Source organism: Acipenser ruthenus, chromosome 47 (genome assembly GCF_902713425.1).
Source record: "Acipenser ruthenus chromosome 47, fAciRut3.2 maternal haplotype, whole genome shotgun sequence".
Classification (NCBI taxonomy): Eukaryota; Metazoa; Chordata; class Actinopteri; order Acipenseriformes; family Acipenseridae; genus Acipenser; species Acipenser ruthenus.
The window spans coordinates 627,221-915,578 of NC_081235.1; positions in this window are offsets into that span (position 1 = coordinate 627,221).

Consider the following 288,358-nt stretch of genomic DNA (forward strand, 5'->3'; position numbering starts at 1 on the left):
CATCCCCAGCGGGCGCACGGGCCCCAGCGACTTTGCGCGGGTTCCCAGCGATTCACTTCATGGTCCCTGGCACATCCCCAGCGCATGCCAAATGGTCCCTGGCACCTCTACAGCGGGCGCATGGGGCCCAGCGACCCCAAGTGGGAACCCAGCGGCTCGCCAAATGGTCCCTGGTACCTCCCAAGCACACGCACTTGTCCCAGTGACCTCGCGCAGTGACCCAGAGGCTCGTAAAAGGTCCCTGGCACATCCCCAGCGCAGGCACGGGCCCCAGTGAATTCGCGAGGGTTCCCAGCGGCTCACCAAATGGTACCTGACACCTCTCAGGCGCGAGCATGATGCCCAGCGACCCCACGCGGTGTCCCAGCGGCTCGCCAAATGGTCCCTGGCACATACCCAGCGCAGGCATGGGTCCCAGCGACCCCGCACGGGGTCCCAGTGGCTCGCCGAATGGTCCCTGGCACCTCCCCAGCGATCGCACAGGCCCCAGCGACATCGCGCAGGGTCCAAGAGGCTCGCCAAATGGTCCCTGGCACATACCCATCACGTGCATGGGGCCCAGTGACCCCGAACGGGGTCCCAGCGGCTCGCCAAATGGTCCCTGGCACATCCCCAGCGCACGCATGGGGCCCAGCGACCTCACTCAGTGACCCAGAGGCTCGCCAAATGGTCCCTGGGACCTTACCAGCATGCGCACGGTCCCCAGTGACACTGTGCGGTGTCCCAGCGGCTCACCAAATGGTACCTGGCTCCTACCCAGCACGCGCACGGGGCCCTGCGACCCCGCGTGGGGTCCCTGCGGCTCGCCAAATGGCCCCTGGCACCTCCCCAGTGCATGCACGGGCCCCAGTGATTTCTCGTGGGGTCCCAACGGCTCCCCAAATGGTCCCTGGCTCTTACCCAGTGCACGCACAGGGCCCAGCAAAAACGTGCGGGGTCCCAGCGGGTCGCAAATGGTCCCTTGCCCCTCCCCAGCGTGCACACGGGGCCCAGCGACCACGCACAGGGTCCCAGCAGCTCGCCAAATGGTCCCTGTCACCTTACCAGCGTGCGCACAGGCCACAGCAACCCCGAGCGGGGTCCCAGAGGCTCGCTAAATGATCCCTTGACCCTCCCAGGGACCATTTGGCGAGCCCAGCCACCCCGCGCGGGTCCCAGCGGCTTGCCAAATTGTCCCTGGCACCTCCCCAGCACGCGCACAGGCTCCAGCGACCTTGTGCGGGGTCCCAGCGGCACGCCAAATGGTCCCTGGCTCCTACCCAGCTGGCGCACAGGGCCCAGCAACCACGCGCGGGTCCCAGCAGCTCGCAAATGTTACCTGGCACCTCCCCAGCGGGCGCATTGGGACCAGCGACCCCAAGTTGGGACCCAGCGGTTCGCCAAATGGTCCCTGGTACCTCCCTAGCACACGCACTTGTCCCAGTGACCTCGCGCAGTGACCCAGAGGCTCGTAAAAGGTCCCTGGCACATCCCCAGCGCAGGCACGGGCCCCAGTGACTTCGCGAGGGTTCCCAGCGGCTCGCCAAATGGTACCTGACACCTCTCAGGCGCGAGCATGAGGCCCAGCGACCCCACGCGGTGTCCCAGCAACTTGCCAAATGGTCCCTGGCACCTCCCCAGTGTGCGCACGGGCCCCAGTGATTTCTTGCGGGGTCCAAACGGTTCACCAAATGGTACCTGGCCCCTCCCCGGCGCGCGCTCGGGGCTCTGCGACCTTGCGCAGGGTCCTAGCGGCTCCCCAAATGGTCCCTGGCTCTTACCCAGTGTACGCACAGGGCCCAGCAAAAACGTGCGGGGTCCCAGCGGGTCGCAAATGGTCCCTTGCCCCTCCCCAGTGCGCACACGGGGCCCAGCGACCCCGCAAAGGGTCCCAGCAGCTCGCCAAATAGTCCCTGTCACCTTACCAGCGTGCGCACAGGCCACAGCAACCCCGAGCGGGGTCCCAGAGGCTCACTAAATGGTCCCTTGACACTCCCTTGCGGGCGCACAGGGCCCAGCGACCCCGTGCGGGTCCCAGCGGCTTGCCAAGTGGTCCCTGCCACCTCCCCAGCACGCGGATGGGGCCAAGCGACCCAGCGCGGGGTCCCACCGGGTCTCCAAATGGACACTGGCACCTTACCAGCACGCGCACAGGCCCCAGCAACCCCGCGCGGGGTCCCAGAGGCTTGCAAATGGTCCCTGGCACATCCCCAGCGCACGCACGGAGCCTAGCAACCCCGCGCGGGGTCCCAGCGGCTCGCCAAATGGACCCTGGCACCTCCCCAGCGGGTGCATGGGGCCCAGCGACCCCAAGAGGGGACCCAGCAGCTCGCCAAATGGTACCTGACACCTCTCAGGCTCGAGCATGAGGCCCAGCGACCCCACGCGGTGTCCCAGCGGCTTGCCAAATGGTCCGTGGCACCTCCCCAGCGATCACACGTGCCCCAGAGTCCTCGCGCAGGGTCCCAGAGGCTTGCCAAACTGTCCCTGGCACCCCCTAACGCATGCACTGGGCCCAGTGACCCCATGCGGGGTCCAAGTAGCTCGCGAAATGGTCCCTGGCACCTCCCTAGCGCGTGCACGGGCCCCAGCGACCTTGCGCTGGGACCCAGCGGCTCACCAAATTGTCCCTGGCACCTCCCCAGTGCGCGCACGGGGCCCAGCAACCTCGCGCAGGCTCCAAAAGCCAGCGCGAAATGGTCCCTGGCACATACCCAGCGTGCGCACGGGGCACAGCGACCTCACGCGGGGTCCCAGCGGCTTGGCAAATGTTACCTGGCACCTCCCCAGCGGGCGCATGGGGACCAGAGACCGCGAGTGGGGACCCAGCGGCTCACCAAATGGTCCCTGGTACCTCCCAAGCACAAGCACTGGGCCCAGTGACCTCGCGCAGTGTCCCAGAGGCTCGCAAATGGTCCCTGGCCCATCCCCAGCGCAGGCAAGGGCCCCAGCGACTTCGCAAGGTTTCCCAGCGGCTCGCCAAATGGTACCTGACACCTCTGAACCGCGCGCATGAGGCCCAGCGACCCCGCGCTGGGTCCCAGAGGCTCGCTAAATGGTCCCTGGCACATCCCCAGCGGGCGCACGGGCCCCAGCGACTTTGTGTGGGTTCCCATCGTCTCGCCAAATGGTACCTGGCTCATCCCCAGGACGCGCACTGGGCCCAGCGGCACCGCGCGGGGTCCCAGCGGCTCGCCAAATGATCCATGGCACCTCCCCAGCGTGCACACCGGCCCCAGAGACCCTGTGCGGGGTCCGAGCGGCTCGCCAAATGGTTCCTGGCACCTCCCCAGAGATCACACCTGCCCCAGCAACCTCGCGCAGGGTCCCAGAGACTTGCCAAACTGTCCCTGGCACCTCCCCAACGCACGCACTGGGCCCAGTGACCCCATGCAGGGTCCCATCAACTAGCGACATGGTCCCTGGCACCTCCCCAGCATGTCCAGCGATCTCGTGCAGGTTCCCTGAGGCTCGCCAAATGGTCCCTGGCTCATCCCCAGCGGGCGCACGGGCCCCAGCGACTTTGCGTGGGTTCCCAGCGGCTCGCCAAATGGTCCCTGGCACCTCTACAGCGGGCGCATGGGGCCCAGCTACCCCAAGTGGGAACCCAGCGGCTCGCCAAATGGTCCCTGGTACCTCCCAAGCACACGCACTTGTCCCAGTGACCTTGCGCAGTGACCCAGAGACTCGTAAAAGGTCCCTGGCACATCCCCAGCGCAGGCAAGGGCCCCAGTGACTTCGCGAGGGTTCCCAGCGGCTCACCAAATGGTACCTGACACCTCTCAGGCGCGAGCATGAGGCCCAGTGACTCCACGCGGTGTCCCAGCGGCTCGCCAAATGGTCCCTGGCACATCCCCAGCGCATGCACGGGCCCCAGCGATTTCTAGCGGGCTACCAGCGGCTCACCAAATGGTACCTGGCTCCTCCCCAGTGCACTCACGGGGCTCTGCGACCCCACGCGGGTACCCAGCAGCTCGCAAAATGGTCCCTGGCACGTTACCAGCGCGCGCACAGTACACAGCTACCCCGAGCAGGGTCCCAGCGGCTCGCTAAATAGTCCCTTGATCCTCCCCAGCGCGGGCACGGGCACCAGGAACTTTGTGAGGTGTGCCAGCGTCTCGCCAAATGGTACCTGGCTCATTCCCAGCGCAGGCATGGGGCCCAGTGACGCCGAACGGGGTCCCAGCGGCTCGCCAAAAATGGTCCCTGGCACCTCCCCAGCACACACATGGGGCCCAGCAACCTCGAGCGGGGACCCAGCGGCTCGCCAAATGGTCCCTGGTACCTCCCAAGCGCACGCACAGGGCCCAGTGACCTCACTCAGTGACCCAGAGGCTCACCAAATGGTCCCTGGCTCCTACCCAGCACGCACACAGGGTACAGCAACCACGCACGGGGTGCCAGCAGCTCACAAATGGTCCCTGGCAAATCCCCAGCGCGGGCACGGGCCCCAGCAACTTCGCGAGGGTTCCCAGTGGCTCGCTAAATGGTACCTGGCTCCGCCCCAGCACGCGCACGGGGCCCTGCGACCCCGCGTGGGGTCCCTGCGGCTCGCCAAATGGCCCCTGGCACCTCCCCAGTGCACGCACAGGCCCCAGTGATTTCTCGTGGGGTCCCAACGGCTTCCCAAATGGTCCCTGGCTCTTACCCAGTGCACGCACAGGGCCCAGCAAAAACGTGCGGGGTCCCAGCGGGTCTCAAATGGTCCCTTGCCCCTCCCCAGCGTGCACACGGGGCCCAGCGACCCCGCACAGGGTCCCAGCAGCTCGCCAAATGGTCCCTGTCACCTTACCAGCGTGCGCACAGGCCACAGCAACCCCGAGCGGGGTCCCAGAGGCTCGCTAAATGATCCCTTGACCCTCCCGTGCGGGCGCACAGGGCCCAGCGACCCCGCGCGGGTCCCAGCGGCTTGACAAATTGTCCCTGGCACCTCCCCAGCACGCGGATGGGGCCAAGCGACCCAGCGCGGGGTCCCACCGGGTCTCCAAATGGTCCCTGGAACCTTACCAGCACGCGCACAGGCTCCAGCGACCTTGTGTGGGGTCCCAGCGGCTCGCCGAATGGTCCCTGGCACCTCCCCAGCGATCGCACGGGCTCCAGCGACCTCGCGCTGAGTCCGGGAGGCTCGCCAAATGGTCCCTGGCACATCCCCAGCGCAGGCAAGGGCCCCAGCGACTTCGCGAGGTTTCCCAGCGGCTAGTCAAATGGTCCCTAGCACATCCCCAGCGCGCACACAGACCCCAGCGATTTCTGTCGGGGTACCAGTGGCTAACCAAATGGTACCTGGCTCCTCCCCAGTGTGCGCACGGGGCTCTGCGACCCCGTGCGGAGTCCCATCGGCTCGCAAAATTGTCCCTGGCTCATACTCAGTGCACGCACAGGGCCCAGCAACCACGCGCGGGGTCCCAGCGGCTCGCAAATGGTCCCTGGCCCCAGCGACTCCGCGCGGGGTCCCAGCACCTAGCCAAATGGTCCCTGGCACCTTACCAGCACGCGCACAGGCCACATCAACCCTGAGCGGGGTCCCAGCGGCTCGCTAAATAGTCCCTTGACCCTCCCCAGCGCGGGAATGGGCCCTAGCAACTTTGCGAGGGGTCCCAGCGTCTCGCCAAATGGTACCTGGCTCATCCCCAGCGCGGGCATGGGACCCAGCGACCCCGCGCAGGGGTCCCAGCAGGTCGCCAAATGATCCCTGGCTCCTCCCCAGTGAGAGCATGGGGCCCAGCGACCCCGCGCGGGGTCCCAGGGGCTCGCCAAATTGTCCCTGGCACCTCCCAATTGCACGCATGGGGCCCAGCGACCCCGAACGGGGACCCAGCGGCTTGCCAAATGGTCCCTGGTACCTCCCAAGCACACATACAGGGCCCAGTGACCTCGCGCAGTGATCCAGAGGCTCGCCAAATGATCCCTGGGACATCCCCAGCGCGCGGACGGGCCCCAGCGACCTCGCGCAGGGTCCCAGCGGCTCGCCAAACTGTCCCTGGCACCTCCCCAACGCACGCACTGGGCCCAGTGACCCCATGCAGGGTCTCATCAGCTCGCGACATGGTCCCTGGCACCTCCCCAGCTTGTTCATGGGCCTCAGCGATCTCGTGCAGGTTCCCAGAGGCTCGCGAAATGGTCCCTGGCACATCCCCAGCGGGCGCACGGGCCCCAGCAACTTTGCGCGGGTTCCCTGCAACTCGCAAATGGTGCCTGGCACATCCCCAGCGCAAGCACGGGGCCCAGCAACCCCGCGCGGGGTCCCAGCGGCTCGCCAAATGGTCCCTGGCACCTCCCCATTGGGTGCATGGGGCCCAGCGACCCTAAGTGGGAACCCAGCGGCTCGCCAAATGGTCCCTGGTACCTCCTAGCACACGCACTTGTCCCAGTGACCTCGCGCAGTGACCCAGAGGCTCGTAAAAGGTCCCTGGCACATCCCCAGCGCAGGCACGGGCCCCAGTGACTTTGCGAGGGTTCCCAGCGGCTCGCCAAATGGTACCTGTCACCTCTCAGGCGCGAGCATGAGGCCCAGCGACTCCACGTGGTGTCCCAGCGGCTTGCCAAATGGTCCCTGGCACATCCCCAGCACGCGCACGGGCCCCAGCGATTTCTAGCGCACTACCAGCGGCTCACCAAATGGTACCTGGCTCCTCCCCAGTGTGCGCACGGGGCTCTGCGACCCCACACGGGTTCCCAGCAGCCCGCAAAATGGTCCCTGGCACCTTACCAGCTCGCACAGTACACAGCTACCCCGAGCGGGGTCCCAGCGGCTCGCTAAATAGTCCCTTGATCCTCCCCAGCGCCGGCACGGGCCCAGCGACTTTGTGAGGTCTCCCAGTGGCTCACCAAATGGTACCTGGCTCATCCCCAGCGGGGTCATGGGTCCCAGCGACCCCGCACGGGGTCCCAGTGGCTCGTTGAATGGTCCCTGGCACCTCCCCAGCGATCGCACGGGCCCCAGCGACCTCGCGCAGGGTCCCAGCGGCTCGCCAAAAATTGTCCCTGGCACGTCCCCAGCGCACGCATGGGGCCCAGCAACCTCGAGCGGGGACCCAGCGGCTCGCCAAATTGTCCCTGGCACATACCCAGCAGGTGCACGGGGCACAGAGACCTCGCGCAGGGTCCCAGCGGCTCACTAAATTGTCCCTCGCACCTCCCCAGTGAGCGCATGGGGCCCACCGACCCCGAGCGGGGTCCCAGCGGCTCGCCAAATCATCCCTGGCACATCCCTAGCGTGAAAACGGGTTCCAGTAACTTCGTGCGTTGTCCCAGCGGCTCGCCAAATGGTACCTCGCTCCTCCCCAGTGCACGCACGGGGCTCTGCGACCCCACGCGGGTTCCCAGCAGCTTGCAAAATGGTCCCTGGCACGTTACCAGCGCGCGCACAGTAAACAGCTAAACCGAGCAGGGTCCCAGCGGCTCGCTAAATAGTCCCTTGATCCTCCCCAGCGCGGGCACGGGCCCCAGCGACTTTGTGAGGTGTCCCAGCGTCTCGCCAAATGGTACCTGGCTCATCCCCAGCGCAGGCATGGGTCCCAGCGACCCCGCACGGGGTCCCAGTGGCTCGCCGAATGGTCCCTGGCACCTCGCCAGCGATCGCACGGGCTCCAGTGACCCTGCACGGGGTCCCAGTGACTCGCCGAATGGTCCCTGGTACCTCCCCAGCGATCGTACGGGCCCCAGCGACCTCGCGCAGGGTCCCATAGGCTCGCCAAATGGTCCCTGGCACATACCCAGCGCGTGCATGGGGCCAAGCGACCCCGAACGGGGTTCCAGCGGCTCACCAAAAATGGTCCCTGGCACCTCCCCAGCGCACGCATGGGTCCCAGCGACCCCGCACGGGGTCACAGTGGCTCGCCGAATGGTCCCTGGCACCTCCCCAGCGATCGCACGGGCTCCAGCGACCTCGCGCAGGGTCCAAGAGGCTCGCCAAATGGTCCCTGGCACATACCCAGCGCGTGCATGGGGCCCAGCGACCCTGAACGGGTTCCCAGCGGCTCGCCAAAAATGGTCCCTGGCACGTCCCCAACGCACGTACGGGCTCCAGCGACCTCGCGCAGGTTCCAAGAGGTTCGCCAAATGGTTCCTGGCACATACCCAGCGCGTGCATGGGGCTCAGCGATCCCGCTCGGGGTCCCAGCAGCTCGCCGAATGGTCCCTGGCACATACCCAGCACGTGCATGGGGCGCAGCGACCCCGCTCGGGGTCCCAGCAGCTCGCCGAATGGTCCCTGGCACATCCCCAACGCATGTACAGGCCCCAGCGACTTTACGTGGGGTCCCATCGTCTCACCAAATGGTACCTGGCACCTCCCTAGCAATCACACGTGCCCCAGGGACCACGCGCAGGGTCCCAGAGGCTCGCCAAACTGTCACTGGCACCCCCTAATGCACGCACTGGGCCCAGTGACCCCATGCGGGGTCCAAGTAGCTCGCGAAATGGTCCCTGGCACCCCCCCAGCGCGTGCACGGGACCCAGCTACTTTGCGCGGGGTCCCAGTGTCTTGCAAATTGTCCCTGGCACATCTCCAGTGCGCGCACGGGCCACAGCGACTTCGCGCAGTGTCCAAGCGGCTCACCAAATTGTCCTTGGCACCTCCCCAGCGCGCGCACGGGCCCCAGCGACCTCGCGAAAGGTCCAAGAGGCTGTACAAAATGGTCCCTGGCACCTCCCCAGTGCACGCACGGGGCCCTGCGACCTAGCGCAGCGTCCAAGAGGGTGCGCGAAATGGTCCCTAGCTCCTCCCCAGCAATCGCACGGGCCCCAGCGACCTCGCGCAGGTTCCCAGAGGCTTGACAAATTGTCCCTGGCACATCCCCAGCGTGCACACGGGCCCCAGCGACTTCGCGAGGGGTACCAGAGGCTCGCCGACTCCTACCTGGCTCCTTCGCAGTTTTTGCACGGGGCCCAGCGACCCCGTGCAGGGTATCAGGGGTTCGCAAAATTGTCCCTGGCTCCTCCCCACCGCACGCACGGGGCCCAGTGGCCCTGCACGTGACATGGCCAAGGGCATGCATTTCATGACATGACAACTGGCATGCATTTCGTGACATGACCAGTTGCATGCATTTCGTGACATGGCCACAGTCATGCATTTCGTGACATGGCCACAGGCATGCATTTCATGACATTACCACGGGCATGCATTTCGTAACATCACAACGGGCATGCATTTTGTCACAAAACCACAGGCATGCATTTAGTGACATGGCCACGGTCATGCATGTCGTGACATGGCCAAAGGCATGCATTTCGTGACATGGCCACGGTCATGCATGTCGTGACATGGCCAAAGGCATGCATTTCGTGACATGACCACTGGCATGCATTTCTTGACATGACCACGGGCATGCATTTTGTGACATGACCAACGGCATGCATTTCTTGACATGACAACGGGCATGCATTTCTTCACATAAACACAGGCATGCATTTGGTGACATGACCACGGGCATGCATTTTGTGACATGACCACGGGCATGCAATTCGTGACATTGCCACTGGCATGCATTTCGTGACATGGCCACGGGCATGCATTTCTTGACAGGCATGCATTTCGTGACATGACCTCGGGCATGCATTTCGTGACATAGCCACGGTCATGCGTTTCGTAACATGGCCACGGGCATACATTTCATGAAATGACCACATGCATGCATTTCGTGACATGACCACGGGCATGCATTTCGTGCATGACCACGGGCATGCATTTCGTCACATGACCATGGGCATGCATTTCGTCACATAACCACAGGCATGCATTTCGTGACATGGCCACGGTCATGCATTTCATGACATGGCCACAGGCATGCATTTCATGACATTACCACGGGCATGCATTTCGTAACATCACCAGGGGCATGCATTTTGTCACAAAACCACAGGCATGCATTTAGTGACATGGCCACGGTCATGCATGTCGTGACATGGCCAAAGGCATGCATTTCGTGACATGGCCACGGACATGCAATTCGTGACATGGCCTCGGGCATGCATTTCGTGACATGACCACGGGCATGCATTTCATGACATGACCACGGGCATGCATTTCATGACATGACCACTGGCATGCATTTCTTGACATGACCACGGGCATGCATTTTGTGACATGACCAACGGCATGCATTTCTTGATATGACAACGGGCATGCATTTCTTCACATAAACACAGGCATGCATTTCGTGACATGACCACGGGCATGCATTTTGTGACATGACTACGGGCATGCAATTCGTGACATGGCCACTGGAATGCATTTTGTGACATGGCCACGGGCATGCATTTCGTGACAGGCATGCATTTCGTGACATGACCTCGGGCATACATTTCGTGAAATAGCCACGGTCATGCATTTCGTGACATGGCCACGGGCATACATTTCATGACATGACCACGTGCATGCATTTCGTGACATGACTACGGGCATGCATTTCGTGACATGACCACAGGCATGCATTTCGTCACATGACCACGGGCATGCATTTCGTCACATAACCACAGGCATGCATTTCGTGACATGGCCACGGTCATGCATTTCGTGACATGGCCACGGGCATGCAATTTGTGACATGGCCACTGGCATGCATTTCGTGACATGGCCACGGGCATGCATTTTGTTGCATGGCCACAGGCATGCATATCGTGACGTAACCACGGGCATGCATTTCAGGACATGATCACTGGCATGCATTTCGTGACATGGCCACGGTCATGCATTTCGTGTTATGGCCAAGGGCATGCATTTTGTGACATTGCCACTGGCATGCATTTTGTGACATGGCCACGGGCAGCATTTCGTGACATGGCCACGGGCAGCAAATCGTGTCATGGCCACAGGCATACATTTCGTGACATGGCCACGGGCATACAATTGCTGACATGGCCACGGGCATGCATTTCGTGAGATGGCCACTGGCATGCATTTCGTGACATGGCCATGGGGATGCATTTCGTGACATGTCTACGGGCTTGCATTTCCTGACAGGCATGCATTTCGTGACATGGCCACGGGCATGCATTCCGTGACATAACCACGGGGCATGCATTTCGTGACATGACCACGGGCATGCATTTCGTGACATGACCACAGGCATGCATTTCCTGACATGACCACGGGCATGCATTTTGTGACATGACCAACAGCATGCAATTCTTGACATGACCATGGGCATGCATTTCATCACATATCCACAGGCATGCAATTCGTGACATGGCTACGAGCAGGCATTTCGTGACATAGCCACGGGCATGCAATTCGTGACATGGCCAATGGCATGCATTTCTTGACATGACCACGGGCATGCATTTCGTCACATAACCATTGGCATGCACGGGCATGCAATTCGTAACCTGGCCACGGGCATGCATTTCGAGACATTGCCACGAGAATACATTTCATGACATGACCAAAGGCATGCATTTCGTGAAATGGCTTCGGGCAGCATTTCGTGAAATGGCTAAGGCCTTGCATTTCGTGTTATGGCCACGGGCAGCATTTCGTGACATGGCCACGGGCAGCATATCGTGACATGGACCCAGGCATATATTTCGTGACATGTCCACGGGCCTGCATTTCCTGAAATAGCCACTGGCATGCATTTTGTGACATGGCCATGGGCATGCATTTCGTGACTGGCATGCATTTCGTGACATGACAACGGGCATGCATTTCGTGACATGACCACGGGCATGCATTTCTTGACATGACCACGGGCATGCATTTCGTGACATGACAACGGGCATGCATTTCTTGACATGACCACGGGCATGCATTTCTTGACATGACCACGGGCATGCACTTCGTGACATGACCAAGGGCATGCATTTCATGACATGACCATGGGCATGCATTTTGTGACATGACCAACGGCATGCAATTCTTGACATGACCATGGGTATGTATTTCGTCACATAACCACAGGCATGCATTTCGTGACATGGTCACAGGCATGCATTTCGTGACATAGCCACGGGCATGCAATTCGTGACATGTCCACTGGCTTGCAATTCGTAACATGGCCATGGGCATGCATTTCGTGACATGGCCACGGGCATACATTTCATGACATGACCACAGGCATGCATTTCGTGAAATGGCTTCGGGCAGCATTTCTTGAAATGGCTACGGGCAGCAAATCGTGACATGGACCCAGGCAGCATATCGTGACATGGACCCAGGCATATATTTCGAGACATGACCACGGGCATGCATTTAGTGACATGCCCATGGGCATGCATTTCGTGACATGTCCACGGGCCTGCATTTCCTGACATAGCCACTGGCATGCATTTTGTGACATGGCCATGGGCATGCATTTCGTGACTGGCATGCATTTCGTGACATGACAACGGGCATGCATTTCGTGACATGACCACGGGCATGCATTTCTTGACATGACCACGGGCATGCATTTCGTGACATGACCAATGGCATGCATTTCATGACATGACCACCTGCATGCATTTTGTGACATGACCAACGGCATGCATTTCTTGACATGACCACGGGCATGCATTTTGTCATTTAAACACAGGCATGCATTTCGTGACATGGCCACAGACATGCATTTCTTGACATGACCACGGGCATGCATTTCGTCACATAACCACTGGTATGCATTTCGTGACATTGCCACGGGCATGCATTTCGTCACATAGCCACGGGCATGCATTTCGTGACATGGCCACGGTCATGCATTTCGTGACATGGCCACGGGCATGCAATTTGTGACATGGCCACTGGCATGCATTTCGTGACATGGCCACGGGCATGCATTTTGTTGCATGGCCACAGGCATGCATATCGTGACGTAACCACGGGCATGCATTTCAGGACATGATCACTGGCATGCATTTCGTGACATGGCCACGGTCATGCATTTCGTGTTATGGCCAAGGGCATGCATTTTGTGACATTGCCACTGGCATGCATTTTGTGACATGGCCACGGGCAGCATTTCGTGACATGGCCACGGGCAGCAAATCGTGTCATGGCCACAGGCATACATTTCGTGACATGGCCACGGGCATACAATTGCTGACATGGCCACGGGCATGCATTTCGTGAGATGGCCACTGGCATGCATTTCGTGACATGGCCATGGGGATGCATTTCGTGACATGTCTACGGGCTTGCATTTCCTGACAGGCATGCATTTCGTGACATGGCCACGGGCATGCATTCCGTGACATAACCACAGGGCATGCATTTCGTGACATGACCACGGGCATGCATTTCGTGACATGACCACAGGCATGCATTTTCTGACATGACCACGGGCATGCATTTTGTGACATGACCAACAGCATGCAATTCTTGACATGACCATGGGCATGCATTTCATCACATATCCACAGGCATGCAATTCGTGACATGGCTACGAGCAGGCATTTCGTGACATAGCCACGGGCATGCAATTCGTGACATGGCCAATGGCATGCATTTCTTGACATGACCACGGGCATGCATTTCGTCACATAACCATTGGCATGCACGGGCATGCAATTCGTAACCTGGCCACGGGCATGCATTTCGAGACATTGCCACGAGAATACATTTCATGACATGACCAAAGGCATGCATTTCGTGAAATGGCTTCGGGCAGCATTTCGTGAAATGGCTAAGGCCATGCATTTCGTGTTATGGCCACGGGCAGCATTTCGTGACATGGCCACGGGCAGCATATCGTGACATGGACCCAGGCATATATTTCGTGACATGTCCACGGGCCTGCATTTCCTGAAATAGCCACTGGCATGCATTTTGTGACATGGCCATGGGCATGCATTTCGTGACTGGCATGCATTTCGTGACATGACAACGGGCATGCATTTCGTGACATGACCACGGGCATGCATTTCTTGACATGACCACGGGCATGCATTTCGTGACATGACAACGGGCATGCATTTCTTGACATGACCACGGGCATGCATTTCTTGACATGACCACGGGCATGCACTTCGTGACATGACCAAGGGCATGCATTTCATGACATGACCATGGGCATGCATTTTGTGACATGACCAACGGCATGCAATTCTTGACATGACCATGGGTATGTATTTCGTCACATAACCACAGGCATGCATTTCGTGACATGGTCACAGGCATGCATTTCGTGACATAGCCACGGGCATGCAATTCGTGACATGTCCACTGGCTTGCATTTCGTTACATGAACATGGGCATGCATTTCGTGAAATCACCACGGGCCTGTATTTTGTGACATGACCAATGGCATGCATTTCTTGACATGACCACGGGCATGCATTTCGTCACATAACCATTGGCATGCACGGGCATGCAATTCGTAACATGGCCATGGGCATGCATTTCGTGACATGGCCACGGGCATACATTTCATGACATGACCACAGGCATGCATTTCATGAAATGGCTTCGGGCAGCATTTCTTGAAATGGCTACGGGCAGCAAATCGTGACATGGACCCAGGCAGCATATCGTGACATGGACCCAGGCATATATTTCGAGACATGACCACGGGCATGCATTTAGTGACATGCCCATGGGCATGCATTTCGTGACATGTCCACGGGCCTGCATTTCCTGACATAGCCACTGGCATGCATTTTGTGACATGGCCATGGGCATGCATTTCGTGACTGGCATGCATTTCGTGACATGACAACGGGCATGCATTTCGTGACATGACCACGGGCATGCATTTCTTGACATGACCACGGGCATGCATTTCGTGACATGACAACGGGCATGCATTTCTTGACATGACCACGGGCATGCATTTCTTGACATGACCACGGGCATGCATTTCGTGACATGACCAATGGCATGCATTTCATGACATGACCACCTGCATGCATTTTGTGACATGACCAACGGCATGCATTTCTTGACATGACCACGGGCATGCATTTTGTCATTTAAACACAGGCATGCATTTCGTGACATGGCCACAGACATGCATTTCTTGACATGACCACGGGCATGCATTTCATGACATGACCATGGGCATGCATTTTGTGACATGACCAACGGCATGCAATTCTTGACATGACCATGGGTATGTATTTCGTCACATAACCACAGGCATGCATTTCGTGACATGGTCACAGGCATGCATTTCGTGACATAGCCACGGGCATGCAATTCGTGACATGTCCACTGGCTTGCATTTCGTTACATGAACATGGGCATGCATTTCGTGAAATCACCACGGGCCTGTATTTTGTGACATGACCAATGGCATGCATTTCTTGACATGACCACGGGTATGCATTTCGTCACATAACCATTGGCATGCACGGGCATGCAATTCGTAACATGGCCATGGGCATGCATTTCGTGACATGGCCACGGGCATACATTTCATGACATGACCACAGGCATGCATTTCGTGAAATGGCTTCGGGCAGCATTTCTTGAAATGGCTACGGGCAGCAAATCGTGACATGGACCCAGGCAGCATATCGTGACATGGACCCAGGCATATATTTCGAGACATGACCACGGGCATGCATTTAGTGACATGCCCATGGGCATGCATTTCGTGACATGTCCACGGGCCTGCATTTCCTGACATAGCCACTGGCATGCATTTTGTGACATGGCCATGGGCATGCATTTCGTGACTGGCATGCATTTCGTGACATGACAACGGGCATACATTTCGTGACATGACCACGGGCATGCATTTCTTGACATGACCACGGGCATGCATTTCGTGACATGACAACGGGCATGCATTTCTTGACATGACCACGGGCATGCATTTCTTGACATGACCACGGGCATGCATTTCGTGACATGACCAATGGCATGCATTTCATGACATGACCACCTGCATGCATTTTGTGACATGACCAACGGCATGCATTTCTTGACATGACCACGGGCATGCATTTTGTCATTTAAACACAGGCATGCATTTCGTGACATGGCCACAGACATGCATTTCTTGACATGACCACGGGCATGCATTTCGTCACATAACCACTGGTATGCATTTCGTGACATTGCCACGGGCATGCATTTCGTCACATAGCCACGGGCATGCATTTTGTGACATGGCCACGGTCATGCATTTCGTGACATGGCCACGGGCATGCAATTTGTGACATGGCCACTGGCATGCATTTCGTGACATGGCCACGGGCATGCATTTTGTTGCATGGCCACAGGCATGCATATCGTGACGTAACCACGGGCATGCATTTCAGGACATGATCACTGGCATGCATTTCGTGACATGGCCACGGTCATGCATTTCGTGTTATGGCCAAGGGCATGCATTTTGTGACATTGCCACTGGCATGCATTTTGTGACATGGCCACGGGCAGCATTTCGTGACATGGCCACGGGCAGCAAATCGTGTCATGGCCACAGGCATACATTTCGTGACATGGCTACGGGCATACAATTGCTGACATGGCCACGGGCATGCATTTCGTGAGATGGCCACTGGCATGCATTTCGTGACATGGCCATGGGGATGCATTTCGTGACATGTCTACGGGCTTGCATTTCCTGACAGGCATGCATTTCGTGACATGGCCACGGGCATGCATTCCGTGACATAACCACGGGGCATGCATTTCGTGACATGACCACGGGCATGCATTTCGTGACATGACCACAGGCATGCATTTCCTGACATGACCACGGGCATGCATTTTGTGACATGACCAACAGCATGCAATTCTTGACATGACCATGGGCATGCATTTCATCACATATCCACAGGCATGCAATTCGTGACATGGCTACGAGCAGGCATTTCGTGACATAGCCACGGGCATGCAATTCGTGACATGGCCAATGGCATGCATTTCTTGACATGACCACGGGCATGCATTTCGTCACATAACCATTGGCATGCACGGGCATGCAATTCGTAACCTGGCCACGGGCATGCATTTCGAGACATTGCCACGAGAATACATTTCATGACATGACCAAAAGCATGCATTTCGTGAAATGGCTTCGGGCAGCATTTCGTGAAATGGCTAAGGCCATGCATTTCGTGTTATGGCCACGGGCAGCATTTCGTGACATGGCCACGGGCAGCATATCGTGACATGGACCCAGGCATATATTTCGTGACATGTCCACGGGCCTGCATTTCCTGAAATAGCCACTGGCATGCATTTTGTGACATGGCCATGGGCATGCATTTCGTGACTGGCATGCATTTCGTGACATGACAACGGGCATGCATTTCGTGACATGACCACGGGCATGCATTTCTTGACATGACCACGGGCATGCATTTCGTGACATGACAACGGGCATGCATTTCTTGACATGACCACGGGCATGCATTTCTTGACATGACCACGGGCATGCACTTCGTGACATGACCAAGGGCATGCATTTCATGACATGACCATGGGCATGCATTTTGTGACATGACCAACGGCATGCAATTCTTGACATGACCATGGGTATGTATTTCGTCACATAACCACAGGCATGCATTTCGTGACATGGTCACAGGCATGCATTTCGTGACATAGCCACGGGCATGCAATTCGTGACATGTCCACTGGCTTGCATTTCGTTACATGAACATGGGCATGCATTTCGTGAAATCACCACGGGCCTGTATTTTGTGACATGACCAATGGCATGCATTTCTTGACATGACCACGGGCATGCATTTCGTCACATAACCATTGGCATGCACGGGCATGCAATTCGTAACATGGCCATGGGCATGCATTTCGTGACATGGCCACGGGCATACATTTCATGACATGACCACAGGCATGCATTTCGTGAAATGGCTTCGGGCAGCATTTCTTGAAATGGCTACGGGCAGCAAATCGTGACATGGACCCAGGCAGCATATCGTGACATGGACCCAGGCATATATTTCGAGACATGACCACGGGCATGCATTTAGTGACATGCCCATGGGCATGCATTTCGTGACATGTCCACGGGCCTGCATTTCCTGACATAGCCACTGGCATGCATTTTGTGACATGGCCATGGGCATGCATTTCGTGACTGGCATGCATTTCGTGACATGACAACGGGCATGCATTTCGTGACATGACCACGGGCATGCATTTCTTGACATGACCACGGGCATGCATTTCGTGACATGACAACGGGCATGCATTTCTTGACATGACCACGGGCATGCATTTCTTGACATGACCACGGGCATGCATTTCGTGACATGACCAATGGCATGCATTTCATGACATGACCACCTGCATGCATTTTGTGACATGACCAACGGCATGCATTTCTTGACATGACCACGGGCATGCATTTTGTCATTTAAACACAGGCATGCATTTCGTGACATGGCCACAGACATGCATTTCTTGACATGACCACGGGCATGCATTTCGTCACATAACCACTGGTATGCATTTCATGACATTGCCACGGGCATGCATTTCGTCACATAGCCACGGGCATGCATTTCGCGACTTGGACACGGGCATGCAATTCGTGACATGGCCACTGGCATGCATTTCGTGACATAGCCTCGGGCATGCATTTCGTGACAGGCATGCATTTCTTGACATGACCTCAGGCATGCATTTCATGTCATAGCAACGGTCATGCATTTCGTGACATGGCCACAGGCATACATTTCATGACATGACCACTGCATGCATTTCATGACATGGCCACAGGCATACATTTCGTGACATGGCCACGTTTATGCATTTGCTGACATGGCCACAGGCATGCATTTCGTGACATGGCCACTGGCATGCATTTCGTGACATGGCCTTGGGCATGCACTTCGTGACAGTCATGCATTTCGTGACATTGCCACGGCCATGCATTTCGTGACATAGCCACAGGCATGCATTTCGCGACTTGGTCATGGGCATGCAATTCATGACATGGCCACTGGCATGCATTTCGTGACAGGCATGCATTTCTTGACATGGCCACAGGCATACATTTCATGACATGACCACTGCATGCATTTCGTGACATGACCACGGGCATGCAAATTGTGACATGGCCACTGGCATGCATTTCTTGACATGGCCTCAGGCATGCATTTCGTGACAGGCATGCATTTCGTGACATGACCTCGGGCATGCATTTCGTGACATAGCCACGGTCATGCATTTCGTTACATGGCCACGGGCATACATTTCATGACATGACCACGTGCATGCATTTCGTGATATGACCACAGGCATGCATTTCGTGCATGACCACGGGCATGCATTTCATCACATGACCATGGGCATGCATTTTGTCACATAACCACAGCCATGCATTTTGTGACATCGCCACGGTCAAGCATTTCGTGACATGGCCACGGGCATGCAATTCGTGACATGGCCACTGGCATGCATTTCATGACATGGCCACGGGCATGCATTTCGTGACATGACCACGGGCATGCATTTCATGACATGACCACCAGCATGCATTTTCTGACATGACCAACGGCATGCATTTCTTGACATGACCATGGGCATGCATTTTGTCATATAAACACAGGCATGCATTTCGTGACATGTCCACAGACATGCATTTCTTGACATAACCACTGGCATGCATTTCGTGACATAGCCACGGGAATGCATTTCGCTGCTTGGACACGGGCATGCATTTCGTGACATTGCCACTGTCATGCATTTCGTGACATGGCCACAGGCATGCATTTCGTGACAGGCATGCATTTCGTGACATGACCTCGGGCATGCATTTCGTGACATAGCCACGGTCATGCATTTCGTGACATGGCCACGGGCATACATTTCATGAAATGACCACATGCATGCATTTCGTGCATGACCACGGCATGCATTTCGTCACATGACCATGGGCATGCATTTCGTCACATAACCACAGGCATGCATTTCGTGACATCGCCACATCATGCATTTTGTGACATGACCAACGGCATGCAATTCTTGACATGACCATGGGTATGTATTTCGTCACATAACCACAGGCATGCATTTCGTGACACGGTCACGGGCATGCATTTCGTGACATAGCCACGGGCATGCAATTCGTGACATGTCCACTGGCTTGCATTTCGTTACATGAACATGGGCATGCATTTCGTGAAATCACCACGGGCCTGTATTTTGTGACATGACCAATGGCATGCATTTCTTGACATGACCACGGGCATGCATTTCGTCACATAACCATTGGCATGCACGGGCATGCAATTCGTAACATGGCCATGGGCATGCATTTCGTGACATGGCCACGGGCATACATTTCATGACATGACCACAGGCATGCATTTCGTGAAATGGCTTCGGGCAGCATTTCTTGAAATGGCTACGGGCAGCAAATCGTGACATGGACCCAGGCAGCATATCGTGACATGGACCCAGGCATATATTTCGAGACATGACCACGGGCATGCATTTAGTGACATGCCCATGGGCATGCATTTCGTGACATGTCCACGGGCCTGCATTTCCTGACATAGCCACTGGCATGCATTTTGTGACATGGCCATGGGCATGCATTTCGTGACTGGCATGCATTTCGTGACATGACAACGGGCATGCATTTCGTGACATGACCACGGGCATGCATTTCTTGACATGACCACGGGCATGCATTTCGTGACATGACAACGGGCATGCATTTCTTGACATGACCACGGGCATGCATTTCTTGACATGACCACGGGCATGCATTTCGTGACATGACCAATGGCATGCATTTCATGACATGACCACCTGCATGCATTTTGTGACATGACCAACGGCATGCATTTCTTGACATGACCACGGGCATGCATTTTGTCATTTAAACACAGGCATGCATTTCGTGACATGGCCACAGACATGCATTTCTTGACATGACCACGGGCATGCATTTCGTCACATAACCACTGGTATGCATTTCATGACATTGCCACGGGCATGCATTTCGTCACATAGCCACGGGCATGCATTTCGCGACTTGGACACGGGCATGCAATTCGTGACATGGCCACTGGCATGCATTTCGTGACATAGCCTCGGGCATGCATTTCGTGACAGGCATGCATTTCTTGACATGACCTCAGGCATGCATTTCATGTCATAGCAACGGTCATGCATTTCGTGACATGGCCACAGGCATACATTTCATGACATGACCACTGCATGCATTTCATGACATGGCCACAGGCATACATTTCGTGACATGGCCACGTTTATGCATTTGCTGACATGGCCACAGGCATGCGTTTCGTGACATGGCCACTGGCATGCATTTCGTGACATGGCCTTGGGCATGCACTTCGTGACAGTCATGCATTTCGTGACATTGCCACGGCCATGCATTTCGTGACATAGCCACAGGCATGCATTTCGCGACTTGGTCATGGGCATGCAATTCATGACATGGCCACTGGCATGCATTTCGTGACAGGCATGCATTTCTTGACATGGCCACAGGCATACATTTCATGACATGACCACTGCATGCATTTCGTGACATGACCACGGGCATGCAAATTGTGACATGGCCACTGGCATGCATTTCTTGACATGGCCTCAGGCATGCATTTCGTGACAGGCATGCATTTCGTGACATGACCTCGGGCATGCATTTCGTGACATAGCCACGGTCATGCATTTCGTTACATGGCCACGGGCATACATTTCATGACATGACCACGTGCATGCATTTCGTGATATGACCACAGGCATGCATTTCGTGCATGACCACGGGCATGCATTTCATCACATGACCATGGGCATGCATTTTGTCACATAACCACAGCCATGCATTTTGTGACATCGCCACGGTCAAGCATTTCGTGACATGGCCACGGGCATGCAATTCGTGACATGGCCACTGGCATGCATTTCATGACATGGCCACCGGCATGCATTTCGTGACATGACCACGGGCATGCATTTCATGACATGACCACCAGCATGCATTTTCTGACATGACCAACGGCATGCATTTCTTGACATGACCATGGGCATGCATTTTGTCATATAAACACAGGCATGCATTTCGTGACATGTCCACAGACATGCATTTCTTGACATAACCACTGGCATGCATTTCGTGACATAGCCACGGGAATGCATTTCGCTGCTTGGACACGGGCATGCATTTCGTGACATTGCCACTGTCATGCATTTCGTGACATGGCCACAGGCATGCATTTCGTGACAGGCATGCATTTCGTGACATGACCTCGGGCATGCATTTCGTGACATAGCCACGGTCATGCATTTCGTGACATGGCCACGGGCATACATTTCATGAAATGACCACATGCATGCATTTCGTGCATGACCACGGCATGCATTTCGTCACATGACCATGGGCATGCATTTCGTCACATAACCACAGGCATGCATTTCGTGACACGGTCACGGGCATGCATTTCGTGACATAGCCACGGGCATGCAATTCGTGACATGTCCACTGGCATGCATTTCGTTACATGACCACGGGCATGCATTTCGTGAAATCACCACGGGCCTGTATTTTGTGACATGACCAATGCCATGCATTTCTTGACATAACCACAGGCATGCATTTCGTGACATGGCAACGGTCATGCATTTCGTGACATGGCCACAGGCATGCATTTCATGACATTACCACGGGCATGCATTTCGTAACATCACCACGGGCATGCATTTTGTCACAAAACCACAGGCATGCATTTCGTGACATGGCCACGGTCATGCATGTCGTGACATGGCCAAAGGCATGCATTTCGTGACATGGCCAAGGACATGAAAAATCGTGACATGGCCACGGGCATGCATTTCGTGACATGACCACGGGCATGCATTTCATGACATGACCACGGGCATGCATTTCGTGACATGACCACGGGCATGCATTTCATGACATGACCACGGGCAGGCATTTCATGACATGACCACTGGCATGCAGTTCTTGACATGACCACGGGCATGCATATTGTGACATGACCAACGGCATGCATTTCTTGATATGACAACGGGCATGCATTTCTTCACATAAACACAGGCATGCGTTTCGTGACATGACCACGGGCATGCTTTTTGTGACATGACCACAGGCATGCATTTCGTGACATGGCCACGGGCATGCATTTCGTGACAGGCATGCATTTCGTGACATGACCACGGGCATGCATTTCATGACATGACCACCTGCATGCATTTTCTGACATGACCAACGGCATGCATTTCTTGACATGACCATGGGCATGCATTTTGTCATATAAACACAGGCATGCATTTCGTGACATGTCCACAGACATGCATTTCTTGACATGACCACGGGCATGCATTTCATCACATAACCACTGGCATGCATTTCGTGACATAGCCACGGGAATGCATTTCGCTGCTTGGACACGGGCATGCAATTCGTGACATTGCCACTGGCATGCATTTCGTGACATGGCCACAGGCATGCATTTCATGACAGGCATGCATTTCGTGACATGACCTCGGGCATGCATTTCGTGACATAGCCACGGTCATGCATTTCGTGACATGGCCACGGGCATACATTTCATGAAATGACCACATGCATGCATTTCGTGACATGACCACGGGCATGCATTTCGTGCATGACCACGGGCATGAATTTCATCACATGACCATGGGCATGCATTTCGTCACATAACCACAGGCATGCATTTCGTGACATCGCCACATTATGCATTTCGTGACATGGCCACGGGCATGTAATTCGTGACATGGCCACTAGCATGCATTTTGTGACATGGCCACGGGCATGCATTTTGTTGCATGGCAACAGGCATGCATTTCATGACGTCACCACGGGAATGCATTTCAGGAAATGATCACTGGCATGCATTTCGTGGCATGGCCACGGGCATGCATTTCGTGTTATGGCCAAGGGCATGCATTTTGTGACTTTGCCAATGGCATGCATTTCGTGACATGGCCACGGGCAGCATTTCGTGACATGGCAATGGGCAGCATATCGTGACATGGCCACAGGCATACATTTCGTGACATGACCACGGGCATCCATTTCGTGACATGACCACAGGCATGCATTTCGTGACATGACCATGGGAATGCATTTTGTGACATGACCAATGGCATGCAATTCTTGACATGACCATGGGTATGTATTTCGTGACATAACCACAGGCATGCATTTCGTGACATGGTCACGGGCATGCATTTCGTGACATAGCCACGGGCATGCAATTCGTGACATGTCCACTGGCATGCATTTCGTTACATGACCACGGGCATGCATTTCGTGAAATCACCACAGGCCTGTATTTTGTGACATGTCCTATGGCATGCAGTTCTTGACATAACCACAGGCATGCATTTCGTGACATGGCCACGGTCATGCATTTCGTGACATGGCCACAGGCATGCATTTCATGACATTACGACGGGCATGCATTTCATAACATCACCACGGGCATGCATATTGTCACAAAACCACAGGCATGCATTTAGTGACATGGCCACGGTCATGCATGTCGTGACATGGCCAAAGGCATGCATTTCGTGACATGGCCACGGACATGCAAAATCGTGACATGGCCACGGGCATGCATTTCGTGACATGACCACGGGCATGCATTTCATGACATGACCATGGGCAGGCATTTCATGACTTGACCACTGACATGCATTTCTTGACATGACCACGGGCATGCATTTTGTGACATGACCAACGGCATGCATTTCTTGATATGACAACGGTAATGCATTTCTTCACATAAACACAGGCATGCGTTTCGTGACATGACCACGGGCATGCATTTTGTGACATGACCACAGGCATGCAATTCGTGACATGGCCACTGGAATGCATTTTGTGACATGGCCACGGGCATGCATTTCGTGACAGGCATGCATTTCGTGACATGACGTCGGGCATGCATTTCGTGACATAGCCAAGGTCATGCATTTCGTGACATGGCCACGGGCATGCATTTCGTCACATAATTACAGGCATGCATTTCGTGACATGGCCACGGTCATGCATTTTGTGACATGGCCACAGGCATGCATTTCATGACATTACCACGGGCGTGTATTTCGTAAAATCACCACGGGCAAGCATTTTGTCACAAAACCACAGGCATGCATTTCGTGACATGGCCACTGGCATGCATTTCGTGACATGGCCACGGGCATGCATTTCGTGACATGACCACGGGCATGCATTTCGTGACATAACCACGTGCATGCTTTTCGTGACATGGCCACGGGCATGCATTCCGTGACATAACCACGGGGCATTCATTTCGTGACATGACCACGGGCATGCATTTCGTGACATGACCACAGGCATGCATTTCCTGACATGACCACGGGCATGCATTTTGTGACATGACCAACAGCATGCAATTCTTGACATGACCATGGGCATGCATTTCGTCACATATCCACAGGCATGCATTTCGTGACATGGCTACGAGCAGGCATTTCATGACATAGCCACGGGCATGCAATTCGTGACATGGCCAATGGCATGCATTTCTTGACATGACCACGGGCATGCATTTCGTCACATAACCATTGGCATGCACGGGCATGCAATTCGTAACCTGGCCACGTGCATGCATTTCGAGACATTGCCACGAGAATACATTTCATGACATGACCAAAGGCATGTATTTCGTGAAATGGCTTCGGGCAGCATTTCGTGAAATGGCTAAGGCCATGCATTTCGTGTTATGGCCACGGGCAGCATTTCGGGAGATGGCCACGGGCAGCATATCGTGACATGGACCCAGGCATATATTTCGAGACATGACCACGGGCATGCATTTAGTGACATGCCCATGGGCATGCATTTCGTGACATGTCCACGGGCCTGCATTTCCTGACATAGCCACTGGCATGCATTTTGTGACATGGCCATGGGCATGCATTTCGTGACAGGCATGCATTTCGTGACATGACAACGGGCATGCATTTCATGACATGACCACAGGCATGCATTTCGTGACATGACCACGGGCATGCATTTCCTGACATGACCACGGGCATGCATTTCATGACATGACCACTGGCATGCATTTCTTGACATGACCACGGGCATGCATTTCTTGACATGACCACGGGCATGCATTTCGTCATTTAAACACAGGCATGCATTTCGTGACATGACCACAGACATGCATTACTTGACATGACCACGGGCATGCATTTCGTCACATAACCACTGGTATGTATTTCGTGACATTGCCACGGGCATGCATTTCGTGACATAGCCACGGGCATGCATTTCGCGACTTGGACACGGGCATGCAATTCGTGACATGGCCACTGGCATGCATTTCGTGACATAGCCTCGGGCATGCACGGGCATGCAATTCGTAACCTGGCCACGGGCATGCATTTCGAGACATTGCCACGAGAATACATTTCATGACATGACCAAAGGCATGTATTTCGTGAAATGGCTTCGGGCAGCATTTCGTGAAATGGCTAAGGCCATGCATTTCGTGTTATGGCCACGGGCAGCATTTCGGGAGATGGCCACGGGCAGCATATCGTGACATGGACCCAGGCATATATTTCGAGACATGACCACGGGCATGCATTTCCTGACATAGCCACTGGCATGCATTTTGTGACATGGCCATGGGCATGCATTTCGTGACAGGCATGCATTTCGTGACATGACAACGGGCATGCATTTCATGACATGACCACAGGCATGCATTTCGTGACATGACCACGGGCATGCATTTCCTGACATGACCACGGGCATGCATTTCATGACATGACCACTGGCATGCATTTCTTGACATGACCACGGGCATGCATTTCTTGACATGACCACGGGCATGCATTTCGTCATTTAAACACAGGCATGCATTTCGTGACATGACCACAGACATGCATTACTTGACATGACCACGGGCATGCATTTCGTCACATAACCACTGGTATGTATTTCGTGACATTGCCACGGGCATGCATTTCGTGACATAGCCACGGGCATGCATTTCGCGACTTGGACACGGGCATGCAATTCGTGACATGGCCACTGGCATGCATTTCGTGACATAGCCTCGGGCATGCACGGGCATGCAATTCGTAACCTGGCCACGGGCATGCATTTCGAGACATTGCCACGAGAATACATTTCATGACATGACCAAAGGCATGTATTTCGTGAAATGGCTTCGGGCAGCATTTCGTGAAATGGCTAAGGCCATGCATTTCGTGTTATGGCCACGGGCAGCATTTCGGGAGATGGCCACGGGCAGCATATCGTGACATGGACCCAGGCATATATTTCGAGACATGACCACGGGCATGCATTTAGTGACATGCCCATGGGCATGCATTTTGTGACATGTCCACGGGCCTGCATTTCCTGACATAGCCACTGGCATGCATTTTGTGACATGGCCATGGGCATGCATTTCGTGACAGGCATGCATTTCGTGACATGACAACGGGCATGCATTTCATGACATGACCACGGGCATGCATTTCATGACATGACCACTGGCATGCATTTCTTGACATGACCACGGGCATGCATTTCTTGACATGACCACAGGCATGCATTTCGTCATTTAAACACAGGCATGCATTTCGTGACATGACCACAGACATGCATTTCTTGACATGACCACGGGCATGCATTTCGTCACATAACCACTGGTATGTATTTCGTGACATTGCCACGGGCATGCATTTCGTGACATAGCCACGGGCATGCATTTCGCGACTTGGACACGGGCATGCAATTCGTGACATGGCCACTGGCATGCATTTCGTGACATAGCCTCGGGCATGCTTTTCGTGACAGGCATGCATTCCTTGATATGACCTCAGGCATGCATTTCATGTCATAGCAACGGTCATGCATTTCGTGACATGGCCACAGGCATACATTTCATGAAATGACCACTGCATGCATTTCATGACATGACCACGGGCATGCATTTCGTGACATTACCACAGGCATGCATTTCGTGACATGACCACGTGCATGCATTTCGTGACATGACCAGAGGCATGCATTTCGTGCATGACCACGGGCATGCATTTCGTCACATGACCATGGGCATGCATTTTGTCACATAACCACAGCCATGCATTTCGTGACATCGCCACGGTCATGCATTTCGTGACATGGCCACGGGCATGCAATTCGTGACATGGCCACTGGCATGCATTTCGTGACATGGCCACGGGCATGCATTTCGTCACATGACCACGGGCATGCATTTCATTACATGACCACCTGCATGCATTTTCTGACATGACCAACGGCATGCATTTCTTGATGTGACCACGGGCATGCATTTTGTCATATAAACACAGGCATGCATTTCGTGACATGTCCACAGACATGCATTTCTTGACATAGCCACGGGCATGCATTTCATCACATAACCACTGGCATGTATTTCGTGACATTGCCACGGTCATGCATTTCGTGACATAGCCACGGGCATGCATTTCGCTGCTTGGACAGGGGCATGCAATTCGTGACATAGCCACGGTCATGCATTTCGTGACATGGCCACGGGCATACATTTCATGAAATGACCACATGCATGCATTTTGTGACATGACCACAGGCATGCATTTCGTGCATGACCACGGGCATGCATTTCGTCACATGACCATGGGCATGCATTTCGTCACATAACCACAGGCATGCATTTCGTGACATGGTCACGGGCATGCATTTCGTGACATAGCCACGGGCATGCAATTTGTGACATGGCCACTGGCATGCATTTCGTGACATGGCCACGGGCATGCATTTTGTTGCATGGCAACAGGCATGCATTTCGTGACGTAACCACGGGCATGCATTTCAGGAAATGATCACTGGCATGCATTTCGTGGCATGGCCACGGGCATGCATTTCGTGTTATGGACAAGGGCATGCATTTTGTGACATTGCCAATGGCAGCATATCGTGACATGGCCACGGGCATACATTTCGTGACATGACCACGGGCATCCATTTCGTGACATGACCACAGGCATGCATTTTGTGACATGACCATGGGAATGCATTTTGTGACATGACCAACGGCATGCAATTCTTGACATGACCATGGGTATGTATTTCGTCACATAACCACAGGCATGCATTTCGTGACATGGCCATGGGCATGCATTTCGTAACAGGCATGCATTTCGTGACATGACCACGGGCATGCATTTCGTGACATTACCACAGGCATGCATTTCGTGACATGACCACTGGCATGCATTTCGTGACATGGCCATGGGCAGCATATCGTGACATGGCAACAGGCATACATTTCGTGACATTGCCACGTTTAGGCATTTGCTGACATGGCCACAGGCATGCATTTCGTGACATGGCCACTGGCATGCATTTCGTGACATGGCCTTGGGCATGCACTTCGTGACAGTCATGCATTTCGTGACATTGCCACGGGCATGCATTTCATGACATAGCCACGGGCATGCATTTCGCGACTTGGTCACGGGCATGCAATTCATGACATGACCACTGGCATGCATTTCGTGACATGGCCTTGGGCATGCATTTCGTGACAGGCATGCATTTCGTTACATGGCCACGGGCATACATTTCATGACATGACCACGTGCATGCATTTCGTGACATGACCACAGGCATGCATTACCTGCATGCATTTTCTGACATGACCAACGGCATGCATTTCTTGACATGACCACGGGCATGCATTTTGTCATATAAACACAGGCATGCATTTCGTGACATGTCCACAGACATGCATTTCTTGACATGACGACGGGCATGCATTTCATCACATAACCACTGGCATGTATTTCGTGACATAGCCACGGGCATGCATTTCGCTGCTTGGACACGGGCATGCAATTCGTGACATTGTCACTGGCATGCATTTCGTGACATGGCCACAGGCATGCATTTCGTGACAGGCATGCATTTCGTGACATGACCTCGGGCATGCATTTCGTGACATAGCCACGGTCATGCATTTCGTGACATGACCACGGGCATGCATTTCGTGCATGACCACGGGCATGCATTTCGTCACATGACCATGGGCATGCATTTCGTCACATAACCACTGGCATGCATTTCGTGACATGGTCACGGGCATGCATTTCGTGACGTAGCCACGGGCATGCAATTTGTTGCATAGCCACAGGCATGCATATCGTGACGTAACCACAGGCATGCATTTCAGGACATGATCACTGGCATGCATTTCGTGACATGGCCACTGGCATGCATTTCGTGACATGGCCACGGGCATGCATTTCGTGACATGGCCACGGGCAGCATTTCGTGACATGACCACGGGCATGCATTTTGTGACATGACCACGGGCATGCATTTCGTGACATGGCCACGGGCATGCATTTCGAGACATTGCCACGAGAATACACTTCATGACATGACCAAAGGCATGCATTTCGTGAAATGGCTTCGGGCAGCATTTCGTGAAATGGCTAAGGCCATGCATTTCGTGTTACGGCCAAGGGCATGCATTTTGTGACATTGCCACTGGCATGCATTTCGTGACATGGCCACAGCCAGCATTTCGTGACATGGCCACGGGCAGCATATCGTGACATGTCCACGGGCCTGCATTTCCTGACATAGCCACTGGCATGCATTTTGTGACATGGCCATGGGCATACATTTCGTGACAGGCATGCATTTCGTGACATGACCACGGGCATGCATTTCGTGACATGACCACAGGCATGCATTTCCTGACATGACCACGGGCATGCATTTCATGACATGACCACTGGCATGCATTTCTTGACATGACCACGGGCATGCATTTCTTGACATGACCACGGGCATGCATTTCGTGACATGACCACGGGCATGCATTTCAAGACATGACCACCTGCATGCATTTTGTGAGATGACCAACGGCATGCATTTCTTGATATGACCACGGGCATGCATTTTGTCATTTAAACACAGGCATGCATTTCGTGACATGACCACAGACATGCATTTCTTGACATGACCACAGGCATGCATTTCGTCACATAACCACTGGCATGCATTTCGTGACATTGCCACGGGTATGCATTTCGTGACATAGCCACGGGCATGCATTTCGCGACTTGGACACGGGCATGCAATTCGTGACATGGCCACTGGCATGCATTTCGTGACATAGCCTCGGGCATGCATTTCGTGACAGGCATGCATTTCTTGACATGACCTCAGGCATGCATTTCATGTCATAGCAACGGTCATGCATTTCGTGACATGGCCACAGGCATACATTTCATGACATGACCACTGAATGCATTTCATGACATGACCATGGGCATGCATTTCGTGACATTACCACAGGCATGCATTTCGTGACATGACCACTGGCATACATTTCGTGACATGGCCACGGTCATGCATTTCGTGACATGGCCATGGGCATGCAATTCGTGACATGGCCACTGGCATGCATTTCGTGACATGGCCACGGGCATGCATTTTGTTGCATGGCCACAGGTATGCATATCGTGACGTAACCACGGGCATGCATTTAATTACATGATCACTGGCATGCATTTCGTGACATGGCCACGGGCATGCATTTCGTTTTATGGCCAAGGGCATGCATTTTGTGACATTGCCACTGGCATGCATTTCGTGACATGGCCACGGGCAGTATTTCGTGACATGGCCACGGGCAGCATATCGTGACATGGCCACAGGCATACATTTCGTGACATGGCCACGGGCATACAATTGCTGACATGGCCACGGGCATGCATTTCGTGACATGGCCACTGGCATGCATTTCGTGACATGGCCATGGGGATGCATTTCGTGACATGTCTACGGGCTTGCATTTCATGACAGGCATGCATTTCGTGACATGACCACGGGCATGCATTTCGTGACATAACCACGTGCATGCATTTCGTGACATTACCACGGGCATGCATTCCGTGACATAACCACGGGGCATGCATTTTGTGACATGGCCACGGGCATGCATTCCGTGACATTACCACGGGGCATGCATTTCGTGACATGACCACAGGCATGCATTTCGTGACATGACCACGGGCATGCATTTCGTGACATAGCCACGTTTATGCATTTGCTGACATGGCCACAGGCATGCATTTCGTGACATGGCCACTGGCATGCATTTCGTGACATGGCCTTGGGCATGCACTTCGTGACAGTCATGCATTTCGTGACATTGCCACGGGCATGCACTTCGCGACTTGGTCAGGGCATGCAATTCATGACATGGCCACTGGCATGCATTTCGTGACATGGCCTCTGGCATGCATTTCGTGACAGGCATGCATTTCTTGACTTGGCCACAGGCATACATTTCATGACATGACCACTGCATGCATTTCGTGACATGACCACGGGCATGCAATTCGTGACATGGCCACAGGCATGCATTTCGTGACAGGCATGCATTTCGTGACATGACCTCGGGCATGCATTTCGTGAAATAGCCACGGTCATGCATTTCGTTACATGGCCACGGGCATACATTTCATGACATGACCACGTGCATGCATTTCGACACATGACCACAGGCATGCATTTCGTGCATGACCACGGGCATGCATTTCGTCACATGACCACAGGCATGCATTTCATGACATCACCACGGTCATGCATTTCGTGACATGGCCACGGGCATGTAATTCGTGACATGGCCACTGGCATGCATTTCGTGACATGGCCACGGGCATGCATTTTGTTGCATGGCAACAGGCATGCATTTCGTAACGTAACCACGGGCATGCATTTCAGGAAATGATCACTGGCATGCATTTCGTGGCATGGCCACGGGCATGCATTTCGTGTTATGGCCAAGGGCATGCATTTTGTGACATTGCCAATGGCATGCATTTCGTGACATGGCCACGGGCAGCATTTCGTGACATGGCAATGGGAAGCATATCGTGACATGGCCACAGGCATACATTTCGTGACATGGCCACTGGCATGCAATTTCTGACATGGCCACAGGCATGTATTTCGTGACATGGCCAATGGCATGCATTTCGTGACATGGCCTTGGGGATAAACTTCGTGACGGTCATGCATATCGTGACATGACCAACCATGCATTTCGTGACATGCCCACGGGCATGCATTTCGTGACATGTCTACGGGCTTTCATTTCATGACAGGCATTTATTTCGTGACATGACCTCGGGCATGCATTTCGTGACATAGCCATAGGCATGCATTTCGTGACATGGCCACGGGCATACATTTCATGAAATGACCACATGCATGCATTTCGTGACATGACCACGGGCATGCATTTCGTGCATGACCACGGGCATGCATTTCGTCACATGACCATGGGCATGCATTTCGTCACATAACCACAGGCATGCATTTCGTGACATCGCCACATCATGCATTTCGTGACATGGCCACGGGCATGTAATTCGTGACATGGCCACTGGCATGCATTTCGTGACATGGCCACGGGCATGCATTTTGTTGCATGGCAACAGGCATGCATTTCGTAACGTAACCACGGGCATGCATTTCAGGAAATGATCACAGGCATGCATTTCGTGGCATGGCCACGGGCATGCATTTCTTGTTATGGCCAAGGGCATGCATTTTGTGACATTGCCAATGGCATGCATTTCGTGACATGGCCATGGGCAGCATATCGTGACATGGCCACAGGCATACATTTCGTGACATGGCCACTGGCATGCAATTTCTGACATGGCCACAGGCATGCATTTCGTGACATGGCCAATGGCATGCATTTCGTGACATGGCCTTGGGGATAAACTTCGTGACGGTCATGCATATCGTGACATGACCAACCATGCATTTCGTGACATGCCCACGGGCATGCATTTCGTGACATGTCTACGGGCTTTCATTTCATGACAGGCATGCATTTCGTGACATGACCGCGGGCATGCATTTCGTGACATGGCCACGGGCATGCATTCCGTAACATGACCACGGGCATGCATTTCGTGACATGACCACGGACATGCATTTCGTGACATGACCACAGGCATGCATTTCGTGACATGACCATGGGTATGTATTTCGTCACATAACCACAGGCATGCATTTCGTGACATGGTCACAGGCATGCATTTCGTGACATAGCCACGGGCATGCAATTCGTGACATGTCCACTGGCATGCATTTCGTTACATGAACATGGGCATGCATTTCGTGAAATCACCACGGGCCTGTATTTTGTGACATGACCAATGGCATGCATTTCTTGACATGACCACGGGCATACATTTCGTCACATAACCATTGGCATGCACGGGCATGCAATTCGTAACATGGCCATGGGCATGCATTTCGTGACATGGCCACGGGCATACATTTCATGACATGACCACAGGCATGCATTTCGTGAAATGGCTTCGGAACAGCATTTCTTGAAATGGCTACGGGCAGCAAATCGTGACATGGACCCAGGCATACATTTCGTGACATGACCACGGGCTTGCATTTAGTGATATGCCCACGGGCATGCATTTCGTGACATGTCCACGGGCATGCATTTTGTGACATGGCCACTGGCATGCATTTCGTGACATGGCCATGGGCATGCATTTCGTGACAGGCATGCATTTTATGACATGACCACGGGCATGCATTTTGTGACATGACCACGGGCATGCATTTCGTGACATGGCCACGGGCATGCATTTCCTGACATGACCACGGGCATGCATTTCATGACATGACCACTGGCATGCATTTCATGACATGACCACGTGCATGCATTTTGTGACATGACCAATGGCATGCATTTCTTGACATGACCACGGGCATGCATTTTGTCATATAAACAAAGGCATGAATTTCGTGAAATGACCACGGACATGCATTTCTTGACATGACCACGGGCATGCATTTCGTCACATAACCACTGGCATGCATGGGCATGCAATTCGTAACCTGGCCACGGGCATGCATTTCGCGACTTGGACACGGGCATGCAATTCGTGACATGGCCACTGGCATACATTTCGTGACATGGTCTCGGGCATGCATTTCGTGACAGGCATACATTTCTTGACATGACCTCAGGCATGCATTTCATGTCATAGCCACGGTCATGCATTAAGTGACATGGCCACGGGCATGCATTTTGTTGCATGGCCACAGGCTTGCATTTCTTGACATAACCACAGGCATGCATTTCAGAACATGACCACTGGCATGCATTTCGTGACATGGCCATGTGCAGCATATCGTGACATGGCCACAGGCATACATTTCGTGACATTGCCACGGGCATGTATTTGCTTACATGGCCACAGGCTTGCATTTCGTGACATGGCCACTGGCATGCATTTCGTGACATGGCCTTGGGCATGCACTTCGTGACAGTCATGTATTTCGTGAAATTGCCATGGGCATGCATTTCGTGCATGACCACGGGCATGCATTTCGTCACATGACCATGGGCATGCATTTCGTCACATAACCACAGGCATGCATTACGTGACATCGCCACATCATGCATTTCGTGACATGGCCACGGGCATGTAATTCGTGACATGGCCACTGGCATGCATTTCGTGACATGGCCACGGGCATGCATTTTGTTGCATGGCAACAGGCATGCATTTCGTAACGTAACCACGGGCATGCATTTCAGGAAATGATCACAGGCATGCATTTCGTGGCATGGCCACGGGCATGCATTTCTTGTTATGGCCAAGGGCATGCATTTTGTGACATTGCCAATGGCATGCATTTCGTGACATGGCCATGGGCAGCATATCGTGACATGGCCACAGGCATACATTTCGTGACATGGCCACTGGCATGCAATTTCTGACATGGCCACAGGCATGCATTTCGTGACATGGCCAATGGCATGCATTTCGTGACATGGCCTTGGGGATAAACTTCGTGACGGTCATGCATATCGTGACATGACCAACCATGCATTTCGTGACATGCCCACGGGCATGCATTTCGTGACATGTCTACGGGCTTTCATTTCATGACAGGCATGCATTTCGTGACATGACCGCGGGCATGCATTTCGTGACATGACCACGGACATGCATTTCGTGACATGACCACAGGCATGCATTTCGTGACATGACCATGGGTATGTATTTCGTCACATAACCACAGGCATGCATTTCGTGACATGGTCACAGGCATGCATTTCGTGACATAGCCACGGGCATGCAATTCGTGACATGTCCACTGGCATGCATTTCGTTACATGAACATGGGCATGCATTTCGTGAAATCACCACGGGCCTGTATTTTGTGACATGACCAATGGCATGCATTTCTTGACATGACCACGGGCATACATTTCGTCACATAACCATTGGCATGCACGGGCATGCAATTCGTAACATGGCCATGGGCATGCATTTCGTGACATGGCCACGGGCATACATTTCATGACATGACCACAGGCATGCATTTCGTGAAATGGCTTCGGAACAGCATTTCTTGAAATGGCTACGGGCAGCAAATCGTGACATGGACCCAGGCATACATTTCGTGACATGACCACGGGCTTGCATTTAGTGATATGCCCACGGGCATGCATTTCGTGACATGTCCACGGGCATGCATTTTGTGACATGGCCACTGGCATGCATTTCGTGACATGGCCATGGGCATGCATTTCGTGACAGGCATGCATTTTATGACATGACCACGGGCATGCATTTTGTGACATGACCACGGGCATGCATTTCGTGACATGGCCACGGGCATGCATTTCCTGACATGACCACGGGCATGCATTTCATGACATGACCACTGGCATGCATTTCATGACATGACCACGTGCATGCATTTTGTGACATGACCAATGGCATGCATTTCTTGACATGACCACGGGCATGCATTTTGTCATATAAACAAAGGCATGAATTTCGTGAAATGACCACGGACATGCATTTCTTGACATGACCACGGGCATGCATTTCGTCACATAACCACTGGCATGCATGGGCATGCAATTCGTAACCTGGCCACGGGCATGCATTTCGCGACTTGGACACGGGCATGCAATTCGTGACATGGCCACTGGCATACATTTCGTGACATGGTCTCGGGCATGCATTTCGTGACAGGCATACATTTCTTGACATGACCTCAGGCATGCATTTCATGTCATAGCCACGGTCATGCATTAAGTGACATGGCCACGGGCATGCATTTTGTTGCATGGCCACAGGCTTGCATTTCTTGACATAACCACAGGCATGCATTTCAGAACATGACCACTGGCATGCATTTCGTGACATGGCCATGTGCAGCATATCGTGACATGGCCACAGGCATACATTTCGTGACATTGCCACGGGCATGTATTTGCTTACATGGCCACAGGCTTGCATTTCGTGACATGGCCACTGGCATGCATTTCGTGACATGGCCTTGGGCATGCACTTCGTGACAGTCATGTATTTCGTGAAATTGCCATGGGCATGCATTTCGTGACATAGCCAAAGGCATGCATTTCGCGACTTGGACACGGGCATGCAATTCGTGACATGGCCACTGGCATGCATTTGTGACATGGCCTCGGGCATGCATTTCGTGACAGGCATGCATTTCTTGACATGACCTCGGGCATGCATTTCGTGTCATAGCCACGGACATGCAATTCGTGACATGGCCACCGGCATACATTTCATGACATGACCACTGCATGCATTTCGTGACATGGCCAAGGGCATGCATTTCGTGACAGGCATGCATTTCGTGACATGACCTCGGGCATGCATTTCGTGACATAGCCACGGTCATGCATTTCGTGACATGGCCACGGGCATACATTTCATGACATGACCACGGGCATGCATTTCGTGCATGACCACGGGCATGCATTTCATGACATCCCCACGGTCATGCATTTAGTGACATGGCCACGGGCATGCAATTCGTGACATGGCCACTGGCATGCATTTCGTGACATGGCCACTGGCATGCATTTTGTTGCATGGCCACAGGCATGCATTTCATGACCTAACCACGGGCATGCATTTCAGGAAATGATCACTGGCATGCATTTCGTGATATGGCCACGGGCATGCATTTCGTGACATGGCCACGGGCAGCATTTCGTGACATGGCCTCGGGCAGCATATCGTGACATGGCCACAGGCATACATTTCGTTACATGGCCACGGGCATGCAATTGCTGACATGGCCAAGGACATGCATTTCGTGACATGGCCACTGGCATGCATTTCGTGACATGGCCTTGGTGATGCACTTCGTGACGGTCATGCATTTCGTGACATGTCTACGGGCTTGCATTTCATGACCACGGGCATGCATTTCGTGACATGACCACGGCCATGCATTTCGTGAAATGACAACAGGCATGCATTTCGTGACATGACCATGGACATGCATTTTGTGATGTGACCAACGGCATGCAATTCTTGACATGACCATGGGCATGCATTTCCTCACATAACCACAGGCATGCATTTCGTGAAATGGCCACGGGCATGCATTTCGTGACATAGCCACGGGCATGCAATTCGTGACATGGCCAACGGCATGCATTTCGTGACATGTCCACTGGCATGCATTTCGTGACATGACCACAGGCATGCATTTCGTGAAATCACCACGGGCCTGTATTTTGTGACATGACCAATGGCATGCATTTCTTGACATGACCACGGGCATGCATTTCGTCACATAACCATTGGCATGCACGGGCATGCAATTCGTAACCTGGCCACGGGCATGCATTTTGTGACATGGCCACGGGCATACATTTCATGACATGGCCACGGGCATGCATTTCGTGTTATGGCCAAGGGCAGCATTTCGTGACATGGCCACGGGCAGCGTATCATAACATGGACTCAGGCATAGATTTTGTGACATGACCACGGGCATGCATTTAGTGACATGCCGACGGGCATGCATTTCGTGACATGTCCACGGGCATGCATTTCCTGAAATGGCCACGGGCATGCATTTCGTGACATGGCCATGGGCATGCATTTTGTGACAGGCATGCATTTCGTGACATGACCATGGGCATACATTTTGTGACATGACCACGGGCATGCATTTCCTGACATGACCACGTGCATGCATTTTGTGACATGACCAATGGCATGCATTTCTTGACATGACCACAGGCATGCATTTTGTCATATAAACAAAGGCCTGCATTTCGCGACTTGGACACGGGCATGCAATTCGTGACATGGCCACTGGCATGCATTTCGTTACATGGCCTCGGGCATGCATTTCGTGACAGGCATGCATTTCTTGACATGACCTCAGGCATGCATTTCATGTCATAGCCACGGTCATGCATTTCATGACATGGCCACGGGCATGCATTTCATGACATGACCAATGCATGCATTTCATGACATGACCACTGCATGCATTTCGTGACATGACCACGGGCATGCATTTCGTGACATAACCACGGGCATGCATTTCGTGACATGACCACGGGCATGCATTTCGTCACATATCCACAAGCATGCATTTCGTGACATGGCCACGGGCATGCATTTCGTGACATAACCACGGGCATGCATTTCATAACATGACCACTGGCATGCATTTCGTGACATGGCCACGAGCAGCATATTGTGACATGGCCACAGGCATACATTTCGTGACATGGCCACGGGCATGCATTTGCTGACATGGCCACGGGCATGCATTTGCTGACATGGCCACAGGCATGCATTTCGTGACATGGCCACTGGCATACATTTCGTGACATGCCTACGGGCATGCATTTCGTGACATATCCACAGGCATGCATTTCATGACAGGCATACATTTCTTGACATGACCACGGGCATGCATTTCGTGACATGACCACGGGCATGCATTTCGTGACATGCCTACGGGCATGCATTTCGTGACATATCCGCAGGCATGCATTTCATGACAGGCATACATTTCTTGACATGACCACGGGCATGCATTTCGTGACATGACCACGGGCATAAATTTCGTGACATTACCACAGGCATGCATTTCGTCACATGACCATGGGCATGCATTTTGTGACATGACCACGGGCATGCATTTCTTGACATGACCACGGGCTTGCATTTCATCACATAACCAGTGGCATGCATTTTGTGACATGGCCATGGGCATTCATTTCGTGACATAGCCACGGGCATGCATTTTGTGACATGGCCACGGTCATGCATTTCGTGACATGGCCACAGGCATGCATTTCATGACATTACCAGGGGCATGCATTTCGTAACATCACCAAGGACATGCATTATGTCACACAACCACAGGCATGCATTTAGTGACATGGCCACGGTCATGCATTTCGTGACATTGCCACAGGCATGCATTTCGTGACATGGCCACAGACATGCAATTCGTGACATGGCCACGGGCATGCATTTCGTGACATGTCCACGGGCATGCATTTCATGACATGACCACGGGCATGCATTTCATGACATGACCACTGGCATGCATTTCTTGACATGACCACTGGCATGCATTTTGTGACATGACCAACGGCATGCATTTCTTGATATGACCACGGGCATGCATTTCTTCACTAAACACAGGCATGCATTTCGTGACATGACCACGGGCATGCATTTTGTGACATGAGCACGGGCATGAAATTCGTAACATGGCCACTGGAATGCATTTTGTGACATGGCCACGGGCATGCATTTCGTGACAGGCATGCATTTCGTGACATAACCTCGGGCATGCATTTCGTGACATAGCCACGGTCATGCATTTCGTGACATGGCCACGGGCTTACATTTCATGACATGACCACGTGCATGCATTTCGTGACATGACCACGGGCATGCATTTCGTGACATGACCACAGGCATGTATTTCGTCACATGACCACAGGCATGCATTTCGTCACATAACCACGGGCATGCATTTCATGACATGACCACTGGCATGCATTTCTTGACATGACCACAGGCATGCATTTTGTGACATGACCAACGGCATGCATTTCTTGATATGACCACGGGCATGTATTTCTTCACTAAACACAGGCATGCATTTCGTGACATGACCACGGGCATGCATTTCGTGACATGACCACGGGCATGCATTTCGTGACATGCCTACGGGCATGCATTTCGTGACATATCCGCAGGCATGCATTTCATGACAGGCATACATTTCTTGACATGACCACGGGCATGCATTTCGTGACATGACCACGGGCATAAATTTCGTGACATTACCACAGGCATGCATTTCGTCACATGACCATGGGCATGCATTTTGTGACATGACCACGGGCATGCATTTCTTGACATGACCACGGGCATGCATTTCATCACATAACCAGTGGCATGCATTTTGTGACATGGCCATGGGCATTCATTTCGTGACATAGCCACGGGCATGCATTTTGTGACATGGCCACGGTCATGCATTTCGTGACATGGCCACAGGCATGCATTTCATGACATTACCAGGGGCATGCATTTCGTAACATCACCAAGGACATGCATTATGTCACACAACCACAGGCATGCATTTAGTGACATGGCCACGGTCATGCATTTCGTGACATTGCCACAGGCATGCATTTCGTGACATGGCCACAGACATGCAATTCGTGACATGGCCACGGGCATGCATTTCGTGACATGTCCACGGGCATGCATTTCATGACATGACCACGGGCATGCATTTCATGACATGACCACTGGCATGCATTTCTTGACATGACCACTGGCATGCATTTTGTGACATGACCAACGGCATGCATTTCTTGATATGACCACGGGCATGCATTTCTTCACTAAACACAGGCATGCATTTCGTGACATGACCACGGGCATGAAATTCGTAACATGGCCACTGGAATGCATTTTGTGACATGGCCACGGGCATGCATTTCGTGACAGGCATGCATTTCGGGACATAACCGCGGGCATGCATTTCGTGACATAGCCACGGTCATGCATTTCGTGACATGGCCACGGGCTTACATTTCATGACATGACCACGTGCATGCATTTCGTGACATGACCACGGGCATGCATTTCGTGACATGACCACAGGCATGAATTTCGTCACATGACCACAGGCATGCATTTCGTCACATAACCACGGGCATGCATTTCATGACATGACCACTGGCATGCATTTCTTGACATGACCACAGGCATGCATTTTGTGACATGACCAACGGCATGCATTTCTTGATATGACCACGGGCATGTATTTCTTCACTAAACACAGGCATGCATTTCGTGACATGACCACTGGCATGCATTTTGTGACATGACCAACGGCATGCATTTCTTGATATGACCACGGGCATGCATTTCTTCACTAAACACAGGCATGCATTTCGTGACATGACCACGGGCATGCATTTTGTGACATGAGCACGGGCATGAAATTCGTAACATGGCCACTGGAATGCATTTTGTGACATGGCCACGGGCATGTATTTCGTGACATAACCTCGGGCATGCATTTCGTGACATGGCCACGGTCATGCATTTTGTGACATGGCCACGGGCATGCATTTCGTGACATGGCCACGGGCATGCATTTTGTTGCATGGCCAAAGGCATGCATATCGTGACATAACCATGGGTATGCATTTCAGGACATGATCACTGGCATGCATTTCGTGACATGGCCACGGGTATGCATTTCGTGTTATGGCCAAGGGCATGCATTTTGTGACATTGTCAATGGCATTCATTTCGTGACATGGCCATGGCCAGCATTTTGTGACATGGCCACGGGCAGCATATCGTGACATGACCACAGGCATACATTTCGTGACATGGCCACGGGCACACAATTGCTGACATGGCCACGGGCATGCATTTCGAGACATGGCCACTGGCATGCATTTCGTGACATGGCCATGGGGATGCATTTCGTGTGATGTCTACGGGCTTGCATTTCATGACAGGCATGCATTTCGTGACATGACCACGGGCATGCATTTCATGACATAACCACGTGCATGCATTTCGTGACATGGCCACGGGCATGCATTCCGTGACATAACCACGGGGCATGCATTTCGTGACATGACCACAGGCATGCATTTCATGACATGACCAACAGCATGCAATTCTTGACATGACCATGGGCATGCATTTCGCCACATATCCACAGGCATGCATTTCGTGACATGGCCACAAGCAGGCATTTCGTGATATAGCCATGGGCATTCAATTCGTGACATGGCCAATGGCATGCATTTCTTGACATGACCACGGGCATGCATTTTGTCACATAACCATTGGCATGCACGGGCATGCAATTCGTAACGTGGCCACGGGCATGCATTTCGAGACATGGCCACGGTAATACATTTCATGACATGACCAAAGGCATGCATTTCGTCACATGGCCACGGGCATGCATTCCGTGTTATGGCCAAGGGCATGCATTTTGTGACATTGCCACTGGCATGCATTTCGTGACATGGCCACGGGCAGCATATCGTGACATGGACACAGGCATATATTTCGAGAAAAGACCAGGGGCATGCATTTAGTGACATGCCCACGGGCATGCATTTCGTGACATGTCCATGGGCATGCATTTCCTGACATAGCCACTGGCATGCATTTCCTGACATAGCCAATGGCATGCATTTTGTGACATGGCCACAGACATGCAATTCGTGACATGGCCACGGGCATGCATTTCGTGACATGTCCACGGGCATGCATTTCATGACATGACCACGGGCATGCATTTCATGACATGACCACTGGCATGCATTTCTTGACATGACCACTGGCATGCATTTTGTGACATGACCAACGGCATGCATTTCTTGATATGACCACGGGCATGCATTTCTTCACTAAACACAGGCATGCATTTCGTGACATGACCACGGGCATGCATTTTGTGACATGAGCACGGGCATGAAATTCGTAACATGGCCACTGGAATGCATTTTGTGACATGGCCACGGGCATGCATTTCGTGACAGGCATGCATTTTGTGACATAACCTCGGGCATGCATTTCGTGACATAGCCACGGTCATGCATTTCGTGACATGGCCACGGGCTTACATTTCATGACATGACCACGTGCATGCATTTCGTGACATGACCACGGGCATGCATTTCGTGACATGACCACAGGCATGTATTTCGTCACATGACCACAGGCATGCATTTCGTCACATAACCACGGGCATGCATTTCATGACATGACCACTGGCATGCATTTCTTGACATGACCACAGGCATGCATTTTGTGACATGACCAACGGCATGCATTTCTTGATATGACCAAGGGCATGTATTTCTTCACTAAACACAGGCATGCATTTCGTGACATGACCACTGGCATGCATTTTGTGACATGAGCACGGGCATGAAATTCGTAACATGGCCACTGGAATGCATTTTGTGACATGGCCACGGGCATGTATTTCGTGACATAACCTCGGGCATGCATTTCGTGACATGGCCACGGTCATGCATTTTGTGACATGGCCACGGGCATGCATTTCGTGACATGGCCACGGGCATGCATTTTGTTGCATGGCCAAAGGCATGCATATCGTGACATAACCATGGGTATGCATTTCAGGACATGATCACTGGCATGCATTTCGTGACATGGCCACGGGTATGCATTTCGTGTTATGGCCAAGGGCATGCATTTTGTGACATTGCCAATGGCATTCATTTCGTGACATGGCCACGGGCAGCATTTTGTGACATGGCCACGGGCAGCATATCGTGACATGACCACAGGCATACATTTCGTGACATGGCCACGGGCACACAATTGCTGACATGGCCACGGGCATGCATTTCGAGACATGGCCACTGGCATGCATTTCGTGACATGGCCATGGGGATGCATTTCGTGTCATGTCTACGGGCTTGCATTTCATGACAGGCATGCATTTCGTGACATGACCACGGGCATGCATTTCATGACATAACCACGTGCATGCATTTCGTGACATGGCCACGGGCATGCATTCCGTGACATAACCACGGGGCATGCATTTCGTGACATGACCACAGGCATGCATTTCATGACATGACCAACAGCATGCAATTCTTGACATGACCATGGGCATGCATTTCGCCACATATCCACAGGCATGCATTTCGTGACATGGCCACAAGCAGGCATTTCGTGATATAGCCATGGGCATTCAATTCGTGACATGGCCAATGGCATGCATTTCTTGACATGACCACGGGCATGCATTTTGTCACATAACCATTGGCATGCACGGGCATGAAATTCGTAACGTGGCCACGGGCATGCATTTCGAGACATGGCCACGGTAATACATTTCATGACATGACCAAAGGCATGCATTTCGTCACATGGCCACGGGCATGCATTCCGTGTTATGGCCAAGGGCATGCATTTTGTGACATTGCCACTGGCATGCATTTCTTGACATGGCCACGGGCAGCATATCGTGACATGGACACAGGCATATATTTCGAGAAAAGACCAGGGGCATGCATTTAGTGACATGCCCACGGGCATGCATTTCGTGACATGTCCATGGGCATGCATTTCCTGACATAGCCACTGGCATGCATTTCCTGACATAGCCAATGGCATGCATTTTGTGACATGGCCATGGGCATGCATTTCGTGACAGGCATGCATTTCGTGACATGACCACGGGCATGCATTTCGTGACATGACCACGGGCATGCATTTCGTGACATGACCACAGGCATGCATTTCCTGACATGACCACGGGCATGCATTTCATGACATGATCACTGGCATGCATTTCTTGACATGACCACGGGGATGAATTTCGTGACATGGGCACCTGCATGCATTTTGTGACATGACCAACGGCATGCATTTCTTGACATGACCACGGGCATGCATTTTGTCATTTAAACACAGGCATGCATTTCGTGACATGACCACGGGCATGCATTTCGTGACATAGCCACGGGCATGCATTTCGCGACTTGGACACGGGCATGCATTTCGTGACATGGCCACTGGCATGCATTTCGTGACATTGCCACGGGCATGCATTTTGTGACATAGCCACGGGCATGCATTTCGCGACTTGGACACGGGCATGCATTTCGTCACATAACCACTGGCATGCATTTCGTGACATTGCCACGGGCATGCATTTCGTGACATAGCCACGGGCATGCATTTCGCGACATGGCCACTGGCATGAATTTTGTGACATAGCCTCGGGCATGCATTTCGTGACAGGCATGCATTTCTTGACATGACCTCAGGCATGCATTTCATGTCAAACCCACGGTCATGCATTTCGTGACATGGCCACAGGCATACATTTCATGACATGACCACTGCATGCATTTCATGACAGGCATGCATTTCGTGACATGACCTCGGGCATGCATTTCGTGACATAGCCACGGTCATGCATTTCGTGACTTGGCCACGGGCATAGATTTCATGACATGACCACATGCATGCATTTCGTGACATGACCACGGGCATGCATTTTGTCACATGACCACGGGCATGCATTTCGTCACATAACCACGGGCATGCATTTTTTGACATCGCCACGGTCATGCATTTCGTGACATGGCCACAGGCATGCAATTCGTGACATGGCCAATGGCATGCATTTCGTGATATGGCCATGGGCATGCATTTCATGATATGGCCAAGGGCATGCATTTTGTGACATTGCCAATGGCATGCATTTCGTGTCATGGCCACGGGCAGCATTTCGTGACATGGCCACGGGCAGCATATCTTGACATGACCACAGGCATACATTTTGTGACATGGCCACAGGCATGCAATTGCTGACATGGCCACGGGCATGCATTTCGTGACATGGCCACGGGCATGCATTTTGTTGCATGGCCAAAGGCATGCATATCGTGACATAACCATGGGTATGCATTTCAGGACATGATCACTGGCATGCATTTCGTGACATGGCCACGGGTATGCATTTCGTGTTATGGCCAAGGGCATGCATTTTGTGACATTGCCAATGGCATTCATTTCGTGACATGGCCACGGGCAGCATTTTGTGACATGGCCACGGGCAGCATATCGTGACATGACCACAGGCATACATTTCGTGACATGGCCACGGGCACACAATTGCTGACATGGCCACGGGCATGCATTTCGAGACATGGCCACTGGCATGCATTTCGTGACATGGCCATGGGGATGCATTTCGTGTCATGTCTACGGGCTTGCATTTCATGACAGGCATGCATTTCGTGACATGACCACGGGCATGCATTTCATGACATAACCACGTGCATGCATTTCGTGACATGGCCACGGGCATGCATTCCGTGACATAACCACGGGGCATGCATTTCGTGACATGACCACAGGCATGCATTTCATGACATGACCAACAGCATGCAATTCTTGACATGACCATGGGCATGCATTTCGCCACATATCCACAGGCATGCATTTCGTGACATGGCCACAAGCAGGCATTTCGTGATATAGCCATGGGCATTCAATTCGTGACATGGCCAATGGCATGCATTTCTTGACATGACCACGGGCATGCATTTTGTCACATAACCATTGGCATGCACGGGCATGAAATTCGTAACGTGGCCACGGGCATGCATTTCGAGACATGGCCACGGTAATACATTTCATGACATGACCAAAGGCATGCATTTCGTCACATGGCCACGGGCATGCATTCCGTGTTATGGCCAAGGGCATGCATTTTGTGACATTGCCACTGGCATGCATTTCTTGACATGGCCACGGGCAGCATATCGTGACATGGACACAGGCATATATTTCGAGAAAAGACCAGGGGCATGCATTTAGTGACATGCCCACGGGCATGCATTTCGTGACATGTCCATGGGCATGCATTTCCTGACATAGCCACTGGCATGCATTTCCTGACATAGCCAATGGCATGCATTTTGTGACATGGCCATGGGCATGCATTTCGTGACAGGCATGCATTTCGTGACATGACCACGGGCATGCATTTCGTGACATGACCACGGGCATGCATTTCGTGACATGACCACAGGCATGCATTTCCTGACATGACCACGGGCATGCATTTCATGACATGATCACTGGCATGCATTTCTTGACATGACCACGGGGATGAATTTCGTGACATGGGCACCTGCATGCATTTTGTGACATGACCAACGGCATGCATTTCTTGACATGACCACGGGCATGCATTTTGTCATTTAAACACAGGCATGCATTTCGTGACATGACCACGGGCATGCATTTCGTGACATAGCCACGGGCATGCATTTCGCGACTTGGACACGGGCATGCATTTCGTGACATGGCCACTGGCATGCATTTCGTGACATTGCCACGGGCATGCATTTTGTGACATAGCCACGGGCATGCATTTCGTGACTTGGACACGGGCATGCATTTCGTCACATAACCACTGGCATGCATTTCGTGACATTGCCACGGGCATGCATTTCGTGACATAGCCACGGGCATGCATTTCGCGACATGGCCACTGGCATGAATTTTGTGACATAGCCTCGGGCATGCATTTCGTGACAGGCATGCATTTCTTGACATGACCTCAGGCATGCATTTCATGTCAAACCCACGGTCATGCATTTCGTGACATGGCCACAGGCATACATTTCATGACATGACCACTGCATGCATTTCATGACAGGCATGCATTTCGTGACATGACCTCGGGCATGCATTTCGTGACATAGCCACGGTCATGCATTTCGTGACTTGGCCACGGGCATAGATTTCATGACATGACCACATGCATGCATTTCGTGACATGACCACGGGCATGCATTTTGTCACATGACCACGGGCATGCATTTCGTCACATAACCACGGGCATGCATTTTTTGACATCGCCACGGTCATGCATTTCGTGACATGGCCACAGGCATGCAATTCGTGACATGGCCAATGGCATGCATTTCGTGATATGGCCATGGGCATGCATTTCATGATATGGCCAAGGGCATGCATTTTGTGACATTGCCAATGGCATGCATTTCGTGTCATGGCCACGGGCAGCATTTCGTGACATGGCCACGGGCAGCATATCTTGACATGACCACAGGCATACATTTTGTGACATGGCCACGGGCATGCAATTGCTGACATGGCCACTGGCATGCATTTCGTGACATGGCACCTGGCATGCATTTAGTGACATGGCCTTGAGGATGCACGTCATGACGGTCATGCATATTGTGAAATGACCACGCCATGCGTTTCGTGTCATGTCCACGGGCTTGCATTTCGTGACATGTCTACGGGCTTGCATTTCATGACAGGCATGCATTTCGTGACATGGCCACGGGCATGCATTTCGTGACATGGCCACGGGCATGCATTCCGTGGCATGACCACGGGGCATGCATTTTGTGACATGACCACGGGCATGCATTTCTTGACATAACCACAGGCATAAATTTCGCGACATGGTCACGGGCATGCATTTCGTGACATGTCCACTGGCATGCATTTCGTGACATGACCACAGGCATGCATTTCGTCACATAACCATTGGCATGCACGGGCATGCAATTCGAAACCTGGCCACGGGCATTCATTTCGTGAAATGGCTTCGGGCAGCATTTCGTGAAATGGCTACGGCCATGCATTTCATGACATGACCACGGACATGCATTTCGTGACATGGCCACGGGCATGCATTTCGTGACATGACCACAGGCATGCATTTTGTGACATGACCACGGGCATGCATTTTGTTACATGACCAAGAGCATGCAATTCTTGACATGACCATGGGCATGCATTTCATCACATAACCACAGGCATGCAATTCGTGACATGGCCACGGGCATGCATTTCGTGACATAGCCACGGGCATGCAATTCGTGACATTGCCAATGGCATGCATTTCTTGACATGACCACGGGCATGCATTTCGTCACATAACCATTGGCATGCACGGGCATGCAATTTGTAACCTTGCCACGGGCATGCATTTCTTGACATGGCCACGGGCATACATTTCATGACATGACCAAAGGCATGCATTTCGTGAAATGGCTTCGGGCAGCATTTCATGAAATGGCTACGGCCATGAATTTCGTGACATGACCACGGGCATGCATTTCGTGACATGGCCACGGGGAATGCATTTCGTGACATGGCCACGGGCATGCATTTCGTGTTATGGCCAAGGGCATGCATTTTGTGACATGGCCACGGGCAGCATTTCGTGACATGGCCACGGGCAGCATTTCGTGACATGGCCACGGGCAGCATATTGTGACATGGACCCAGGCATACATTTCGGGACATGACCACGAGCATGCATTTAGTGACATGCCCACGGGCATGCATTTAGTGACATGTCCACGGGCATGCATTTCCTGACATTGCCACTGGCATGCATTTTGTGACATGGCCATGGGCATGCATTTCGTGACAGGCATGCATTTCGTGACATGACCACGGGCATGCATTTCGTGACATGATTCAAACATTCAAAATCCTAAAAGGTATAGACAATGTCAACCCGGGGGACTTCTTTGACTTGAAAAAAGAAAAAAGGACCAGGGGTCATAAATGGAGATTAGATAAACGGGCATTCAGAACAGAAAATAGGAGGCACTTTTTTACACAGAGAATTGTGAGGGTCTGGAACCAACTCCCCAGTAATATTGTTGAAGCTGACACCCTGGGATCCTTCAAGAAGCTGCTTGATGAGATTCTGGGATCAAAAAGCTACTATCAACCAAACGAGCAAGATGGGCTGAATGGCCTCCTCTCGTTTATAAACTTTCTTATGTTCTTATGTTCTTATGACATGACCAAGGGCATGCATTTCGTGACATGACCACGGGCATGCATTTCGTGACATGACCACTGGCATGCATTTCATGACATGACCACTGGCATGCATTTCTTGACATGACAACGGGCATGCATTTCTTGACATGACCACGGGCATGCATTTCGTGACATGACCTCGGGCATGCATTTCGTGACATGACCACGTGCATGCATTTTGTGACATGGCCACGGTCATGCATTTCGTGACATGGCCACAGGCATGCATTTCATGACATTACCACGGGCATGCATTTCGTAACATCACCACGGACATGCATTTTGTGACATGAGCACGGGCATGAAATTCGTAACATGGCCACTGGAATGCATTTTGTGACATGGCCACGGGTATGCATTTCGTGACAGGCATGCATTTCGTGACAAAACCTCGGGCATGCATTTCGTGACATAGCCACGGTCATGCATTTCGTGACATGGCCACGGGCTTACATTTCATGACATGACCACGTGCATGCATTTCGTGACATGACCACGGGCATGCATTTCGTGACATGACCACAGGCATGTATTTCGTCACATGACCACAGGCATGCATTTCATCACATAACCACGGGCATGCATTTCATGACATGACCACTGGCATGCATTTCTTGACATGACCACTGGCATGCATTTTGTGACATGACCAACGGCATGCATTTCTTGATATGACCACGGGCATGCATTTCTTCACTAAACACAGGCATGCATTTCGTGACATGACCACGGGCATGCATTTTGTGACATGAGCACGGGCATGAAATTCGTAACATGGCCACTGGAATGCATTTTGTGACATGGCCACGGGCATGTATTTCGTGACAGGCATGCATTTCGTGACATAACCTTGGGCATGCATTTCGTGACATGGCCACGGTCATGCATTTTGTGACATGGCCACGGGCATGCATTTCGTGACATGGCCACGGGCATGCATTTTGTTGCATGGCCAAAGGCATGCATATCGTGACGTAACCACGGGTATGCATTTCAGGACATGATCACTGGCATGCATTTCGTGACATGGCCACGGGTATGCATTTCGTGTTATGGCCAAGGGCATGCATTTTGTGACATTGCCAATGGCATTCATTTCGTGACATGGCCACGGGCAGCATTTCGTGACATGGCCACGGGCAGCATATCGTGACATGACCACAGGCATACATTTCGTAACATGGCCACGGGCATACAATTGCTGACATGGCCACGGGCATGCATTTCGAGACATGGCCACTGGCATGCATTTCGTGACATGGCCATGGGGATGTATTTCGTGTCATGTCTACGGGCTTGCATTTAATGACAGGCATGCATTTCGTGACATGACCACGGGCATGCATTTCGTGACATAACCACGTGCATGCATTTCGTGACATGGCCACGGGCATGCATTCCGTGACATAACCACGGGGCATGCATTTCGTGACATGGCCAATGGCATGCATTTCTTGACATGACCACGGGCATGCATTTTGTCACATAACCATTGGCATGCACGGGCATGCAATTCGTAACGTGGCCACGGGTATGCATTTCGAGACATGGCCACGGTAATACATTTCATGACATGACCAAAGGCATGCATTTCGTGACATGGCCACGGGCATGCATTCCGTGTTATGGCCAAGGGCATGCATTTTGTGACATTGCCACTGGCATGCATTTCTTGACATGGCCACGGGCAACATATCGTGACATGGACACAGGCATATATTTCGAGACATGACCAGGGGCATGCATTTAGTGACATGCCCACGGGCATGCATTTTGTGACATGGCCATGGGCATGCATTTCGTGACAGGCATGCATTTCGTGACATGACCACGGGCATGCATTTCGTGACATGACCACGGGCATGCATTTCGTGACATGACCACAGGAATGCATTTCCTGACATGACCACGGGCATGCATTTCATGACATGATCACTGGCATGCATTACTTGACATGACCACGGGCATGCATTTCGTGACATGGGCACCTGTATGCATTTTGTGACATGACCAACGGCATGCATTTCTTGACATGACCACGGGCATGCATTTTGTCATTTAAACACAGGCATGCATTTCGTGACATGACCACGGGCATGCATTTCGTGACATAGCCACGGGCATGCATTTCGCGACTTGGACACGGGCATGCAATTCGTGACATGGCCACTGGCATGCATGTCGTGACATTGCCACGGGCATGCATTTCGTGACATAGCCACGGGCATGCATTTTGCGACTTGGACACGGGCATGCATTTCGTCACATAACCACTGGCATGCATTTCGTGACATTGCCACGGGCATGCATTTCGTGACATAGCCACGGGCATGCATTTCGCGACATGGCCACTGGCATGAATTTTGTGACATAGCCTCGGGCATGCATTTCGTGACAGGCATGCATTTCTTGACATGACCTCAGGCATGCATTTCATGTCAAACCCACGGTCATGCATTTCGTGACATGGCCACAGGCATACATTTCATGACATGACCACTGCATGCATTTCATGACAGGCATGCATTTCGTGACATGACCTCGGGCATGCATTTCGTGACATAGCCACGGTCATGCATTTCGTGACTTGGCCACGGGCATACATTTCATGACATGACCACATGCATGCATTTCGTGACATGACCACGGGCATGCATTTTGTCACATGACCACGGGCATGCATTTCGTCACATAACCACGGGCATGCATTTCTTGACATCGCCACGGTCATGCATTTCGTGACATGGCCACGGGCATGCAATTCGTAACATGGCCAATGGCATGCATTTCGTGATATGGCCACGGGCATGCATTTCATGATATGGCCAAGGGCATGCATTTTGTGACATTGCCAATGGCATGCATTTCGTGTCATGGCCACGGGCAGCATTTCGTGACATGGCCACGGGCAGCATATCTTGACAAGACCACAGGCATACATTTTGTGACATGGCCACGGGCATGCAATTGCTGACATGGCCACTGGCATGCATTTCGTGACATGGCACCTGGCATGCATTTAGTGACATGGCCTTGAGGATGCACGTCATGACGGTCATGCATATTGTGAAATGACCACGCCATGCATTTCGTGTCATGTCCACGGGCTTGCATTTCGTGACATGTCTACGGGCTTGCATTTCATGACAGGCATGCATTTCGTGACATGACCACGGGCATGCATTTCGTGACATGGCCACGGGCATGCATTCCGTGGCATGACCACGGGGCATGCATTTTGTGACATGACCACGGGCATGCATTTCTTGACATAACCACAGGCATAAATTTCACGACATGGTCACGGGCATGCATTTCGTGACATAGCCACGGGCATGCATTCGTGATATGGCCACGGGCATGCATTTCGTGAAATGTCCACTGGCATGCATTTCGTGACATGACCACAGGCATGCATTTCGTCACATAACCATTGGCATGCACGGGCATGCAATTCGAAACCTGGCCACGGGCATTCATTTCGTGAAATGGCTTCGGGCAGCATTTCGTGAAATGGCTACGGCCATGCATTTCGTGACATGACCACGGACATGCATTTCGTGACATGGCCACGGGCATTTATTTCGTGACATGGCCACGGGCATCATATCGTGACATGGACCCAGGCATACATTTAGTGACATGACCACAGGCATGCATTTAGTGACATGTCCACGGGCATGCATTTCGTGACATGTCCACGGCATGCATTTCCTGACATGGCCACTGGCATGCATTTCGTGACATGGCCATGGGCATGCTTTTCGTGACATGACCATGGGCATGCATTTCCTGACATGACCCCGGGCATGCATTTCATGACATGACCACTGGCATGCATTTCTTGACATGACCATGGGCATGCATTTATTGACATGACCACGGGCATGCATTTCGTGACATGACCATGGGCATGCATTTCATGACATGACCACGTGCATGGAGTTTGTGACATTACCAACGGCATGCATTTCTTGACATGACCACGGGCATACATTTCTTCACATAATCGCTGGCATGCATTTCGTGACATTGCCACGGGCATGCATTTCGTGACATAGTCACGGGCATGCATATCGCGACTTGGACACGGGGATGCAATTCGTGACATGGCCCCTGGCATGCATTTCGTGACAGGCATGCATTTCTTGACATGACCTCAGGCATGCATTTCATGTCATAGCCACGGTCATGCATTTCGTGACATGGCCACGGGCATGCATTTCGTGACATAGCCACGGTCATGCATTTCGTGACTTGGCCACGGGCATACATTTCATGACATGACCACGGGCATGCATTTCGTGACATGACCACGGGCATGCATTTCGTCACATGACCACGGGCATGCATTTCATCACATAACCATGGGCATGCATGTCTTGACATCGCCACGGTCATGCATTTCGTGACATGGCCACGGGCATGCAATTCGTGACATTGCCAATGGCATGCATTTCGTGATATGGCCACGGGCATGCCTTTTGTTGCATGGCCACAGGCATGCATTTCGTGACGTAACCACGGGCATGCATTTCAGGAAATGATCACTGGCTTGCATTTCGTGACATGGCCACAGGCATGCATTTCGTGATATGGCCAAGGGCATGCATTTTGTGACATTGCCAATGGCATGCATTTCGTGTCATGGCCACGGGAAGCATTTCGTGACATGGCCACGGGCATGCAATTGCTGACATGGCCACTGGCATGCATTTCAATGCATGTACTCTGGCATGCATTTCGTGACATGACCACAGGCATGCATTTAGTGAAATCAAAACGGGCATGTATTTTGTGACATGACCAATGGCATGCATTTCTTGACATGACCACGGGCATGCATTTTGTCACATAACCATTGGCATGCACAGGCATGCAATTCGAAACCTGGCCACGGGCATGCATTTTGTGACATGGCCACGGGCATACATTTCATGACATGACCACAGGCATTCATTTCGTGAAATGGCTTCGGGCAGCATTTCGTGAAATGGCTACGGCCATGCATTTCGTGACATGACCACGGACATGCATTTCGTGACATGGCCACGGGCATGTATTTCGTGACATGGCCACGGGCATCATATCGTGACATGGACCCAAGCATACATTTCGTGACATGACCACGGGCATGCATTTAGTGACATGTCCACGGGCATGCATTTCGTGACATGTCCACGGGCATGCATTTCCTGACATGGCCACTTTCATGCATTTTGTGACATGGCCATGGGCATGCATTTCGTGACATGACCATGGGCATGCATTTCCTGACATGACCACGGGCATGCATTTTATGACATGACCACTGGCATGCATTTCTTGACATGACCACGGGCATGCATTTCTTGACATGACCACGGGCATGCATTTCGTGACATGACCACGGGCATGCATTTCATGACATGACCACGTGCATGGAGTTTGTGACATTACCAACGGCATGCATTTCATGACATGACCACTGGCATGCATTTCTTGACATGACCTCAGGCATGCATTTCATGTCATAACCACGGTCATGCATTTCGTGACATGGCCATGGGCATGCATTTCTTGACATGACCATGGGCATACATTTCTTGACATGACCACGGGCATGCATTCCGTGACATGACCACGGGCATGCATTTCATGACATGACCACGTGCATGCATTTCATGACATGACCACGTTCATGCATTTTGTGACATGACCAAAGGCATGCATTTCTTGACATGACCCCGGGCATACATTTCGTCACATAATCACTGGCATGCATTTCGCGACATTGCCACGGGCATGCATTTCGTGACATAGCCATGGGCATGCATTTCGCGACTTGGACACGGGGATGCAATTCGTGACATGGCCACTGGCATGCATTTCGTGACATGGCCTCGGGCATGCATTTCGTGAAAGGCATGCATTTTTTGACATGACCTCAGGCATGCATTTCATGTCATAGCCACGGTCATGCATTTCGTGACATGGCCATGGGCATACATTTCATGACATGACCAATGCATGCATTTCGTGACATGACCACGGGCATGCATTTCGTAACATTACCACGGGCATGCATTTCGTGACATGACCACGGACACGCATTTCGTCACATATCCACAGGCATGCATTTCGTGACATGGCCACAGGCATGCATTTCATGACATGGCCACTGGCAAGCATTTCGTGACATGGCCACGGGCATGCATTTTGTAACATGACCACTGGCATGCATTTCGTGACATGGTCACGGGCATCATATTGTGACATGTCTACAGGCATGCATTTTGTGACATGGCCTTGGGCATGCACTTCGTGACAGTCATGCATTTCGTGACATTGCCACGGGCATGCAATTCGTGACATAGCCACGGGCTTGCATTTCGTGACATGGCCACAGGCATACATTTCATGACATGACCACTGGCATGCATTTCGTGACATGGGTTCGGGCATGCATTTTGTTGTATGGCCACAGGCATGCATTTCGTGACGTAACCACGGGCATGCATTTCAGGAAATGATCACTGGCATGCATTTCGTGATATGGCCACGGGCATGCATTTCGTGTTATTGCCAAGGGCATGCATTTTGTGACATTGCCAATGGCATTCATTTTGTGACATGGCACGGGCAGCATTCGGTGACATGGCCACGGGCAGCATTTCATGACATGGCCACTGGCATGCATTTCGTGACATGGCCTTGGCGATGCACTTCATGACGGTCATGCATATCGTGACATGACCACGCCATGCATTTCGTGACATGCCAAAGGGCATACATTTCGTGACATGTCTACGGGCTTGCATTTCATGACAGGCATGCATTTCGTGACATGACCATGGGCATGCATTTCGTGACATGGCCACAGGCATGCATTCCGTGACATGACCAACGGCATGCAATTCTTGACATGACCATGGGCATGCATTTCGTCACATACCCACAGGCTTGCATTTCGTGATATGGCCACACGCATGCATTTCGTGATATAGCCACGGGCATGCAATTCGTGACATGGCCACGGGCATGCATTTCGTGATATGTCCACTGGCATGCATTTCGTGACCTGACCACAGGCATGCATTTCGTGAAATCACCACGAGCCTGTATTTTGTGACATGACCAATGGCATGTATTTCTTGACATGACCACGGGCATGCATTTCGTCACATAACCATTGGCATGCACGGGCATGCTATTCGTAACTTGGCCACGGGCATGCATTTCGTGACATGGCCACGGGCATGCATTTCGTGACATGGCCACGGGCATGCATTTCGTGAAATGTCCACGGGCATGCATTTCGTGACATGGCCATGGGCATGCATTTCTTGACATGACCACGGGCATGCATTTCCTGACATGACCACGGTCATGCATTTCATGACATGACCACTGGCATGCATTTCTTGACATGACCATGGGCATGCATTTCTTGACATGACCACAGGCATGCATTTCGTGAGATAACCACGGGCAAGCATTTCGTAAAATCACCACGTGCATGCATTTTGTGACATGACCAATGGCATGCATTTCTTGACATGACCATGGGCATGCATTTCCTGACATGACCACGGGCATGCATTTCATGACATGACCACTGGCATGCATTTCTTGACATGGCCATGGGCATGCATTTCTTGACATGACCACGGGCATGCATTTCCTGACATGACCACGGGCATGCATTTCATGACATGACCACTGGCATGCATTTCTTGACATGACCATGGGCATGCATTTCTTGACATGACCACAGGCATGCATTTCGTGACATAACCACGGGCATGCATTTCGTAAAATCACCACGTGCATGCATTTTGTGACATGACCAATGGCATGCATTTCTTGACATGACCACGGGCATGCATTTTGTCATATAAACAAAGGCATGCATTTCGTGACATGACCACGGACATGCATTTCTTGACATGACCACGGGCATGCATTTCGTCACATAACCACTGGCATGCATTTCGTGACATTGCCACGGGCATGCATTATGCGACTTGGACACGGGCATGAAATTCGTGACATGGCAACGGGCATACATTTTGTTGCATGGCCACAGGCATGCATTTCGTGACATAACCACGGGCATGCATTTCAGAACATGCCCACTGGCATGCATTTCGTGACATTGCCACGGTCATGCATTTCATGACATAGCCACGGGCATGCATTTCGTGACATGCCAAAGGGCATACATTTCGTGACATGTCTACGGGCTTGCATTTCATGACAGGCATGCATTTCGTGACATGACCACGGGCATGCATTTCGTGACATGGCCACGGGCATGCATTCCGTGACATGACCAACGGCATGCAATTCTTGACATGACCATGGGCATGCATTTCGTCACATACCCACAGGCTTGCATTTCGTGATATGGCCACGCGCATGCATTTCGTGATATAGCCACGGGCATGCAATTCGTGACATGGCCACGGGCATGCATTTCGTGATATGTCCACTGGCATGCATTTCGTGACCTGACCACAGGCATGCATTTCGTGAAATCACCACGAGCCTGTATTTTGTGACATGACCAATGGCATGTATTTCTTGACATGACCACGGGCATGCATTTCGTCACATAACCATTGGCATGCACGGGCATGCTATTCGTAACTTGGCCACGGGCATGCATTTCGTGACATGGCCACGGGCATGCATTTCGTGACATGGCCACGGGCATGCATTTCGTGAAATGTCCACGGGCATGCATTTCGTGAAATGGCCAAGGCATGCATTTCGTGATATGGCCAAGGCATGCATTTCGTGACATGACCATGGGCATACATTTCGTGACATGGCCACGGGCATGCAATTCGTGACATGGCCATGGGCATGCATTTCTTGACATGACCACGGGCATGCATTTCCTGACATGACCACGGGCATGCATTTCATGACATGACCACTGGCATGCATTTCTTGACATGACCATGGGCATGCATTTCTTGACATGACCACAGGCATGCATTTCGTGAGATAACCATGGGCAAGCATTTCGTAAAATCACCACGTGCATGCATTTTGTGACATGACCAATGGCATGCATTTCTTGACATGACCACGGGCATGCATTTTGTCATATAAACAAAGGCATGCATTTCGTGACATGACCATGGGCATGCATTTTGTCACATAACCACTGGCATGCATTTCGTGACATTGCCACGGTCATGCATTTCATAACATAGCCACGGGCATGCATTTCGCGACTTGGACACGGGCATGAAATTCGTGACATGGCCACGGGCATACATTTTGTTGCATGGCCACACGGCATGCATTTCGTGACATAACCACGGGCATGCATTTCGTGACATGGCCTTGGGCATGCACTTCGTGACAGTCATGCATTTCGTGACATGACCACGCCATGCATTTCGTGACATGCCAACGGGCATACATTTCGTGACATGTCTACGGGCTTGCATTTCATGACAGGCATGCATTTCGTGACATGACCACGGGAATGCATTTCGTGATATGGCCACGGGCATGCATTCCGTGACATGACCACGGGCATGCATTTCGTGACATGACCATGGGCATGCATTTTGTGACATGACCAACGGCATGCAATTCTTGACATGACCATGGGCATGCATTTCGTCACATAACCACAGGCTTGCATTTCGTGATATGGCCACGGGCATGCATTTCGTGATATAGCCACGGGCATGCAATTCGTGACATGGCCACGGGCATGCATTTCGTGATAAGTCCACTGGCATGCATTTCGTGACCTGACCACAGGCATGCATTTCGTGAAATCACCACGGGCCTGTATTTTGTGACATGACCAATGGCATGTATTTCTTGACATGACCACGGGACGGTATTTTGTGACATGACCAATGGCATGTATTTCTTGACATGACCACGGGCATGCATTTCGTCACATAACCATTGGCATGCACGGGCATGCTATTCGTAACTTGGCCACGGGCATGCATTTCGTGACATGGCCACGGGCATACATTTCATGACATGACCACGGGCATGCATTTCGTGACATGACAACGGGCATGCATTTCCTGACATGACCACGGGCATGCATTTCATGACATGACCACTGGCATGCATTTCTTGACATGACCATGGGCATGCATTTCTTGACATGACCACAGGCATGCATTTCGTGACATAACCACGGGCATGCATTTCGTAAAATGACCACGTGCATGCATTTTGTGACATGACCAATGGCATGCATTTCTTGACATGACCACGGGCATGCATTTTGTCATATAAACAAAGGCATGCATTTCGTGACATGACCACGGACATGCATTTCTTGACATGAACACGGGCATGCATTTCGTCACATAACCACTGGCATGCATTTCGTGACATTGCCACGGGCATGCATTATGCGACTTGGACACGGGCATGAAATTCGTGACATGGCCACGGGCATACATTTTGTTGCATGGCCACAGGCATGCATTTCGTGACATAACCACGGGCATGCATTTCAGAACATGCCCACTGGCATGCATTTCGTGACATGGCCACAGGCATACATTTCGTGACATGGCCACGGGCATGCATTTGCTGACATGGCCACAGGCATGCATTTCGTGACATGGCCACTGGCATGCATTTCGTGACATGGCCTTGGGCATGCACTTCGTGACAGTCATGCATTTCGTGACATGACCACGGGCATGCATTTCGTGACATGCCTACGGGCATGCATTTCGTGACATGTCCACGGGCATGCATTTCATGACAGGCATACATTTCTTGACATGACCACGGGCATGCATTTCGTGACATGGCCACGGGAATACATTTCATTACATGACAACTGCATGCATTTCGTGACATGACCACGGGCATGCATTTTGTGACATGACAACGGGCATGCATTTCGTGATATGGCCAGGGTATGCATTTTGTGACATTGCCAATGGCATGCATTTCATGACATGGCCACGGGCAGCATTTCGTGACATGGCCACGGGCAGCATATCTTGACATGACCAAAGGCATACATTTTGTGACATGGCCACGGGCATGCAATTGCTGACATGGCCACTGGCATGCATTTTGTGACATGGCACCTGGCATGCATTTCGTGACATGGCCTTGGGGATGCACTTCGTGACGGTCATGCATATCGTGACATGACCACGCCATGCATTTTGTGACATGCCCATGGGCATGCATTTCGTGACATGTCTACGGGCTTGCATTTCATGACAGGCATGCATTTCGTGACATGACCACGGGCATGCATTTCGTGACATGGCCACGGGAATGCATTCCGTGGGATGAACACGGGGCATGCATTTTGTGACATGACCACGGCATGCATTTTGTGACATAACCACAGGCATGAATTTCGTGACATGACCATGGGCATGCATTTTGTGACATGACCAACGGCATGCAATTCTTGACATGACCATGGGCATGCATTTCGTCACATAACCACAGGCATGCATTTCGTGACATGGGCACGGGCATGCATTTCGTGACATAGCCACGGGCATGCATTTCGTGACATGTCCACTGGCATGCATTTCGTGACATGACCAAAGGCATGCATTTCGTGAAATCAAAACGGGCATGTATTTTGTGACATGACCAATGGCATGCATTTCGTGACATGGCCACGGGCATGCATTTTGTGTTATGGCCAAGGGCATGCATTTCGTGACATTGCAACGGGCATGCATTTCGTGACATAGCCACGGGCATGAATTTCCTGACATGACCACAGGCATGCATTTCATGACATGACCACTGGCATGCATTTCTTGACATTACCACGGGCATGCATTTTGCGACTTGGACACGGGGATGCAATTTGTGACATGGCCACTGGCATGCATTTCGAGACATGGCCACGGGCATACATTTCATGACATGACCAAAGGCATGCATTTCGTGAAATGGCTTCGGGCAGCATTTCGTGAAATGGCTAAGGCCATGCATTTCGTGACATGACCACGGGCATGCATTTCGTGACATGGCCTCGGGCATGCATTTCGGGTTATGGCCAAGGGCATGCATTTTGTGGCATTGCCACTGGCATGCATTTCGTGACATGGCCACGGGCAGCATTTCGTGACATGGCCACGGGCAGCATATCGTGACATGGACCCAGGCATACATTTCGGGACATGACCACGGGCATGCATTTAGTGACATGCCCACGGGCATGCATTTCCTGACATGGCCACTGGAAAGCATTTTGTGACATGGCCATGGGCTTGCATTTCATGACAGGCATGCATTTCGTGACATGACCACGGGCATGTATTTCGTGACATGATTCAAACATTCAAAATCCTAAAAGGTATAGACAATGTCAACCCGGGGGACTTCTTTGACTTGAAAAAAGAAAAAAGGACCAGGGGTCATAAATGGAGATTAGATAAAGGGGCATTCAGAACAGAAAATAGGAGGCACTTTTTTACACAGAAAATTGTGAGGGTCTGGAACCAACTCCCTAGTAATGTTGTTGAAGCTGACACCCTGGGATCCTTCAAGAAGCTGCTTGATGAGATTCTGGGATCAATAAGCTACTAACAACCAAACGAGCAAGATGGGCCGAATGGCCTCCTCTCGTTTGTAAACTTTCTTATGTTCTTATGTTCTTATGACATGACCACGGGCATGCATTTCGTGACATGACCACGGGCATGCATTTCGAGACATGACCACGGGCATGCATTTCATGACATGACCACTGGCATGCATTTCTTGACATGACCACGGGCATGCATTTCGTGACATGACCTCGGGCATGCATTTCGTGACATGACCACGTGCATGCATTTTGTGACATGACCAACGGCATGCATTTCTTGACATGACCACAGGCATGGATTTTGTCACATAAAGACAGGCATGAATTTCGTGACATGACCACGGGCATGCATTTCCTCACATAACTACTGGCATGCATTTCGTAACATTGCCACGGGCATGCATTTCATGACATAGCCACGGGCATGCATTTCGCGACTTGGACACTGGCATGCAATTCGTGACATGGCCACTGGCATGCATTTTGTGACATGGCCTTGGGCATGCATTTCGTGACAGGCATGCATTTCTTGACATGACCTCGGGCATGCATTTTGTGTCATAGCCATGGGCATGCAATTCGTGACATGGCCACTGGCATGCATTTCGTGACATGGCCACGGGCATGCATTTCGTGACAGGCATGCATTTCGTGACATGACCTCGGGCATGCATTTCGTGACATGGCCACGGGCAGCATATCTTGACATGACCACAGGTATACATTTTGTGACATGGCCACGGGCATGCAATTGCTGACATGGCCACTGGCATGCATTTTGTGACATGGCACCTGGCATGCATTTCGTGACATGGCCTTGGGGATGCACTTCGTGACGGTCATGCATATTGTGACATGACCACGCCATGCATTTTGTGACATGCCCACGGGCATGCATTTCGTGACATAACCACGGGCATGCATTTCAGAACATGCCCACTGGCATGCATTTCGTGACATGGCCACGGGCAGCATATCGTGACATGGCCACAGGCATACATTTCGTGACATGGCCACGGGCATGCATTTGCTGACATGGCCACAGGCATACATTTCGTGACATGGCCACTGGCATGCATTTCGTGACATGGCCTTGGGCATGCACTTCGTGACAGTCATGCATTTCGTGACATGACCACGGGCATGCATTTCGTGACATGCCTACGGGCATGCATTTCGTGACATGTCCACGGGCATGCATTTCATGACAGGCATACATTTCTTGACATGACCACGGGCATGCATTTCGTGACATGGCCACGGGCATACATTTCATGACATGACAACTGCATGCATTTCGTGACATGACCACGGGCATGCATTTCGTGACATGACCACGAGCATGCATTTCGTGATATGGCCAAGGGTATGCATTTTGTGACATTGCCAATGGCATGCATTTCATGACATGGCCACGGGCAGCATTTCGTGACATGGCCATGGGCAGCATATCTTGACATGACCACAGGCATACATTTTGTGACATGGCCACGGACATGCAATTGCTGACATGGCCACTGGCATGCATTTTGTGACATGGCACCTGGCATGCATTTCGTGACATGGCCTTGGGGATGCACTTCGTGACGGTCATACATATCGTGACATGACCACGCCATGCATTTTGTGACATGCCCATGGGCATGCATTTCGTGACATGTCTACGGGCTTGCATTTCATGACAGGCATGCATTTCGTGACATGACCACGGGCATGCATTTCGTGACATGCCTACGGGCATGGATTTCGTGACATGTCCACGGGCATGCATTTCATGACAAGCATACATTTCTTGACATGACCACGGGCATGCATTTCGTGACATGGCCACGGGCATACATTTCATGACATGACAACTGCATGCATTTCGTGACATGACCACGGGTATGCATTTTGTGACATGACCACGGGCATGCATTTCGTGATATGGCCAAGGGTATGCATTTTGTGACATTGCCAATGGCATGCATTTCATGACATGGCCACGGGCAGCATTTCGTGACATGGCCACGGGCAGCATATCTTGACATGACCACAGGCATACATTTTGTGACATGGCCACGGGCATGCAATTGCTGACATGGCCACTGGCATGCATTTTGTGACATGGCACCTGGCATGCATTTCGTGACATGGCCTTGGGGATGCACTTCGTGACGGTCATGCATATCGTGACATGACCACGCCATGCATTTTGTGACATGCCCATGGGCATGCATTTCGTGACATGTCTACGGGCTTGCATTTCATGACAGGCATGCATTTCGTGACATGGCCACGGGAATGCATTCCGTGGGATGACCACGGGGCATGCATTTTGTGACATGACCACGGCATGCATTTTGTGACATAACCACAGGCATGAATTTCGTGACATGACCATGGGCATGCATTTTGTGACATGACCAACGGCATGCAATTCTTGACATGACCATGGGCATGCATTTCGTCACATAACCACAGGCATGCATTTCGTGACATGGTCACGGGCATGCATTTCGTGACATAGCCACGGGCATGCATTTCGTGACATGTCCACTGGCATGCATTTCGTGACATGACCAAAGGCATGCATTTCGTGAAATCAAAACTGGCATGTATTTTGTGACATGACCAATGGCATGCATCTCGTGACATGGCCACGGGCAGCATTTCGTAACATGGCCACGGGCAGCATTTCGTGACATGGCCACGGGCATTATATCGTGACATGGAACCAGGTATACATTTCGTGACATGACCACGGGCATGCATTTAGTGACATGCCCACGGGCATACATTTCGTGACATGTCCACGGGCATGCATTTCCTGACATGGCCACTGGCATGAATTTTGTGACATGGCCATGGGCATGCATTTCGTGACATGACCACGGGCATGCATTTCGTGACATGACCACGGGCATGAATTTCCTGACATGACCACAGACATGCATTTCATGACATGACCACTGGCATGCTTTTCTTGACATGACCAAAGTCATGCATTTCTTGACATGACCACGGGCATGCATTTCGTTACATGACCACGGGCATGCATTTTGTGACATGACCATGGTCATGCATTTCATGACATGACCACGTGCATGCATTTTGTGACATTACCAACGGCATGCATTTCTTGACATGAGCACAGGCATACATTTCTTCACATAATCACTGGCATGCATTTCGTGACATTGCAACGGGCATGCATTTCGTGACATAGCCACGGGCATGCATTTTGCGACTTGGACACGGGGATGCAATTCGTGACATGGCCACTGGCATGCATTTCGAGACATGGCCACGGTCATGCATTTCTTGACATGACCACGGGCATGCATTTCTTGACATGACCACGGGCATGCATTTCGTGACATGACCATGGTCATGCATTTCATGACATGACCACGTGCATGCATTTTGTGACATTACCAACGGCATGCATTTCTTGACATGAGCACAGGCATACATTTCTTCACATAATCACTGGCATGCATTTCGTGACATTGCAACGGGCATGCATTTCGTGACATAGCCATGGGCATGAATTTCCTGACATGACCACAGGCATACATTTCATGACATGACCACTGGCATGCTTTTCTTGACATGACCACGGTCATGCATTTCTTGACATGACCACGGGCATGCATTTCGTGACATGACCACGTGCATGCATTTTGTGACATGACCAACGGCATGCATTTCTTGACATGACCACAGGCATGGATTTTGTCACATAAAGACAGGCATGAATTTCGTGACATGACCACGGGCATGCATTTCCTCACATAACTCCTGGCATGCATTTCGTAACATTGCCACGGGCATGCATTTCATGACATAGCCACGGGCATGCTTTTCGCAACTTGGACACTGGCATGCAATTCGTGACATGGCCACTGGCATGCATTTTGTGACATGGCCTTGGGCATGCATTTCGTGACAGGCATGCATTTCTTGACATGACCTTGGGCATGCATTTCGTGTCATAGCCATGGGCATGCAATTCGTGACATGGCCACTGGCATGCATTTCGTGACATGGCCATGGGCATGCATTTCGTGACAGGCATGCATTTCGTGACATGACCTCGGGCATGCATTTCGTGACATGGCCACGGGCAGCATATCTTGACATGACCACAGGCATACATTTTGTGACATGGCCACGGGCATGCAATTGCTGACATGGCCACTGGCATGCATTTCTTGACATGAGCACAGGCATACATTTCTTCACATAATCACTGGCATGCATTTCGTGACATTGCAACGGGCATGCATTTCGTGACATAGCCATGGGCATGAATTTCCTGACATGACCACAGGCATACATTTCATGACATGACCACTGGCATGCTTTTCTTGACATGACCATGGTCATGCATTTCTTGACATGACCACGGGCATGCATTTCGTGACATGACCACGTGCATGCATTTTGTGACATGACCAACGGCATGCATTTCTTGACATGACCACAGGCATGGATTTTGTCACATAAAGACAGGCATGAATTTCGTGACATGACCACGGGCATGCATTTCCTCACATAACTCCTGGCATGCATTTCGTAACATTGCCACGGGCATGCATTTCATGACATAGCCACGGGCATGCTTTTCGCAACTTGGACACTGGCATGCAATTCGTGACATGGCCACTGGCATGCATTTTGTGACATGGCCTTGGGCATGCATTTCGTGACAGGCATGCATTTCTTGACATGACCTTGGGCATGCATTTCGTGTCATAGCCATGGGCATGCAATTCGTGACATGGCCACTGGCATGCATTTCGTGACATGGCCATGGGCATGCATTTCGTGACAGGCATGCATTTCGTGACATGACCTCGGGCATGCATTTCGTGACATGGCCACGGGCAGCATATCTTGACATGACCACAGGCATACATTTTGTGACATGGCCACGGGCATGCAATTGCTGACATGGCCACTGGCATGCATTTTGTGACATGGCACCTGGCATGCATTTCGTGACATGGCCTTGGGGATGCACTTCGTGACGGTCATGCATATCGTGACATGACCACACCATGCATTTTGTGACATGCCCACGGGCATGCATTTCGTGACATGTCTACGGGCTTGCATTTCATGACAGGCATGCATTTCGTGACATGACCACGGCATGCATTTCGTGACATGGCCACGGTCATGCATTTCTTGACATGACCACGGGCATGCATTTCGTGACATGACCACGGGCATGCATTTCGTGACATGACCATGGTCATGCATTTCATGACATGACCACGTGCATGCATTTTGTGACATTACCAACGGCATGCATTTCTTGACATGAGCACAGGCATACATTTCTTCACATAATCACTGGCATGCATTTTGTGACATTGCCACGGGCATGCATTTCGTGACATAGCCACGGGCATGCATTTTGCGACTTGGACACGGGAATGCAATTCGTGACATGGCCACTGGCATGCTTTTCGAGACATGGCCAAGGGCATACATTTCATGACATGACCAAAGGCATGTATTTCGTGAAATGGCTTCGGGCAGCATTTCGTGAAATGGCTAAGGCCATGCATTTCGTGACATGACCACGGGCATGCATTTCATGACATGGCCTCGGGCATGCATTTCGGGTTATGGCCAAGGGCATGCATTTTGTGACATTGCCACTGGCATGCATTTCGTGACATGGCCACGGGCAGCATTTCGTGACATGGCCACGGGCAGCATATTGTGACATGGACCCAGGCATACATTTCGGGACATGACCATGGGCATGCATTTAGTGACATGCCCACGGGCATGCATTTCCTGACATGGCCACTGGCATGCATTTTGTGACATGGCCATGGGCTTGCATTTCGTGACAGGCATGCATTTCGTGACATGACCACGGGCATGTATTTCGTGACATGATTCAAACATTCAAAATCCTAAAAGGTATAGACAATGTCAACCCGGGGGACTTCTTTGACTTGAAAAAAGAAAAAAGGACCAGGGGTCATAAATGGAGATTAGATAAAGGGGCATTCAGAACAGAAAATAGGAGGCACTTTTTTACACAGAAAATTGTGAGGGTCTGGAACCAACTCCCCAGTAATGTTGTTGAAGCTGACACCCTGGGATCCTTCAAGAAGCTGCTTGATGAGATTCTGGGATCAATAAGCTACTAACAACCAAACGAGCAAGATGGGCCGAATGGCCTCCTCTCGTTTGTAAACTTTCTTATGTTCTTATGTTCTTATGACATGACCACGGGCATGCATTTCGTGACATGACCACGGGCATGCATTTCGAGACATGACCACGGGCATGCATTTCATGACATGACCAGTGGCATGAATTTCTTGACATGACAACGGGCATGCATTTCTTGACATGACCACGGGCATGCATTTCGTGACATGACCTCGGGCATGCATTTCGTGACATGACCACGTGCATGCATTTTGTGACATGACCAACGGCATGCATTTCTTGACATGACCACAGGCATGGATTTTGTCACATAAAGACAGGCATGAATTTCGTGACATGACCACGGCCATGCATTTCCTCACATAACTACTGGCATGCATTTCGTAACATTGCCACGGGCATGCATTTCATGACATAGCCACGGGCATGCATTTCGTGACTTGGACACTGGCATGCAATTCGTGACATGGCCACTGGCATGCATTTTGTGACATGGCCTTGGGCATGCATTTCGTGACAGGCATGCATTTCATGACATGACCTCGGGCATGCATTTCGTGTCATAGCCACGGGCATGCAATTCGTGACATGGCCACTGACATGCATTTCGTGACATGGCCACGGGCATGCATTTCGTGATAGGCATGCATTTCGTGACATGACCTCGGGCATGCATTTCGTGACATGGCCACGGGCAGCATATCTTGACATGCCCACAGGCATACATTTTGTGATATGGCCACGGGCATGCAATTGCTGACATGGCCACTGGCATGCATTTTGTGAAATGGCACCTGGCATGCATTTCGTGACATGGCCTTGGGGATGCACTTCGTGACGGTCATGCATATCGTGACATGACCACGCCATGCATTTTCTGACATGCCCACGGGCATGCATTTCGTGACATGTCTACGGGCTTGCATTTCATGACAGGCATGCATATCGTGACATGACCACGGGCATGCATTTCGTGACATGGCCACGGGAATGCATTCTGTGGCATGACCACGGGGCATGCATTTTGTGACATGACCACAGCATGCATTTTGTGACATAACCACAGGCATGAATTTCGTGACATGACCATGCGCATGCATTTTGTGACATGACCAACGGCATGCAATTCTTGACATGACCATGGGCATGCATTTCGTCACATAAACACAGGCATGCATTTCGTGACATGGTCACGGGCATGCATTTCGTGACATAGCCACGGGCATGCATTTCGTGACATGTCCACTGGCATGCATTTCGTGACATGACCAAAGGCATGCATTTCGTGAAATCAAAACGGGCGTGTATTTTGTGACATGACCAATGGCATGCATTTCGTGACATGGCCACGGGCATGCATTTTGTGTTATGGCCAAGGGCATGCATTTTGTGACATTGCCACTGGCATGCATTTCGTGACATGGCCACGTCCAGCATTTCGTAACATGGCCACGGGCAGCATTTCGTGACATGGCCACGGGCATCATATCGTGACATGGACCCAGGCATACATTTCGTGACATGACCACGGGCATGCATTTAGTGACATGCCCACGGGCATACATTTTGTGACATGTCCACGGGCATGCATTTCCTGACATGGCCACTGGCATGCATTTCGTGACATGACCACGGGCATGCATTTCGTGACATGACCACGGGCATGAATTTCCTGATATGACCACAGGCATGCATTTCATGACATGACCACTGGCATGCATTTCTTGACATGACCACGGTCATGCATTTCTTGACATGACCACGGTCATGCATTTCTTGACATGACCACGGGCATGCATTTCGTGACATGACCATGGTCATGCATTTCATGACATGAGCACAGGCATACATTTCTTCACATAATCACTGGCATGCATTTCGTGACATTGCCACGGGCATGCATTTCGTGACATAGCCACGGGCATGCATTTTGCGACTTGGACACGGGGATGCAATTCGTGACATGGCCACTGGCATGAATTTCGAGACATGGCCATGGTCATACATTTCATGACATGACCAAAGGCATGCATTTCGTGAAATGGCTTAGGGCAGCATTTCGTGAAATGGCTAAGGCCATGCATTTCGTGACATGACCACGGGCATGCATTTCGTGACATGGCCTCGGGCATGCATTTCGGGTTATGGCCAAGGGTATGCATTTTGTGACATTGCCACTGGCATGCATTTCGTGACATGGCCACGGGCAGCATTTCGTGACATGGCCACGGGCAGCATATCGTGACATGGACCCAGGCATACATTTCGGGACATGACCACGGGCATGCATTTAGTGACATGCCCACGGGCATGCATTTCCTGACATGGCCACTGGCATGCATTTTGTGACATGGCCATGGGCTTGCATTTCGTGACAGGCATGCATTTCGTGACATGACCACGGGCATGTATTTCGTGACATGATTCAAACATTCAAAATCCTAAAAGGTATAGACAATGTCAACCCGGGGGACTTCTTTGACTTGAAAAAAGAAAAAAGGACCAGGGGTCATAAATGGAGATTAGATAAAGGAGCATTCAGAACAGAAAATAGGAGGCACTTTTTTACACAGAAATTTGTGAGGGTCTGGAACCAACTCCCCAGTAATGTTGTTGAAGCTGACACCCTGGGATCCTTCAAGAAGCTGCTTGATGAGATTCTGGGATCAATAAGCTACTAACAACCAAACGAGCAAGATGGGCCGAATGGCCTCCTCTCGTTTGTAAACTTTCTTATGTTCTTATGTTCTTATGACATGACCACGGGCATGCATTTCGTGACATGACCACGGGCATGCATTTCGTGACATGACCACGGGCATGCATTTCATGACATGACCACTGGCATGCATTTCTTGACATGACAACGGGCATGCATTTCTTGACATGACCACGGGCATGCATTTCGTGACATGACCTCGGGCATGCATTTCGTGACATGACCACGTGCATGCATTTTGTGACATGACCAACGGCATGCATTTCTTGACATGACCACAGGCATGGATTTTGTCACATAAAGACAGGCATGAATTTCGTGACATGACCACGGCCATGCATTTCCTCACATAACTACTGGCATGCATTTCGTAACATTGCCACGGGCATGCATTTCATGACATAGCCACGGGCATGCATTTCGCGACTTGGACACTGGCATGCAATTCGTGACATGGCCACTGGCATGCATTTTGTGACATGGCCTTGGGCATGCATTTCGTGACAGGCATGCATTTCTTGACATGACCTCGGGCATGCATTTCGTGACATGGCCACGGGCATGCATTTCGTGACATGGCCACGGGCATGCATTTCGTGACATGGCCACGGGCATGCATTTCGTGACAGGCATGCATTTCGTGACATAGCCACGGTCATGCATTTCGTGACATGGCCACGGTCATGCATTTCGTGACATGGCCACGGGCATACATTTCATGACATGACCATGTGCATGCATTTCGTGACATGAGCACGGGGATGCATTTCGTGCATAACCACGGGCATGCATTTCGTCACATGACCACGGGCATTCATTTCGTCACATAACCACAGGCATGCATTTCGTGACATCCCCACGGTCATGCATTTCTTGACATGGCCACAGGCATGCATTTTGTTGCATGGCCACAGGCATGCATTTCGTGATGTAACCACGGGCATGCATTTCAGGAAATGATCACTGGCATGCATTTCGTGACGTGGCCACGGGCATGCATTTCGTGACATGACCATGGGCATGCAATTCTTGACATGACCATGGGCATGCATTTCATCACATAACCACAGGCATGCATTTCGTGATATGGCCACGGGCATGCATTTCGTGACATAGCCAATGGCATGTAATTCGTGACATGGCCATGGGAATGCATTTCGTGACATGTCCACTGGCATGCATTTCGTGACATGACCACAGGCATGCATTTTGTGAAATCACCACGGGCCTGTATTTTGTGACATGACCAATGGCATGCATTTCTTGACATGACCACGGGCATGCATTTCGTCACATAACCATTGGCATGCATGGGCATGAAATTCGTAACCTTGCCACGGGCATGCATTTCGTGACATGGCCACGGGCATACATTTCATGACATGACCACAATGATGCATTTCGTGAAATGGCTTCAGGCAGCATTTCGTAAAATGGCTACGGCCATGCATTTCATGACATGACCACGGGCATGCATTTCGTGACATGGCCACGGGCATGCATTTTGTGTTATGGCCAAGGGCATGCATTTTGTGACACTGCCACTGGCATGCATTTCTTGACATGGCCACGGGCAGCATTTCGTGACATGGCCACTGGCAGCATATCTTGACATGGACCCAGGCATAGATTTTGTGACATGACCACGGGCATGCATTTAGTGACATGCCCACGGGCATGCATTTCCTGACATGGCCACTGGCATGCATTTCCTGACATGACCACGGGCATGCATTTTGTGACATGACCACGGCATGCATTTCGTGACATGACCACGGGCATGCATTTCCTGACATGACCACGGGCATGCATTTCATGACATGACCACTGGCATGCATTTTGTGACATGACCACGGACATGCATTTCTTGACTTGGCCACGGGCATGCATTTCGTCACATAACCACTGGCATGCATTTTGTGACATTGCCACGGGCATGCATTTTGTGACATAGCCACGGGCATGCATTTTGCGACTTGGACACGGGCATGCAATTCGTGACATGGTCACTGGCATGAATTTCGTGACATGGCCTCGGGCATGTATTTCGTGACAGGCATACATTTCCTGACATGACCTCAGGCATGCATTTCATGTCATAGCCATGGTCATACATTTCATGACATGGCCACGGGCATACATTCCATGACATGACCACTGCATGCATTTCGTGACATGACCACGGGCATGCATTTCGTGACATTACCACGGGCATGCATTTCGTGACATGACCACGGGCATGCATTTCGTGCATGACCACGAACATGCATTTCGAGACATCCCCACTGTTATGCATTTCGTGACATGGCCACGGGCATGCAATTCGTGACATGGCCACTGGCATGCATTTCGTGACATGGAATCGGGCATGCATTTCGTGACAGCATGCATTTCTTGATATGACCTCGGGCATGCATTTCGTGTCATAGCCACGGTCATGCATTTCGTGACATGACCACGGGCATGCAATTCGTGACATGGCCACTGGCATGCATTTCGTGACATGGCCACGGGCATGCATTTCGTGACAGGCATGCATTTCGTGACATAGCCACGGTCATGCATTTCGTGACATGGCCACGGGCATACATTTCATGACATGACCACGTGCATGCATTTCGTGACATGACCACTGGCATGCATTTCGTGCATGACCACGGGCATGCATTTCGTCACATGACCACGGGCATGCATTTCGTCACATAAGCACAGGCTTGCATTTCGTGACATCCCCACGGTTATGCATTTCGTGACATGGCCACGGGCATGCAATTCGTGACATGGCCACTGGCATGCATTTCGTGACATGGCCTTGGGCATGCATTTCGTGACAGGCATGCATTTCTTGATATGACCTCGGACATGCATTTCATGTCATAGCCACGGTCATGCATTTCGTGACATGGCCACGGGCATACATTTCATGACATGACCACTGCATGCATTTCGTGACATGACCACTGGCATGCAATTCGTGACTTCCCCACGGTCATGCATTTCGTGACATGGCCACAGGCATGCAATTCTTGACATGGCCACTGACATGCATTTCGTGACATGGCCACGGGCATGCATTTTGTTGCATGGCCACAGGCATGCATTTTGTGACGTAACCACGGGCATGCATTTCAGGAAATGATCACTGGCATGCATTTCGTGACGTGGCCACGGGCATGCATTTCGTGTTATGGACAAGGACATGCATTTTGTGAAATTGCCAATGGCATGCATTTCGTGACATGGCCACGGGCAGCATTTCGTGACATGGCCACGGGCAGCATATCGTAACATGGCCACAGGCATACATTTCGTGACATGGCCATGGGCATGCAATTGCTGACATGGCCACAGGCATGCATTTCGTGACATGACCATGGGGATGCACTTCGTGACGGTCATGCATATCGTGACATGACCACGCCATGCATTTCGTGACATGCCCACGGGCATGCATTTCGTGACATGTCTACTGGCTTGCATTTCATGACAGGCATGCATTTCGTGACATGACCATGGGCATGCATTTCGTGACATGGCCACTGGCATGCATTCCGTGACATGACCACGGGCATGCATTTCGTGACATTGCTACGGGCATGCATTTTGCGACTTGGACACGGGCATGCAATTCGTGACATGGCCACTGGCATGAATTTCGTGACATGGCCTCGGGCATGTATTTCGTGACAGTTATGCATTTCTTGACATGACCTCAGGCATGCATTTCATGTCATAGCCACGGTCATGCATTTCGTGACATGGCCAAGGTCATGCATATCGTGACATGACCACTGCATACATTTCGTGACATTGCCACGGGCATACATTTCATGAGATGACCACGTGCATGCATTTCGTGACATGACCACGGGCATGCATTTCGTGCATGACCACGGGCATGCATTTCGTCACATGACCACGGGCATGCATTTCGTCACATAACCACAGGCATGCATTTCGTGACATCCCCACAGTTATGCATTTCGTGACATGACCACAGGCATGCAATCCCTGACATGGCCACTGGCATGCATTTCGTGACATGGCCCCGGGCATGCATTTCGTGACAGCATGCATTTCTTGATATGACCTCGGGCATGCATTTCGTGTCATAGCCACGGTCATGCATTTAGTGACATGCCCACGGGCATACATTTCTTGACATAACCACTGCATGCATTTCGTGACATGACCACGGGCATGCATTTCGTGACATAGCCACTGGCATGCATTTCGTGACATGGCCACGGGCATGCATTTCGTGACATGGCCACGGGCATGCAATTGCTGACATGGCCACAGGCATGCATTTCGTGACATGGCCACTGGCATGCATTTCATGACATGGCCTTGGGGATGCACTTCGTGACGGTCATGCCTATCGTGACATGACCACGCCATGCATTTCGTGACATGCCCACGGGCATGCATTTCGTGACATGACCACTGCATGCATTTCGTGACATGACCACGGTCATGCATTTCGTGACATTACCACGGGCATGCATTTCGTGACATGACCACGGGCATGCATTTCGTCACATATCCACAGGCATGCATTTCGTGACATTGCCACGGGCATACATTTCATGAGATGACCACGTGCATGCATTTCGTGACATGACCACAGGCATGCATTTCGTGCATGACCACGGGCATGCATTTCGTCACATGACCACGGGCATGCATTTCGTCACATAACCACAGGCATGCATTTCGTGACATCCCCACAGTTATGCATTTCGTGACATGGCCTCGGGCATGCATTTCGTGACAGCATGCATTTCTTGATATGACCTTGGGCATGCATTTCGTGTCATAGCCACGGTCATGCATTTCGTGACATGGCCACGGGCATACATTTCATGACATGACCACTGCATGCATTTCGTGACATGACCACGGGCATGCAATTCGTGACATGTCCACTGGCATGCATTTCGTGACATGGCCACGGGCATGCATTTCGTGACAGGCATGCATTTCGTGACATAGCCACGGTCATGCATTTCGTGACATGGCCACGGGCATACATTTCATGACATGACTACGTGCATGCATTTCGTGACATGAGCATGGGCATGCATTTCGTGCATGACCACGGGCATGCATTTCGTCACATGACCACGGGCATGCATTTCGTCACATAACCACAGGCATGCATTTCGTGACTTCCCCACGGTTATGCATTTCGTGACATGGCCATGGGCATGCAATTCTTGACATGGCCACTGGCATGCATTTCGTTACATGGCCACGGGCATGCATTTTGTTGCATGGCCACAGGCATGCATTTCGTGACGTAACCACGGGCATGCATTTCAGGAAATGATCACTGGCATGCATTTCGTGACATGGCCACGGGCATGCATTTCGTCACATAACCATTGGCATGCACGGGCATGCAATTCGAAACCTGGCCACGGGCATGCATTTCGTGACATGGCCACGGGCATACATTTCATGACATGACCACAGGCATTCATTTCGTGAAATGGCTTCGGGCAGCATTTTGTGAAATGGCTACGGCCATGCATTTCGTGACATGACCACGGACATGCATTTCGTGACATGGCCACGGGCATGTATTTCGTGACATGGCCACGGGCATCATATCGTGACATGGCCACGGGCATGCATTTCGTCACATGACCACGGGCATGCATTTCGTCACATAACCATAGGCATGCATTTCGTGACATCCCCACGGTCATGCATTTCTTGACATGGCCACGGGCATGCAATTCTTGACATGGCCACTGGCATGCATTTCGTGACATGGCCACGGGCATGCATTTTGTTGCATGGCCACAGGCATGCATTTCGTGATGTAACCACGGGCATGCATTTCAGGAAATGATCACTGGCATGCATTTCGTGACATGGCCACGGACATGCATTTTGTGTTATGGCCAAGGGCATGCATTTTGTGACATTGCCAATGGCATGCATTTCGTGACATGGCCACGGGCAGCATTTCGTGACATGGCCACGGGCAGCATATCGTAACATGGCCACAGGCATACATTTCGTGACATGGCCACGGGCATGCAATTGCTGACATTGCCACAGGCATGCATTTCGTGACATGGCCACTGGCATGCATTTCGTGACATGGCCTTGGGGATGCACTTCGTGACGGTCATGCCTATCGTGACATGACCACGCCATGCATTTCGTGACATGCCCACGGGCATGCATTTCGTGACATGTCTACGGGCTTGCATTTCATGACAGGCATGCATTTCGTGACATGACCATGGGCATGCATTTCGTGACATGGCCACTGGCATGCATTCCGTGACATGACCATGGGCATGCAATTCTTGACATGACCATGGGCATGCATTTCATCACATAACCACAGGCATGCATTTCGTGATATGGCCACGGGCATGCATTTCGTGACATAGCCAAGGGCATGTAATTCGTGACATGGCCATGGGAATGCATTTCGTGACATGTCCACTGGCATGCATTTCGTGACATTACCACAGGCATGCATTTTGTGAAATCACCATGGGCCTGTATTTTGTGACATGACCAATGGCATGCATTTCTTGACATGACCACGGGCATGCATTTCGTCACATAACCATTGGCATGCATGGGCATGAAATTCATAACCTTGCCACGGGCATGCATTTCGTGACATGGCCACGGGCATACATTTCATGACATGACCACAATGATGCATTTCGTGAAATGGCTTCAGGCAGCATTTCGTAAAATGGCTACGGCCATGCATTTCGTGACATGACCACGGGCATGCATTTCGTGACATGGCCACGGGCATGCATTTTGTGTTATGGCCAAAGGCATGCATTTTGTGACACTGCCACTGGCATGCATTTCTTGACATGGCCACGGGCAGCATTTCGTGACATGGCCACTGGCAGCATATCTTGACATGGACCCAGGCATAGATTTCGTGACATGACCACGGGCATGCATTTAGTGACATGCCCACGGGCATGCATTTAGTGACATGCCCACGGGCATGCATTTCCTGACATGGCCTCTGGCATGCATTTCGTGACATGACCACTGGCATGCATTTTGTGACATGACCACGGACATGCATTTCTTGACATGACCACGGGCATGCATTTAGTGACATGCCCACGGGCAGCATTTCGTGACATGTCCACCGGCATGCATTTCCTGACATGGCCACTGGCATGCATTTCGTGACATGACCACGGGCATGCATTTTGTGACATGACCACGGCATGCATTTCGTGACATGACCACGGGCATGCATTTCCTGACATGACCACGGGCATGCATTTCATGACATGACCACTGGCATGCATTTTGTGACATGACCACGGACATGCATTTCTTGACATGGCCACGGGCATGCATTTCGTCACATAACCACTGGCATGCATTTTGTGACATTGCCACGGGCATGCATTTTGTGACATAGCCACGGGCATGCATTTTGCGACTTGGACACGGGCATGCAATTCGTGACATGGTCACTGGCATGAATTTCGTGACATGGCCTCGGGCATGTATTTCGTGACAGGCATGCATTTCCTGACATGACCTCAGGCATGCATTTCATGTCATAGCCATGGTCATACATTTCGTGACATGGCCATGGGCATACATTCCATGACATGACCACTGCATGCATTTCGTGACATGACCACGGGCATGCATTTCGTGACATTACCACGGGCATGCATTTCGTGACATGACCACGGGCATGCATTTCGTGCATGACCACGAACATGCATTTCGAGACATCCCCACGGTTATGCATTTCGTGACATGGCCACGGGCATGCAATTCGTGACATGGCCACTGGCATGCATTTCGTGACATGGAATCGGGCATGCATTTCGTGACAGCATGCATTTCTTGATATGACCTCGGGCATGCATTTCGTGTCATAGCCACGGTCATGCATTTCGTGACATGACCATGGGCATGCAATTCGTGACATGGCCACTGGCATGCATTTCGTGACATGGCCACGGGCATGCATTTCGTGACAGGCATGCATTTCGTGACATAGCCACGGTCATGCATTTCGTGACATGGCCACGGCATACATTTCATGACATGACCACGTGCATGCATTTCGTGACATGATCACGGGCATGCATTTCGTGCATGACCACGGGCATGCATTTCGTCACATGACCACGGGCATGCATTTTGTCACATAAGCACAGGCATGCATTTCGTAACATCCCCACGGTTATGCATTTCGTGACATGGCCACGGGCATGCAATTCGTGACATGGCCACTGGCATGCATTTCGTGACATGGCCTTGGGCATGCATTTCGTGACAGGCATGCATTTCTTGATATGACCTCGGACATGCATTTCATGTCATAGCCACGGTCATGCATTTCGTGACATGGCCACGGGCATACATTTCATGACATGGCCACGGGCATGCATTTCGTGACAGGCATGCATTTCGTGACATAGCCACGGTCATGCATTTCGTGACATGGCCACGGCATGCATTTCGTGACATGACCACTGGCATGCAATTCGTGACTTCCCCACGGTCATGCATTTCGTGACATGGCCACAGGCATGCAATTCTTGACATGGCCACTGACATGCATTTCGTGACATGGCCACGGGCATGCATTTTGTTGCATGGCCACAGGCATGCATTTCGTGACGTAACCACGGGCATGCATTTCAGGAAATGATCACTGGCATGCATTTCGTGACGTGGCCACGGGCATGCATTTCGTGTTATGGACAAGGGCATGCATTTTGTGTCATTGCCAATGGCATGCATTTCGTGACATGGCCACGGGCAGCATTTCGTGACATGGCCACGGGCAGCATATCGTAACATGGCCACAGGCATACATTTCGTGACATGGCCATGGGCATGCAATTGCTGACATGGCCACAGGCATGCATTTCGTGACATGACCATGGGGATGCACTTCGTGACGGTCATGCATATCGTGACATGACCACGCCATGCATTTCGTGACATGCCCACGGGCATGCATTTCGTGACATGTCTACTGGCTTGCATTTCATGACAGGCATGCATTTCGTGACATGACCATGGGCATGCATTTCGTGACATGGCCACTGGCATGCATTCCGTGACATGACCAAGGGCATGCATTTCGTGACATTGCTACGGGCATGCATTTTGCGACTTGGACATGGGCATGCAATTCGTGACATGGCCACTGGCATGAATTTCGTGACATGGCCTCGGGCATGTATTTCGTGACAGTTATGCATTTCTTGACATGACCTCAGGCATGCATTTCATGTCATAGCCACGGTCATGCATTTCGTGACATGGCCAAGGTCATGCATATCGTGACATGACCACTGCATGCATTTCGTGACATTGCCACAGGCATACATTTCATGAGATGACCACGTGCATGCATTTCGTGACATGACCACGGGCATGCATTTCGTGCATGACCACGGGCATGCATTTCGTCACATGACCACGGGCATGCATTTCGTCACATAACCACAGGCATGCATTTCGTGACATCCCCACAGTTATGCATTTCGTGACATGACCACAGGCATGCAATCCCTGACATGGCCACTGGCATGCATTTCGTGACATGGCCTCGGGCATGCATTTCGTGACAGCATGCATTTCTTGATATGACCTCGGGCATGCATTTCGTGTCATAGCCACGGTCATGCATTTCGTGACATGGCCAAGGGCATACATTTCTTGACATAACCACTGCATGCATTTCGTGACATGACCACGGGCATGCAATTCGTGACATGGCCACTGGCATGCATTTCGTAACATGGCCACGGGCATGCATTTCGTGACAGGCATGCATTTCGTGACATGGCCACAGGCATGCATTTCGTGTTATGGCCAAGGGCATGCATTTTGTGACATTGCCAATGGCATGCATTTCGTGACATGGCCACGGGCAGCATTTTGTGACATGGGCCACGGGCAGCATATCATAACATGGCCACAGGCATACATTTCGTGACATGGCCACGGGCATGCAATTGCTGACATGGCCACAGGCATGCATTTCGTGACATGGCCACTGGCATGCATTTCGTGACATGGCCTTGGGGATGCACTTCGTGACGGTCATGCATATCGTGACATGACCACTGCATGCATTTCGTGACATGACCACGGTCATGCATTTCGTGACATTACCACGGGCATGCATTTCGTGACATGACCACGGGTATGCATTTCGTCACATATCCACAGGCATGCATTTCGTGACATTGCCACGGGCATACATTTCATGAGATGACCACGTGCATGCATTTCGTGACATGACCACAGGCATGCATTTCGTCACATGACCACGGGCATGCATTTCGTCACATAACCACAGGCATGCATTTCGTGACATCCCCACAGTTATGCATTTCGTGACATGGCCTCGGGCATGCATTTCGTGACAACATGCATTTCTTGATATGACCTTGGGCATGCATTTCGTGTCATAGCCACGGTCATGCATTTCGTGACATGGCCACGGGCATACATTTCATGACATGACCACTGCATGCATTTCGTGACATGACCACGGGCATGCAATTCGTGACATGTCCACTGGCATGCATTTCGTGACATGGCCACGGGCATGCATTTCGTGACAGGCATGCATTTCGTGACATAGCCACGGTCATGCATTTCGTGACATGGCCACGGGCATACATTTCATGACATGACCACGTGCATGCATTTCGTGACATGAGCATGGGCATGCATTTCGTGCATGACCACGGGCATGCATTTCGTCACATGACCACGGGCATGCATTTCGTGACATCCCCACGGTTATGCATTTCGTGACATGGCCACGGGCATGCAATTCTTGACATGGCCACTGGCATGCATTTCGTTACATGGCCACGGGCATGCATTTTGTTGCATGGCCACAGGCATGCATTTCGTGACGTAACCACGGGCATGCATTTCAGGAAATGATCACTGGCATGCATTTCGTGACATGGCCACGGGCATGCATTTCGTCACATAACCATTGGCATGCACGGGCATGCAATTCGAAACCTGGCCACGGGCATGCATTTCGTGACATGGCCACGGGCATACATTTCATGACATGACCACAGGCATTCATTTCGTGAAATGGCTTCGGGCAGCATTTTGTGAAATGGCTACGGCCATGCATTTCGTGACATGACCACGGACATGCATTTCGTGACATGGCCACGGGCATGTATTTCGTGACATGGCCACGGGCATCATATCGTGACATGGACCCAGGCATACATTTCGTGACATGACCACGGGCATGCATTTAGTGACATGTCCACGGGCATGCATTTCGTGACATGTCCACGGGCATGCATTTCCTGACATGGCCACTGGCATGCATTTTGTGACATGGCCATGGGCATGCATTTCGTGACATGACCATGGGCATGCATTTCCTGACATGACCACGGGCATGCATTTTATGACATGACCACTGGCATGCATTTCTTGACATGACCACAGGCATGCATTTCTTGACATGACCACGGGCATGCATTTCTTGACATGACCACGGGCATGCATTTCATGACATGACCACGTGCATGCATTTCATGACATAACCACGTTCATGCATTTTGTGACATGACCAAAGGCATGCATTTCTTGACATGAACCCGGGCATACATTTCGTCACATAATCACTGGCATGCATTTCGTGACATTGCCACGGGCATGCATTTCGTGACATAGCCACGGGCATGCATTTCGCGACTTGGACACGGGGATGCAATTCGTGACATGGCCACTGGCATGCATTTCGTGACATGACCTCGGGCATGCATTTCGTGAAAGGCATGCATTTCTTGACATGACCTCAGGCATGCATTTCATGTCATAGCCACGGTCATGCATTTCGTGACATGGCCACGGGCATACATTTCATGACATGACCAATGCATGCATTTCGTGACATGACCACGGGCATGCATTTCGTAACATTACCACGGGCATGCATTTCGTGACATGACCACGGACACGCATTTCGTCACATATCACACAGGCATGCATTTCGTGACATGGCCACAGGCATGCATTTCGTGACATGGCCACTGGCAAGCATTTCGTGACATGGCCACGGGCATGCATTTTGTAACATGACCACTGGCATGCATTTCATGACATGGTCACGGGCAGCATATTGTGACATGTCTACAGGCATGCATTTTGTGACATGGCCACTGGCTTGCATTTCGTGACATGTCCACTGGCATGCATTTCGTGACATGACCACAGGCATGCATTTAGTGAAATCAAAACGGGCATGTATTTTGTGACATGACCAATGGCATGCATTTCTTGAAATGGCTTCGGGCAGCATTTCGTGAAATGGCTACGGCCATGCATTTCGTGACATGACCACGGACCTGCATTTCGTGACATGGCCACGGGCATGCATTTTGTAACATGACCACAGGCATTCATTTCGTGAAATGGCTTCGGGCAGCATTTCGTGAAATGGCTACGGCCATGCATTTCGTGACATGACCACGGACATGCATTTCGTGACATGGCCACGGGCATGTATTTCGTGACATGGCCACGGGCATCATATCGTGACATGGACCCAGGCATACATTTCGTGACATGACCACGGGCCTGCATTTAGTGACATGTCCACGGGCATGCATTTCGTGACATGTCCACGGGCATGCATTTCCTGACATGGCCACTGGCATGCATTTTGTGACATGGCCATTGGCATGCATTTCGTGACATGACCATGGGCATGCATTTCCTGACATGACCACGGGCATGCATTTCATGACATGACCACTGGCATGCATTTCTTGACATGACCACGGGCATGCATTTCTTGACATGACCACGGGCATGCATTTCGTGACATGGCCACGGGCAGCATATCGTAACATGGCCACAGGCATACATTTCGTGACATGACCACGGTCATGCATTTCGTGACATTACCACGGGCATGCATTTCGTGACATGACCACGGGCATGCATTTCGTCACATATCCACAGGCATGCATTTCGTGACATTGCCACGGGCATACATTTCATGAGATGACCACGTGCATGCATTTCGTGACATGACCACAGGCATGCATTTCGTGCATGACCACGGGCATGCATTTCGTCACATGACCACGGGCATGCATTTCGTCACATAACCACAGGCATGCATTTCGTGACATCCCCACAGTTATGCATTTCGTGACATGGCCTCGGGCATGCATTTCGTGACAGCATGCATTTCTTGATATGACCTTGGGCATGCATTTCGTGTCATAGCCACGGTCATGCATTTCGTGACATGGCCACGGGCATACATTTCATGACATGACCACTGCATGCATTTCGTGACATGACCACGGGCATGCAATTCGTGACATGTCCACTGGCATGCATTTCGTGACATGGCCACGGGCATGCATTTCGTGACAGGCATGCATTTCGTGACATAGCCACGGTCATGCATTTCGTGACATGGCCACGGGCATACATTTCATGACATGACCACGTGCATGCATTTCGTGACATGAGCATGGGCATGCATTTCGTGCATGACCACGGGCATGCATTTCGTCACATGACCACGGGCATGCATTTCGTCACATAACCACAGGCATGCATTTCGTGACATCCCCACGGTTATGCATTTCGTGACATGGCCACGGGCATGCAATTCTTGACATGGCCACTGGCATGCATTTCGTTACATGGCCACGGGCATGCATTTTGTTGCATGGCCACAGGCATGCATTTCGTGACGTAACCACGGGCATGCATTTCAGGAAATGATCACTGGCATGCATTTCGTGACATGGCCACGGGCATGCATTTCGTCACATAACCATTGGCATGCACGGGCATGCAATTCGAAACCTGGCCACGGGCATGCATTTCGTGACATGGCCACGGGCATACATTTCATGACATGACCACAGGCATTCATTTCGTGAAATGGCTTCGGGCAGCATTTTGTGAAATGGCTACGGCCATGCATTTCGTGACATGACCACGGACATGCATTTCGTGACATGGCCTCGGGCATGTATTTCGTGACAGTTATGCATTTCTTGACATGACCTCAGGCATGCATTTCATGTCATAGCCACGGTCATGCATTTCGTGACATGGCCAAGGTCATGCATATCGTGACATGACCACTGCATGCATTTCGTGACATTGCCACGGGCATACATTTCATGAGATGACCACGTGCATGCATTTCGTGACATGACCACGTGCATGACCACGGGCATGCATTTCGTCACATGACCACGGGCATGCATTTCGTCACATAACCACAGGCATGCATTTCGTGACATCCCCACAGTTATGCATTTCGTGACATGACCACAGGCATGCAATCCCTGACATGGCCACTGGCATGCATTTCGTGACATGGCCTCGGGCATGCATTTCGTGACAGCATGCATTTCTTGATATGACCTCGGGCATGCATTTCGTGTCATAGCCACGGTCATGCATTTCGTGACATGGCCAAGGGCATACATTTCTTGACATAACCACTGCATGCATTTCGTGACATGACCACGGGCATGCAATTCGTGACATGGCCACTGGCATGCATTTCGTAACATGGCCACGGGCATGCATTTCGTGACAGGCATGCATTTCGTGACATGGCCACAGGCATGCATTTCGTGTTATGGCCAAGGGCATGCATTTTGTGACATTGCCAATGGCATGCATTTCGTGACATGGCCACGGGCAGCATTTTGTGACATGGGCCACGGGCAGCATATCATAACATGGCCACAGGCATACATTTCGTGACATGGCCACGGGCATGCAATTGCTGACATGGCCACAGGCATGCATTTCGTGACATGGCCACTGGCATGCATTTCGTGACATGGCCTTGGGGATGCACTTCGTGACGGTCATGCATATCGTGACATGACCACTGCATGCATTTCGTGACATGACCACGGTCATGCATTTCGTGACATTACCACGGGCATGCATTTCGTGACATGACCACGGGCATGCATTTCGTCACATATCCACAGGCATGCATTTCGTGACATTGCCACGGGCATACATTTCATGAGATGACCACGTGCATGCATTTCGTGACATGACCACAGGCATGCATTTCGTGCATGACCACGGGCATGCATTTCGTCATTTAAACACAGGCATGCATTTCGTGACATCCCCACAGTTATGCATTTCGTGACATGGCCTCGGGCATGCATTTCGTGACAGCATGCATTTCTTGATATGACCTTGGGCATGCATTTCGTGTCATAGCCACGGTCATGCATTTCGTGACATGGCCACGGGCATACATTTCATGACATGACCACTGCATGCATTTCGTGACATGACCACGGGCATGCAATTCGTGACATGTCCACTGGCATGCATTTCGTGACATGGCCACGGGCATGCATTTCGTGACAGGCATGCATTTCGTGACATAGCCACGGTCATGCATTTCGTGACATGGCCACGGGCATACATTTCATGACATGACCACGTGCATGCATTTCGTGACATGAGCATGGGCATGCATTTCGTGCATGACCACGGGCATGCATTTCGTCACATGACCACGGGCATGCATTTCGTCACATAACCACAGGCATGCATTTCGTGACATCCCCACGGTTATGCATTTCGTGACATGGCCACGGGCATGCAATTCTTGACATGGCCACTGGCATGCATTTCGTTACATGGCCACGGGCATGCATTTTGTTGCATGGCCACAGGCATGCATTTCGTGACGTAACCACGGGCATGCATTTCAGGAAATGATCACTGGCATGCATTTCGTGACATGGCCACGGGCATGCATTTCGTCACATAACCATTGGCATGCACGGGCATGCAATTCGAAACCTGGCCACGGGCATGCATTTCGTGACATGGCCACGGGCATACATTTCATGACATGACCACAGGCATTCATTTCGTGAAATGGCTTCGGGCAGCATTTTGTGAAATGGCTACGGCCATGCATTTCGTGACATGACCACGGACATGCATTTCGTGACATGGCCACGGGCATGTATTTCGTGACATGGCCACGGGCATCATATCGTGACATGGACCCAGGCATACATTTCGTGACATGACCACGGGCATGCATTTAGTGACATGTCCACGGGCATGCATTTCGTGACATGTCCACGGGCATGCATTTCCTGACATGGCCACTGGCATGCATTTTGTGACATGGCCATGGGCATGCATTTCGTGACATGACCATGGGCATGCATTTCCTGACATGACCACGGGCATGCATTTTATGACATGACCACTGGCATGCATTTCTTGACATGACCACAGGCATGCATTTCTTGACATGACCACGGGCATGCATTTCTTGACATGACCACGGGCATGCATTTCATGACATGACCACGTGCATGCATTTCATGACATAACCACGTTCATGCATTTTGTGACATGACCAAAGGCATGCATTTCTTGACATGAACCCGGGCATACATTTCGTCACATAATCACTGGCATGCATTTCGTGACATTGCCACGGGCATGCATTTCGTGACATAGCCACGGGCATGCATTTCGCGACTTGGACACGGGGATGCAATTCGTGACATGGCCACTGGCATGCATTTCGTGACATGACCTCGGGCATGCATTTCGTGAAAGGCATGCATTTCTTGACATGACCTCAGGCATGCATTTCATGTCATAGCCACGGTCATGCATTTCGTGACATGGCCACGGGCATACATTTCATGACATGACCAATGCATGCATTTCGTGACATGACCACGGGCATGCATTTCGTAACATTACCACGGCCATGCATTTCGTGACATGACCACAGACACGCATTTCGTCACATATCACACAGGCATGCATTTCGTGACATGGCCACAGGCATGCATTTCGTGACATGGCCACTGGCAAGCATTTCGTGATATGGCCACGGGCATGCATTTTGTAACATGACCACTGGCATGCATTTCTTGACATGGTCACGGGCAGCATATTGTGACATGTCTACAGGCATGCATTTTGTGACATGGCCATTGGCTTGCATTTCGTGACATGTCCACTGGCATGCATTTCGTGACATGACCACAGGCATGCATTTAGTGAAATCAAAACGGGCATGTATTTTGTGACATGACCAATGGCATGCATTTCTTGAAATGGCTTCGGGCAGCATTTCGTGAAATGGCTACGGCCATGCATTTCGTGACATGACCACGGACATGCATTTCGTGACATGGCCACGGGCATGCATTTTGTAACATGACCACAGGCATTCATTTCGTGAAATGGCTTCGGGCAGCATTTCGTGAAATGGCTACGGCCATGCATTTCGTGACATGACCACGGACATGCATTTCGTGACATGGCCACGGGCATGTATTTCGTGACATGGCCACGGGCATCATATCGTGACATGGACCCAGGCATACATTTCGTGACATGACCACGGGCCTGCATTTAGTGACATGTCCACGGGCATGCATTTCGTGACATGTCCACGGGCATGCATTTCCTGACATGGCCACTGGCATGCATTTTGTGACATGGCCATTGGCATGCATTTCGTGACATGACCATGGGCATGCATTTCCTGACATGACCACGGGCATGCATTTCATGACATGACCACTGGCATGCATTTCTTGACATGACCACGGGCATGCATTACTTGAAATGACCACGGGCATGCATTTCGTGACATGGCCACGGGCAGCATATCGTAACATGGCCACAGGCATACATTTCGTGACATGACCACGGTCATGCATTTCGTGACATTACCACGGGCATGCATTTCGTGACATGACCACGGGCATGCATTTCGTCACATATCCACAGGCATGCATTTCGTGACATTGCCACGGGCATACATTTCATGAGATGACCACGTGCATGCATTTCGTGACATGACCACAGGCATGCATTTCGTGCATGACCACGGGCATGCATTTCGTCACATGACCACGGGCATGCATTTCGTCACATAACCACAGGCATGCATTTCGTGACATCCCCACAGTTATGCATTTCGTGACATGGCCTCGGGCATGCATTTCGTGACAGCATGCATTTCTTTATATGACCTTGGGCATGCATTTCGTGTCATAGCCACGGTCATGCATTTCGTGACATGGCCACGGGCTTACATTTCATGACATGACCACTGCATGCATTTCGTGACATGACCACGGGCATGCAATTCGTGACATGTCCACTGGCATGCATTTCGTGACATGGCCACGGGCATGCATTTCGTGACAGGCATGCATTTCGTGACATAGCCACGGTCATGCATTTCGTGACATGGCCACGGGCATACATTTCATGACATGACCACGTGCATGCATTTCGTGACATGAGCATGGGCATGCATTTCGTGCATGACCACGGGCATGCATTTCGTCACATGACCACGGGCATGCATTTCGTCACATAACCACAGGCATGCATTTCGTGACATCCCCACGGTTATGCATTTCGTGACATGGCCACGGGCATGCAATTCTTGACATGGCCACTGGCATGCATTTCGTTACATGGCCACGGGCATGCATTTTGTTGCATGGCCACAGGCTAGCATTTCGTGACGTAACCACGGGCATGCATTTCAGGAAATGATCACTGGCATGCATTTCGTGACATGGCCACGGGCATGCATTTCGTCACATAACCATTGGCATGCAAGGGCATGCAATTCGAAACCTGGCCACTGGCATGCATTTCGTGACATGGCCACGGGCATACATTTCATGACATGACCACAGGCATTCATTTCGTGAAATGGCTTCGGGCAGCATTTTGTGAAATGGCTACGGCCATGCATTTCGTGACATGACCACGGACATGCATTTCGTGACATGGCCACAGGCATGTATTTCGTGACATGGCCACGGGCATCATATCGTGACATGGACCCAGGCATACATTTCGTGACATGACCACGGGCATGCATTTAGTGACATGTCCACGGGCATGCATTTCGTGACATGTCCACGGGCATGCATTTCCTGACATGGCCACTGGCATGCATTTTGTGACATGGCCATGGGCATGCATTTCGTGACATGACCATGGGCATGCATTTCCTGACATGACCACGGGCATGCATTTTATGACATGACCACTGGCATGCATTTCTTGACATGACCACAGGCATGCATTTCTTGACATGACCACGGGCATGCATTTCTTGACATGACCACGGGCATGCATTTCATGACATGACCACGAGCATGTATTTCATGACATAACCACGTTCATGCATTTTGTGACATGACCAAAGGCATGCATTTCTTGACATGAACCCGGGCATACATTTCGTCATATAATCACTGGCATGCATTTCGTGACATTGCCACGGGCATGCATTTCGTGACATGGCCACGGGCATGCATTTCGCGACTTGGACACGGGGATGCAATTCGTGACATGGCCACTGGCATGCATTTCGTGACATGACCTCGGGCATGCATTTCGTGAAAGGCATGCATTTCTTGACATGACCTCAGGCATGCATTTCATGTCATAGCCACGGTCATGCATTTCGTGACATGGCCACGGGCATACATTTCATGACATGACCAATGCATGCATTTCGTGACATGACCACGGGCATGCATTTCGTAACATTACCACGGGCATGCATTTCGTGACATGACCACGGACACGCATTTCGTCACATATCACACAGGCATGCATTTCGTGACATGGCCACAGGCATGCATTTCGTGACATGGCCACTGGCAAGCATTTCGTGACATGGCCACGGGCATGCATTTTGTAACATGACCACTGGCATGCATTTCATGACATGGTCACGGGCAGCATATTGTGACATGTCTACAGGCATGCATTTTGTGACATGGCCACTGGCTTGCATTTCGTGACATGTCCACTGGCATGCATTTCGTGACATGACCACAGGCATGCATTTAGTGAAATCAAAACGGGCATGTATTTTGTGACATGACCAATGGCATGCATTTCTTGAAATGGCTTCGGGCAGCATTTCGTGAAATGGCTACGGCCATGCATTTCGTGACATGACCACGGACATGCATTTCGTGACATGGCCACGGGCATGCATTTTGTAACATGACCACAGGCATTCATTTCTTGAAATGGCTTCGGGCAGCATTTCGTGAAATGGCTACGGCCATGCATTTCGTGACATGACCACGGACATGCATTTCGTGACATGGCCACGGGCATGTATTTCGTGACATGGCCACGGGCATCATATCGTGACATGGACCCAGGCATACATTTCGTGACATGACCACGGGCCTGCATTTAGTGACATGTCCACGGGCATGCATTTCGTGACATGTCCACGGGCATGCATTTCCTGACATGGCCACTGGCATGCATTTTGTGACATGGCCATTGGCATGCATTTCGTGACATGACCATAGGCATGCATTTCCTGACATGACCACGGGCATGCATTTCATGACATGACCACTGGCATGCATTTCTTGACATGACCACGGGCATGCATTTCTTGACATGACCACGGGCATGCATTTCGTGACATGGCCACGGGCAGCATATCGTAACATGGCCACAGGCATACATTTCGTGACATGGCCACGGGCATGCAATTGCTGACATTGCCACAGGCATGCATTTCGTGACATGGCCACTGGCATGCATTTCGTGACATGGCCTTGGGGATGCACTTCGTGACGGTCATGCCTATCGTGACATGACCACGCCATGCATTTCGTGACATGCCCACGGGCATGCATTTCGTGACATGTCTACGGGCTTGCATTTCATGACAGGCATGCATTTCGTGACATGACCATGGGCATGCATTTCGTGACATGGCCACTGGCATGCATTCCGTGACATGACCATGGGCATGCAATTCTTGACATGACCATGGGCATGCATTTCATCACATAACCACAGGCATGCATTTCGTGATATGGCCACGGGCATGCATTTCGTGACATAGCCAAGGGCAGTAATTCGTGACATGGCCATGTGAATGCATTTCGTGACATGTCCACTGGCATGCATTTCGTGACATTACCACAGGCATGCATTTTGTGAAATCACCACGGGCCTGTATTTTGTGACATGACCAATGGCATGCATTTCTTGACATGACCACGGGCATGCATTTCGTCACATAACCATTGGCATGCATGGGCATGAAATTCGTAACCTTGCCACGGCCATGCATTTCGTGACATGGCCACGGGCATACATTTCATGACATCCCCACGGTCATGCATTTAGTGACATGGCCACGGGCATGCAATTCGTGACATGGCCACTGGCATGCATTTCGTGACATGGCCACTGGCATGCATTTTGTTGCATGGCCACAGGCATGCATTTCATGACCTAACCACGGGCATGCATTTCAGGAAATGATCACTGGCATGCATTTCGTGATATGGCCACGGGCATGCATTTCGTGACATGGCCACGGGCAGCATTTCGTGACATGGCCTCGGGCAGCATATCGTGACATGGCCACAGGCATACATTTCGTTACATGGCCACGGGCATGCAATTGCTGACATGGCCAAGGACATGCATTTCGTGACATGGCCACTGGCATGCATTTCGTGACATGGCCTTGGTGATGCACTTCGTGACGGTCATGCATTTCGTGACATGTCTACGGGCTTGCATTTCATGACCACGGGCATGCATTTCGTGACATGACCACGGCCATGCATTTCGTGAAATGACAACAGGCATGCATTTCGTGACATGACCATGGTCATGCATTTTGTGATGTGACCAACGGCATGCAATTCTTGACATGACCATGGGCATGCATTTCCTCACATAACCACAGGCATGCATTTCGTGAAATGGCCACGGGCATGCATTTCGTGACATAGCCACGGGCATGCAATTCGTGACATGGCCAAGGGCATGCATTTCGTGACATGTCCACTGGCATGCATTTCGTGACATGACCACAGGCATGCATTTCGTGAAATCACCACGGGCCTGTATTTTGTGACATGACCAATGGCATGCATTTCTTGACATGACCACGGGCATGCATTTCGTCACATAACCATTGGCATGCACGGGCATGCAATTCGTAACCTGGCCACGGGCATGCATTTTGTGACATGGCCACGGGCATACATTTCATGACATGGCCACGGGCATGCATTTCGTGTTATGGCCAAGGGCAGCATTTCGTGACATGGCCACGGGCAGCGTATCGTAACATGGACTCAGGCATAGATTTTGTGACATGACCACGGGCATGCATTTAGTGACATGCCGACGGGCATGCATTTCGTGACATGTCCACGGGCATGCATTTCCTGACATGGCCACGGGCATGCATTTCGTGACATGGCCATGGGCATGCATTTTGTGACAGGCATGCATTTCGTGACATGACCATGGGCATACATTTTGTGACATGACCACGGGCATGCATTTCCTGACATGACCACGTGCATGCATTTTGTGACATGACCAATGGCATGCATTTCTTGACATGACCACAGGCATGCATTTTGTCATATAAACAAAGGCCTGCATTTCGCGACTTGGACACGGGCATGCAATTCGTGACATGGCCACTGGCATGCATTTCGTTACATGGCCTCGGGCATGCATTTCGTGACAGGCATGCATTTCTTGACATGACCTCAGGCATGCATTTCATGTCATAGCCACGGTCATGCATTTCATGACATGGCCACGGGCATGCATTTCATGACATGACCAATGCATGCATTTCATGACATGACCACTGCATGCATTTCGTGACATGACCACGGGCATGCATTTCGTGACATAACCACGGGCATGCATTTCGTGACATGACCACGGGCATGCATTTCGTCACATATCCACAAGCATGCATTTCGTGACATGGCCACGGGCATGCATTTCGTGACCTAACCACGGGCATGCATTTCATAACATGACCACTGGCATGCATTTCGTGACATGGCCACGAGCAGCATATTGTGACATGGCCACAGGCATACATTTCGTGACATGGCCACGGGCATGCATTTGCTGACATGGCCACGGGCATGCATTTGCTGACATGGCCACAGGCATGCATTTCGTGACATGGCCACTGGCATACATTTCGTGACATGCCTACGGGCATGCATTTCGTGACATATCCACAGGCATGCATTTCATGACAGGCATACATTTCTTGACATGACCACGGGCATGCATTTCGTGACATGACCACGGGCATGCATTTCGTGACATGCCTACGGGCATGCATTTCGTGACATATCCGCAGGCATGCATTTCATGACAGGCATACATTTCTTGACATGACCACGGGCATGCATTTCGTGACATGACCACGGGCATAAATTTCGTGACATTACCACAGGCATGCATTTCGTCACATGACCATGGGCATGCATTTTGTGACATGACCACGGGCATGCATTTCTTGACATGACCACGGGCATGCATTTCATCACATAACCAGTGGCATGCATTTTGTGACATGGCCATGGGCATTCATTTCGTGACATAGCCACGGGCATGCATTTTGTGACATGGCCACGGTCATGTATTTTGTGACATGGCCACAGGCATGCATTTCATGACATTACCAGGGGCATGCATTTCGTAACATCACCAAGGACATGCATTATGTCACACAACCACAGGCATGCATTTAGAGACATGGCCACGGTCATGCATTTCGTGACATTGCCACAGGCATGCATTTCGTGACATGGCCACAGACATGCAATTCGTGACATGGCCACGGGCATGCATTTCGTGACATGTCCACGGGCATGCATTTCATGACATGACCACGGGCATGCATTTCATGACATGACCACTGGCATGCATTTCTTGACATGACCACTGGCATGCATTTCCTGACATGGCCACTGGCATGCATTTTGTGACATGGCCATTGGCATGCATTTCGTGACATGACCATAGGCATGCATTTCCTGACATGACCACGGGCATGCATTTCATGACATGACCACTGGCATGCATTTCTTGACATGACCACGGGCATGCATTTCTTGACATGACCACGGGCATGCATTTCGTGACATGGCCACGGGCAGCATATCGTGACATGGACACAGGCATATATTTCGAGAAAAGACCAGGGGCATGCATTTAGTGACATTCCCACGGGCATGCATTTCGTGACATGTCCATGGGCATGCATTTCCTGACATAGCCACTGGCATGCATTTCCTGACATAGCCAATGGCATGCATTTTGTGACATGGCCATGGGCATGCATTTCGTGACAGGCATGCATTTCGTGACATGACCACGGGCATGCATTTCGTGACATGACCACGGGCATGCATTTCGTGACATGACCACAGGCATGCATTTCCTGACATGACCACGGGCATGCATTTCATGACATGATCACTGACATGCATTTCTTGACATGACCACGGGGATGAATTTCGTGACATGGGCACCTGCATGCATTTTGTGACATGACCAACGGCATGCATTTCTTGACATGACCACGGGCATGCATTTTGTCATTTAAACACAGGCATGCATTTCGTGACATGACCACGGGCATGCATTTCGTGACATAGCCACGGGCATGCATTTCGCGACTTGGACACGGGCATGCATTTCGTGACATGGCCACTGGCATGCATTTCGTGACATTGCCACGGGCATGCATTTTGTGACATAGCCACGGGCATGCATTTCGCGACTTGGACACGGGCATGCATTTCGTCACATAACCACTGGCATGCATTTCGTGACATTGCCACGGGCATGCATTTCGTGACATAGCCACGGGCATGCATTTCGCGACATGGCCACTGGCATGAATTTTGTAACATAGCCTCGGGCATGCATTTCGTGACAGGCATGCATTTCTTGACATGACCTCAGGCATGCATTTCATGTCAAACCCACGGTCATGCATTTCGTGACATGGCCACAGGCATACATTTCAAGACATGACCACTGCATGCATTTCATGACAGGCATGCATTTCGTGACATGACCTCGGGCATGCATTTCGTGACATAGCCACGGTCATGCATTTCGTGACTTGGCCACGGGCATAGATTTCATGACATGACCACATGCATGCATTTTGTCACATGACCACGGGCATGCATTTCGTCACATAACCACGGGCATGCATTTTTTGACATCGCCACGGTCATGCATTTCGTGACATGGCCACAGGCATGCAATTCGTGACATGGCCAATGGCATGCATTTCATGATATGGCCACGGGCATGCATTTCATGATATGGCCAAGGGCATGCATTTTGTGACATTGCCAATGGCATGCATTTCGTGTCATGGCCACGGGCAGCATTTCGTGACATGGCCACAGGCAGCATATCTTGACATGACCACAGGCATACATTTTGTGACATGGCCACGGGCATGCAATTGCTGACATGGCCACTGGCATGCATTTCGTGACATGGCACCTGGCATGCATTTAGTGACATGGCCTTGAGGATGCACGTCATGACGGTCATGCATATTGTGAAATGACCACGCCATGCATTTCGTGTCATGTCCACGGGCTTGCATTTCGTGACATGTCTACGGGCTTGCATTTCATGACAGGCATGCATTTCGTGACATGGCCACGAGCATGCATTTCGTGACATGGCCACGGGCATGCATTCCGTGGCATGACCACGGGGCATGCATTTTGTGACATGACCACGGGCATGCATTTCTTGACATAACCACAGGCATAAATTTCGCGACATGGTCACGGGCATGCATTTCGTGACATGTCCACTGGCATGCATTTCGTGACATGACCACAGGCATGCATTTCGTCACATAACCATTGGCATGCACGGGCATGCAATTCGAAACCTGGCCACGGGCATTCATTTCGTGAAATGGCTTTGGGCAGCATTTCGTGAAATGGCTACGGCCATGCATTTCATGACATGACCACGGACATGCATTTCGTGACATGGCCACGGGCATGCATTTCGTGACATGACCACATGCATGCATTTTGTGACATGACCACGGGCATGCATTTTGTTACATGACCAAGAGCATGCAATTCTTGACATGACCATGGGCATGCATTTCATCACATAACCACAGGCATGCAATTCGTGACATGGCCACGGGCATGCATTTCGTGACATAGCCACGGGCATGCAATTCGTGACATTGCCAATGGCATGCATTTCTTGACATGACCACGGGCATGCATTTCGTCACATAACCATTGGCATGCACGGGCATGCAATTTGTAACCTTGCCACGGGCATGCATTTCTTGACATGGCCACGGGCATACATTTCATGACATGACCAAAGGCATGCATTTCGTGATATGGCTTCGGGCAGCATTTCATGAAATGGCTACGGCCATGAATTTCGTGACATGACCACGGGCATGCATTTCGTGACATGGCCACGGGGAATGCATTTCGTGACATGGCCACGGGCATGCATTTCGTGTTATGGCCAAGGGCATGCATTTTGTGACATGGCCACGGGCAGCATTTCGTGACATGGCCACGGGCAGCATTTCGTGACATGGCCACGGGCAGCATATTGTGACATGGACCCAGGCATACATTTCGGGACATGACCACGAGCATGCATTTAGTGACATGCCCACGGGCATGCATTTAGTGACATGTCCACGGGCATGCATTTCCTGACATGGCCACTGGCATGCATTTTGTGACATGGCCATGGGCATGCATTTCGTGACAGGCATGCATTTCGTGACATGACCACGGGCATGCATTTCGTGACATGATTCAAACATTCAAAATCCTAAAAGGTATAGACAATGTCAACCCGGGGGACTTCTTTGACTTGAAAAAAGAAAAAAGGACCAGGGGTCATAAATGGAGATTAGATAAATGGGCATTCAGAACAGAAAATAGGAGGCACTTTTTTACACAGAAAATTGTGAGGGTCTGGAACCAACTCCCCAGTAATGTTGTTGAAGCTGACACCCTGGGATCCTTCAAGAAGCTGCTTGATGAGATTCTGGGATCAATAAGCTACTAACAACCAAACGAGCAAGATGGGCTGAATGGCCTCCTCTCGTTTATAAACTTTCTTATGTTCTTATGTTCTTATGACATGACCAAGGGCATGCATTTCGTGACATGACCACGGGCATGCATTTCGTGACATGACCACTGGCATGCATTTCATGACATGACCACTGGCATGCATTTCTTGACATGACAACGGGCATGCATTTCTTGACATGACCACGGGCATGCATTTCGTGACATGACCTCGGGCATGCATTTCGTGACATGACCACGTGCATGCATTTTGTGACATGGCCACGGTCATGCATTTGTGACATGGCCACAGGCATGCATTTCATGACATTACCACGGGCATGCATTTCATAACATCACCACGGACATGCATTATGTCACACAACCACAGGCATGCATTTAGTGACATGGCCACGGTCATGCATTTTGTGACATTGCCACAGGCATGCATTTCGTGACATGGCCACAGACATGCAATTCGTGACATGGCCACGGGCATGCATTTCGTGACATGTCCACGGGCATGCATTTCATGACATGACCACGGGCATGCATTTCAAGACATGACAACTGGCATGCATTTCTTGACATGACCACTGGCATGCATTTTGTGACATGACCAACGGCATGCATTTCTTGATATGACCACGGGCATGCATTTCTTCACTAAACACAGGCATGCATTTCGTGACATGACCACCGGCATGCATTTTGTGACATGAGCACAGGCATGAAATTCGTAACATGGCCACTGGAATGCATTTTGTGACATGGCCACGGGTATGCATTTCGTGACAGGCATGCATTTCGTGACAAAACCTCGGGCATGCATTTCGTGACATAGCCACGGTCATGCATTTCGTGACATGGCCACGGGCTTACATTTCATGACATGACCACGTGCATGCATTTCGTGACATGACCACGGGCATGCATTTCGTGACATGACCACAGGCATGTATTTCGTCACATGACCACAGGCATGCATTTCGTCACATAACCACGGGCATGCATTTCATGACATGACCACTGGCATGCATTTCTTGACATGACCACTGGCATGCATTTTGTGACATGACCAACGGCATGCATTTCTTGATATGACCACGGGCATGCATTTCTTCACTAAGCACAGGCATGCATTTCGTGACATGACCACGGGCATGCATTTTGTGACATGAGCACGGGCATGAAATTCGTAACATGGCCACTGGAATGCATTTTGTGACATGGCCACGGGCATGTATTTCGTGACAGGCATGCATTTCGTGACATAACCTCGGGCATGCATTTCGTGACATGGCCACGGTCATGCATTTTGTGACATGGCCACGGGCATGCATTTCGTGACATGGCCACGGGCATGCATTTTGTTGCATGGCCAAAGGCATGCATATCGTGACGTAACCACGGGTATGCATTTCAGGACATGATCACTGGCATGCATTTCGTGACATGGCCACGGGTATGCATTTCGTGTTATGGCCAAGGGCATGCATTTTGTGACATTGCCAATGGCATTCATTTCGTGACATGGCCACGGGCAGCATTTCGTGACATGGCCACGGGCAGCATATCGTGACATGACCACAGGCATACATTTCGTGACATGGCCACGGGCATACAATTGCTGACATGGCCACGGGCATGCATTTCGAGACATGGCCACGGGCATGCATTTCGTGACATAACCACGTGCATGCATTTCGTGACATGGCCACGGGCATGCATTTCGTGACATAACCACGGGGCATGCATTTCGTGACATGGCCAATGGCATGCATTTCTTGACATGACCACGGGCATGCATTTTGTCACATAACCATTGGCATGCACGGGCATGCAATTCATAACGTGGCCACGGGTATGCATTTCGAGACATGGCCACGGTAATACATTTCATGACATGACCAAAGGCATGCATTTCGTCACATGGCCACGGGCATGCATTCCGTGTTATGGCCAAGGGCATGCATTTTGTGACATTGCCACTGGCATGCATTTCGTGACATGGACACGGGCATGCATTTCGTCACATAACCACTGGCATGCATTTCGTGACATTGCCACGGGCATGCATTTCGTGACATAGCCACGGGCATGCATTTCGCGACATGGCCACTGGCATGAATTTTGTGACATAGCCTCGGGCATGCATTTCGTGACAGGCATGCATTTCTTGACATGACCTCAGGCATGCATTTCATGTCAAACCCACGGTCATGCATTTCGTGACATGGCCACAGGCATACATTTCATGACATGACCACTGCATGCATTTCATGACAGGCATGCATTTCGTGACATGACCTCGGGCATGCATTTCGTGGCATAGCCACGGTCATGCATTTCGTGACTTGGCCACGGGCATACATTTCATGACATGACCACATGCATGCATTTCGTGACATGACCACGGGCATGCATTTTGTCACATGACCACGGGCATGCATTTCGTCACATAACCACGGGCATGCATTTCTTGACATCGCCACGGTCATGCATTTCGTGACATGGCCACGGGCATGCAATTCGTAACATGGCCAATGGCATGCATTTCGTGATATGGCCACGGGCATGCATTTCATGATATGGCCAAGGGCATGCATTTTGTGACATTGCCAATGGCATGCATTTCGTGTCATGGCCACGGGCAGCATTTCGTGACATGGCCACGGGCAGCATATCTTGACAAGACCACAGGCATACATTTTGTGACATGGCCACGGGCATGCAATTGCTGACATGGCCACTGGCATGCATTTCGTGACATGGCACCTGGCATGCATTTAGTGACATGGCCTTGAGGATGCACGTCATGACGGTCATGCATATTGTGAAATGACCACGCCATGCATTTCGTGTCATGTCCACGGGCTTGCATTTCGTGACATGTCTACGGGCTTGCATTTCATGACAGGCATGCATTTCGTGACATGACCACGGGCATGCATTTCGTGACATGGCCACGGGCATGCATTCCGTGGCATGACCACGGGGCATGCATTTTGTGACATGACCACGGGCATGCATTTCTTGACATAACCACAGGCATAAATTTCACGACATGGTCACGGGCATGCATTTCGTGACATAGCCACGGGCATGCAATTCGTGATATGGCCACGGGCATGCATTTCGTGACATGTCCACTGGCATGCATTTCGTGACATGACCACAGGCATGCATTTCGTCATATAACCATTGGCATGCACGGGCATGCAATTCGAAACCTGGCCACGGGCATTCATTTCGTGAAATGGCTTCGGGCAGCATTTCGTGAAATGGCTACGGCCATGCATTTCGTGACATGACCACGGACATGCATTTCGTGACATGGCCACGGGCATTTATTTCGTGACATGGCCACGGGCATCATATCGTGACATGGACCCAGGCATACATTTAGTGACATGACCACAGGCATGCATTTAGTGACATGTCCACGGGCATGCATTTCGTGACATGTCCACGGCATGCATTTCCTGACATGGCCACTGGCATGCATTTCGTGACATGACCATGGGCATGCATTTCCTGACATGACCCCGGGCATGCATTTCATGACATGACCACTGGCATGCATTTCTTGACATGACCATGGGCATGCATTTATTGACATGACCACGGGCATGCATTTCGTGACATGACCACGGGCATGCATTTCATGACATGACCACGTGCATGGAGTTTGTGACATTACCAACGGCATGCATTTCTTGACATGACCACGGGCATACATTTCTTCACATAATCGCTGGCATGCATTTCGTGACATTGCCACGGGCATGCATTTCGTGACATAGTCACGGGCATGCATATCGCGACTTGGACACGGGGATGCAATTCGTGACATGGCCCCTGGCATGCATTTCGTGACATGGCCTCGGGCATGCATTTCGTGACAGGCATGCATTTCTTGACATGACCTCAGGCATGCATTTCATGTCATAGCCACGGTCATGCATTTCGTGACATGGCCACGGGCATGCATTTCGTGACATAGCCACGGTCATGCATTTCGTGACTTGGCCACGGGCATACATTTCATTACATGACCACGGGCATGCATTTCGTGACATGACCACGGGCATGCATTTCGTCACATGACCACGGGCATGCATTTCATCACATAACCACGGGCATGCATGTCTTGACATCGCCACGGTCATGCATTTCGTGACATGGCCACGGGCATGCAATTCGTGACATTGCCAATGGCATGCATTTCGTGATATGGCCACGGGCATGCCTTTTGTTGCATGGCCACAGGCATGCATTTCGTGACGTAACCACGGGCATGCATTTCAGGAAATGATCACTGGCTTGCATTTCGTGACATGGCCACAGGCATGCATTTCGTGATATGGCCAAGGGCATGCATTTTGTGACATTGCCAATGGCATGCATTTCGTGTCATGGCCACGGGAAGCATTTCGTGACATGGCCACGGGCATGCAATTGCTGACATGGCCACTGGCATGCATTTCAATGCATGTCCTCTGGCATGCATTTCGTGACATGACCACAGGCATGCATTTAGTGAAATCAAAACGGGCATGTATTTTGTGACATAACCAATGGCATGCATTTCTTGACATGACCACGGGCATGCATTTTGTCACATAACCATTGGCATGCACAGGCATGCAATTCGAAACCTGGCCACGGGCATGCATTTTGTGACATGGCCACGGGCATACATTTCATGACATGACCACAGGCATTCATTTCGTGAAATGGCTTCGGGCAGCATTTCGTGAAATGGCTACGGCCATGCATTTCGTGACATGACCACGGACATGCATTTCGTGACATGGCCACGGGCATGTATTTCGTGACATGGCCACGGGCATCATATCGTGACATGGACCCAGGCATACATTTCGTGACATGACCACGGGCATGCATTTAGTGACATGTCCACGGGCATGCATTTCATGACATGTCCACGGGCATGCATTTCCTGACATGGCCACTGGCATGCATTTTGTGACATGGCCATGGGCATGCATTTCGTGACATGACCATGGGCATGCATTTCCTGACATGACCACGGGCATGCATTTTATGACATGACCACTGGCATGCATTTCTTGACATGACCATGGGCATGCATATCTTGACATGACCACGGGCATGCATTTCGTGACATGACCACGGGCATGCATTTCATGACATGACCACGTGCATGGAGTTTGTGACATTACCAACGGCATGCATTTCATGACATGACCACTGGCATGCATTTCTTGACATGGCACCTGGCATGCATTTAGTGACATGGCCTTGAGGATGCACGTCATGATGGTTATGCATATTGTGAAATGACCACGCCATGCATTTCGTGTCATGTCCACGGGCTTGCATTTCATGACAGGCATGCATTTCGTGACATGACCACGGGCATGCATTTCGTGACATGGCCACGGGCATGCATTCCGTGGCATGACCACTGGGCATGCATTTTGTGACATGACCACGGGCATGCATTTCTTGACATAACCACAGGCATAAATTTCACGACATGGTCACGGGCATGCATTTCGTGACATAGCCACGGGCATGCAATTCGTGATATGGCCACGGGCATGCATTTCGTGACATGTCCACTGGCATGCATTTCGTGACATGACCACAGGCATGCATTTCGTCACATAACCATTGGCATGTACGGGCATGCAATTCGAAACCTGGCCACGGGCATTCATTTCGTGAAATGGCTTCGGGCAGCATTTCGTGAAATGGCTACGGCCATGCATTTCGTGACATGACCACGGACATGCATTTCGTGACATGGCCACGGGCATTTATTTCGTGACATGGCCACGGGCATCATATCGTGACATGGACCCAGGCATACATTTAGTGACATGACCACAGGCATGCATTTAGTGACATGTCCACGGGCATGCATTTCGTGACATGTCCACGGCATGCATTTCCTGACATGGCCACTGGCATGCATTTCGTGACATGGCCATGGGCATGCTTTTCGTGACATGACCATGGGCATGCATTTCCTGACATGACCCCGGGCATGCATTTCATGACATGACCACTGGCATGCATTTCTTGACATGACCATGGGCATGCATTTATTGACATGACCACGGGCATGCATTTCGTGACATGACCACGGGCATGCATTTCATGACATGACCACGTGCATGGAGTTTGTGACATTACCAAAGGCATGCATTTCTTGACATGACCACGGGCATACATTTCTTCACATAATCGCTGGCATGCATTTCGTGACATTGCCACGGGCATGCATTTCGTGACATAGTCACGGGCATGCATATCGCGACTTGGACACGGGGATGCAATTCGTGACATGGCCCCTGGCATGCATTTCGTGACATGGCCTCGGGCATGCATTTCGTGACAGGCATGCATTTCTTGACATGACCTCAGGCATGCATTTCATGTCATAGCCACGGTCATGCATTTCGTGACATGGCCACGGGCATGCATTTCGTGACATAGCCACGGTCATGCATTTCGTGACTTGGCCACGGGCATACATTTCATGACATGACCACGGGCATGCATTTCGTGACATGACCACGGGCATGCATTTCGTCACATGACCACGGGCATGCATTTCGTCACATAACCACGGGCATGCATGTCTTGACATCGCCACGGTCATGCATTTCGTGACATGGCCACGGGCATGCAATTCGTGACATTGCCAATGGCATGCATTTCGTGATATGGCCACGGGCATGCCTTTTGTTGCATGGCCACAGGCATGCATTTCGTGACGTAACCACGGGCATGCATTTCAGGAAATGATCACTGGCTTGCATTTCGTGACATGGCCACAGGCATGCATTTCGTGATATGGCCAAGGGCATGCATTTTGTGACATTGCCAATGGCATGCATTTCGTGTCATGGCCACGGGAAGCATTTCGTGACATGGCCACGGGCATGCAATTGCTGACATGGCCACTGGCATGCATTTCGTGACATGTCCTCTGGCATGCATTTCGTGACATGACCACAGGCATGCATTTAGTGAAATCAAAACGGGCATGTATTTTGTGACATGACCAATGGCATGCATTTCTTGACATGACCACGGGCATGCATTTTGTCACATAACCATTGGCATGCACAGGCATGCAATTCGAAACCTGGCCACGGGCATGCATTTTGTGACATGGCCACGGGCATACATTTCATGACATGACCACAGGCATTCATTTCGTGAAATGGCTTCGGGCAGCATTTCGTGAAATGGCTATGGCCATGCATTTCGTGACATGACCACGGACATGCATTTCGTGACATGGCCACGGGCATGTATTTCGTGACATGGCCACGGGCATCATATCGTGACATGGACCCAGGCATACATTTCGTGACATGACCACGGGCATGCATTTAGTGACATGTCCACGGGCATGCATTTCGTGACATGTCCACGGGCATGCATTTCCTGACATGGCCACTTTCATGCATTTTGTGACATGGCCATGGGCATGCATTTCGTGACATGACCATGGGCATGCATTTCCTGACATGACCACGGGCATGCATTTTATGACATGACCACTGGCATGCATTTCTTGACATGACCACGGGCATGCATTTCTTGACATGACCACGGGCATGCATTTCGTGACATGACCACGGGCATGCATTTCATGACATGACCACGTGCATGGAGTTTGTGACATTACCAACGGCATGCATTTCATGACATGACCACTGGCATGCATTTCTTGACATGACCTCAGGCATGCATTTCATGTCATAACCACGGTCATGCATTTCGTGACATGGCCATGGGCATGCATTTCTTGACATGACCATGGGCATACATTTCTTGACATGACCACGGGCATGCATTCCGTGACATGACCACGGGCATGCATTTCATGACATGACCACGTGCATGCATTTCATGACATGACCACGTTCATGCATTTTGTGACATGACCAAAGGCATGCATTTCTTGACATGACCCCGGGCATACATTTCGTCACATAATCACTGGCATGCATTTCGCGACATTGCCACGGGCATGCATTTCGTGACATAGCCATGGGCATGCATTTCGCGACTTGGACACGGGGATGCAATTCGTGACATGGCCACTGGCATGCATTTCGTGAAAGGCATGCATTTTTTGACATGACCTCAGGCATGCATTTCATGTCATAGCCACGGTCATGCATTTCGTGACATGGCCATGGGCATACATTTCATGACATGACCAATGCATGCATTTCGTGACATGACCACGGGCATGCATTTCGTAACATTACCACGGGCATGCATTTCGTGACATGACCACGGACACGCATTTCGTCACATATCCACAGGCATGCATTTCGTGACATGGCCACAGGCATGCATTTCATGACATGGCCACTGGCAAGCATTTCGTGACATGGCCACGGGCATGCATTTTCTAACATGACCACTGGCATGCATTTCGTGACATGGTCACGGGCAGCATATTGTGACATGTCTACAGGCATGCATTTTGTGACATGGCCTTGGGCATGCACTTCAAGACAGTCATGCATTTCGTGACATTGCCACGGGCATGCAATTCGTGACATAGCCACGGGCTTGCATTTCGTGACATGGCCACAGGCATACATTTCATGACATGACCACTGGCATGCATTTCGTGACATGGCCACGGGCATGCATTTTGTTGTATGGCCACAGGCATGCATATCGTGACGTAACCACGGGCATGCATTTCAGGAAATGATCACTGGCATGCATTTCGTGATATGGCCACGGGCATGCATTTCGTGTTATTGCCAAGGGCATGCATTTTGTGACATTGCCAATGGCATTCATTTTGTGACATGGCACGGGCAGCATTTCGTGACATGGCCACGGGCAGCATTTCATGACATGGCCACTGGCATGCATTTCGTGACATGGCCTTGGCGATGCACTTCATGACGGTCATGCATATCGTGACATGACCACGCCATGCATTTCGTGACATGCCAAAGGGCATACATTTCGTGACATGTCTACGGGCTTGCATTTCATGACAGGCATGCATTTCGTGACATGGCCACAGGCATGCATTCCGTGACATGACCAACGGCATGCAATTCTTGACATGACCATGGGCATGCATTTCGTCACATACCCACAGGCTTGCATTTCGTGATATGGCCACGCGCATGCATTTCGTGATATAGCCACGGGCATGCAATTCGTGACATGGCCACGGGCATGCATTTCGTGATATGTCCACTGGCATGCATTTCGTGACCTGACCACAGGCATGCATTTCGTGAAATCACCACGAGCCTGTATTTTGTGACATGACCAATGGCATGTATTTCTTGACATGACCACGGGCATGCATTTCGTCACATAACCATTGGCATGCACGGGCATGCTATTCGTAACTTGGCCACGGGCATGCATTTCGTGACATGGCCACGGGCATGCATTTCGTGACATGGCCACGGGCATGCATTTCGTGAAATGTCCACGGGCATGCATTTCGTGAAATGGCCAAGGCATGCATTTCGTGATATGGCCAAGGCATGCATTTCGTGACATGACCATGGGCATACATTTCGTGACATGGCCACGGGCATGCAATTCGTGACATGGCCATGGGCATGCATTTCTTGACATGACCACGGGCATGCATTTCCTGACATGACCACGGGCATGCATTTCATGACATGACCACTGGCATGTATTTCTTGACATGACCATGGGCATGCATTTCTTGACATGACCACAGGCATGCATTTCGTGAGATAACCATGGGCAAGCATTTCGTAAAATCACCACGTGCATGCATTTTGTGACATGACCAATGGCATGCATTTCTTGACATGACCACGGGCATGCATTTTGTCATATAAACAAAGGCATGCATTTCGTGACATGACCATGGGCATGCATTTTGTCACATAACCACTGGCATGCATTTCGTGACATTGCCACGGTCATGCATTTCATGACATAGCCACGGGCATGCATTTCGCGACTTGGACACGGGCATGAAATTCGTGACATGGCCACGGGCATACATTTTGTTGCATGGCCACACGGCATGCATTTCGTGACATAACCACGGGCATGCATTTCGTGACATGGCCTTGGGCATGCACTTCGTGACAGTCATGCATTTCGTGACATGACCACGCCATGCATTTCGTGACATGCCAACGGGCATACATTTCGTGACATGTCTACGGGCTTGCATTTCATGACAGGCATGCATTTCGTGACATGACCACGGGAATGCATTTCGTGATATGGCCACGGGCATGCATTCCGTGACATGACCACGGGCATGCATTTCGTGACATGACCATGGGCATGCATTTTGTGACATGACCAACGGCATGCAATTCTTGACATGACCATGGGCATGCATTTCGTCACATAACCACAGGCTTGCATTTCGTGATATGGCCACGGGCATGCATTTCGTGATATAGCCACGGGCATGCAATTCGTGACATGGCCACGGGCATGCATTTCGTGATAAGTCCACTGGCATGCATTTCGTGACCTGACCACAGGCATGCATTTCGTGAAATCACCACGGGCCTGTATTTTGTGACATGACCAATGGCATGTATTTCTTGACATGACCACGGGACGGTATTTTGTGACATGACCAATGGCATGTATTTCTTGACATGACCACGGGCATGCATTTCGTCAAATAACCATTGGCATGCACGGGCATGCTATTCGTAACTTGGCCACGGGCATGCATTTCGTGACATGGCCACGGGCATACATTTCATGACATGACCACGGGCATGCATTTCGTGACATGACAACGGGCATGCATTTCCTGACATGACCACGGGCATGCATTTCATGACATGACCACTGGCATGCATTTCTTGACATGACCATGGGCATGCATTTCTTGACATGACCACAGGCATGCATTTCGTGACATAACCACGGGCATGCATTTCGTAAAATGACCACGTGCATGCATTTTGTGACATGACCAATGGCATGCATTTCTTGACATGACCACGGGCATGCATGTTGTCATATAAACAAAGGCATGCATTTCGTGACATGACCACGGACATGCATTTCTTGACATGACCACGGGCATGCATTTCGTCACATAACCACTGGCATGCATTTCGTGACATTGCCACGGGCATGCATTATGCGACTTGGACACGGGCATGAAATTCGTGACATGGCCACGGGCATACATTTTGTTGCATGGCCACAGGCATGCATTTCGTGACATAACCACGGGCATGCATTTCAGAACATGCCCACTGGCATGCATTTCGTGACATGGCCACAGGCATACATTTCGTGACATGGCCACGGGCATGCATTTGCTGACATGGCCACAGGCATGCATTTCGTGACATGGCCACTGGCATGCATTTCGTGACATGGCCTTGGGCATGCACTTCGTGACAGTCATGCATTTCGTGACATGACCACGGGCATGCATTTCGTGACATGCCTACGGGCATGCATTTCGTGACATGTCCACGGGCATGCATTTCATGACAGGCATACATTTCTTGACATGACCACGGGCATGCATTTCGTGACATGGCCACGGGAATACATTTCATTACATGACAACTGCATGCATTTCGTGACATGACCACGGGCATGCATTTTGTGACATGACAACGGGCATGCATTTCGTGATATGGCCAGGGTATGCATTTTGTGACATTGCCAATGGCATGCATTTCATGACATGGCCACGGGCAGCATTTCGTGACATGGCCACGGGCAGCATATCTTGACATGACCACAGGCATACATTTTGTGACATGGCCACGGGCATGCAATTGCTGACATGGCCACTGGCATGCATTTTGTGACATGGCACCTGGCATGCATTTCGTGACATGGCCTTGGGGATGCACTTCGTGACGGTCATGCATATCGTGACATGACCACGCCATGCATTTTGTGACATGCCCATGGGCATGCATTTCGTGACATGTCTACGGGCTTGCATTTCATGACAGGCATGCATTTCGTGACATGACCACGGGCATGCATTTCGTGACATGGCCACGGGAATGCATTCCGTGGGATGACCACGGGGCATGCATTTTGTGACATGACCACGGCATGCATTTTGTGACATAACCACAGGCATGAATTTCGTGACATGACCATGGGCATGCATTTTGTGACATGACCAACGGCATGCAATTCTTGACATGACCATGGGCATGCATTTCGTCACATAACCACAGGCATGCATTTCGTGACATGGGCACGGGCATGCATTTCGTGACATAGCCACGGGCATGCATTTCGTGACATGTCCACTGGCATGCATTTCGTGACATGACCAAAGGCATGCATTTCGTGAAATCAAAACGGGCATGTATTTTGTGACATGACCAATGGCATGCATTTCGTGACATGGCCACGGGCATGCATTTTGTGTTATGGCCAAGGGCATGCATTTTGTGACATTGTCACTGGCATGCATTTCGTGACATGGCCACATCCAGCATTTCGTAACATGGCCACGGGCAGCATTTCGTGACATGGCCACGGGCATTATATCGTGACATGGACCCAGGCATACATTTCGTGACATGACCACGGGCATGCATTTCCTGACATGGCCACTGGCATGCATTTCGTGACATGGCCATGGGCATGCATTTCGTGACATGACCACGGGCATGCATTTCATGACATGACCACGGGCATGAATTTCCTGACATGACAAGAGGCATGCATTTCATGACATGACCACTGGCATGCATTTCTTGACATGACCACGGTCATGCATTTCTTGACATGACCACGGGCATGCATTTCGTGACATGACCATGGTCATGCATTTCATGACATGACCACGTGCATGCATTTTGTGACATTACCAACGGCATGCATTTCTTGACATGAGCACAGGCATACATTTCTTCACATAATCACTGGCATGCATTTCGTGACATTGCAACGGGCATGCATTTCGTGACATAGCCACGGGCATGAATTTCCTGACATGACCACAGGCATGCATTTCATGACATGACCACTGGCATGCATTTCTTGACATTACCACGGGCATGCATTTTGCGACTTGGACACGGGGATGCAATTTGTGACATGGCCACTGGCATGCATTTCGAGACATGGCCACGGGCATACATTTCATGACATGACCAAAGGCATGCATTTCGTGAAATGGCTTCGGGCAGCATTTCGTGAAATGGCTAAGGCCATGCATTTCGTGACATGACCACGGGCATGCATTTCGTGACATGGCCTCGGGCATGCATTTCGGGTTATGGCCAAGGGCATGCATTTTGTGGCATTGCCACTGGCATGCATTTCGTGACATGGCCACGGGCAGCATTTCGTGACATGGCCACGGGCAGTATATCGTGACATGGACCCAGGCATACATTTCGGGACATGACCACGGGCATGCATTTAGTGACATGCCCACGGGCATGCATTTCCTGACATGGCCACTGGAAAGCATTTTGTGACATGGCCATGGGCTTGCATTTCATGACAGGCATGCATTTCGTGACATGACCACGGGCATGTATTTCGTGACATGATTCAAACATTCAAAATCCTAAAAGGTATAGACAATGTCAACCCGGGGGACTTCTTTGATTTGAAAAAAGAAAAAAGGACCAGGGGTCATAAATGGAGATTAGATAAAGGGGCATTCAGAACAGAAAATAGGAGGCACTTTTTTACACAGAAAATTGTGAGGGTCTGGAACCAACTCCCTAGTAATGTTGTTGAAGCTGACACCCTGGGATCCTTCAAGAAGCTGCTTGATGAGATTCTGGGATCAATAAGCTACTAACAACCAAACGAGCAAGATGGGCCGAATGGCCTCCTCTCGTTTGTAAACTTTCTTATGTTCTTATGTTCTTATGACATGACCACGGGCATGCATTTCGTGACATGACCACGGGCATGCATTTCGAGACATGACCACGGGCATGCATTTCATGACATGACCACTGGCATGCATTTCTTGACATGACAACGGGCATGCATTTCTTGACATGACCACGGGCATGCATTTCGTGACATGACCTCGGGCATGCATTTCGTGACATGACCACGTGCATGCATTTTGTGACATGACCAACGGCATGCATTTCTTGACATGACCACAGGCATGGATTTTGTCACATAAAGACATGCATGAATTTCGTGACATGACCACGGGCATGCATTTCCTCACATAACTACTGGCATGCATTTAGTAACATTGCCACGGGCATGCATTTCATGACATAGCCACGGGCATGCATTTCGCGACTTGGACACTGGCATGCAATTCGTGACATGGCCACTGGCATGCATTTTGTGACATGGCCTTGGGCATGCATTTCGTGACAGGCATGCATTTCTTGACATGACCTCGGGCATGCATTTTGTGTCATAGCCATGGGCATGCAATTCGTGACATGGCCACTGGCATGCATTTCGTGACATGGCCACGGGCATGCATTTCGTGACAGGCATGCATTTCGTGACATGACCTCGGGCATGCATTTCGTGACATGGCCACGGGCAGCATATCTTGACATGACCACAGGTATACATTTTGTGACATGGCCACGGGCATGCAATTGCTGACATGGCCACTGGCATGCATTTCGTGACATAACCACGGGCATGCATTTCAGAACATGCCCACTGGCATGCATTTCGTGACATGGCCACGGGCAGCATATCGTGACATGGCCACAGGCATACATTTCGTGACATGGCCACGGGCATGCATTTGCTGACATGGCCACAGGCATGCATTTCGTGACATGGCCACTGGCATGCATTTCGTGACATGGCCTTGGGCATGCACTTCGTGACAGTCATGCATTTCGTGACATGACCACGGGCATGCATTTCGTGACATGCCTACGGGCATGCATTTCGTGACATGTCCACGGGCATGCATTGCACGACAGGCATACATTTCTTGACATGACCACGGGCATGCATTTTGTGACATGACCACGAGCATGCATTTCGTGATATGGCCAAGGGTATGCATTTTGTGACATTGCCAATGGCATGCATTTCATGACATGGCCACGGGCAGCATTTCGTGACATGGCCATGGGCAGCATATCTTGACATGACCACAGGCATACATTTTGTGACATGGCCACGGACATGCAATTGCTGACATGGCCACTGGCATGCATTTTGTGACATGGCACCTGGCATGCATTTCGTGACATGGCCTTGGGGATGCACTTCGTGACGGTCATACATATCGTGACATGACCACGCCATGCATTTTGTGACATGCCCATGGGCATGCATTTCGTGACATGTCTACGGGCTTGCATTTCATGACAGGCATGCATTTCGTGACATGACCACGGGCATGCATTTCGTGACATGCCTACGGGCATGCATTTCGTGACATGTCCACGGGCATGCATTTCATGACAGGCATACATTTCTTGACATGACCACGGGCATGCATTTCGTGACATGGCCACGGGCATACATTTCATGACATGACAACTGCATGCATTTCGTGACATGACCACGGACATGCATTTTGTGACATGACCACGGGCATGCATTTCGTGATATGGCCAAGGGTATGCATTTTGTGACATTGCCAATGGCATGCATTTCATGACATGGCCACGGGCAGCATTTCGTGACATGGCCACGGGCAGCATATCTTGACATGACCACAGGCATACATTTTGTGACATGGCCACGGGCATGCAATTGCTGACATGGCCACTGGCATGCATTTTGTGACATGGCACCTGGCATGCATTTCGTGACATGGCCTTGGGGATGCACTTCGTGACGGTCATGCATATCGTGACATGACCACGCCATGCATTTTGTGACATGCCCATTGGCATGCATTTCGTGACATGTCTACGGGCTTGCATTTCATGACAGGCATGCATTTCGTGACATGGCCACGGGAATGCATTCCGTGGGATGACCACGGGGCATGCATTTTGTGACATGACCACGGCATGCATTTTGTGACATAACCACAGGCATGAATTTCGTGACATGACCATGGGCATGCATTTTGTGACATGACCAACGGCATGCAATTCTTGACATGACCATGGGCATGCATTTCGTCACATAACCACAGGCATGCATTTCGTGACATGGTCACGGGCATGCATTTCGTGACATAGCCACGGGCATGCATTTCGTGACATGTCCACTGGCATGCATTTCGTGACATGACCAAAGGCATGCATTTCGTGAAATCAAAACTGGCATGTATTTTGTGACATGACCAATGGCATGCATCTCGTGACATGGCCACGGGCATGCATTTTGTGTTATGGCCAAGGGCATGCATTTTGTGACATTGCCACTGGCATGCATTTCGTGACATGGCCACGGGCAGCATTTCGTAACATGGCCACGGGCAGCATTTCGTGACATGGCCACGGGCATTATATCGTGACATGGAACCAGGTATACATTTCGTGACATGACCACGGGCATGCATTTAGTGACATCCCCACGGGCATACATTTCGTGACATGTCCACGGGCATGCATTTCCTGACATGGCCACTGGCATGAATTTTGTGACATGGCCACTGGCATGCATTTCGTGACATGACCACGGGCATGCATTTCGTGACATGACCACGGGCATGAATTTCCTGACATGACCACAGGCATGCATTTCATGACATGACCACTGGCATGCATTTCTTGACATGACCACTGTCATGCATTTCTTGACATGAGCACAGGCATACATTTCTTCACATAATCACTGGCATGCATTTCGTGACATTGCAACGGGCATGCATTTCGTGACATAGCCACGGGCATGAATTTCCTGACATGACCACAGACATGCATTTCATGACATGACCACTGGCATGCTTTTCTTGACATGACCAAAGTCATGCATTTCTTGACATGACCACGGGCATGCATTTCGTTACATGACCACGGGCATGCATTTTGTGACATGACCATGGTCATGCATTTCATGACATGACCACGTGCATGCATTTTGTGACATTACCAACGGCATGCATTTCTTGACATGAGCACAGGCATACATTTCTTCACATAATCACTGGCATGCATTTCGTGACATTGCAACGGGCATGCATTTCGTGACATAGCCACGGGCATGCATTTTGCGACTTGGACACGGGGATGCAATTCGTGACATGGCCACTGGCATGCATTTCGAGACATGGCCACGGGCATGCATTTTGTGACATGACCATGGTCATGCATTTCATGACATGACCACGTGCATGCATTTTGTGACATTACCAACGGCATGCATTTCTTGACATGAGCACAGGCATACATTTCGGGACATGACCACGGGCATGCATTTAGTGACATGCCCACGGGCATGCATTTCCTGACATGGCCACTGGCATGCATTTTGTGACATGGCCATGGGCATGCATTTCGTGACATGACCACGGGCATGCATTTCGTGACATGACCACGGGCATGAATTTCCTGACATGACCACAGGCATGCATTTCATGACATGACCACTGGCATGCATTTCTTGACATGACCACGGTCATGCATTTCTTGACATGAGCACAGGCATACATTTCTTCACATAATCACTGGCATGCATTTCGTGACATTGCAACGGATATGCATTTCGTGACATAGCCACGGGCATGAATTTCCTGACATGACCACAGACATGCATTTCATGACATGACCACTGGCATGCTTTTCTTGACATGACCAAAGTCATGCATTTCTTGACATGACCACGGGCATGCATTTCATGACATGACCACGTGCATGCATTTTGTGACATTACCAACGGCATGCATTTCTTGACATGAGCACAGGCATACATTTCTTCACATAATCACTGGCATGCATTTCGTGACATTGCAACGGGCATGCATTTCGTGACATAGCCACGGGCATGCATTTTGCGACTTGGACACGGGGATGCAATTCGTGACATGGCCACTGGCATGCATTTCGAGACATGGCCACGGTCATGCATTTCTTGACATGACCACGGGCATGCATTTCTTGACATGACCACGGGCATGCATTTCGTGACATGACCATGGTCATGCATTTCATGACATGACCACGTGCATGCATTTTGTGACATTACCAACGGCATGCATTTCTTGACATGAGCACAGGCATACATTTCTTCACATAATCACTGGCATGCATTTCGTGACATTGCAACGGGCATGCATTTCGTGACATAGCCATGGGCATGAATTTCCTGACATGACCACAGGCATGCATTTCATGACATGACCACTGGCATGCTTTTCTTGACATGACCACGGTCATGCATTTCTTGACATGACCACGGGCATGCATTTCGTTACATGACCACGGGCATGCATTTCGTGACATGACCATGGTCATGCATTTCATGACATGACCACATGCATGCATTTTGTGACATTACCAACGGCATGCATTTCTTGACATGAGCACAGGCATACATTTCTTCACATAATCACTGGCATGCATTTCGTGACATTGCCACGGGCATGCATTTCGTGACATGGCCACTGGCATGCATTTCGAGACATGGCCATGAGCATACATTTCAAGACATGACCAAAGGCATGCATTTCGTGAAATGGCTTCGGGCAGCATTTCGTGAAATGGCTATGGCCATGCATTTCGTGACATGACCACGGGCATGCATTTCGTGACATGGCCTCGGGCATGCATTTCGGGTTATGGCCAAGGGCATGCATTTTGTGACATTGCCACTGGCATGCATTTCGTGACATGGCCACGGGCAGCATTTCATGACATGGCCACGGGCAGCATATCGTGACATGGACCCAGGCATACATTTCGGGACATGACCACGGGCATGCATTTAGTGACATGCCCACGGGCATGCATTTCGAGACATGGCCACGGTCATGCATTTCTTGACATGACCACGGGCATGCATTTCTTGACATGACCACGGGCATGCATTTCGTGACATGACCATGGTCATGCATTTCATGACATGACCACGTGCATGCATTTTGTGACATTACCAACGGCATGCATTTCTTGACATGAGCACAGGCATACATTTCTTCACATAATCACTGGCATGCATTTCGTGACATTGCAACGGGCATGCATTTCGTGACATAGCCATGGGCATGAATTTCCTGACATGACCACAGGCATGCATTTCATGACATGACCACTGGCATGCTTTTCTTGACATGACCACGGTCATGCATTTCTTGACATGACCACGGGCATGCATTTCGTGACATGACCATGGTCATGCATTTCATGACATGACCACATGCATGCATTTTGTGACATTACCAACGGCATGCATTTCTTGACATGAGCACAGGCATACATTTCTTCACATAATCACTGGCATGCATTTCGTGACATTGCCACGGGCATGCATTTCGTGACATGGCCACTGGCATGCATTTTGAGACATGGCCACGAGCATACATTTCAAGACATGACCAAAGGCATGCATTTCGTGAAATGGCTTCGGGCAGCATTTCGTGAAATGGCTATGGCCATGCATTTCGTGACATGACCACGGGCATGCATTTCGTGACATGGCCTCGGGCATGCATTTCGTTACATGACCACGGGCATGCATTTTGTGACATGACCATGGTCATGCATTTCATGACATGACCACGTGCATGCATTTTGTGACATTACCAACGGCATGCATTTCTTGACATGAGCACAGGCATACATTTCGGGACATGACCACGGGCATGCATTTAGTGACATGCCCACGGGCATGCATTTCCTGACATGGCCACTGGCATGCATTTTGTGACATGGCCATGGGCTTGCATTTCGTGACAGGCATGCATTTCGTGACATGACCACGGGCATGTATTTCGTGACATGATTCAAACATTCAAAATCCTAAAAGGTATAGACAATGTCAACCCGGGGGACTTCTTTGACTTGAAAAAAGAAAAAAGGACCAGGGGTCATAAATGGAGATTAGATAAAGGGGCATTCAGAACAGAAAATAGGAGGCACTTTTTTACACAGAAAATTGTGAGGGTCTGGAACCAACTCCTCAGTAATGTTGTTGAAGCTGACACCCTGGGATCCTTCAAGAAGCTGCTTGATGAGATTCTGGGATCAATAAGCTACTAACAACCAAACGAGCAAGATGGGCCGAATGGCCTCCTCTCGTTTGTAAACTTTCTTATGTTCTTATGTTCTTATGACATGACCACGGGCATGCATTTCGTGACATGACCACGGGCATGCATTTCGAGACATGACCACGGGCATGCATTTCATGACATGACCACTGGCATGCATTTCTTGACATGACAACGGGCATGCATTTCTTGACATGACCACGGGCATGCATTTCGTGACATGACCTCGGGCATGCATTTCGTGACATGACCACGTGCATGCATTTTGTGACATGACCAACGGCATGCATTTCTTGACATGACCACAGGCATGGATTTTGTCACATAAAGACAGGCATGAATTTCGTGACATGACCACGGGCATGCATTTCCTCACATAACTACTGGCATGCATTTCGTAACATTGCCACGGGCATGCATTTCATGACATAGCCACGGGCATGCATTTCGCGACTTGGACACTGGCATGCAATTCGTGACATGGCCACTGGCATGCATTTTGTGACATGGCCTTGGGCATGCATTTCGTGACAGGCATGCATTTCTTGACATGACCTCGGGCATGCATTTTGTGTCATAGCCATGGGCATGCAATTCGTGACATGGCCACTGGCATGCATTTCGTGACATGGCCACGGGCATGCATTTCGTGACAGGCATGCATTTCGTGACATGACCTCGGGCATGCATTTCGTGACATGGCCACGGGCAGCATATCTTGACATGACCACAGGTATACATTTTGTGACATGGCCACGGGCATGCAATTGCTGACATGGCCACTGGCATGCATTTTGTGACATGGCAAATGGCATGCATTTCGTGACATGGCCTTGGGGATGCACTTCGTGACGGTCATGCATATCGTGACATGAGCACGCCATGCATTTTGTGACATGCCCACGGGCATGCATTTCGTGACATGTCTACGGGCTTGCATTTCATGACAGGCATGCATTTCGTGACATGACCACGGGCATGCATTTCGTGACATGGCCACGGGAATGCATTCCGTGGCATGACCACGGGGCATGCATTTTGTGACATGACCACGGCATGCATTTTGTGACATAACCACAGGCATGAATTTTGTGACATGACCATGGGCATGCATTTTGTGACATGACCAACGGCATGCAATTCTTGACATGACCATGGGCATGCATTTCGTCACATAACCACAGGCATGCATTTCGTGACATAGTCACGGGCATGCATTTCGTGACATAGCCACGGGCATGCATTTCGTGACATGTCCACTGGCATGCATTTCGTGACATGCCCAAAGGCATGCATTTCGTGAAATCAAAACGGGCATGTATTTTGTGACATGACCAATGGCATGCATTTCGTGACATGGCCACGGGCATGCATTTTGTGTTATGGCCAAGGGCATGCATTTTGTGACATTGCCACTGGCATGCATTTCGTGACATGGCCACGTCCAGCATTTCGTAACATGGCCACGGGCAGCATTTCGTGACATGGCCACGGGCATCATATCGTGACATGGACCCAGGCATACATTTCGTGACATGTTCACGGGCATGCATTTAGTGACATGCCCACGGGCATACATTTCGTGACATGTCCACGGGCATGCATTTCCTGACATGGCCACTGGCATGCATTTCGTGACATGGCCATGGGCATGCATTTCGTGACATGACCACGGGCATGCATTTCGTGACATGACCACGGGCATGCATTTCATGACATGACCACTGGCATGCATTTCTTGACATGACCACGGGCATGCATTTCGTGACATGACCTCGGGCATGCATTTCGTGACATGGCCACGGTCAGCATATCTTGACATGACCACAGGTATACATTTTGTGACATGGCCACGGGCATGCAATTGCTGACATGGCCACTGGCATGCATTTTGTGACATGGCACCTGGCATGCATTTCGTGACATGGCCTTGGGGATGCACTTCGTGACGGTCATGCATATCGTGACATGACCACGCCATGCATTTTGTGACATGCCCACGGGCATGCATTTCGTGACATGTCTACGGGCTTGCATTTCATGACAGGCATGCATTTCGTGACATGACCACGGGCATGCATTTCGTGACATGGCCACGGGAATGCATTCCGTGGCATGACCACGGGGCATGCATTTTGTGACATGACCACGGCATGCATTTTGTGACATAACCACAGGCATGAATTTCGTGACATGACCATGGGCATGCATTTTGTGACATGACCAACGGCATGCAATTCTTGACATGACCATGGGCATGCATTTCGTCACATAACCACAGGCATGCATTTCGTGACATAGTCACGGGCATGCATTTCGTGACATAGCCACGGGCATGCATTTCGTGACATGTCCACTGGCATGCATTTCGTGACATGCCCAAAGGCATGCATTTCGTGAAATCAAAACGGGCATGTATTTTGTGACATGACCAATGGCATGCATTTCGTGACATGGCCACGGGCATGCATTTTGTGTTATGGCCAAGGGCATGCATTTTGTGACATTGCCACTGGCATGCATTTCGTGACATGGCCACGTCCAGGATTTCGTAACATGGCCACGGGCAGCATTTCGTGACATGGCCACGGGCATCATATCGTGACATGGACCCAGGCATACATTTCGTGACATGTTCACGGGCATGCATTTAGTGACATGCCCACGGGCATACATTTCGTGACATGTCCACGGGCATGCATTTCCTGACATGGCCACTGGCATGCATTTCGTGACATGGCCATGGGCATGCATTTCGTGACATGACCACGGGCATGCATTTCGTGACATGACCATGGTCATGCATTTCATGACATGACCACGTGCATGCATTTTGTGACATTACCAATGGCTTGCATTTCTTGACATGAGCACAGGCATACATTTCTTCACATAATCACTGGCATGCATTTCGTGACATTGCCACGGGCATGCATTTCGTGACATAGCCACGGGCATGCATTTTGCGACTTGGACACGGGGATGCAATTCGTGACATGGCCACTGGCATTCATTTCGAGACATGGCCATGGGCATACATTTCATGACATGACCAAAGGCATGCATTTCGTGAAATGGCTTCGGGCAGCATTTCGTGAAATGGCTAAGGCCATGCATTTCGTGACATGGCCTCGGGCATGATTTCGGGTTATGGCCAAGGGCATGCATTTTGTGACATTGCCACTGGCATGCATTTCGTGACATGGCCACGGGCAGCATTTCGTGACATGGCCACGGGCAGCATATCGTGACATGGACCCAGGCATACATTTCGGGACATGACCACGGGCATGCATTTAGTGACATGCCCACGGGCATGCATTTCCTGACATGGCCACTGGCATGCATTTTGTGACATGGCCATGGGCTTGCATTTCGTGACAGGCATGCATTTCGTGACATGACCACGGGCATGTATTTCGTGACATGATTCAAACATTCAAAATCCTAAAAGGTATAGACAATGTCAACCCGGGGGACTTCTTTGACTTGAAAAAAGAAAAAAGGACCAGGGGTCATAAATGGAGATTAGATAAAGGGGCATTCAGAACAGAAAATAGGAGGCACTTTTTTACACAGAAAATTGTGAGGGTCTGGAACCAACTCCCCAGTAATGTTGTTGAAGCTGACACCCTGGGATCCTTCAAGAAGCTGCTTGATGAGATTCTGGGATCAATAAGCTAATAACAACCAAACGAGCAAGATGGGCCGAATGGCCTCCTCTCGTTTGTAAACTTTCTTATGTTCTTATGTTCTTATGACATGACCACGGGCATGCATTCCGTGACATGACCACGGGCATGCATTTCGTGACATGACCACGGGCATGCATTTCATGACATGACCACTGGCATGCATTTCTTGACATGACAACGGGCATGCATTTCATGACATGACCACGGGCATGCATTTCGTGACATGACCTCGGGCATGCATTTCGTGACATGACCACGTGCATGCATTTTGTGACATGACCAACGGCATGCATTTCTTGACATGACCACAGGCATGGATTTTGTCACATAAAGACAGGCATGAATTTCGTGACATGACCACGGGCATGCATTTCCTCACATAACTCCTGGCATGCATTTCGTAACATTGCCACGGGCATGCATTTCATGACATAGCCACGGGCATGCTTTTCGCAACTTGGACACTGGCATGCAATTCGTGACATGGCCACTGGCATGCATTTTGTGACATGGCCTTGGGCATGCATTTCGTGACAGGCATGCATTTCTTGACATGACCTTGGGCATGCATTTCGTGTCATAGCCATGGGCATGCAATTCGTGACATGGCCACTGGCATGCATTTCGTGACATGGCCACGGGCATGCATTTCGTGACAGGCATGCATTTCGTGACATGACCTCGGGCATGCATTTCGTGACATGGCCACGGGCAGCATTTCTTGACATGACCACAGGCATACATTTTGTGACATGGCCACGGGCATGCAATTGCTGACATGGCCACTGGCATGCATTTTGTGACATGGCACCTGGCATGCATTTCGTGACATGGCCTTGGGGATGCACTTCGTGACGGTCATGCATATCGTGACATGACCACGCCATGCATTTTGTGACATGCCCACGGGCATGCATTTCGTGACATGTCTACGGGCTTGCATTTCATGACAGGCATGCATTTCGTGACATGACCACGGGCATGCATTTCGTGACATGGCCACGGTCATGCATTTCTTGACATGACCACGGGCATGCATTTCGTGACATGACCACGGGCATGCATTTCGTGACATGACCATGGTCATGCATTTCATGACATGACCACGTGCATGCATTTTGTGACATTACCAACGGCATGCATTTCTTGACATGAGCACAGGCATACATTTCTTCACATAATCACTGGCATGCATTTTGTGACATTGCTACGGGCATGCATTTCGTGACATAGCCACGGGCATGCATTTTGCAACTTGGACACGGGAATGCAATTCGTGACATGGCCACTGGCATGCATTTCGAGACATGGCCAAGGGCATACATTTCATGACATGGCCTCGGGCATGCATTTCGGGTTATGGCCAAGGGCATGCATTTTGTGACATTGCCACTGGCATGCATTTCGTGACATGGCCACGGGCAGCATTTCGTGACATGGCCACGGGCAGCATATTGTGACATGGACCCAGGCATACATTTCGGGACATGACCACGGGCATGCATTTAGTGACATGCCCACGGGCATGCATTTCCTGACATGGCCACTGGCATGCATTTTGTGACATGGCCATGGGCTTGCATTTCGTGACAGGCATGCATTTCGTGACATGACCACGGGCATGTATTTCGTGACATGATTCAAACATTCAAAATCCTAAAAGGTATAGACAATGTCAACCCGGGGGACTTCTTTGACTTGAAAAAAGAAAAAAGGACCAGGGGTCATAAATGGAGATTAGATAAAGGGGCATTCAGTACAGAAAATAGGAGGCACTTTTTTACACAGAAAATTGTGAGGGTCTGGAACCAACTCCCCAGTAATGTTGTTGAAGCTGACACTCTGGGATCCTTCAAGAAGCTGCTTGATGAGATTCTGGGATCAATAAGCTACTAACAACCAAACGAGCAAGATGGGCCGAATGGCCTCCTCTCGTTTGTAAACTTTCTTATGTTCTTATGTTCTTATGACATGACCACGGGCATGCATTTCGTGACATGACCACGGGCATGCATTTCGAGACATGACCACGGGCATGCATTTCATGACATGACCAGTGGCATGCATTTCTTGACATGACAACGGGCATGCATTTCTTGACATGACCACGGGCATGCATTTCGTGACATGACCTCGGGCATGCATTTCGTGACATGACCACGTGCATGCATTTTGTGACATGACCAACGGCATGCATTTCTTGACATGACCACAGGCATGGATTTTGTCACATAAAGACAGGCATGAATTTCGTGACATGACCACGGCCATGCATTTCCTCACATAACTACTGGCATGCATTTCGTAACATTGCCACGGGCATGCATTTCATGACATAGCCACGGGCATGCATTTCGTGACTTGGACACTGGCATGCAATTCGTGACATGGCCACTGGCATGCATTTTGTGACATGGCCTTGGGCATGCATTTCGTGACAGGCATGCATTTCATGACATGACCTCGGGCATGCATTTCGTGTCATAGCCACGGGCATGCAATTCGTGACATGGCCACTGACATGCATTTCGTGACATGGCCACTTGCATGCATTTCGTGACAGGCATGCATTTCGTGACATGACCTCGGGCATGCATTTCGTGACATGGCCACGGGCAGCATATCTTGACATGCCCACAGGCATACAATTTGTGACATGGCCACGGGCATGCAATTGCTGACATGGCCACTGGCATGCATTTTGTGAAATGGCACCTGGCATGCATTTCGTGACATGGCCTTGGGGATGCACTTCGTGACGGTCATGCATATCGTGACATGACCACGCCATGCATTTTGTGACATGCCCACGGGCATGCATTTCGTGACATGTCTACGGGCTTGCATTTCATGACAGGCATGCATATCGTGACATGACCACGGGCATGCATTTCGTGACATGGCCACGGGAATGCATTCTGTGGCATGACCACGGGGCATGCATTTTGTGACATGACCACAGCATGCATTTTGTGACATAACCACAGGCATGAATTTCGTGACATGACCATGCGCATGCATTTTGTGACATGACCAACGGCATGCAATTCTTGACATGACCATGGGCATGCATTTCGTCACATAAACACAGGCATGCATTTCGTGACATGGTCACGGGCATGCATTTCGTGACATAGCCACGGGCATGCATTTCGTGACATGTCCACTGGCATGCATTTCGTGACATGACCAAAGGCATGCATTTCGTGAAATCAAAACGGGCATGTATTTTGTGACATGACCAATGGCATGCATTTCGTGACATGGCCACGGGCATGCATTTTGTGTTATGGCCAAGGGCATGCATTTTGTGACATTGCCACTGGCATGCATTTCGTGACATGGCCACGTCCAGCATTTCGTAACATGGCCACGGGCAGCATTTCGTGACATGGCCACGGGCATCATATCGTGACATGGACCCAGGCATACATTTCGTGACATGACCACGGGCATGCATTTAGTGACATGCCCACGGGCATAAATTTTGTGACATGTCCACGGGCATGCATTTCCTGACATGGCCACTGGCATGCATTTCGTGACATGACCACGGGCATGCATTTCGTGACATGACCACGGGCATGAATTTCCTGACATGACCACAGGCATGCATTTCATGACATGACCACTGGCATGCATTTCTTGACATGACCACGGTCATGCATTTCTTGACATGACCACGGGCATGCATTTCGTGACATGACCACGGGCATGCATTTCGTGACATGACCATGGTCATGCATTTCATGACATGAGCACAGGCATACATTTCTTCACATAATCACTGGCATGCATTTCGTGACATTGCCACGGGCATGCATTTCGTGACATAGCCACGGGCATGCATTTTGCGACTTGGACACGGGGATGCAATTCGTGACATGGCCACTGGCATGCATTTCGAGACATGGCCATGGTCATACATTTCATGACATGACCAAAGGCATGCATTTCGTGAAATGGCTTAGGGCAGCATTTCGTGAAATGGCTAAGGCCATGCATTTCGTGACATGACCACGGGCATGCATTTCGTGACATGGCCTCGGGCATGCATTTCGGGTTATGGCCAAGGGAATGCATTTTGTGACATTGCCACTGGCATGCATTTCGTGACATGGCCACGGGCAGCATTTCGTGACATGGCCACGGGCAGCATATCATGACATGGACCCAGGCATATATTTCGGGACATGACCACGGGCATGCATTTAGTGACATGCCCACGGGCATGCATTTCCTGACATGGCCACTGGCATGCATTTTGTGACATGGCCATGGGCTTGCATTTCGTGACAGGCATGCATTTCTTGACATGACCTCGGGCATGCATTTCGTGACATGGCCACGGGCATGCATTTCGTGACATGGCCACGGGCATGCATTTCGTGACATGGCCACGGGCATGCATTTCGTGACAGGCATGCATTTCGTGACATAGCCACGGTCATGCATTTCGTGACATGGCCACGGTCATGCATTTCGTGACATGGCCACGGGCATACATTTCATGACATGACCATGTGCATGCATTTCGTGACATGAGCACGGGGATGCATTTCGTGCATAACCACGGGCATGCATTTCGTCACATGACCACGGGCATGCATTTCGTCACATAACCACAGGCATGCATTTCGTGACATCCCCACGGTCATGCATTTCTTGACATGGCCACGGGCATGCAATTCTTGACATGGCCACTGGCATGCATTTCGTGACATGGCCACAGGCATGCATTTTGTTGCATGGCCACAGGCATGCATTTCGTGATGTAACCACGGGCATGCATTTCAGGAAATGATCACTGGCATGCATTTCGTGACGTGGCCACGGGCATGCATTTCGTGACATGACCATGGGCATGCAATTCTTGACATGACCATGGGCATGCATTTCATCACATAACCACAGGCATGCATTTCGTGACATGGCCACAGGCATGCATTTTGTTGCATGGCCACAGGCATGCATTTCGTGATGTAACCACGGGCATGCATTTCAGGAAATGATCACTGGCATGCATTTCGTGATATGGCCACGGGCATGCATTTCGTGACATAGCCAAGGGCATGTAATTCGTGACATGGCCATGGGAATGCATTTCGTGACATGTCCACTGGCATGCATTTCGTGACATGACCACAGGCATGCATTTTGTGAAATCACCACGGGCCTGTATTTTGTGACATGACCAATGGCATGCATTTCTTGACATGACCACGGGCATGCATTTCGTCACATAACCATTGGCATGCATGGGCATGAAATTCGTAACCTTGCCACGGGCATGCATTTCGTGACATGGCCACGGGCATACATTTCATGACATGACCACAATGATGCATTTCGTGAAATGGCTTCAGGCAGCATTTCGTAAAATGGCTACGGCCATGCATTTCATGACATGACCACGGGCATGCATTTCGTGACATGGCCACGGGCATGCATTTTGTGTTATGGCCAAGGGCATGCATTTTGTGACACTGCCACTGGCATGCATTTCTTGACATGGCCACGGGCAGCATTTCGTGACATGGCCACTGGCAGCATATCTTGACATGGACCCAGGCATAGATTTTGTGACATGACCACGGGCATGCATTTAGTGACATGCCCACGGGCATGCATTTCCTGACATGGCCTCTGGCATGCATTTCGTGACATGGCCATGGGCATGCATTTCGTGACATGTCCACCGGCATGCATTTCCTGACATGGCCACTGGCATGCATTTCGTGACATGACCACGGGCATGCATTTTGTGACATGACCACGGCATGCATTTCGTGACATGACCACGGGCATGCATTTCCTGACATGACCACGGGCATGCATTTCATGACATGACCACTGGCATGCATTTTGTGACATGACCACGGACATGCATTTCTTGACTTGGCCACGGGCATGCATTTCGTCACATAACCACTGGCATGCATTTTGTGACATTGCCACGGGCATGCATTTTGTGACATAGCCACGGGCATGCATTTTGCGACTTGGACACGGGCATGCAATTCGTGACATGGTCATTGGCATGAATTTCGTGACATGGCCTCGGGCATGTATTTCGTGACAGGCATGCATTTCCTGACATGACCTCAGGCATGCATTTCATGTCATAGCCATGGTCATACATTTCATGACATGGCCACGGGCATACATTCCATGACATGACCACTGCATGCATTTCGTGACATGACCACGGGCATGCATTTCGTGACATTACCACGGGCATGCATTTCGTGACATGACCAGGGGCATGCATTTCGTGCATGACCACGAACATGCATTTCGAGACATCCCCACGGTTATGCATTTCGTGACATGGCCACGGGCATGCAATTCGTGACATGGCCACTGGCATGCATTTCGTGACATGGAATCGGGCATGCATTTCGTGACAGCATGCATTTCTTGATATGACCTCGGGCATGCATTTCGTGTCATAGCCACGGTCATGCATTTCGTGACATGACCACGGGCATGCAATTCGTGACATGGCCACTGGCATGCATTTCGTGACATGACCACTGGCATGCAATTCGTGACTTCCCCACGGTCATGCATTTCGTGACATGGCCACAGGCATGCAATTCTTGACATGGCCACTGACATGCATTTCGTGACATGGCCACGGGCATGCATTTTGTTGCATGGCCACAGGCATGCATTTCGTGACGTAACCACGGGCATGCATTTCAGGAAATGATCACTGGCATGCATTTCGTGACGTGGCCACGGGCATGCATTTCGTGTTATGGACAAGGGCATGCATTTTGTGTCATTGCCAATGGCATGCATTTCGTGACATGGCCACGGGCAGCATTTCGTGACATGGCCACGGGCAGCATATCGTAACATGGCCACAGGCATACATTTCGTGACATGGCCATGGGCATGCAATTGCTGACATGGCCACAGGCATGCATTTCGTGACATGACCATGGGGATGCACTTCGTGACGGTCATGCATATCGTGACATGACCACGCCATGCATTTCGTGACATGCCCACGGGCATGCATTTCGTGACATGTCTACTGGCTTGCATTTCATGACAGGCATGCATTTCGTGACATGACCATGGGCATGCATTTCGTGACATGGCCACTGGCATGCATTCCGTGACATGACCACGGGCATGCATTTCGTGACATTGCTACGGGCATGCATTTTACGACTTGGACACGGGCATGCAATTCGTGACATGGCCACTGGCATGAATTTCGTGACATGGCCTCGGGCATGTATTTCGTGACAGTTATGCATTTCTTGACATGACCTCAGGCATGCATTTCATGTCATAGCCACGGTCATGCATTTCGTGACATGGCCAAGGTCATGCATATCGTGACATGACCACTGCATGCATTTCGTGACATTGCCACGGGCATACATTTCATGAGATGACCACGTGCATGCATTTCGTGACATGACCACGGGCATGCATTTCGTGCATGACCACGGGCATGCATTTCGTCACATGACCACGGGCATGCATTTCGTCACATAACCACAGGCATGCATTTCATGACATCCCCACAGTTATGCATTTCGTGACATGACCACAGGCATGCAATCCCTGACATGGCCACTGGCATGCATTTCGTGACATGGCCTCGGGCATGCATTTCGTGACAGCATGCATTTCTTGATATGACCTCGGGCATGCATTTCGTGTCATAGCCACGGTCATGCATTTCGTGACATGGCCAAGGGCATACATTTCTTGACATAACCACTGCATGCATTTCGTGACATGACCACGGGCATGCAATTCGTGACATGGCCACTGGCATGCATTTCGTAACATGGCCACGGGCATGCATTTCGTGACAGGCATGCATTTCGTGACATGGCCACAGGCATGCATTTCGTGTTATGGCCAAGGGCATGCATTTTGTGACATTGCCAATGGCATGCATTTCGTGACATGGCCACGGGCAGCATTTTGTGACATGGGCCACGGGCAGCATATCATAACATGGCCACAGGCATACATTTCGTGACATGGCCACGGGCATGCAATTGCTGACATGGCCACAGGCATGCATTTCGTGACATGGCCACTGGCATGCATTTCTTGACATGGCCTTGGGGATGCACTTCGTGACGGTCATGCATATCGTGACATGACCACTGCATGCATTTCGTGACATGACCACGGTCATGCATTTCGTGACATTACCACGGGCATGCATTTCGTGACATGTCCACGGGCATGCATTTCGTCACATATCCACAGGCATGCATTTCGTGACATTGCCACGGGCATACATTTCATGAGATGACCACGTGCATGCATTTCGTGACATGACCACAGGCATGCATTTCGTGCATGACCACGGGCATGCATTTCGTCACATGACCACGGGCATGCATTTCGTCACATAACCACAGGCATGCATTTCGTGACATCCCCACAGTTATGCATTTCGTGACATGGCCTCGGGCATGCATTTCGTGACAGCATGCATTTCTTGATATGACCTTGGGCATGCATTTCGTGTCATAGCCACGGTCATGCATTTCGTGACATGGCCACGGGCATACATTTCATGACATGACCACTGCATGCATTTCGTGACATGACCACGGGCATGCAATTCGTGACATGTCCACTGGCATGCATTTCGTGACATGGCCACGGGCATGCATTTCGTGACAGGCATGCATTTCGTGACATAGCCACGGTCATGCATTTCGTGACATGGCCACGGGCATACATTTCATGACATGACCACGTGCATGCATTTCGTGACATGAGCATGGGCATGCATTTCGTGCATGACCACGGGCATGCATTTCGTCACATGACCACGGGCATGCATTTCGTCACATAACCACAGGCATGCATTTCGTGACATCCCCGCGGTTATGCATTTCGTTACATGGCCACGGGCATGCATTTTGTTGCATGGCCACAGGCATGCATTTCGTGACGTAACCACGGGCATGCATTTCAGGAAATGATCACTGGCATGCATTTCGTGACATGGCCACGGGCATGCATTTCGTCACATTACCATTGGCATGCACGGGCATGCAATTCGAAACCTGGCCACGGGCATGCATTTCGTGACATGGCCACGGGCATACATTTCATGACATGACCACAGGCATTCATTTCGTGAAATGGCTTCGGGCAGCATTTTGTGAAATGGCTACGGCCATGCATTTCGTGACATGACCACGGACATGCATTTCGTGACATGGCCACGGGCATGTATTTCGTGACATGGCCACTTGCATCATATCGTGACATGGACCCAGGCATACATTTCGTGACATGACCATGGGCATGCATTTAGTGACATGTCCACGGGCATGCATTTCGTGACATGTCCACGGGCATGCATTTCCTGACATGGCCACTGGCATGCATTTTGTGACATGGCCATGGGCATGCATTTCGTGACATGACCATGGGCATGCATTTCCTGACATGACCACGGGCATGCATTTTATGACATGACCACTGGCATGCATTTCTTGACATGACCACAGGCATGCATTTCTTGACATGACCACGGGCATGCATTTCTTGACATGACCACGGGCATGCATTTCATGACATGACCACGTGCATGCATTTCATGACATAACCACGTTCATGCATTTTGTGACATGACCAAAGGCATGCATTTCTTGACATGAACCCGGGCATACATTTCGTCACATAATCACTGGCATGCATTTCGTGACATTGCCACGGGCATACATTTCGTGACATAGCCACGGGCATGCATTTCGCGACTTGGACACGGGGATGCAATTCGTGACATGGCCACTGGCATGCATTTCGTGACATGACCTCGGGCATGCATTTCGTGAAAGGCATGCATTTCTTGACATGACCTCAGGCATGCATTTCATGTCATAGCCACGGTCATGCATTTCGTGACATGGCCACGGGCATACATTTCATGACATGACCAATGCATGCATTTCGTGACATGACCACGGGCATGCATTTTGTAACATTACCACGGGCATGCATTTCGTGACATGACCACGGACACGCATTTCGTCACATATCACACAGGCATGCATTTCGTGACATGGCCACAGGCATGCATTTCGTGACATGGCCACTGGCAAGCATTTCGTGACATGGCCACGGGCATGCATTTTGTAACATGACCACTGGCATGCATTTCATGACATGGTCACGGGCAGCATATTGTGACATGTCTACAGGCATGCATTTTGTGACATGGCCACTGGCTTGCATTTCGTGACATGTCCACGGGCATGCATTTCGTAACATCACCACGGGCATGCATTTTGTCACAAAACCACAGGCATGCATTTCGTGACATGGCCACGGTCATGCATGTCGTGACATGGCCAAAGGCATGCATTTCGTGACATGGCCAAGGACATGAAAAATCGTGACATGGCCACGGGCATGCATTTCGTGACATGACCACGGGCATGCATTTCATGACATGACCACGGGCATGCATTTCGTGACATGACCACGGGCATGCATTTCATGACATGACCACGGGCAGGCATTTCATGACATGACCACTGGCATGCAGTTCTTGACATGACCACGGGCATGCATATTGTGACATGACCAACGGCATGCATTTCTTGATATGACAACGGGCATGCATTTCTTCACATAAACACAGGCATGCATTTCGTGACATGACCACGGGCATGCATTTTGTGACATGACCACAGGCATGCAATTCGTGACATGGCCACTGGAATGCATTTTGTGACATGGCCACGGGCATGCATTTCGTGACAGGCATGCATTTCGTGACATGACCACGGGCATGCATTTCATGACATGACCACCTGCATGCATTTTCTGACATGACCAACGGCATGCATTTCTTGACATGACCATGGGCATGCATTTTGTCATATAAACACAGGCATGCATTTCGTGACATGTCCACAGACATGCATTTCTTGACATGACCACGGGCATGCATTTCATCACATAACCACTGGCATGCATTTCGTGACATAGCCACGGGAATGCATTTCGCTGCTTGGACACGGGCATGCAATTCGTGACATTGCCACTGGCATGCATTTCGTGACATGGCCACAGGCATGCATTTCATGACAGGCATGCATTTCGTGACATGACCTCGGGCATGCATTTCGTGACATAGCCACGGTCATGCATTTCGTGACATGGCCACGGGCATACATTTCATGAAATGACCACATGCATGCATTTCATCACATGACCATGGGCATGCATTTCGTCACATAACCACAGGCATGCATTTCGTGACATCGCCACATTATGCATTTCGTGACATGGCCACGGGCATGTAATTCGTGACATGGCCACTAGCATGCATTTTGTGACATGGCCACGGGCATGCATTTTGTTGCATGGCAACAGGCATGCATTTCGTGACGTCACCACGGTAATGCATTTCAGGAAATGATCACTGGCATGCATTTCGTGGCATGGCCACGGGCATGCATTTCGTGTTATGGCCAAGGGCATGCATTTTGTCACTTTGCCAATGGCATGCATTTCGTGACATGGCCACGGGCAGCATTTCGTGACATGGCAATGGGCAGCATATCGTGACATGGCCACAGGCATACATTTCGTGACATGACCACGGGCATCCATTTCGTGACATGACCACAGGCATGCATTTCGTGACATGACCATGGGAATGCATTTTGTGACATGACCAATGGCATGCAATTCTTGACATGACCATGGGTATGTATTTCGTGACATAACCACAGGCATGCATTTCGTGACATGGTCACGGGCATGCATTTCGTGACATAGCCACGGGCATGCAATTCGTGACATGTCCACTGGCATGCATTTCGTTACATGACCACGGGCATGCATTTCGTGAAATCACCACAGGCCTGTATTTTGTGACATGTCCTATGGCATGCATTTCTTGACATAACCACAGGCATGCATTTCGTGACATGGCCACGGTCATGCATTTCGTGACATGGCCACAGGCATGCATTTCATGACATTACCACGGGCATGCATTTCGTAACATCACCACGGGCATGCATTTTGTCACAAAACCACAGGCATGCATTTAGTGACATGGCCACGGTCATGCATGTCGTGACATGGCCAAAGGCATGCATTTCGTGACATGGCCACGGACATGCAAAATCGTGACATGGCCACGGGCATGCATTTCGTGACATGACCACGGGCATGCATTTCATGACATGACCATGGGCAGGCATTTCATGACATGACCACTGACATGCATTTCTTGACATGACCACGGGCATGCATTTTGTGACATGACCAACGGCATGCATTTCTTGATATGACAACGGGCATGCATTTCTTCACATAAACACAGGCATGCGTTTCGTGACATGACCACGGGCATGCATTTTGTGACATGACCACAGGCATGCAATTCGTGACATGGCCACTGGAATGCATTTTGTGACATGGCCACGGGCATGCATTTCGTGACAGGCATGCATTTCGTGACATGACGTCGGGCATGCATTTCGTGACATAGCCAAGGTCATGCATTTCGTGACATGGCCACGGGCATGCATTTCGTCACATAATCACAGGCATGCATTTCGTGACATGGCCACGGTCATGCATTTTGTGACATGGCCACAGGCATGCATTTCATGACATTACCACGGGCATGCATTTCGTAAAATCACCACGGGCAAGCATTTTGTCACAAAACCACAGGCATGCATTTAGTGACATGGCCACTGGCATGCATTTCGTGACATGGCCACGGGCATGCATTTCGTGACATGACCACGGGCATGCATTTCGTGACATAACCACGTGCATGCTTTTCGTGACATGGCCACGGGCATGCATTCCGTGACATAACCACGGGGCATTCATTTCGTGACATGACCACGGGCATGCATTTCGTGACATGACCACAGGCATGCATTTCCTGACATGACCACGGGCATGCATTTTGTGACATGACCAACAGCATGCAATTCTTGACATGACAATGGGCATGCATTTCGTCACATATCCACAGGCATGCATTTCGTGACATGGCTACGAGCAGGCATTTCATGACATAGCCACGGGCATGCAATTCGTGACATGGCCAATGGCATGCATTTCTTGACATGACCACGGGCATGCATTTCGTCACATAACCATTGGCATGCACGGGCATGCAATTCGTAACCTGGCCACGGGCATGCATTTCGAGACATTGCCACGAGAATACATTTCATGACATGACCAAAGGCATGTATTTCGTGAAATGGCTTCGGGCAGCATTTCGTGAAATGGCTAAGGCCATGCATTTCGTGTTATGGCCACGGGCAGCATTTCGGGAGATGGCCACGGGCAGCATATCGTGACATGGACCCAGGCATATATTTCGAGACATGACCACGGGCATGCATTTAGTGACATGCCCATGGGCATGCATTTCGTGACATGTCCACGGGCCTGCATTTCCTGACATAGCCACTGGCATGCATTTTGTGACATGGCCATGGGCATGCATTTCGTGACAGGCATGCATTTCGTGACATGACAACGGGCATGCATTTCATGACATGACCACAGGCATGCATTTCGTGACATGACCACGGGCATGCATTTCCTGACATGACCACGGGCATGCATTTCATGACATGACCACTGGCATGCATTTCTTGACATGACCACGGGCATGCATTTCTTGACATGACCACGGGCATGCATTTCGTCATTTAAACACAGGCATGCATTTCGTGACATGACCACAGACATGCATTACTTGACATGACCACGGGCATGCATTTCGTCACATAACCACTGGTATGTATTTTGTGACATTGCCACGGGCATGCATTTCGTGACATAGCCACGGGCATGCATTTCGCGACTTGGACACGGGCATGCAATTCGTGACATGGCCACTGGCATGCATTTCGTGACATAGCCTCGGGAATGCACGGGCATGCAATTCGTAACCTGGCCACGGGCATGCATTTCGTGACATAGCCACGGGCATGCATTTCGCGACTTGGACACGGGCATGCAATTCGTGACATGGCCACTGGCATGCATTTCGTGACATAGCCTCGGGCATGCTTTTCGTGACAGGCATGCATTCCTTGATATGACCTCAGGCATGCATTTCATGTCATAGCAACGGTCATGCATTTCGTGACATGGCCACAGGCATACATTTCATGAAATGACCACTGCATGCATTTCATGACATGACCACGGGCATGCATTTCGTGACATTACCACAGGCATGCATTTCGTGACATGACCACGTGCATGCATTTCGTGACATGACCAGAGGCATGCATTTCGTGCATGACCACGGGCATGCATTTCGTCACATGACCATGGGCATGCATTTTGTCACATAACCACAGCCATGCATTTCGTGACATCGCCATGGTCATGCATTTCGTGACATGGCCACGGGCATGCAATTCGTGACATGGCCACTGGCATGCATTTCGTGACATGGCCACGGGCATGCATTTCGTGACATGACCACGGGCATGCATTTCATTACATGACCACCTGCATGCATTTTCTGACATGACCAACGGCATGCATTTCTTGATGTGACCACGGGCATGCATTTTGTCATATAAACACAGGCATGCATTTCGTGACATGTCCACAGACATGCATTTCTTGACATAGCCACGGGCATGCATTTCATCACATAACCACTGGCATGTATTTCGTGACATTGCCACGGTCATGCATTTCGTGACATAGCCACGGGCATGCATTTCGCTGCTTGGACAGGGGCATGCAATTCGTGACATAGCCACGGTCATGCATTTCGTGACATGGCCACGGGCATACATTTCATGAAATGACCACATGCATGCATTTTGTGACATGACCACAGGCATGCATTTCGTGCATGACCACGGGCATGCATTTCGTCACATGATCATGGGCATGCATTTCGTCACATAACCACAGGCATGCATTTCGTGACATGGTCACGGGCATGCATTTCGTGACATAGCCACGGGCATGCAATTTGTGACATGGCCACTGGCATGCATTTCGTGACATGGCCACGGGCATGCATTTTGTTGCATGGCAACAGGCATGCATTTCGTGACGTAACCACGGGCATGCATTTCAGGAAATGATCACTGGCATGCATTTCGTGGCATGGCCACGGGCATGCATTTCGTGTTATGGACAAGGGCATGCATTTTGTGACATTGCCAATGGCAGCATATCGTGACATGGACACGGGCATACATTTCGTGACATGACCACGGGCATCCATTTCGTGACATGACCACAGGCATGCATTTTGTGACATGACCATGGGAATGCATTTTGTGACATGACCAACGGCATGCAATTCTTGACATGACCATGGGTATGTATTTCGTCACATAACCACAGGCATGCATTTCGTGACATGGCCATGGGCATGCATTTCGTAACAGGCATGCATTTCGTGACATGACCACGGGCATGCATTTCGTGACATTACCACAGGCATGCATTTCGTGACATGACCACTGGCATGCATTTCGTGACATGGCCATGGGCAGCATATCGTGACATGGCAACAGGCATACATTTCGTGACATTGCCACGTTTAGGCATTTGCTGACATGGCCACAGGCATGCATTTCGTGACATGGCCACTGGCATGCATTTCGTGACATGGCCTTGGGCATGCACTTCGTGACAGTCATGCATTTCGTGACATTGCCACGGGCATGCATTTCATGACATAGCCACGGGCATGCATTTCGCGACTTGGTCACGGGCATGCAATTCATGACATGACCACTGGCATGCATTTCGTTACATGGCCACGGGCATACATTTCATGACATGACCACGTGCATGCATTTCGTAACATGACCACAGGCATGCATTACCTGCATGCATTTTCTGACATGACCAATGGCATGCATTTCTTGACATGACCACGGGCATGCATTTTGTCATATAAACACAGGCATGCATTTCGTGACATGTCCACAGACATGCATTTCTTGACATGACGACGGGCATGCATTTCATCACATAACCACTGGCATGTATTTCGTGACATAGCCACGGGCATGCATTTCGCTGCTTGGACACGGGCATGCAATTCGTGACATTGTCACTGGCATGCATTTCGTGACATGGCCACAGGCATGCATTTCGTGACAGGCATGCATTTCGTGACATGACCTCGGGCATGCATTTCGTGACATAGCCACGGTCATGCATTTCGTGACATGACCACGGGCATGCATTTCGTGCATGACCACGGGCATGCATTTCGTCACATGACCATGGGCATGCATTTCGTCACATAACCACTGGCATGCATTTCATGACATGGTCACGGGCATGCATTTCGTGACGTAGCCACGGGCATGCAATTTGTTGCATAGCCACAGGCATGCATATCGTGACGTAACCACAGGCATGCATTTCAGGACATGATCACTGGCATGCATTTCGTGACATGGCCACTGGCATGCATTTCGTGACATGGCCACGGGCATGCATTTCGTGACATGGCCACGGGCAGCATTTCGTGACATGACCACGGGCATGCATTTTGTGACATGACCACGGGCATGCATTTCGTGACATGGCCACGGGCATGCATTTCGAGACATTGCCACGAGAATACACTTCATGACATGACCAAAGGCATGCATTTCGTGAAATGGCTTCGGGCAGCATTTCGTGAAATGGCTAAGGCCATGCATTTCGTGTTACGGCCAAGGGCATGCATTTTGTGACATTGCCACTGGCATGCATTTCGTGACATGGCCACAGCCAGCATTTCGTGACATGGCCACGGGCAGCATATCGTGACATGTCCACGGGCCTGCATTTCCTGACATAGCCACTGGCATGCATTTTGTGACATGGCCATGGGCATACATTTCGTGACAGGCATGCATTTCGTGACATGACCACGGGCATGCATTTCGTGACATGACCACAGGCATGCATTTCCTGACATGACCACGGGCATGCATTTCATGACATGACCACTGGCATGCATTTCTTGACATGACCACGGGCATGCATTTCTTGACATGACCACGGGCATGCATTTCGTGACATGACCACGGGCATGCATTTCAAGACATGACCACCTGCATGCATTTTGTGAGATGACCAACGGCATGCATTTCTTGATATGACCACGGGCATGCATTTTGTCATTTAAACACAGGCATGCATTTCGTGACATGACCACAGACATGCATTTCTTGACATGACCACAGGCATGCATTTCGTCACATAACCACTGGCATGCATTTCGTGACATTGCCACGGGCATGCATTTCGTGACATAGCCACGGGCATGCATTTCGCGACTTGGACACGGGCATGCAATTCGTGACATGGCCACTGGCATGCATTTCGTGACATAGCCTCGGGCAAGCATTTCGTGACAGGCATGCATTTCTTGACATGACCTCAGGCATGCATTTCATGTCATAGCAACGGTCATGCATTTCGTGACATGGCCACAGGCATACATTTCATGACATGACCACTGAATGCATTTCATGACATGACCATGGGCATGCATTTCGTGACATTACCACAGGCATGCATTTCGTGACATGACCACTGGCATACATTTCGTGACATGGCCACGGTCATGCATTTCGTGACATGGCCACGGGCATGCAATTCGTGACATGGCCACTGGCATGCATTTCGTGACATGGCCACGGGCATGCATTTTGTTGCATGGCCACAGGCATGCATATCGTGACGTAACCACGGGCATGCATTTAATTACATGATCACTGGCATGCATTTCGTGACATGGCCACGGGCATGCATTTCGTTTTATGGCCAAGGGCATGCATTTTGTGACATTGCCACTGGCATGCATTTTGTGACATGGCCACGGGCAGCATTTCGTGACATGGCCACGGGCAGCATATCGTGACATGGCCACAGGCATACATTTCGTGACATGGCCACGGGCATACAATTGCTGACATGGCCACGGGCATGCATTTCGTGACATGGCCACTGGCATGCATTTCGTGACATGGCCATGGGGATGCATTTCGTGACATGTCTACGGGCTTGCATTTCATGACAGGCATGCATTTCGTGACATGACCACGGGCATGCATTTCGTGACATAACCACGTGCATGCATTTCGTGACATTACCACGGGCATGCATTCCGTGACATAACCACGGGGCATGCATTTTGTGACATGGCCACGGGCATGCATTCCGTGACATTACCACGGGGCATGCATTTCGTGACATGACCACAGGCATGCATTTCGTGACATGACCACAGGCATGCATTTCCTGACATGACCATGGGCAGCATATCGTGACATGGCCACAGGCATACATTTCGTGACATAGCCACGTTTATGCATTTGCTGACATGGCCACAGGCATGCATTTCGTGACATGGCCACTGGCATGCATTTCGTGACATGGCCTTGGGCATGCACTTCGTGACAGTCATGCATTTCGTGACATTGCCACGGGCATGCATTTCGCGACTTGGTCAGGGCATGCAATTCATGACATGGCCACTGGCATGCATTTCGTGACATGGCCTCTGGCATGCATTTCGTGACAGGCATGCATTTCTTGACTTGGCCACAGGCATACATTTCATGACATGACCACTGCATGCATTTCGTGACATGACCACGGGCATGCAATTCGTGACATGGCCACAGGCATGCATTTCGTGACAGGCATGCATTTCGTGACATGACCTCGGGCATGCATTTCGTGAAATAGCCACGGTCATGCATTTCGTTACATGGCCACGGGCATACATTTCATGCATGACCACGGGCATGCATTTCGTCACATGACCACAGGCATGCATTTCATGACATCACCACGGTCATGCATTTCGTGACATGGCCACGGGCATGTAATTCGTGACATGGCCACTGGCATGCATTTCGTGACATGGCCACGGGCATGCATTTTGTTGCATGCAACAGGCATGCATTTCGTAACGTAACCACGGGCATGCATTTCAGGAAATGATCACTGGCATGCATTTCGTGGCATGGCCACGGGCATGCATTTCGTGTTATGGCCAAGGGCATGCATTTTGTGACATTGCCAATGGCATGCATTTCGTGACATGGCCACGGGCAGCATTTCGTGACATGGCAATGGGAAGCATATCGTGACATGGCCACAGGCATACATTTCGTGACATGGCCACTGGCATGCAATTTCTGACATGGCCACAGGCATGCATTTCGTGACATGGCCAATGGCATGCATTTCGTGACATGGCCTTGGGGATAAACTTCGTGACGGTCATGCATATCGTGACATGACCAACCATGCATTTCGTGACATGCCCACGGGCATGCATTTCGTGACATGTCTACGGGCTTTCATTTCATGACAGGCATTTATTTCGTGACATGACCTCGGGCATGCATTTCGTGACATAGCCATAGGCATGCATTTCGTGACATGGCCACGGGCATACATTTCATGAAATGACCACATGCATGCATTTCGTGACATGACCACGGGCATGCATTTCGTGCATGACCACGGGCATGCATTTCGTCACATGACCATGGGCATGCATTTCGTCACATAACCACAGGCATGCATTTCGTGACATCGCCACATCATGCATTTCGTGACATGGCCACGGGCATGTAATTCGTGACATGGCCACTGGCATGCATTTCGTGACATGGCCACGGGCATGCATTTTGTTGCATGGCAACAGGCATGCATTTCGTAACGTAACCACGGGCATGCATTTCAGGAAATGATCACAGGCATGCATTTCGTGGCATGGCCACGGGCATGCATTTCTTGTTATGGCCAAGGGCATGCATTTTGTGACATTGCCAATGGCATGCATTTCGTGACATGGCCATGGGCAGCATATCGTGACATGGCCACAGGCATACATTTCGTGACATGGCCACTGGCATGCAATTTCTGACATGGCCACAGGCATGCATTTCGTGACATGGCCAATGGCATGCATTTCGTGACATGGCCTTGGGGATAAACTTCGTGACGGTCATGCATATCGTGACATGACCAACCATGCATTTCGTGACATGCCCACGGGCATGCATTTCGTCACATGTCTACGGTTTTTCATTTCATGACAGGCATGCATTTCGTGACATGACCGCGGGCATGCATTTCGTGACATGGCCACGGGCATGCATTCCGTAACATGACCACGGGCATGCATTTCGTGACATGACCACGGACATGCATTTCGTGACATGACCACAGGCATGCATTTCGTGACATGACCATGGGTATGTATTTCGTCACATAACCACAGGCATGCATTTCGTGACATGGTCACAGGCATGCATTTCGTGACATAGCCACGGGCATGCAATTCGTGACATGTCCACTGGCATGCATTTCGTTACATGAACATGGGCATGCATTTCGTGAAATCACCACGGGCCTGTATTTTGTGACATGACCAATGGCATGCATTTCTTGACATGACCACGGGCATACATTTCGTCACATAACCATTGGCATGCACGGGCATGCAATTCGTAACATTGCCATGGGCATGCATTTCGTGACATGGCCACGGGCATACATTTCATGACATGACCACAGGCATGCATTTCGTGAAATGGCTTCGGAACAGCATTTCTTGAAATGGCTACGGGCAGCAAATCGTGACATGGACCCAGGCATACATTTCGTGACATGACCACGGGCTTGCATTTAGTGATATGCCCACGGGCATGCATTTCGTGACATGTCCACGGGCATGCATTTTGTGACATGGCCACTGGCATGCATTTCGTGACATGGCCATGGGCATGCATTTCGTGACAGGCATGCATTTTATGACATGACCACGGGCATGCATTTTGTGACATGGCCACTGGCATACATTTCGTGACATGGTCTCGGGCATGCATTTCGTGACAGGCATACATTTCTTGACATGACCTCAGGCATGCATTTCATGTCATAGCCACGGTCATGCATTTCGTGACATGGCCACGGGCATGCATTTTGTTGCATGGCCACAGGCTTGCATTTCTTGACATAACCACAGGCATGCATTTCAGAACATGACCACTGGCATGCATTTCGTGACATGGCCATGTGCAGCATATCGTGACATGGCCACAGGCATACATTTCGTGACATTGCCACGGGCATGTATTTGCTTACATGGCCACAGGCTTGCATTTCGTGACATGGCCACTGGCATGCATTTCGTGACATGGCCTTGGGCATGCACTTCGTGACAGTCATGTATTTCGTGAAATTGCCATGGGCATGCATTTCGTGACATAGCCAAAGGCATGCATTTCGCGACTTGGACACGGGCATGCAATTCGTGACATGGCCACTGGCATGCATTCGTGACATGGCCTCGGGCATGCATTTTGTGACAGGCATGCATTTCTTGACATGACCTCGGGCATGCATTTCGTGTCATAGCCACGGTCATGCAATTCGTGACATGGCCACCGGCATACATTTCATGACATGACCACTGCATGCATTTCGTGACATGGCCAAGGGCATGCATTTATGCGCAGTTGTGAAGTTTGCTGCGTATGCGCAGGTGCGAAGTTTGCTGCGTATGCGCAGTTGCGAAGTTTGCTGCGTATGCGCAGGTGCGAAGTTTGCTGCGTATACGCAGGTGCGAAGTTTGCTGCGTATGCGCAGTTGCGAAGATTGCTGCGTATGCGCAGTTGCGAAGCTTGCTGCGTATGCGCAGTTGCGAAGTTTGCTGCGTATGCGCATTTGCGAAGTTTGCTGCGTATGCGCAGTTGTGAAGTTTGCTGCGTATGCGCAGTTGCGAAGTTTGCTGCGTATGCGCAGTTGCGAAGTTTGCTGCGTATGCGCAGTTGCAAAGTTTGCTGCGTATGCGCAGTTGTGAAGTTTGCTGCGTATGCGCAGGTGCGAAGTTTGCTGCGTATGCACTGGTCCGACGTTTGCTGCGTATGCGCAGGTGCGAAGTTTGCTGCGTATACGCAGGTGCGAAGTTTGCTGCGTATGCGCAGTTGCGAAGTTTGCTGCGTATGCGCAGTTGCGAAGTTTGCTGCGTATGCGCAGTTGCGAAGTTTGCTGCGTATGCGCATTTGCGAAGTTTGCTGCGTATGCGCAGTTGTGAAGTTTGCTGCGTATGCGCAGTTGCGAAGTTTGCTGCGTATGCGCAGTTGCGAAGTTTGCTGCGTATGCGCAGTTGTGAAGTTTGCTGCGTATGCGCAGGTGCGAAGTTTGCTGCATATGCACTGGTCCGACGTTTGCTGCGTATGCGCAGGTGCGAAGTTTGCTGCGTATACGCAGGTGCGAAGTTTGCTGCGTATGCGCAGTTGCGAAGTTTGCTGCGTATGCGCAGTTGCGAAGTTTGCTGCGTATGCGCAGTTGCGAAGTTTGCTGCGTATGCGCATTTGCGAAGTTTGCTGCGTATGCGCAGTTGTGAAGTTTGCTGCGTATGCGCAGTTGCGAAGTTTGCTGCGTATGCGCAGTTGCGAAGTTTGCTGCGTATGCTGCGCATACGTTTGCTGCGTATGCGCAGGTGCGAAGTTTGCTGCGTATGCCCAGTTGTGAAGTTTGCTGCGTATGCGCAGGTGCGAAGTTTGCTGCGTATGCGCAGTTGCGAAGTTTGCTGCGTATGCGCAGTTGTGAAGTTTGCTGCGTATGCGCAGGTGCGAAGTTTGCTGCGTATGCGCAGTTGCGAAGTTTGCTGCGTATGCGCAGTTGCGAAGTTTGCTGCGTATGCGCAGTTGCGAAGTTTGCTGCGTATGCGCAGGTGCGAAGTTTGCTGTGTATGCGCAGTTGCAAAGTTTGCTGCGTATGCGCATTTGCGAAGTTTGCTGCGTATGCGCAGTTGTGAAGTTTGCTGCGTATGCGCAGTCGTGAAGTTTGCTGCGTATGCGCAGGTGCGAAGTTTGCTGCGTATGCGCAGTTGCGAAGTTTGCTGCGTATGCGCAGGTGCGAAGTTTGCTGCGTATACGCAGTTGCGAAGTTTGCTGCGTATGCGCAGTTGCGAAGTTTGCTGCGTATGCGCAGTTGCGAAGTTTGCTGCGTATGCGCATTTGCGAAGTTTGCTGCGTATGCGCAGTTGTGAAGTTTGCTGCGTATGCGCAGTTGCGAAGTTTGCTGCGTATGCGCAGGTGCGAAGTTTGCTGCGTATACGCAGTTGCGAAGTTTGCTGCGTATGCGCAGTTGCGAAGTTTGCTGCGTATGCGCAGTTGCGAAGTTTGCTGCGTATGCGCATTTGCGAAGTTTGCTGCGTATGCGCAGTTGTGAAGTTTGCTGCGTATGCGCAGTTGCGAAGTTTGCTGCGTATGCGCAGTTGCGAAGTTTGCTGCGTATGCTGCGCATACGTTTGCTGCGTATGCGCAGTTGCGAAGTTTGCTGCGTATGCGCATTTGCGAAGTTTGCTGCGTATGCGCAGTTGTGAAGTTTGCTGCGTATGCGCAGTTGCGAAGTTTGCTGCGTATGCGCAGTTGCGAAGTTTGCTGCGTATGCGCAGTTGCAAAGTTTGCTGCGTATGCGCAGTTGTGAAGTTTGCTGCGTATGCGCAGGTGCGAAGTTTGCTGCGTATGCACTGGTCCGACGTTTGCTGCGTATGCGCAGGTGCGAAGTTTGCTGCGTATACGCAGGTGCGAAGTTTGCTGCGTATGCGCAGTTGCGAAGTTTGCTGCGTATGCGCAGTTGCGAAGTTTGCTGCGTATGCGCAGTTGCGAAGTTTGCTGCGTATGCGCATTTGCGAAGTTTGCTGCGTATGCGCAGTTGTGAAGTTTGCTGCGTATGCGCAGTTGCGAAGTTTGCTGCGTATGCGCAGTTGCGAAGTTTGCTGCGTATGCTGCGCATACGTTTGCTGCGTATGCGCAGGTGCGAAGTTTGCTGCGTATGCCCAGTTGTGAAGTTTGCTGCGTATGCGCAGGTGCGAAGTTTGCTGCGTATGCGCAGTTGCGAAGTTTGCTGCGTATGCGCAGTTGTGAAGTTTGCTGCGTATGCGCAGGTGCGAAGTTTGCTGCGTATGCGCAGTTGCGAAGTTTGCTGCGTATGCGCAGTTGCGAAGTTTGCTGCGTATGCGCAGTTGCGAAGTTTGCTGCGTATGCGCAGTTGCGAAGTTTGCTGCGTATGCGCAGGTGCGAAGTTTGCTGCGTATGCGCAGTTGCGAAGTTTGCTGCGTATGCGCAGTTGCGAAGTTTGCTGCGTATGCGCAGTTGCGAAGTTTGCTGCGTATGCGCAGGTGCGAAGTTTGCTGCGTATGCGCAGTTGCAAAGTTTGCTGCGTATGCGCATTTGCGAAGTTTGCTGCGTATGCGCAGTTGTGAAGTTTGCTGCGTATGCGCAGTTGTGAAGTTTGCTGCGTATGCGTAGGTGCGAAGTTTGCTGCGTATGCGCATTTGCAAAGTTTGCTGCGTATGCGCAGTTGCAAAGTTTGCTGCGTATGCGCATTTGCGAAGTTTGCTGCGTATGCGCAGTTGTGAAGTTTGCTGCGTATGCGCAGTTGTGAAGTTTGCTGCGTATGCGTAGGTGCGAAGTTTGCTGCGTATGCGCAGTTGCGAAGTTTGCTGCGTATGCGCAGTTGCGAAGTTTGCTGCGTATGCGCATTTGCGAAGTTTGCTGCGTATGCGCAGTTGTGAAGTTTGCTGCGTATGCGCAGTTGCGAAGTTTGCTGCGTATGCGCAGTTGCGAAGTTTGCTGCGTATGCTGCGCATACGTTTGCTGCGTATGCGCAGGTGCGAAGTTTGCTGCGTATGCCCAGTTGTGAAGTTTGCTGCGTATGCGCAGGTGCGAAGTTTGCTGCGTATGCGCAGTTGCGAAGTTTGCTGCGTATGCGCAGTTGTGAAGTTTGCTGCGTATGCGCAGGTGCGAAGTTTGCTGCGTATGCGCAGTTGCGAAGTTTGCTGCGTATGCGCAGTTGCGAAGTTTGCTGCGTATGCGCAGTTGCGAAGTTTGCTGCGTATGCGCAGTTGCGAAGTTTGCTGCGTATGCGCAGGTGCGAAGTTTGCTGCGTATGCGCAGTTGCGAAGTTTGCTGCGTATGCGCAGTTGCGAAGTTTGCTGCGTATGCGCAGTTGCGAAGTTTGCTGCGTATGCGCAGGTGCGAAGTTTGCTGCGTATGCGCAGTTGCAAAGTTTGCTGCGTATGCGCATTTGCGAAGTTTGCTGCGTATGCGCAGTTGTGAAGTTTGCTGCGTATGCGCAGTTGTGAAGTTTGCTGCGTATGCGCAGGTGCGAAGTTTGCTGCGTATGCGCATTTGCAAAGTTTGCTGCGTATGCGCATTTGCGAAGTTTGCTGCGTATGCGCAGGTGCGAAGTTTGCTGCGTATGCGCAGGTGCGAAGTTTGCTGCGTATGCGCAGTTGCGAAGTTTGCTGCGTATGCGCAGTTGCGAAGTTTGCTGTGTATGCGCAGTTGCGAAGTTTGCTGCGTATGCGCAGTTGCGAAGTTTGCTGCGTATGCGCAGTTGCGAAGATTGCTGCGTATGCGCAGTTGCGAAGCTTGCTGCGTATGCGCAGTTGCGAAGTTTGCTGCGTATGCGCATTTGCGAAGTTTGCTGCGTATGCGCAGTTGTGAAGTTTGCTGCGTATGCGCAGTTGCGAAGTTTGCTGCGTATGCGCAGTTGCGAAGTTTGCTGCGTATGCGCAGTTGCAAAGTTTGCTGCGTATGCGCAGTTGTGAAGTTTGCTGCGTATGCGCAGGTGCGAAGTTTGCTGCGTATGCACTGGTCCGACGTTTGCTGCGTATGCGCAGGTGCGAAGTTTGCTGCGTATACGCAGGTGCGAAGTTTGCTGCGTATGCGCAGTTGCGAAGTTTGCTGCGTATGCGCAGTTGCGAAGTTTGCTGCGTATGCGCAGTTGCGAAGTTTGCTGCGTATGCGCATTTGCGAAGTTTGCTGCGTATGCGCAGTTGTGAAGTTTGCTGCGTATGCGCAGTTGCGAAGTTTGCTGCGTATGCGCAGTTGCGAAGTTTGCTGCGTATGCTGCGCATACGTTTGCTGCGTATGCGCAGGTGCGAAGTTTGCTGCGTATGCCCATTTGTGAAGTTTGCTGCGTATGCGCAGGTGCGAAGTTTGCTGCGTATGCGCAGTTGCGAAGTTTGCTGCGTATGCGCAGTTGTGAAGTTTGCTGCGTATGCGCAGGTGCGAAGTTTGCTGCGTATGCGCAGTTGCGAAGTTTGCTGCGTATGCGCAGTTGCGAAGTTTGCTGCGTATGCGCAGTTGCGAAGTTTGCTGCGTATGCGCAGTTGCGAAGTTTGCTGCGTATGCGCAGGTGCGAAGTTTGCTGCGTATGCGCAGTTGCGAAGTTTGCTGCGTATGCGCAGTTGCGAAGTTTGCTGCGTATGCGCAGTTGCGAAGTTTGCTGCGTATGCGCAGGTGCGAAGTTTGCTGTGTATGCGCAGTTGCAAAGTTTGCTGCGTATGCGCATTTGCGAAGTTTGCTGCGTATGCGCAGTTGTGAAGTTTGCTGCGTATGCGCAGTTGTGAAGTTTGCTGCGTATGCGCAGGTGCGAAGTTTGCTGCGTATGCGCATTTGCAAAGTTTGCTGCGTATGCGCATTTGCGAAGTTTGCTGCGTATGCGCAGGTGCGAAGTTTGCTGCGTATGCGCAGTTGCGAAGTTTGCTGCGTATGCGCAGTTGTGAAGATTGCTGCGTATGCGCAGGTGCGAAGTTTGCTGCGTATGCGCAGTTGCCAAGTTTGCTGCGAGGTTGCGAAGTTTGCTGCGTATGCGCAGGTGCGAAGTTTGCTGCGTATGCGCAGGTGCGAAGTTTGCTGCGTATGCGCAGTTGTGAAGTTTGCTGCGTATGCGCAGGTGCGAAGTTTGCTGCGTATGCACTGGTCCGACGTTTGCTGCGTATGCGCAGGTGCGAAGTTTGCTGCGTATACGCAGGTGCGAAGTTTGCTGCGTATGCGCAGTTGCGAAGTTTGCTGCGTATGCGCAGTTGCGAAGTTTGCTGCGTATGCGCAGTTGCGAAGTTTGCTGCGTATGCGCATTTGCGAAGTTTGCTGCGTATGCGCAGTTGTGAAGTTTGCTGCGTATGCGCAGTTGCGAAGTTTGCTGCGTATGCGCAGTTGCGAAGTTTGCTGCGTATGCTGCGCATACGTTTGCTGCGTATGCGCAGGTGCGAAGTTTGCTGCGTATGCCCAGTTGTGAAGTTTGCTGCGTATGCGCAGGTGCGAAGTTTGCTGCGTATGCGCAGTTGCGAAGTTTGCTGCGTATGCGCAGTTGTGAAGTTTGCTGCGTATGCGCAGGTGCGAAGTTTGCTGCGTATGCGCAGTTGCGAAGTTTGCTGCGTATGCGCAGTTGCGAAGTTTGCTGCGTATGCGCAGTTGCGAAGTTTGCTGCGTATGCGCAGTTGCGAAGTTTGCTGCGTATGCGCAGGTGCGAAGTTTGCTGCGTATGCGCAGTTGCGAAGTTTGCTGCGTATGCGCAGTTGCGAAGTTTGCTGCGTATGCGCAGTTGCGAAGTTTGCTGCGTATGCGCAGGTGCGAAGTTTGCTGTGTATGCGCAGTTGCAAAGTTTGCTGCGTATGCGCATTTGCGAAGTTTGCTGCGTATGCGCAGTTGTGAAGTTTGCTGCGTATGCGCAGTTGTGAAGTTTGCTGCGTATGCGCAGGTGCGAAGTTTGCTGCGTATGCGCATTTGCAAAGTTTGCTGCGTATGCGCAGGTGCGAAGTTTGCTGCGTATGCGCAGTTGCGAAGTTTGCTGCGTATGCGCAGTTGCGAAGTTTGCTGCGTATGCCCAGTTGTGAAGTTTGCTGCGTATGCGCAGGTGCGAAGTTTGCTGCGTATGCGCATTTGCGAAGTTTGCTGCGTATGCGCAGTTGTGAAGTTTGCTGCGTATGCGCAGTTGTGAAGTTTGCTGCGTATGCGTAGGTGCGAAGTTTGCTGCGTATGCGCATTTGCAAAGTTTGCTGCGTATGCGCAGTTGTGAAGTTTGCTGCGTATGCGCAGGTGCGAAGTTTGCTGCGTATGCGCAGTTGCGAAGTTTGCTGCGTATGCGCAGGTGCGAAGTTTGCTGCGTATGCGCAGGTGCGAAGTTTGCTGCGTATGCGCAGTTGCGAAGATTGCTGCGTATGCGCAGTTGCGAAGCTTGCTGCGTATGCGCAGTTGCGAAGTTTGCTGCGTATGCGCATTTGCGAAGTTTGCTGCGTATGCGCAGTTGTGAAGTTTGCTGCGTATGCGCAGTTGCGAAGTTTGCTGCGTATGCGCAGTTGCGAAGTTTGCTGCGTATGCGCAGTTGCAAAGTTTGCTGCGTATGCGCAGTTGTGAAGTTTGCTGCGTATGCGCAGGTGCGAAGTTTGCTGCGTATGCGCTGGTCCGACGTTTGCTGCGTATGCGCAGGTGCGAAGTTTGCTGCGTATACGCAGGTGCGAAGTTTGCTGCGTATGCGCAGTTGCGAAGTTTGCTGCGTATGCGCAGTTGCGAAGTTTGCTGCGTATGCGCAGTTGCGAAGTTTGCTGCGTATGCGCATTTGCGAAGTTTGCTGCGTATGCTGCGCATACGTTTGCTGCGTATGCGCAGGTGCGAAGTTTGCTGCGTATGCCCAGTTGTGAAGTTTGCTGCATATGCGCAGGTGCGAAGTTTGCTGCGTATGCGCAGTTGCGAAGTTTGCTGCGTATGCGCAGTTGTGAAGTTTGCTGCGTATGCGCAGGTGCGAAGTTTGCTGCGTATGCGCAGTTGCGAAGTTTGCTGCGTATGCGCAGTTGCGAAGTTTGCTGCGTATGCGCAGTTGCGAAGTTTGCTGCGTATGCGCAGTTGCGAAGTTTGCTGCGTATGCCCAGTTGTGAAGTTTGCTGCGTATGCGCAGGTGTGAAGTTTGCTGCGTATGCGCAGTTGCGAAGTTTGCTGCGTATGCGAAGTTTGCTGCGTATGCGCAGTTGCGAAGTTTGCTGTGTATGCGCAGTTGCCAAGTTTGCTGCGTATGCGCAGGTGCGAAGTTTGCTGCGTATGCGCAGTTGCGAAGTTTGCTGCGTATGCGCAGGTGCGAAGTTTGCTGCGTATGCGCAGTTGCGAAGTTTGCAGCGTATGCGCATTTGCGAAGTTTGCTGCGTATGCGCAGTTGCGAAGTTTGCTGCGTATGCGCAGGTGCGAAGTTTGCTGCGTATACGCAGTTGCGAAGTTTGCTGCGTATGCGCAGTTGCGAAGTTTGCTGCGTATGCGCAGTTGCGAAGTTTGCTGCGTATGCGCATTTGCGAAGTTTGCTGCGTATGCGCAGTTGTGAAGTTTGCTGCGTATGCGCAGTTGCGAAGTTTGCTGCGTATGCGCAGTTGCGAAGTTTGCTGCGTATGCTGCGCATACGTTTGCTGCGTATGCGCAGTTGCGAAGTTTGCTGCGTATGCGCATTTGCGAAGTTTGCTGCGTATGCGCAGTTGTGAAGTTTGCTGCGTATGCGCAGTTGCGAAGTTTGCTGCGTATGCGCAGTTGCGAAGTTTGCTGCGTATGCGCAGTTGCAAAGTTTGCTGCGTATGCGCAGTTGTGAAGTTTGCTGCGTATGCGCAGGTGCGAAGTTTGCTGCGTATGCACTGGTCCGACGTTTGCTGCGTATGCGCAGGTGCGAAGTTTGCTGCGTATACGCAGGTGCGAAGTTTGCTGCGTATGCGCAGTTGCGAAGTTTGCTGCGTATGCGCAGTTGCGAAGTTTGCTGCGTATGCGCAGTTGCGAAGTTTGCTGCGTATGCGCATTTGCGAAGTTTGCTGCGTATGCGCAGTTGTGAAGTTTGCTGCGTATGCGCAGTTGCGAAGTTTGCTGCGTATGCGCAGTTGCGAAGTTTGCTGCGTATGCTGCGCATACGTTTGCTGCGTATGCGCAGGTGCGAAGTTTGCTGCGTATGCCCAGTTGTGAAGTTTGCTGCGTATGCGCAGGTGCGAAGTTTGCTGCGTATGCGCAGTTGCGAAGTTTGCTGCGTATGCGCAGTTGTGAAGTTTGCTGCGTATGCGCAGGTGCGAAGTTTGCTGCGTATGCGCAGTTGCGAAGTTTGCTGCGTATGCGCAGTTGCGAAGTTTGCTGCGTATGCGCAGTTGCGAAGTTTGCTGCGTATGCGCAGTTGCGAAGTTTGCTGCGTATGCGCAGGTGCGAAGTTTGCTGCGTATGCGCAGTTGCGAAGTTTGCTGCGTATGCGCAGTTGCGAAGTTTGCTGCGTATGCGCAGTTGCGAAGTTTGCTGCGTATGCGCAGGTGCGAAGTTTGCTGCGTATGCGCAGTTGCAAAGTTTGCTGCGTATGCGCATTTGCGAAGTTTGCTGCGTATGCGCAGTTGTGAAGTTTGCTGCGTATGCGCAGTTGTGAAGTTTGCTGCGTATGCGTAGGTGCGAAGTTTGCTGCGTATGCGCATTTGCAAAGTTTGCTGCGTATGCGCAGTTGCAAAGTTTGCTGCGTATGCGCATTTGCGAAGTTTGCTGCGTATGCGCAGTTGTGAAGTTTGCTGCGTATGCGCAGTTGTGAAGTTTGCTGCGTATGCGTAGGTGCGAAGTTTGCTGCGTATGCGCAGTTGCGAAGTTTGCTGCGTATGCGCAGTTGCGAAGTTTGCTGCGTATGCGCATTTGCGAAGTTTGCTGCGTATGCGCAGTTGTGAAGTTTGCTGCGTATGCGCAGTTGCGAAGTTTGCTGCGTATGCGCAGTTGCGAAGTTTGCTGCGTATGCTGCGCATACGTTTGCTGCGTATGCGCAGGTGCGAAGTTTGCTGCGTATGCCCAGTTGTGAAGTTTGCTGCGTATGCGCAGGTGCGAAGTTTGCTGCGTATGCGCAGTTGCGAAGTTTGCTGCGTATGCGCAGTTGTGAAGTTTGCTGCGTATGCGCAGGTGCGAAGTTTGCTGCGTATGCGCAGTTGCGAAGTTTGCTGCGTATGCGCAGTTGCGAAGTTTGCTGCGTATGCGCAGTTGCGAAGTTTGCTGCGTATGCGCAGTTGCGAAGTTTGCTGCGTATGCGCAGGTGCGAAGTTTGCTGCGTATGCGCAGTTGCGAAGTTTGCTGCGTATGCGCAGTTGCGAAGTTTGCTGCGTATGCGCAGTTGCGAAGTTTGCTGCGTATGCGCAGGTGCGAAGTTTGCTGCGTATGCGCAGTTGCAAAGTTTGCTGCGTATGCGCATTTGCGAAGTTTGCTGCGTATGCGCAGTTGTGAAGTTTGCTGCGTATGCGCAGTTGTGAAGTTTGCTGCGTATGCGCAGGTGCGAAGTTTGCTGCGTATGCGCATTTGCAAAGTTTGCTGCGTATGCGCATTTGCGAAGTTTGCTGCGTATGCGCAGGTGCGAAGTTTGCTGCGTATGCGCAGGTGCGAAGTTTGCTGCGTATGCGCAGTTGCGAAGTTTGCTGCGTATGCGCAGTTGCGAAGTTTGCTGTGTATGCGCAGTTGCGAAGTTTGCTGCGTATGCGCAGTTGCGAAGTTTGCTGCGTATGCGCAGTTGCGAAGATTGCTGCGTATGCGCAGTTGCGAAGCTTGCTGCGTATGCGCAGTTGCGAAGTTTGCTGCGTATGCGCATTTGCGAAGTTTGCTGCGTATGCGCAGTTGTGAAGTTTGCTGCGTATGCGCAGTTGCGAAGTTTGCTGCGTATGCGCAGTTGCGAAGTTTGCTGCGTATGCGCAGTTGCAAAGTTTGCTGCGTATGCGCAGTTGTGAAGTTTGCTGCGTATGCGCAGGTGCGAAGTTTGCTGCGTATGCACTGGTCCGACGTTTGCTGCGTATGCGCAGGTGCGAAGTTTGCTGCGTATACGCAGGTGCGAAGTTTGCTGCGTATGCGCAGTTGCGAAGTTTGCTGCGTATGCGCAGTTGCGAAGTTTGCTGCGTATGCGCAGTTGCGAAGTTTGCTGCGTATGCGCATTTGCGAAGTTTGCTGCGTATGCGCAGTTGTGAAGTTTGCTGCGTATGCGCAGTTGCGAAGTTTGCTGCGTATGCGCAGTTGCGAAGTTTGCTGCGTATGCTGCGCATACGTTTGCTGCGTATGCGCAGGTGCGAAGTTTGCTGCGTATGCCCATTTGTGAAGTTTGCTGCGTATGCGCAGGTGCGAAGTTTGCTGCGTATGCGCAGTTGCGAAGTTTGCTGCGTATGCGCAGTTGTGAAGTTTGCTGCGTATGCGCAGGTGCGAAGTTTGCTGCGTATGCGCAGTTGCGAAGTTTGCTGCGTATGCGCAGTTGCGAAGTTTGCTGCGTATGCGCAGTTGCGAAGTTTGCTGCGTATGCGCAGTTGCGAAGTTTGCTGCGTATGCGCAGGTGCGAAGTTTGCTGCGTATGCGCAGTTGCGAAGTTTGCTGCGTATGCGCAGTTGCGAAGTTTGCTGCGTATGCGCAGTTGCGAAGTTTGCTGCGTATGCGCAGGTGCGAAGTTTGCTGTGTATGCGCAGTTGCAAAGTTTGCTGCGTATGCGCATTTGCGAAGTTTGCTGCGTATGCGCAGTTGTGAAGTTTGCTGCGTATGCGCAGTTGTGAAGTTTGCTGCGTATGCGCAGGTGCGAAGTTTGCTGCGTATGCGCATTTGCAAAGTTTGCTGCGTATGCGCATTTGCGAAGTTTGCTGCGTATGCGCAGGTGCGAAGTTTGCTGCGTATGCGCAGTTGCGAAGTTTGCTGCGTATGCGCAGTTGTGAAGATTGCTGCGTATGCGCAGGTGCGAAGTTTGCTGCGTATGCGCAGTTGCCAAGTTTGCTGCGAGGTTGCGAAGTTTGCTGCGTATGCGCAGGTGCGAAGTTTGCTGCGTATGCGCAGGTGCGAAGTTTGCTGCGTATGCGCAGTTGTGAAGTTTGCTGCGTATGCGCAGGTGCGAAGTTTGCTGCGTATGCACTGGTCCGACGTTTGCTGCGTATGCGCAGGTGCGAAGTTTGCTGCGTATACGCAGGTGCGAAGTTTGCTGCGTATGCGCAGTTGCGAAGTTTGCTGCGTATGCGCAGTTGCGAAGTTTGCTGCGTATGCGCAGTTGCGAAGTTTGCTGCGTATGCGCATTTGCGAAGTTTGCTGCGTATGCGCAGTTGTGAAGTTTGCTGCGTATGCGCAGTTGCGAAGTTTGCTGCGTATGCGCAGTTGCGAAGTTTGCTGCGTATGCTGCGCATACGTTTGCTGCGTATGCGCAGGTGCGAAGTTTGCTGCGTATGCCCAGTTGTGAAGTTTGCTGCGTATGCGCAGGTGCGAAGTTTGCTGCGTATGCGCAGTTGCGAAGTTTGCTGCGTATGCGCAGTTGTGAAGTTTGCTGCGTATGCGCAGGTGCGAAGTTTGCTGCGTATGCGCAGTTGCGAAGTTTGCTGCGTATGCGCAGTTGCGAAGTTTGCTGCGTATGCGCAGTTGCGAAGTTTGCTGCGTATGCGCAGTTGCGAAGTTTGCTGCGTATGCGCAGGTGCGAAGTTTGCTGCGTATGCGCAGTTGCGAAGTTTGCTGCGTATGCGCAGTTGCGAAGTTTGCTGCGTATGCGCAGTTGCGAAGTTTGCTGCGTATGCGCAGGTGCGAAGTTTGCTGTGTATGCGCAGTTGCAAAGTTTGCTGCGTATGCGCATTTGCGAAGTTTGCTGCGTATGCGCAGTTGTGAAGTTTGCTGCGTATGCGCAGTTGTGAAGTTTGCTGCGTATGCGCAGGTGCGAAGTTTGCTGCGTATGCGCATTTGCAAAGTTTGCTGCGTATGCGCAGGTGCGAAGTTTGCTGCGTATGCGCAGTTGCGAAGTTTGCTGCGTATGCGCAGTTGCGAAGTTTGCTGCGTATGCCCAGTTGTGAAGTTTGCTGCGTATGCGCAGGTGCGAAGTTTGCTGCGTATGCGCATTTGCGAAGTTTGCTGCGTATGCGCAGTTGTGAAGTTTGCTGCGTATGCGCAGTTGTGAAGTTTGCTGCGTATGCGTAGGTGCGAAGTTTGCTGCGTATGCGCATTTGCAAAGTTTGCTGCGTATGCGCAGTTGTGAAGTTTGCTGCGTATGCGCAGGTGCGAAGTTTGCTGCGTATGCGCAGTTGCGAAGTTTGCTGCGTATGCGCAGGTGCGAAGTTTGCTGCGTATGCGCAGGTGCGAAGTTTGCTGCGTATGCGCAGTTGCGAAGATTGCTGCGTATGCGCAGTTGCGAAGCTTGCTGCGTATGCGCAGTTGCGAAGTTTGCTGCGTATGCGCATTTGCGAAGTTTGCTGCGTATGCGCAGTTGTGAAGTTTGCTGCGTATGCGCAGTTGCGAAGTTTGCTGCGTATGCGCAGTTGCGAAGTTTGCTGCGTATGCGCAGTTGCAAAGTTTGCTGCGTATGCGCAGTTGTGAAGTTTGCTGCGTATGCGCAGGTGCGAAGTTTGCTGCGTATGCGCTGGTCCGACGTTTGCTGCGTATGCGCAGGTGCGAAGTTTGCTGCGTATACGCAGGTGCGAAGTTTGCTGCGTATGCGCAGTTGCGAAGTTTGCTGCGTATGCGCAGTTGCGAAGTTTGCTGCGTATGCGCAGTTGCGAAGTTTGCTGCGTATGCGCATTTGCGAAGTTTGCTGCGTATGCTGCGCATACGTTTGCTGCGTATGCGCAGGTGCGAAGTTTGCTGCGTATGCCCAGTTGTGAAGTTTGCTGCATATGCGCAGGTGCGAAGTTTGCTGCGTATGCGCAGTTGCGAAGTTTGCTGCGTATGCGCAGTTGTGAAGTTTGCTGCGTATGCGCAGGTGCGAAGTTTGCTGCGTATGCGCAGTTGCGAAGTTTGCTGCGTATGCGCAGTTGCGAAGTTTGCTGCGTATGCGCAGTTGCGAAGTTTGCTGCGTATGCGCAGTTGCGAAGTTTGCTGCGTATGCCCAGTTGTGAAGTTTGCTGCGTATGCGCAGGTGTGAAGTTTGCTGCGTATGCGCAGTTGCGAAGTTTGCTGCGTATGCGAAGTTTGCTGCGTATGCGCAGTTGCGAAGTTTGCTGTGTATGCGCAGTTGCCAAGTTTGCTGCGTATGCGCAGGTGCGAAGTTTGCTGCGTATGCGCAGTTGCGAAGTTTGCTGCGTATGCGCAGGTGCGAAGTTTGCTGCGTATGCGCAGTTGCGAAGTTTGCAGCGTATGCGCATTTGCGAAGTTTGCTGCGTATGCGCAGTTGTGAAGATTGCTGCGTATGCGCAGGTGCGAAGTTTGCTGCGTATGCGCAGTTGCCAAGTTTGCTGCGAGGTTGCGAAGTTTGCTGCGTATGCGCAGTTGCGAAGTTTGCTGCGTATGCCCAGTTGTGAAGTTTGCTGCGTATGCGCAGGTGTGAAGTTTGCTGCGTATGCGCAGTTGCGAAGTTTGCTGCGTATGCGAAGTTTGCTGCGTATGCGCAGTTGCGAAGTTTGCTGTGTATGCGCAGTTGCCAAGTTTGCTGCGTATGCGCAGGTGCGAAGTTTGCTGCGTATGCGCAGTTGCGAAGTTTGCTGCGTATGCGCAGGTGCGAAGTTTGCTGCGTATGCGCAGTTGCGAAGTTTGCAGCGTATGCGCATTTGCGAAGTTTGCTGCGTATGCGCAGTTGTGAAGATTGCTGCGTATGCGCAGGTGCGAAGTTTGCTGCGTATGCGCAGTTGCCAAGTTTGCTGCGAGGTTGCGAAGTTTGCTGCGTATGCGCAGGTGCGAAGTTTGCTGCGTATGCGCAGGTGCGAAGTTTGCTGCGTATGCCCAGTTGTGAAGTTTGCTGCGTATGCGCAGGTGCGAAGTTTGCTGCGTATGCGCATTTGCGAAGTTTGCTGCGTATGCGCAGTTGTGAAGTTTGCTGCGTATGCGCAGTTGTGAAGTTTGCTGCGTATGCGCAGGTGCGAAGTTTGCTGCGTATGCGCATTTGCAAAGTTTGCTGCGTATGCGCAGTTGTGAAGTTTGCTGCGTATGCGCAGGTGCGAAGTTTGCTGCGTATGCGCAGTTGCGAAGATTGCTGCGTATGCGCAGTTGCGAAGCTTGCTGCGTATGCGCAGTTGCGAAGTTTGCTGCGTATGCGCATTTGCGAAGTTTGCTGCGTATGCGCAGTTGTGAAGTTTGCTGCGTATGCGCAGTTGCGAAGTTTGCTGCGTATGCGCAGTTGCGAAGTTTGCTGCGTATGCGCAGTTGCAAAGTTTGCTGCGTATGCGCAGTTGTGAAGTTTGCTGCGTATGCGCAGGTGCGAAGTTTGCTGCGTATGCGCTGGTCCGACGTTTGCTGCGTATGCGCAGGTGCGAAGTTTGCTGCGTATACGCAGGTGCGAAGTTTGCTGCGTATGCGCAGTTGCGAAGTTTGCTGCGTATGCGCAGTTGCGAAGTTTGCTGCGTATGCGCAGTTGCGAAGTTTGCTGCGTATGCGCATTTGCGAAGTTTGCTGCGTATGCGCAGTTGTGAAGTTTGCTGCGTATGCGCAGTTGCGAAGTTTGCTGCGTATGCGCAGTTGCGAAGTTTGCTGCGTATGCTGCGCATACGTTTGCTGCGTATGCGCAGGTGCGAAGTTTGCTGCGTATGCCCAGTTGTGAAGTTTGCTGCATATGCGCAGGTGCGAAGTTTGCTGCGTATGCGCAGTTGCGAAGTTTGCTGCGTATGCGCAGTTGTGAAGTTTGCTGCGTATGCGCAGGTGCGAAGTTTGCTGCGTATGCGCAGTTGCGAAGTTTGCTGCGTATGCGCAGTTGCGAAGTTTGCTGCGTATGCGCAGTTGCGAAGTTTGCTGCGTATGCGCAGTTGCGAAGGTTGCTGCGTATGCCCAGTTGTGAAGTTTGCTGCGTATGCGCAGGTGTGAAGTTTGCTGCGTATGCGCAGTTGCGAAGTTTGCTGCGTATGCGAAGTTTGCTGCGTATGCGCAGTTGCGAAGTTTGCTGTGTATGCGCAGTTGCCAAGTTTGCTGCGTATGCGCAGGTGCGAAGTTTGCTGCGTATGCGCAGTTGCGAAGTTTGCTGCGTATGCGCAGGTGCGAAGTTTGCTGCGTATGCGCAGTTGCGAAGTTTGCAGCGTATGCGCATTTGCGAAGTTTGCTGCGTATGCGCAGTTGTGAAGATTGCTGCGTATGCGCAGGTGCGAAGTTTGCTGCGTATGCGCAGTTGCCAAGTTTGCTGCGAGGTTGCGAAGTTTGCTGCGTATGCGCAGGTGCGAAGTTTGCTGCGTATGCGCAGGTGCGAAGTTTGCTGCGTATGCCCAGTTGTGAAGTTTGCTGCGTATGCGCAGGTGCGAAGTTTGCTGCGTATGCGCATTTGCGAAGTTTGCTGCGTATGCGCAGTTGTGAAGTTTGCTGCGTATGCGCAGTTGTGAAGTTTGCTGCGTATGCGCAGGTGCGAAGTTTGCTGCGTATGCGCATTTGCAAAGTTTGCTGCGTATGCGCAGTTGTGAAGTTTGCTGCGTATGCGCAGGTGCGAAGTTTGCTGCGTATGCGCAGTTGCGAAGTTTGCTGCGTATGCGCAGGTGCGAAGTTTGCTGCGTATACGCAGGTGCGAAGTTTGCTGCGTATGCGCAGTTGCGAAGATTGCTGCGTATGCGCAGTTGCGAAGCTTGCTGCGTATGCGCAGTTGCGAAGTTTGCTGCGTATGCGCATTTGCGAAGTTTGCTGCGTATGCGCAGTTGGGAAGTTTGCTGCGTATGCGCAGTTGCGAAGTTTGCTGCGTATGCGCAGTTGCGAAGTTTGCTGCGTATGCGCAGTTGCAAAGTTTGCTGCGTATGCGCAGTTGTGAAGTTTGCTGCGTATGCGCAGGTGCGAAGTTTGCTGCGTATGCACTGGTCCGACGTTTGCTGCGTATGCGCAGGTGCGAAGTTTGCTGCGTATACGCAGGTGCGAAGTTTGCTGCGTATGCGCAGTTGCGAAGTTTGCTGCGTATGCTGCGCATACGTTTGCTGCGTATGCGCAGGTGCGAAGTTTGCTGCGTATGCCCAGTTGTGAAGTTTGCTGCGTATGCGCAGGTGCGAAGTTTGCTGCGTATGCGCAGTTGCGAAGTTTGCTGCGTATGCGCAGTTGTGAAGTTTGCTGCGTATGCGCAGGTGCGAAGTTTGCTGCGTATGCGCAGTTGCGAAGTTTGCTGCGTATGCGCAGTTGCGAAGTTTGCTGCGTATGCGCAGTTGCGAAGTTTGCTGCGTATGCGCAGTTGCGAAGTTTGCTGCGTATGCGCAGTTGCGAAGATTGCTGCGTATGCGCAGTTGCGAAGCTTGCTGCGTATGCGCAGTTGCGAAGTTTGCTGCGTATGCGCATTTGCAAAGTTTGCTGCGTATGCGCAGTTGTGAAGTTTGCTGCGTATGCGCAGTTGCGAAGTTTGCTGCGTATGCGCAGTTGCGAAGTTTGCTGCGTATGCGCAGTTGCTAAGTTTGCTGCGTATGCGCAGTTGTGAAGTTTGCTGCGTATGCGCAGGTGCGAAGTTTGCTGCGTATGCACTGGTCCGACGTTTGCTGCGTATGCGCAGGTGCGAAGTTTGCTGCGTATACGCAGGTGCGAAGTTTGCTGCGTATGCGCAGTTGCGAAGTTTGCTGCGTATGCGCAGTTGCGAAGTTTGCTGCGTATGCGCAGTTGCGAAGTTTGCTGCGTATGCGCATTTGCGAAGTTTGCTGCGTATGCGCAGTTGTGAAGTTTGCTGCGTATGCGCAGTTGCGAAGTTTGCTGCGTATGCGCAGTTGCGAAGTTTGCTGCGTATGCTGCGCATACGTTTGCTGCGTATGCGCAGGTGCGAAGTTTGCTGCGTATGCCCAGTTGTGAAGTTTGCTGCGTATGCGCAGGTGCGAAGTTTGCTGCGTATGCGCAGTTGCGAAGTTTGCTGCGTATGCGCAGTTGTGAAGTTTGCTGCGTATGCGCAGGTGCGAAGTTTGCTGCGTATGCGCAGTTGCGAAGTTTGCTGCGTATGCGCAGTTGCGAAGTTTGCTGCGTATGCGCAGTTGCGAAGTTTGCTGCGTATGCGCAGTTGCGAAGTTTGCTGCGTATGCGCAGGTGCGAAGTTTGCTGCGTATGCGCAGTTGCGAAGTTTGCTGCGTATGCGCAGTTGCGAAGTTTGCTGCGTATGCGCAGGTGCGAAGTTTGCTGCGTATGCGCAGTTGCGAAGTTTGCTGCGTATGCGCAGTTGTGAAGATTGCTGCGTATGCGCAGGTGCGAAGTTTGCTGCGTATGCGCAGTTGCCAAGTTTGCTGCGAGGTTGCGAAGTTTGCTGCGTATGCGCAGGTGCGAAGTTTGCTGCGTATGCGCAGGTGCGAAGTTTGCTGCGTATGCCCAGTTGTGAAGTTTGCTGCGTATGCGCAGGTGCGAAGTTTGCTGCGTATGCGCATTTGCGAAGTTTGCTGCGTATGCGCAGTTGTGAAGTTTGCTGCGTATGCGCAGTTGTGAAGTTTGCTGCGTATGCGCAGGTGCGAAGTTTGCTGCGTATGCGCATTTGCAAAGTTTGCTGCGTATGCGCAGTTGTGAAGTTTGCTGCGTATGCGCAGGTGCGAAGTTTGCTGCGTATGCGCAGTTGCGAAGTTTGCTGCGTATGCGCAGGTGCGAAGTTTGCTGCGTATACGCAGGTGCGAAGTTTGCTGCGTATGCGCAGTTGCGAAGATTGCTGCGTATGCGCAGTTGCGAAGCTTGCTGCGTATGCGCAGTTGCGAAGTTTGCTGCGTATGCGCATTTGCGAAGTTTGCTGCGTATGCGCAGTTGTGAAGTTTGCTGCGTATGCGCAGTTGCGAAGTTTGCTGCGTATGCGCAGTTGCGAAGTTTGCTGCGTATGCGCAGTTGCAAAGTTTGCTGCGTATGCGCAGTTGTGAAGTTTGCTGCGTATGCGCAGGTGCGAAGTTTGCTGCGTATGCACTGGTCCGACGTTTGCTGCGTATGCGCAGGTGCGAAGTTTGCTGCGTATACGCAGGTGCGAAGTTTGCTGCGTATGCGCAGTTGCGAAGTTTGCTGCGTATGCGCAGTTGCGAAGTTTGCTGCGTATGCGCAGTTGCGAAGTTTGCTGCGTATGCGCATTTGCGAAGTTTGCTGCGTATGCGCAGTTGTGAAGTTTGCTGCGTATGCGCAGTTGCGAAGTTTGCTGCGTATGCGCAGTTGCGAAGTTTGCTGCGTATGCTGCGCATACGTTTGCTGCGTATGCGCAGGTGCGAAGTTTGCTGCGTATGCCCAGTTGTGAAGTTTGCTGCGTATGCGCAGGTGCGAAGTTTGCTGCGTATGCGCAGTTGCGAAGTTTGCTGCGTATGCGCAGTTGTGAAGTTTGCTGCGTATGCGCAGGTGCGAAGTTTGCTGCGTATGCGCAGTTGCGAAGTTTGCTGCGTATGCGCAGTTGCGAAGTTTGCTGCGTATGCGCAGTTGCGAAGTTTGCTGCGTATGCGCAGTTGCGAAGTTTGCTGCGTATGCGCAGGTGCGAAGTTTGCTGCGTATGCGCAGTTGCGAAGTTTGCTGCGTATGCGCAGTTGCGAAGTTTGCTGCGTATGCGCAGTTGTGAAGTTTGCTGCGTATGCGCAGTTGTGAAGTTTGCTGCGTATGCGCAGGTGCGAAGTTTGCTGCGTATGCGCATTTGCAAAGTTTGCTGCGTATGCGCATTTGCGAAGTTTGCTGCGTATGCGCAGGTCCGAAGTTTGCTGCGTATGCGCAGTTGCGAAGTTTGCTGCGTATGCGCAGGTGCGAAGTTTGCTGCGTATACGCAGGTGCGAAGTTTGCTGCGTATGCGCAGTTGCGAAGTTTGCTGCGTATGCGCAGTTGCGAAGTTTGCTGCGTATGCGCAGTTGCGAAGTTTGCTGCGTATGCGCATTTGCGAAGTTTGCTGCGTATGCGCAGTTGCGAAGTTTGCTGCGTATGCGCAGTTGCGAAGTTTGCTGCGTATGCGCAGTTGCCAAGTTTGCTGCGTATGCGCAGTTGCGAAGTTTGCTGCGTATGCGCAGTTGCGAAGTTTGCTGCGTATGCCCAGTTGTGAAGTTTGCTGCGTATGCGCAGTTGTGAAGTTTGCTGCGTATGCGCAGTTGCGAAGTTTGCTGCGTATGCGAAGTTTGCTGCGTATGCGCAGTTGCGAAGTTTGCTGCGTATGCGCAGTTGCGAAGTTTGCTGCGTATGCGCAGGTGCGAAGTTTGCTGCGTATGCGCAGTTGCGAAGTTTGCTGCGTATGCGCAGGTGCGAAGTTTGCTGCGTATGCGCAGTTGCGAAGTTTGCAGCGTATGCGCATTTGCGAAGTTTGCTGCGTATGCGCAGTTGTGAAGATTGCTGCGTATGCGCAGGTGCGACGTTTGCTGCGTATGCGCAGTTGCCAAGTTTGCTGCGAGGTTGCAAAGTTTGCAGCGTATGCGCATTTGCGAAGTTTGCTGCGTATGCGCAGTTGCGAAGTTTGCTGCGTATGCGCAGGTGCGAAGTTTGCTGCGTATGCGCAGTTGCGAAGTTTGCTGCGTATGCGCAGTTGCGAAGTTTGCTGCGTATGCGCAGTTGCGAAGTTTGCTGCGTATGCGCAGGTGCGAAGTTTGCTGTGTATGCGCAGTTGCAAAGTTTGCTGCGTATGCGCATTTGCGAAGTTTGCTGCGTATGCGCAGTTGTGAAGTTTGCTGCGTATGCGCAGTTGTGAAGTTTGCTGCGTATGCGCAGGTGCGAAGTTTGCTGCGTATGCGCATTTGCAAAGTTTGCTGCGTATGCGCATTTGCGAAGTTTGCTGCGTATGCGCAGGTGCGAAGTTTGCTGCGTATGCGCAGTTGCGAAGTTTGCTGCGTATGCGCAGGTGCGAAGTTTGCTGCGTATACGCAGGTGCGAGGTTTGCTGCGTATGCGCAGTTGCGAAGTTTGCTGCGTATGCGCAGTTGCGAAGTTTGCTGCGTATGCGCAGTTGCGAAGTTTGCTGCGTATGCGCATTTGCGAAGTTTGCTGCGTATGCGCAGTTGCGAAGTTTGCTGCGTATGCGCAGTTGCGAAGTTTGCTGCGTATGCGCAGTTGCCAAGTTTGCTGCGTATGCGCAGTTGCGAAGTTTGCTGCGTATGCGCAGTTGCGAAGTTTGCTGCGTATGCCCAGTTGTGAAGTTTGCTGCGTATGCGCAGTTGTGAAGTTTGCTGCGTATGCGCAGTTGCGAAGTTTGCTGCGTATGCGAAGTTTGCTGCGTATGCGCAGTTGCGAAGTTTGCTGCGTATGCGCAGTTGCCAAGTTTGCTGCGTATGCGCAGGTGCGAAGTTTGCTGCGTATGCGCAGTTGCGAAGTTTGCTGCGTATGCGCAGGTGCGAAGTTTGCTGCGTATGCGCAGTTGCGAAGTTTGCAGCGTATGCGCATTTGCGAAGTTTGCTGCGTATGCGCAGTTGTGAAGATTGCTGCGTATGCGCAGGTGCGAAGTTTGCTGCGTATGCGCAGTTGCCAAGTTTGCTGCGAGGTTGCAAAGTTTGCTGCGTATGCGCATTTGCGAAGTTTGCTGCGTATGCGCAGTTGTGAAGTTTGCTGCGTATGCGCAGTTGTGAAGTTTGCTGCGTATGCGCAGGTGCGAAGTTTGCTGCGTATGCGCATTTGCAAAGTTTGCTGCGTATGCGCATTTGCGAAGTTTGCTGCGTATGCGCAGGTGCGAAGTTTGCTGCGTATGCGCAGTTGCGAAGTTTGCTGCGTATGCGCAGGTGCGAAGTTTGCTGCGTATACGCAGGTGCGAAGTTTGCTGCGTATGCGCAGTTGCGAAGTTTCCTGTGTATGCGCAGTTGCAAAGTTTGCTGCGTATGCGCAGTTGCGAAGTTTGCTGCGTATGCGCAGTTGTGAAGTTTGCTGCGTATGCGCAGTTGTGAAGTTTGCTGCGTATGCGCAGGTGCGAAGTTTGCTGCGTATGCGCATTTGCAAAGTTTGCTGCGTATGCGCATTTGCGAAGTTTGCTGCGTATGCGCAGTTGCGAAGTTTGCTGCGTATGCGCAGGTGCGAAGTTTGCTGCGTATGCGCAGTTGCGAAGTTTGCTGCGTATGCGCAGTTGCGAAGTTTGCTGCGTATGCTGCGCATACGTTTGCTGCGTATGCGCAGGTGCGAAGTTTGCTGCGTATGCCCAGTTGTGAAGTTTGCTGCGTATGCGCAGGTGCGAAGTTTGCTGCGTATGCGCAGTTGCGAAGTTTGCTGCGTATGCGCAGTTGTGAAGTTTGCTGCGTATGCGCAGGTGCGAAGTTTGCTGCGTATGCGCAGTTGCGAAGTTTGCTGCGTATGCGCAGTTGCGAAGTTTGCTGCGTATGCGCAGTTGCGAAGTTTGCTGCGTATGCCCAGTTGTGAAGTTTGCTGCGTATGCGCAGGTGTGAAGTTTGCTGCGTATGCGCAGTTGCGAAGTTTGCTGCGTATGCAAAGTTTGCTGCGTATGCGCAGTTGCGAAGTTTGCTGTGTATGCGCAGTTGCCAAGTTTGCTGCGTATGCGCAGGTGCGAAGTTTGCTGCGTATGCGCAGTTGCGAAGTTTGCTGCGTATGCGCAGGTGCGAAGTTTGCTGCGTATGCGCAGTTGCGAAGTTTGCAGCGTATGCGCATTTGCGAAGTTTGCTGCGTATGCGCAGTTGTGAAGATTGCTGCGTATGCGCAGGTGCGAAGTTTGCTGCGTATGCGCAGTTGCCAAGTTTGCTGCGAGGTTGCCAAGTTTGCTGCGTATGCGCAGTTGCGAAGTTTGCTGCGTATGCGCAGGTGCGAAGTTTGCTGCGTATGCGCAGTTGCGAAGTTTGCTGCGTATGCGCAGTTGCGAAGTTTGCTGCGTATGCCCAGTTGTGAAGTTTGCTGCGTATGCGCAGGTGCGAAGTTTGCTGCGTATGCGCATTTGCGAAGTTTGCTGCGTATGCGCAGTTGTGAAGTTTGCTGCGTATGCGCAGTTGTGAAGTTTGCTGCGTATGCGCAGGTGCGAAGTTTGCTGCGTATGCGCATTTGCAAAGTTTGCTGCGTATGCGCATTTGCGAAGTTTGCTGCGTATGCGCAGGTGCGAAGTTTGCTGCGTATGCGCAGTTGCGAAGTTTGCTGCGTATGCGCAGGTGCGAAGTTTGCTGCGTATACGCAGGTGCGAAGTTTGCTGCGTATGCGCAGTTGCGAAGTTTGCTGCGTATGCGCAGTTGCGAAGTTTGCTGCGTATGCGCAGTTGCGAAGTTTGCTGCGTATGCGCATTTGCGAAGTTTGCTGCGTATGCGCAGTTGCGAAGTTTGCTGCGTATGCGCAGTTGCGAAGTTTGCTGCGTATGCGCAGTTGCCAAGTTTGCTGCGTATGCGCAGTTGCGAAGTTTGCTGCGTATGCGCAGTTGCGAAGTTTGCTGCGTATGCCCAGTTGTGAAGTTTGCTGCGTATGCGCAGTTGTGAAGTTTGCTGCGTATGCGCAGTTGCGAAGTTTGCTGCGTATGCGAAGTTTGCTGCGTATGCGCAGTTGCGAAGTTTGCTGCGTATGCGCAGTTGCCAAGTTTGCTGCGTATGCGCAGGTGCGAAGTTTGCTGCGTATGCGCAGTTGCGAAGTTTGCTGCGTATGCGCAGGTGCGAAGTTTGCAGCGTATGCGCATTTGCGAAGTTTGCTGCGTATGCGCATTTGCGAAGTTTGCTGCGTATGCGCAGTTGTGAAGATTGCTGCGTATGCGCAGGTGCGAAGTTTGCTGCGTATGCGCAGTTGCCAAGTTTGCTGCGAGGTTGCAAAGTTTGCTGCGTATGCGCATTTGCGAAGTTTGCTGCGTATGCGCAGTTGTGAAGTTTGCTGCGTATGCGCAGTTGTGAAGTTTGCTGCGTATGCGCAGGTGCGAAGTTTGCTGCGTATGCGCATTTGCAAAGTTTGCTGCGTATGCGCATTTGCGAAGTTTGCTGCGTATGCGCAGGTGCGAAGTTTGCTGCGTATGCGCAGTTGCGAAGTTTGCTGCGTATGCGCAGGTGCGAAGTTTGCTGCGTATACGCAGGTGCGAAGTTTGCTGCGTATGCGCAGTTGCGAAGTTTCCTGTGTATGCGCAGTTGCAAAGTTTGCTGCGTATGCGCATTTGCGAAGTTTGCTGCGTATGCGCAGTTGTGAAGTTTGCTGCGTATGCGCAGTTGTGAAGTTTGCTGCGTATGCGCAGGTGCGAAGTTTGCTGCGTATGCGCATTTGCAAAGTTTGCTGCGTATGCGCATTTGCGAAGTTTGCTGCGTATGCGCAGTTGCGAAGTTTGCTGCGTATGCGCAGGTGCGAAGTTTGCTGCGTATGCGCAGTTGCGAAGTTTGCTGCGTATGCGCAGTTGCGAAGTTTGCTGCGTATGCTGCGCATACGTTTGCTGCGTATGCGCAGGTGCGAAGTTTGCTGCGTATGCCCAGTTGTGAAGTTTGCTGCGTATGCGCAGGTGCGAAGTTTGCTGCGTATGCGCAGTTGCGAAGTTTGCTGCGTATGCGCAGTTGTGAAGTTTGCTGCGTATGCGCAGGTGCGAAGTTTGCTGCGTATGCGCAGTTGCGAAGTTTGCTGCGTATGCGCAGTTGCGAAGTTTGCTGCGTATGCGCAGTTGCGAAGTTTGCTGCGTATGCGCAGTTGCGAAGTTTGCTGCGTATGCGAAGTTTGCTGCGTATGCGCAGTTGCGAAGTTTGCTGTGTATGCGCAGTTGCCAAGTTTGCTGCGTATGCGCAGGTGCGAAGTTTGCTGCGTATGCGCAGTTGCGAAGTTTGCTGCGTATGCGCAGGTGCGAAGTTTGCTGCGTATGCGCAGTTGCGAAGTTTGCAGCGTATGCGCATTTGCGAAGTTTGCTGCGTATGCGCAGTTGTGAAGATTGCTGCGTATGCGCAGGTGCGAAGTTTGCTGCGTATGCGCAGTTGCCAAGTTTGCTGCGAGGTTGCGAAGTTTGCTGCGTATGCGCAGTTGCGAAGTTTGCTGCGTATGCGCAGGTGCGAAGTTTGCTGCGTATGCGCAGTTGCGAAGTTTGCTGCGTATGCGCAGTTGCGAAGTTTGCTGCGTATGCCCAGTTGTGAAGTTTGCTGCGTATGCGCAGGTGCGAAGTTTGCTGCGTATGCGCAGTTGTGAAGTTTGCTGTGTATGCGCAGTTGTGAAGTTTGCTGCGTATGCGCAGGTGCGAAGTTTGCTGCGTATGCGCATTTGCAAAGTTTGCTGCGTATGCGCAGTTGTGAAGTTTGCTGCGTATGCGCAGGTGCGAAGTTTGCTGCGTATGCGCAGTTGCGAAGTTTGCTGCGTATGCGCAGGTGCGAAGTTTGCTGCGTATACGCAGGTGCGAAGTTTGCTGCGTATGCGCAGTTGCGAAGATTGCTGCGTATGCGCAGTTGCGAAGCTTGCTGCGTATGCGCAGTTGCGAAGTTTGCTGCGTATGCGCATTTGCGAAGTTTGCTGCGTATGCGCAGTTGTGAAGTTTGCTGCGTATGCGCAGTTGCGAAGTTTGCTGCGTATGCGCAGTTGCGAAGTTTGCTGCGTATGCGCAGTTGCAAAGTTTGCTGCGTATGCGCAGTTGTGAAGTTTGCTGCGTATGCGCAGGTGCGAAGTTTGCTGCGTATGCACTGGTCCGACGTTTGCTGCGTATGCGCAGGTGCGAAGTTTGCTGCGTATACGCAGGTGCGAAGTTTGCTGCGTATGCGCAGTTGCGAAGTTTACTGCGTATGCGCAGTTGCGAAGTTTGCTGCGTATGCGCAGTTGCGAAGTTTGCTGCGTATGCCCAGTTGTGAAGTTTGCTGCGTATGCGCAGGTGTGAAGTTTGCTGCGTATGCGCAGTTGCGAAGTTTGCTGCGTATGCGAAGTTTGCTGCGTATGCGCAGTTGCGAAGTTTGCTGTGTATGCGCAGTTGCCAAGTTTGCTGCGTATGCGCAGGTGCGAAGTTTGCTGCGTATGCGCAGTTGCGAAGTTTGCTGCGTATGCGCAGGTGCGAAGTTTGCTGCGTATGCGCAGTTGCGAAGTTTGCTGCGTATGCGCAGTTGCGAAGTTTGCTGCGTATGCGCAGTTGCGAAGTTTGCTGCGTATGCCCAGTTGTGAAGTTTGCTGCGTATGCGCAGGTGTGAAGTTTGCTGCGTATGCGCAGTTGCGAAGTTTGCTGCGTATGCGAAGTTTGCTGCGTATGCGCAGTTGCGAAGTTTGCTGTGTATGCGCAGTTGCCAAGTTTGCTGCGTATGCGCAGGTGCGAAGTTTGCTGCGTATGCGCAGTTGCGAAGTTTGCTGCGTATGCGCAGGTGCGAAGTTTGCTGCGTATGCGCAGTTGCGAAGTTTGCAGCGTATGCGCATTTGCGAAGTTTGCTGCGTATGCGCAGTTGTGAAGATTGCTTTGTATGCGCAGGTGCGAAGTTTGCTGCGTATGCGCAGTTGCCAAGTTTGCTGCGAGGTTGCGAAGTTTGCTGCGTATGCGCAGTTGCGAAGTTTGCTGCGTATGCGCAGGTGCAAAGTTTGCTGCGTATGCGCAGTTGCGAAGTTTGCTGCGTATGCGCAGTTGCGAAGTTTGCTGCGTATGCGCAGTTGCGAAGTTTGCTGCGTATGCGCAGGTGCGAAGTTTGCTGCGTATGCGCAGTTGCGAAGTTTGCTGCGTATGCGCAGGTGCGAAGTTTGCTGCGTATACGCAGGTGCGAAGTTTGCTGCGTATGCGCAGGTGCGAAGTTTGCTGCGTATGCGCAGTTGCCAAGTTTGCTGCGAGGTTGCGAAGTTTGCTGCGTATGCGCAGTTGCGAAGTTTGCTGCGTATGCGCAGGTGCAAAGTTTGCTGCGTATGCGCAGTTGCGAAGTTTGCTGCGTATGCGCATTTGCAAAGTTTGCTGCGTATGCGCAGTTGTGAAGTTTGCTGCGTATGCGCAGGTGCGAAGTTTGCTGCGTATGCGCAGTTGCGAAGTTTGCTGCGTATGCGCAGGTGCGAAGTTTGCTGCGTATGCGCAGTTGCGAAGTTTGCTGCGTATGCGCATTTGCAAAGTTTGCTGCGTATGCGCAGTTGTGAAGTTTGCTGCGTATGCGCAGGTGCGAAGTTTGCTGCGTATGCGCAGTTGCGAAGTTTGCTGCGTATGCGCAGGTGCGAAGTTTGCTGCGTATACGCAGGTGCGAAGTTTGCTGCGTATGCGCAGTTGCGAAGATTGCTGCGTATGCGCAGTTGCGAAGCTTGCTGCGTATGCGCAGTTGCGAAGTTTGCTGCGTATGCGCATTTGCGAAGTTTGCTGCGTATGCGCAGTTGTGAAGTTTGCTGCGTATGCGCAGGTGCGAAGTTTGCTGCGTATGCGCATTTGCGAAGTTTGCTGCGTATGCGCAGTTGTGAAGTTTGCTGCGTATGCGCAGTTGTGAAGTTTGCTGCGTATGCGCAGGTGCGAAGTTTGCTGCGTATGCGCATTTGCAAAGTTTGCTGCGTATGCGCAGTTGTGAAGTTTGCTGCGTATGCGCAGGTGCGAAGTTTGCTGCGTATGCGCAGTTGCGAAGTTTGCTGCGTATGCCCAGTTGTGAAGTTTGCTGCGTATGCGCAGGTGTGAAGTTTGCTGCGTATGCGCAGTTGCGAAGTTTGCTGCGTATGCGAAGTTTGCTGCGTATGCGCAGTTGCGAAGTTTGCTGCGTATGCGCAGTTGCCAAGTTTGCTGCGTATGCGCAGGTGCGAAGTTTGCTGCGTATGCGCAGTTGCGAAGTTTGCTGCGTATGCGCAGGTGCGAAGTTTGCTGCGTATGCGCAGTTGCGAAGTTTGCAGCGTATGCGCATTTGCGAAGTTTGCTGCGTATGCGCAGTTGTGAAGATTGCTGCGTATGCGCAGGTGCGAAGTTTGCTGCATATGCGCAGTTGCCAAGTTTGCTGCGAGGTTGCGAAGTTTGCTGCGTATGCGCAGTTGCGAAGTTTGCTGCGTATGCGCAGGTGCGAAGTTTGCTGCGTATGCGCAGTTGCGAAGTTTGCTGCGTATGCGCAGTTGCGAAGTTTGCTGCGTATGCCCAGTTGTGAAGTTTGCTGCGTATGCGCAGGTGCGAAGTTTGCTGCGTATGCGCATTTGCGAAGTTTGCTGCGTATGCGCAGTTGTGAAGTTTGCTGCGTATGCGCAGTTGTGAAGTTTGCTGCGTATGCGCAGGTGCGAAGTTTGCTGCGTATGCGCATTTGCAAAGTTTGCTGCGTATGCGCAGTTGTGAAGTTTGCTGCGTATGCGCAGGTGCGAAGTTTGCTGCGTATGCGCAGTTGCGAAGTTTGCTGCGTATGCGCAGGTGCGAAGTTTGCTGCGTATACGCAGGTGCGAAGTTTGCTGCGTATGCGCAGTTGCGAAGATTGCTGCGTATGCGCAGTTGCGAAGCTTGCTGCGTATGCGCAGTTGCAAAGTTTGCTGCGTATGCGCAGTTGTGAAGTTTGCTGCGTATGCGCAGGTGCGAAGTTTGCTGCGTATGCGCAGGTGCGACGTTTGCTGCGTATACGCAGGTGCGAAGTTTGCTGCGTATGCGCTGTTGCGAAGTTTGCTGCGTATGCGCAGTTGCGAAGTTTGCTGCGTATGCGCAGTTGCGAAGTTTGCTGCGTATGCGCATTTGCGAAGTTTGCTGCGTATGCGCAGTTGTGAAGTTTGCTGCGTATGCGCAGTTGCAAAGTTTGCTGCGTATGCTGCGCATACGTTTGCTGCGTATGCGCAGGTGCGAAGTTTGCTGCGTATGCCCAGTTGTGAAGTTTGCTGCGTATGCGCAGGTGCGAAGTTTGCTGCGTATGCGCAGTTGCGAAGTTTGCTGCGTATGCGCAGTTGTGAAGTTTGCTGCGTATGCGCAGGTGCGAAGTTTGCTGCGTATGCGCAGTTGCGAAGTTTGCTGCGTATGCGCAGTTGCGAAGTTTGCTGCGTATGCGCAGTTGCGAAGTTTGCTGCGTATGCGCAGGTGCGAAGTTTGCTGCGTATGCGCAGTTGTGAAGTTTGCTGCGTATGCGCAGTTGCGAAGTTTGCTGCGTATGCGCAGTTGCGAAGTTTGCTGCGTATGCTGCGCATACGTTTGCTGCGTATGCGCAGGTGCGAAGTTTGCTGCGTATGCCCAGTTGTGAAGTTTGCTGCGTATGCGCAGGTGCGAAGTTTGCTGCGTATGCGCAGTTGCGAAGTTTGCTGCGTATGCGCAGTTGTGAAGTTTGCTGCGTATGCGCAGGTGCGAAGTTTGCTGCGTATGCGCAGTTGCGAAGTTTGCTGCGTATGCGCAGTTGCGAAGTTTGCTGCGTATGCGCAGTTGCGAAGTTTGCTGCGTATGCGCAGTTGCGAAGTTTGCTGCGTATGCCCAGTTATGAAGTTTGCTGCGTATGCGCAGGTGTGAAGTTTGCTGCGTATGCGCAGTTGCGAAGTTTGCTGCGTATGCGAAGTTTGCTGCGTATGCGCAGTTGCGAAGTTTGCTGTGTATGCGCAGTTGCGAAGTTTGCTGCGTATGCGCAGGTGCGAAGTTTGCTGCGTATGCGCAGTTGCGAAGTTTGCTGCGTATGCGCAGTTGCGAAGTTTGCTGCGTATGCCCAGTTGTGAAGTTTGCTGCGTATGCGCAGGTGCGAAGTTTGCTGCGTATGCGCATTTGCGAAGTTTGCTGCGTATGCGCAGTTGTGAAGTTTGCTGCGTATGCGCAGTTGTGAAGTTTGCTGCGTATGCGCAGTTGTGAAGTTTGCTGCGTATGCGCAGGTGCGAAGTTTGCTGCGTATGCGCAGTTGCGAAGTTTGCTGCGTATGCGAAGTTTGCTGCGTATGCGCAGTTGCGAAGTTTGCTGTGTATGCGCAGTTGCGAAGTTTGCTGCGTATGCGCAGGTGCGAAGTTTGCTGCGTATGCGCAGTTGCGAAGTTTGCTGCGTATGCGCAGTTGCGAAGTTTGCTGCGTATGCCCAGTTGTGAAGTTTGCTGCGTATGCGCAGGTGCGAAGTTTGCTGCGTATGCGCATTTGCGAAGTTTGCTGCGTATGCGCAGTTGTGAAGTTTGCTGCGTATGCGCATTTGCAAAGTTTGCTGCGTATGCGCAGTTGTGAAGTTTGCTGCGTATGCGCAGGTGCGAAGTTTGCTGCGTATGCGCAGTTGCGAAGTTTGCTGCGTATGCGCAGGTGCGAAGTTTGCTGCGTATACGCAGGTGCGAAGTTTGCTGCGTATGCGCAGTTGCGAAGATTGCTGCGTATGCGCAGTTGCGAAGCTTGCTGCGTATGCGCAGTTGCGAAGTTTGCTGCGTATGCGCATTTGCGAAGTTTGCTGCGTATGCGCAGTTGTGAAGTTTGCTGCGTATGCGCAGTTGCGAAGTTTGCTGCGTATGCGCAGTTGCGAAGTTTGCTGCGTATGCGCAGTTGCAAAGTTTGCTGCGTATGCACAGTTGTGAAGTTTGCTGCGTATGCGCAGGTGCGAAGTTTGCTGCGTATGCACTGGTCCGACGTTTGCTGCGTATGCGCAGGTGCGAAGTTTGCTGCGTATACGCAGGTGCGAAGTTTGCTGCGTATGCGCAGTTGCGAAGTTTGCTGCGTATGCGCAGTTGCGAAGTTTGCTGCGTATGCGCAGTTGCGAAGTTTGCTGCGTATGCGCATTTGCGAAGTTTGCTGCGTATGCGCAGTTGTGAAGTTTGCTGCGTATGCGCAGTTGCGAAGTTTGCTGCGTATGCTGCGCATACGTTTGCTGCGTATGCGCAGGTGCGAAGTTTGCTGCGTATGCGAAGTTTGCTGCGTATGCGCAGGTGCGAAGTTTGCTGCGTATGCCCAGTTATGAAGTTTGCTGCGTATGCGCAGGTGTGAAGTTTGCTGCGTATGCGCAGTTGCGAAGTTTGCTGCGTATGCGAAGTTTGCTGCGTATGCGCAGTTGCGAAGTTTGCTGTGTATGCGCAGTTGCGAAGTTTGCTGCGTATGCGCAGGTGCGAAGTTTGCTGCGTATGCGCAGTTGCGAAGTTTGCTGCGTATGCGCAGTTGCGAAGTTTGCTGCGTATGCCCAGTTGTGAAGTTTGCTGCGTATGCGCAGGTGCGAAGTTTGCTGCGTATGCGCATTTGCGAAGTTTGCTGCGTATGCGCAGTTGTGAAGTTTGCTGCGTATGCGCAGTTGTGAAGTTTGCTGCGTATGCGCAGGTGCGAAGTTTGCTGCGTATGCGCATTTGCAAAGTTTGCTGCGTATGCGCAGTTGTGAAGTTTGCTGCGTATGCGCAGGTGCGAAGTTTGCTGCGTATGCGCAGTTGCGAAGTTTGCTGCGTATGCGCAGGTGCGAAGTTTGCTGCGTATACGCAGGTGCGAAGTTTGCTGCGTATGCGCAGTTGCGAAGATTGCTGCGTATGCGCAGTTGCGAAGCTTGCTGCGTATGCGCAGTTGCGAAGTTTGCTGCGTATGCGCATTTGCGAAGTTTGCTGCGTATGCGCAGTTGTGAAGTTTGCTGCGTATGCGCAGTTGCGAAGTTTGCTGCGTATGCGCAGTTGCGAAGTTTGCTGCGTATGCGCAGTTGCAAAGTTTGCTGCGTATGCGCAGTTGTGAAGTTTGCTGCGTATGCGCAGGTGCGAAGTTTGCTGCGTATGCACTGGTCCGACGTTTGCTGCGTATGCGCAGGTGCGAAGTTTGCTGCGTATACGCAGGTGCGAAGTTTGCTGCGTATGCGCAGTTGCGAAGTTTGCTGCGTATGCGCAGTTGCGAAGTTTGCTGCGTATGCGCAGTTGCGAAGTTTGCTGCGTATGCGCATTTGCGAAGTTTGCTGCGTATGCGCAGTTGTGAAGTTTGCTGCGTATGCGCAGTTGCGAAGTTTGCTGCGTATGCGCAGTTGCGAAGTTTGCTGCGTATGCTGCGCATACGTTTGCTGCGTATGCGCAGGTGCGAAGTTTGCTGCGTATGCGAAGTTTGCTGCGTATGCGCAGTTGCGAAGTTTGCTGTGTATGCGCAGTTGCGAAGTTTGCTGCGTATGCGCAGGTGCGAAGTTTGCTGCGTAAGCGCAGTTGCGAAGTTTGCTGCGTATGCGCAGGTGCGAAGTTTGCTGCGTATGCGCAGTTGCGAAGTTTGCAGCGTATGCGTATTTGCGAAGTTTGCTGCGTATGCGCAGTTGTGAAGATTGCTGCGTATGCGCAGGTGCGAAGTTTGCTGCGTATGCGCAGTTGCCAAGTTTGCTGCGAGGTTGCGAAGTTTGCTGCGTATGCGCAGTTGCGAAGTTTGCTGCGTATGCGCAGGTGCGAAGTTTGCTGCGTATGCGCAGTTGCGAAGTTTGCTGCGTATGCGCAGTTGCGAAGTTTGCTGCGTATGCCCAGTTGTGAAGTTTGCTGCGTATGCGCAGGTGCGAAGTTTGCTGCGTATGCGCATTTGCGAAGTTTGCTGCGTATGCGCAGTTGTGAAGTTTGCTGCGTATGCGCAGTTGTGAAGTTTGCTGCGTATGCGCAGGTGCGAAGTTTGCTGCGTATGCGCATTTGCAAAGTTTGCTGCGTATGCGCAGTTGTGAAGTTTGCTGCGTATGCGCAGGTGCGAAGTTTGCTGCGTATGCACAGTTGCGAAGTTTGCTGCGTATGCGCAGGTGCGAAGTTTGCTGCGTATACGCAGGTGCGAAGTTTGCTGCGTATGCGCAGTTGCGAAGATTGCTGCGTATGCGCAGTTGCGAAGCTTGCTGCGTATGCGCAGTTGCGAAGTTTGCTGCGTATGCGCATTTGCGAAGTTTGCTGCGTATGCGCAGTTGTGAAGTTTGCTGCGTATGCGCAGTTGCGAAGTTTGCTGCGTATGCGCAGTTGCGAAGTTTGCTGCGTATGCGCAGTTGCAAAGTTTGCTGCGTATGCGCAGTTGTGAAGTTTGCTGCGTATGCGCAGGTGCGAAGTTTGCTGCATATGCACTGGTCCGACGTTTGCTGCGTATGCGCAGGTGCGAAGTTTGCTGCGTATACGCAGGTGCGAAGTTTGCTGCGTATGCGCAGTTGCGAAGTTTGCTGCGTATGCGCAGTTGCGAAGTTTGCTGCGTATGCGCAGTTGCGAAGTTTGCTGCGTATGCGCATTTGCGAAGTTTGCTGCGTATGCGCATTTGCGAAGTTTGCTGCGTATGCGCAGTTGTGAAGTTTGCTGCGTATGCGCAGTTGCGAAGTTTGCTGCGTATGCGCAGTTGCGAAGTTTGCTGCGTATGCTGCGCATACGTTTGCTGCGTATGCGCAGGTGCGAAGTTTGCTGCGTATGCCCAGTTGTGAAGTTTGCTGCGTATGCGCAGGTGCGAAGTTTGCTGCGTATGCGCAGTTGCGAAGTTTGCTGCGTATGCGCAGTTGTGAAGTTTGCTGCGTATGCGCAGGTGCGAAGTTTGCTGCGTATGCGCAGTTGCGAAGTTTGCTGCGTATGCGCAGTTGTGAAGTTTGCTGCGTATGCGCAGGTGCGAAGTTTGCTGCGTATGCGCAGTTGCGAAGTTTGCTGCTTATGCGCATTTGCGAAGTTTGCTGCGTATGCGCAATTGTGAAGTTTGCTGCGTATGCGCAGGTGCGAAGTTTGCTGCGTATGCGCAGTTGCGAAGTTTGCTGCGTATGCGCAGGTGCGATGTTTGCTGCGTATGCGCAGTTGCGAAGTTTGCTGCGTATGCGCAGTTGCGAAGTTTGCTGCGTATGCGCAGTTGCGAAGTTTGCTGCGTATGCGCAGTTGTGAAGTTTGCTGCGTATGCGCAGGTGCGAAGTTTGCTGCGTATGCGCAGTTGCGAAGTTTGCTGCGTATGCGCAGGTGCGATGTTTGCTGCGTATGCGCAGTTGCGATGTTTGCTGCGTATGCGCAGTTGCGAAGTTTGCTGCGTATGCGCAGTTGCGAAGTTTGCTGCGTATGCACAGTTGTGAAGTTTGCTGCGTATGCGCAGGTGCGACGTTTGCTGCGTATGCGCAGTTGCGAAGTTTGCTGCGTATGCGCATTTGCGAAGTTTGCTGCGTATGCGCAATTGTGAAGTTTGCTGCGTATGCGCAGGTGCGAAGTTTGCTGAGTATGCGCAGTTGCGAAGTTTGCTGCGTATGCGCAGGTGCGAAGTTTGCTGCGTATGCGCAGTTGCGAAGTTTGCTGCGTATGCGCATTTGCGAAGTTTGCTGCGTATGCGCAGTTGTGAAGTTTGCTGCATATGCGCAGTTGCGAAGTTTGCTGCGTATGCGCAGTTGCGAAGTTTGCTGCGTATGCTGCGCATACGTTTGCTGCGTATGCGCAGGTGCGAAGTTTGCTGCGTATGCCCAGTTGTGAAGTTTGCTGCGTATGCGCAGGTGCGAAGTTTGCTGCGTATGCGCAGGTGCGAAGTTTGCTGCGTATACGCAGGTGCGAAGTTTGCTGCGTATGCGCAGTTGCGAAGTTTGCTGCGTATGCGCAGTTGCGAAGTTTGCTGCGTATGCGCAGTTGCGAAGTTTGCTGCGTATGCGCAGTTGCGAAGTTTGCTGCGTATGCGCATTTGCGAAGTTTGCTGCGTATGCGCAGTTGCGAAGTTTGCTGCGTATGCGCAGTTGTGAAGTTTGCTGCGTATGCGCAGGTGCGAAGTTTGCTGCGTATGCGCAGTTGCGAAGTTTGCTGCGTATGCGCAGTTGTGAAGTTTGCTGCGTATGCGCAGGTGCGAAGTTTGCTGCGTATGCGCAGTTGTGAAGTTTGCTGCGTATGCGCAGGTGCGAAGTTTGCTGCGTATGCGCAGTTGCGAAGTTTGATGCGTATGCGCAGGTGCGATGTTTGCTGCGTATGCGCAGTTGCGATGTTTGCTGCGTATGCGCAGTTGCGAAGTTTGCTGCGTATGCGCAGTTGCGAAGTTTGCTGCGTATGCGCAGTTGTGAAGTTTGCTGCGTATGCGCAGTTGCGAAGTTTGCTGCGTATGCGCATTTGCGAAGTTTGCTGCGTATGCGCAATTGTGAAGTTTGCTGCGTATGCGCAGGTGCGAAGTTTGCTGCGTATGCGCAGGTGCGAAGTTTGCTGCGTATGCGCAGTTGCGAAGTTTGCTGCGTATGCGCAGGTGCGAAATTTGCTGCGTATACGCAGGTGCGAAGTTTGCTGGGTATGCGCAGTTGCGAAGTTTGCTGCGTATGCGCAGTTGCGAAGTTTGCTGCGTATGCGCAGTTGCGAAGTTTGCTGCGTATGCGCATTTGCGAAGTTTGCTGCGTATGCGCAGTTGTGAAGTTTGCTGCGTATGCGCAGTTGCGAAGTTTGCTGCGTATGCGCAGTTGCGAAGTTTGCTGCGTATGCGCAGTTGCCAAGTTTGCTGCGTATGCGCAGTTGCCAAGTTTGCTGCGTATGCGCAGTTGCGAAGTTTGCTGCGTATGCCCAGTTGTGAAGTTTGCTGCGTATGCGCAGGTGTGAAGTTTGCTGCGTATGCGCAGTTGCGAAGTTTGCTGCGTATGCGAAGTTTGCTGCGTATGCGCAGTTGCGAAGTTTGCTGCGTATGCGCAGTTGCCAAGTTTGCTGCGTATGCGCAGGTGCGAAGTTTGCTGCGTATGCGCAGTTGCGAAGTTTGCTGCGTATGCGCAGGTGCGAAATTTGCTGCGTATACGCAGGTGCGAAGTTTGCTGCGTATGCGCAGTTGCGAAGTTTGCTGCGTATGCGCAGTTGCGAAGTTTGCTGCGTATGCGCAGTTGCGAAGTTTGCTGCGTATGCGCATTTGCGAAGTTTGCTGCGTATGCGAAGTTGTGAAGTTTGCTGCGTATGCGCAGTTGCGAAGTTTGCTGCGTATGCGCAGTTGCGAAGTTTGCTGCGTATGCGCAGTTGCCAAGTTTGCTGCGTATGCGCAGTTGCCAAGTTTGCTGCGTATGCGCAGTTGCGAAGTTTGCTGCGTATGCCCAGTTGTGAAGTTTGCTGCGTATGCGCAGGTGTGAAGTTTGCTGCGTATGCGCAGTTGCGAAGTTTGCTGCGTATGCGAAGTTTGCTGCGTATGCGCAGTTGTGAAGTTTGCTGCGTATGCGCAGGTGCGAAGTTTGCTGCGTATGCGCAGTTGTGAAGTTTGCTGCGTATGCGCAGGTGCGAAGTTTGCTGCGTATGCGCAGTTGCGAAGTTTGATGCGTATGCGCAGGTGCGATGTTTGCTGCGTATGCGCAGTTGCGATGTTTGCTGCGTATGCGCAGTTGCGAAGTTTGCTGCGTATGCGCAGTTGCGAAGTTTGCTGCGTATGCGCAGTTGTGAAGTTTGCTGCGTATGCGCAGTTGCGAAGTTTGCTGCGTATGCGCATTTGCGAAGTTTGCTGCGTATGCGCAATTGTGAAGTTTGCTGCGTATGCGCAGGTGCGAAGTTTGCTGCGTATGCGCAGGTGCGAAGTTTGCTGCGTATGCGCAGTTGCGAAGTTTGCTGCGTATGCGCAGGTGCGAAATTTGCTGCGTATACGCAGGTGCGAAGTTTGCTGGGTATGCGCAGTTGCGAAGTTTGCTGCGTATGCGCAGTTGCGAAGTTTGCTGCGTATGCGCAGTTGCGAAGTTTGCTGCGTATGCGCATTTGCGAAGTTTGCTGCGTATGCGCAGTTGTGAAGTTTGCTGCGTATGCGCAGTTGCGAAGTTTGCTGCGTATGCGCAGTTGCGAAGTTTGCTGCGTATGCGCAGTTGCCAAGTTTGCTGCGTATGCGCAGTTGCCAAGTTTGCTGCGTATGCGCAGTTGCGAAGTTTGCTGCGTATGCCCAGTTGTGAAGTTTGCTGCGTATGCGCAGGTGTGAAGTTTGCTGCGTATGCGCAGTTGCGAAGTTTGCTGCGTATGCGAAGTTTGCTGCGTATGCGCAGTTGCGAAGTTTGCTGCGTATGCGCAGTTGCCAAGTTTGCTGCGTATGCGCAGGTGCGAAGTTTGCTGCGTATGCGCAGTTGCGAAGTTTGCTGCGTATGCGCAGGTGCGAAATTTGCTGCGTATACGCAGGTGCGAAGTTTGCTGCGTATGCGCAGTTGCGAAGTTTGCTGCGTATGCGCAGTTGCGAAGTTTGCTGCGTATGCGCAGTTGCGAAGTTTGCTGCGTATGCGCATTTGCGAAGTTTGCTGCGTATGCGAAGTTGTGAAGTTTGCTGCGTATGCGCAGTTGCGAAGTTTGCTGCGTATGCGCAGTTGCGAAGTTTGCTGCGTATGCGCAGTTGCCAAGTTTGCTGCGTATGCGCAGTTGCCAAGTTTGCTGCGTATGCGCAGTTGCGAAGTTTGCTGCGTATGCCCAGTTGTGAAGTTTGCTGCGTATGCGCAGGTGTGAAGTTTGCTGCGTATGCGCAGTTGCGAAGTTTGCTGCGTATGCGAAGTTTGCTGCGTATGCGCAGTTGCGAAGTTTGCTGCGTATGCGCAGTTGCCAAGTTTGCTGCGTATGCGCAGGTGCGAAGTTTGCTGCGTATGCGCAGTTGCGAAGTTTGCTGCGTATGCGCAGGTGCGAAGTTTGCTGCGTATGCGCAGTTGCGAAGTTTGCAGCGTATGCGCATTTGCGAAGTTTGCTGCGTATGCGCAGTTGTGAAGATTGCTGCGTATGCGCAGGTGCGAAGTTTGCTGCGTATGCGCAGTTGCCAAGTTTGCTGCGAGGTTGCGAAGTTTGCTGCGTATGCGCAGTTGCGAAGTTTGCTGCGTATGCGCATTTGCGAAGTTTGCTGCGTATGCGCAGTTGTGAAGTTTGCTGCGTATGCGCAGTTGCGAAGTTTGCTGCGTATGCGCAGTTGCGAAGTTTGCTGCGTATGCGCAGTTGCAAAGTTTGCTGCGTATGCGCAGTTGTGAAGTTTGCTGCGTATGCGCAGGTGCGAAGTTTGCTGCGTATGCGCTGGTCCGACGTTTGCTGCGTATGCGCAGGTGCGAAGTTTGCTGCGTATACGCAGGTGCGAAGTTTGCTGCGTATGCGCAGTTGCGAAGTTTGCTGCGTATGCGCAGTTGTGAAGATTGCTGCGTATGCGCAGGTGCGAAGTTTGCTGCGTATGCGCAGTTGCCAAGTTTGCTGCGAGGTTGCGAAGTTTGCTGCGTATGCGCAGTTGCGAAGTTTGCTGCGTATGCGCAGGTGCGAAGTTTGCTGCGTATGCGCAGTTGTGAAGTTTGCTGCGTATGCGCAGTTGTGAAGTTTGCTGCGTATGCGCAGGTGCGAAGTTTGCTGCATATGCGCAGTTGCGAAGTTTGCTGCGTATGCGCAGGTGCGAAGTTTGCTGCATATACGCAGGTGCGAAGTTTGCTGCGTATGCGCAGTTGCGAAGATTGCTGCGTATGCGCAGTTGCGAAGCTTGCTGCGTATGCGCAGTTGCGAAGTTTGCTGCGTATGCGCATTTGCGAAGTTTGCTGCGTATGCGCAGTTGTGAAGTTTGCTGCGTATGCGCAGTTGCGAAGTTTGCTGCGTATGCGCAGTTGCGAAGTTTGCTGCGTATGCGCAGTTGCAAAGTTTGCTGCGTATGCGCAGTTGTGAAGTTTGCTGCGTATGCGCAGGTGCGAAGTTTGCTGCGTATGCGCTGGTCCGACGTTTGCTGCGTATGCGCAGGTGCGAAGTTTGCTGCGTATACGCAGGTGCGAAGTTTGCTGCGTATGCGCAGTTGCGAAGTTTGCTGCGTATGCGCAGTTGCGAAGTTTGCTGCGTATGCGCATTTGCGAAGTTTGCTGCGTATGCGCAGTTGTGAAGTTTGCTGCGTATGCGCAGTTGCGAAGTTTGCTGCGTATGCGCAGTTGCGAAGTTTGCTGCGTATGCTGCGCATACGTTTGCTGCGTATGCGCAGGTGCGAAGTTTGCTGCGTATGCCCAGTTGTGAAGTTTGCTGCGTATGCGCAGGTGCGAAGTTTGCTGCGTATGCGCAGTTGCGAAGTTTGCTGCGTATGCGCAGTTGTGAAGTTTGCTGCGTATGCGCAGGTGCGAAGTTTGCTGCGTATGCGCAGTTGCGAAGTTTGCTGCGTATGCGCAGTTGCGAAGTTTGCTGCGTATGCGCAGTTGCGAAGTTTGCTGCGTATGCGCAGTTGCGAAGTTTGCTGCGTATGCCCAGTTGTGAAGTTTGCTGCGTATGCGCAGGTGTGAAGTTTGCTGCGTATGCGCAGTTGCGAAGTTTGCTGCGTATGCGAAGTTTGCTGCGTATGCGCAGTTGCGAAGTTTGCTGTGTATGCGCAGTTGCCAAGTTTGCTGCGTATGCGCAGGTGCGAAGTTTGCTGCGTATGCGCAGTTGCGAAGTTTGCTGCGTATGCGCAGGTGCGAAGTTTGCTGCGTATGCGCAGTTGCGAAGTTTGCAGCGTATGCGCATTTGCGAAGTTTGCTGCGTATGCGCAGTTGTGAAGATTGCTGCGTATGCGCAGGTGCGAAGTTTGCTGCGTATGCGCAGTTGCCAAGTTTGCTGCGAGGTTGCGAAGTTTGCTGCGTATGCGCAGTTGCGAAGTTTGCTGCGTATGCGCAGGTGCGAAGTTTGCTGCGTATGCACAGTTGCGAAGTTTGCTGCGTATGCGCAGTTGCGAAGTTTGCTGCGTATGCCCAGTTGTGAAGTTTGCTGCGTATGCGCAGGTGCGAAGTTTGCTGCGTATGCGCATTTGCGAAGTTTGCTGCGTATGCGCAGTTGTGAAGTTTGCTGCGTATGCGCAGTTGTGAAGTTTGCTGCGTATGCGCAGGTGCGAAGTTTGCTGCGTATGCGCATTTGCAAAGTTTGCTGCGTATGCGCAGTTGTGAAGTTTGCTGCGTATGCGCAGGTGCGAAGTTTGCTGCGTATGCGCAGTTGCGAAGTTTGCTGCGTATGCGCAGGTGCGAAGTTTGCTGCGTATACGCAGGTGCGAAGTTTGCTGCGTATGCGCAGTTACGAAGATTGCTGCGTATGCGCAGTTGCGAAGCTTGCTGCGTATGCGCAGTTGCGAAGTTTGCTGCGTATGCGCATTTGCGAAGTTTGCTGCGTATGCGCAGTTGTGAAGTTTGCTGCGTATGCGCAGTTGCGAAGTTTGCTGCGTATGCGCAGTTGCGAAGTTTGCTGCGTATGCGCAGTTGCAAAGTTTGCTGCGTATGCGCAGTTGTGAAGTTTGCTGCGTATGCGCAGGTGCGAAGTTTGCTGCGTATGCACTGGTCCGACGTTTGCTGCGTATGCGCAGGTGCGAAGTTTGCTGCGTATACGCAGGTGCGAAGTTTGCTGCGTATGCGCAGTTGCGAAGTTTGCTGCGTATGCGCAGTTGCGAAGTTTGCTGCGTATGCGCAGTTGCGAAGTTTGCTGCGTATGCGCATTTGCGAAGTTTGCTGCGTATGCGCAGTTGTGAAGTTTGCTGCGTATGCGCAGTTGCGAAGTTTGCTGCGTATGCGCAGTTGCGAAGTTTGCTGCGTATGCTGCGCATACGTTTGCTGCGTATGCGCAGGTGCGAAGTTTGCTGCGTATGCCCAGTTGTGAAGTTTGCTGCGTATGCGCAGGTGCGAAGTTTGCTGCGTATGCGCAGTTGCGAAGTTTGCTGCGTATGCGCAGTTGTGAAGTTTGCTGCGTATGCGCAGGTGCGAAGTTTGCTGCGTATGCGCAGTTGCGAAGTTTGCTGCGTATGCGCAGTATGCGAAGTTTGCTGCGTATGCGCAGTTGCGAAGTTTGCTGCGTATGCGCAGTTGCGAAGTTTGCTGCGTATGCGCAGGTGCGAAGTTTGCTGCGTATGCGCAGTTGCGAAGTTTGCTGCGTATGCGCAGTTGCGAAGTTTGCTGCGTATGCGCAGTTGCGAAGTTTGCTGCGCATGCGCAGGTGCGAAGTTTGCTGTGTATGCGCAGTTGCAAAGTTTGCTGCGTATGCGCATTTGCGAAGTTTGCTGCGTATGCGCAGTTGTGAAGTTTGCTGCGTATGCGCAGTTGTGAAGTTTGCTGCGTATGCGCAGGTGCGAAGTTTGCTGCGTATGCGCATTTGCAAAGTTTGCTGCGTATGCGCATTTGCGAAGTTTGCTGCGTATGCGCAGGTGCGAAGTTTGCTGCGTATGCGCAGTTGCGAAGTTTGCTGCGTATGCGCAGGTGCGAAGTTTGCTGCGTATACGCAGGTGCGAAGTTTGCTGCGTATGCGCAGTTGCGAAGTTTGCTGCGTATGCGCAGTTGCGAAGTTTGCTGCGTATGCGCAGTTGCGAAGTTTGCTGCGTATGCGCATTTGCGAAGTTTGCTGCGTATGCGCAGTTGCGAAGTTTGCTGCGTATGCGCAGTTGCGAAGTTTGCTGCGTATGCGCAGTTGCCAAGTTTGCTGCGTATGCGCAGTTGCGAAGTTTGCTGCGTATGCGCAGTTGCGAAGTTTGCTGCGTATGCCCAGTTGTGAAGTTTGCTGCGTATGCGCAGTTGTGAAGTTTGCTGCGTATGCGCAGTTGCGAAGTTTGCTGCGTATGCGAAGTTTGCTGCGTATGCGCAGTTGCGAAGTTTGCTGCGTATGCGCAGTTGCCAAGTTTGCTGCGTATGCGCAGGTGCGAAGTTTGCTGCGTATGCGCAGTTGCGAAGTTTGCTGCGTATGCGCAGGTGTGAAGTTTGCTGCGTATGCGCAGTTGCGAAGTTTGCAGCGTATGCGCATTTGCGAAGTTTGCTGCGTATGCGCAGTTGTGAAGATTGCTGCGTATGCGCAGGTGCGAAGTTTGCTGCGTATGCGCAGTTGCCAAGTTTGCTGCGAGGTTGCGAAGTTTGCTGCGTATGCGCAGTTGCGAAGTTTGCTGCGTATGCGCAGGTGCGAAGTTTGCTGCGTATGCGCAGTTGCGAAGTTTGCTGCGTATGCGCAGTTGCGAAGTTTGCTGCGTATGCGCAGGTGCGAAGTTTGCTGTGTATGCGCAGTTGCAAAGTTTGCTGCGTATGCGCATTTGCGAAGTTTGCTGTGTATGCGCAGTTGTGAAGTTTGCTGCGTATGCGCAGTTGTGAAGTTTGCTGCGTATGCGCAGGTGCGAAGTTTGCTGCGTATGCGCATTTGCAAAGTTTGCTGCGTATGCGCATTTGCGAAGTTTGCTGCGTATGCGCAGGTGCGAAGTTTGCTGCGTATGCGCAGGTGCGAAGTTTGCTGCGTATACGCAGGTGCGAAGTTTGCTGCGTATGCGCAGTTGCGAAGTTTCCTGTGTATGCGCAGTTGCAAAGTTTGCTGCGTATGCGCATTTGCGAAGTTTGCTGCGTATGCGCAGTTGTGAAGTTTGCTGCGTATGCGCAGTTGTGAAGTTTGCTGCGTATGCGCAGGTGCGAAGTTTGCTGCGTATGCGCATTTGCAAAGTTTGCTGCGTATGCGCATTTGCGAAGTTTGCTGCGTATGCGCAGGTGCGAAGTTTGCTGCGTATGCGCAGTTGCGAAGTTTGCTGCGTATGCGCAGGTGCGAAGTTTGCTGCGTATACGCAGGTGCGAAGTTTGCTGCGTATGCGCAGTTGCGAAGTTTGCTGCGTATGCGCAGTTGCGAAGTTTGCTGCGTATGCGCAGTTGCGAAGTTTGCTGCGTATGCGCATTTGCGAAGTTTGCTGCGTATGCGCAGTTGTGAAGTTTGCTGCGTATGCGCAGTTGCGAAGTTTGCTGCGTATGCGCAGTTGCGAAGTTTGCTGCGTATGCGCAGTTGTGAAGTTTGCTGCGTATGCGCAGTTGTGAAGTTTGCTGCGTATGCGCAGGTGCGAAGTTTGCTGCGTATGCGCATTTGCAAAGTTTGCTGCGTATGCGCATTTGCGAAGTTTGCTGCGTATGCGCAGGTGCGAAGTTTGCTGCGTATGCGCAGTTGCGAAGTTTGCTGCGTATGCGCAGGTGCGAAGTTTGCTGCGTATACGCAGGTGCGAAGTTTGCTGCGTATGCGCAGTTGCGAAGTTTGCTGCGTATGCGCAGTTGCGAAGTTTGCTGCGTATGCGCAGTTGCGAAGTTTGCTGCGTATGCGCATTTGCGAAGTTTGCTGCGTATGCGCAGTTGTGAAGTTTGCTGCGTATGCGCAGTTGCGAAGTTTGCTGCGTATGCGCAGTTGCGAAGTTTGCTGCGTATGCGCAGTTGCCAAGTTTGCTGCGTATGCGCAGTTGCGAAGTTTGCTGCGTATGCGCAGTTGCGAAGTTTGCTGCGTATGCCCAGTTGTGAAGTTTGCTGCGTATGCGCAGGTGTGAAGTTTGCTGCGTATGCGCAGTTGCGAAGTTTGCTGCGTATGCGAAGTTTGCTGCGTATGCGCAGTTGCGAAGTTTGCTGCGTATGCGCAGTTGCCAAGTTTGCTGCGTATGCGCAGGTGCGAAGTTTGCTGCGTATGCGCAGTTGCGAAGTTTGCTGCGTATGCGCAGGTGCGAAGTTTGCTGCGTATGCGCAGTTGCGAAGTTTGCTGCGTATGCGCAGTTGCGAAGTTTGCTGCGTATGCTGCGCATACGTTTGCTGCGTATGCGCAGGTGCGAAGTTTGCTGCGTATGCCCAGTTGTGAAGTTTGCTGCGTATGCGCAGTTGCGAAGTTTGCTGCGTATGCGCAGTTGTGAAGTTTGCTGCGTATGCGCAGGTGCGAAGTTTGCTGCGTATGCGCAGTTGCGAAGTTTGCTGCGTATGCGCAGTTGCGAAGTTTGCTGCGTATGCGCAGTTGCGAAGTTTGCTGCGTATGCCCAGTTGTGAAGTTTGCTGCGTATGCGCAGGTGTGAAGTTTGCTGCGTATGCGCAGTTGCGAAGTTTGCTGCGTATGCGAAGTTTGCTGCGTATGCGCAGTTGCGAAGTTTGCTGTGTATGCGCAGTTGCCAAGTTTGCTGCGTATGCGCAGGTGCGAAGTTTGCTGAGTATGCGCAGTTGCGAAGTTTGCTGCGTATGCGCAGGTGCGAAGTTTGCTGCGTATGCGCAGTTGCGAAGTTTGCAGCGTATGCGCATTTGCGAAGTTTGCTGCGTATGCGCAGTTGTGAAGATTGCTGCGTATGCGCAGGTGCGAAGTTTGCTGCGTATGCGCAGTTGCCAAGTTTGCTGCGAGGTTGCGAAGTTTGCTGCGTATGCGCAGTTGCAAAGTTTGCTGCGTATGCGCAGGTGCGAAGTTTGCTGCGTATGCGCAGTTGCGAAGTTTGCTGCGTATGCGCAGTTGCGAAGTTTGCTGCGTATGCCCAGTTGTGAAGTTTGCTGCGTATGCGCAGGTGCGAAGTTTGCTGCGTATGCGCATTTGCGAAGTTTGCTGCGTATGCGCAGTTGTGAAGTTTGCTGCGTATGCGCAGTTGTGAAGTTTGCTGCGTATGCGCAGGTGCGAAGTTTGCTGCGTATGCGCATTTGCAAAGTTTGCTGCGTATGCGCAGTTGTGAAGTTTGCTGCGTATGCGCAGGTGCGAAGTTTGCTGCGTATGCGCAGTTGCGAAGTTTGCTGCGTATGCGCAGTTGCAAAGTTTGCTGCGTATGCGCAGTTGTGAAGTTTGCTGCGTATGCGCAGGTGCGAAGTTTGCTGCGTATGCACTGGTCCGACGTTTGCTGCGTATGCGCAGGTGCGAAGTTTGCTGCGTATGCGCAGTTGCGAAGTTTGCTGCGTATGCGCAGTTGCGAAGTTTGCTGCGTATGCGCAGGTGTGAAGTTTGCTGCGTATGCGCAGTTGCGAAGTTTGCTGCGTATGCGAAGTTTGCTGCGTATGCGCAGTTGCGAAGTTTGCTGTGTATGCGCAGTTGCCAAGTTTGCTGCGTATGCGCAGGTGCGAAGTTTGCTGCGTATGCGCAGTTGCGAAGTTTGCTGCGTATGCCCAGTTGTGAAGTTTGCTGCGTATGCGCAGGTGTGAAGTTTGCTGCGTATGCGCAGTTGCGAAGTTTGCTGCGTATGCGAAGTTTGCTGCGTATGCGCAGTTGCGAAGTTTGCTGTGTATGCGCAGTTGCCAAGTTTGCTGCGTATGCGCAGGTGCGAAGTTTGCTGCGTATGCACTGGTCCGACGTTTGCTGCGTATGCGCAGGTGCGAAGTTTGCTGCGTATGCGCAGTTGCGAAGTTTGCTGCGTATGCCCAGTTGTGAAGTTTGCTGCGTATGCGCAGGTGTGAAGTTTGCTGCGTATGCGCAGTTGCGAAGTTTGCTGCGTATGCGAAGTTTGCTGCGTATGCGCAGTTGCGAAGTTTGCTGTGTATGCGCAGTTGCCAAGTTTGCTGCGTATGCGCAGGTGCGAAGTTTGCTGCGTATGCGCAGTTGCGACGTTTGCTGCGTATGCGCAGGTGCGAAGTTTGCTGCGTATGCGCAGTTGCGAAGTTTGCTGCGTATGCGCAGTTGCGAAGTTTGCTGCGTATGCGCAGTTGCGAAGTTTGCTGCGTATGCCCAGTTGTGAAGTTTGCTGCGTATGCGCAGGTGTGAAGTTTGCTGCGTATGCGCAGTTGCGAAGTTTGCTGCGTATGCGAAGTTTGCTGCGTATGCGCAGTTGCGAAGTTTGCTGTGTATGCGCAGGTGCCAAGTTTGCTGCGTATGCGCAGGTGCGAAGTTTGCTGCGTATGCGCAGTTGCGAAGTTTGCTGCGTATGCGCAGGTGCGAAGTTTGCTGCGTATGCGCAGTTGCGAAGTTTGCAGCGTATGCGCATTTGCGAAGTTTGCTGCGTATGCGCAGTTGTGAAGATTGCTGCGTATGCGCAGGTGCGAAGTTTGCTGCGTATGCCCAGTTGTGAAGTTTGCTGCGTATGCGCAGGTGTGAAGTTTGCTGCGTATGCGCAGTTGCGAAGTTTGCTGCGTATGCGAAGTTTGCTGCGTATGCGCAGTTGCGAAGTTTGCTGTGTATGCGCAGTTGCCAAGTTTGCTGCGTATGCGCAGGTGCGAAGTTTGCTGCGTATGCGCAGTTGCGAAGTTTGCTGCGTATGCGCAGGTGCGAAGTTTGCTGCGTATGCGCAGTTGCGAAGTTTGCAGCGTATGCGCATTTGCGAAGTTTGCTGCGTATGCGCAGTTGTGAAGATTGCTGCGTATGCGCAGGTGCGAAGTTTGCTGCGTATGCGCAGTTGCCAAGTTTGCTGCGAGGTTGCGAAGTTTGCTGCGTATGCGCAGTTGCAAAGTTTGCTGCGTATGCGCAGGTGCGAAGTTTGCTGCGTATGCGCAGTTGCGAAGTTTGCTGCGTATGCGCAGTTGCGAAGTTTGCTGCGTATGCCCAGTTGTGAAGTTTGCTGCGTATGCGCAGGTGCGAAGTTTGCTGCGTATGCGCATTTGCGAAGTTTGCTGCGTATGCGCAGTTGTGAAGTTTGCTGCGTATGCGCAGTTGTGAAGTTTGCTGCGTATGCGCAGGTGCGAAGTTTGCTGCGTATGCGCATTTGCAAAGTTTGCTGCGTATGCGCAGTTGTGAAGTTTGCTGCGTATGCGCAGGTGCGAAGTTTGCTGCGTATGCGCAGTTGCGAAGTTTGCTGCGTATGCGCAGTTGCGAAGTTTGCTGCGTATGCGCAGGTGCGAAGTTTGCTGCGTATACGCAGGTGCGAAGTTTGCTGCGTATGCGCAGTTGCGAAGTTTGCTGCGTATGCGCAGTTGCGAAGTTTGCTGCGTATGCGCAGTTGCGAAGTTTGCTGCGTATGCGCATTTGCGAAGTTTGCTGCGTATGCGCAGTTGTGAAGTTTGCTGCGTATGCGCAGTTGCGAAGTTTGCTGCGTATGCGCAGTTGCGAAGTTTGCTGCGTATGCGCAGTTGCCAAGTTTGCTGCGTATGCGCAGTTGCGAAGTTTGCTGCGTATGCGCAGTTGCGAAGTTTGCTGCGTATGCGCAGTTGTGAAGTTTGCTGCGTATGCGCAGTTGTGAAGTTTGCTGCGTATGCGCAGGTGCGAAGTTTGCTGCGTATGCGCATTTGCAAAGTTTGCTGCGTATGCGCATTTGCGAAGTTTGCTGCGTATGCGCAGGTGCGAAGTTTGCTGCGTATGCGCAGTTGCGAAGTTTGCTGCGTATGCGCAGGTGCGAAGTTTGCTGCGTATACGCAGGTGCGAAGTTTGCTGCGTATGCGCAGTTGCGAAGTTTGCTGCGTATGCGCAGTTGCGAAGTTTGCTGCGTATGCGCAGTTGCGAAGTTTGCTGCGTATGCGCATTTGCGAAGTTTGCTGCGTATGCGCAGTTGTGAAGTTTGCTGCGTATGCGCAGTTGCGAAGTTTGCTGCGTATGCGCAGTTGCGAAGTTTGCTGCGTATGCCCAGTTGTGAAGTTTGCTGCGTATGCGCAGGTGTGAAGTTTGCTGCGTATGCGCAGTTGCGAAGTTTGCTGCGTATGCGAAGTTTGCTGCGTATGCGCAGTTGCGAAGTTTGCTGCGTATGCGCAGTTGCCAAGTTTGCTGCGTATGCGCAGGTGCGAAGTTTGCTGCGTATGCGCAGTTGCGAAGTTTGCTGCGTATGCGCAGGTGCGAAGTTTGCTGCGTATGCGCAGTTGCGAAGTTTGCTGCGTATGCGCAGTTGCGAAGTTTGCTGCGTATGCCCAGTTGTGAAGTTTGCTGCGTATGCGCAGGTGTGAAGTTTGCTGCGTATGCGCAGTTGCGAAGTTTGCTGCGTATGCGAAGTTTGCTGCGTATGCGCAGTTGCGAAGTTTGCTGCGTATGCGCAGTTGCCAAGTTTGCTGCGTATGCGCAGGTGCGAAGTTTGCTGCGTATGCGCAGTTGCGAAGTTTGCTGCGTATGCGCAGGTGCGAAGTTTGCTGCGTATGCGCAGTTGCGAAGTTTGCTGCGTATGCGCAGTTGCGAAGTTTGCTGCGTATGCTGCGCATACGTTTGCTGCGTATGCGCAGGTGCGAAGTTTGCTGCGTATGCCCAGTTGTGAAGTTTGCTGCGTATGCGCAGGTGCGAAGTTTGCTGCGTATGCGCAGTTGCGAAGTTTGCTGCGTATGCGCAGTTGTGAAGTTTGCTGCGTATGCGCAGGTGCGAAGTTTGCTGCGTATGCGCAGTTGCGAAGTTTGCTGCGTATGCGCAGTTGCGAAGTTTGCTGCGTATGCGCAGTTGCGAAGTTTGCTGCGTATGCCCAGTTGTGAAGTTTGCTGCGTATGCGCAGGTGTGAAGTTTGCTGCGTATGCGCAGTTGCGAAGTTTGCTGCGTATGCGAAGTTTGCTGCGTATGCGCAGTTGCGAAGTTTGCTGTGTATGCGCAGTTGCCAAGTTTGCTGCGTATGCGCAGGTGCGAAGTTTGCTGAGTATGCGCAGTTGCGAAGTTTGCTGCGTATGCGCAGGTGCGAAGTTTGCTGCGTATGCGCAGTTGCGAAGTTTGCAGCGTATGCGCATTTGCGAAGTTTGCTGCGTATGCGCAGTTGTGAAGATTGCTGCGTATGCGCAGGTGCGAAGTTTGCTGCGTATGCGCAGTTGCCAAGTTTGCTGCGAGGTTGCGAAGTTTGCTGCGTATGCGCAGTTGCAAAGTTTGCTGCGTATGCGCAGGTGCGAAGTTTGCTGCGTATGCGCAGTTGCGAAGTTTGCTGCGTATGCGCAGTTGCGAAGTTTGCTGCGTATGCCCAGTTGTGAAGTTTGCTGCGTATGCGCAGGTGCGAAGTTTGCTGCGTATGCGCATTTGCGAAGTTTGCTGCGTATGCGCAGTTGTGAAGTTTGCTGCGTATGCGCAGTTGTGAAGTTTGCTGCGTATGCGCAGGTGCGAAGTTTGCTGCGTATGCGCATTTGCAAAGTTTGCTGCGTATGCGCAGTTGTGAAGTTTGCTGCGTATGCGCAGGTGCGAAGTTTGCTGCGTATGCGCAGTTGCGAAGTTTGCTGCGTATGCGCAGTTGCAAAGTTTGCTGCGTATGCGCAGTTGTGAAGTTTGCTGCGTATGCGCAGGTGCGAAGTTTGCTGCGTATGCACTGGTCCGACGTTTGCTGCGTATGCGCAGGTGCGAAGTTTGCTGCGTATGCGCAGTTGCGAAGTTTGCTGCGTATGCGCAGTTGCGAAGTTTGCTGCGTATGCGCAGTTGCGAAGTTTGCTGCGTATGCCCAGTTGTGAAGTTTGCTGCGTATGCGCAGGTGTGAAGTTTGCTGCGTATGCGCAGTTGCGAAGTTTGCTGCGTATGCGAAGTTTGCTGCGTATGCGCAGTTGCGAAGTTTGCTGTGTATGCGCAGTTGCCAAGTTTGCTGCGTATGCGCAGGTGCGAAGTTTGCTGCGTATGCGCAGTTGCGACGTTTGCTGCGTATGCGCAGGTGCGAAGTTTGCTGCGTATGCGCAGTTGCGAAGTTTGCTGCGTATGCGCAGTTGCGAAGTTTGCTGCGTATGCGCAGTTGCGAAGTTTGCTGCGTATGCCCAGTTGTGAAGTTTGCTGCGTATGCGCAGGTGTGAAGTTTGCTGCGTATGCGCAGTTGCGAAGTTTGCTGCGTATGCGAAGTTTGCTGCGTATGCGCAGTTGCGAAGTTTGCTGTGTATGCGCAGGTGCCAAGTTTGCTGCGTATGCGCAGGTGCGAAATTTGCTGCGTATGCGCAGTTGCGAAGTTTGCTGCGTATGCGCAGGTGCGAAGTTTGCTGCGTATGCGCAGTTGCGAAGTTTGCAGCGTATGCGCATTTGCGAAGTTTGCTGCGTATGCGCAGTTGTGAAGATTGCTGCGTATGCGCAGGTGCGAAGTTTGCTGCGTATGCCCAGTTGTGAAGTTTGCTGCGTATGCGCAGGTGTGAAGTTTGCTGCGTATGCGCAGTTGCGAAGTTTGCTGCGTATGCGAAGTTTGCTGCGTATGCGCAGTTGCGAAGTTTGCTGTGTATGCGCAGTTGCCAAGTTTGCTGCGTATGCGCAGGTGCGAAGTTTGCTGCGTATGCGCAGTTGCGAAGTTTGCTGCGTATGCGCAGGTGCGAAGTTTGCTGCGTATGCGCAGTTGCGAAGTTTGCAGCGTATGCGCATTTGCGAAGTTTGCTGCGTATGCGCAGTTGTGAAGATTGCTGCGTATGCGCAGGTGCGAAGTTTGCTGCGTATGCGCAGTTGCCAAGTTTGCTGCGAGGTTGCGAAGTTTGCTGCGTATGCGCAGTTGCAAAGTTTGCTGCGTATGCGCAGGTGCGAAGTTTGCTGCGTATGCGCAGTTGCGAAGTTTGCTGCGTATGCGCAGTTGCGAAGTTTGCTGCGTATGCCCAGTTGTGAAGTTTGCTGCGTATGCGCAGGTGCGAAGTTTGCTGCGTATGCGCATTTGCGAAGTTTGCTGCGTATGCGCAGTTGTGAAGTTTGCTGCGTATGCGCAGTTGTGAAGTTTGCTGCGTATGCGCAGGTGCGAAGTTTGCTGCGTATGCGCATTTGCAAAGTTTGCTGCGTATGCGCAGTTGTGAAGTTTGCTGCGTATGCGCAGGTGCGAAGTTTGCTGCGTATGCGCAGTTGCGAAGTTTGCTGCGTATGCGCAGGTGCGAAGTTTGCTGCGTATACGCAGGTGCGAAGTTTGCTGCGTATGCGCAGTTGCGAAGATTGCTGCGTATGCGCAGTTGCGAAGCTTGCTGCGTATGCGCAGTTGCGAAGTTTGCTGCGTATGCGCATTTGCGAAGTTTGCTGCGTATGCGCAGTTGTGAAGTTTGCTGCGTATGCGCAGTTGCGAAGTTTGCTGCGTATGCGCAGTTGCGAAGTTTGCTGCGTATGCGCAGTTGCAAAGTTTGCTGCGTATGCGCAGTTGTGAAGTTTGCTGCGTATGCGCAGGTGCGAAGTTTGCTGCGTATGCACTGGTCCGACGTTTGCTGCGTATGCGCAGGTGCGAAGTTTGCTGCGTATACGCAGGTGCGAAGTTTGCTGCGTATGCGCAGTTGCGAAGTTTGCTGCGTATGCGCAGTTGCGAAGTTTGCTGCGTATGCGCAGTTGCGAAGTTTGCTGCGTATGCCCAGTTGTGAAGTTTGCTGCGTATGCGCAGGTGTGAAGTTTGCTGCGTATGCGCAGTTGCGAAGTTTGCTGCGTATGCGAAGTTTGCTGCGTATGCGCAGTTGCGAAGTTTGCTGTGTATGCGCAGTTGCCAAGTTTGCTGCGTATGCGCAGGTGCGAAGTTTGCTGCGTATGCGCAGTTGCGAAGTTTGCTGCGTATGCGCAGGTGCGAAGTTTGCTGCGTATGCGCAGTTGCGAAGTTTGCTGCGTATGCGCAGTTGCGAAGTTTGCTGCGTATGCGCAGTTGCGAAGTTTGCTGCGTATGCCCAGTTGTGAAGTTTGCTGCGTATGCGCAGGTGTGAAGTTTGCTGCGTATGCGCAGTTGCGAAGTTTGCTGCGTATGCGAAGTTTGCTGCGTATGCGCAGTTGCGAAGTTTGCTGTGTATGCGCAGGTGCCAAGTTTGCTGCGTATGCGCAGGTGCGAAGTTTGCTGCGTATGCGCAGTTGCGAAGTTTGCTGCGTATGCGCAGGTGCGAAGTTTGCTGCGTATGCGCAGTTGCGAAGTTTGCAGCGTATGCGCATTTGCGAAGTTTGCTGCGTATGCGCAGTTGTGAAGATTGCTGCGTATGCGCAGGTGCGAAGTTTGCTGCGTATGCGCAGTTGCCAAGTTTGCTGCGAGGTTGCGAAGTTTGCTGCGTATGCGCAGTTGCGAAGTTTGCTGCGTATGCGCAGGTGCGAAGTTTGCTGCGTATGCGCAGTTGCGAAGTTTGCTGCGTATGCGCAGTTGCGAAGTTTGCTGCGTATGCCCAGTTGTGAAGTTTGCTGCGTATGCGCAGGTGCGAAGTTTGCTGCGTATGCGCATTTGCGAAGTTTGCTGCGTATGCGCAGTTGTGAAGTTTGCTGCGTATGCGCAGTTGTGAAGTTTGCTGCGTATGCGCAGGTGCGAAGTTTGCTGCGTATGCGCATTTGCAAAGTTTGCTGCGTATGCGCAGTTGTGAAGTTTGCTGCGTATGCGCAGGTGCGAAGTTTGCTGCGTATGCGCAGTTGCGAAGTTTGCTGCGTATGCGCAGGTGCGAAGTTTGCTGCGTATACGCAGGTGCGAAGTTTGCTGCGTATGCGCAGTTGCGAAGATTGCTGCTATGCGCAGTTGCGAAGCTTGCTGCGTATGCGCAGTTGCGAAGTTTGCTGCGTATGCGCATTTGCGAAGTTTGCTGCGTATGCGCAGTTGTGAAGTTTGCTGCGTATGCGCAGTTGCGAAGTTTGCTGCGTATGCGCAGTTGCGAAGTTTGCTGCGTATGCGCAGTTGCCAAGTTTGCTGCGTATGCGCAGTTGCGAAGTTTGCTGCGTATGCGCAGTTGCGAAGTTTGCTGCGTATGCGCAGTTGCCAAGTTTGCTGCGTATGCGCAGGTGCGAAGTTTGCTGCGTATGCGCAGTTGCGAAGTTTGCTGCGTATGCGCAGGTGCGAAGTTTGCTGCGTATGCGCAGTTGCGAAGTTTGCAGCGTATGCGCATTTGCGAAGTTTGCTGCGTATGCGCAGTTGTGAAGATTGCTGCGTATGCGCAGGTGCGAAGTTTGCTGCGTATGCGCAGTTGCCAAGTTTGCTGCGAGGTTGCGAAGTTTGCTGCGTATGCGCAGTTGCGAAGTTTGCTGCGTATGCGCAGGTGCGAAGTTTGCTGCGTATGCGCAGTTGCGAAGTTTGCTGCGTATGCGCAGTTGCGAAGTTTGCTGCGTATGCCCAGTTGTGAAGTTTGCTGCGTATGCGCAGGTGCGAAGTTTGCTGCGTATGCGCATTTGCGAAGTTTGCTGCGTATGCGCATTTGCGAAGTTTGCTGCGTATGCGCAGTTGTGAAGTTTGCTGCGTATGCGCAGTTGTGAAGTTTGCTGCGTATGCGCAGGTGCGAAGTTTGCTGCGTATGCGCTGGTCCGACGTTTGCTGCGTATGCGCAGGTGCGAAGTTTGCTGCGTATACGCAGGTGCGAAGTTTGCTGCGTATGCGCAGTTGCGAAGTTTGCTGCGTATGCGCAGTTGCGAAGTTTGATGCGTATGCTGTGCATACGTTTGCTGCGTATGCGCAGGTGCGAAGTTTGCTGCGTATGCCCAGTTGTGAAGTTTGCTGCGTATGCGCAGGTGCGAAGTTTGCTGCGTATGCGCAGTTGCGAAGTTTGCTGCGTATGCGCAGTTGTGAAGTTTGCTGCGTATGCGCAGGTGCGAAGTTTGCTGCGTATGCGCAGTTGCGAAGTTTGCTGCGTATGCGCAGTTGCGAAGTTTGCTGCGTATGCGCAGTTGCAAAGTTTGCTGCGTATGCGCAGTTGCGAAGTTTGCTGCGTATGCCCAGTTGTGAAGTTTGCTGCGTATGCGCAGGTGTGAAGTTTGCTGCGTATGCACAGTTGCGAAGTTTGCAGCGTATGCGAAGTTTGCTGCGTATGCGCAGTTGCGAAGTTTGCTGCGTATGCGCAGGTGCGAAGTTTGCTGCGTATACGCAGGTGCGAAGTTTGCTGCGTATGCGCAGTTGCGAAGTTTGCTGCGTATGCGCAGTTGCGAAGCTTGCTGCGTATGCGCAGTTGCGAAGTTTGCTGCGTATGCGCAGTTGCGAAGTTTGCTGCGTATGCGCAGTTGTGAAGTTTGCTGCGTATGCGCAGTTGCGAAGTTTGCTGCGTATGCGCAGTTGCGAAGTTTGCTGCGTATGCGCAGTTGCCAAGTTTGCTGCGTATGCGCAGTTGCGAAGTTTGCTGCGTATGCGCAGTTGCGAAGTTTGCTGCGTATGCGCAGTTGCCAAGTTTGCTGCGTATGCCCAGTTGTGAAGTTTGCTGCGTATGCGCAGGTGCGAAGTTTGCTGCGTATGCGCATTTGCGAAGTTTGCTGCGTATGCGCAGTTGTGAAGTTTGCTGCGTATGCGCAGTTGTGAAGTTTGCTGCGTATGCGCAGGTGCGAAGTTTGCTGCGTATGCGCATTTGCAAAGTTTGCTGCGTATGCGCAGTTGTGAAGTTTGCTGCGTATGCGCAGGTGCGAAGTTTGCTGCGTATGCGCAGTTGCGAAGTTTGCTGCGTATGCGCAGGTGCGAAGTTTGCTGCGTATACGCAGGTGCGAAGTTTGCTGCGTATGCGCAGTTGCGAAGATTGCTGCGTATGCGCAGTTGCGAAGCTTGCTGCGTATGCGCAGTTGCGAAGTTTGCTGCGTATGCGCATTTGCGAAGTTTGCTGCGTATGCGCAGTTGTGAAGTTTGCTGCGTATGCGCAGTTGCGAAGTTTGCTGCGTATGCGCAGTTGCGAAGTTTGCTGCGTATGCGCAGTTGCAAAGTTTGCTGCGTATGCGCAGTTGTGAAGTTTGCTGCGTATGCGCAGGTGCGAAGTTTGCTGCGTATGCGCTGGTCCGACGTTTGCTGCGTATGCGCAGGTGCGAAGTTTGCTGCGTATACGCAGGTGCAAAGTTTGCTGCGTATGCGCAGTTGCGAAGTTTGCTGCGTATGCGCAGTTGCGAAGTTTGCTGCGTATGCGCAGTTGCGAAGTTTGCTGCGTATGCGCATTTGCGAAGTTTGCTGCGTATGCGCAGTTGTGAAGTTTGCTGCGTATGCGCAGTTGCGAAGTTTGCTGCGTATGCGCAGTTGCGAAGTTTGCTGCGTATGCTGCGCATACGTTTGCTGCGTATGCGCAGGTGCGAAGTTTGCTGCGTATGCCCAGTTGTGAAGTTTGCTGCGTATGCGCAGGTGCGAAGTTTGCTGCGTATGCGCAGTTGCGAAGTTTGCTGCGTATGCGCAGTTGTGAAGTTTGCTGCGTATGCGCAGGTGCGAAGTTTGCTGCGTATGCGCATTTGCGAAGTTTGCTGCGTATGCGCAGTTGTGAAGTTTGCTGCGTATGCGCAGTTGTGAAGTTTGCTGCGTATGCGCAGGTGCGAAGTTTGCTGCGTATGCGCATTTGCAAAGTTTGCTGCGTATGCGCAGTTGTGAAGTTTGCTGCGTATGCGCAGGTGCGAAGTTTGCTGCGTATGCGCAGTTGCGAAGTTTGCTGCGTATGCGCAGGTGCGAAGTTTGCTGCGTATACGCAGGTGCGAAGTTTGCTGCGTATGCGCAGTTGCGAAGATTGCTGCGTATGCGCAGTTGCGAAGCTTGCTGCGTATGCGCAGTTGCGAAGTTTGCTGCGTATGCGCATTTGCGAAGTTTGCTGCGTATGCGCAGTTGTGAAGTTTGCTGCGTATGCGCAGTTGCGAAGTTTGCTGCGTATGCGCAGTTGCGAAGTTTGCTGCGTATGCGCAGTTGCCAAGTTTGCTGCGTATGCGCAGTTGCGAAGTTTGCTGCGTATGCGCAGTTGCGAAGTTTGCTGCGTATGCGCAGTTGCCAAGTTTGCTGCGTATGCCCAGTTGTGAAGTTTGCTGCGTATGCGCAGGTGCGAAGTTTGCTGCGTATGCGCATTTGCGAAGTTTGCTGCGTATGCGCAGTTGTGAAGTTTGCTGCGTATGCGCAGTTGTGAAGTTTGCTGCGTATGCGCAGGTGCGAAGTTTGCTGCGTATGCGCATTTGCAAAGTTTGCTGCGTATGCGCAGTTGTGAAGTTTGCTGCGTATGCGCAGGTGCGAAGTTTGCTGCGTATGCGCAGTTGCGAAGTTTGCTGCGTATGCGCAGGTGCGAAGTTTGCTGCGTATACGCAGGTGCGAAGTTTGCTGCGTATGCGCAGTTGCGAAGATTGCTGCGTATGCGCAGTTGCGAAGCTTGCTGCGTATGCGCAGTTGCGAAGTTTGCTGCGTATGCGCATTTGCGAAGTTTGCTGCGTATGCGCAGTTGTGAAGTTTGCTGCGTATGCGCAGTTGCGAAGTTTGCTGCGTATGCGCAGTTGCGAAGTTTGCTGCGTATGCGCAGTTGCAAAGTTTGCTGCGTATGCGCAGTTGTGAAGTTTGCTGCGTATGCGCAGGTGCGAAGTTTGCTGCGTATGCGCTGGTCCGACGTTTGCTGCGTATGCGCAGGTGCGAAGTTTGCTGCGTATACGCAGGTGCGAAGTTTGCTGCGTATGCGCAGTTGCGAAGTTTGCTGCGTATGCGCAGTTGCGAAGTTTGCTGCGTATGCGCAGTTGCGAAGTTTGCTGCGTATGCGCATTTGCGAAGTTTGCTGCGTATGCGCAGTTGTGAAGTTTGCTGCGTATGCGCAGTTGCGAAGTTTGCTGCGTATGCGCAGTTGCGAAGTTTGCTGCGTATGCTGCGCATACGTTTGCTGCGTATGCGCAGGTGCGAAGTTTGCTGCGTATGCCCAGTTGTGAAGTTTGCTGCGTATGCGCAGGTGCGAAGTTTGCTGCGTATGCGCAGTTGCGAAGTTTGCTGCGTATGCGCAGTTGTGAAGTTTGCTGCGTATGCGCAGGTGCGAAGTTTGCTGCGTATGCGCAGTTGCGAAGTTTGCTGCGTATGCGCAGTTGCGAAGTTTGCTGCGTATGCGCAGTTGCGAAGTTTGCTGCGTATGCGCAGTTGCGAAGTTTGCTGCGTATGCCCAGTTGTGAAGTTTGCTGCGTATGCGCAGGTGTGAAGTTTGCTGCGTATGCGCAGTTGCTAAGTTTGCTGCGTATGCGAAGTTTGCTGCGTATGCGCAGTTGCGAAGTTTGCTGTGTATGCGCAGTTGCCAAGTTTGCTGCGTATGCGCAGGTGCGAAGTTTGCTGCGTATGCGCAGTTGCGAAGTTTGCTGCGTATGCGCAGGTGCGAAGTTTGCTGCGTATGCGCAGTTGCGAAGTTTGCAGCGTATGCGCATTTGCGAAGTTTGCTGCGTATGCGCAGTTGTGAAGATTGCTGCGTATGCGCAGGTGCGAAGTTTGCTGCGTATGCGCAGTTGCCAAGTTTGCTGCGAGGTTGCGAAGTTTGCTGCGTATGCGCAGTTGCGAAGTTTGCTGCGTATGCGCAGGTGCGAAGTTTGCTGCGTATGCGCAGTTGCGAAGTTTGCTGCGTATGCGCAGTTGCGAAGTTTGCTGCGTATGCCCAGTTGTGAAGTTTGCTGCGTATGCGCAGGTGCGAAGTTTGCTGCGTATGCGCATTTGCGAAGTTTGCTGCGTATGCGCAGTTGTGAAGTTTGCTGCGTATGCGCAGTTGTGAAGTTTGCTGCGTATGCGCAGGTGCGAAGTTTGCTGCGTATGCGCATTTGCAAAGTTTGCTGCGTATGCGCAGTTGTGAAGTTTGCTGCGTATGCGCAGGTGCGAAGTTTGCTGCGTATGCGCAGTTGCGAAGTTTGCTGCGTATGCGCAGGTGCGAAGTTTGCTGCGTATACGCAGGTGCGAAGTTTGCTGCGTATGCGCAGTTGCGAAGATTGCTGCGTATGCGCAGTTGCGAAGCTTGCTGCGTATGCGCAGTTGCGAAGTTTGCTGCGTATGCGCATTTGCGAAGTTTGCTGCGTATGCGCAGTTGTGAAGTTTGCTGCGTATGCGCAGTTGCGAAGTTTGCTGCGTATGCGCAGTTGCGAAGTTTGCTGCGTATGCGCAGTTGCAAAGTTTGCTGCGTATGCGCAGTTGTGAAGTTTGCTGCGTATGCGCAGGTGCGAAGTTTGCTGCGTATGCACTGGTCCGACGTTTGCTGCGTATGCGCAGGTGCGAAGTTTGCTGCGTATACGCAGGTGCGAAGTTTGCTGCGTATGCGCAGTTGCGAAGTTTGCTGCGTATGCGCAGTTGCGAAGTTTGCTGCGTATGCGCAGTTGCGAAGTTTGCTGCGTATGCGCATTTGCGAAGTTTGCTGCGTATGCGCAGTTGTGAAGTTTGCTGCGTATGCGCAGTTGCGAAGTTTGCTGCGTATGCGCAGTTGCGAAGTTTGCTGCGTATGCTGCGCATACGTTTGCTGCGTATGCGCAGGTGCGAAGTTTGCTGCGTATGCCCAGTTGTGAAGTTTGCTGCGTATGCGCAGGTGCGAAGTTTGCTGCGTATGCGCAGTTGCGAAGTTTGCTGCGTATGCGCAGTTGTGAAGTTTGCTGCGTATGCGCAGGTGCGAAGTTTGCTGCGTATGCGCAGTTGCGAAGTTTGCTGCGTATGCGCAGTTGCGAAGTTTGCTGCGTATGCGCAGTTGCGAAGTTTGCTGCGTATGCGCAGTTGCGAAGTTTGCTGCGTATGCGCAGGTGCGAAGTTTGCTGCGTATGCGCAGTTGCGAAGTTTGCTGCGTATGCGCAGTTGCGAAGTTTGCTGCGTATGCGCAGTTGCGAAGTTTGCTGCGTATGCGCAGGTGCGAAGTTTGCTGTGTATGCGCAGTTGCAAAGTTTGCTGCGTATGCGCATTTGCGAAGTTTGCTGCGTATGCGCAGTTGTGAAGTTTGCTGCGTATGCGCAGTTGTGAAGTTTGCTGCGTATGCGCAGGTGCGAAGTTTGCTGCGTATGCGCATTTGCAAAGTTTGCTGCGTATGCGCATTTGCGAAGTTTGCTGCGTATGCGCAGGTGCGAAGTTTGCTGCGTATGCGCAGTTGCGAAGTTTGCTGCGTATGCGCAGGTGCGAAGTTTGCTGCGTATGCGCAGGTGCGAAGTTTGCTGCGTATGCGCAGTTGCGAAGTTTGCTGCGTATGCGCAGTTGCGAAGTTTGCTGCGTATGCGCAGTTGCGAAGTTTGCTGCGTATGCGCATTTGCAAAGTTTGCTGCGTATGCGCAGTTGCGAAGTTTGCTGCGTATGCGCAGTTGCGAAGTTTGCTGCGTATGCGCAGTTTCCAAGTTTGCTGCGTATGCGCAGTTGCGAAGTTTGCTGCGTATGCGCAGTTGCGAAGTTTGCTGCGTATGCCCAGTTGTGAAGTTTGCTGCGTATGCGCAGTTGTGAAGATTGCTGCGTATGCGCAGGTGCGAAGTTTGCTGCGTATGCGCAGTTGCCAAGTTTGCTGCGAGGTTGCGAAGTTTGCTGCGTATGCGCAGTTGCGAAGTTTGCTGCGTATGCGCAGGTGCGAAGTTTGCTGCGTATGCGCAGTTGCGAAGTTTGCTGCGTATGCGCAGGTGCGAAGTTTGCTGTGTATGCGCAGTTGCAAAGTTTGCTGCGTATGCGCATTTGCGAAGTTTGCTGCGTATGCGCAGTTGTGAAGTTTGCTGCGTATGCGCAGTTGTGAAGTTTGCTGCGTATGCGCAGGTGCGAAGTTTGCTGCGTATGCGCATTTGCAAAGTTTGCTGCGTATGCGCATTTGCGAAGTTTGCTGCGTATGCGCAGGTGCGAAGTTTGCTGCGTATGCGCAGTTGCGAAGTTTGCTGCGTATGCGCAGGTGCGAAGTTTGCTGCGTATACGCAGGTGCGAAGTTTGCTGCGTATGCGCAGTTGCGAAGTTTCCTGTGTATGCGCAGTTGCAAAGTTTGCTGCGTATGCGCATTTGCGAAGTTTGCTGCGTATGCGCAGTTGTGAAGTTTGCTGCGTATGCGCAGTTGTGAAGTTTGCTGCGTATGCGCAGGTGCGAAGTTTGCTGCGTATGCGCATTTGCAAAGTTTGCTGCGTATGCGCATTTGCGAAGTTTGCTGCGTATGCGCAGGTGCGAAGTTTGCTGCGTATGCGCAGTTGCGAAGTTTGCTGCGTATGCGCAGGTGCGAAGTTTGCTGCGTATACGCAGGTGCGAAGTTTGCTGCGTATGCGCAGTTGCGAAGTTTGCTGCGTATGCGCAGTTGCGAAGTTTGCTGCGTATGCGCAGTTGCGAAGTTTGCTGCGTATGCGCATTTGCGAAGTTTGCTGCGTATGCGCAGTTGTGAAGTTTGCTGCGTATGCGCAGTTGCGAAGTTTGCTGCGTATGCGCAGTTGCGAAGTTTGCTGCGTATGCGCAGTTGCCAAGTTTGCTGCGTATGCGCAGTTGCGAAGTTTGCTGCGTATGCGCAGTCGCGAAGTTTGCTGCGTATGCCCAGTTGTGAAGTTTGCTGCGTATGCGCAGGTGTGAAGTTTGCTGCGTATGCGCAGTTGCGAAGTTTGCTGCGTATGCGAAGTTTGCTGCGTATGCGCAGTTGCGAAGTTTGCTGCGTATGCGCAGTTGCCAAGTTTGCTGCGTATGCGCAGGTGCGAAGTTTGCTGCGTATGCGCAGTTGCGAAGTTTGCTGCGTATGCGCAGGTGCGAAGTTTGCTGCGTATGCGCAGTTGCGAAGTTTGCTGCGTATGCGCAGTTGCGAAGTTTGCTGCGTATGCTGTGCATACGTTTGCTGCGTATGCGCAGGTGCGAAGTTTGCTGCGTATGCCCAGTTGTGAAGTTTGCTGCGTATGCGCAGGTGCGAAGTTTGCTGCGTATGCGCAGTTGCGAAGTTTGCTGCGTATGCGCAGTTGTGAAGTTTGCTGCGTATGCGCAGGTGCGAAGTTTGCTGCGTATGCGCAGTTGCGAAGTTTGCTGCGTATGCGCAGTTGCGAAGTTTGCTGCGTATGCGCAGTTGCGAAGTTTGCTGCGTATGCCCAGTTGTGAAGTTTGCTGCGTATGCGCAGGTGTGAAGTTTGCTGCGTATGCGCAGTTGCGAAGTTTGCTGCGTATGCGAAGTTTGCTGCGTATGCGCAGTTGCGAAGTTTGCTGTGTATGCGCAGTTGCCAAGTTTGCTGCGTATGCGCAGGTGCGAAGTTTGCTGCGTATGCGCAGTTGCGAAGTTTGCTGCGTATGCGCAGGTGCGAAGTTTGCTGCGTATGCGCAGTTGCGAAGTTTGCTTCGTATGCGCATTTGCGAAGTTTGCTGCGTATGCGCAGTTGTGAAGATTGCTGCGTATGCGCAGGTGCGAAGTTTGCTGCGTATGCGCAGTTGCCAAGTTTGCTGCGAGGTTGCGAAGTTTGCTGCGTATGCGCAGTTGCGAAGTTTGCTGCGTATGCGCAGGTGCGAAGTTTGCTGCGTATGCGCAGTTGCGAAGTTTGCTGCGTATGCGCAGTTGCGAAGTTTGCTGCGTATGCCCAGTTGTGAAGTTTGCTGCGTATGCGCAGGTGCGAAGTTTGCTGCGTATGCGCATTTGCGAAGTTTGCTGCGTATGCGCAGTTGTGAAGTTTGCTGCGTATGCGCAGTTGTGAAGTTTGCTGCGTATGCGCAGGTGCGAAGTTTGCTGCGTATGCGCAGTTGCGAAGTTTGCTGCGTATGCGCAGGTGCGAAGTTTGCTGCGTATACGCAGGTGCGAAGTTTGCTGCGTATGCGCAGTTGCGAAGATTGCTGCGTATGCGCAGTTGCGAAGCTTGCTGCGTATGCGCAGTTGCGAAGTTTGCTGCGTATGCGCATTTGCGAAGTTTGCTGCGTATGCGCAGTTGTGAAGTTTGCTGCGTATGCGCAGTTGCGAAGTTTGCTGCGTATGCGCAGTTGCGAAGTTTGCTGCGTATGCGCAGTTGCAAAGTTTGCTGCGTATGCGCAGTTGTGAAGTTTGCTGCGTATGCGCAGGTGCGAAGTTTGCTGCGTATGCACTGGTCCGACGTTTGCTGCGTATGCGCAGGTGCGAAGTTTGCTGCGTATACGCAGGTGCGAAGTTTGCTGCGTATGCGCAGTTGCGAAGTTTGCTGCGTATGCGCAGTTGCGAAGTTTGCTGCGTATGCGCAGTTGCGAAGTTTGCTGCGTATGCCCAGTTGCGAAGTTTGCTGCGTATGCGCAGGTGTGAAGTTTGCTGCGTATGCGCAGTTGCGAAGTTTGCTGCGTATGCGAAGTTTGCTGCGTATGCGCAGTTGCGAAGTTTGCTGTGTATGCGCAGTTGCCAAGTTTGCTGCGTATGCGCAGGTGCGAAGTTTGCTGCGTATGCGCAGTTTGCTGCGTATGCGCAGGTGCGAAGTTTGCTGCGTATGCGCAGGTGCGAAGATTGCTGCGTATGCGCAGTTGCGAAGCTTGCTGCGTATGCGCAGTTGCGAAGTTTGCTGCGTATGCGCATTTGCGAAGTTTGCTGCGTATGCGCAGTTGTGAAGTTTGCTGCGTATGCGCAGTTGCGAAGTTTGCTGCGTATGCGCAGTTGCGAAGTTTGCTGCGTATGCGCAGTTGCAAAGTTTGCTGCGTATGCGCAGTTGTGAAGTTTGCTGCGTATGCGCAGGTGCGAAGTTTGCTGCGTATGCACTGGTCCGACGTTTGCTGCGTATGCGCAGGTGCGAAGTTTGCTGCGTATACGCAGGTGCGAAGTTTGCTGCGTATGCGCAGTTGCGAAGTTTGCTGCGTATGCGCAGTTGCGAAGTTTGCTGCGTATGCGCAGGTGCGAAGTTTGCTGCGTATGCGCATTTGCGAAGTTTGCTGCGTATGCGCAGTTGTGAAGTTTGCTGCGTATGCGCAGTTGTGAAGTTTGCTGCGTATGCGCAGGTGCGAAGTTTGCTGCGTATGCGCATTTGCGAAGTTTGCTGCGTATGCGCAGTTGTGAAGTTTGCTGCGTATGCGCAGGTGCGAAGTTTGCTGCGTATGCGCAGTTGCGAAGTTTGCTGCGTATGCGCAGGTGCGAAGTTTGCTGCGTATACGCAGGTGCGAAGTTTGCTGCGTATGCGCAGTTGCGAAGATTGCTGCGTATGCGCAGTTGCGAAGCTTGCTGCGTATGCGCAGTTGCGAAGTTTGCTGCGTATGCGCATTTGCGAAGTTTGCTGCGTATGCGCAGTTGTGAAGTTTGCTGCGTATGCGCAGTTGCGAAGTTTGCTGCGTATGCGCAGTTGCGAAGTTTGCTGCGTATGCGCAGTTGCAAAGTTTGCTGCGTATGCGCAGTTGTGAAGTTTGCTGCGTATGCGCAGGTGCGAAGTTTGCTGCGTATGCACTGGTCCGACGTTTGCTGCGTATGCGCAGGTGCGAAGTTTGCTGCGTATACGCAGGTGCGAAGTTTGCTGCGTATGCGCAGTTGCGAAGTTTGCTGCGTATGCGCAGTTGCGAAGTTTGCTGCGTATGCGCAGTTGCGAAGTTTGCTGCGTATGCGCATTTGCGAAGTTTGCTGCGTATGCGCAGTTGTGAAGTTTGCTGCGTATGCGCAGTTGCGAAGTTTGCTGCGTATGCGCAGTTGCGAAGTTTGCTGCGTATGCTGCGCATACGTTTGCTGCGTATGCGCAGGTGCGAAGTTTGCTGCGTATGCCCAGTTGTGAAGTTTGCTGCGTATGCGCAGGTGCGAAGTTTGCTGCGTATGCGCAGTTGCAAAGTTTGCTGCGTATGCGCAGTTGTGAAGTTTGCTTCGTATGCGCAGGTGCGAAGTTTGCTGCGTATGCGCAGTTGCCAAGTTTGCTGCGTATGCGCAGGTGCGAAGTTTGCTGCGTATGCGCAGTTGCGAAGTTTGCTGCGTATGCGCAGGTGCGAAGTTTGCTGCGTATGTGCAGTTGTGAAGTTTGCTGCGTATGCGCAGTTGCGAAGTTTGCTGCGTATGCGCAGTTGCGAAGTTTGCTGCGTATGCGCAGTTGCGAAGTTTGCTGCGTATGCGCAGTTGCGAAGTTTGCTGCGATGCGCAGGTGCGACGTTTGCTGCCTATGTGCAGTTGTCAAGTTTGCTGCGTATGCGCAGTTGCCAAGTTTGCTGCGTATGCGCAGTTGTGAAGTTTGCTGCGTATGCGCAGTTGTGAAGTTTGCTGCGTATGCGCAGGTGCGAAGTTTGCTGCGTATGCGCATTTGCGAAGTTTGCTGCGTATGCGCAGTTGCGATGTTTGCTGCGTATGCGCAGTTGCGAAGTTTGCTGCGTATGCGCAGTTGCGAAGTTTGCTGCGTATGCGCAGTTGTGAAGTTTGCTGCGTATGCGCAGGTGCGAAGTTTGCTGCGTATGCGCAGTTGCGAAGTTTGCTGCGTATGCGCATTTGCGAAGTTTGCTGCGTATGCGCAATTGTGAAGTTTGCTGCGTATGCGCAGGTGCGAAGTTTGCTGCGTATGCGCAGTTGCGAAGTTTGCTGCGTATGCGCATTTGCGAAGTTTGCTGCGTATGCGCAATTGTGAAGTTTGCTGCGTATGCGCAGGTGCGAAGTTTGCTGCGTATGCGCAGTTGCGAAGTTTGCTGCGTATGCGCAGGTGCGATGTTTGCTGCGTATGCGCAGTTGCGAAGTTTGCTGCGTATGCGCAGTTGCGAAGTTTGCTGCGTATGCGCAGTTGCGAAGTTTGCTGCGTATGCGCAGTTGTGAAGTTTGCTGCGTATGCGCAGGTGCGAAGTTTGCTGCGTATGCGCAGTTGCGAAGTTTGCTGCGTATGCGCAGGTGCGATGTTTGCTGCGTATGCGCAGTTGCGATGTTTGCTGCGTATGCGCAGTTGCGAAGTTTGCTGCGTATGCGCAGTTGCGAAGTTTGCTGCGTATGCGCAGTTGTGAAGTTTGCTGCGTATGCGCAGGTGCGAAGTTTGCTGCGTATGCGCAGTTGCGAAGTTTGCTGCGTATGCGCAGGTGCGATGTTTGCTGCGTATGCGCAGTTGCGATGTTTGCTGCGTATGCGCAGTTGCGAAGTTTGCTGCGTATGCGCAGTTGCGAAGTTTGCTGCGTATGCGCAGTTGTGAAGTTTGCTGCGTATGCGCAGGTGCGAAGTTTGCTGCGTATGCGCAGGTGCGAAGTTTGCTGCGTATACGCAGGTGCGAAGTTTGCTGCGTATGCGCAGTTGCGAAGTTTGCTGCGTATGCGCAGTTGCGAAGTTTGCTGCGTATGCGCAGTTGCGAAGTTTGCTGCGTATGCGCATTTGCGAAGTTTGCTGCGTATGCGCAGTTGTGAAGTTTGCTGCGTATGCGCAGTTGCGAAGTTTGCTGCGTATGCGCAGTTGCGAAGTTTGCTGCGTATGCGCAGTTGCCAAGTTTGCTGCGTATGCGCAGTTGCGAAGTTTGCTGCGTATGCGCAGTTGCGAAGTTTGCTGCGTATGCCCAGTTGTGAAGTTTGCTGCGTATGCGCAGGTGTGAAGTTTGCTGCGTATGCGCAGTTGCGAAGTTTGCTGCGTATGCGAAGTTTGCTGCGTTTGCGCAGGTGCGAAGTTTGCTGCGTATGCGCTGGTCCGACGTTTGCTGCGTATGCGCAGGTGCGAAGTTTGCTGCGTATACGCAGGTGCGAAGTTTGCTGCGTATGCGCAGTTGCGAAGTTTGCTGCGTATGCGCAGTTGCGAAGTTTGCTGCGTATGCGCAGTTGCGAAGTTTGCTGCGTATGCGCATTTGCGAAGTTTGCTGCGTATGCGCAGTTGTGAAGTTTGCTGCGTATGCGCAGTTGCGAAGTTTGCTGCGTATGCGCAGTTGCGAAGTTTGCTGCGTATGCTGCGCATACGTTTGCTGCGTATGCGCAGGTGCGAAGTTTGCTGCGTATGCCCAGTTGTGAAGTTTGCTGCGTATGCGCAGGTGCGAAGTTTGCTGCGTATGCGCAGTTGCGAAGTTTGCTGCGTATGCGCAGTTGTGAAGTTTGCTGCGTATGCGCAGGTGCGAAGTTTGCTGCGTATGCGCAGTTGCGAAGTTTGCTGCGTATGCGCAGTTGCGAAGTTTGCTGCGTATGCGCAGTTGCGAAGTTTGCTGCGTATGCGCAGTTGCGAAGTTTGCTGCGTATGCCCAGTTGTGAAGTTTGCTGCGTATGCGCAGGTGTGAAGTTTGCTGCGTATGCGCAGTTGCGAAGTTTGCTGCGTATGCGAAGTTTGCTGCGTATGTGCAGTTGCGAAGTTTGCTGTGTATGCGCAGTTGCCAAGTTTGCTGCGTATGCGCAGGTGCGAAGTTTGCTGCGTATGCGCAGTTGCGAAGTTTGCTGCGTATGCGCAGGTGCGAAGTTTGCTGCGTATGCGCAGTTGCGAAGTTTGCAGCGTATGCGCATTTGCGAAGTTTGCTGCGTATGCGCAGTTGTGAAGATTGCTGCGTATGCGCAGGTGCGAAGTTTGCTGCGTATGCGCAGTTGCCAAGTTTGCTGCGAGGTTGCGAAGTTTGCTGCGTATGCGCAGTTGCGAAGTTTGCTGCGTATGCGCAGGTGCGAAGTTTGCTGCGTATGCGCAGTTGCGAAGTTTGCTGCGTATGCGCTGTTGCGAAGTTTGCTGCGTATGCCCAGTTGTGAAGTTTGCTGCGTATGCGCAGGTGCGAAGTTTGCTGCGTATGCGCATTTGCGAAGTTTGCTGCGTATGCGCAGTTGTGAAGTTTGCTGCGTATGCGCAGTTGTGAAGTTTGCTGCGTATGCGCAGGTGCGAAGTTTGCTGCGTATGCGCATTTGCAAAGTTTGCTGCGTATGCGTAGTTGTGAAGTTTGCTGCGTATGCGCAGGTGCGAAGTTTGCTGCGTATGCGCAGTTGCGAAGTTTGCTGCGTATGCACAGGTGCGAAGTTTGCTGCGTATACGCAGGTGCGAAGTTTGCTGCGTATGCGCAGTTGCGAAGATTGCTGCGTATGCGCAGTTGCGAAGCTTGCTGCGTATGCGCAGTTGCGAAGTTTGCTGCGTATGCGCATTTGCGAAGTTTGCTGCGTATGCGCAGTTGTGAAGTTTGCTGCGTATGCGCAGTTGCGAAGTTTGCTGCGTATGCGCAGTTGCGAAGTTTGCTGCGTATGCGCAGTTGCAAAGTTTGCTGCGTATGCGCAGTTGTGAAGTTTGCTGCGTATGCGCAGGTGCGAAGTTTGCTGCGTATGCACTGGTCCGACGTTTGCTGCGTATGCGCAGGTGCGAAGTTTGCTGCGTATACGCAGGTGCGAAGTTTGCTGCGTATGCGCAGTTGCGAAGTTTGCTGCGTATGCGCAGTTGCGAAGTTTGCTGCGTATGCGCAGTTGCGAAGTTTGCTGCGTATGCGCATTTGCGAAGTTTGCTGCGTATGCGCAGTTGTGAAGTTTGCTGCGTATGCGCAGTTGCGAAGTTTGCTGCGTATGCGCAGTTGCGAAGTTTGCTGCGTATGCTGCGCATACGTTTGCTGCGTATGCGCAGGTGCGAAGTTTGCTGCGTATGCCCAGTTGTGAAGTTTGCTGCGTATGCGCAGGTGCGAAGTTTGCTGCGTATGCGCAGGTGCGAAGTTTGCTGCGTATGCGCATTTGCGAAGTTTGCTGCGTATGCGCAGGTGCGAAGTTTGCTGCGTATGCGCAGTTGCGAAGTTTGCTGCGTATGCGCAGGTGCGAAGTTTGCTGCGTATACGCAGGTGCGAAGTTTGCTGCGTATGCGCAGTTGCGAAGTTTGCTGCGTATGCGCAGTTGCGAAGTTTGCTGCGTATGCGCAGTTGCGAAGTTTGCTGCGTATGCGCATTTGCGAAGTTTGCTGCGTATGCGCAGTTGCGAAGTTTGCTGCGTATGCGCAGTTGCGAAGTTTGCTGCGTATGCGCAGGTGTGAAGTTTGCTGCGTATGCGCAGTTGCGAAGTTTGCTGCGTATGCGCAGTTGCGAAGTTTGCTGCGTATGCCCAGTTGTGAAGTTTGCTGCGTATGCGCAGTTGTGAAGTTTGCTGCGTATGCGCAGTTGCGAAGTTTGCTGCGTATGCGAAGTTTGCTGCGTATGCGCAGTTGCGAAGTTTGCTGCGTATGCGCAGTTGCCAAGTTTGCTGCGTATGCGCAGGTGCGAAGTTTGCTGCGTATGCGCAGTTGCGAAGTTTGCTGCGTATGCGCAGGTGCGAAGTTTGCTGCGTATGCGCAGTTGCGAAGTTTGCAGCGTATGCGCATTTGCGAAGTTTGCTGCGTATGCGCAGTTGTGAAGATTGCTGCGTATGCGCAGGTGCGAAGTTTGCTGCGTATGCGCAGTTGCCAAGTTTGCTGCGAGGTTGCGAAGTTTGCTGCGTATGCGCAGTTGCGAAGTTTGCTGCGTATGCGCAGGTGCGAAGTTTGCTGCGTATGCGCAGTTGCGAAGTTTGCTGCGTATGCGCAGTTGCGAAGTTTGCTGCGTATGCGCAGGTGCGAAGTTTGCTGTGTATGCGCAGTTGCAAAGTTTGCTGCGTATGCGCATTTGCGAAGTTTGCTGCGTATGCGCAGTTGTGAAGTTTGCTGCGTATGCGCAGTTGTGAAGTTTGCTGCGTATGCGCAGGTGCGAAGTTTGCTGCGTATGCGCATTTGCAAAGTTTGCTGCGTATGCGCATTTGCGAAGTTTGCTGCGTATGCGCAGGTGCGAAGTTTGCTGCGTATGCGCAGTTGCGAAGTTTGCTGCGTATGCGCAGGTGCGAAGTTTGCTGCGTATACGCAGGTGCGAAGTTTGCTGCGTATGCGCAGTTGCGAAGTTTCCTGTGTATGCGCAGTTGCAAAGTTTGCTGCGTATGCGCATTTGCGAAGTTTGCTGCGTATGCGCAGTTGTGAAGTTTGCTGCGTATGCGCAGTTGTGAAGTTTGCTGCGTATGCGCAGGTGCGAAGTTTGCTGCGTATGCGCATTTGCAAAGTTTGCTGCGTATGCGCATTTGCGAAGTTTGCTGCGTATGCGCAGGTGCGAAGTTTGCTGCGTATGCGCAGTTGCGAAGTTTGCTGCGTATGCGCAGGTGCGAAGTTTGCTGCGTATACGCAGGTGCGAAGTTTGCTGCGTATGCGCAGCTGCGAAGTTTGCTGCGTATGCGCAGTTGCGAAGTTTGCTGCGTATGCGCATTTGCGAAGTTTGCTGCGTATGCGCAGTTGCGAAGTTTGCTGCGTATGCGCAGTTGCGAAGTTTGCTGCGTATGCGCAGTTGCGAAGTTTGCTGCGTATGCGCATTTGCGAAGTTTGCTGCGTATGCGCAGGTGCGAAGTTTGCTGCGTATACGCAGGTGCGAAGTTTGCTGCGTATGCGCAGCTGCGAAGTTTGCTGCGTATGCGCAGTTGCGAAGTTTGCTGCGTATGCGCATTTGCGAAGTTTGCTGCGTATGCGCAGTTGCGAAGTTTGCTGCGTATGCGCAGTTGCGAAGTTTGCTGCGTATGCGCAGTTGCGAAGTTTGCTGCGTATGCGCATTTGCGAAGTTTGCTGCGTATGCGCAGTTGTGAAGTTTGCTGCGTATGCGCAGTTGCGAAGTTTGCTGCGTATGCGCAGGTGCGAAGTTTGCTGCGTATGCGCAGTTGCGAAGTTTGCTGCGTATGCGCAGGTGCGAAGTTTGCTGCGTATGCGCAGTTGCGAAGTTTGCTGCGTATGCGCAGTTGCGAAGTTTGCTGCGTATGCTGCGCATACGTTTGCTGCGTATGCGCAGGTGCGAAGTTTGTTGCGTATGCGCATTTGCAAAGTTTGCTGCGTATGCGCATTTGCGAAGTTTGCTGCGTATGCGCAGGTGCGAAGTTTGCTGCGTATGCGCAGTTGCGAAGTTTGCTGCGTATGCGCAGGTGCGAAGTTTGCTGCGTATACGCAGGTGCGAAGTTTGCTGCGTATGCGCAGTTGCGAAGTTTCCTGTGTATGCGCAGTTGCAAAGTTTGCTGCGTATGCGCATTTGCGAAGTTTGCTGCGTATGCGCAGTTGTGAAGTTTGCTGCGTATGCGCAGTTGTGAAGTTTGCTGCGTATGCGCAGGTGCGAAGTTTGCTGCGTATGCGCATTTGCAAAGTTTGCTGCGTATGCGCATTTGCGAAGTTTGCTGCGTATGCGCAGGTGCGAAGTTTGCTGCGTATGCGCAGTTGCGAAGTTTGCTGCGTATGCGCAGGTGCGAAGTTTGCTGCGTATACGCAGGTGCGAAGTTTGCTGCGTATGCGCAGCTGCGAAGTTTGCTGCGTATGCGCAGTTGCGAAGTTTGCTGCGTATGCGCAGTTGCGAAGTTTGCTGCGTATGCGCATTTGCGAAGTTTGCTGCGTATGCGCAGTTGTGAAGTTTGCTGCGTATGCGCAGTTGCGAAGTTTGCTGCGTATGCGCAGGTGCGAAGTTTGCTGCGTATGCGCAGTTGCGAAGTTTGCTGCGTATGCGCAGGTGCGAAGTTTGCTGCGTATGCGCAGTTGCGAAGTTTGCTGCGTATGCGCAGTTGCGAAGTTTGCTGCGTATGCTGCGCATACGTTTGCTGCGTATGCGCAGGTGCGAAGTTTGCTGCGTATGCCCAGTTGTGAAGTTTGCTGCGTATGCGCAGGTGCGAAGTTTGCTGCGTATGCGCAGTTGCGAAGTTTGCTGCGTATGCGCAGTTGTGAAGTTTGCTGCGTATGCGCAGGTGCGAAGTTTGCTGCGTATGCGCAGTTGCGAAGTTTGCTGCGTATGCGCAGTTGCGAAGTTTGCTGCGTATGCGCAGTTGCGAAGTTTGCTGCGTATGCCCAGTTGTGAAGTTTGCTGCGTATGCGCAGGTGTGAAGTTTGCTGCGTATGCGCAGTTGCGAAGTTTGCTGCGTATGCGAAGTTTGCTGCGTATGCGCAGTTGCGAAGTTTGCTGTGTATGCGCAGTTGCCAAGTTTGCTGCGTATGCGCAGGTGCGAAGTTTGCTGCGTATGCGCAGTTGCGAAGTTTGCTGCGTATGCGCAGGTGCGAAGTTTGCTGCGTATGCGCAGTTGCGAAGTTTGCTGCGTATGCGCAGTTGCGAAGTTTGCTGCGTATGCCCAGTTGTGAAGTTTGCTGCGTATGCGCAGGTGCGAAGTTTGCTGCGTATGCGCATTTGCGATGTTTGCTGCGTATGCGCAGTTGTGAAGTTTGCTGCGTATGCGCAGTTGTGAAGTTTGCTGCGTATGCGCAGGTGCGAAGTTTGCTGCGTATGCGCATTTGCAAAGTTTGCTGCGTATGCGCAGTTGTGAAGTTTGCTGCGTATGCGCAGGTGCGAAGTTTGCTGCGTATGCGCAGTTGCGAAGTTTGCTGCGTATGCGCAGGTGCGAAGTTTGCTGCGTATACGCAGGTGCGAAGTTTGCTGCGTATGCGCAGTTGCGAAGATTGCTGCGTATGCGCAGTTGCGAAGCTTGCTGCGTATGCGCAGTTGCGAAGTTTGCTGCGTATGCGCATTTGCGAAGTTTGCTGCGTATGCGCAGTTGTGAAGTTTGCTGCGTATGCGCAGTTGCGAAGTTTGCTGCGTATGCGCAGTTGCGAAGTTTGCTGCGTATGCGCAGTTGCAAAGTTTGCTGCGTATGCGCAGTTGTGAAGTTTGCTGCGTATGCGCAGGTGCGAAGTTTGCTGCGTATGCACTGGTCCGACGTTTGCTGCGTATGCGCAGGTGCGAAGTTTGCTGCGTATACGCAGGTGCGAAGTTTGCTGCGTATGCGCAGTTGCGAAGTTTGCTGCGTATGCGCAGTTGCGAAGTTTGCTGCGTATGCGCAGTTGCGAAGTTTGCTGCGTATGCCCAGTTGTGAAGTTTGCTGCGTATGCGCAGGTGTGAAGTTTGCTGCGTATGCGCAGTTGCGAAGTTTGCTGCGTATGCGAAGTTTGCTGCGTATGCGCAGTTGCGAAGTTTGCTGTGTATGCGCAGTTGCCAAGTTTGCTGCGTATGCGCAGGTGCGAAGTTTGCTGCGTATGCGCAGTTGCGAAGTTTGCTGCGTATGCGCAGGTGCGAAGTTTGCTGCGTATGCGCAGTTGCGAAGTTTGCTGCGTATGCGCAGTTGCGAAGTTTGCTGCGTATGCGCAGTTGCGAAGTTTGCTGCGTATGCCCAGTTGTGAAGTTTGCTGCGTATGCGCAGGTGTGAAGTTTGCTGCGTATGCGCAGTTGCGAAGTTTGCTGCGTATGCGAAGTTTGCTGCGTATGCGCAGTTGCGAAGTTTGCTGTGTATGCGCAGTTGCCAAGTTTGCTGCGTATGCGCAGGTGCGAAGTTTGCTGCGTATGCGCAGTTGCGAAGTTTGCTGCGTATGCGCAGGTGCGAAGTTTGCTGCGTATGCGCAGTTGCGAAGTTTGCAGCGTATGCGCATTTGCGAAGTTTGCTGCGTATGCGCAGGTGCGAAGTTTGCTGCGTATGCGCAGTTGCCAAGTTTGCTGCGAGGTTGCGAAGTTTGCTGCGTATGCGCAGTTGCGAAGTTTGCTGCGTATGCGCAGGTGCGAAGTTTGCTGCGTATGCGCAGTTGCGAAGTTTGCTGCGTATGCGCAGTTGCGAAGTTTGCTGCGTATGCCCAGTTGTGAAGTTTGCTGCGTATGCGCAGGTGCGAAGTTTGCTGCGTATGCGCATTTGCGAAGTTTGCTGCGTATGCGCAGGTGCGAAGTTTGCTGCGTATGCGCAGTTGCCAAGTTTGCTGCGAGGTTGCGAAGTTTGCTGCGTATGCGCAGTTGCGAAGTTTGCTGCGTATGCGCAGGTGCGAAGTTTGCTGCGTATGCGCAGTTGCGAAGTTTGCTGCGTATGCGCAGTTGCGAAGTTTGCTGCGTATGCCCAGTTGTGAAGTTTGCTGCGTATGCGCAGGTGTGAAGTTTGCTGCGTATGCGCAGTTGCGAAGTTTGCTGCGTATGCGAAGTTTGCTGCGTATGCGCAGTTGCGAAGTTTGCTGTGTATGCGCAGTTGCCAAGTTTGCTGCGTATGCGCAGGTGCGAAGTTTGCTGCGTATGCGCAGTTGCGAAGTTTGCTGCGTATGCGCAGGTGCGAAGTTTGCTGCGTATGCGCAGTTGCGAAGTTTGCAGCGTATGCGCATTTGCGAAGTTTGCTGCGTATGCGCAGGTGCGAAGTTTGCTGCGTATGCGCAGTTGCCAAGTTTGCTGCGAGGTTGCGAAGTTTGCTGCGTATGCGCAGTTGCGAAGTTTGCTGCGTATGCGCAGGTGCGAAGTTTGCTGCGTATGCGCAGTTGCGAAGTTTGCTGCGTATGCGCAGTTGCGAAGTTTGCTGCGTATGCGCAGGTGCGAAGTTTGCTGCGTATGCGCAGTTGCGAAGTTTGCAGCGTATGCGCATTTGCGAAGTTTGCTGCGTATGCGCAGGTGCGAAGTTTGCTGCGTATGCGCAGTTGCCAAGTTTGCTGCGAGGTTGCGAAGTTTGCTGCGTATGCGCAGTTGCGAAGTTTGCTGCGTATGCGCAGGTGCGAAGTTTGCTGCGTATGCGCAGTTGCGAAGTTTGCTGCGTATGCGCAGGTGCGAAGTTTGCTGCGTATGCGCATTTGCGAAGTTTGCTGCGTATGCGCAGTTGTGAAGTTTGCTGCGTATGCGCAGTTGCGAAGTTTGCTGCGTATGCGCAGTTGCGAAGTTTGCTGCGTATGCGCAGTTGCAAAGTTTGCTGCGTATGCGCAGTTGTGAAGTTTGCTGCGTATGCGCAGGTGTGAAGTTTGCTGCGTATGCGCAGTTGCGAAGTTTGCTGCGTATGCGAAGTTTGCTGCGTATGCGCAGTTGCGAAGTTTGCTGTGTATGCGCAGTTGCCAAGTTTGCTGCGTATGCGCAGGTGCGAAGTTTGCTGCGTATGCGCAGTTGCGAAGTTTGCTGCGTATGCGCAGTTGCGAAGTTTGCTGCGTATGCGCAGTTGCGAAGTTTGCTGCGTATGCGCAGTTGCGAAGTTTGCTGCGTATGCGCAGTTGCGAAGTTTGCTGCGTATGCCCAGTTGTGAAGTTTGCTGCGTATGCGCAGGTGTGAAGTTTGCTGCGTATGCGCAGTTGCGAAGTTTGCTGCGTATGCGAAGTTTGCTGCGTATGCGCAGTTGCGAAGTTTGCTGTGTATGCGCAGTTGCCAAGTTTGCTGCGTATGCGCAGGTGCGAAGTTTGCTGCGTATGCCCAGTTGTGAAGTTTGCTGCGTATGCGCAGGTGTGAAGTTTGCTGCGTATGCGCAGTTGCGAAGTTTGCTGCGTATGCGAAGTTTGCTGCGTATGCGCAGTTGCGAAGTTTGCTGTGTATGCGCAGTTGCCAAGTTTGCTGCGTATGCGCAGGTGCGAAGTTTGCTGCGTATGCGCAGTTGCGAAGTTTGCTGCGTATGCGCAGGTGCGAAGTTTGCTGCGTATGCGCAGTTGCGAAGTTTGCAGCGTATGCGCATTTGCGAAGTTTGCTGCGTATGCGCAGGTGCGAAGTTTGCTGCGTATGCGCAGTTGCCAAGTTTGCTGCGAGGTTGCGAAGTTTGCTGCGTATGCGCAGTTGCGAAGTTTGCTGCGTATGCGCAGGTGCGAAGTTTGCTGCGTATGCGCAGTTGCGAAGTTTGCTGCGTATGCGCAGTTGCGAAGTTTGCTGCGTATGCGCAGGTGCGAAGTTTGCTGCGTATGCGCAGTTGCGAAGTTTGCAGCGTATGCGCATTTGCGAAGTTTGCTGCGTATGCGCAGGTGCGAAGTTTGCTGCGTATGCGCAGTTGCCAAGTTTGCTGCGAGGTTGCGAAGTTTGCTGCGTATGCGCAGTTGCGAAGTTTGCTGCGTATGCGCAGGTGCGAAGTTTGCTGCGTATGCGCAGTTGCGAAGTTTGCTGCGTATGCGCAGGTGCGAAGTTTGCTGCGTATGCGCATTTGCGAAGTTTGCTGCGTATGCGCAGTTGTGAAGTTTGCTGCGTATGCGCAGTTGCGAAGTTTGCTGCGTATGCGCAGTTGCGAAGTTTGCTGCGTATGCGCAGTTGCAAAGTTTGCTGCGTATGCGCAGTTGTGAAGTTTGCTGCGTATGCGCAGGTGTGAAGTTTGCTGCGTATGCGCAGTTGCGAAGTTTGCTGCGTATGCGAAGTTTGCTGCGTATGCGCAGTTGCGAAGTTTGCTGTGTATGCGCAGTTGCCAAGTTTGCTGCGTATGCGCAGGTGCGAAGTTTGCTGCGTATGCGCAGTTGCGAAGTTTGCTGCGTATGCGCAGTTGCGAAGTTTGCTGCGTATGCGCAGTTGCGAAGTTTGCTGCGTATGCGCAGTTGCGAAGTTTGCTGCGTATGCGCAGTTGCGAAGTTTGCTGCGTATGCCCAGTTGTGAAGTTTGCTGCGTATGCGCAGGTGTGAAGTTTGCTGCGTATGCGCAGTTGCGAAGTTTGCTGCGTATGCGAAGTTTGCTGCGTATGCGCAGTTGCGAAGTTTGCTGTGTATGCGCAGTTGCCAAGTTTGCTGCGAGGTTGCGAAGTTTGCTGCGTATGCGCAGTTGCGAAGTTTGCTGCGTATGCGCAGTTGCGAAGTTTGCAGCGTATGCGCATTTGCGAAGTTTGCTGCGTATGCGCAGGTGCGAAGTTTGCTGCGTATGCGCAGTTGCCAAGTTTGCTGCGAGGTTGCGAAGTTTGCTGCGTATGCGCAGTTGCGAAGTTTGCTGCGTATGCGCAGGTGCGAAGTTTGCTGCGTATGCGCAGTTGCGAAGTTTGCTGCGTATGCCCAGTTGTGAAGTTTGCTGCGTATGCGCAGGTGCGAAGTTTGCTGCGTATGCGCATTTGCGAAGTTTGCTGCGTATGCGCAGTTGTGAAGTTTGCTGCGTATGCGCAGTTGTGAAGTTTGCTGCGTATGCGCAGGTGCGAAGTTTGCTGCGTATGCGCATTTGCAAAGTTTGCTGCGTATGCGCAGTTGTGAAGTTTGCTGCGTATGCGCAGTTGCGAAGTTTGCTGCGTATGCGCAGTTGCGAAGTTTGCTGCGTATGCGCAGTTGCAAAGTTTGCTGCGTATGCGCAGTTGTGAAGTTTGCTGCGTATGCGCAGGTGTGAAGTTTGCTGCGTATGCGCAGTTGCGAAGTTTGCTGCGTATGCGAAGTTTGCTGCGTATGCGCAGTTGCGAAGTTTGCTGTGTATGCGCAGTTGCCAAGTTTGCTGCGTATGCGCAGGTGCGAAGTTTGCTGCGTATGCGCAGTTGCGAAGTTTGCTGCGTATGCGCAGTTGCGAAGTTTGCTGCGTATGCGCAGTTGCGAAGTTTGCTGCGTATGCGCAGTTGCGAAGTTTGCTGCGTATGCGCAGTTGCGAAGTTTGCTGCGTATGCCCAGTTGTGAAGTTTGCTGCGTATGCGCAGGTGTGAAGTTTGCTGCGTATGCGCAGTTGCGAAGTTTGCTGCGTATGCGAAGTTTGCTGCGTATGCGCAGTTGCGAAGTTTGCTGTGTATGCGCAGTTGCCAAGTTTGCTGCGTATGCGCAGGTGCGAAGTTTGCTGCGTATGCGCAGTTGCGAAGTTTGCTGCGTATGCGCAGGTGCGAAGTTTGCTGCGTATGCGCAGTTGCGAAGTTTGCAGCGTATGCGCATTTGCGAAGTTTGCTGCGTATGCGCAGGTGCGAAGTTTGCTGCGTATGCGCAGTTGCCAAGTTTGCTGCGAGGTTGCGAAGTTTGCTGCGTATGCGCAGTTGCGAAGTTTGCTGCGTATGCGCAGGTGCGAAGTTTGCTGCGTATGCGCAGTTGCGAAGTTTGCTGCGTATGCGCAGTTGCGAAGTTTGCTGCGTATGCCCAGTTGTGAAGTTTGCTGCGTATGCGCAGGTGCGAAGTTTGCTGCGTATGCGCATTTGCGAAGTTTGCTGCGTATGCGCAGGTGCGAAGTTTGCTGCGTATGCGCAGTTGCCAAGTTTGCTGCGAGGTTGCGAAGTTTGCTGCGTATGCGCAGTTGCGAAGTTTGCTGCGTATGCGCAGGTGCGAAGTTTGCTGCGTATGCGCAGTTGCGAAGTTTGCTGCGTATGCGCAGTTGCGAAGTTTGCTGCGTATGCCCAGTTGTGAAGTTTGCTGCGTATGCGCAGGTGTGAAGTTTGCTGCGTATGCGCAGTTGCGAAGTTTGCTGCGTATGCGAAGTTTGCTGCGTATGCGCAGTTGCGAAGTTTGCTGTGTATGCGCAGTTGCCAAGTTTGCTGCGTATGCGCAGGTGCGAAGTTTGCTGCGTATGCGCAGTTGCGAAGTTTGCTGCGTATGCGCAGGTGCGAAGTTTGCTGCGTATGCGCAGTTGCGAAGTTTGCAGCGTATGCGCATTTGCGAAGTTTGCTGCGTATGCGCAGGTGCGAAGTTTGCTGCGTATGCGCAGTTGCCAAGTTTGCTGCGAGGTTGCGAAGTTTGCTGCGTATGCGCAGTTGCGAAGTTTGCTGCGTATGCGCAGGTGCGAAGTTTGCTGCGTATGCGCAGTTGCGAAGTTTGCTGCGTATGCGCAGTTGCGAAGTTTGCTGCGTATGCGCAGGTGCGAAGTTTGCTGCGTATGCGCAGTTGCGAAGTTTGCAGCGTATGCGCATTTGCGAAGTTTGCTGCGTATGCGCAGGTGCGAAGTTTGCTGCGTATGCGCAGTTGCCAAGTTTGCTGCGAGGTTGCGAAGTTTGCTGCGTATGCGCAGTTGCGAAGTTTGCTGCGTATGCGCAGGTGCGAAGTTTGCTGCGTATGCGCAGTTGCGAAGTTTGCTGCGTATGCGCAGTTGCGAAGTTTGCTGCGTATGCCCAGTTGTGAAGTTTGCTGCGTATGCGCAGGTGCGAAGTTTGCTGCGTATGCGCATTTGCGAAGTTTGCTGCGTATGCGCAGTTGTGAAGTTTGCTGCGTATGCGCAGTTGTGAAGTTTGCTGCGTATGCGCAGGTGCGAAGTTTGCTGCGTATGCGCATTTGCAAAGTTTGCTGCGTATGCGCAGTTGTGAAGTTTGCTGCGTATGCGCAGTTGCGAAGTTTGCTGCGTATGCGCAGTTGCGAAGTTTGCTGCGTATGCGCAGTTGCAAAGTTTGCTGCGTATGCGCAGTTGTGAAGTTTGCTGCGTATGCGCAGGTGCGAAGTTTGCTGCGTATGCACTGGTCCGACGTTTGCTGCGTATGCGCAGGTGCGAAGTTTGCTGCGTATACGCAGGTGCGAAGTTTGCTGCGTATGCGCAGTTGCGAAGTTTGCTGCGTATGCGCAGTTGCGAAGTTTGCTGCGTATGCGCAGTTGCGAAGTTTGCTGCGTATGCGCATTTGCGAAGTTTGCTGCGTATGCGCAGTTGTGAAGTTTGCTGCGTATGCGCAGTTGCGAAGTTTGCTGCGTATGCGCAGTTGCGAAGTTTGCTGCGTATGCTGCGCATACGTTTGCTGCGTATGCGCAGGTGCGAAGTTTGCTGCGTATGCGAAGTTTGCTGCGTATGCGCAGTTGCGAAGTTTGCTGTGTATGCGCAGTTGCCAAGTTTGCTGCGTATGCGCAGGTGCGAAGTTTGCTGCGTATGCGCAGTTGCGAAGTTTGCTGCGTATGCGCAGGTGCGAAGTTTGCTGCGTATGCGCAGTTGCGAAGTTTGCTGCGTATGCGCAGTTGCGAAGTTTGCTGCGTATGCGCAGTTGCGAAGTTTGCTGCGTATGCCCAGTTGTGAAGTTTGCTGCGTATGCGCAGGTGTGAAGTTTGCTGCGTATGCGCAGTTGCGAAGTTTGCTGCGTATGCGAAGTTTGCTGCGTATGCGCAGTTGCGAAGTTTGCTGTGTATGCGCAGTTGCCAAGTTTGCTGCGTATGCGCAGGTGCGAAGTTTGCTGCGTATGCGCAGTTGCGAAGTTTGCTGCGTATGCGCAGTTGTGAAGATTGCTGCGTATGCGCAGGTGCGAAGTTTGCTGCGTATGCGCAGTTGCCAAGTTTGCTGCGAGGTTGCGAAGTTTGCTGCGTATGCGCAGTTGCGAAGTTTGCTGCGTATGCGCAGGTGCGAAGTTTGCTGCGTATGCGCAGTTGCGAAGTTTGCTGCGTATGCGCAGTTGCGAAGTTTGCTGCGTATGCCCAGTTGTGAAGTTTGCTGCGTATGCGCAGGTGCGAAGTTTGCTGCGTATGCGCATTTGCGAAGTTTGCTGCGTATGCGCAGTTGTGAAGTTTGCTGTGTATGCGCAGTTGTGAAGTTTGCTGCGTATGCGCAGTTGCGAAGTTTGCTGCGTATGCGCATTTGCAAAGTTTGCTGCGTATGCGCATTTGCAAAGTTTGCTGCGTATGCGCAGGTGCGAAGTTTGCTGCGTATGCGCAGTTGCGAAGTTTGCTGCGTATGCGCAGGTGCGAAGTTTGCTGCGTATACGCAGGTGCGAAGTTTGCTGCGTATGCGCAGTTGCGAAGTTTGCTGCGTATGCGCAGTTGCGAAGTTTGCTGCGTATGCGCAGTTGCGAAGTTTGCTGCGTATGCGCATTTGCGAAGTTTGCTGCGTATGCGCAGTTGCGAAGTTTGCTGCGTATGCGCAGTTGCGAAGTTTGCTGCGTATGCGCAGGTGTGAAGTTTGCTGCGTATGCGCAGTTGCGAAGTTTGCTGCGTATGCGCAGTTGCGAAGTTTGCTGCGTATGCCCAGTTGTGAAGTTTGCTGCGTATGCGCAGTTGTGAAGTTTGCTGCGTATGCGCAGTTGCGAAGTTTGCTGCGTATGCGAAGTTTGCTGCGTATGCGCAGTTGCGAAGTTTGCTGCGTATGCGCAGTTGCCAAGTTTGCTGCGTATGCGCAGGTGCGAAGTTTGCTGCGTATGCGCAGTTGCGAAGTTTGCTGCGTATGCGCAGGTGCGAAGTTTGCTGCGTATGCGCAGTTGCGAAGTTTGCAGCGTATGCGCATTTGCGAAGTTTGCTGCGTATGCGCAGTTGTGAAGATTGCTGCGTATGCGCAGGTGCGAAGTTTGCTGCGTATGCGCAGTTGCCAAGTTTGCTGCGAGGTTGCGAAGTTTGCTGCGTATGCGCAGTTGCGAAGTTTGCTGCGTATGCGCAGGTGCGAAGTTTGCTGCGTATGCGCAGTTGCGAAGTTTGCTGCGTATGCGCAGTTGCGAAGTTTGCTGCGTATGCGCAGGTGCGAAGTTTGCTGTGTATGCGCAGTTGCAAAGTTTGCTGCGTATGCGCATTTGCGAAGTTTGCTGCGTATGCGCAGTTGTGAAGTTTGCTGCGTATGCGCAGTTGTGAAGTTTGCTGCGTATGCGCAGGTGCGAAGTTTGCTGCGTATGCGCATTTGCAAAGTTTGCTGCGTATGCGCATTTGCGAAGTTTGCTGCGTATGCGCAGGTGCGAAGTTTGCTGCGTATGCGCAGTTGCGAAGTTTGCTGCGTATGCGCAGGTGCGAAGTTTGCTGCGTATACGCAGGTGCGAAGTTTGCTGCGTATGCGCAGTTGCGAAGTTTCCTGTGTATGCGCAGTTGCAAAGTTTGCTGCGTATGCGCATTTGCGAAGTTTGCTGCGTATGCGCAGTTGTGAAGTTTGCTGCGTATGCGCAGTTGTGAAGTTTGCTGCGTATGCGCAGGTGCGAAGTTTGCTGCGTATGCGCATTTGCAAAGTTTGCTGCGTATGCGCATTTGCGAAGTTTGCTGCGTATGCGCAGGTGCGAAGTTTGCTGCGTATGCGCAGTTGCGAAGTTTGCTGCGTATGCGCAGGTGCGAAGTTTGCTGCGTATACGCAGGTGCGAAGTTTGCTGCGTATGCGCAGCTGCGAAGTTTGCTGCGTATGCGCAGTTGCGAAGTTTGCTGCGTATGCGCATTTGCGAAGTTTGCTGCGTATGCGCAGTTGCGAAGTTTGCTGCGTATGCGCAGTTGCGAAGTTTGCTGCGTATGCGCAGTTGCGAAGTTTGCTGCGTATGCGCATTTGCGAAGTTTGCTGCGTATGCGCAGGTGCGAAGTTTGCTGCGTATACGCAGGTGCGAAGTTTGCTGCGTATGCGCAGCTGCGAAGTTTGCTGCGTATGCGCAGTTGCGAAGTTTGCTGCGTATGCGCATTTGCGAAGTTTGCTGCGTATGCGCAGTTGCGAAGTTTGCTGCGTATGCGCAGTTGCGAAGTTTGCTGCGTATGCGCAGTTGCGAAGTTTGCTGCGTATGCGCATTTGCGAAGTTTGCTGCGTATGCGCAGTTGTGAAGTTTGCTGCGTATGCGCAGTTGCGAAGTTTGCTGCGTATGCGCAGGTGCGAAGTTTGCTGCGTATGCGCAGTTGCGAAGTTTGCTGCGTATGCGCAGGTGCGAAGTTTGCTGCGTATGCGCAGTTGCGAAGTTTGCTGCGTATGCGCAGTTGCGAAGTTTGCTGCGTATGCTGCGCATACGTTTGCTGCGTATGCGCAGGTGCGAAGTTTGTTGCGTATGCGCATTTGCAAAGTTTGCTGCGTATGCGCATTTGCGAAGTTTGCTGCGTATGCGCAGGTGCGAAGTTTGCTGCGTATGCGCAGTTGCGAAGTTTGCTGCGTATGCGCAGGTGCGAAGTTTGCTGCGTATACGCAGGTGCGAAGTTTGCTGCGTATGCGCAGTTGCGAAGTTTCCTGTGTATGCGCAGTTGCAAAGTTTGCTGCGTATGCGCATTTGCGAAGTTTGCTGCGTATGCGCAGTTGTGAAGTTTGCTGCGTATGCGCAGTTGTGAAGTTTGCTGCGTATGCGCAGGTGCGAAGTTTGCTGCGTATGCGCATTTGCAAAGTTTGCTGCGTATGCGCATTTGCGAAGTTTGCTGCGTATGCGCAGGTGCGAAGTTTGCTGCGTATGCGCAGTTGCGAAGTTTGCTGCGTATGCGCAGGTGCGAAGTTTGCTGCGTATACGCAGGTGCGAAGTTTGCTGCGTATGCGCAGCTGCGAAGTTTGCTGCGTATGCGCAGTTGCGAAGTTTGCTGCGTATGCGCAGTTGCGAAGTTTGCTGCGTATGCGCATTTGCGAAGTTTGCTGCGTATGCGCAGTTGTGAAGTTTGCTGCGTATGCGCAGTTGCGAAGTTTGCTGCGTATGCGCAGGTGCGAAGTTTGCTGCGTATGCGCAGTTGCGAAGTTTGCTGCGTATGCGCAGGTGCGAAGTTTGCTGCGTATGCGCAGTTGCGAAGTTTGCTGCGTATGCGCAGTTGCGAAGTTTGCTGCGTATGCTGCGCATACGTTTGCTGCGTATGCGCAGGTGCGAAGTTTGCTGCGTATGCCCAGTTGTGAAGTTTGCTGCGTATGCGCAGGTGCGAAGTTTGCTGCGTATGCGCAGTTGCGAAGTTTGCTGCGTATGCGCAGTTGTGAAGTTTGCTGCGTATGCGCAGGTGCGAAGTTTGCTGCGTATGCGCAGTTGCGAAGTTTGCTGCGTATGCGCAGTTGCGAAGTTTGCTGCGTATGCGCAGTTGCGAAGTTTGCTGCGTATGCCCAGTTGTGAAGTTTGCTGCGTATGCGCAGGTGTGAAGTTTGCTGCGTATGCGCAGTTGCGAAGTTTGCTGCGTATGCGAAGTTTGCTGCGTATGCGCAGTTGCGAAGTTTGCTGTGTATGCGCAGTTGCCAAGTTTGCTGCGTATGCGCAGGTGCGAAGTTTGCTGCGTATGCGCAGTTGCGAAGTTTGCTGCGTATGCGCAGGTGCGAAGTTTGCTGCGTATGCGCAGTTGCGAAGTTTGCTGCGTATGCGCAGTTGCGAAGTTTGCTGCGTATGCCCAGTTGTGAAGTTTGCTGCGTATGCGCAGGTGCGAAGTTTGCTGCGTATGCGCATTTGCGATGTTTGCTGCGTATGCGCAGTTGTGAAGTTTGCTGCGTATGCGCAGTTGTGAAGTTTGCTGCGTATGCGCAGGTGCGAAGTTTGCTGCGTATGCGCATTTGCAAAGTTTGCTGCGTATGCGCAGTTGTGAAGTTTGCTGCGTATGCGCAGGTGCGAAGTTTGCTGCGTATGCGCAGTTGCGAAGTTTGCTGCGTATGCGCAGGTGCGAAGTTTGCTGCGTATACGCAGGTGCGAAGTTTGCTGCGTATGCGCAGTTGCGAAGATTGCTGCGTATGCGCAGTTGCGAAGCTTGCTGCGTATGCGCAGTTGCGAAGTTTGCTGCGTATGCGCATTTGCGAAGTTTGCTGCGTATGCGCAGTTGTGAAGTTTGCTGCGTATGCGCAGTTGCGAAGTTTGCTGCGTATGCGCAGTTGCGAAGTTTGCTGCGTATGCGCAGTTGCAAAGTTTGCTGCGTATGCGCAGTTGTGAAGTTTGCTGCGTATGCGCAGGTGCGAAGTTTGCTGCGTATGCACTGGTCCGACGTTTGCTGCGTATGCGCAGGTGCGAAGTTTGCTGCGTATACGCAGGTGCGAAGTTTGCTGCGTATGCGCAGTTGCGAAGTTTGCTGCGTATGCGCAGTTGCGAAGTTTGCTGCGTATGCGCAGTTGCGAAGTTTGCTGCGTATGCCCAGTTGTGAAGTTTGCTGCGTATGCGCAGGTGTGAAGTTTGCTGCGTATGCGCAGTTGCGAAGTTTGCTGCGTATGCGAAGTTTGCTGCGTATGCGCAGTTGCGAAGTTTGCTGTGTATGCGCAGTTGCCAAGTTTGCTGCGTATGCGCAGGTGCGAAGTTTGCTGCGTATGCGCAGTTGCGAAGTTTGCTGCGTATGCGCAGGTGCGAAGTTTGCTGCGTATGCGCAGTTGCGAAGTTTGCTGCGTATGCGCAGTTGCGAAGTTTGCTGCGTATGCGCAGTTGCGAAGTTTGCTGCGTATGCCCAGTTGTGAAGTTTGCTGCGTATGCGCAGGTGTGAAGTTTGCTGCGTATGCGCAGTTGCGAAGTTTGCTGCGTATGCGAAGTTTGCTGCGTATGCGCAGTTGCGAAGTTTGCTGTGTATGCGCAGTTGCCAAGTTTGCTGCGTATGCGCAGGTGCGAAGTTTGCTGCGTATGCGCAGTTGCGAAGTTTGCTGCGTATGCGCAGGTGCGAAGTTTGCTGCGTATGCGCAGTTGCGAAGTTTGCAGCGTATGCGCATTTGCGAAGTTTGCTGCGTATGCGCAGGTGCGAAGTTTGCTGCGTATGCGCAGTTGCCAAGTTTGCTGCGAGGTTGCGAAGTTTGCTGCGTATGCGCAGTTGCGAAGTTTGCTGCGTATGCGCAGGTGCGAAGTTTGCTGCGTATGCGCAGTTGCGAAGTTTGCTGCGTATGCGCAGTTGCGAAGTTTGCTGCGTATGCCCAGTTGTGAAGTTTGCTGCGTATGCGCAGGTGCGAAGTTTGCTGCGTATGCGCATTTGCGAAGTTTGCTGCGTATGCGCAGGTGCGAAGTTTGCTGCGTATGCGCAGTTGCCAAGTTTGCTGCGAGGTTGCGAAGTTTGCTGCGTATGCGCAGTTGCGAAGTTTGCTGCGTATGCGCAGGTGCGAAGTTTGCTGCGTATGCGCAGTTGCGAAGTTTGCTGCGTATGCGCAGTTGCGAAGTTTGCTGCGTATGCCCAGTTGTGAAGTTTGCTGCGTATGCGCAGGTGTGAAGTTTGCTGCGTATGCGCAGTTGCGAAGTTTGCTGCGTATGCGAAGTTTGCTGCGTATGCGCAGTTGCGAAGTTTGCTGTGTATGCGCAGTTGCCAAGTTTGCTGCGTATGCGCAGGTGCGAAGTTTGCTGCGTATGCGCAGTTGCGAAGTTTGCTGCGTATGCGCAGGTGCGAAGTTTGCTGCGTATGCGCAGTTGCGAAGTTTGCAGCGTATGCGCATTTGCGAAGTTTGCTGCGTATGCGCAGGTGCGAAGTTTGCTGCGTATGCGCAGTTGCCAAGTTTGCTGCGAGGTTGCGAAGTTTGCTGCGTATGCGCAGTTGCGAAGTTTGCTGCGTATGCGCAGGTGCGAAGTTTGCTGCGTATGCGCAGTTGCGAAGTTTGCTGCGTATGCGCAGTTGCGAAGTTTGCTGCGTATGCGCAGGTGCGAAGTTTGCTGCGTATGCGCAGTTGCGAAGTTTGCAGCGTATGCGCATTTGCGAAGTTTGCTGCGTATGCGCAGGTGCGAAGTTTGCTGCGTATGCGCAGTTGCCAAGTTTGCTGCGAGGTTGCGAAGTTTGCTGCGTATGCGCAGTTGCGAAGTTTGCTGCGTATGCGCAGGTGCGAAGTTTGCTGCGTATGCGCAGTTGCGAAGTTTGCTGCGTATGCGCAGGTGCGAAGTTTGCTGCGTATGCGCATTTGCGAAGTTTGCTGCGTATGCGCAGTTGTGAAGTTTGCTGCGTATGCGCAGTTGCGAAGTTTGCTGCGTATGCGCAGTTGCGAAGTTTGCTGCGTATGCGCAGTTGCAAAGTTTGCTGCGTATGCGCAGTTGTGAAGTTTGCTGCGTATGCGCAGGTGTGAAGTTTGCTGCGTATGCGCAGTTGCGAAGTTTGCTGCGTATGCGAAGTTTGCTGCGTATGCGCAGTTGCGAAGTTTGCTGTGTATGCGCAGTTGCCAAGTTTGCTGCGTATGCGCAGGTGCGAAGTTTGCTGCGTATGCGCAGTTGCGAAGTTTGCTGCGTATGCGCAGTTGCGAAGTTTGCTGCGTATGCGCAGTTGCGAAGTTTGCTGCGTATGCGCAGTTGCGAAGTTTGCTGCGTATGCGCAGTTGCGAAGTTTGCTGCGTATGCCCAGTTGTGAAGTTTGCTGCGTATGCGCAGGTGTGAAGTTTGCTGCGTATGCGCAGTTGCGAAGTTTGCTGCGTATGCGAAGTTTGCTGCGTATGCGCAGTTGCGAAGTTTGCTGTGTATGCGCAGTTGCCAAGTTTGCTGCGTATGCGCAGGTGCGAAGTTTGCTGCGTATGCCCAGTTGTGAAGTTTGCTGCGTATGCGCAGGTGTGAAGTTTGCTGCGTATGCGCAGTTGCGAAGTTTGCTGCGTATGCGAAGTTTGCTGCGTATGCGCAGTTGCGAAGTTTGCTGTGTATGCGCAGTTGCCAAGTTTGCTGCGTATGCGCAGGTGCGAAGTTTGCTGCGTATGCGCAGTTGCGAAGTTTGCTGCGTATGCGCAGGTGCGAAGTTTGCTGCGTATGCGCAGTTGCGAAGTTTGCAGCGTATGCGCATTTGCGAAGTTTGCTGCGTATGCGCAGGTGCGAAGTTTGCTGCGTATGCGCAGTTGCCAAGTTTGCTGCGAGGTTGCGAAGTTTGCTGCGTATGCGCAGTTGCGAAGTTTGCTGCGTATGCGCAGGTGCGAAGTTTGCTGCGTATGCGCAGTTGCGAAGTTTGCTGCGTATGCGCAGTTGCGAAGTTTGCTGCGTATGCGCAGGTGCGAAGTTTGCTGCGTATGCGCAGTTGCGAAGTTTGCAGCGTATGCGCATTTGCGAAGTTTGCTGCATATGCGCAGGTGCGAAGTTTGCTGCGTATGCGCAGTTGCCAAGTTTGCTGCGAGGTTGCGAAGTTTGCTGCGTATGCGCAGTTGCGAAGTTTGCTGCGTATGCGCAGGTGCGAAGTTTGCTGCGTATGCGCAGTTGCGAAGTTTGCTGCGTATGCGCAGGTGCGAAGTTTGCTGCGTATGCGCATTTGCGAAGTTTGCTGCGTATGCGCAGTTGTGAAGTTTGCTGCGTATGCGCAGTTGCGAAGTTTGCTGCGTATGCGCAGTTGCGAAGTTTGCTGCGTATGCGCAGTTGCAAAGTTTGCTGCGTATGCGCAGTTGTGAAGTTTGCTGCGTATGCGCAGGTGTGAAGTTTGCTGCGTATGCGCAGTTGCGAAGTTTGCTGCGTATGCGAAGTTTGCTGCGTATGCGCAGTTGCGAAGTTTGCTGTGTATGCGCAGTTGCCAAGTTTGCTGCGTATGCGCAGGTGCGAAGTTTGCTGCGTATGCGCAGTTGCGAAGTTTGCTGCGTATGCGCAGTTGCGAAGTTTGCTGCGTATGCGCAGTTGCGAAGTTTGCTGCGTATGCGCAGTTGCGAAGTTTGCTGCGTATGCGCAGTTGCGAAGTTTGCTGCGTATGCCCAGTTGTGAAGTTTGCTGCGTATGCGCAGGTGTGAAGTTTGCTGCGTATGCGCAGTTGCGAAGTTTGCTGCGTATGCGAAGTTTGCTGCGTATGCGCAGTTGCGAAGTTTGCTGTGTATGCGCAGTTGCCAAGTTTGCTGCGAGGTTGCGAAGTTTGCTGCGTATGCGCAGTTGCGAAGTTTGCTGCGTATGCGCAGTTGCGAAGTTTGCAGCGTATGCGCATTTGCGAAGTTTGCTGCGTATGCGCAGGTGCGAAGTTTGCTGCGTATGCGCAGTTGCCAAGTTTGCTGCGAGGTTGCGAAGTTTGCTGCGTATGCGCAGTTGCGAAGTTTGCTGCGTATGCGCAGGTGCGAAGTTTGCTGCGTATGCGCAGTTGCGAAGTTTGCTGCGTATGCCCAGTTGTGAAGTTTGCTGCGTATGCGCAGGTGCGAAGTTTGCTGCGTATGCGCATTTGCGAAGTTTGCTGCGTATGCGCAGTTGTGAAGTTTGCTGCGTATGCGCAGTTGTGAAGTTTGCTGCGTATGCGCAGGTGCGAAGTTTGCTGCGTATGCGCATTTGCAAAGTTTGCTGCGTATGCGCAGTTGTGAAGTTTGCTGCGTATGCGCAGTTGCGAAGTTTGCTGCGTATGCGCAGTTGCGAAGTTTGCTGCGTATGCGCAGTTGCAAAGTTTGCTGCGTATGCGCAGTTGTGAAGTTTGCTGCGTATGCGCAGGTGTGAAGTTTGCTGCGTATGCGCAGTTGCGAAGTTTGCTGCGTATGCGAAGTTTGCTGCGTATGCGCAGTTGCGAAGTTTGCTGTGTATGCGCAGTTGCCAAGTTTGCTGCGTATGCGCAGGTGCGAAGTTTGCTGCGTATGCGCAGTTGCGAAGTTTGCTGCGTATGCGCAGTTGCGAAGTTTGCTGCGTATGCGCAGTTGCGAAGTTTGCTGCGTATGCGCAGTTGCGAAGTTTGCTGCGTATGCGCAGTTGCGAAGTTTGCTGCGTATGCCCAGTTGTGAAGTTTGCTGCGTATGCGCAGGTGTGAAGTTTGCTGCGTATGCGCAGTTGCGAAGTTTGCTGCGTATGCGAAGTTTGCTGCGTATGCGCAGTTGCGAAGTTTGCTGTGTATGCGCAGTTGCCAAGTTTGCTGCGTATGCGCAGGTGCGAAGTTTGCTGCGTATGCGCAGTTGCGAAGTTTGCTGCGTATGCGCAGGTGCGAAGTTTGCTGCGTATGCGCAGTTGCGAAGTTTGCAGCGTATGCGCATTTGCGAAGTTTGCTGCGTATGCGCAGGTGCGAAGTTTGCTGCGTATGCGCAGTTGCCAAGTTTGCTGCGAGGTTGCGAAGTTTGCTGCGTATGCGCAGTTGCGAAGTTTGCTGCGTATGCGCAGGTGCGAAGTTTGCTGCGTATGCGCAGTTGCGAAGTTTGCTGCGTATGCGCAGTTGCGAAGTTTGCTGCGTATGCCCAGTTGTGAAGTTTGCTGCGTATGCGCAGGTGCGAAGTTTGCTGCGTATGCGCATTTGCGAAGTTTGCTGCGTATGCGCAGGTGCGAAGTTTGCTGCGTATGCGCAGTTGCCAAGTTTGCTGCGAGGTTGCGAAGTTTGCTGCGTATGCGCAGTTGCGAAGTTTGCTGCGTATGCGCAGGTGCGAAGTTTGCTGCGTATGCGCAGTTGCGAAGTTTGCTGCGTATGCGCAGTTGCGAAGTTTGCTGCGTATGCCCAGTTGTGAAGTTTGCTGCGTATGCGCAGGTGTGAAGTTTGCTGCGTATGCGCAGTTGCGAAGTTTGCTGCGTATGCGAAGTTTGCTGCGTATGCGCAGTTGCGAAGTTTGCTGTGTATGCGCAGTTGCCAAGTTTGCTGCGTATGCGCAGGTGCGAAGTTTGCTGCGTATGCGCAGTTGCGAAGTTTGCTGCGTATGCGCAGGTGCGAAGTTTGCTGCGTATGCGCAGTTGCGAAGTTTGCAGCGTATGCGCATTTGCGAAGTTTGCTGCGTATGCGCAGGTGCGAAGTTTGCTGCGTATGCGCAGTTGCCAAGTTTGCTGCGAGGTTGCGAAGTTTGCTGCGTATGCGCAGTTGCGAAGTTTGCTGCGTATGCGCAGGTGCGAAGTTTGCTGCGTATGCGCAGTTGCGAAGTTTGCTGCGTATGCGCAGTTGCGAAGTTTGCTGCGTATGCGCAGGTGCGAAGTTTGCTGCGTATGCGCAGTTGCGAAGTTTGCAGCGTATGCGCATTTGCGAAGTTTGCTGCGTATGCGCAGGTGCGAAGTTTGCTGCGTATGCGCAGTTGCCAAGTTTGCTGCGAGGTTGCGAAGTTTGCTGCGTATGCGCAGTTGCGAAGTTTGCTGCGTATGCGCAGGTGCGAAGTTTGCTGCGTATGCGCAGTTGCGAAGTTTGCTGCGTATGCGCAGTTGCGAAGTTTGCTGCGTATGCCCAGTTGTGAAGTTTGCTGCGTATGCGCAGGTGCGAAGTTTGCTGCGTATGCGCATTTGCGAAGTTTGCTGCGTATGCGCAGTTGTGAAGTTTGCTGCGTATGCGCAGTTGTGAAGTTTGCTGCGTATGCGCAGGTGCGAAGTTTGCTGCGTATGCGCATTTGCAAAGTTTGCTGCGTATGCGCAGTTGTGAAGTTTGCTGCGTATGCGCAGTTGCGAAGTTTGCTGCGTATGCGCAGTTGCGAAGTTTGCTGCGTATGCGCAGTTGCAAAGTTTGCTGCGTATGCGCAGTTGTGAAGTTTGCTGCGTATGCGCAGGTGCGAAGTTTGCTGCGTATGCACTGGTCCGACGTTTGCTGCGTATGCGCAGGTGCGAAGTTTGCTGCGTATACGCAGGTGCGAAGTTTGCTGCGTATGCGCAGTTGCGAAGTTTGCTGCGTATGCGCAGTTGCGAAGTTTGCTGCGTATGCGCAGTTGCGAAGTTTGCTGCGTATGCGCATTTGCGAAGTTTGCTGCGTATGCGCAGTTGTGAAGTTTGCTGCGTATGCGCAGTTGCGAAGTTTGCTGCGTATGCGCAGTTGCGAAGTTTGCTGCGTATGCTGCGCATACGTTTGCTGCGTATGCGCAGGTGCGAAGTTTGCTGCGTATGCGAAGTTTGCTGCGTATGCGCAGTTGCGAAGTTTGCTGTGTATGCGCAGTTGCCAAGTTTGCTGCGTATGCGCAGGTGCGAAGTTTGCTGCGTATGCGCAGTTGCGAAGTTTGCTGCGTATGCGCAGGTGCGAAGTTTGCTGCGTATGCGCAGTTGCGAAGTTTGCTGCGTATGCGCAGTTGCGAAGTTTGCTGCGTATGCGCAGTTGCGAAGTTTGCTGCGTATGCCCAGTTGTGAAGTTTGCTGCGTATGCGCAGGTGTGAAGTTTGCTGCGTATGCGCAGTTGCGAAGTTTGCTGCGTATGCGAAGTTTGCTGCGTATGCGCAGTTGCGAAGTTTGCTGTGTATGCGCAGTTGCCAAGTTTGCTGCGTATGCGCAGGTGCGAAGTTTGCTGCGTATGCGCAGTTGCGAAGTTTGCTGCGTATGCGCAGTTGTGAAGATTGCTGCGTATGCGCAGGTGCGAAGTTTGCTGCGTATGCGCAGTTGCCAAGTTTGCTGCGAGGTTGCGAAGTTTGCTGCGTATGCGCAGTTGCGAAGTTTGCTGCGTATGCGCAGGTGCGAAGTTTGCTGCGTATGCGCAGTTGCGAAGTTTGCTGCGTATGCGCAGTTGCGAAGTTTGCTGCGTATGCCCAGTTGTGAAGTTTGCTGCGTATGCGCAGGTGCGAAGTTTGCTGCGTATGCGCATTTGCGAAGTTTGCTGCGTATGCGCAGTTGTGAAGTTTGCTGTGTATGCGCAGTTGTGAAGTTTGCTGCGTATGCGCAGTTGCGAAGTTTGCTGCGTATGCGCATTTGCAAAGTTTGCTGCGTATGCGCATTTGCAAAGTTTGCTGCGTATGCGCAGGTGCGAAGTTTGCTGCGTATGCGCAGTTGCCAAGTTTGCTGCGAGGTTGCGAAGTTTGCTGCGTATGCGCAGTTGCGAAGTTTGCTGCGTATGCGCAGGTGCGAAGTTTGCTGCGTATGCGCAGTTGCGAAGTTTGCTGCGTATGCGCAGTTGCGAAGTTTGCTGCGTATGCCCAGTTGTGAAGTTTGCTGCGTATGCGCAGGTGCGAAGTTTGCTGCGTATGCGCATTTGCGAAGTTTGCTGCGTATGCGCAGTTGTGAAGTTTGCTGTGTATGCGCAGTTGTGAAGTTTGCTGCGTATGCGCAGTTGCGAAGTTTGCTGCGTATGCGCAGGTGCGAAGTTTGCTGCGTATGCGCAGTTGCGAAGTTTGCTGCGTATGCTGCGCATACGTTTGCTGCGTATGCGCAGGTGCGAAGTTTGCTGCGTATGCCCAGTTGTGAAGTTTGCTGCGTATGCGCAGGTGCGAAGTTTGCTGCGTATGCGCAGTTGCGAAGTTTGCTGCGTATGCGCAGTTGTGAAGTTTGCTGCGTATGCGCAGGTGCGAAGTTTGCTGCGTATGCGCAGTTGCGAAGTTTGCTGCGTATGCGCAGTTGCGAAGTTTGCTGCGTATGCGCAGTTGCGAAGTTTGCTGCGTATGCGCAGTTGCGAAGTTTGCTGCGTATGCGCAGGTGCGAAGTTTGCTGCTTATGCGCAGTTGCGAAGTTTGCTGCGTATGCGCAGTTGCGAAGTTTGCTGCGTATGCGCAGTTGCGAAGTTTGCTGCGTATGCGCAGGTGCGAAGTTTGCTGTGTATGCGCAGTTGCAAAGTTTGCTGCGTATGCGCATTTGCGAAGTTTGCTGCGTATGCGCAGTTGTGAAGTTTGCTGCGTATGCGCAGTTGTGAAGTTTGCTGCGTATGCGCAGGTGCGCAGTTTGCTGCGTATGCGCATTTGCAAAGTTTGCTGCGTATGCGCATTTGCGAAGTTTGCTGCGTATGCGCAGGTGCGAAGTTTGGTGCGTATGCGCAGTTGCGAAGTTTGCTGCGTATGCGCAGGTGCGAAGTTTGCTGCGTATACGCAGGTGCGAAGTTTGCTGCGTATGCGCAGTTGCGAAGTTTGCTGCGTATGCGCAGTTGCGAAGTTTGCTGCGTATGCGCAGTTGCGAAGTTTGCTGCGTATGCCCAGTTGTGAAGTTTGCTGCGTATGCGCAGTTGTGAAGTTTGCTGCGTATGCGCAGTTGCGAAGTTTGCTGCGTATGCGAAGTTTGCTGCGTATGCGCAGTTGCGAAGTTTGCTGCGTATGCGCAGTTGCCAAGTTTGCTGCGTATGCGCAGGTGCGAAGTTTGCTGCGTATGCGCAGTTGCGAAGTTTGCTGCGTATGCGCAGGTGCGAAGTTTGCTGCGTATGCGCAGTTGCGAAGTTTGCAGCGTATGCGCATTTGCGAAGTTTGCTGCGTATGCGCAGTTGTGAAGATTGCTGCGTATGCGCAGGTGCGAAGTTTGCTGCGTATGCGCAGTTGCCAAGTTTGCTGCGAGGTTGCGAAGTTTGCTGCGTATGCGCAGTTGCGAAGTTTGCTGCGTATGCGCAGGTGCGAAGTTTGCTGCGTATGCGCAGTTGCGAAGTTTGCTGCGTATGCGCAGTTGCGAAGTTTGCTGCGTATGCGCAGGTGCGAAGTTTGCTGCGTATGCGCAGTTGCGAAGTTTGCTGCGTATGCGCAGTTGCGAAGTTTGCTGCGTATGCGCAGTTGCGAAGTTTGCTGCGTATGCGCAGGTGCGAAGTTTGCTGTGTATGCGCAGTTGCAAAGTTTGCTGCGTATGCGCATTTGCGAAGTTTGCTGCGTATGCGCAGTTGTGAAGTTTGCTGCGTATGCGCAGTTGTGAAGTTTGCTGCGTATGCGCAGGTGTGAAGTTTGCTGCGTATGCGCATTTGCAAAGTTTGCTGCGTATGCGCATTTGCGAAGTTTGCTGCGTATGCGCAGGTGCGAAGTTTGCTGCGTATGCGCAGTTGCGAAGTTTGCTGCGTATGCGCAGGTGCGAAGTTTGCTGCGTATACGCAGGTGCGAAGTTTGCTGCGTATGCGCAGTTGCGAAGTTTGCTGCGTATGCGCAGTTGCGAAGTTTGCTGCGTATGCGCAGTTGCGAAGTTTGCTGCGTATGCGCATTTGCGAAGTTTGCTGCGTATGCGCAGTTGCGAAGTTTGCTGCGTATGCGCAGTTGCGAAGTTTGCTGCGTATGCGCAGGTGCGAAGTTTGCTGCGTATGCGCAGTTGCGAAGTTTGCTGCGTATGCGCAGTTGCGAAGTTTGCTGCGTATGCGCAGGTGCGAAGTTTGCTGTGTATGCGCAGTTGCAAAGTTTGCTGCGTATGCGCATTTGCGAAGTTTGCTGCGTATGCGCAGTTGTGAAGTTTGCTGCGTATGCGCAGTTGTGAAGTTTGCTGCGTATGCGCAGGTGCGAAGTTTGCTGCGTATGCGCATTTGCAAAGTTTGCTGCGTATGCGCATTTGCGAAGTTTGCTGCGTATGCGCAGGTGCGAAGTTTGCTGCGTATGCGCAGTTGCGAAGTTTACTGCGTATGCGCAGGTGCGAAGTTTGCTGCGTATACGCAGGTGCGAAGTTTGCTGCGTATGCGCAGTTGCGAAGTTTCCTGTGTATGCGCAGTTGCAAAGTTTGCTGCGTATGCGCATTTGCGAAGTTTGCTGCGTATGCGCAGTTGTGAAGTTTGCTGCGTATGCGCAGTTGTGAAGTTTGCTGCGTATGCGCAGGTGCGAAGTTTGCTGCGTATGCGCATTTGCAAAGTTTGCTGCGTATGCGCATTTGCGAAGTTTGCTGCGTATGCGCAGGTGCGAAGTTTGCTGCGTATGCGCAGTTGCGAAGTTTGCTGCGTATGCGCAGGTGCGAAGTTTGCTGCGTATACGCAGGTGCGAAGTTTGCTGCGTATGCGCAGTTGCGAAGTTTGCTGCGTATGCGCAGTTGCGAAGTTTGCTGCGTATGCGCATTTGCGAAGTTTGCTGCGTATGCGCAGTTGTGAAGTTTGCTGCGTATGCGCAGTTGCGAAGTTTGCTGCGTATGCGCAGTTGCGAAGTTTGCTGCGTATGCTGCGCATACGTTTGCTGCGTATGCGCAGGTGCGAAGTTTGCTGCGTATGCCCAGTTGTGAAGTTTGCTGCGTATGCGCAGGTGCGAAGTTTGCTGCGTATGCGCAGTTGCGAAGTTTGCTGCGTATGCGCAGTTGTGAAGTTTGCTGCGTATGCGCAGGTGCGAAGTTTGCTGCGTATGCGCAGTTGCGAAGTTTGCTGCGTATGCGCAGTTGCGAAGTTTGCTGCGTATGCCCAGTTGTGAAGTTTGCTGCGTATGCGCAGGTGTGAAGTTTGCTGCGTATGCGCAGTTGCGAAGTTTGCTGCGTATGCGAAGTTTGCTGCGTATGCGCAGTTGCGAAGTTTGCTGTGTATGCGCAGTTGCCAAGTTTGCTGCGTATGCGCAGGTGCGAAGTTTGCTGCGTATGCGCAGTTGCGAAGTTTGCTGCGTATGCGCAGGTGCGAAGTTTGCTGCGTATGCGCAGTTGCGAAGTTTGCAGCGTATGCGCATTTGCGAAGTTTGCTGCGTATGCGCAGTTGTGAAGATTGCTGCGTATGCGCAGGTGCGAAGTTTGCTGCGTATGCGCAGTTGCCAAGTTTGCTGCGAGGTTGCGAAGTTTGCTGCGTATGCGCAGTTGCGAAGTTTGCTGCGTATGCGCAGGTGCGAAGTTTGCTGCGTATGCGCAGTTGTGAAGTTTGCTGCGTATGCGCAGGTGCGAAGTTTGCTGCGTATGCGCATTTGCGAAGTTTGCTGCGTATGCGCAGTTGTGAAGTTTGCTGCGTATGCGCAGTTGTGAAGTTTGCTGCGTATGCGCAGGTGCGAAGTTTGCTGCGTATGCGCATTTGCAAAGTTTGCTGCGTATGCGCAGTTGTGAAGTTTGCTGCATATGCGCAGGTGCGAAGTTTGCTGCGTATGCGCAGTTGCGAAGTTTGCTGCGTATGCGCAGGTGCGAAGTTTGCTGCGTATACGCAGGTGCGAAGTTTGCTGCGTATGCGCAGTTGCGAAGATTGCTGCGTATGCGCAGTTGCAAAGCTTGCTGCGTATGCGCAGTTGCGAAGTTTGCTGCGTATGCGCATTTGCGAAGTTTGCTGCGTATGCGCAGTTGTGAAGTTTGCTGCGTATGCGCAGTTGCGAAGTTTGCTGCGTATGCGCAGTTGCGAAGTTTGCTGCGTATGCGCAGTTGTGAAGTTTGCTGCGTATGCGCAGGTGCGAAGTTTGCTGCGTATGCACTGGTCCGACGTTTGCTGCGTATGCGCAGGTGCGAAGTTTGCTGCGTATACGCAGGTGCGAAGTTTGCTGCGTATGCGCAGTTGCGAAGTTTGCTGCGTATGCGCAGTTGCGAAGTTTGCTGCGTATGCGCAGTTGCGAAGTTTGCTGCGTATGCCCAGTTGTGAAGTTTGCTGCGTATGCGCAGGTGTGAAGTTTGCTGCGTATGCGCAGTTGCGAAGTTTGCTGCGTATGCGAAGTTTGCTGCGTATGCGCAGTTGCGAAGTTTGCTGTGTATGCGCAGTTGCCAAGTTTGCTGCGTATGCGCAGGTGCGAAGTTTGCTGCGTATGCGCAGTTGCGAAGTTTGCTGCGTATGCGCAGGTGCGAAGTTTGCTGCGTATGCGCAGTTGCGAAGTTTGCTGCGTATGCGCAGTTGCGAAGTTTGCTGCGTATGCGCAGTTGCGAAGTTTGCTGCGTATGCGCAGTTGTGAAGTTTGCTGCGTATGCGCAGGTGTGAAGTTTGCTGCGTATGCGCAGTTTGCTGCGTATGCGCAGTTGCGAAGTTTGCTGTGTATGCGCAGTTGCCAAGTTTGCTGCGTATGCGCAGGTGCGAAGTTTGCTGCGTATGCGCAGTTGCGAAGTTTGCTGCGTATGCGCAGGTGCGAAGTTTGCTGCGTATGCGCAGTTGCGAAGTTTGCAGCGTATGCGCATTTGCGAAGTTTGCTGCGTATGCGCAGTTGTGAAGATTGCTGCGTATGCGCAGGTGCGAAGTTTGCTGCGTATGCGCAGTTGCCAAGTTTGCTGCGAGGTTGCGAAGTTTGCTGCGTATGCGCAGTTGCGAAGTTTGCTGCGTATGCGCAGGTGCGAAGTTTGCTGCGTATGCGCAGGTGCGAAGTTTGCTGCGTATGCGCAGTTGCGAAGTTTGCTGCGTATGCCCAGTTGTGAAGTTTGCTGCGTATGCGCAGGTGCGAAGTTTGCTGCGTATGCGCATTTGCGAAGTTTGCTGCGTATGCGCAGTTGTGAAGTTTGCTGCGTATGCGCAGTTGTGAAGTTTGCTGCGTATGCGCAGGTGCGAAGTTTGCTGCGTATGCGCATTTGCAAAGTTTGCTGCGTATGCGCAGTTGTGAAGTTTGCTGCGTATGCGCAGGTGCGAAGTTTGCTGCGTATGCGCAGTTGCGACGTTTGCTGCGTATGCGCAGGTGCGAAGTTTGCTGCGTATACGCAGGTGCGAAGTTTGCTGCGTATGCGCAGTTGCGAAGATTGCTGCGTATGCGCAGTTGCGAAGCTTGCTGCGTATGCGCAGTTGCGAAGTTTGCTGCGTATGCGCATTTGCGAAGTTTGCTGCGTATGCGCAGTTGTGAAGTTTGCTGCGTATGCGCAGTTGCGAAGTTTGCTGCGTATGAGCAGTTGCGAAGTTTGCTGCGTATGCGCAGTTGCCAAGTTTGCTGCGTATGCGCAGTTGCGAAGTTTGCTGCGTATGCGCAGTTGCGAAGTTTGCAGCGTATGCGCATTTGCGAAGTTTGCTGCGTATGCGCAGTTGTGAAGATTGCTGCGTATGCGCAGGTGCGAAGTTTGCTGCGTATGCGCAGTTGCCAAGTTTGCTGCGAGGTTGCGAAGTTTGCTGCGTATGCGCAGTTGCGAAGTTTGCTGCGTATGCGCAGGTGCGAAGTTTGCTGCGTATGCGCAGTTGCGAAGTTTGCTGCGTATGCGCAGTTGCGAAGTTTGCTGCGTATGCCCAGTTGTGAAGTTTGCTGCGTATGCGCAGGTGCGAAGTTTGCTGCGTATGCGCATTTGCAAAGTTTGCTGCGTATGCGCAGTTGTGAAGTTTGCTGCGTATGCCCAGTTGTGAAGTTTGCTGCGTATGCGCAGGTGTGAAGTTTGCTGCGTATGCGCAGTTGCGAAGTTTGCTGCGTATGCGAAGTTTGCTGCGTATGCGCAGTTGCGAAGTTTGCTGCGTATGCGCAGTTGCCAAGTTTGCTGCGTATGCGCAGGTGCGAAGTTTGCTGCGTATGCGCAGTTGCGAAGTTTGCTGCGTATGCGCAGGTGCGAAGTTTGCTGCGTATGCGCAGTTGCGAAGTTTGCAGCGTATGCGCATTTGCGAAGTTTGCTGCGTATGCGCAGTTGTGAAGATTGCTGCGTATGCGCAGGTGCGAAGTTTGCTGCGTATGCGCAGTTGCCAAGTTTGCTGCGAGGTTGCGAAGTTTGCTGCGTATGCGCAGTTGCGAAGTTTGCTGCGTATGCGCAGGTGCGAAGTTTGCTGCGTATGCGCAGTTGCGAAGTTTGCTGCGTATGCGCAGTTGCGAAGTTTGCTGCGTATGCCCAGTTGTGAAGTTTGCTGCGTATGCGCAGGTGCGAAGTTTGCTGCGTATGCGCATTTGCAAAGTTTGCTGCGTATGCGCAGTTGTGAAGTTTGCTGCGTATGCGCAGTTGTGAAGTTTGCTGCGTATGCGCAGGTGCGAAGTTTGCTGCGTATGCGCATTTGCAAAGTTTGCTGCGTATGCGCAGTTGTGAAGTTTGCTGCGTATGCGCAGGTGCGAAGTTTGCTGCGTATGCGCAGTTGCGAAGTTTGCTGCGTATGCGCAGGTGCGAAGTTTGCTGCGTATACGCAGGTGCGAAGTTTGCTGCGTATGCGCAGTTGCGAAGATTGCTGCGTATGCGCAGTTGCGAAGCTTGCTGCGTATGCGCAGTTGCGAAGTTTGCTGCGTATGCGCATTTGCGAAGTTTGCTGCGTATGCGCAGTTGTGAAGTTTGCTGCGTATGCGCAGTTGCGAAGTTTGCTGCGTATGCGCAGTTGCGAAGTTTGCTGCGTATGCGCAGTTGCAAAGTTTGCTGCGTATGCGCAGTTGTGAAGTTTGCTGCGTATGCGCAGGTGCGAAGTTTGCTGCGTATGCGCTGGTCCGACGTTTGCTGCGTATGCGCAGGTGCGAAGTTTGCTGCGTATACGCAGGTGCGAAGTTTGCTGCGTATGCGCAGTTGCGAAGTTTGCTGCGTATGCGCAGTTGCGAAGTTTGCTGCGTATGCGCAGTTGCGAAGTTTGCTGCGTATGCGCATTTGCGAAGTTTGCTGCGTATGCGCAGTTGTGAAGTTTGCTGCGTATGCGCAGTTGCGAAGTTTGCTGCGTATGCTGCGCATACGTTTGCTGCGTATGCGCAGGTGCGAAGTTTGCTGCGTATGCCCAGTTGTGAAGTTTGCTGCGTATGCGCAGGTGCGAAGTTTGCTGCGTATGCGCAGTTGCGAAGTTTGCTGCGTATGCGCAGTTGTGAAGTTTGCTGCGTATGCGCAGGTGCGAAGTTTGCTGCGTATGCGCAGTTGCGAAGTTTGCTGCGTATGCGCAGTTGCGAAGTTTGCTGCGTATGCGCAGTTGCGAAGTTTGCTGCGTATGCGCAGTTGCGAAGTTTGCTGCGTATGCCCAGTTGTGAAGTTTGCTGCGTATGCGCAGGTGTGAAGTTTGCTGCGTATGCGCAGTTGCGAAGTTTGCTGCGTATGCGAAGTTTGCTGCGTATGAGCAGTTGCGAAGTTTGCTGTGTATGCGCAGTTGCCAAGTTTGCTGCGTATGCGCAGGTGCGAAGTTTGCTGCGTATGCGCAGTTGCGAAGTTTGCTGCGTATGCGCAGGTGCGAAGTTTGCTGCGTATGCGCAGTTGCGAAGTTTGCAGCGTATGCGCATTTGCGAAGTTTGCTGCGTATGCGCAGTTGTGAAGATTGCTGCGTATGCGCAGGTGCGAAGTTTGCTGCGTATGCGCAGTTGCCAAGTTTGCTGCGAGGTTGCGAAGTTTGCTGCGTATGCGCAGTTGCGATGTTTGCTGCGTATGCGCAGGTGCGAAGTTTGCTGCGTATGCGCAGTTGCGAAGTTTGCTGCGTATGCGCAGGTGCGAAGTTTGCTGCGTATGCGCAGTTGCGAAGTTTGCTGCGTATGCGCAGGTGCGAAGTTTGCTGCGTATACGCAGGTGCGAAGTTTGCTGCGTATGCGCAGTTGCGAAGATTGCTGCGTATGCGCAGTTGCGAAGTTTGCTGCGTATGCTGCGCATACGTTTGCTGCGTATGCGCAGGTGCGAAGTTTGCTGCGTATGCCCAGTTGCGAAGTTTGCTGCGTATGCGCAGGTGCGAAGTTTGCTGCGTATGCGCAGTTGCGAAGTTTGCTGCGTATGCGCAGTTGTGAAGTTTGCTGCGTATGCGCAGGTGCGAAGTTTGCTGCGTATGCGCAGTTGCGAAGTTTGCTGCGTATGCGCAGTTGCGAAGTTTGCTGCGTATGCGCAGTTGCGAAGTTTGCTGCGTATGCGCAGTTGCGAAGTTTGCTGCGTATGCCCAGTTGTGAAGTTTGCTGCGTATGCGCAGGTGTGAAGTTTGCTGCGTATGCGCAGTTGCGAAGTTTGCTGCGTATGCGAAGTTTGCTGCGTATGCGCAGTTGCGAAGTTTGCTGTGTATGCGCTTTTGCCAAGTTTGCTGCGTATGCGCAGGTGCGAAGTTTGCTGCGTATGCGCAGTTGCGAAGTTTGCTGCGTATGCGCAGGTGCGAAGTTTGCTGCGTATGCGCAGTTGCGAAGTTTGCAGCGTATGCGCATTTGCGAAGTTTGCTGCGTATGCGCAGTTGTGAAGATTGCTGCGTATGCGCAGGTGCGAAGTTTGCTGCGTATGCGCAGTTGCCAAGTTTGCTGCGAGGTTGCGAAGTTTGCTGCGTATGCGCAGTTGCGATGTTTGCTGCGTATGCGCAGGTGCGAAGTTTGCTGCGTATGCGCAGTTGCGAAGTTTGCTGCGTATGCGCAGGTGCGAAGTTTGCTGCGTATGCGCAGTTGCGAAGTTTGCTGCGTATGCGCAGGTGCGAAGTTTGCTGCGTATACGCAGGTGCGAAGTTTGCTGCGTATGCGCAGTTGCGAAGATTGCTGCGTATGCGCAGTTGCGAAGCTTGCTGCGTATGCGCAGTTGCGAAGTTTGCTGCGTATGCGCATTTGCGAAGTTTGCTGCGTATGCGCAGTTGTGAAGTTTGCTGCGTATGCGCAGTTGCGAAGTTTGCTGCGTATGCGCAGTTGCGAAGTTTGCTGCGTATGCGCAGTTGCAAAGTTTGCTGCGTATGCGCAGTTGTGAAGTTTGCTGCGTATGCGCAGGTGCGAAGTTTGCTGCGTATGCACTGGTCCGACGTTTGCTGCGTATGCGCAGGTGCGAAGTTTGCTGCGTATACGCAGGTGCGAAGTTTGCTGCGTATGCGCAGTTGCGAAGTTTGCTGCGTATGCGCAGTTGCGAAGTTTGCTGCGTATGCGCAGTTGCGAAGTTTGCTGCGTATGCGCATTTGCGAAGTTTGCTGCGTATGCGCAGTTGTGAAGTTTGCTGCGTATGCGCAGTTGCGAAGTTTGCTGCGTATGCGCAGTTGCGAAGTTTGCTGCGTATGCTGCGCATACGTTTGCTGCGTATGCGCAGGTGCGAAGTTTGCTGCGTATGCCCAGTTGTGAAGTTTGCTGCGTATGCGCAGGTGCGAAGTTTGCTGCGTATGCGCAGTTGCGAAGTTTGCTGCGTATGCGCAGTTGTGAAGTTTGCTGCGTATGCGCAGGTGCGAAGTTTGCTGCGTATGCGCAGTTGCGAAGTTTGCTGCGTATGCGCAGTTGCGAAGTTTGCTGCGTATGCGCAGTTGCGAAGTTTGCTGCGTATGCGCAGTTGCGAAGTTTGCTGCGTATGCGCAGGTGCGAAGTTTGCTGCGTATGCGCAGTTGCGAAGTTTGCTGCGTATGCGCAGTTGCGAAGTTTGCTGCGTATGCGCAGTTGCGAAGTTTGCTGCGTATGCGCAGGTGCGAAGTTTGCTGTGTATGCGCAGTTGCAAAGTTTGCTGCGTATGCGCATTTGCGAAGTTTGCTGCGTATGCGCAGTTGTGAAGTTTGCTGCGTATGCGCAGTTGTGAAGTTTGCTGCGTATGCGCAGGTGCGAAGTTTGCTGCGTATGCGCATTTGCAAAGTTTGCTGCGTATGCGCATTTGCGAAGTTTGCTGCGTATGCGCAGGTGCGAAGTTTGCTGCGTATGCGCAGTTGCGAAGTTTGCTGCGTATGCGCAGGTGCGAAGTTTGCTGCGTATACGCAGGTGCGAAGTTTGCTGCGTATGCGCAGTTGCGAAGTTTGCTGCGTATGCGCAGTTGCGAAGTTTGCTGCGTATGCGCAGTTGCGAAGTTTGCTGCGTATGCGCATTTGCGAAGTTTGCTGCGTATGCGCAGTTGCGAAGTTTGCTGCGTATGCGCAGTTGCGAAGTTTGCTGCGTATGCGCAGTTGCCAAGTTTGCTGCGTATGCGCAGTTGCGAAGTTTGCTGCGTATGCGCAGTTGCGAAGTTTGCTGCGTATGCCCAGTTGTGAAGTTTGCTGCGTATGCGCAGTTGTGAAGTTTGCTGCGTATGCGCAGTTGCGAAGTTTGCTGCGTATGCGAAGTTTGCTGCGTATGCGCAGTTGCGAAGTTTGCTGCGTATGCGCAGTTGCCAAGTTTGCTGCGTATGCGCAGGTGCGAAGTTTGCTGCGTATGCGCAGTTGCGAAGTTTGCTGCGTATGCGCAGGTGCGAAGTTTGCTGCGTATGCGCAGTTGCGAAGTTTGCAGCGTATGCGCATTTGCGAAGTTTGCTGCGTATGCGCAGTTGTGAAGATTGCTGCGTATGCGCAGGTGCGAAGTTTGCTGCGTATGCGCAGTTGCCAAGTTTGCTGCGAGTTTGCGAAGTTTGCTGCGTATGCGCAGTTGCGAAGTTTGCTGCGTATGCGCAGGTGCGAAGTTTGCTGCGTATGCGCAGTTGCGAAGTTTGCTGCGTATGCGCAGTTGCGAAGTTTGCTGCGTATGCGCAGGTGCGAAGTTTGCTGTGTATGCGCAGTTGCAAAGTTTGCTGCGTATGCGCATTTGCGAAGTTTGCTGCGTATGCGCAGTTGTGAAGTTTGCTGCGTATGCGCAGTTGTGAAGTTTGCTGCGTATGCGCAGGTGCGAAGTTTGCTGCGTATGCGCATTTGCAAAGTTTGCTGCGTATGCGCATTTGCGAAGTTTGCTGCGTATGCGCAGGTGCGAAGTTTGCTGCGTATGCGCAGTTGCGAAGTTTGCTGCGTATGCGCAGGTGCGAAGTTTGCTGCGTATGCGCATTTGCGAAGTTTGCTGCGTATGCGCAGTTGTGAAGTTTGCTGCGTATGCGCAGTTGTGAAGTTTGCTGCGTATGCGCAGGTGCGAAGTTTGCTGCGTATGCGCATTTGCAAAGTTTGCTGCGTATGCGCATTTGCGAAGTTTGCTGCGTATGCGCAGGTGCGAAGTTTGCTGCGTATGCGCAGTTGCGAAGTTTGCTGCGTATGCGCAGGTGCGAAGTTTGCTGCGTATACGCAGGTGCGAAGTTTGCTGCGTATGCGCAGTTGCGAAGTTTGCTGCGTATGCGCAGTTGCGAAGTTTGCTGCGTATGCGCAGTTGCGAAGTTTGCTGCGTATGCGCATTTGCGAAGTTTGCTGCGTATGCGCAGTTGTGAAGTTTGCTGCGTATGCGCAGTTGCGAAGTTTGCTGCGTATGCGCAGTTGCGAAGTTTGCTGCGTATGCGCAGTTGCCAAGTTTGCTGCGTATGCGCAGTTGCGAAGTTTGCTGCGTATGCGCAGTTGCGAAGTTTGCTGCGTATGCCCAGTTGTGAAGTTTGCTGCGTATGCGCAGGTGTGAAGTTTGCTGCGTATGCGCAGTTGCGAAGTTTGCTGCGTATGCGAAGTTTGCTGCGTATGCGCAGTTGCGAAGTTTGCTGCGTATGCGCAGTTGCCAAGTTTGCTGCGTATGCGCAGGTGCGAAGTTTGCTGCGTATGCGCAGTTGCGAAGTTTGCTGCGTATGCGCAGGTGCGAAGTTTGCTGCGTATGCGCAGTTGCGAAGTTTGCTGCGTATGCGCAGTTGCGAAGTTTGCTGCGTATGCTGCGCATACGTTTGCTGCGTATGCGCAGGTGCGAAGTTTGCTGCGTATGCCCAGTTGTGAAGTTTGCTGCGTATGCGCAGGTGCGAAGTTTGCTGCGTATGCGCAGTTGCGAAGTTTGCTGCGTATGCGCAGTTGTGAAGTTTGCTGCGTATGCGCAGGTGCGAAGTTTGCTGCGTATGCGCAGTTGCGAAGTTTGCTGCGTATGCGCAGTTGCGAAGTTTGCTGCGTATGCGCAGTTGCGAAGTTTGCTGCGTATGCCCAGTTGTGAAGTTTGCTGCGTATGCGCAGGTGTGAAGTTTGCTGCGTATGCGCAGTTGCGAAGTTTGCTGCGTATGCGAAGTTTGCTGCGTATGCGCAGTTGCGAAGTTTGCTGTGTATGCGCAGTTGCCAAGTTTGCTGCGTATGCGCAGGTGCGAAGTTTGCTGCGTATGCGCAGTTGCGAAGTTTGCTGCGTATGCGCAGGTGCGAAGTTTGCTGAGTATGCGCAGTTGCGAAGTTTGCAGCGTATGCGCATTTGCGAAGTTTGCTGCGTATGCGCAGTTGTGAAGATTGCTGCGTATGCGCAGGTGCGAAGTTTGCTGCGTATGCGCAGTTGCCAAGTTTGCTGCGAGGTTGCGAAGTTTGCTGCGTATGCGCAGTTGCGAAGTTTGCTGCGTATGCGCAGGTGCGAAGTTTGCTGCGTATGCGCAGTTGCGAAGTTTGCTGCGTATGCGCAGTTGCGAAGTTTGCTGCGTATGCCCAGTTGTGAAGTTTGCTGCGTATGCGCAGGTGCGAAGTTTGCTGCGTATGCGCATTTGCGAAGTTTGCTGCGTATGCGCAGTTGTGAAGTTTGCTGCGTATGCGCAGTTGTGAAGTTTGCTGCGTATGCGCAGGTGCGAAGTTTGCTGCGTATGCGCATTTGCAAAGTTTGCTGCGTATGCGCAGTTGTGAAGTTTGCTGCGTATGCGCAGGTGCGAAGTTTGCTGCGTATGCGCAGTTGCGAAGTTTGCTGCGTATGCGCAGGTGCGAAGTTTGCTGCGTATACGCAGGTGCGAAGTTTGCTGCGTATGCGCAGTTGCGAAGATTGCTGCGTATGCGCAGTTGCGAAGCTTGCTGCGTATGCGCAGTTGCGAAGTTTGCTGCGTATGCGCATTTGCGAAGTTTGCTGCGTATGCGCAGTTGTGAAGTTTGCTGCGTATGCGCAGTTGCGAAGTTTGCTGCGTATGCGCAGTTGCGAAGTTTGCTGCGTATGCGCAGTTGCAAAGTTTGCTGCGTATGCGCATTTGCGAAGTTTGCTGCGTATGCGCAGTTGTGAAGTTTGCTGCGTATGCGCAGTTGTGAAGTTTGCTGCGTATGCGCAGGTGCGAAGTTTGCTGCGTATGCGCATTTGCAAAGTTTGCTGCGTATGCGCAGTTGTGAAGTTTGCTGCGTATGCGCAGGTGCGAAGTTTGCTGCGTATGCGCAGTTGCGAAGTTTGCTGCGTATGCGCAGGTGCGAAGTTTGCTGCGTATACGCAGGTGCGAAGTTTGCTGCGTATGCGCAGTTGCGAAGATTGCTGCGTATGCGCAGTTGCGAAGCTTGCTGCGTATGCGCAGTTGCGAAGTTTGCTGCGTATGCGCATTTGCGAAGTTTGCTGCGTATGCGCAGTTGTGAAGTTTGCTGCGTATGCGCAGTTGCGAAGTTTGCTGCGTATGCGCAGTTGCGAAGTTTGCTGCGTATGCGCAGTTGCAAAGTTTGCTGCGTATGCGCAGTTGTGAAGTTTGCTGCGTATGCGCAGGTGCGAAGTTTGCTGCGTATGCACTGGTCCGACGTTTGCTGCGTATGCGCAGGTGCGAAGTTTGCTGCGTATACGCAGGTGCGAAGTTTGCTGCGTATGCGCAGTTGCGAAGTTTGCTGCGTATGCGCAGTTGCGAAGTTTGCTGCGTATGCGCAGTTGCGAAGTTTGCTGCGTATGCCCAGTTGTGAAGTTTGCTGCGTATGCGCAGGTGTGAAGTTTGCTGCGTATGCGCAGTTGCGAAGTTTGCTGCGTATGCGACGTTTGCTGCGTATGCGCAGTTGCGAAGTTTGCTGCGTATGCGCAGTTGCCAAGTTTGCTGCGTATGCGCAGGTGCGAAGTTTGCTGCGTATGCGCAGTTGCGAAGTTTGCTGCGTATGCGCAGGTGCGAAGTTTGCTGCGTATGCGCACTTGCGAAGTTTGCTGCGTATGCGCAGTTGCGAAGTTTGCTGCGTATGCGCAGTTGCGAAGTTTGCTGCGTATGCCCAGTTGTGAAGTTTGCTGCGTATGCGCAGGTGTGAAGTTTGCTGCGTATGCGCAGTTGCGAAGTTTGCTGCGTATGCGAAGTTTGCTGCGTATGCGCAGTTGCGAAGTTTGCTGTGTATGCGCAGTTGCCAAGTTTGCTGCGTATGCGCAGGTGCGGAGTTTGCTGCGTATGCGCAGTTGCGAAGTTTGCTGCGTATGCGCAGGTGCGAGTTTGCTGCGTATGCGCAGTTGCGAAGTTTGCAGCGTATGCGCATTTGCGAAGTTTGCTGCGTATGCGCAGTTGTGAAGATTGCTGCGTATGCGCAGGTGCGAAGTTTGCTGCGTATGCGCAGTTGCCAAGTTTGCTGCAAAGTTGCAAAGTTTGCTGCGTATGCGCAGTTGCGAAGTTTGCTGCGTATGCGCAGGTGCGAAGTTTGCTGCGTATGCGCAGTTGCGAAGTTTGCTGCGTATGCGCAGTTGCGAAGTTTGCTGCGTATGCCCAGTTGTGAAGTTTGCTGCGTATGCGCAGGTGCGAAGTTTGCTGCGTATGCGCATTTGCGAAGTTTGCTGCGTATGCGCAGTTGTGAAGTTTGCTGCGTATGCGCAGTTGTGAAGTTTGCTGCGTATGCGCAGGTGCAAAGTTTGCTGCGTATGCGCATTTGCAAAGTTTGCTGCGTATGCGCAGTTGTGAAGTTTGCTGCGTATGCGCAGGTGCGAAGTTTGCTGCGTATGCACTGGTCCGACGTTTGCTGCGTATGCGCAGGTGCGAAGTTTGCTGCGTATACGCAGGTGCGAAGTTTGCTGCGTATGCGCAGTTGCGAAGTTTGCTGCGTATGCGCAGTTGCGAAGTTTGCTGCGTATGCGCAGTTGCGAAGTTTGCTGCGTATGCGCATTTGCGAAGTTTGCTGCGTATGCGCAGTTGTGAAGTTTGCTGCGTATGCGCAGTTGCGAAGTTTGCTGCGTATGCGCAGTTGCGAAGTTTGCTGCGTATCCTGCGCATACGTTTGCTGCGTATGCGCAGGTGCGATGTTTGCTGCGTATGCGCAGGTGCGAAGTTTGCTGCGTATGCGCAGTTGCGAAGTTTGCTGCGTATGCGCAGTTGTGAAGTTTGCTGCGTATGCGCAGGTGCGAAGTTTGCTGCGTATGCGCAGTTGCGAAGTTTGCTGCGTATGCGCAGTTGCGAAGTTTGCTGCGTATGCGCAGTTGCGAAGTTTGCTGCGTATGCGCAGTTGCGAAGTTTGCTGCGTATGCGCAGTTGTGAAGATTGCTGCGTATGCGCAGGTGCGAAGTTTGCTGCGTATGCGCAGTTGCCAAGTTTGCTGCGAAGTTGCGAAGTTTGCTGCGTATGCGCAGTTGCGAAGTTTGCTGCGTATGCGCAGGTGCGAAGTTTGCTGCGTATGCGCAGTTGCGAAGTTTGCTGCGTATGCGCAGTTGCGAAGTTTGCTGCGTATGCCCAGTTGTGAAGTTTGCTGCGTATGCGCAGGTGCGAAGTTTGCTGCGTATGCGCATTTGCGAAGTTTGCTGCGTATGCGCAGTTGTGAAGTTTGCTGCGTATGCGCAGTTGTGAAGTTTGCTGCGTATGCGCAGGTGCGAAGTTTGCTGCGTATGCGCATTTGCAAAGTTTGCTGCGTATGCGCAGTTGTGAAGTTTGCTGCGTATGCGCAGGTGCGAAGTTTGCTGCGTATGCGCAGTTGCGAAGTTTGCTGCGTATGCGCAGGTGCGAAGTTTGCTGCGTATACGCAGGTGCGAAGTTTGCTGCGTATGCGCAGTTGCGAAGATTGCTGCGTATGCGCAGTTGCGAAGCTTGCTGCGTATGCGCAGTTGCGAAGTTTGCTGCGTATGCGCATTTGCGAAGTTTGCTGCGTATGCGCAGTTGTGAAGTTTGCTGCGTATGCGCAGTTGCGAAGTTTGCTGCGTATGCGCAGTTGCGAAGTTTGCTGCGTATGCGCAGTTGCAAAGTTTGCTGCGTATGCGCAGTTGTGAAGTTTGCTGCGTATGCGCAGGTGCGAAGTTTGCTGCGTATGCACTGGTCCGACGTTTGCTGCGTATGCGCAGGTGCGAAGTTTGCTGCGTATACGCAGGTGCGAAGTTTGCTGCGTATGCGCAGTTGCGAAGTTTGCTGCGTATGCGCAGTTGCGAAGTTTGCTGCGTATGCGCAGTTGCGAAGTTTGCTGCGTATGCGCATTTGCGAAGTTTGCTGCGTATGCGCAGTTGTGAAGTTTGCTGCGTATGCGCAGTTGCGAAGTTTGCTGCGTATGCGCAGTTGCGAAGTTTGCTGCGTATCCTGCGCATACGTTTGCTGCGTATGCGCAGGTGCGATGTTTGCTGCGTATGCGCAGGTGCGAAGTTTGCTGCGTATGCGCAGTTGCGAAGGTTGCTGCGTATGCGCAGTTGTGAAGTTTGCTGCGTATGCGCAGGTGCGAAGTTTGCTGCGTATGCGCAGTTGCGAAGTTTGCTGCGTATGCGCAGTTGCGAAGTTTGCTGCGTATGCGCAGTTGCGAAGTTTGCTGCGTATGCGCAGTTGCGAAGTTTGCTGCGTATGCGCAGTTGCGAAGTTTGCTGCGTATGCGCAGTTGCGAAGTTTGCTGCGTATGCGCAGTTGCGAAGTTTGCTGCGTATGCGCAGGTGCGAAGTTTGCTGCGTATGCGCAGTTGCGAAGTTTGCTGCGTATGCGCAGTTGCGAAGTTTGCTGCGTATGCGCAGTTGCGAAGTTTGCTGCGTATGCGCAGGTGCGAAGTTTGCTGTGTATGCGCAGTTGCAAAGTTTGCTGCGTATGCGCATTTGCGAAGTTTGCTGCGTATGCGCAGTTGTGAAGTTTGCTGCGTATGCGCAGTTGTGAAGTTTGCTGCGTATGCGCAGGTGCGAAGTTTGCTGCGTATGCGCATTTGCAAAGTTTGCTGCGTATGCGCATTTGCGAAGTTTGCTGCGTAAGCGCAGGTGCGAAGTTTGCTGCGTATGCGCAGTTGCGAAGTTTGCTGCGTATGCGCAGGTGCGAAGTTTGCTGCGTATACGCAGGTGCGAAGTTTGCTGCGTATGCGCAGTTGCGAAGTTTGCTGCGTATGCGCAGTTGCGAAGTTTGCTGCGTATGCGCAGTTGCGAAGTTTGCTGCGTATGCGCATTTGCGAAGTTTGCTGCGTATGCGCAGTTGCGAAGTTTGCTGCGTATGCGCAGTTGCGAAGTTTGCTGCGTATGCGCAGTTGCGAAGTTTGCTGCGTATGCGCAGTTGCGAAGTTTGCTGCGTATGCGCAGTTGCGAAGTTTGCTGCGTATGCGCAGTTGTGAAGATTGCTGCGTATGCGCAGGTGCGAAGTTTGCTGCGTATGCGCAGTTGCCAAGTTTGCTGCGAAGTTGCGAAGTTTGCTGCGTATGCGCAGTTGCGAAGTTTGCTGCGTATGCGCAGGTGCGAAGTTTGCTGCGTATGCGCAGTTGTGAAGTTTGCTGCGTATGCGCAGGTGCGAAGTTTGCTGCGTATGCGCATTTGCAAAGTTTGCTGCGTATGCGCATTTGCGAAGTTTGCTGCGTAAGCGCAGGTGCGAAGTTTGCTGCGTATGCGCAGTTGCGAAGTTTGCTGCGTATGCGCAGGTGCGAAGTTTGCTGCGTATACGCAGGTGCGAAGTTTGCTGCGTATGCGCAGTTGCGAAGTTTGCTGCGTATGCGCAGTTGCGAAGTTTGCTGCGTATGCGCAGTTGCGAAGTTTGCTGCGTATGCGCATTTGCGAAGTTTGCTGCGTATGCGCAGTTGCGAAGTTTGCTGCGTATGCGCAGTTGCGAAGTTTGCTGCGTATGCGCAGTTGCGAAGTTTGCTGCGTATGCGCAGTTGCGAAGTTTGCTGCGTATGCGCAGTTGCGAAGTTTGCTGCGTATGCGCAGTTGTGAAGATTGCTGCGTATGCGCAGGTGCGAAGTTTGCTGCGTATGCGCAGTTGCCAAGTTTGCTGCGAAGTTGCGAAGTTTGCTGCGTATGCGCAGTTGCGAAGTTTGCTGCGTATGCGCAGGTGCGAAGTTTGCTGCGTATGCGCAGTTGCGAAGTTTGCTGCGTATGCGCAGTTGCGAAGTTTGCTGCGTATGCCCAGTTGTGAAGTTTGCTGCGTATGCGCAGGTGCGAAGTTTGCTGCGTATGCGCATTTGCGAAGTTTGCTGCGTATGCGCAGTTGTGAAGTTTGCTGCGTATGCGCAGTTGTGAAGTTTGCTGCGTATGCGCAGGTGCGAAGTTTGCTGCGTATGCGCATTTGCAAAGTTTGCTGCGTATGCGCAGTTGTGAAGTTTGCTGCGTATGCGCAGGTGCGAAGTTTGCTGCGTATGCGCAGTTGCGAAGTTTGCTGCGTATGCGCAGGTGCGAAGTTTGCTGCGTATACGCAGGTGCGAAGTTTGCTGCGTATGCGCAGTTGCGAAGATTGCTGCGTATGCGCAGTTGCGAAGCTTGCTGCGTATGCGCAGTTGCGAAGTTTGCTGCGTATGCGCATTTGCGAAGTTTGCTGCGTATGCGCAGTTGTGAAGTTTGCTGCGTATGCGCAGTTGCGAAGTTTGCTGCGTATGCGCAGTTGCGAAGTTTGCTGCGTATGCGCAGTTGCAAAGTTTGCTGCGTATGCGCAGTTGTGAAGTTTGCTGCGTATGCGCAGGTGCGAAGTTTGCTGCGTATGCACTGGTCCGACGTTTGCTGCGTATGCGCAGGTGCGAAGTTTGCTGCGTATACGCAGGTGCGAAGTTTGCTGCGTATGCGCAGTTGCGAAGTTTGCTGCGTATGCGCAGTTGCGAAGTTTGCTGCGTATGCGCAGTTGCGAAGTTTGCTGCGTATGCGCATTTGCGAAGTTTGCTGCGTATGCGCAGTTGTGAAGTTTGCTGCGTATGCGCAGTTGCGAAGTTTGCTGCGTATGCGCAGTTGCGAAGTTTGCTGCGTATCCTGCGCATACGTTTGCTGCGTATGCGCAGGTGCGATGTTTGCTGCGTATGCGCAGGTGCGAAGTTTGCTGCGTATGCGCAGTTGCGAAGTTTGCTGCGTATGCGCAGTTGTGAAGTTTGCTGCGTATGCGCAGGTGCGAAGTTTGCTGCGTATGCGCAGTTGCGAAGTTTGCTGCGTATGCGCAGTTGCGAAGTTTGCTGCGTATGCGCAGTTGCGAAGTTTGCTGCGTATGCGCAGTTGCGAAGTTTGCTGCGTATGCGCAGTTGCGAAGTTTGCTGCGTATGCGCAGGTGCGAAGTTTGCTGCGTATGCGCAGTTGCGAAGTTTGCTGCGTATGCGCAGTTGCGAAGTTTGCTGCGTATGCGCAGTTGCGAAGTTTGCTGCGTATGCGCAGGTGCGAAGTTTGCTGTGTATGCGCAGTTGCAAAGTTTGCTGCGTATGCGCATTTGCGAAGTTTGCTGCGTATGCGCAGTTGTGAAGTTTGCTGCGTATGCGCAGTTGTGAAGTTTGCTGCGTATGCGCAGGTGCGAAGTTTGCTGCGTATGCGCATTTGCAAAGTTTGCTGCGTATGCGCATTTGCGAAGTTTGCTGCGTATGCGCAGGTGCGAAGTTTGCTGCGTATGCGCAGTTGCGAAGTTTGCTGCGTATGCGCAGGTGCGAAGTTTGCTGCGTATACGCAGGTGCGAAGTTTGCTGCGTATGCGCAGTTGCAAAGTTTGCTGCGTATGCGCAGTTGCGAAGTTTGCTGCGTATGCGCAGTTGCGAAGTTTGCTGCGTATGCGCATTTGCGAAGTTTGCTCCGTATGCGCAGTTGCGAAGTTTGCTGCGTATGCGCAGTTGCGAAGTTTGCTGCGTATGCGCAGTTGCCAAGTTTGCTGCGTATGCGCAGTTGCGAAGTTTGCTGCGTATGCGCAGTTGCGAAGTTTGCTGCGTATGCCCAGTTGTGAAGTTTGCTGCGTATGCGCAGTTGTGAAGTTTGCTGCGTATGCGCAGTTGCGAAGTTTGCTGCGTATGCGAAGTTTGCTGCGTATGCGCAGTTACGAAGTTTGCTGCGTATGCGCAGTTGCCAAGTTTGCTGCGTATGCACAGGTGCGAAGTTGGCTGCGTATGCGCAGTTGCGAAGTTTGCTGCGTATGCGCAGGTGCGAAGTTTGCTGCGTATGCGCAGTTGCGAAGTTTGCAGCGTATGCGCATTTGCGAAGTTTGCTGCGTATGCGCAGTTGTGAAGATTGCTGCGTATGCGCAGGTGCGAAGTTTGCTGCGTATGCGCAGTTGCCAAGTTTGCTGCGAGGTTGCGAAGTTTGCTGCGTATGCGCAGTTGCGAAGTTTGCTGCGTATGCGCAGGTGCGAAGTTTGCTGCGTATGCGCAGTTGCGAAGTTTGCTGCGTATGCGCAGTTGCGAAGTTTGCTGCGTATGCGCAGGTGCGAAGTTTGCTGTGTATGCGCAGTTGCAAAGTTTGCTGCGTATGCGCATTTGCGAAGTTTGCTGCGTATGCGCAGTTGTGAAGTTTGCTGCGTATGCGCAGTTGTGAAGTTTGCTGCGTATGCGCAGGTGCGAAGTTTGCTGCGTATGCGCATTTGCAAAGTTTGCTGCGTATGCGCATTTGCGAAGTTTGCTGCGTATGCGCAGGTGCGAAGTTTGCTGCGTATGCGCAGTTGCGAAGTTTGCTGCGTATGCGCAGGTGCGAAGTTTGCTGCGTATACGCAGGTGCGAAGTTTGCTGCGTATGCGCAGTTGCGAAGTTTGCTGTGTATGCGCAGTTGCAAAGTTTGCTGCGTATGCGCATTTGCGAAGTTTGCTGCGTATGCGCAGTTGCGAAGTTTGCTGCGTATGCGAAGTTTGCTGCGTATGCGCAGTTGCGAAGTTTGCTGCGTATGCGCAGGTGCGAAGTTTGCTGCGTATACGCAGGTGCAAAGTTTGCTGCGTATGCGCAGTTGCGAAGTTTGCTGCGTATGCGCAGTTGCGAAGTTTGCTGCGTATGCACAGTTGCGAAGTTTGCTGCGTATGCGCATTTGCGAAGTTTGCTGCGTATGCGCAGTTGTGAAGTTTGCTGCGTATGCGCAGTTGCGAAGTTTGCTGCGTATGCGCAGTTGCCAAGTTTGCTGCGTATGCGCAGTTGCCAAGTTTGCTGCGTATGCGCAGTTGCGAAGTTTGCTGCGTATGCGCAGTTGCGAAGTTTGCTGCGTATGCCCAGTTGTGAAGTTTGCTGCGTATGCGCAGGTGTGACGTTTGCTGCGTATGCGCAGTTGCGAAGTTTGCTGCGTATGCGAAGTTTGCTGCGTATGCGCAGTTGCGAAGTTTGCTGCGTATGCGCAGTTGCCAAGTTTGCTGCGTATGCGCAGGTGCGAAGTTTGCTGCGTATGCGCAGTTGCGAAGTTTGCTGCGTATGCGCAGGTGCGAAGTTTGCTGCGTATGCGCAGTTGCGAAGTTTGCAGCGTATGCGCATTTGCGAAGTTTGCTGCGTATGCGCAGTTGTGAAGATTGCTGCGTATGCGCAGGTGCGAAGTTTGCTGCGTATGCGCAGTTGCCAAGTTTGCTGCGAGGTTGCGAAGTTTGCTGCGTATGCGCAGTTGCGAAGTTTGCTGCGTATGCGCAGGTGCGAAGTTTGCTGCGTATGCGCAGTTGCGAAGTTTGCTGCATATGCGCAGTTGCGAAGTTTGCTGCGTATGCCCAGTTGTGAAGTTTGCTGCGTATGCGCAGGTGCGAAGTTTGCTGCGTATGCGCATTTGCGAAGTTTGCTGCGTATGCGCAGTTGTGAAGTTTGCTGCGTATGCGCAGTTGTGAAGTTTGCTGCGTATGCGCAGGTGCGAAGTTTGCTGCGTATGCGCATTTGCAAAGTTTGCTGCGTATGCGCAGTTGTGAAGTTTGCTGCGTATGCGCAGGTGCGAAGTTTGCTGCGTATGCGCAGTTGCGAAGTTTGCTGCGTATGCGCAGGTGCGAGGTTTGCTGCGTATACGCAGGTGCGAAGTTTGCTGCGTATGCGCAGTTGCGAAGATTGCTGCGTATGCGCAGTTGCGAAGCTTGCTGCGTATGCGCAGTTGCGAAGTTTGCTGCGTATGCGCATTTGCGAAGTTTGCTGCGTATGCGCAGTTGTGAAGTTTGCTGCGTATGCGCAGTTGCGAAGTTTGCTGCGTATGCGCAGTTGCGAAGTTTGCTGCGTATGCGCAGTTGCAAAGTTTGCTGCGTATGCGCAGTTGTGAAGTTTGCTGCGTATGCGCAGGTGCGAAGTTTGCTGCGTATGCTGCGCATACGTTTGCTGCGTATGCGCAGGTGCGAAGTTTGCTGCGTATGCCCAGTTGTGAAGTTTGCTGCGTATGCGCAGGTGCGAAGTTTGCTGCGTATGCGCAGTTGCGAAGTTTGCTGCGTATGCGCAGTTGTGAAGTTTGCTTCGTATGCGCAGGTGCGAAGTTTGCTGCGTATGCGCAGTTGCCAAGTTTGCTGCGTATGCGCAGGTGCGAAGTTTGCTGCGTATGCGCAGTTCCGAAGTTTGCTGCGTATGCGCAGGTGCGAAGTTTGCTGCGTATGTGCAGTTGCGAAGTTTGCTGCGTATACGCAGTTGCGAAGTTTGCTGCGTATGCGCAGTTGCGAAGTTTGCTGCGTATGCGCAGTTGCGAAGTTTGCTGCGTATGCGCAGTTGCGAAGTTTGCTGCGATGCGCAGGTGCGACGTTTGCTGCCTATGTGCAGTTGTCAAGTTTGCTGCGTATGCGCAGTTGCCAAGTTTGCTGCGTATGCGCAGTTGTGAAGTTTGCTGCGTATGCGCAGGTGCGAAGTTTGCTGCGTATGCGCAGTTGCGAAGTTTGCTGCGTATGCGCATTTGCAAAGTTTGCTGCGTATGCGCAGTTGTGAAGTTTGCTGCGTATGCGCAGGTGCGAAGTTTGCTGCGTATGCGCAGTTGCCAAGTTTGCTGCGAGGTTGCGAAGTTTGCTGCGTATGCGCAGTTGCGAAGTTTGCTGCGTATGCGCAGTTGCGAAGTTTGCTGCGTATGCGCAGTTGCGAAGTTTGCTGCGTATGCGCAGGTGCGAAGTTTGCTGCGTATGCGCAGTTGCGAAGTTTGCTGCGTATGCGCAGTTGTGAAGTTTGCTGCGTATGCCCAGTTGTGAAGTTTGCTGCGTATACGCAGGTGCGAAGTTTGCTGCGTATGCGCAGTTGCGAAGTTTGCTGCGTATGCGCAGGTGCGAAGTTTGCTGCGTATACGCAGGTGCGAAGTTTGCTGCGTATGCGCAGTTGCGAAGATTGCTGCGTATGCGCAGTTGCGAAGCTTGCTGCGTATGCGCAGTTGCGAAGTTTGCTGCGTATGCGCATTTGCGAAGTTTGCTGCGTATGCGCAGTTGTGAAGTTTGCTGCGTATGCGCAGTTGCGAAGTTTGCTGCGTATGCGCAGTTGCGAAGTTTGCTGCGTATGCGCAGTTGCGAAGTTTGCCGCGTATGCGCAGTTGTGAAGTTTGCTGCGTATGCGCAGGTGCGAAGTTTGCTGCGTATGCGCTGGTCCGACGTTTGCTGCGTATGCGCAGGTGCGAAGTTTGCTGCGTATACGCAGGTGCGAAGTTTGCTGCGTATGCGCAGTTGCGAAGTTTGCTGCGTATGCGCAGTTGCGAAGTTTGCTGCGTATGCGCAGTTGCGAAGTTTGCTGCGTATGCGCATTTGCGAAGTTTGCTGCGTATGCGCAGTTGTGAAGTTTGCTGCGTATGCGCAGTTGCGAAGTTTGCTGCGTATGCGCAGTTGCGAAGTTTGCTGCGTATGCTGCGCATACGTTTGCTGCGTATGCGCAGGTGCGAAGTTTGCTGCGTATGCCCAGTTGTGAAGTTTGCTGCGTATGCGCAGGTGCGAAGTTTGCTGCGTATGCGCAGTTGCGAAGTTTGCTGCGTATGCAAAGTTGTGAAGTTTGCTTCGTATGCGCAGGTGCGAAGTTTGCTGCGTATGCGCAGTTGCCAAGTTTGCTGCGTATGCGCAGGTGCGAAGTTTGCTGCGTATGCGCAGTTGCGAAGTTTGCTGCGTATGCGCAGGTGCGAAGTTTGCTGCGAGGTTGCGAAGTTTGCTGCGTATGCGCAGTTGCGAAGTTTGCTGCGTATGCGCAGGTGCGAAGTTTGCTGCGTATGCGCAGTTGCGAAGTTTGCTGCGTATGCGCAGGTGCGAAGTTTGCTGCGTATGCCCAGTTGTGAAGTTTGCTGCGTATGCGCAGGTGCGAAGTTTGCTGCGTATGCCCAGTTGTGAAGTTTGCTGCGTATGCGCAGGTGTGACGTTTGCTGCGTATGCGCAGTTGCGAAGTTTGCTGCGTATGCGAAGTTTGCTGCGTATGCGCAGTTGCGAAGTTTGCTGCGTATGCGCAGTTGCCAAGTTTGCTGCGTATGCGCAGGTGCGAAGTTTGCTGCGTATGCGCAGTTGCGAAGTTTGCTGCGTATGCGCAGGTGCGAAGTTTGCTGCGTATGCGCAGTTGCGAAGTTTGCAGCGTATGCGCATTTGCGAAGTTTGCTGCGTATGCGCAGTTGTGAAGATTGCTGCGTATGCGCAGGTGCGAAGTTTGCTGCGTATGCGCAGTTGCCAAGTTTGCTGCGAGGTTGCGAAGTTTGCTGCGTATGCGCAGTTGCGAAGTTTGCTGCGTATGCGCAGGTGCGAAGTTTGCTGCGTATGCGCATTTGCAAAGTTTGCTGCGTATGCGCAGTTGTGAAGTTTGCTGCGTATGCGCAGGTGCGAAGTTTGCTGCGTATGCGCAGTTGCGAAGCTTGCTGCGTATGCGCAGGTGCGAAGTTTGCTGCGTATACGCAGGTGCGAAGTTTGCTGCGTATGCGCAGTTGCGAAGATTGCTGCGTATGCGCAGTTGCGAAGCTTGCTGCGTATGCGCAGTTGCGAAGTTTGCTGCGTATGCGCATTTGCGAAGTTTGCTGCGTATGCGCAGTTGTGAAGTTTGCTGCGTATGCGCAGTTGCGAAGTTTGCTGCGTATGCGCAGTTGCGAAGTTTGCTGCGTATGCGCAGGTGCGAAGTTTGCTGCGTATGCTGCGCATACGTTTGCTGCGTATGCGCAGGTGCGAAGTTTGCTGCGTATGCCCAGTTGTGAAGTTTGCTGCGTATGCGCAGGTGCGAAGTTTGCTGCGTATGCGCAGTTGCGAAGTTTGCTGCGTATGCGCAGTTGTGAAGTTTGCTTCGTATGCGCAGGTGCGAAGTTTGCTGCGTATGCGCAGTTGCCAAGTTTGCTGCGTATGCGCAGGTGCGAAGTTTGCTGCGTATGCGCAGTTCCGAAGTTTGCTGCGTATGCGCAGGTGCGAAGTTTGCTGCGTATGTGCAGTTGCGAAGTTTGCTGCGTATACGCAGTTGCGAAGTTTGCTGCGTATGCGCAGTTGCGAAGTTTGCTGCGTATGCGCAGTTGCGAAGTTTGCTGCGTATGCGCAGTTGCGAAGTTTGCTGCGATGCGCAGGTGCGACGTTTGCTGCCTATGTGCAGTTGTCAAGTTTGCTGCGTATGCGCAGTTGCCAAGTTTGCTGCGTATGCGCAGTTGTGAAGTTTGCTGCGTATGCGCAGGTGCGAAGTTTGCTGCGTATGCGCAGTTGCGAAGTTTGCTGCGTATGCGCATTTGCAAAGTTTGCTGCGTATGCGCAGTTGTGAAGTTTGCTGCGTATGCGCAGGTGCGAAGTTTGCTGCGTATGCGCAGTTGCCAAGTTTGCTGCGAGGTTGCGAAGTTTGCTGCGTATGCGCAGTTGCGAAGTTTGCTGCGTATGCGCAGGTGCGAAGTTTGCTGCGTATGCGCAGTTGCGAAGTTTGCTGCGTATGCGCAGTTGCGAAGTTTGCTGCGTATGCCCAGTTGTGAAGTTTGCTGCGTATGCGCAGGTGCGAAGTTTGCTGCGTATACGCATTTGCGAAGTTTGCTGCGTATGCGCAGTTGTGAAGTTTGCTGCGTATGCGCAGTTGTGAAGTTTGCTGCGTATGCGCAGGTGCGAAGTTTGCTGCGTATGCGCAGTTGCGAAGTTTGCTGCGTATGCGCAGGTGCGAAGTTTGCTGCGTATACGCAGGTGCGAAGTTTGCTGCGTATGCGCAGTTGCGAAGATTGCTGCGTATGCGCAGTTGCGAAGCTTGCTGCGTATGCGCAGTTGCGAAGTTTGCTGCGTATGCGCATTTGCGAAGTTTGCTGCGTATGCGCAGTTGTGAAGTTTGCTGCGTATGCGCAGTTGCGAAGTTTGCTGCGTATGCGCAGTTGCGAAGTTTGCTGCGTATGCGCAGTTGCGAAGTTTGCCGCGTATGCGCAGTTGTGAAGTTTGCTGCGTATGCGCAGGTGCGAAGTTTGCTGCGTATGCGCTGGTCCGACGTTTGCTGCGTATGCGCAGGTGCGAAGTTTGCTGCGTATACGCAGGTGCGAAGTTTGCTGCGTATGCGCAGTTGCGAAGTTTGCTGCGTATGCGCAGTTGCGAAGTTTGCTGCGTATGCGCAGTTGCGAAGTTTGCTGCGTATGCGCATTTGCGAAGTTTGCTGCGTATGCGCAGTTGTGAAGTTTGCTGCGTATGCGCAGTTGCGAAGTTTGCTGCGTATGCGCAGTTGCGAAGTTTGCTGCGTATGCTGCGCATACGTTTGCTGCGTATGCGCAGGTGCGAAGTTTGCTGCGTATGCCCAGTTGTGAAGTTTGCTGCGTATGCGCAGGTGCGAAGTTTGCTGCGTATGCGCAGTTGCGAAGTTTGCTGCGTATGCGAAGTTGTGAAGTTTGCTTCGTATGCGCAGGTGCGAAGTTTGCTGCGTATGCGCAGTTGCCAAGTTTGCTGCGTATGCGCAGGTGCGAAGTTTGCTGCGTATGCGCAGTTGCGAAGTTTGCTGCGTATGCGCAGGTGCGAAGTTTGCTGCGAGGTTGCGAAGTTTGCTGCGTATGCGCAGTTGCGAAGTTTGCTGCGTATGCGCAGGTGCGAAGTTTGCTGCGTATGCGCAGTTGCGAAGTTTGCTGCGTATGCGCAGGTGCGAAGTTTGCTGCGTATGCGCAGTTGCGAAGTTTGCTGCGTATGCGCAGGTGCGAAGTTTGCTGCGTATGCCCAGTTGTGAAGTTTGCTGCGTATGCGCAGGTGCGAAGTTTGCTGCGTATGCGCATTTGCGAAGTTTGCTGCGTATGCGCAGTTGTGAAGTTTGCTGCGTATGCGCAGTTGTGAAGTTTGCTGCGTATGCGCAGGTGCGAAGTTTGCTGCGTATGCGCATTTGCAAAGTTTGCTGCGTATGCGCAGTTGTGAAGTTTGCTGCGTATGCGCAGGTGCGAAGTTTGCTGCGTATGCGCAGTTGCGAAGTTTGCTGCGTATGCGCAGGTGCGAAGTTTGCTGCGTATACGCAGGTGCGAAGTTTGCTGCGTATGCGCAGTTGCGAAGATTGCTGCGTATGCACAGTTGCGAAGCTTGCTGCGTATGCGCAGTTGCAAAGTTTGCTGCGTATGCGCAGTTGTGAAGTTTGCTGCGTATGCGCAGGTGCGAAGTTTGCTGCGTATGCGCTGGTCCGACGTTTGCTGCGTATGCGCAGGTGCGAAGTTTGCTGCGTATACGCAGGTGCGAAGTTTGCTGCGTATGCGCAGTTGCGAAGTTTGCTGCGTATGCGCAGTTGCGAAGTTTGCTGCGTATGCGCAGTTGCGAAGTTTGCTGCGTATGCGCATTTGCGAAGTTTGCTGCGTATGCGCAGTTGTGAAGTTTGCTGCGTATGCGCAGTTGCGAAGTTTGCTGCGTATGCGCAGTTGCGAAGTTTGCTGCGTATGCTGCGCATACGTTTGCTGCGTATGCGCAGGTGCGAAGTTTGCTGCGTATGCCCAGTTGTGAAGTTTGCTGCGTATGCGCAGGTGCGAAGTTTGCTGCGTATGCGCAGTTGCGAAGTTTGCTGCGTATGCGAAGTTGTGAAGTTTGCTTCGTATGCGCAGGTGCGAAGTTTGCTGCGTTTGCGCAGTTGCCAAGTTTGCTGCGTATGCGCAGGTGCGAAGTTTGCTGCGTATGCGCAGTTGCGAAGTTTGCTGCGTATGCGCAGGTGCGAAGTTTGCTGCGTATGTGCAGTTGTGAAGTTTGCTGCGTATGCGCAGTTGCGAAGTTTGCTGCGTATGCGCAGTTGCGAAGTTTGCTGCGTATGCGCAGTTGCGAAGTTTGCTGCGTATGCGCAGTTGCGAAGTTTGCTGCGATGCGCAGGTGCGACGTTTGCTGCCTATGTGCAGTTGTCAAGTTTGCTGCGTATGCTCAGTTACAAAGTTTGCTGCGTATGCGCAGTTGTGAAGTTTGCTGCGTATGCGCAGGTGCGAAGTTTGCTGCGTATGCGCAGTTGCGAAGTTTGCTGCGTATGCGCAGTTGCGAAGTTTGCTGCGTATGCGCAGTTGTGAAGTTTGCTGCGTATGCGCAGGTGCGAAGTTTGCTGCGTATGCGCAGTTGCGAAGTTTGCTGCGTATGCGCATTTGCGAAGTTTGCTGCGTATGCGCAATTGTGAAGTTTGCTGCGTATGCGCAGGTGCGAAGTTTGCTGCGTATGCGCAGGTGCGACGTTTGCTGCGTATGCGCAGTTGCGAAGTTTGCTGCGTATGCGCAGTTGCGAAGTTTGCTGCGTATGCGCAGGTGCGAAGTTTGCTGCGTATGCGCAGTTGCGAAGTTTGCTGCGTATGCGCAGTTGCGAAGTTTGCTGCGTATGCGCAGTTGCGAAGTTTGCTGCGTATGCCCAGTTGTGAAGTTTGCTGCGTATGCGCAGGTGTGACGTTTGCTGCGTATGCGCAGTTGCGAAGTTTGCTGCGTATGCGAAGTTTGCTGCGTATGCGCAGTTGCGAAGTTTGCTGCGTATGCGCAGTTGCCAAGTTTGCTGCGTATGCGCAGGTGCGAAGTTTGCTGCGTATGCGCAGTTGCGAAGTTTGCTGCGTATGCGCAGGTGCGAAGTTTGCTGCGTATGCGCAGTTGCGAAGTTTGCAGCGTATGCGCATTTGCGAAGTTTGCTGCGTATGCGCAGTTGTGAAGATTGCTGCGTATGCGCAGGTGCGAAGTTTGCTGCGTATGCGCAGTTGCCAAGTTTGCTGCGAGGTTGCGAAGTTTGCTGCGTATGCGCAGTTGCGAAGTTTGCTGCGTATGCGCAGGTGCGAAGTTTGCTGCGTATGCGCAGTTGCGAAGTTTGCTGCATATGCGCAGTTGCGAAGTTTGCTGCGTATGCCCAGTTGTGAAGTTTGCTGCGTATGCGCAGGTGCGAAGTTTGCTGCGTATGCGCATTTGCGAAGTTTGCTGCGTATGCGCAGTTGTGAAGTTTGCTGCGTATGCGCAGTTGTGAAGTTTGCTGCGTATGCGCAGGTGCGAAGTTTGCTGCGTATGCGCATTTGCAAAGTTTGCTGCGTATGCGCAGTTGTGAAGTTTGCTGCGTATGCGCAGGTGCGAAGTTTGCTGCGTATGCGCAGTTGCGAAGTTTGCTGCGTATGCGCAGGTGCGAAGTTTGCTGCGTATACGCAGGTGCGAAGTTTGCTGCGTATGCGCAGTTGCGAAGATTGCTGCGTATGCGCAGTTGCGAAGTTTGCTGCGTATGCGCAGTTGCGAAGTTTGCTGCGTATGCGCATTTGCGAAGTTTGCTGCGTATGCGCAGTTGTGAAGTTTGCTGCGTATGCGCAGTTGCGAAGTTTGCTGCGTATGCGCAGTTGCGAAGTTTGCTGCGTATGCGCAGTTGCAAAGTTTGCTGCGTATGCGCAGTTGTGAAGTTTGCTGCGTATGCGCAGGTGCGAAGTTTGCTGCGTATGCTGCGCATACGTTTGCTGCGTATGCGCAGGTGCGAAGTTTGCTGCGTATGCCCAGTTGTGAAGTTTGCTGCGTATGCGCAGGTGCGAAGTTTGCTGCGTATGCGCAGTTGCGAAGTTTGCTGCGTATGCGCAGTTGTGAAGTTTGCTTCGTATGCGCAGGTGCGAAGTTTGCTGCGTATGCGCAGTTGCCAAGTTTGCTGCGTATGCGCAGGTGCGAAGTTTGCTGCGTATGCGCAGTTCCGAAGTTTGCTGCGTATGCGCAGGTGCGAAGTTTGCTGCGTATGTGCAGTTGCGAAGTTTGCTGCGTATACGCAGTTGCGAAGTTTGCTGCGTATGCGCAGTTGCGAAGTTTGCTGCGTATGCGCAGTTGCGAAGTTTGCTGCGTATGCGCAGTTGCGAAGTTTGCTGCGATGCGCAGGTGCGACGTTTGCTGCCTATGTGCAGTTGTCAAGTTTGCTGCGTATGCGCAGTTGCCAAGTTTGCTGCGTATGCGCAGTTGTGAAGTTTGCTGCGTATGCGCAGGTGCGAAGTTTGCTGCGTATGCGCAGTTGCGAAGTTTGCTGCGTATGCGCATTTGCAAAGTTTGCTGCGTATGCGCAGTTGTGAAGTTTGCTGCGTATGCGCAGGTGCGAAGTTTGCTGCGTATGCGCAGTTGCCAAGTTTGCTGCGAGGTTGCGAAGTTTGCTGCGTATGCGCAGTTGCGAAGTTTGCTGCGTATGCGCAGGTGCGAAGTTTGCTGCGTATGCGCAGTTGCGAAGTTTGCTGCGTATGCGCAGTTGCGAAGTTTGCTGCGTATGCCCAGTTGTGAAGTTTGCTGCGTATGCGCAGGTGCGAAGTTTGCTGCGTATACGCATTTGCGAAGTTTGCTGCGTATGCGCAGTTGCGAAGTTTGCTGCGTATGCGCAGTTGTGAAGTTTGCTGCGTATGCGCAGGTGCGAAGTTTGCTGCGTATGCGCAGTTGCGAAGTTTGCTGCGTATGCGCAGGTGCGAAGTTTGCTGCGTATACGCAGGTGCGAAGTTTGCTGCGTATGCGCAGTTGCGAAGATTGCTGCGTATGCGCAGTTGCGAAGCTTGCTGCGTATGCGCAGTTGCGAAGTTTGCTGCGTATGCGCATTTGCGAAGTTTGCTGCGTATGCGCAGTTGTGAAGTTTGCTGCGTATGCGCAGTTGCGAAGTTTGCTGCGTATGCGCAGTTGCGAAGTTTGCTGCGTATGCGCAGTTGCGAAGTTTGCCGCGTATGCGCAGTTGTGAAGTTTGCTGCGTATGCGCATTTGCGAAGTTTGCTGCGTATGCGCATTTGCGAAGTTTGCTGCGTATGCGCAGTTGTGAAGTTTGCTGCGTATGCGCAGTTGCGAAGTTTGCTGCGTATGCGCAGTTGCGAAGTTTGCTGCGTATGCTGCGCATACGTTTGCTGCGTATGCGCAGGTGCGAAGTTTGCTGCGTATGCCCAGTTGTGAAGTTTGCTGCGTATGCGCAGGTGCGAAGTTTGCTGCGTATGCGCAGTTGCGAAGTTTGCTGCGTATGCGAAGTTGTGAAGTTTGCTTCGTATGCGCAGGTGCGAAGTTTGCTGCGTATGCGCAGTTGCCAAGTTTGCTGCGTATGCGCAGGTGCGAAGTTTGCTGCGTATGCGCAGTTGCGAAGTTTGCTGCGTATGCGCAGGTGCGAAGTTTGCTGCGAGGTTGCGAAGTTTGCTGCGTATGCGCAGTTGCGAAGTTTGCTGCGTATGCGCAGGTGCGAAGTTTGCTGCGTATGCGCAGTTGCGAAGTTTGCTGCGTATGCGCAGGTGCGAAGTTTGCTGCGTATGCCCAGTTGTGAAGTTTGCTGCGTATGCGCAGGTGCGAAGTTTGCTGCGTATGCGCATTTGCGAAGTTTGCTGCGTATGCGCAGTTGTGAAGTTTGCTGCGTATGCGCAGTTGTGAAGTTTGCTGCGTATGCGCAGGTGCGAAGTTTGCTGCGTATGCGCATTTGCAAAGTTTGCTGCGTATGCGCAGTTGTGAAGTTTGCTGCGTATGCGCAGGTGCGAAGTTTGCTGCGTATGCGCAGTTGCGAAGTTTGCTGCGTATGCGCAGTTGCGAAGCTTGCTGCGTATGCGCATTTGCGAAGTTTGCTGCGTATGCGCAATTGTGAAGTTTGCTGCGTATGCGCAGGTGCGAAGTTTGCTGCGTATGCGCAGGTGCGACGTTTGCTGCGTATGCGCAGTTGCGAAGTTTGCTGCGTATGCGCAGTTGCGAAGTTTGCTGCGTATGCGCAGTTGCGAAGTTTGCTGCGTATGCCCAGTTGTGAAGTTTGCTGCGTATGCGCAGGTGTGACGTTTGCTGCGTATGCGCAGTTGCGAAGTTTGCTGCGTATGCGAAGTTTGCTGCGTATGCGCAGTTGCGAAGTTTGCTGCGTATGCGCAGTTGCCAAGTTTGCTGCGTATGCGCAGGTGCGAAGTTTGCTGCGTATGCGCAGTTGCGAAGTTTGCTGCGTATGCGCAGGTGCGAAGTTTGCTGCGTATGCGCAGTTGCGAAGTTTGCAGCGTATGCGCATTTGCGAAGTTTGCTGCGTATGCGCAGTTGTGAAGATTGCTGCGTATGCGCAGGTGCGAAGTTTGCTGCGTATGCGCAGTTGCCAAGTTTGCTGCGAGGTTGCGAAGTTTGCTGCGTATGCGCAGTTGCGAAGTTTGCTGCGTATGCGCAGGTGCGAAGTTTGCTGCGTATGCGCAGTTGCGAAGTTTGCTGCATATGCGCAGTTGCGAAGTTTGCTGCGTATGCCCAGTTGTGAAGTTTGCTGCGTATGCGCAGGTGCGAAGTTTGCTGCGTATGCGCATTTGCGAAGTTTGCTGCGTATGCGCAGTTGTGAAGTTTGCTGCGTATGCGCAGTTGTGAAGTTTGCTGCGTATGCGCAGGTGCGAAGTTTGCTGCGTATGCGCATTTGCAAAGTTTGCTGCGTATGCGCAGTTGTGAAGTTTGCTGCGTATGCGCAGGTGCGAAGTTTGCTGCGTATGCGCAGTTGCGAAGTTTGCTGCGTATGCGCAGGTGCGAAGTTTGCTGCGTATACGCAGGTGCGAAGTTTGCTGCGTATGCGCAGTTGCGAAGATTGCTGCGTATGCGCAGTTGCGAAGTTTGCTGCGTATGCGCAGTTGCGAAGTTTGCTGCGTATGCGCATTTGCGAAGTTTGCTGCGTATGCGCAGTTGTGAAGTTTGCTGCGTATGCGCAGTTGCGAAGTTTGCTGCGTATGCGCAGTTGCGAAGTTTGCTGCGTATGCGCAGTTGCAAAGTTTGCTGCGTATGCGCAGTTGTGAAGTTTGCTGCGTATGCGCAGGTGCGAAGTTTGCTGCGTATGCTGCGCATACGTTTGCTGCGTATGCGCAGGTGCGAAGTTTGCTGCGTATGCCCAGTTGTGAAGTTTGCTGCGTATGCGCAGGTGCGAAGTTTGCTGCGTATGCGCAGTTGCGAAGTTTGCTGCGTATGCGCAGTTGTGAAGTTTGCTTCGTATGCGCAGGTGCGAAGTTTGCTGCGTATGCGCAGTTGCCAAGTTTGCTGCGTATGCGCAGGTGCGAAGTTTGCTGCGTATGCGCAGTTCCGAAGTTTGCTGCGTATGCGCAGGTGCGAAGTTTGCTGCGTATGTGCAGTTGCGAAGTTTGCTGCGTATACGCAGTTGCGAAGTTTGCTGCGTATGCGCAGTTGCGAAGTTTGCTGCGTATGCGCAGTTGCGAAGTTTGCTGCGTATGCGCAGTTGCGAAGTTTGCTGCGATGCGCAGGTGCGACGTTTGCTGCCTATGTGCAGTTGTCAAGTTTGCTGCGTATGCGCAGTTGCCAAGTTTGCTGCGTATGCGCAGTTGTGAAGTTTGCTGCGTATGCGCAGGTGCGAAGTTTGCTGCGTATGCGCAGTTGCGAAGTTTGCTGCGTATGCGCATTTGCAAAGTTTGCTGCGTATGCGCAGTTGTGAAGTTTGCTGCGTATGCGCAGGTGCGAAGTTTGCTGCGTATGCGCAGTTGCCAAGTTTGCTGCGAGGTTGCGAAGTTTGCTGCGTATGCGCAGTTGCGAAGTTTGCTGCGTATGCGCAGGTGCGAAGTTTGCTGCGTATGCGCAGTTGCGAAGTTTGCTGCGTATGCGCAGTTGCGAAGTTTGCTGCGTATGCCCAGTTGTGAAGTTTGCTGCGTATGCGCAGGTGCGAAGTTTGCTGCGTATACGCATTTGCGAAGTTTGCTGCGTATGCGCAGTTGCGAAGTTTGCTGCGTATGCGCAGTTGTGAAGTTTGCTGCGTATGCGCAGGTGCGAAGTTTGCTGCGTATGCGCAGTTGCGAAGTTTGCTGCGTATGCGCAGGTGCGAAGTTTGCTGCGTATGCGCATTTGCGAAGTTTGCTGCGTATGCGCAGTTGTGAAGTTTGCTGCGTATGCGCAGTTGCGAAGTTTGCTGCGTATGCGCAGTTGCGAAGTTTGCTGCGTATGCGCAGTTGCGAAGTTTGCCGCGTATGCGCAGTTGTGAAGTTTGCTGCGTATGCGCATTTGCGAAGTTTGCTGCGTATGCGCATTTGCGAAGTTTGCTGCGTATGCGCAGTTGTGAAGTTTGCTGCGTATGCGCAGTTGCGAAGTTTGCTGCGTATGCGCAGTTGCGAAGTTTGCTGCGTATGCTGCGCATACGTTTGCTGCGTATGCGCAGGTGCGAAGTTTGCTGCGTATGCCCAGTTGTGAAGTTTGCTGCGTATGCGCAGGTGCGAAGTTTGCTGCGTATGCGCAGTTGCGAAGTTTGCTGCGTATGCGAAGTTGTGAAGTTTGCTTCGTATGCGCAGGTGCGAAGTTTGCTGCGTATGCGCAGTTGCCAAGTTTGCTGCGTATGCGCAGGTGCGAAGTTTGCTGCGTATGCGCAGTTGCGAAGTTTGCTGCGTATGCGCAGGTGCGAAGTTTGCTGCGAGGTTGCGAAGTTTGCTGCGTATGCGCAGTTGCGAAGTTTGCTGCGTATGCGCAGGTGCGAAGTTTGCTGCGTATGCGCAGTTGCGAAGTTTGCTGCGTATGCGCAGGTGCGAAGTTTGCTGCGTATGCCCAGTTGTGAAGTTTGCTGCGTATGCGCAGGTGCGAAGTTTGCTGCGTATGCGCATTTGCGAAGTTTGCTGCGTATGCGCAGTTGTGAAGTTTGCTGCGTATGCGCAGTTGTGAAGTTTGCTGCGTATGCGCAGGTGCGAAGTTTGCTGCGTATGCGCATTTGCAAAGTTTGCTGCGTATGCGCAGTTGTGAAGTTTGCTGCGTATGCGCAGGTGCGAAGTTTGCTGCGTATGCGCAGTTGCGAAGTTTGCTGCGTATGCGCAGTTGCGAAGCTTGCTGCGTATGCGCAGTTGCAAAGTTTGCTGCGTATGCGCAGGTGCGAAGTTTGCTGCGTATGCGCTGGTCCGACGTTTGCTGCGTATGCGCAGGTGCGAAGTTTGCTGCGTATACGCAGGTGCGAAGTTTGCTGCGTATGCGCAGTTGCGAAGTTTGCTGCGTATGCGCAGTTGCGAAGTTTGCTGCGTATGCGCAGTTGCGAAGTTTGCTGCGTATGCGCATTTGCGAAGTTTGCTGCGTATGCGCAGTTGTGAAGTTTGCTGCGTATGCGCAGTTGCGAAGTTTGCTGCGTATGCGCAGTTGCGAAGTTTGCTGCGTATGCTGCGCATACGTTTGCTGCGTATGCGCAGGTGCGAAGTTTGCTGCGTATGCCCAGTTGTGAAGTTTGCTGCGTATGCGCAGGTGCGAAGTTTGCTGCGTATGCGCAGTTGCGAAGTTTGCTGCGTATGCGAAGTTGTGAAGTTTGCTTCGTATGCGCAGGTGCGAAGTTTGCTGCGTTTGCGCAGTTGCCAAGTTTGCTGCGTATGCGCAGGTGCGAAGTTTGCTGCGTATGCGCAGTTGCGAAGTTTGCTGCGTATGCGCAGGTGCGAAGTTTGCTGCGTATGTGCAGTTGTGAAGTTTGCTGCGTATGCGCAGTTGCGAAGTTTGCTGCGTATGCGCAGTTGCGAAGTTTGCTGCGTATGCGCAGTTGCGAAGTTTGCTGCGTATGCGCAGTTGCGAAGTTTGCTGCGATGCGCAGGTGCGACGTTTGCTGCCTATGTGCAGTTGTCAAGTTTGCTGCGTATGCTCAGTTACAAAGTTTGCTGCGTATGCGCAGTTGTGAAGTTTGCTGCGTATGCGCAGGTGCGAAGTTTGCTGCGTATGCGCAGTTGCGAAGTTTGCTGCGTATGCGCAGTTGCGAAGTTTGCTGCGTATGCGCAGTTGTGAAGTTTGCTGCGTATGCGCAGGTGCGAAGTTTGCTGCGTATGCGCAGTTGCGAAGTTTGCTGCGTATGCGCATTTGCGAAGTTTGCTGCGTATGCGCAATTGTGAAGTTTGCTGCGTATGCGCAGGTGCGAAGTTTGCTGCGTATGCGCAGGTGCGACGTTTGCTGCGTATGCGCAGTTGCGAAGTTTGCTGCGTATGCGCAGTTGCGAAGTTTGCTGCGTATGCGCAGGTGCGAAATTTGCTGCGTATGCGCAGTTGCGAAGTTTGCTGCGTATGCGCAGTTGCGAAGTTTGCTGCGTATGCGCAGTTGCGAAGTTTGCTGCGTATGCGCAGGTGCGAAGTTTGCTGCGTATGCGCAGTTGCAAAGTTTGCTGCGTATGCGCATTTGCGAAGTTTGCTGCGTATGCGCAGTTGTGAAGTTTGCTGCGTATGCGCAGGTGCGAAGTTTGCTGCGTATGCGCAGGTGCGAAGTTTGCTGCGTATACGCAGGTGCGAAGTTTGCTGCGTATGCGCAGGTGCGAAGTTTGCTGCGTATGCGCTGGTCCGACGTTTGCTGCGTATGCGCAGGTGCGAAGTTTGCTGCGTATACGCAGGTGCGAAGTTTGCTGCGTATGCGCAGTTGCGAAGTTTGCTGCGTATGCGCAGTTGCGAAGTTTGCTGCGTATGCGCAGTTGCGAAGTTTGCTGCGTATGCGCATTTGCGAAGTTTGCTGCGTATGCGCAGTTGTGAAGTTTGCTGCGTATGCGCAGTTGCGAAGTTTGCTGCGTATGCGCAGTTGCGAAGTTTGCTGCGTATGCGCAGTTGCGAAGTTTGCTGCGTATGCGCAGTTGCCAAGTTTGCTGCGTATGCGCAGTTGCGAAGTTTGCTGCGTATGCGCAGTTGCGAAGTTTGCTGCGTATGCGCAGGTGCGAAGTTTGCTGCGTATGCGCAGTTGCGAAGTTTGCTGCGTATGCGCAGTTGCGAAGTTTGCTGCGTATGCGCAGTTGCGAAGTTTGCTGCGTATGCGCAGTTGCGAAGTTTGCTGCGTATGCCCAGTTGTGAAGTTTGCTGCGTATGCGCAGGTGTGAAGTTTGCTGCGTATGCGCAGTTGCGAAGTTTGCTGCGTATGCGAAGTTTGCTGCGTATGCGCAGTTGCGAAGTTTGCTGCGTATGCGCAGTTGCCAAGTTTGCTGCGTATGCGCAGGTGCGAAGTTTGCTGCGTATGCGCAGTTGCGAAGTTTGCTGCGTATGCGCAGGTGCGAAGTTTGCTGCGTATGCGCAGTTGCGAAGTTTGCTGCGTATGCGCAGTTGCGAAGTTTGCTGCGTATGCGCAGTTGTGAAGTTTGCTGCGTATGCGCAGGTGCGAAGTTTGCTGCGTATGCGCAGTTGCGAAGTTTGCAGCGTATGCGCATTTGCGAAGTTTGCTGCGTATGCGCAGTTGTGAAGATTGCTGCGTATGCGCAGGTGCGAAGTTTGCTGCGTATGCGCAGTTGCCAAGTTTGCTGCGAGGTTGCGAAGTTTGCTGCGTATGCCCAGTTGTGAAGTTTGCTGCGTATGCGCAGGTGCGAAGTTTGCTGCGTATGCGCATTTGCGAAGTTTGCTGCGTATGCGCAGTTGTGAAGTTTGCTGCGTATGCGCAGTTGCGAAGTTTGCTGCGTATGCGCAGTTGTGAAGTTTGCTGCGTATGCGCAGTTGTGAAGTTTGCTGCGTATGCGCAGTTGCGAAGTTTGCTGCGTATGCGCAGTTGCGAAGTTTGCTGCGTATGCGCAGTTGCGAAGTTTGCTGCGTATGCGCAGTTGCCAAGTTTGCTGCGTATGCGCAGTTGCGAAGTTTGCTGCGTATGCGCAGTTGCGAAGTTTGCTGCGTATGCGCAGGTGCGAAGTTTGCTGCGTATGCGCAGTTGCGAAGTTTGCTGCGTATGCGCAGTTGCGAAGTTTGCTGCGTATGCGCAGTTGCGAAGTTTGCTGCGTATGCGCAGTTGCGAAGTTTGCTGCGTATGCGCAGGTGCAAACTTTGCTGCGTATGCGCAGGATGCGAAGTTTGCTGTGTATGCGCAATTGTGAAGTTTGCTGCGTATGCGCAGTTGCGAAGTTTGCTGCGTATGCGCAGTTGCCAAGTTTGCTCCGTATGCGCAGTTGCGAAGTTTGCTGCGTATGCGCAGTTGCCAAGTTTGCTGCGTATGCGCAGTTGCGAAGTTTGCTGCGTATGCGCAGTTGCCAAGTTTGCTGCGTATGCGCAGTTGCGAAGTTTGCTGCGTATGCGCAGTTGCGAAGTTTGCTGCGTATGCGCAGTTGCGAAGTTTGCTGCGTATGCGCAGTTGTGAAGTTTGCTGCGTATGCGCAGTTGCGAAGTTTGCTGCGTATGCGCAGTTGCGAAGTTTGCTGCGTATGCGCAGGTGCAAACTTTGCTGCGTATGCGCAGGATGCGAAGTTTGCTGCTTATGCGCAGTTGCGAAGTTTGCTGCGTATGCGCAGTTGCCAAGTTTGCTGCGTATGCGCAGGTGCGAAGTTTGCTGCGTATGCGCAGTTGTGAAGTTTGCTGCGTATGCGCAGGTGCGAAGTTTGCTGCGTATGCGCAGGTGCGAAGTTTGCTGCGTATGCGAAGTTGCGATGTTGCTGCGTATGCGCAGTTGCGAAGTTTGCTGCGTATGTGCAGGTGCGAAGTTTGCTGCGTATGCGCAGTTGCAAAGTTTGCTGCGTATGCGCAGTTGCGAAGTTTGCTGCGTATGCGCAGGTGCGATGTTTGCTGTGTATGCGCAGTTGCCAAGTATGCTGAGTATGCGCAGTTGCGAAGTTTGCTGCCTATGTGCAGTTGCCAAGTTTGCTGCGTATGCGCAGTGGCGAAGTTTGCTGCGTATGCGCAGGTGCGAAGTTTGCTGCGTATGCGCAGGTGCGAAGTTTGCTGCGTATGCGCAGTTGCGAAGTTTGCTGCGTATGCGCAGTTGCGAAGTTTGCTGCGTATGCGCAGGTGCAAACTTTGCTGCGTATGCGCAGGATGCACAGTTTGCTGCGTATGCGCAGGTGCGAAGTTTGCTGCGTATGCGCAGTTGCGAAGTTTGCTGCGTATGCGCAGTTGCCAAGTTTGCTCCGTATGCGCAGTTGCGAAGTTTGCTGCGTATGCGCAGTTGCCAAGTTTGCTGCGTATGCGCAGTTGCGAAGTTTGCTGCGTATGCGCAGTTGCCAAGTTTGCTGCGTATGCGCAGTTGCGAAGTTTGCTGCGTATGCGCAGTTGCGAAGTTTGCTGCGTATGCGCAGTTGCGAAGTTTGCTGCGTATGCGCAGTTGTGAAGTTTGCTGCGTATGCGCAGTTGCGAAGTTTGCTGCGTATGCGCAGTTGCGAAGTTTGCTGCGTATGCGCAGTTGCCAAGTTTGCTGCGTATGCGCAGGTGCGAAGTTTGCTGCGTATGCGCAGTTGTGAAGTTTGCTGCGTATGCGCAGGTGCGAAGTTTGCTGCGTATGCGCAGGTGCGAAGTTTGCTGCGTATGCGAAGTTGCGATGTTGCTGCGTATGCGCAGTTGCGAAGTTTGCTGCGTATGTGCATGTGCGAAGTTTGCTGCGTATGCGCAGTTGCAAAGTTTGCTGCGTATGCGCAGTTGCGAAGTTTGCTGCGTATGCGCAGTTGCGAAGTTTGCTGCATATGCGCAGTTGCGAAGTTTGCTGCGTATGCGCAGGTGCGATGTTTGCTGTGTATGCGCAGTTGCCAAGTATGCTGCGTATGCGCAGTTGCGAAGTTTGCTGCCTATGCGCAGTTGCCAAGTTTGCTGCGTATGCGCAGTGGCGAAGTTTGCTGCGTATGCGCAGGTGCGAAGTTTGCTGCGTATGCGCAGGTGCGAAGTTTGCTGCGTAAGCGCAGTTGCGAAGTTTGCTGCATATGCGCAGTTGCGAAGTTTGCTGCGTATGCGCAGGTGCGATGTTTGCTGTGTATGCGCAGTTGCCAAGTATGCTGCGTATGCGCAGTTGCGAAGTTTGCTGCCTATGTGCAGTTGCCAAGTTTGCTGCGTATGCGCAGTGGCGAAGTTTGCTGCGTATGCGCAGGTGCGAAGTTTGCTGCGTATGCGCAGGTGCAAAGTTTACTGCGTATGCGCAGTTGCGAAGTTTGCTGCGTATGCGCAGTTGCGAAGTTTTCTGCGTATGCGCAGTGGCGAAGTTTGCTGCGTATGCGCAGTTGCGAAGTTTGCTGCGTATGCGCAGGTGCGAAGTTTGCTGCGTATGCGCATTTGTGAAGTTTGCTGCGTATGCGCAGTTGCCAAGTTTGCTGCGTATGCGCAGTGGCGAAGTTTGCTGCGTATGCGGTTGCGAAGTTTGCTGCGTATGCGCAGTTGCCAAGTTTGCTGCGTATGCGCAGTTGCGATGTTTGCTGCGTATGCGCAGTTGCGATGTTTGCTGCGTATGCGCAGTTGCGAAGTTTGCTGCGTATGCGCAGTTGCGAAGTTTGCTGCGTATGCGCAGTTGCGAAGTTTGCTGCGTATGCGCAGGTGCGAAGTTTGCTGTGTATGCGCAGTTGCGAAGTTTGCTGCGTATGCGCAGTTGTGAAGTTTGCTGCGTATGCGCAGGTGCGAAGTTTGCTGCGTATGCGCAGGTGCGAAGTTTGCTGCGTAAGCGAAGTTGCGATGTTGCTGCATATGCGCAGTTGCCAAGTATGCTGCGTATGCGCAGTTGCGAAGTTTGCTGCCTATGCGCAGTTGCCAAGTTTGCTGTGTATGCGCAGTGGCGAAGTTTGCTGCGTATGCGCAGTTGCGAAGTTTGCTGCGTATGCGCAGGTGCGAAGTTTGCTGTGTATGCGCAGTTGCGAAGTTTGCTGCGTATGCGCAGTTGTGAAGTTTGCTGCGTATGCGCAGGTGCGAAGTTTGCTGCGTATGCGCAGGTGCGAAGTTTGCTGCGTAAGCGAAGTTGCGATGTTGCTGCGTATGCGCAGTTGCCAAGTATGCTGCGTATGCGCAGTTGCGAAGTTTGCTGCCTATGCGCAGTTGCCAAGTTTGCTGTGTATGCGCAGTGGCGAAGTTTGCTGCGTATGCGCAGGTGCGAAGTTTGCTGCGTATGCGCAGGTGCGAAGTTTGCTGCGTATGCGCAGTTGCGAAGTTTGCTGCGTATGCGCAGGTGCGAAGTTTGCTGCGTATGCGAAGTTGCGATGTTGCTGCGTATGCGCAGTTGCGAAGTTTGCTGCGTATGTGCAGGTGCGAAGTTTGCTGCGTATGCGCAGTTGCAAAGTTTGCTGCGTATGCGCAGTTGCGAAGTTTGCTGCGTATGCGCAGTTGCGAAGTTTGCTGCATATGCGCAGTTGCGAAGTTTGCTGCGTATGCGCAGGTGCGATGTTTGCTGTGTATGCGCAGTTGCCAAGTATGCTGCGTATGCGCAGTTGCGAAGTTTGCTGCCTATGCGCAGTTGCCAAGTTTGCTGCGTATGCGCAGTGGCGAAGTTTGCTGCGTATGCGCAGGTGCGAAGTTTGCTACGTATGCGCAGGTGCGAAGTTTGCTGCGTAAGCGCAGTTGCGAAGTTTGCTGCATATGCGCAGTTGCGAAGTTTGCTGCGTATGCGCAGGTGCGATGTTTGCTGTGTATGCGCAGTTGCCAAGTATGCTGCGTATGCGCAGTTGCGAAGTTTGCTGCCTATGTGCAGTTGCCAAGTTTGCTGCATATGCGCAGTGGCGAAGTTTGCTGCGTATGCGCAGGTGCGAAGTTTGCTGCGTATGCGCAGGTGCAAAGTTTACTGCGTATGCGCAGTTGCGAAGTTTGCTGCGTATGCGCAGTTGCGAAGTTTTCTGCGTATGCGCAGTGGCGAAGTTTGCTGCGTATGCGCAGTTGCGAAGTTTGCTGCGTATGCGCAGGTGCGAAGTTTGCTGCGTATGCGCATTTGTGAAGTTTGCTGCGTATGCGCAGTTGCCAAGTTTGCTGCGTATGCGCAGTGGCGAAGTTTGCTGCGTATGCGGTTGCGAAGTTTGCTGCGTATGCGCAGTTGCCAAGTTTGCTGCGTATGCGCAGTTGCGATGTTTGCTGCGTATGCGCAGTTGCGATGTTTGCTGCGTATGCGCAGTTGCGAAGTTTGCTGCGTATGCGCAGTTGCGAAGTTTGCTGCGTATGCGCAGTTGCGAAGTTTGCTGCGTATGCGCAGGTGCGAAGTTTGCTGTGTATGCGCAGTTGCGAAGTTTGCTGCGTATGCGCAGTTGTGAAGTTTGCTGCGTATGCGCAGGTGCGAAGTTTGCTGCGTATGCGCAGGTGCGAAGTTTGCTGCGTAAGCGAAGTTGCGATGTTGCTGCATATGCGCAGTTGCCAAGTATGCTGCGTATGCGCAGTTGCGAAGTTTGCTGCCTATGCGCAGTTGCCAAGTTTGCTGTGTATGCGCAGTGGCGAAGTTTGCTGCGTATGCGCAGTTGCGAAGTTTGCTGCGTATGCGCAGGTGCGAAGTTTGCTGTGTATGCGCAGTTGCGAAGTTTGCTGCGTATGCGCAGTTGTGAAGTTTGCTGCGTATGCGCAGGTGCGAAGTTTGCTGCGTATGCGCAGGTGCGAAGTTTGCTGCGTAAGCGAAGTTGCGATGTTGCTGCGTATGCGCAGTTGCCAAGTATGCTGCGTATGCGCAGTTGCGAAGTTTGCTGCCTATGCGCAGTTGCCAAGTTTGCTGTGTATGCGCAGTGGCGAAGTTTGCTGCGTATGCGCAGGTGCGAAGTTTGCTGCGTATGCGCAGGTGCGAAGTTTGCTGCGTATGCGCAGTTGCAAAGTTTGCTGCGTATGCGCAGTTGCGAAGTTTTCTGCGTATGCGCAGTGGCGAAGTTTGCTGCGTATGCGCAGTTGCGAAGTTTGCTGCGTATGCGCAGGTGCGAAGTTTGCTGCGTATGCGCATTTGTGAAGTTTGCTGCGTATGCGCAGTTGCCAAGTTTGCTGCGTATGCGCAGTGGCGAAGTTTGCTGCGTATGCGGTTGCGAAGTTTGCTGCGTATGCGCAGTTGCGAAGTTTGCTGCGTATGCGCAGTTGCGAAGTTTGCTGCGTATGCGCAGTTGCCAAGTTTGCTGCGTATGCGCAGTTGCGAAGTTTGCTGCGTATGCGCAGTTGCAAAGTTTGCTGCGTATGCGCAGTTGCGAAGTTTGCTGCGTATGCGCAGTTGCGATGTTTGCTGCGTATGCGCAGGTGCGAAGTTTGCTGCGTATGCGCAGGTGCAAAGTTTGCTGCGTATGCGCAGGTGCGAAGTTTGCTGCGTATGCGCAGTTGCCAAGTTTGCTGCATATGCGCAGTTGCGAAGTTTGCTGCGTATGCGCAGTTGCGAAGTTTGCTGCGTATGCGCAGTTGCGAAGTTTGCTGCGTATGCGCAGTTGCGAAGTTTGCTGCGTATGCGCAGGTGCGAAGTTTGCTGCGTATGCGCAGTTGCGTTGTTGCTGCGTATGCGCAGTTGCGAAGTTTGCTGCGTATGCGCAGTTGCGAAGTTTGCTGCGTATGCGCAGGTGCGAAGTTTGCTGCGTATGCGAAGTTTGCTGCGTATGCGCAGTTGCGAAGTTTGCTGCATATGTGCAGTTGCCAAGTTTGCTGCGTATGCGCAGTTGCGATGTTTGCTGCGTATGCGCAGTTGCCAAGTTTGCTGCGTATGCGCAGTTGCGAAGTTTGCTGCGTATGCGCAGTTGCGAAGTTTGCTGCGTATGCGCAGTTGCGAAGTTTGCTGCGTATGCGCAGGTGCGAAGTTTGCTGTGTATGCGCAGTTGCGAAGTTTGCTGCGTATGCGCAGTTGTGAAGTTTGCTGCGTATGCGCAGGTGCGAAGTTTGCTGCGTATGCGCATTTGTGAAGTTTGCTGCGTATGCGCAGTTGCCAAGTTTGCTGCGTATGCGCAGTGGCGAAGTTTGCTGCGTATGCGGTTGCGAAGTTTGCTGCGTATGCGCAGTTGCCAAGTTTGCTGCGTATGCGCAGTTGCGAAGTTTGCTGCGTATGCGCAGTTGCCAAGTTTGCTGCGTATGCGCAGTTGCGAAGTTTGCTGCGTATGCGCAGTTGCGAAGTTTGCTGCGTATGCGCAGTTGCGAAGTTTGCTGCGTATGCGCAGTTGCAAAGTTTGCTGCGTATGCGCAGGTGCAAACTTTGCTGCGTATGCGCAGGATGCAAAGTTTGCTGCGTATGCGCAGTTGCGAAGTTTGCTGCGTATGCGCAGTTGCCAAGTTTGCTGCGTATGCGCAGTTGCGATGTTTGCTGCGTATGCGCAGTTGCGAAGTTTGCTGCGTATGCGCAGTTGCGAAGTTTGCTGCGTATGCGCAGTTGAGAAGTTTGCTGCATATGCGCAGTTGCGAAGTTTGCTGCGTATGCGCAGGTGCGAAGTTTGCTGTGTATGCGCAGTTGCGAAGTTTGCTGCGTATGCGCAGTTGTGAAGTTTGCTGCGTATGCGCAGGTGCGAAGTTTGCTGCGTATTCGCAGGTGCGAAGTTTGCTGCGTATGCACAGTTGCGTTGTTGCTGCGTATGCGCAGTTGCGAAGTTTGCTGCGTATGCGCAGTTGCGAAGTTTGCTGCGTATGCGCAGGTGCGAAGTTTGCTGCGTATGCGAAGTTTGCTGCGTATGTGCAGTTGCGAAGTTTGCTGCGTATGCGCAGTTGCCAAGTTTGCTGCGTATGCGCAGTTGCGATGTTTGCTGCGTATGCGCAGTTGCGAAGTTTGCTGCGTATGCGCAGTTGCGAAGTTTGCTGCGTATGCGCAGTTGCGAAGTTTGCTGCGTATGCGCAGTTGCGAAGTTTGCTGCGTATGCGCAGGTGCGAAGTTTGCTGTGTATGCGCAGTTGCGAAGTTTGCTGCGTATGCGCAGTTGTGAAGTTTGCTGCGTATGCGCAGGTGCGAAGTTTGCTGCGTATGCGCAGGTGCGAAGTTTGCTGCGTATGCGAAGTTGCGATGTTGCTGCGTATGCGCAGTTGCGAAGTTTGCTGCGTATGTGCAGGTGCGAAGTTTGCTGCGTATGCGCAGTTGCAAAGTTTGCTGCGTATGCGCAGTTGCGAAGTTTGCTGAGTATGCGCAGTTGCGAAGTTTGCTGCATATGCGCAGTTGCGAAGTTTGCTGCATATGCGCAGGTGCGATGTTTGCTGTGTATGCGCAGTTGCCAAGTATGCTGCGTATGCGCAGGTGCAAACTTTGCTGCGTATGCGCAGGATGCGAAGTTTGCTGCGTATGCGCAGTTGCGAAGTTTGCTGCGTATGCGCAGTTGCCAAGTTTGCTGCGTATGCGCAGTTGCGATGTTTGCTGCGTATGCGCAGTTGCGAAGTTTGCTGCGTATGCGCAGTTGCGAAGTTTGCTGCGTATGCGCAGTTGCGAAGTTTGCTGCATATGCGCAGTTGCGAAGTTTGCTGCGTATGCGCAGGTGCGAAGTTTGCTGTGTATGCGCAGTTGAGAAGTTTGCTGCGTATGCGCAGTTGAGAAGTTTGCTGCGTATGCGCAGGTGCGAAGTTTGCTGCGTATGCGCAGGTGCGAAGTTTGCTGCGTATGCGAAGTTGCGATGTTTGCTGTGTATGCGCAGTTGCCAAGTATGCTGCGTATGCGCAGTTGCGAAGTTTGCTGCCTATGCGCAGTTGCCAAGTTTGCTGCGTATGCGCAGTGGCGAAGTTTGCTGCGTATGCGCAGGTGCGAAGTTTGCTGCGTATGCGCAGGTGCGAAGTTTGCTGTGTATGCGCAGTTGCGAAGTTTGCTGCATATGCGCAGTTGCGAAGTTTGCTGCGTATGCGCAGGTGCGATGTTTGCTGTGTATGCGCAGTTGCCAAGTATGCTGCGTATGCGCAGTTGCGAAGTTTGCTGCCTATGCGCAGTTGCCAAGTTTGCTGCGTATGCGCAGTGGCGAAGTTTGCTGCGTATGCGCAGGTGCGAAGTTTGCTGCGTATGCGCAGGTGCGAAGTTTGCTGCGTATGCGCAGTTGCGAAGTTTGCTGCGTATGCGCAGTTGCGAAGTTTTCTGCGTATGCGCAGTGGCGAAGTTTGCTGCGTATGCGCAGGTGCGAAGTTTGCTGCGTATGCGCAGTTGCGAAGTTTGCTGCGTATGCGCAGTTGCGAAGTTTTCTGCGTATGCGCAGTGGCGAAGTTTGCTGCGTATGCGCAGTTGCGAAGTTTGCTGCGTATGCGCAGGTGCGAAGTTTGCTGTGTATGCGCAGTTGAGAAGTTTGCTGCGTATGCGCAGTTGAGAAGTTTGCTGCGTATGCGCAGGTGCGAAGTTTGCTGCGTATGCGCAGGTGCGAAGTTTGCTGCGTATGCGAAGTTGCGATGTTTGCTGTGTATGCGCAGTTGCCAAGTATGCTGCGTATGCGCAGTTGCGAAGTTTGCTGCCTATGCGCAGTTGCCAAGTTTGCTGCGTATGCGCAGTGGCGAAGTTTGCTGCGTATGCGCAGGTGCGAAGTTTGCTGCGTATGCGCAGGTGCGAAGTTTGCTGTGTATGCGCAGTTGCGAAGTTTGCTGCATATGCGCAGTTGCGAAGTTTGCTGCGTATGCGCAGGTGCGATGTTTGCTGTGTATGCGCAGTTGCCAAGTATGCTGCGTATGCGCAGTTGCGAAGTTTGCTGCCTATGCGCAGTTGCCAAGTTTGCTGCGTATGCGCAGTGGCGAAGTTTGCTGCGTATGCGCAGGTGCGAAGTTTGCTGCGTATGCGCAGGTGCGAAGTTTGCTGCGTATGCGCAGTTGCGAAGTTTGCTGCGTATGCGCAGTTGCGAAGTTTTCTGCGTATGCGCAGTGGCGAAGTTTGCTGCGTATGCGCAGGTGCGAAGTTTGCTGCGTATGCGCAGTTGCGAAGTTTGCTGCGTATGCGCAGTTGCGAAGTTTTCTGCGTATGCGCAGTGGCGAAGTTTGCTGCGTATGCGCAGTTGCGAAGTTTGCTGCGTATGCGCAGGTGCGAAGTTTGCTGCGTATGCGCATTTGTGAAGTTTGCTGCGTATGCGCAGTTGCCAAGTTTGCTGCGTATGCGCAGTGGCGAAGTTTGCTGCGTATGCGGTTGCGAAGTTTGCTGCGTATGCGCAGTTGCCAAGTTTGCTGCGTATGCGCAGTTGCGAAGTTTGCTGCGTATGCGCAGTTGCCAATGTTGCTGCGTATGCGCAGTTGCGAAGTTTGCTGCGTATGCGCAGTTCCGAAGTTTGCTGCGTATGCGCAGGTGCGAAGTTTGCTGCGTATGCGCATTTGTGAAGTTTGCTGTGTATGCGCAGGTGCGAAGTTTGCTGCGTATGCGCAGTTGCGAAGTTTGCTGCGTATGCGCAGTTGCGAAGTTTGCTGCGTATGCGCAGTTGCCAAGTTTGCTCCGTATGCGCAGTTGCGAAGTTTGCTGCGTATGCGCAGTTGCGAAGTTTGCTGCGTATGCGCAGTTGCGATGTTTGCTGCGTATGCGCAGTTGCAAAGTTTGCTGCGTATGCGCAGTTGCGAAGTTTGCTGCGTATGCGCAGTTGCCAAGTTTGCTGCGTATGCGCAGTGGCGAAGTTTGCTGCGTATGCGGTTGCGAAGTTTGCTGCGTATGCGCAGTTGCGAAGTTTGCTGCGTATGCGCAGTTGCGAAGTTTGCTGCGTATGCGCAGTTGCCAAGTTTGCTGCGTATGCGCAGTTGCGAAGTTTGCTGCGTATGCGCAGTTGCAAAGTTTGCTGCGTATGCGCAGTTGCGAAGTTTGCTGCGTATGCGCAGTTGCGATGTTTGCTGCGTATGCGCAGGTGCGAAGTTTGCTGCGTATGCGCAGGTGCAAAGTTTGCTGCGTATGCGCAGGTGCGAAGTTTGCTGCGTATGCGCAGTTGCCAAGTTTGCTGCATATGCGCAGTTGCGAAGTTTGCTGCGTATGCGCAGTTGCGAAGTTTGCTGCGTATGCGCAGTGGCGAAGTTTGCTGCGTATGCGCAGGTGCGAAGTTTGCTGCGTATGCGCAGGTGCGAAGTTTGCTGTGTATGCGCAGTTGCGAAGTTTGCTGCATATGCGCAGTTGCGAAGTTTGCTGCGTATGCGCAGGTGCGATGTTTGCTGTGTATGCGCAGTTGCCAAGTATGCTGCGTATGCGCAGTTGCGAAGTTTGCTGCCTATGCGCAGTTGCCAAGTTTGCTGCGTATGCGCAGTGGCGAAGTTTGCTGCGTATGCGCAGGTGCGAAGTTTGCTGCGTATGCGCAGGTGCGAAGTTTGCTGCGTATGCGCAGTTGCGAAGTTTGCTGCGTATGCGCAGTTGCGAAGTTTTCTGCGTATGCGCAGTGGCGAAGTTTGCTGCGTATGCGCAGGTGCGAAGTTTGCTGCGTATGCGCAGTTGCGAAGTTTGCTGCGTATGCGCAGTTGCGAAGTTTTCTGCGTATGCGCAGTGGCGAAGTTTGCTGCGTATGCGCAGTTGCGAAGTTTGCTGCGTATGCGCAGGTGCGAAGTTTGCTGCGTATGCGCATTTGTGAAGTTTGCTGCGTATGCGCAGTTGCCAAGTTTGCTGCGTATGCGCAGTGGCGAAGTTTGCTGCGTATGCGGTTGCGAAGTTTGCTGCGTATGCGCAGTTGCCAAGTTTGCTGCGTATGCGCAGTTGCGAAGTTTGCTGCGTATGCGCAGTTGCCAATGTTGCTGCGTATGCGCAGTTGCGAAGTTTGCTGCGTATGCGCAGTTCCGAAGTTTGCTGCGTATGCGCAGGTGCGAAGTTTGCTGCGTATGCGCATTTGTGAAGTTTGCTGTGTATGCGCAGGTGCGAAGTTTGCTGCGTATGCGCAGTTGCGAAGTTTGCTGCGTATGCGCAGTTGCGAAGTTTGCTGCGTATGCGCAGTTGCCAAGTTTGCTCCGTATGCGCAGTTGCGAAGTTTGCTGCGTATGCGCAGTTGCGAAGTTTGCTGCGTATGCGCAGTTGCGATGTTTGCTGCGTATGCGCAGTTGCAAAGTTTGCTGCGTATGCGCAGTTGCGAAGTTTGCTGCGTATGCGCAGTTGCCAAGTTTGCTGCGTATGCGCAGTGGCGAAGTTTGCTGCGTATGCGGTTGCGAAGTTTGCTGCGTATGCGCAGTTGCGAAGTTTGCTGCGTATGCGCAGTTGCGAAGTTTGCTGCGTATGCGCAGTTGCCAAGTTTGCTGCGTATGCGCAGTTGCGAAGTTTGCTGCGTATGCGCAGTTGCAAAGTTTGCTGCGTATGCGCAGTTGCGAAGTTTGCTGCGTATGCGCAGTTGCGATGTTTGCTGCGTATGCGCAGGTGCGAAGTTTGCTGCGTATGCGCAGGTGCAAAGTTTGCTGCGTATGCGCAGGTGCGAAGTTTGCTGCGTATGCGCAGTTGCCAAGTTTGCTGCATATGCGCAGTTGCGAAGTTTGCTGCGTATGCGCAGTTGCGAAGTTTGCTGCGTATGCGCAGTTGCGAAGTTTGCTGCGTATGCGCAGTTGCGAAGTTTGCTGCGTATGCGCAGGTGCGAAGTTTGCTGCGTATGCGCAGTTGCGTTGTTGCTGCGTATGCGCAGTTGCGAAGTTTGCTGCGTATGCGCAGTTGCGAAGTTTGCTGCGTATGCGCAGGTGCAAAGTTTGCTGCGTATGCGCAGGTGCGAAGTTTGCTGCGTATGCGCAGTTGCCAAGTTTGCTGCATATGCGCAGTTGCGAAGTTTGCTGCGTATGCGCAGTTGCGAAGTTTGCTGCGTATGCGCAGTTGCGAAGTTTGCTGCGTATGCGCAGTTGCGAAGTTTGCTGCGTATGCGCAGGTGCGAAGTTTGCTGCGTATGCGCAGTTGCGTTGTTGCTGCGTATGCGCAGTTGCGAAGTTTGCTGCGTATGCGCAGTTGCGAAGTTTGCTGCGTATGCGCAGGTGCGAAGTTTGCTGCGTATGCGAAGTTTGCTGCGTATGCGCAGTTGCGAAGTTTGCTGCATATGTGCAGTTGCCAAGTTTGCTGCGTATGCGCAGTTGCGATGTTTGCTGCGTATGCGCAGTTGCCAAGTTTGCTGCGTATGCGCAGTTGCGAAGTTTGCTGCGTATGCGCAGTTGCGAAGTTTGCTGCGTATGCGCAGTTGCGAAGTTTGCTGCGTATGCGCAGGTGCGAAGTTTGCTGTGTATGCGCAGTTGCGAAGTTTGCTGCGTATGCGCAGTTGTGAAGTTTGCTGCGTATGCGCAGGTGCGAAGTTTGCTGCGTATGCGCATTTGTGAAGTTTGCTGCGTATGCGCAGTTGCCAAGTTTCCTGCGTATGCGCAGTGGCGAAGTTTGCTGCGTATGCGGTTGCGAAGTTTGCTGCGTATGCGCAGTTGCCAAGTTTGCTGCGTATGCGCAGTTGCGAAGTTTGCTGCGTATGCGCAGTTGCCAAGTTTGCTGCGTATGCGCAGTTGCGAAGTTTGCTGCGTATGCGCAGTTGCGAAGTTTGCTGCGTATGCGCAGTTGCGAAGTTTGCTGCGTATGCGCAGTTGCAAAGTTTGCTGCGTATGCGCAGGTGCAAACTTTGCTGCGTATGCGCAGGATGCAAAGTTTGCTGCGTATGCGCAGTTGCGAAGTTTGCTGCGTATGCGCAGTTGCCAAGTTTGCTGCGTATGCGCAGTTGCGATGTTTGCTGCGTATGCGCAGTTGCGAAGTTTGCTGCGTATGCGCAGTTGCGAAGTTTGCTGCGTATGCGCAGTTGAGAAGTTTGCTGCATATGCGCAGTTGCGAAGTTTGCTGCGTATGCGCAGGTGCGAAGTTTGCTGTGTATGCGCAGTTGCGAAGTTTGCTGCGTATGCGCAGTTGTGAAGTTTGCTGCGTATGCGCAGGTGCGAAGTTTGCTGCGTATTCGCAGGTGCGAAGTTTGCTGCGTATGCACAGTTGCGTTGTTGCTGCGTATGCGCAGTTGCGAAGTTTGCTGCGTATGCGCAGTTGCGAAGTTTGCTGCGTATGCGCAGGTGCGAAGTTTGCTGCGTATGCGAAGTTTGCTGCGTATGTGCAGTTGCGAAGTTTGCTGCGTATGCGCAGTTGCCAAGTTTGCTGCGTATGCGCAGTTGCGATGTTTGCTGCGTATGCGCAGTTGCGAAGTTTGCTGCGTATGCGCAGTTGCGAAGTTTGCTGCGTATGCGCAGTTGCGAAGTTTGCTGCGTATGCGCAGTTGCGAAGTTTGCTGCGTATGCGCAGGTGCGAAGTTTGCTGTGTATGCGCAGTTGCGAAGTTTGCTGCGTATGCGCAGTTGTGAAGTTTGCTGCGTATGCGCAGGTGCGAAGTTTGCTGCGTATGCGCAGGTGCGAAGTTTGCTGCGTATGCGAAGTTGCGATGTTGCTGCGTATGCGCAGTTGCGAAGTTTGCTGCGTATGTGCAGGTGCGAAGTTTGCTGCGTATGCGCAGTTGCAAAGTTTGCTGCGTATGCGCAGTTGCGAAGTTTGCTGAGTATGCGCAGTTGCGAAGTTTGCTGCATATGCGCAGTTGCGAAGTTTGCTGCATATGCGCAGGTGCGATGTTTGCTGTGTATGCGCAGTTGCCAAGTATGCTGCGTATGCGCAGGTGCAAACTTTGCTGCGTATGCGCAGGATGCGAAGTTTGCTGCGTATGCGCAGTTGCGAAGTTTGCTGCGTATGCGCAGTTGCCAAGTTTGCTGCGTATGCGCAGTTGCGATGTTTGCTGCGTATGCGCAGTTGCGAAGTTTGCTGCGTATGCGCAGTTGCGAAGTTTGCTGCGTATGCGCAGTTGCGAAGTTTGCTGCATATGCGCAGTTGCGAAGTTTGCTGCGTATGCGCAGGTGCGAAGTTTGCTGTGTATGCGCAGTTGAGAAGTTTGCTGCGTATGCGCAGTTGAGAAGTTTGCTGCGTATGCGCAGGTGCGAAGTTTGCTGCGTATGCGCAGGTGCGAAGTTTGCTGCGTATGCGAAGTTGCGATGTTTGCTGTGTATGCGCAGTTGCCAAGTATGCTGCGTATGCGCAGTTGCGAAGTTTGCTGCCTATGCGCAGTTGCCAAGTTTGCTGCGTATGCGCAGTGGCGAAGTTTGCTGCGTATGCGCAGGTGCGAAGTTTGCTGCGTATGCGCAGGTGCGAAGTTTGCTGTGTATGCGCAGTTGCGAAGTTTGCTGCATATGCGCAGTTGCGAAGTTTGCTGCGTATGCGCAGGTGCGATGTTTGCTGTGTATGCGCAGTTGCCAAGTATGCTGCGTATGCGCAGTTGCGAAGTTTGCTGCCTATGCGCAGTTGCCAAGTTTGCTGCGTATGCGCAGTGGCGAAGTTTGCTGCGTATGCGCAGGTGCGAAGTTTGCTGCGTATGCGCAGGTGCGAAGTTTGCTGCGTATGCGCAGTTGCGAAGTTTGCTGCGTATGCGCAGTTGCGAAGTTTTCTGCGTATGCGCAGTGGCGAAGTTTGCTGCGTATGCGCAGGTGCGAAGTTTGCTGCGTATGCGCAGTTGCGAAGTTTGCTGCGTATGCGCAGTTGCGAAGTTTTCTGCGTATGCGCAGTGGCGAAGTTTGCTGCGTATGCGCAGTTGCGAAGTTTGCTGCGTATGCGCAGGTGCGAAGTTTGCTGCGTATGCGCATTTGTGAAGTTTGCTGCGTATGCGCAGTTGCCAAGTTTGCTGCGTATGCGCAGTGGCGAAGTTTGCTGCGTATGCGGTTGCGAAGTTTGCTGCGTATGCGCAGTTGCCAAGTTTGCTGCGTATGCGCAGTTGCGAAGTTTGCTGCGTATGCGCAGTTGCCAATGTTGCTGCGTATGCGCAGTTGCGAAGTTTGCTGCGTATGCGCAGTTCCGAAGTTTGCTGCGTATGCGCAGGTGCGAAGTTTGCTGCGTATGCGCATTTGTGAAGTTTGCTGTGTATGCGCAGGTGCGAAGTTTGCTGCGTATGCGCAGTTGCGAAGTTTGCTGCGTATGCGCAGTTGCGAAGTTTGCTGCGTATGCGCAGTTGCCAAGTTTGCTCCGTATGCGCAGTTGCGAAGTTTGCTGCGTATGCGCAGTTGCGAAGTTTGCTGCGTATGCGCAGTTGCGATGTTTGCTGCGTATGCGCAGTTGCAAAGTTTGCTGCGTATGCGCAGGTGCGAAGTTTGCTGCGTATGCGCAGGTGCGAAGTTTGCTGCGTATGCGCAGTTGCGTTGTTGCTGCGTATGCGCAGTTGCGAAGTTTGCTGCGTATGCGCAGTTGCGAAGTTTGCTGCGTATGCGCAGGTGCGAAGTTTGCTGCGTATGCGAAGTTTGCTGCGTATGCGCAGTTGCGAAGTTTGCTGCGTATGCGCAGTTGCCAAATTTGCTGCGTATGCGCAGTTGCGATGTTTGCTGCGTATGCGCAGTTGCGAAGTTTGCTGCGTATGCGCAGTTGCGAAGTTTGCTGCGTATGCGCAGTTGCGAAGTTTGCTGCGTATGCGCAGTTGCGAAGTTTGCTGCATATGCGCAGTTGCGAAGTTTGCTGCGTATGCGCAGGTGCGAAGTTTGCTGTGTATGCGCAGTTGCGAAGTTTGCTGCGTATGCGCAGTTGTGAAGTTTGCTGCGTATGCGCAGGTGCGAAGTTTGCTGCGTATGCGAAGTTGCGATGTTGCTGCGTATGCGCAGTTGCGAAGTTTGCTGCGTATGTGCAGGTGCGAAGTTTGCTGCGTATGCGCAGTTGCAAAGTTTGCTGCGTATGCGCAGTTGCGAAGTTTGCTGCGTATGCGCAGTTGCGAAGTTTGCTGCATATGCGCAGTTGCGAAGTTTGCTGCGTATGCGCAGGTGCGATGTTTGCTGTGTATGCGCAGTTGCCAAGTATGCTGCGTATGCGCAGTTGCGAAGTTTGCTGCCTATGCGCAGTTGCCAAGTTTGCTGCGTATGCGCAGTGGCGAAGTTTGCTGCGTATGCGCAGGTGCGAAGTTTTCTGCGTATGCGCAGGTGCGAAGTTTGCTGCGTATGCGCAGTTGCAAAGTTTGCTGCGTATGCGCAGTTGCGAAGTTTTCTGCGTATGCGCAGTGGCGAAGTTTGCTGCGTATGCGCAGTTGCGAAGTTTGCTGCGTATGCGCAGGTGCGAAGTTTGCTGCGTATGCGCATTTGTGAAGTTTGCTGTGTATGCGCAGGTGCGAAGTTTGCTGCGTATGCGCAGTTGCGAAGTTTGCTGCGTATGCGCAGTTGTGAAGTTTGATGCGTATGCGCAGTTGCGAAGTTTGCTGCGTATGCGCAGTTGGGAAGTTTGCTGCATATGCGCAGGTGCAAACTTTGCTGCGTATGCGCAGGATGCGAAGTTTGCTGCGTATGCGCAGTTGCCAAGTTTGCTGCGTATGCGCAGTTGCGATGTTTGCTGCGTATGCGCAGTTGCGAAGTTTGCTGCGTATGCGCAGTTGCGAAGTTTGCTGCGTATGCGCAGTTGCGAAGTTTGCTGCGTATGCGCAGTTGCGAAGTTTGCTGCGTATGTGCAGGTGCGAAGATTGCTGCGTATGCGCAGGTGCGAAGTTTGCTGCGTATGCGAAGTTGCGATGTTGCTGCGTATGCGCAGTTGCGAAGTTTGCTGCGTATGTGCAGGTGCGAAGTTTGCTGCGTATGCGCAGTTGCAAAGTTTGCTGCGTATGCGCAGTTGCGAAGTTTGCTGCGTATGCGCAGTTGCGAAGTTTGCTGCATATGCGCAGTTGCGAAGATTGCTGCGTATGCGCATTTGTGAACTTTACTGCGTATGTGCAGGTGCGAAGTTTGCTGCGTATGCGCAGTTGCGAAGTTTGCTGCGTATGCGCAGTTGCGAAGTTTGCTGAGTATGCGCAGTTGCGAAGTTTGCTGCATATGCGCAGTTGCGAAGTTTGCTGCATATGCGCAGGTGCGATGTTTGCTGTGTATGCGCAGTTGCCAAGTATGCTGTGTATGCGCAGTTGCGAAGTTTGCTGCGTATGCGCAGTTGCCAAGTTTTCTGCGTATGCGCAGTGGCGAAGTTTGCTGCGTATGCGCAGTTGCGAAGTTTGCTGCATATGCGCAGGTGCGAAGTTTGCTGCGTATGCGCATTTGTGAAGTTTGCTGCGTATGCGCAGTTGCCAAGTTTGCTGCGTATGCGCAGTGGCGAAGTTTGCTGCGTATGCGGTTGCGAAGTTTGCTGCGTATGCGCAGTTGCCAAGTTTGCTGCGTATGCGCAGTTGCGAAGTTTGCTGCCTATGCGCAGTTGCCAAGTTTGCTGCGTATGCGCAGTGGCGAAGTTTGCTGCGTATGCGCAGGTGCGAAGTTTGCTGCGTATGCGCAGGTGCGAAGTTTGCTGCGTATGCGCAGTTGCAAAGTTTGCTGCGTATGCGCAGTTGCGAAGTTTTCTGCGTATGCGCAGTGGCGAAGTTTGCTGCGTATGCGCAGTTGCGAAGTTTGCTGCGTATGCGCAGGTGCGAAGTTTGCTGCGTATGCGCATTTGTGAAGTTTGCTGCGTATGCGCAGTTGCCAAGTTTGCTGCGTATGCGCAGTGGCGAAGTTTGCTGCGTATGCGGTTGCGAAGTTTGCTGCGTATGCGCAGTTGCGAAGTTTGCTGCGTATGCGCAGTTGCCAAGTTTGCTGCGTATGCTCAGTTGCGAAGTTTGCTGCGTATGCGCAGTTGCGAAGTTTGCTGCGTATGCGCAGGTGCGAAGTTTGCTGCGTATGCGCATTTGTGAAGTTTGCTGTGTATGCGCAGTTGCGAAGTTTGCTGCGTATGCGCAGTTGTGAAGTTTGCTGCGTATGCGCAGTTGCGAAGTTTGCTGCGTATGCGCAGTTGCGAAGTTTGCTGCATATGCGCAGTTGCGAAGATTGCTGCGTAAGCGCATTTGTGAACTTTACTGCGTTGCGCAGGTGCGAAGTTTGCTGCGTATGCGCAGTTGCCAAGTTTGCTGCGTATGCGCAGTTGCGTTGTTGCTGCGT